The 243978-nt window shown below is 39.0% G+C and overlaps 9 protein-coding genes across 14 annotated transcripts; 2 read left to right on the plus strand and 7 right to left on the minus strand.

Annotated features, from left to right (window-relative positions):
* Nucleotides 1-219: 219 nt before the first annotated feature.
* Nucleotides 220-8727, minus strand: LOC148367007 (uncharacterized). 2 transcript variants are annotated; one of them, XM_088333787.1, is made up of 4 exons: nt 8388-8727; nt 6005-6415; nt 2457-2729; nt 220-1774 (listed from the first exon to the last, which is right to left on the minus strand). In XM_088333787.1, the coding sequence occupies exons 1-4, from the start codon at nt 8557-8559 to the stop codon at nt 276-278; spliced, it is 2355 nt and encodes a 784-aa protein (XP_088189913.1). In that variant the 5' UTR covers nt 8560-8727; the 3' UTR covers nt 220-275. The 2 variants fall into 2 exon arrangements, with proteins under 2 accessions (XP_088189913.1, XP_088189914.1); XM_088333788.1 differs by lacking the exons at nt 6005-6415; nt 8388-8727 and adding an exon at nt 4057-4295.
* A 1789-nt stretch (nt 8728-10516) lies between these two features.
* On the plus strand, nt 10517-24255 carry LOC148367008 (uncharacterized). 2 transcript variants are annotated; one of them, XM_088333789.1, is made up of 7 exons: nt 10517-10882; nt 15052-15177; nt 16561-16787; nt 16862-17028; nt 17190-17261; nt 19079-19330; nt 21749-24255. In XM_088333789.1, the coding sequence occupies exons 1-7, from the start codon at nt 10711-10713 to the stop codon at nt 22278-22280; spliced, it is 1548 nt and encodes a 515-aa protein (XP_088189915.1). In that variant the 5' UTR covers nt 10517-10710; the 3' UTR covers nt 22281-24255. The 2 variants fall into 2 exon arrangements, with proteins under 2 accessions (XP_088189915.1, XP_088189916.1); XM_088333790.1 differs by having other exon boundaries at nt 10517-10870.
* Nucleotides 24256-25409: 1154 nt separating this feature from the next.
* Nucleotides 25410-29478, minus strand: LOC148367009 (uncharacterized). Its single transcript, XM_088333801.1, has 2 exons — nt 28981-29478; nt 25410-26415 (listed from the first exon to the last, which is right to left on the minus strand). Exons 1-2 carry the CDS (start codon nt 29171-29173, stop codon nt 25601-25603), a joined length of 1008 nt encoding a protein of 335 aa, XP_088189927.1. The 5' UTR covers nt 29174-29478; the 3' UTR covers nt 25410-25600.
* Nucleotides 29479-30840: 1362 nt separating this feature from the next.
* LOC148367010 (uncharacterized) lies at nt 30841-35587 on the minus strand. Its single transcript, XM_088333802.1, has 2 exons — nt 35131-35587; nt 30841-32562 (listed from the first exon to the last, which is right to left on the minus strand). The coding sequence occupies exons 1-2, from the start codon at nt 35321-35323 to the stop codon at nt 31766-31768; spliced, it is 990 nt and encodes a 329-aa protein (XP_088189928.1). The 5' UTR covers nt 35324-35587; the 3' UTR covers nt 30841-31765.
* Nucleotides 35588-40464: 4877 nt separating this feature from the next.
* Nucleotides 40465-50451, plus strand: LOC148367011 (uncharacterized). 3 transcript variants are annotated; one of them, XM_088333797.1, is made up of 4 exons: nt 40465-41199; nt 43095-43178; nt 44697-45029; nt 45360-46202. In XM_088333797.1, exons 1-4 carry the CDS (start codon nt 41073-41075, stop codon nt 45800-45802), a joined length of 987 nt encoding a protein of 328 aa, XP_088189923.1. In that variant the 5' UTR covers nt 40465-41072; the 3' UTR covers nt 45803-46202. The 3 variants fall into 3 exon arrangements, with proteins under 3 accessions (XP_088189923.1, XP_088189922.1, XP_088189921.1); XM_088333796.1 differs by lacking the exons at nt 44697-45029; nt 45360-46202 and adding an exon at nt 49357-50451 and having other exon boundaries at nt 40535-41199; XM_088333795.1 differs by lacking the exons at nt 44697-45029; nt 45360-46202 and adding an exon at nt 49354-50450 and having other exon boundaries at nt 40549-41199.
* Nucleotides 50452-59087: 8636 nt separating this feature from the next.
* On the minus strand, nt 59088-62782 carry LOC148367012 (uncharacterized). The gene is made up of 2 exons (XM_088333806.1): nt 62403-62782; nt 59088-60494 (listed from the first exon to the last, which is right to left on the minus strand). Exons 1-2 carry the CDS (start codon nt 62524-62526, stop codon nt 59200-59202), a joined length of 1419 nt encoding a protein of 472 aa, XP_088189932.1. The 5' UTR covers nt 62527-62782; the 3' UTR covers nt 59088-59199.
* A 25757-nt stretch (nt 62783-88539) lies between these two features.
* LOC148367013 (high-affinity choline transporter 1-like) lies at nt 88540-103724 on the minus strand. The gene is made up of 10 exons (XM_088333805.1): nt 103605-103724; nt 103126-103355; nt 102839-102952; nt 101601-101756; nt 101381-101529; nt 98224-98367; nt 97997-98150; nt 93039-93256; nt 91421-91592; nt 88540-89361 (listed from the first exon to the last, which is right to left on the minus strand). The coding sequence occupies exons 2-10, from the start codon at nt 103307-103309 to the stop codon at nt 88859-88861; spliced, it is 1794 nt and encodes a 597-aa protein (XP_088189931.1). The 5' UTR covers nt 103310-103355; nt 103605-103724; the 3' UTR covers nt 88540-88858.
* A 2071-nt stretch (nt 103725-105795) lies between these two features.
* On the minus strand, nt 105796-113364 carry arl6 (ARF like GTPase 6). The gene is made up of 9 exons (XM_088333808.1): nt 113209-113364; nt 111476-111622; nt 110155-110216; nt 110015-110083; nt 109848-109942; nt 109650-109779; nt 109408-109463; nt 109250-109304; nt 105796-107910 (listed from the first exon to the last, which is right to left on the minus strand). The coding sequence occupies exons 2-8, from the start codon at nt 111593-111595 to the stop codon at nt 109279-109281; spliced, it is 558 nt and encodes a 185-aa protein (XP_088189934.1). The 5' UTR covers nt 111596-111622; nt 113209-113364; the 3' UTR covers nt 105796-107910; nt 109250-109278.
* Nucleotides 113365-117919: 4555 nt separating this feature from the next.
* On the minus strand, nt 117920-215677 carry LOC148367015 (ephrin type-A receptor 6-like). Of its 2 annotated transcripts, XM_088333803.1 has the most exons (22): nt 215382-215677; nt 215156-215276; nt 200590-200654; nt 190560-190688; nt 188686-188835; nt 188458-188619; nt 187219-187447; nt 163376-163531; nt 159436-159783; nt 143236-143360; nt 140399-140561; nt 138001-138106; nt 134614-134684; nt 132867-132992; nt 129483-129668; nt 128207-128268; nt 127906-128121; nt 125745-125894; nt 125476-125669; nt 123287-123391; nt 120958-121107; nt 117920-119006 (listed from the first exon to the last, which is right to left on the minus strand). In XM_088333803.1, exons 2-22 carry the CDS (start codon nt 215235-215237, stop codon nt 118892-118894), a joined length of 3090 nt encoding a protein of 1029 aa, XP_088189929.1. In that variant the 5' UTR covers nt 215238-215276; nt 215382-215677; the 3' UTR covers nt 117920-118891. The 2 variants fall into 2 exon arrangements, with proteins under 2 accessions (XP_088189929.1, XP_088189930.1); XM_088333804.1 differs by lacking the exons at nt 200590-200654; nt 215156-215276; nt 215382-215677 and adding an exon at nt 190761-191697.
* Between the last annotated feature and the right edge of the window lie 28301 nt (nt 215678-243978).

Raw genomic sequence — 243978 nt, forward strand, 5'->3', positions numbered from 1 at the left:
TTGATTAATTCAACTCAAAAATGAACTTTCAAAATTACTCTAGAAAAGTCAAAAATTGAACATACTGAGGACATATAGTAAGAATTACTGTTATTCATCAGTTTTATATAATCAATCAAAAAAAGGATACAAGCTGCTACACTCATGCCTTTGGGAAAAAACATTCTCTCAACTAGAATATTAATAAAATTAGCTAAGTTAAGACATATCACTGACATCAAGAGTACACAAATCTGTTTATTCAGTGTTTTTTTCATGTAAACTATGAGCTCATATTAAGCAGGGTGATGACTGCTATTCTCACCAGCACACATGTGATTCCGGGCTTTGGCCTGACAAGAAAATCTTTGACCGCAAACCGAGCAAGAAAATAAAGACTCATCAGTGTGGGTTTTTGTGTGTCTTTTAAAGCTTCCATTATGGCTGAATCTTTTACCGCAAACTGCACAGGCAAAAGGTTTCTCACCAGTGTGAGTTCTTGAGTGGCTTTTCAAATTTCCCTTTTCGCTGAAATTTTTACCACAAACTGAGCAAGCGAAAGGTTTTTCACCAGTGTGGATTCTTACATGGGTTTTCAGGTATGATTTCTTGGTGAATTTATGACCGCAAACTGAACAAGAAAAGGGTTGTTCATCAGTGTGTGTTCTTGTGTGGCCTTTCAAAATTCCTTTTTCTCTGAATTCTTTACCACAAACTGAGCAAGAGAAAGGTTTTTCATCAGTGTGGGTTCGTGTGTGTTTTTTCAAACTTCCTCTTTCATTGAATTTCTGACCACAAACTGAGCAGGCAAAAGGTTTCTCACCAGTGTGGGTTCTTGTGTGGCTTTTCAAACTTCCTTTTTGGTTGAATCTTTGACCACAAACTGAGCAGGCAAAAGGTTTTTCACCAGTGTGGGTTCCTGTGTGGATTTTCAAATGTCCACTTTGGCTGAATTTTTTACCGCAAACTGAGCAAGTATAAAGTTCCTCATCAGTGTGGGTTCTTGTGTGTATCTTTAAGCATGATTTCCGGGTGAATTTTTGATGGCAAACCAAGCAGGCAAAAGGTTTCTCACCAGTATGAGTTATTGAGTGCCTTTTTAAACTGCCTATGCTGGTGACTTTTTTACCACAAATTGAACAGGCAAAAGGTTTCTCACCAGTATGAATTCCTGTGTGTCTTTTTAAGTTCCCCCTCTCAGCGAATTTCTGACCGCAAACTGAACAGGCAAAAGGTTTTTCACCAGAGTGGATTCTCGCATGGCTTTTTAAGTTTGATTTCAGGCTGAATTTTTTACCACAAATTGAGCAGGCAAAAGGTTTTTCACCAGTGTGGATGATCATATGGCGTTTCAAATTACGCTTGTTTTTAAAGGTTTTCCCACACTGCGAACATTTGTGATATGTGTTATCACCTTCCGAATGTTCGTCGCCATAATCGTTTACAAAGTCATACGTGTCGTCATCGTCTGTTGTCACGTGTTGACGGGAACTTCTGCTTGGAGAGACCTTCTCGTTGTTCTCTTCATGTGGATCTACGGGTGTTAAACGAGCCCCAGTCACAGGAAACTCTCTCAAATGTTGTACCTTTGTAATGTCAACTGGCTCCAAATCCTCCTTTCCCTCTTTAAAGTCAATTGTCTCTAAATACTCCTCCTCCTCCTTTATCACACGAACAGACTCCAATTCATCCTCCTCTTTTTTAGTGTCAACTCCCTCTAAAAACTCATCATCCGACCTTTTAACACCAGGCCACTTTGTCCCCTGTTGCCAAGGAAGACTTTCTTTACTGACATCTGCAAGACAGAAGGCACACATGAATGTGTAAAATCTCTGCTCACACACAGAAAATGTATTTTACATCAAATGCATCAGCCTTTAGCTATTTAGCTTCTACTTGATTTTAGTTTTGCTGGCACATTTCTGTTGAAGAATTGTTTTAAGAGAAAGACTGAAAAGCAATTCTTCGCAAGATCGACAGGCTGCTTTGCCATTTTCCATGCAAAAAAATACAAATGTTCAAAAATCCCGTTGCTAATGATTCCATAAAGGAATATAATTCTTTAAATATTCGATTTCAAATCAATTGGCTTGAAAAAGATCATTGACTATGGAACATAATTTCCTTCCATAATCTGTCATACAATTCTTCTTAGTTTGCAATTACAATGTTAAGAAAAATGTCACCTTTCCTTACAATTCTTGTGTTTTCTAACATCATTTTTCTCCAAACAAACGCTGTATATGGAATAATAAGGACGTACTATTTAAAAAAAAAAATGATTTCTTACATATATTATTATGGGTTCCCAGTTATTTTATAGGACCTTAAAAAGACTAAAGATAGACAACAGGTTCAAACTATTTGTGTTTGAAATATATGACTCCAAACATACCAAATCAGGCCCTAACAAAAATTTATAACAAATTTTATTACTATAATAGCTTAATTCCAACATTTGTGAAATGTGTTATTACCTTCCGACTGTTTGTCGCCATCATTGTGGGCAGAGCTGGACGAGTCACCATCATCTGTTGTCTCCTGTTGATGGGAGCTTCTGCTTGGAGAGACCTTCTTGTTGTTCTCTTCCTGTTGATCTTCGGAGGTTAAACGGGCTCCAGGCATGGGAAACTCTTTCAAATGTTCCTCCTTTTTAATGTCAATTATCTTTAAAAACTCATCTTCTTCCTTTTTAACACCAGTCAACTTTGTCTCCTGTTGCCATGGAAGAAGATTATTTTCACTGACGTCTGCAGGAGACAAGACAGACATGGCTATGGAACATCTCTACACACATAAAAAAAATATTTTTAAAGCAAATGCATTGTTACAAAAATCCTTTTTTTGCAAAGAAAAAAAAATAAACAAAGTTTTTCAATAATATGGTCATATTTTGCCCCTAAAAGCCGTCTTTACATGTTCACCCTTATCAATGACAATAAGGACCATTCAATGATAACCCTCCCAATGTTTAAACAGAGACTGCTCGCTAATTCACGCTTGCCTGGTCATCCTGGAAGCGGGGTTACCTCATGTGCAGTCCCTTCCAAAGGTTTCTTAATTTACCTCATGTTGAGGTTTTTAGTTTTTCCTTGCCCTCACGTCGGTTTTAGATCAGGGGACGGTGTAATAATAGTCTGTACTTAGCAATAATCTTTGGTCTGTGCAGCCCTTTGAGACTCCTTGTGATAAAGGGCTATACAAATAAAGATGACTCGACTTGACTTCTGTCATCGCTGGTTCATTCCTTTGCAGACTTTGAATTGAATTGATTTTGTCTTTATTGTATCTTGCCTTGTGTCCTGTGGGGTAGATTAGAGAGGATGCTCTGTGTTGGGTGGGTGTGACTGTGTGCCACTCTGATAGGCGTAAGATGTCAGTCAAAAAGCACGGCCTCTATAAACAATCTAGGAAGCATATCAAACACTTGCTTTTTGCGGCTTGTTACATTGAAAATATATTGATCAATTGAACTCAAAGGAAAGTCAGAAGCACGATCACCAGGAAAAACTAGCTTAGGAGGTAGAGCAGTTGAATGTCGAAGTGTCCTTAGGCGAGAAAGACACTGAACCCCCAATAACCCTTTAAGCAGGTAGTGGCATTCATTGGCTATGTGAGTGTGTGAAACACATTGTAAAGTGCTTTAGGAGGTCTTCAGTGACTTAGAAAAGTGCTATATAAAAATGCAGGCCAGACCAGCAGGTGCTATTTGAAATTATCATCGGGTTCCAGAAGCAACTTGGACGGCTTCAGGGAGAGAGCAAGTGGAGTGCTTCTGGATGAGTCTACTGCTAACGGCTAGGCTAATAACTCTTTAATGGCACTGCTGTGAGGTGGAGCGCGAACTAAGGAGCTAAAAAAACGATCAGCCGCTTCGGCCATGAAGGCATGGAACATGGTAAACTCGGACATAATACCCTCTGCATCCGACATGGTCTCGACGCCTACCAAATTGACTCCACATACTAGCAGCTGCATCAAGACGATCAAATAGAAAAGTCACTATATATATCCTAAACAGACCTCAGGAGTCGAAAATCAGATGCCAAAAATGTTACAATAAGTAAAGTAACCAACCTGCTTTGGTCAACACATATTGCAGCTGCTTGCTAATGCTAACTTGGTTTAGCCGTCGTTGTTGTCGCTCGTTCTCTCCTTGCACTTCCCGAAGCTCCTCTTTGAACTTTCCGATCCCTCTCTCGCACATTTTAGACACCATTAACGTACACCATTAACTTAAATTGATATACATTTTGCACAAAACTGGAGTAGAAGGCGACGTGGCCACAATCAATGTCAGTAGTGTGGTGTCATTCGCGAACGAAACGAATTAGAAGCCGGCTCTTTGAAAGTGGCAACGAGATCCGGCTCCCCATCATTAAAGGCGCTCCCTTCATGAACCTCAATATCTCTCTCTCCCTCTCTCTGCTCCTATGTACAGTTTAAAATAACTACATATTTGCTATATAGTGTTAGGAAAGTATACAGGCCTAAAATAAGGATTAAAAAACTGCAACAAAATGCAATGTGCCAATTTAACAAAAATAATAAAGAAAAAAAAGTGTTCAATACCGATTATCTAAATCGCTGTGATGTCAGGATGAGAGACAGTGTCATATCTTTTAGCACAAAAACATAACATGTTTGTGATACTTCATGATTTTTTTTATTTAAATGCGCTGATTGTAAAAATATTAAGTACTGGTAGCTTTTTTAAAACTGAGAGGAACAGACAAAGGGAATTTAGTATTTGTGGGTGGCAAGATAGAGGAAAGCTTTAGACCAGGGGTGTCAAACTCATTTTAACTCGGGGGCCACATGATAGAACAAACATTCTGTCGGGGCTTAAAGAGATTAAAGAGAAAGAAAAAGAGATATGAAGACATAAGAGAAAGAGTGAGGGAAAAGGAGAGAGGGCGGGACGAATAAAGAAAAAGAGAGCGAGGGAGAGAGCGTGAGAAACAAAAGATAAAAATTTGTGAAAGAGGGGGAAAAGAAAGGGAGAGTAAGAAAGAAATCCAAAGAGAAATAGAAAGACAGAAGAAGAGAAAAGAGAAAAGAAAGCGCGAAGGGTATGAAGAGAGAAAGAGAAAAGAGAGAAAAGGAAAAAAGTAAGTTAGAGCAAAAGAGTTTAAAAGACACAGAGAGAGAAAGAGACAAAGAGCAACAAAGGAAGAAAAAAAGAGAGATACAAAGAGTGAAAGAGACAGAGTGGGAGAAAAGGGGTGGAAAAGAAAGAGAGAGTGAAATAAATACAAGTACAGTGTCTCTGTGAGAGGCACCTGGCTTTGGCAACATCAAGTGGACATATTTTAACCTGCAGCTTGTTTTTCTCTTGCGCTTCTCTGAGTGTTGTCTCGCGGGCCGGATTCAATCCCTTAGCGGGCCTGATCTGTCCCGCGGGCCGCCTGTTTGACACCTGTGCTTTAGACAAAGCGAGCCAACCAAAATTTGAATTAAAAAAAACACTTCAACAGTTTCTGTTTTTGTTTGAAGAAATCAAAGAAAATCCAGGATTTTAAAATCTAAACATCGGGAACAGAATTTTTGCCATCGTGCATTCTTGAGTGTTTACTCAGTGCAGAACGATCACGGAATCTCCCATCGCACACGGTGCAAGAAAACGGTCTCTCATCCTTGTGTCTCCTGACATGATTGCTTAGCGCCGAGCGATCTCGAAAATGCATGTGGCAGATTGAGCAGGGAAACGGTTTCTCCCCGGTGTGTGTTCGCACATGCGCTACCAGATACTCGATTAATGAGAATCTTTTGTCGCAGAACGAGCAGGGGTGCGGTTTCTCCCCGCTGTGCGTCCTCGTGTGTCTCATCCAATTCGATCGGTGAGAAAATCTTTTACCGCACGCCGAGCAGGAAAATGGTTTCTCGCCGGTGTGCGTCCGGGTGTGACTTATCAAAGAAGCCTTTCGGGAGAATGTTTGAGAACAGGCTGAGCAGGTAAAGGGTTTCTCCCCTGTGTGTGTTTTTATGTGTCGAATCAAGTGTCCTTTGATAGAGAAGGCTTTACCACAATCCGCGCACTTGAATGGTTTGTCACTCTTGTGACATCTCATGTGTCGTTTCAAATTCCTCTTGTTTCCAAACGTCTTGTCACACTGAGAACATTTCAGATGATTCGTGCGCATGCTCTCAGCTTCGGGTTGTTCATCTGGGGAGTGTGAGGTTGTGTTGTCACTATCTGATAGTGGAGCAAATATGCTGTTGTCTTTAGCACTTTTGCAAATGTTGCCATCGCCTTCCACATCACCAGTATCATCACTTTTTACAGTGACACAATTTAATACTATTTCCTTCTCCGCATTCTGGTCACTGGCATGTTCATCCGCTTCATTTTTAACATGGGGGGTTTCTAGTTTCATCTGCTCTAACCTGGAGTCAAATTCGTGCTGCCCAGTGGAGAACTCATTTTCACTGACATCTGGAGGACACAAGAGAACAAGCACACAGGATTTGGAAAAGTCAAGATGTGCTAAGTGAAGCCTGTAGAATATTCAGAAGTATTCAACTTTTCATAAACTGAGAGCTACTTTTTGTTACTAATTAGCACAAATGGAACCCATTTGGAAATGTTTTTCTAAGATAACAACTTAAAATGTTATTACTTTGTTGTTACTATGTTATTAGCAGGTTAATTATTAGAAGTAGGGTTTAATACAAGGGTCGGGAACCTATGGCTCGCGAGCCATATATGGCTCTTTCTATGAGTACCTGTGGCTCGGAGACAAATTTGATTGCATGCAAATTTTCTCCATCTCGTCAAAAACATAAGCCACTAATCCTGTTCAGGAACCCACAATGCCAAACCAAAGCTGTCATTGAAGCAGTGCTTGGCAGAATATATAGGGCACGTTTTTTACTACAATTTACAGTCAAGGTGTCACACGAAAAGAATAAAAAAAAAAAAAAACTCGTTCTGGCTGTACATTGCTAAAGAATCCGTTATATAAAACCTCACTATATTATCTGTCTTCAGTGTTCAGATACCTTATGATGAATCCACAGAACACACTGTAAATACGCCAAAACACCGGAAGAGAACTTAAAGTTTTTTGATTGGGTGAGTGGGAGGGATGGGTGGAGCTATGCAAAAAGTGCAAGCACTCCCTCCCATCTCTCGCCCTTCTCCGTCTGCACCATAGATAAGCACATCAGACTCCCTGTTTGCAGAATGTTGTGACGTTTTTACAAAATAACTGCTTACATCTGGTTTTGAAACCAATATGTATGAAAAAAAAGGGTCAAAATGAGTTTAACCGATCTTGAGTAATTGCAAGAAAGACACAAGTTTAAAGTGGTATGTTTGTTGATTTTGGGACACGGGCTCTGGCATTATTCTCTTTTCATAATTTTTATCAAATCATCAAAAATAAATGTGCTGAAGACTAAGCTTTTGTCTGGGGCGCGGGTTTAGCAATTTAGTCAATTTGTCTCATATATGGTGTGGCTCTTTCCCAAAATAAAATTAATATATTTTGCTTTTATGGCTCTTTGAGTCAAAAAGGTTCCCGACCCCTGGTTTAATAGATTCAGTCAACCACTAAAACATGATTTTACTAGAAAATCACAACGATCCAAAACTGGTGAGCTATTTTCAGCACAGGTCTGCGGGCACATCTGCTGTCCTTAGGGGGCACCCTGGTTGCCCGAAGACCCCATTTTGGAGACCCCTGCTGTAGACTAAGTGAAATCATCGTAATGTGGTACAATTGGTGCACGGCAGCAGACACGAGAAGTTTACATGAAGTCATCCACAAAAGCCCCCAAAATTATTGGCTGCTCTCCACCCAGTTTTTCATTTTGGTTACTTATTGAAAAGTATACACTTCAAACTGAAACTTTTGGACTTGATAAATTAAAAACACATACAAATGCATCAATATAACTCGTGGGCGGCACGGCAGCTGCGTGGTCAGCGCGTCGGTGGCACAGTTCTGAGATCATAGCATCAAATCCTCCAACGCGGAGTTTGCATGTTCTCCCCGTGCTAGCATGGGTTTCCTCCGGGCACTCTGGTTTTCTCCCACATTCCAAAAACATGCATTTCAATTGGCCAATCCAAATTGTTCCTAGGTGTGAATGAGCGAATGGTTGTATGTCTTTGGGTGCCCTATGACTGACTGGCGACCAGTTCAGGGTGTCCCCTGCCCACTGCCCGAAGATAGCTGGGATGGGCTCCAGCATCCCCGCGCCCCTACTGAGAATATATCTCGTTTGGTTTTAGACATAATTAAGTCCAAAACAGAGGTCAAATATTGGGTTGTGTTTAGCCTATCAAACGTGCAAAAATCTGTGTTGTCTTTACCGTGTCTAAATTCAACCCTTAAAAAAGTTGTCTTCAACTTTTTATTTTTTTATATATAACTTTCAAATTATTCCTAAAGGTAACAAACCAGCTCTGTTGAAAGCATCCAGTAATTGACGTAGGCGCCGGTTCTCCTCTTTGGTATGACCAAGTTCCTCCTCGTACTCGGCGATCGTCCTTTCAAACACTCTAAAAATGTCTTCCACTGCCGAATTCATTCGCTCATTCAGCAAGGCTCTTAGCATTTGCACTTTGCACATCGCGGCAGACGAACAGGACCAGCGTTTGGGAACGTTTTGCAAAAATTAAAGAGTTGGGAAGCTTCAGCGTGCACGGTGAATAATTTATCGCGACTTTCTGTCCAAGACAGAAACGAACTGCAACTGTTTAATGAGCAGGGGATGTGTAGTGTTGATTGTATAGTCACGCCATTTTGTATGTTGTGGTTAAAAGTACGGCAAGCCCGTTAAGACAAAATTTAACCTGAACTCGGATTTCTTCTGTAGCCCCCAAGGGGTTTTCGCCGCCTCGAAAAAGCTCACATAATAGTGAAACTAATATATGTAGCAATAAGCAATAAAACAAATTACGTAGGAATATTATGATATTGTAGCGAGCAGAGACGGGAGTCGTAGTCGGAATGTCAAACAAAGGTGCCAACGAAAGCTGCTTTAATGACATTTAAACTTGCAATAACAAAACAAAACAAGAGAGCGGCTCGAGCCGGCCGAATTAAGAGTCCCCCTAGGAACTCGCTAACTAAACAATGGTTCCGTGGGTGAATTATGTAAAACCCACTACAATATTACTTATTGTGTGACACTTTTCATAAACTGTAGAATTGGCTTTCTTCTAACGTTTTATTCATTACAAAAAAAAAATTCCACTCGGTCTATTTCTAAATAGTCAAAAGAAGATAACCGTAAAAATTCAGCTAGAAAGTTTGATATATTTGCTTATGTTTGGTTTTAACAAATTTATTGACACTAATAACAGAAAACAATCTTGACAATCTCAACAGCAATCAAGCACATTCACAATATTATATTTAAATATGACGTTTAACAGCAAACACAATGTGAGGTTTGAACAACCCTTCTCGAAAATCTTAATAGCAATCAAGCGTATTCACAATTTTCTTTGTTAGTGTCAATATTTCCGTCCAGGCCAAAGTCATTTTTTTTGTTCTGAACAAATCCACCGACACCAACAGCAGCAAAACAAACACGACAATCTCAACAACCATCAAGCATAATCACAATTTTGTTATATCTGACAATATGACGTGACGATGTGACATTTTAACACTTTTTCCTGACATTTTCAACATCAATTAAACAATTTCAGAGTTATTATCTTTTAATAGTAGTTAACCAAAGTGTAAAGGGCAAAACTATTGTGCAAGGGCATAGCTCTGCCATCCCACCCTCCCAAGCAGCATCCTCCAGTCCTCTTTGTGGGTCCTCTCCCTTCTTACTTCTACTTTCCACAACCCAGGCCGTTGCTGCCGGGCCCCCCACAGTGTAGCCCCGGTTCCCCACTCCGGGTGGGTGCAGACGATTCTTCTTTATGGCTGCGTCCTAGGCCCGCCGCTCACAGATTGTATGGTATCTACAGCCATTTGGAGCACAGCCACTGGGGGGATCTGCCTGCACCTCCATACCAGCAGGTTTCTAGAGTAACTCTTAAAAAATGATGATGATTGTCTCGTTGTAAACAATGTTTACTACGTTGGTATTAATGACAAAAGACATTCCAATAATACAGTTCATGTCATGGGAACCTGTCGTGGGTTCAAATCCAGCTCCAGACTTTCTGTGCGGAGTTTGTATGTTCTCCCCGTGCTTGCGTGGGTTTCCTCCGGGCACTCCGGTTTCTTCCCACATTCCAAAGACATGCATTTCAGGTGAATTGGCCGGTCCAAATTGTCCCTAGGTGTGAATGAGCGAATGAGTTGTCTGTCCCTGTGTGCCCTGCGATTGGCTGGCAACCAGTTCAGGGTGTCCCCTGCCCACTGCCCGATGATTGCTGGGATGGGCTCCAGCCCCCCCGCGACCCTACTGAGGATAAGCGGTACGGCTAATGAGATGAGATGAGATTCCAATAATACTAAAATGTGTAATGACACCATTCCGTCTGAGGGTGGCGGTATTCTTATCTACCACCGAAACGTCTTTGTTGTTTTGTGTACCGGAAGTGAAAAAGAGATTAAGTAAATACGCTAGCAAAGCTTAATTGCATTTTCACCTTCCGATTTTTTTCCCCACCACATTTTACAAACCAAAGGTGTTTTCTTAACAAAATTCAACTATATTCGAATCCCGAAATCGTTTGTTTAAAAAACGCTAGACTTTACCGTTGAGGAATATTTCACTAAGCAGAGATCGAGTGTTGGGATTAGTGTGTGAAAAATGTGCAAAGTAGAAACTCTAAAGGCTTTGCTCAATCGGCGACTAAGTGAAGCAGTCGAAGAAATATTTGCCGTTTTGGAAAGAACAATAACAGAGTACGAGGAGGAACTTTTGCGTACAAAAGAAGAAAACGAGCGACAGCGTCGACTACTGGACGCCTGTAAGAGAGACGGTCGGTTATCTTCTTTCCTCACGCTGAATTTGACCAATCACGTTTTTTATTGATTGTTTGGAATAGGTTGATTGACAATCAGTAGATTACGGATCTCCAATCTTTTTGAAGCTGAGTGACATTTTTTAGTGATTCCTGTGAGTACTAGCACTACTTTTACATTCATTTCTAATATAATAACTTATCATGTTATTACCGAGTTATTATCATGTTATTACCGGGTTATTATTATTAGAAGTCGTGTTAAAATACGCTCAGTCAACCACTAAAATATCTGCCTTTTATAACTGCACTGAGTGATTCAGATAAATTATTATCTGATTTGAAGAATTTTGGAAGAATTATCATGTTTTAAGGACAGTCATCATGTCAATGATTTCTCATGCCAGTTGAAAATCAAAATTCCTAGAAAATTACTATGATCCATCGCTGGTGAGCTATTGTGGGCGCAGAAAGTGAGGCACGGTTGGATGACGTGAGTGGGGTGGCGAGTGCCACGAGAATGTGACTGGACGGGGGAATTGTAAGGGAAGTTCAAGTCAAGTCATGTTTATTTGTAAAGCCCTTAATCACAAAGAGTCTCAATGAGCTTCACAGACATATTAAATCGTCTGGGTTACTAAAGCAGAGCCGCCCTAAACGGTGTGGTAATTGAAGAACAGCATCATTATTGGCTGATGGTGACAATAATTTAAATTATGCATAATAGTCAAAATTTAAAAAAAAAATGGCATCCAATGGGGATTTTTGTAGCTGCTAAGCGTTATTGCAATTATTTTCAATGCACTATTGTTAAAACTTGGGTCAGTATCTCAGCACTATGTTGTAAATAGTTTTTGCATTTTCATCTATTTTCCCTTATGTGTTCATTACATGTTTACCAGGGAGTTCAGTGTTGTGTTTTTAAAATAAACGGATGCCGACTGTGTCGCTCTCAGAAGATGCTGTACGTGTTGGGAGGCACTTATTGAACTCATCCAAAACAAGTTAGAGACATTGGAACCAGAGTCTATTAACACATTCACTTCAACACACTCACTTAGGTTCCCTTGACCTAAGCAGTAGGCTCTGACTTACCCACCATACAGGTTCTCACCACTGGTAGTGATGGTGCTGCAAGTATATTGTCGTTGTGACCCAGTGACTACAATGCAGGTATCTGGGTCTTTATGCCAGCTACTGTGCGTTTCCTGCGTCCTGTCCGTTGGGCGAGGAGGAACGTGAGGAGGGACACAAAAATCTTACTTCACGCCTCGCCTGCCGGTCATCCATGTATAATTGACCCTTTAGGCTTTTGTTGTCCTGTCTGTGCGGTAGTGAACTTGTTGGCGTGTCCTCCCGTGCTGCTCGGGGGTGTTGGGACCTATTTCACTTGCAAACAGTCTTGGAATTTCCACGCTGGGGAGAGCTCCCAGTTGGTCTGCAGTTCATCCTGAAATCTCTGGAGGTGGAACTGCAGCCAAAACCACCATAGTTACAGCAGCAGGTCCATTGGCGTTTTCTGCGCTCTTGTGGACTCAGCTGATGATTAATCCTAGAAGAAAATCTGCAGCCCCCATTGTCTTCCTCTCGGGATCAAGACCGCAAGCTCCATCTGCAAGTCGTCCATTCTTGAAGCGAGACACTCTAAAGCAGGGCTGGCTAGCCGCACGTTCCGCATGTTTTGGAGGTTTCTCTGCTCCAATACAGGTGATTCCAGTCACCTGGATTGTTATCAAGCTCTCACAAAGCCTGCTAACAAGCTGAAAATTGTGTTGGAGCAGAGAAACCTCCAAAACATGCAGAACGTGCAGCTCTCCAGGACCGGCTTAGCTACCCCTGTTCTAAAGCATAAACTAGCTTATCCAGTGAACTAGAACTACAGTCCATGGCACAGTGAGCTGGTGATTTCAGGAAGGCTACCACTGGCGGTTGGAAAAGGAGGAAGTAGGAAGTTGAAAACGTCCCTACCCTAAAGGCCTGCATGATCCTTTCACCTTTGATGATCAATGCCTCTTCCACATCCATGGCTACTTGCTCGTGGAATTTAACCTGAAGAGCAATTTCAAGACTAGCAAGAAAGCTCCCGAAAGTCTCACTCTTCCTGGCCACCCTGTCGTATTCTGGCAATGCTTCGGCCACGAGTCGGGAAAGATCAGCGGCATATATGTTCAAACTCTCACCTGGCTGGCGTAGCCATGCATTAATGCATGTTTGGAAGTTTAAAACGGATTTTTTTTGACGAAAAGACGCCTTCACTCATTCCTTCAATTGCTCACAATCCCCCTGAACGTGCGACAGCAAACTGTCCCATAGCAAAAAGGCCACTGCATCCAGTCGCGTCAGGAGAAGGCTCACCAAGGCCCCGCAGTAACTCCTGCTTCTTGCCTGCGCAGGAAGGTCCGCCTCAAATTGCCTTACCCACGTGGCAAAAGGCTTCTCACCATCCCCACCAAATGGTGCCCACTCAAACACCAATTGTTCTTCATCCATTTCTGAGCTGGTAGAGTCCATACAGCTGTGTTAAACATGCTCAAACATGCCACTCCAGTACCAAACAGCTAGTTACTTGGCCTAACCGAAAAGCGTGATTGGTAAATTTCCTAAATGAGGGGGGGGGAACTTAAAACAAAAACCATTAGTGCCACCAATGTAACGGGTTGTTTTACTGAGGGTTTGGATTGTGCCTCGTTACAGAAAAATACTCACAAACACTTATTTGGAGAGCAACACCTTTGGGACCAGTTTGTTAAAAACTCAGCACTGAACTTACCTCACAATTCCCACTCACGTCATACAATCACGCCTCACTTTCTGCTCCTACACTATTTTCGTAACCGGTTCACGGTTCGCAGTTCACCGATCCCTTAACCGCATGGGTAATCGGGGCACCAATGAGGATGGAACTCTGGACTGTTTTCTCCACTGTTGACGGTTCCTGGCCTGTTTTATGGTCGAGGCAAAGATGGCACCAGTCCATTCCTTAATGTTGTCAGCCCAGTTTTTTTTCTGTCTTCTTCTCTCCTGCCCCCTTGGACTGTGCCCTGGAGAATTATCTTGGCCACTCCTGGTGATCTTGTGACGTGATCATGCCACTGAAGTTTCCTGTCTGTGCATAGCTGACAAAAGTTCTTTGTTAGTGTGCCCTCTGATGGTTTTGCGCACCATTTTGTTTGTTTCTTAACCGGTACGTGATATAAAGGCTGTTATAGAAGCTTCTGAAGCTCACACTTTTTAAGAGGCCACCATACCAGATTTGAAGCATGTGCATGTGGTTATGACCCAATTTTCATCAGAGTTCGTTGACGTGGTTGATAACATTTCTATTGGTGGGGTTTTTACCCACAATTTAGGTCAGATACAAGCTGTGGCATGTATACAAGTATAGTTTGAGACATACATTGTTTGGGCTTTGTTGGTATGTAAAGTAGTTGACTATCTGGGTATGCAGTTGCTGGTAAAACGCCAGAATCCAATGATAACTGGTCTTTTTTCATAAAATATGAACAGCCCCTAACCACAAAAAAGTCTCAAAGGGCTGCACTAACCACCATCGCAACATCCCAAAGAAAAAAGCTTGTGAAGAGGTCGGACATGAGGTAATCCCCCTTCCAGAATGACCAGGCTGCAACTGTTGTTGCAAGGGCTTCACCAGACACTACACAATGAACATTAAATATAAATATTATGTTAATAATTATCCCCAACTTTTCCTCATTTCTAGTCTTCAAAACCCTGTCTAAACCTTTAAGCACGCTGATCGATTTGTAGTCTTATCTTCTTTCATTTTGTATTGTAAGCGGATGTGGTGGTCAGTTAAAACGTTCTGTGACTGTCAGAAGCTTCTATATCTCCCAGCATACTACCATAACAAAGCCACATTAATTGATTAAAAAAATCATGGATTGTCATCCTCGAAGGGGGATTACCACAAGTGGGGTCCATTCTCAAGGTTTCTTCCTTTTCCTCTTGTTGAGGTTTTTGAGGTTTTCCTTGTCCTCATGTAGGTTTTAGATCAGGGGATGGTTTAATAATAGTTTGTGGTTTGCAACAATCTGTGGTCTTTGCAGCCCTTTTAGACTCAGCGTGATTAAGGGCTATACAAATAAACATGACTTGACTTGACTTTGTGAAGTGAGTACATTTGACTTTACCAAGTTTGCCTCGTTTGTACTTTTTGTGTGCTACAGATGTCTACGAAGAAGATTTTGTTCCGGTGCCGCAAGAGCAAAGTTCCTTTTGCTCCCAATTGCCGAAAGAGGAACCCCATCCGATTATCATAAAAGAAGAGGAAGACTGGAGCGTTCGGGAATCAGGTAAGTGAGGTAGAGAGAAAATGAAGAGGGATCTGTAAGGGCAAAGAACAGTGGGGAAGTCTCAAAGCTGCAGATTGAGTCATCATACGACAAATGTAGGCAGGGTATAGTGACCTTTGTGTGGTTTCCCATCAATATCTTACATGTGTTTTGCTTGAGTTCTTATGACGTGACTGTTCTTTGCAAACATAAAACTGATCTATAGCTTGAGATAACGGTGTCTTGAAAGTCAGTGGGTACGTTTACATGCATGGAATAATCTGTTTGGAATTATAATATTGCCAGTATTCTGATTATGTAATGCGATAGAAATGCGCGCAATAATCCGGTTAAAGTCTTAGTCCAACTGCGACTATTCCTATTGCAATGGTTCAAATAGTCCTTTCATTTTTCCAATAAGGAATGGATGCATACACATAATCCGATTACTTCTGAGCACAGGCAGTTTCCCTCATCTGGGATATTTTATGCCTCAAAGCACTGTGGGACTTGTAGTACAGAGACAAATGATTAATGCAATGTCCTACTGCAGTGGTGTCCAAACTACGGCCCGCGGGCCAACTGCGGCCCGCAGGTCAGTTTTTATTGGCCCGCAGCAAATTCTGAAAATATAGTTGTATATGGCCCGCACATGCCGCTTGAGCTCAACTCTGTTGCACTTCTCAGTTTTAACGCTAGATGGAGCCAGTAACGGAAAAGGTGCTTCTCCACCCATGCATTTGGGATCCCCTGAACTGGAAAACATTGGAATTGTGTTTTCTTTGCTTATTTAATGAACCTTCTTGTCATTCATTTGAACTGTCATTGAAATTCAAAGTGTATTACTGTGTAACTTATTTTGACACAAAATAGATTGATTGTTAATTCTAAACCCTATCAGTGCAGATAAATGTAAATTTTGCTACTAAAAATAGGTTAACAACGAAATTAGAGTAGATGACCGGCTATCAAACTGAAAAATAATTAAAACATCCATCCATCCATTATCTGCACCGCTTATCTTCAGTAAGGTTGCGGGGGTGCTGGAGCCCATCCCAGCTGTCTTCGGGCAGTGGGCAGGGGACACCCTCAACTGCTTGCCAGTAAGTAGGACCTACTTACTTGCTAAAAAAAAGCCTCATATTTATTGGGGGATTTTTCTGGGACATTTCCGTTTCGTTTTCTGACCCCATGCAAAACATCCCAAAGGTGTATCCATCTTTGCATAGTAAGACAATGTTTTTGGCTCGCCAGATATTAGCGCATTTTGTAAACACACGAGATGCAGCATTTAAAAAATCGTGTAAGAGCACCAACACGTGTCACAAACATCTACTCTCCATTTAATTTTTGTGTTTGTACAATATGTCCATTTTTTCATGTTTGCGTTAATACTGGTTACAGGAGATCACGTCCCTGTCGAGCATTTCCCGGCCCAGACCGACACAAGTGAACTGCTAAGGCCAAAGCAGGAAGCGGAACCGAGTTATTCAGACGTCGCCGTTTGCCTCCCAGCTGATATTTGGCATGAAAAACCTGGCGCGACTCACTGCCTGTCATCTGAGCCTGGAAATGTTGATCCTGGTCCTTCGGGTGCTGCAGAAGAACAGGGATTGATTGAAGACAATGAGGTCATTCTCACTTCTAACATTTCTAATATAACTATCAGTATGTAGCTTTTCTTTCCTCACTTGTCACTTGTCAGACCATCCAATGTGATCCAAGAAGCATTGCAGGCTGGGAAGCGGTTGATGAACTGGCAACCTACCTAGTTGGCCTAAACCGTACGATGACTGCTTTGTCAGCCAAGGAGGAGGCGAACATAGTTCACCTGTACTCAGCTTTTCATGCTGTGGACAAAGCACCTCCAAAGTATGTTTTAATATATATATATATATATATATATATATATATATATATATATATATATATATATAATATAAAATGTATGTATGTACATTTATTCTTATACATTTGTATAATGCTTTTGCTTTTGGGCACAATGCCTAAAAAGTAATACTTTCACTATTTAGGTACACCCGGAAGGCCAAGAAGAAAGGATGGAAGCGGAGTAGTTCGGCTCCTGGACAGCAGGTGGCAGCGAGGTGCTCAAAAACAACTTTGTTTTCACTTGAGTTCAGTAAAAATTAGGGTTACACGATTTTTGTGGGGCTGATAAATATTCAACTGATAACGGCCAAAAATGACGTCACAGTTGAAAGAAAAAGACCTAAAAATTAGTTGCTTGACGCTACACTATGATATATTCAATCAAACGACTCTTTGTAAGAAAGATTGTGAGCCTTTTTGTTCCTTCTTGTGTTACATTTTGATTTTCTATTGAAGTAGTAGCTCAACTTGGTCGTGTCTCCTCTTTACCTCTTTATAAAGTGGGTGAAGCACTGGGGAGCTTGGTCATAATAATTAGCATGGTTATTGTTATTGTCCGGGTTTCTGACCTTTAGAGCTTTCATTGAGGTTGATTTATTTTTTAAATGTTTTTTTTGGTCGCCCTCCTGAGTGTGATTGTGTGTAAACGCGGATTTAATCAACATTGACAGCTCATTAAATAGGACTGACAGCTGCCTGACCAAGTCTTCAAACAAGGGTCTTAATCGCGACACAATGTTTTACTAGACGTACACAAAGTTTAGTATACAGTACATACAAGAAGATTTTGTAAAACATTGCTGCCGTAAATTTGCAATAAGGTAAAGTTACATTTGCTTGATTGAGTTTCCCCTCTGCATAAGCATTTGTGTACTGTAATCCCCTCGTTTATCAGGGTAAATGACGACCAATACCCTACGCAATCTGCAAAGTAATGCCTCCATCCCGTTTTTAACGTGTGCTCTGCCGGCCCTTGCTCACAGCAATAGTCAACTGGGGATAATAGATGGTGGCCACATGATGTTATTCATTTTAGGCATATAGAACGGAAAAAAGAGCCTCCATGTATGACACATATTTATCCCCTTGGCCCTTGCTTTAAGCAGTAGTTGACTGGGAGTAATAGATCGCGGCTAAAACCGCAGTACATTTTATGCCAGCCTCAAACGGCACACTTCAGTGTCCTGAACCAAACGAAAGTGCGCTCTGCCTGCCCCCGCCCTTGACAACAGTTGGCCAGGGATAATGGATCGCAGTCACAACCGTGCATTTCATTTAAGACGGGCCAAAATGACACGCCTCCTGACAGAAGCTCCTTCTGCCGGGAAAAAAGATGAGATTAGGGATCTCAGGCATAATGGATCGCAGTCGTACTGGTGCTGTTCACTTTAGGCGGAACAAACAGAAAAAAGTCAAGTTAGCGGATTGGGTTCCTCTTTCGGCAGTTGGGAGCAAAAAGAACTTTGCTCCTGGGGCACCGGAACAAAATCTTCTTCGTAGACGCCTGTAGCACACAAAAGTACAAACGAGGCAAACTCAGTAAAGTCAAATGTACTCGCTTCACAAAGTCAAGTCATGTTTATTTGTATTGCCCTTAATCACAAAGAGTCTCAAAGGGCTACACTGACCACAGATTATTGCAAACCACAGACTATTATTACATCATCCCCTGATCTAAAACCTACACGAGGGCAAGGAAAAACTCAAAAATCTCAACAAAAAGCTACATGAAAGACACAGAAGCAGGTTTTTATCAGTTAACGATATCTTCCATCCATTCAATTTTTTTGCGCCGCTTATCCTAAGTATGGTTGGGGGGTGCTGGGGGCCATTCCTGCTGTCTTCGGGCAGTGTGCAGGGGACAACCTGAACTGTCTGCAAGACAGTTGCAGTTATTGGTATCAGTAGGGGAAAAAAACGAGCATCCTAAATAAAAATCATTGATCAAGAGACAGTACTTATTATCGCCCAGTCCCTAATTTCTTATATTTCTGGTTGACATTCCAAATCACGTCATTTTTCTCACCCACAGAGCATACCTGATCCCAGCAGCCCAGGACCCTGACGTACAGCGCCTCAGTCAATGCATTTGCCAAAAACTTGCTGAAGAATTTCAGCATGCGCACAAAAGGCCAAAAGACACACAGGGAAAGACTTTGCCCATCCCTGAGTCCATTGTCAACGTATACAGCTTCATCAAGCAGCTGCTGGAGGACAGCACGCTTGTCTTGGACCAGACCAATTTAGTCCTGGTGCCAGTTGACGAAAGCACTGTCTCTTCCTGGTATGTTATTTACTTTTTACTTTTACTTTTTCATCTGACAGTCGAGGTTGTGTGACGTAATAATCTACCAAATTTATTTGTGTATAATGCGCACTCGTGTATATTGCACACCCCTATTTTTTAAAAATTAAAAATTGGGATTAAATTGTCTCACTTTTTCTCAGTTGAAACTAAGCATTGTGACAAACGCTGTTGAATGCGTGCAGCAATTATTACAATCACTTATTGGCAGTATTAACTATAAACACAATACCATGATAAAACTGACAATGTATTTATTTAAAGTTCTTTAAAGTCAGATTTATTACCAGACACACAGAAGAATTGTTTCCCTCGTCAGGCTTTTGTTTATTTATATCTTTCTGGACGACGTTGTTTTCTCTAATCTCTAACATTCGTCTTTGGTAAATTGGTTGTTAATGAGATAAAATGTAATGCCTTTTTGTAGGTCATCTATAATACTGATGGAGTAATCGTTAGGATTCAGCACTCTCACTTGGGTTTGATTCTCGCTGCAACCAATATTTTTTGATTGTGGTCAGCAATATTTTTAGGCTAATCAATCATTGCAGAAATACGGTAATGTACCACTGTAAAATATCATGGATAACGCACACCAAAACTGCTTGATTTAGTTTGTTCAGTAAAAAAAAAAAATGTGCGTTATACATTTAAAATTATGGTAGTTTGAAATAATAAGAGGATATCTGAGAGGCCGACGATAATTTTCTCAGATTCCTTAAGGGGGCACCACGTCGGTTTAGTTTCATCTTTGAGTAACAGACGATAATCCACAGTAGGGTCGCCGGGGATGCTGTAACCCATCCCAGCTATATTCAGGCAGTGGACAGGGGACACCCTGAACTGGTTGCCAGCCAGTTGCAGGGCACGCAGAGACAACTCACTCGCTCGTTCACACCTAGGGACAGTTTGGACCGGCTAATTAACCTGACGTGAATGTCTTTGGAATGTGGGAGGAAACCAGAGTGCCCGGAAGAAACCCACATAGGCACGGGGAGAACATGCAAACTCCACACAGGAGGTTTGATCTCATGACCTCAAACCCGTGCCGCACACGCGCTTACCACTGCGCTACTGTGCTGCCCTGTAGTAAATCCAACCGTGTAAAATATTTACACACTCCAAAACACGCAATAATGCCGACAAATAAAAGAAAAAAATCAGCCGAGAAGCATCTCTGCATCGATGAACGTTGGTTGTTGCTAGCTGTCTGTTCACAAATACAGACGACTAAAAAATGTTTTCTCAAGGCCGTAGAGCAACCAAACAGTGATTCACATCTCTTTCGGCCAATTGAAGGCATTGTTTTGCCCCGCTTTAGCACTCCGGTTTCCTCCCACATTCCAAAAACATGCATGTTATGTTAATTGGCCAGTCCAAATTGTCCCTAGGTGTGAATGATCGAGCGAATTGTCTGTCCCTGTGTGCCCTGCGACTGGCTGGCAACCAGTTCATGGTGTCCCCTGCCCACTGCCCGAAGATAGCTGGGATGGGCTCCAGCACCCCCCGCGACCCTACTGAGGATAGCGGGGCAGATAATGGATGGATGGATGGATTTACTACACTCGCGGATGTAGGAGGACCATGGTTGCGTATTATTATTAAACGTGATGGCTGCAAGACGACTTTGGTGAGCGACCCCGGCTTTATATTTTCCCAGTATCTTGTTTCAGACTGATCTTGATGTTTCTGTGATGAGTCTATTTTTAAATTCGATTCAAAGTGTCATACGCACAGTAAAGAACCACGTTTCCCTGCACAATGACATTCTTACTTTGCTGTCCACACAGTTGCCAGCAAAAAATAAACTAAGAAATCTTTGGCATTTCTTGAATCCCAAGAGTTTAACGTTCCTAATGATATGCGGAATGACGCATTTGAGTGATTGGTGACATCGTACACACACTGTGTCCGTACGCGGCTGAGACACATATTTGCTTCTTTGCGAGCCATTGGAATGTAAAGGGGTTAATAAGTTTGACTGAACTATCTGACTGTTTTGTTGACGTTCTCAATGTAGTGCCTTTTAGTCCGGTGCGCCTTATGTATGGAAAATATAGGACATAAAACTATTTTGGGGGTGTGCCTTATAGTCGTGAAAATATGATACTTTCCTGTAATAGACATTTCCCCGCAGATATTTTTAAAATGTTAGAAATTGATATAACTGAGTTCATTTTTATAGCTGCTTAAGCTTGCAGTTTAGAAGTTTTTCCTGTCAATATGCGCATGTGACCTTTCTTTAGGTGAGCTCTGTATTCCACAATTTACGGTAACTTCTTCTTTTGCATGTAATGTCGCAGTCCTGTTTAAGAAAGAGGTCTGGGTGCCGCGCTTGGGTACTCTGATGTCAGTTTGTGTCTCTACCGCTGAATTAATTACTCTTTTATTTGGTAGGCTGCTTCGGAGAAAAAAGAAGGACAGAGAGATGCTGATGCAGCTAGACAAAGAAACTCTACCTCCAACAGATGCGCTACCGGGTCCCTCCGTGCAGCATACATTCAACACAATGACATTTGATGAACCAGACAACCACGAGGCCGACATTTCCCCCCACCAACAGCCTGTGGCGGTAAACCGTGATGCTAATTATCCACAATTCGCACCACTTCCCTTTTCTCCCCCCTTCCAGCGAGCTCCTCTCCAACAAGCCGCTCCTTACCAGCTCGCTCCTCCAATCCAGCAACCGGGTATTCGTCCCGTTTCTGCGCCACGGGCCTGGAGATTGCTTAGGGCAGTTCAAGAGGATATGCAGCGTATGGCTTGGGGACAACTGCCACGGAAAAGGCGGCACAGGGAGCAATATCGCTACGTTTGTAAGGAATGCAGCCTGGACAAAAATAGGAGAACGGGACACACTCAGGTGAAAGGCCGTTGGTACTGTCCTGCTTCGGGACTGAGTCTGGAGGAGTGGAGGAACAGTTTGTAACAATTGATTTTGTGGTTGTAGCACATTAGTTTGGAATGTGCAGTAGACCTCAGGGATACGGCATAGAGGTAAAATCCTAAGCCCCGAAGTTCGGGTCGGGGCAAAAATGTCAACCATTACTTTTGGGTCAGGCCATGATTCTCTCTCGCTGCCTTTTTTTTAATTATCCACCCAGCATTGTTATTCTTTGTCTTTCTAATTTTCTCGCTCTTAAGGACGTATCGCTGCTTTGTTTAATTGCCCGATTATCAACCTTTCAAAATGACTGAAGGCCTTAAAATGTTCCCATTAACTCTCAAAAAAAAAAATATATCAGTCAATGATGGAAAATTGTCAGTTATTGTAACCTATGCAGACACAGAAATATAAGAGATGTATATGTTGACAAGGTCTTGTTTAACCTAGATTTTGTTACAAAAGGCTTTTGATCTGTTATCATTAATAACCTCTCCTCCTCCCAAGCCCTCACAAATAAAATATTGAATTTCGGGCTTTGCTTCTGGCTCAGACCTGCAAATCAAGTTAATTGGTTTAGCTTGGGCTGGATCAGGCTCTAATACCTCCGGCCCTTGGTCGGGTGGGCCGAATTTTTTAGGCTCGATCTTACCTCTAATACAGCGTTCCCATCTTATGACGTTTTCAGTTTATGGTATAGAATAAGATGTTTAATCGTTAGATCATTTCCCAACCATATGACAGCAACAACAAAAGATTGTGTGTGTCCATGAACTTTGAAAAATCTAAATTTGCCATCTTTGTGTATACTGTATGTAATGTCTCTCAGATGCATGCCTGCTAAAAGTCACATAAAATTATGGTCTGTTATTGTTTTCCATCACACCAATAAGTTATTGGCTAAACTACCTCCCACGCTGCATTTCTCTTCATTCATTTCAAATTATTGTGTGCTTTGTAATACTTTTTTCTACTGTATTTATAACCTATGGTTCCCAAGAGTGGCAGTAATGCTAAAGGAAGAAGCAAAAACATGATAGCCATGGAAACAAAGCTTGCGATTATCAAAAAATATAAAGGCTAGCCTTACTAATTCTCATGACCGTAACCAATCAACAATCAGGAGTATTATTAAAAAATAAGGGCTATTAAAGCAAGAAAATCTAAGAGCATGACAATCCTTACTAATTTTGAAAAACTGTTTCATTTTTAATCCACCATTGCCTCTTCCCTTCTTTATCCACTGATACTCCGCCGTATCAGCTCGTGTCACGTCACACCAAAAAAAAAATATTTCTTGTGTATATCGGTTTAAAATGTTAATCATAATACATGCACAGTATATGGCACATATGTAGTAGTTTCTATGTACTATTTTGTGGGTTAGCAATAAATTAGCAGCGGTTTCTATCTCCCACTATACATGTCATATCCTGGGGGTCTACTGTATTTGGTCTGAGTCTTTTTATCTTGCTGTAATTTTTGGGGTGTTTTCTGTAATTGGTTTAAATTATTTCCTGTGAATAACACAATTCTCCTTTCTCTGTTTTCCTATTAAATGGCCAACAGAGTCTTAAAAGTCATTTGTAAATTAAAAAAAAAGAAAATAGTGATACTTTGTACAGTACAATGATTTGCTAAGCAATGAAAAGGTTTTGTTCTTTGATTTCAATGTATAGTAGAGTGTTTTGTCATATCTGTGGTACTGTTGTAATAGATTTTGAGGATAATACAATGATTAAATACAGTTTGTAATGTGCATATACAATATATATATTATTTATTTTTAAAATTGAACCATAACGAGACAACACAGCTCTTCTGGCACATCTTTTGTGATTTGTTTAAATCATGTAATTTTCAATGTGAAATGTTTTTTATTTTTAATTTATGTTTTGTCCGCACTCAATGCAGGAATGCATCCTAATGTAGTTTGATTTGATGTAGTTAGATGACGCAATAAGACAAATGCACATGTTTTGTTTGATCATCATTACCAGAATCTGATTCCACTCACTTTGATTCCACAATTAAATATTTAAAAATAATTTATCATGTTTTTTTGTCTGAGGGAAGTGCCTTACATCTTAAACAGCAAATCCACCGCCGTGTATATTTTGCTAAGATTCACTTTATATAGGCTACTTCATAATTCTTCTCGATATAGTTGAACATCCAATATAATCAAAGCAAATGCTGTTTTGCGTGTGCCGAGTAATTTAGATGAGTGAAAATAAACGAACTCGTAAGATGATTTCCAATATAGCTGTTAGCCTTTGACCTTTTGATTGACACCACTCCCGACCAGTTGTAAGCTTATTTTCACAGTAATTAGCCTGCCATAGCCTATTACGGTCTGTATTGAAAAAACAGACATGACCTATTCAAATGATGATTGACACATGGTTTGCCAATGAAATTCCCAACATCTGTATCCAAATCACAGCTGAAAATATATGTGCGGAATGCAACTCGGGATCCGTTTTTACACACGATTATCACGCGCAAGTAGGCACAGTCAGTGATTGACATCTGGAAAGAGAAGTCAAACATCTACAACTATTTCACAGTGTCTAAAAATTGGCGAAAGTCATAAACACAGTTGCAGAGGTTTTGGAGCTGTAAACTGGTTGTCGTTTGCAAAAGTCATGTTTGGAAACGCCCGAACATACCTTTAGAAAAATGTATAAAATACAATATTTAGTTCTACAGGTTAAGGTCAAATTTGACATAGGACCAGGTAAGGCTTCTTGCTCTTGTCCAAGCTGTATTTTTAGTTAAGATGCCCATGCTACTCTTCCGCAGGCATGCGATTGCAAAAAAAAAAAAAAAATTCAGGAGAGAATAAAAGAACATCTATTTATGTGTGTTGAAACTTACTCAGTGTAGGTAGCACTTGCCGTGATTATTTGTTTGGGGGGACAAAACCTCAGACTGTTACCTTTCAAAAGATAAAAAAAACATTCTTCAAACGGTTCACGAACATCATTCAATTTACTTTGGGTACGTCTTGGATTGGAATTTTAGGCCAATTTTACCGGACTGTTTAGGGGTTAATGGTTTGGGCTTTAATCCCCACGGACTTGAGCTGGATTTTTTTATGCTTGATATCATCTCTACCTTGTATCTTTCACAGACATTCGGTAAAAACAATGGTAAATTACACACAATGCATATGAATTAAATATATTTTTTTATTCAGATCAACTATTGAAATGAACAGTTTAAACAATCAAATCAAAGCACTTATTACTCACGCAATGCAACTGAATAGTTTCTCATCGAAGTGTTTTTGAAATAGCTCTGGGTTTGAACGACAATCTTTACCACAAACTGAGCAACATAACTGTTTCTCTCCTGTGTTCTCATGTGCTGAAACGATCCCGAGCAATAATTGGGTGTTTCCTCATGTGGGTCGTTAGATCCCCCCTTATAGAGAACGATTTGCCACACAGTAAGCAGGTGTACGGTTTCTCCCCAGTGTGTCTTTTCATGTGTTGAGTCAAATTTGAGCGATCGCTGAAGCTCAGATTACAGACCGAACACGCGTAAGGTCTCTCTCCAGTGTGTATCCTTTTGTGTTTAACCATTGAGGACTCGTCGACAAAACCTTTGCGGCAAATGGGGCAGGAATAAGGCCGATCTCCGGTGTGTCTTCTGATATGTGTTGTTAAATGCGTTTTTTGAGAGAATTTTTTGCTGCATAAGGAGCATGCAAATCGTCTGTCTCCGGCATGGATCCTCAAATGCACCCTCAAACTGTTTTTGGAGCTGAATGTTTTGCTGCATTGAGGGCATTTCCAGATTGGGGGGGCAGTGTGGCGTGCTTCGCTGCCATTGTTGTGTTGGTCATCAAAATCTAGAGGGTTATGAGATAGCGAAGCAAGGCTGTCTATTTGAAATCCCCTATTGTGTCCTGCCTCAATTTGTTGACTTGAAGTGCTGCTTGGAGGCACCACGCCTTTGTACTCACTAATCTGAATATCATTGTTATTATATTCGCTCTTCACAACGACTTGTGGGAATGGCAATGCCGACAGCTGATGACGTTCTATCTTCTCTTCCTGTTTAATCAGAAAATAATTTGCTTCCTCCTCTTCGCCTTTATATTGGGTGGGCTCTGGCTCCTGCTGATCCACCCTGGAGTTCAACTCCAGAGGAGGATTTACTTCAGTGACATCTAAGGGACACAAAGTAACAAAAATTGTTAGGAAAGCAGAGTATTTAATGGTGTGAAATAAAGCTTTTTTTGGCCCCTCTTCATTGCTTTTTTCACATTAGATAGATAGAGATACTTTATTCATCCCCACAGGGAAATTCACATTATACATTATTAAGTGTTTCCCATACATAAAAAGATTCTGACAGGGTGTAATTGGTCCCGCCAGAGTACAAGTCAAGTCATATTTATTGTATAGCCCTCAATCAGAAGAAATCTCAAAGAGCTGTACAGACTACAGAATATTAATACACCATCCCCTGATCTAAAACCTACACGAGGGCAAGGAAAAACTGAAATCCTCACCATGATTAAATTTAGAAACCTTGAAAAGGAGCCATGTAATCCAGGGAGTTTTTGACTACCACTAAAGTTTCATTTTTGTCATAACCCGCCCTCCTGGTATAAAAGTGATTCTTTGCCATTTGAACTATGCCTTTGTGAATCAAACAACTTTGTTCTGTTCCTCAATTGTGCGCAATATATTTTTGATTAAAACAAACAGAAATGCTTAATTTCAGCGCGTGTTTTACACGTTTCAAAACCCAGGTGGGAAAAGGAAAAATAATTCCCCTTCAATGTATATAAAACATTTTATAATGCAAAAACACATTAGCATACACAGCTAACATTAGTATTACTTTTGCAATAATGAGATGCCTCCACGCGTCAGAGAGCAATGCGTACCGGTAAGCCAACCAGCTACGAAATGGTAAGCATCAAGCCTTTTTTTAAGCTTTTAGATCAACCCTGGGTTATAGGGATACTCCAATCACAATATAGAGGTACAGATCATGTAGACTGAAGTCAGGCAGACTGGACTATTTGGTTAGATCTGAATTTTACAGAAGAAGAATGTTTAGGTTGGTAGCTAGCGCTATCATCATTTTCTCTAAATCCCGCTCTTTGTGCTTTCTGACAAGGTGAGCCAACTCATCTGACGGCTGCACAATATTCGTTTGACTAGTCATTAGCAATAGTGTCGACGAATACAGCTTTTGTTGTTGTTGTCTACCGTTTACTGGCCTCACCCACTGTTCACTATGGTTTAGTGCCGTCCATCATGGTGTCGTCACGTGGTTAGGACACGTGTGCGTGTAGGGTCAATATCCCTTTCAATGCGGACATAATTTAGTCACAAAAATATTCTCTGTAGTATATATTACATCTGAGAATAATAATTATTTAAATTTAAAGGGGCTTTTTATGCCAATTACCTAACAACGGATAAAATAAAACACAAACTAAAAACTAGCAATAGTAAAAAAATAAAACAAGAATAAAGGTGCTGTCCGGAGTTTAGAGTTAAGAGTTTTTTTTCTACTTCCTGACCTCATCTTCTGACTGTCATCATTGCCGCCTCTGCCAAGTTACTTGTGTAGTACGTGCAAGTATGTGCATTTTTTTAGATGCGCCCCAATAAACTTTATATCTTTTGGAGGGGTGGAGTTGATTTTTGGATGGTATTTGAAGCAGTCCTTTGGACTGTCACCATTTTCATGCTAGAGTAACAGAAAATCGCCAGGACGAGCATGAAATCACCCTCTACCAACACCCTGTCCTTCTTACTATCGTGTTGCGAGTCCTGAACACCTCTGATAAAAGTAAGGTAAAAGCAGATGGGCACAGTGAGTAAAAAAGTACAACTCAAAGTCTCTATGAATTCAATTGGGAATTGGTAAAACATACTTAATGGAGAAACTATAAAACTACCTTCATGAACTTTACCGTCACTACTATCAATGAATGCTGCGCCCCCTTTTTGGAAGGTTATGAACAGTGGGAAGAGATTTGGCCGTGCCCTTCATTGTGGAGTGGCTTGGGTGAGGACCGTGACGATGGGGTGGCCATTATAATAAACAACCCTCGACTCATCATAAAGGGGAGCACTGTGATGAAAGAAGGACGCGACAAACAAGAACTAAAAGCTTTGGCGGAAATAAAGAGCAAAGGCAGAATGTCACACTTTCACTTTACCTCCAGAAACCTTGTTAGAATATGATATGGTGAAATTGTGAATATGTTTAATTGCTGTTAAAAGTGTTTAAAAAATTGTTCAAACCTCATATTGTTAGAATATGATATAATGAATTTGTGAATGTGTTTAATTGCTGTTAAAAGTGTTGATAAAAATTGTTCAAACCAAGTATTTAAAGACACATCAAACACACCACCTTTAAAATTCAAATGATATAGTTTTTTTTTTTGGTTTGAACAAATTTATTGACACTAATAACAGAAAAAACAATCATGACAATCTCAACAGCAATTAAGCACATTCACAATATTATATTTCAATATGACTTTTTTTTAACAGCAAGCACAATGTCACAATGTGAGGTAACTATTAAAGTAAATCAGCCCTCAAAAACGTTTAAAAAGACATTTATATAAGATAAAGGCGTAAAAAGACGGATGCTTGACGTCGTTTGTCTTTACGACGTTTTTACGAGCTTTCAGTTGAAGGGGGGGTTCGGTGTAGTTTTTCCTTTGATAAAGATATTAAATACAATCACAAAGACAAACCTGGTCCGCTTGGTTCATCTTGAGGCCGAAAAAAAGCTTCCAAAAGTTGTCGTTGTCGCTCGTTTTCCTCTTTTGTGCGACAAAGTTCCTCCTCGTACTCCGCGAGGGTCCTCGCAACAGCCCCAAATAGTTCTTCAACGGCCGCATTCAGACGTGCGTTCAGCATCGCTTTCAACATTTCCACTTTGCACATTTTGACAAGATAATAAGGAGACAAAAATGCCAATCCTGCAGAGTTTTGGTCGATCGCGTCTCTCTTTGATAGACGCTAACGAGCTAAGCTAAGCTAGTTTAACGATGCAAAACGAAAAGCTTGAGCGATCAGATCTAAATAATTAACCAAGCATGTTTTACCAAAGTCGAGGAATTCAATGGCGAAGTTATGGTATATTAGTCCAAATTGAGGAGAATCTTTCGTAGTTAAGTGCGTTTGGAGCACACAAATTGAAAGCATAATATAGAGTTGCAAGAAATTCTACGGCATCCGCACTTGGTCAAACGACATAGTGCGTATGATTTGCGAAAAGTACAAAGAAAGAATTTATCAATTATTACATCCCTGTCAACGTATACTTTTTCAATCAATAGTTTTTCTAAAATTTACTGCTGCGTATGATAAGCAAAACAAAATTTACTGTAAGTAGGGAAAGAAGATGCTGAATTAAGTGTGTTGTTTATTTGGCAAATAAAATAAACTTGCTTTAAACAATTATCTTTGTTTCATTTGCAAGGTTTATAATTGCAACCAATAATGAGAGCACTTTGGTCTACTAGTGATCAGATCCCAAGAGCCAAGAAGAGATCCGCAGGTTCGAGGGCGTAGGTGCACCTACAATTTAGGCCTGTCTAACCACTAACTCACGAATATTATGTATGCTTATATAGATAATAATAATGAAAGTGTTGATTTTAAATTGTTATTAAAAGTTTTTTTTTTTTTTTCATGTTTGTCCTGCTAGTCATTGTTTAATCCATCCATCCATCATCTGCACCGCTTATCCTCAGTAGGGTCGCAGGGGTGCTGGAGCCCATCCCAGCCATCTTCGGGCAGTGGGCAGGGGACACCTTGAACTGGTTGCCAGCCAGTCGCAGGGCACACGGGGACAGACAATTCGCTTGCTAATTCACACCTAGGGACAATTTGGACCGGCCAATTAACCTGACATGCATGTTTTTGGAATGTGGGAGGAAACCGGAGTGCCCGGAGGAAACCCACAAAAGCACAGGGAGAACATGCAAACTCCGCACAGGAAGGTTGGTAGCTGGATTTGAACCCGTGACCTCAGAACGGTGCCGCACACGCGCTAACCACCGCGCCGCCATTGTTTAATCAATGACTAAAAATACCATTCTGATCTATTACTATATACTACGTGGACCGAAACTTATCTTGTTGAGATATTTATGGTGTAAACTTTTGGATGCAGGTAATCTATTTTATTCTATTCAATGATGTGTTGATGTCATGCAGCTAGCTTTATTTGAAGATGTGTCAAGTTTTGTTGCAATATTATTTCGCGTAGCAGTTATTTTGCAGCAGGTAAATTGGTAAAAGATAAATGTTAGTGGTAAAAGTCCTTGCAGAATTGTTTAATGAACAATTCAATTGGACGTCTAAATGAAAGCTGCTGAATATATATTTTTCCTTTATATACTGTATTTTCTTTTAAGTCGTTTTAATTTTTGTCTCTTTTCACTGTTATATGTTAACTTCCCGTTTTATTGAATTTTTGTGTTGCTTGTTCAAACGCATACAATACATAAATAATTTGTTTTTCCCAGTAGCACTCCGACGACTATTCCCAAAGCACTCAAAACATAGCTACAATAGCAATAAGAACTAAACAAAAGCACCCAGAATAGGCCAACTGAACAAAATTTATTCAAGTGGAATGGTAATAAATTTGTTGAATCACATTTGTTTTAATAGAGAAAAACAGTCTGTTATACAAACAGATCAAAAACAGATCAGATTGAGACGTTTTAACAAACCATATTGTTGTCTGACATGTACTGTTCACATAAAGCGGTATGAATAGTGAACATTCGTAGCACAAGTTAGAAATTACATGTTTCTGCAAACTGGACTGTCTCAGAAAGTTAGAATACTGATGATGAAGTTGTTTATTTTCTGTGATGCGATAAAAAAAATGCAATTCTGGATTGCTTACATATCAACTAAATATTGCAAGTATTTTATTATTGCCGATTATGGCAAAAACTAAAATATTGCATTAAAAAAAAAAAATTAAATATCAAGAAATAGTATACCAATAAGTTATTTTAGTTAATTTTGGATGAATCAGGAATGTATGACTTAAATAAAAATATAGATTACAGAAAATAAATAACTATCAAAATACTGTAATCCCTTGTATATCGGACAAGAACGATTTTTGAGCGTACATTTGAAAATTACAAAAAAAATAATCAAAACAAGAAACGCCAGGGTCAGAGAAAAGTGAGCACTGCCGGCCATCCCTTGCAGCAATATGGTATCGGGGGTAATGGATTGGAGCCGCACAAGTGTACTTCACTATCGGCAGAAATGGCCGAAAAAAGCTGTGAATCTTGACTAAAGTTCACTCTGCCAAACCCTACTTGCGCGATAAGCGTTTGCGGAATACTGTATTTAAATGGGCCCAGAAGAAGGAATTACAGCACACATTTTTTTGAGACAGCCCAGTAGATCATTTTCAGGTCCGCCTTTATTTCTAGATTCAGAAAATTTCTATACATTTAAAATGTAACCCTGTTTTATGATTTAAAGCATGTATTGACCAAACTAAGCAGACGGTTTCTGCCCATTATGCGATCTTAAACTGGAATGAACAATAAAACCTGGACTATACGCCACACATGCTAAACGTTTGCCCCTACTGTGAGCCTTCTTATGTTGAATCAACGCCGAGCGATCCCCAAAACGTTTGCTGCAAAGGGAGCAGGCAAACGGTTTCTCGCCTGTGTGTGTTCTGATGTGCGTGATCAAGTTAGCCTTCTGCGAGAAGGATTTCCCGCAAATGGAGCACAAGAACGGTTTCTCCCCTGTGTGGATCATCATGTGCCTCCTTAGATTCCTCCGGTCACCGAGGATTCGATCGCATAGAGTGCATTTTAAGTGTCCTTTGCTGTCCACGTGACATTTCATGTGTCTTGACAAAGTATACTTTGAAGAAAACGTTTTGTCACATTGTAAGCATTTGATGTCAGTGCTTTTGATGTATGCATACCACGATGGGTCGCTTTTGTCATAAGAAGCTTCATTGTCCGGATCAGATAATGGAGCTAAGTGACTATCTTCTTGTGACTCTTCGTAAAGTTTTCTGTCCTTATCTGTAGTCACGGGTTGACTTGAGCTACTGCTTGGAGGCTGCATCCATCGGTTCTGTTCACTTTGACGGCTAGGACGCTGTGACGGTTTCCCTCTGTTCTCAATTTTTAGAGGAGCAACGCTCTGCGGTATCTCTGTGATATAAGCCTCGTCTGGCTCCTCTTCTTTGATATACAAAACCTCTGGATCCTGTTCATCGACCTTGGCGCTCTTTTCCAACTGCTCAGGAGGACAGTTTTCCTCGCTGACATCTATAGACATGAGAAGAAAAACCAAGATTAGAATTTAGAATTTGATTAGTCTTTATCATTATTGATAAAACTGTAGTGAACATTGTTTGCGAAGAAATCAAATGTGGCACTCCAGGACCAACATGCAATAAAATAAAGAAACAAAATAAAATAATTTTAGCATCCACAGGAAAATATTTCCAAGATAACACTTAATACTGAACGTTTAACCGAAATCGAATCGATATTAAAATTTGACGTAGTGTGATTGTGTAATCGCAAAACACTGAACTTTTTTTCAAGGATTTATAGTTCCATGTTTGTTATTTGAGTGTTTGGCCAACCAGAATTGTCACAGTTCACGTTTAAGAACGCCGGCCAATCCGAGGAAAGTTTTAACGGCACCGGCCAATACAGGTGAGGCAAAGTTTTCAAACAGTATGCGCGCGACTGTGATAGGCTGGTGTATGCTGTCAGTCAAACATCCGGGGCAGGCAGGCTCCCAAGTCAATGGGCCCCAAGAGAGAAAACAATATCGGGGCTACAGGTCCAGCCTACTGCGGCCAAGCTACCAAACAACTCTCACAAGCTACCCCTGACAAACCTGTATCTCACAAACGTTAGATCCATTACAAATGTAACGGACTACTTGGAACTACAAGTCATGGGAAAATGCTACATTCGTGACTATTGTATATATATTCATCACGGAGACCTAGCTGAAGTTGCAGTTACCCGATGCTCGCGTCCAGCTAGGCAGTTGCTCTCTAAATTGCTTTCATATTCAAAAAATGCCCACCGATTTAATTTTACTTTTGTGTAATGACAATAAAAAACGTTTTTTTTTACTTCAATTCTGTATTTTGTTTTTATTTGTAGTCATTGTATTACAGTTGTAATGCTGCCAATCACATGGTAAGTTTTTTTCATTATGATAAAATTCTCACAAAACAAACTAGCACAGAAAAAAGCACTTTTGAAATAAGAAATCGCATCAAAATTTCAAAACAAGTCTGAAAATTTCAATAGTTTTTCTTTTCCAAAATTATGCAGTCCTTGTAGATTGGTCCAAGTCAGGGGTCAGCTATAAAAATGTTGAAAGTGCTGAAAACAAAAAAACTAAAATGTCAGACAGTTTCCTTTAAATATTTTGGTAAAGAAAAACGCTTGGGATTAGATCAATCGTATGACTTTTTCCTGTGCCACTTTTAAACATAATCGTGTTTTTTATTCAAGGACAATAGAATGAAATTGTTATAGCTTGATTTTGATTGATATTTTTGTATGTGTATGTAACATATTGCCCACCGCTCTTAACATGTTTTTCTTTGAAGTATTTTTTTATTGTACATGTTTATCCTGGAGAGCCACGGCTAATCTTGGTGTAAACAATTTACCGTAAATTCTGGACCACAGAGCGCACCCGATTAAAAGCTTTACGAATAAAACTCAATCGCTTCTTTGTACAAGCCATAATGTATACTAATTCATGTTCTTTTTTTTTTCTTTTTAAGCCTGTCACACACATGGCGCGTGGGAAATTTAGCGTTGACACCTTTGGTAGCAGAATGCTATTGGCGCTGTGCCCCTGCTGAGTCATTTTCAATTCTGCTCAGTTGTTCATGTTTTTCAGATCATGTGACCATTTAAGAAGTAAAGACAAGTACATATTTACTACTGTGCCGGGGAAAGAAAAGCAAATGAGGGCTGCGTGAAATGTGAACCCTATATCTATAAACGACAGAGCGAGTGTGAAGAATAGTGTATGATTGCAACACAGTCGTGTCTTTTAGTGTTGTTGTCATTGCTGGTTGCTGTGGTAATGGACCAAATTGCATTCGTTTGTTACATTTCCTTGAAGATTAAAGGAAACTATAGCGATGAGACATTGACGCCAAGAATACGGAAAGAGAAGTGAAGCATCTTTGATAGAGAACTTTTACTGCTTCTCGATTCGGATGCACAGGTTGATTTTGGGGTGAAAAAGTTGATATAGCGAGTACTTTGTAAACATTGAACAAAATATCAAACCTCGTGTTTGGTCCCATTATGTGTGATATGAATAACGTTGGCAAAAACGTGGACTAATCTTAAGTGACCCATTTTCAAGGTTTATTTTTTTATCATGCCTTTTTTTTTTCAGATTGTCCTTGCCCGCATGTCAGTGTCAGATCAGGAGATGCTGTAATAGTAGCTTGTGCTGTCCTTTATTTTATGTTGACAATATCAGGGGATTGTGTCATAAAAGTCTATAATCATAGTTTGGAATAGTCTTTGATCTGTGCAGCCCTTAGACACTCTTTGTGAGCTATACAGATAAATGTGACTTGACTTGAGCTATAATTCTTTAGAAAAAAATTACATTGGTACGATAATTGATGTCTTTTTGCCTAGTACTAGAATCAATGTTTTTTTTTTACTGAATCAAAGTTTTTGGTAACACTGGGAGGCACCAAATGTTACACACTGTCAACATGAGTACCTAGCGTTGTACTGATCTAAGTAAATTGTACCAATCTAAGTAGATTATTGAGGATAGATATACTATAATTGATTTCAATTACTAGAATATACAATATATGAACATACCTGCAAGAATATTATCACTTTGAGTCCTGAAAAAAGCGTCAAGAAGTCGACGTTGTCTCTCGTTCTCCTGTTTGGTCCTGCAAAGTTCCTCCTCGTACTCTGTTATCGTTCTAACCAAAAGTCCAAAAAACTCGTCGACGGCAGCATTAAGTCGCTGGTTTAGCAACATTTTTAACATATTAACTTTACACATCTTGAGATACTTGACGCTTTTCGCTCAATTCCGCCTCTTTGTTCGTAGCTAGCAAGCTAAGCTAAAACGAGCTAACTGCAGAAGCTTCTCAAGTACACCGAAACTGCATTTAATATCACTAATTGATATTAATCAGTTTGCTTAGCAGGAATATCAGTCTTTAACCAGCCTGGATTTGCCGTACAGACTTTTTGATCCACCAAATACAATCTAAAGTGTTTATAAGCGTTGAAGCAGGTTTATGTAGTCTAAATGTGGATGACGTCACGCATGACGCACACACCCTCCACTCCTTTGATCTTCAAAGAGATCAGAGGCGTTGACGTTTCTTTGATTTTTTTTTTCGTCAACTGACATCTAAAATTGGCGATAGAATAGTTTCTATTGTCATTGATAACAACATAGTGAGCATTATTTACAACAAGATAGGACTTTGAACCTGAGGAGAAACATTTAATAAAAGAGTTAAACACGAAAAATAAGATTTAACAAAACATGTTGGAATATCATGGGCAGATATCTACAAGGTAGTGCTTATAGACTGGCCCAAGTTGTAAGTACATGTCAGGTCAAGTCGAGACATGTTTATTTGTGACGCCCTTAATCACTAAGAGTCTCGAGGGGCTGCACAGACCACTGATTATTGAAACCACAGACTATTATTACACCATCCCCTGATCTAAAACCTACATGAGGGCAAGGAAAAACTCAAAAACTTTAACATGAGGAAAATGAAGAAACCTTGAGAAGGGACCGCACAGGATGACCAGGCTGCAATGGATGTTGTAATAACAATTAATACACATATATAATCAACAGGGAACATAGGTCATTCATAATCTATAGAATAGAAGTGTGTTTTAAGCCTAGATTTAAACAGTTCCACTGAGGTTTCAGATCGAATCTCAGGGGGAAAAGCGTTCCACAGCACTGGGGCCGGAATAGAGAACGCTCTCGAACCTGCGGATCTCTTCTTGGCTCTTGGGATCACTAGTAGACCAGCGTTTTCAGAGCGAAGGCTCCGGACCGGAACATAGGGGGAAATTAAATCTGAAAGATATAAGGGAGCAAGTCCATGCATGATTTTGTATACTTCCAACAGAACCTTAAAATCACATCTTAAGCTAACAGGGAGCCAATGCAGGTTAGCTAAAATCAGGGTAATGTACATAAGAACAATAGTGTAATGAAAAATAACCAGAGCACCCCCAAATATTATAGCATTTTTAAAACTTTCGTTTCCTTAATGAAGGACAACATATGCTTAAATATAATAATAATAATAATAATAATAATAATTTCCTTGTATTGTCATTCTGTGTAACAATGTACACAGAACGAAATGTCGATTGCACCTGACCCGTTGTAGCGAGCCGATGCAGCCGCAGCCAACAGAGGGCGCCGCCGACCACTTTTTAAGTCTTAGGAATGACTCGGCCGGGGCGCGAACCCGAACCTCCCAGTCTCAAAGCGGAATGAAAAGGCTAGCTAAAATATAGAAAATTAGGTCAAGTCACCTTTTTTGTATAGCCCTTAATCACAAAATGTCTTGAAGGACTGCACAGGTTACAATAAGACCATCCCCTGATCTTAAACCAATGTGCGGGTAAGGAAAAACTGAAAACCTCAACATGAAGAAAATAAGAAACGTTGAGAGGGGGCTTTACAAGTAGTAATCCCCCTTCTATGATGACCAGTGTGCAATAGATTTTGCGTTGGGTAACATACATACAAAAAACAGATGAATATCAATAAAAAAAAACAAAGGTAATATGTAAAAATGTTTCCAGAAAGTGCATGACAGCAAGGTCATTTGCCAGTGTCACTTGCTGCATAACGGCGTGAACCTGTAAAATTTTCCAAAAAGTCCATGACAGCAGTGATGCAGCTTCCCATCTCTGCGGACTGGTCGATGCAGACTTTGACATGCTTCAGGCATAGGCACTGGTCCCCTGACTCATCTCGATACATACTTCTCCCCCCTTTCACCACCAGCAAGGCAGCCGGAAAAGATAGGAAAAGAAAAATATGAGGTGGGCATCAGTCATAAGCCATAGAATAGAAGTGGGTCTTAAGTCTAGATTTAAAAACTTCCATTGAGGTTGCAGGTCTTATCTCTGGAGACAGGGCGTTCCACAGCACAGGGGCCTGGATGGAGAATGCTCTCGAGTCTGCAAATTTCTTCTTGGCTCTTGGAGTCACAAGTAGACCAGCATTTACTGAGCGGAGGTTCCATCCCGGAACACAAGTGCAAATCAGATCAGAATCAGAGATAAAAGAGGGCAAGTCCTTGCAAGCATTTGTATGTTAGTAAAACAAAACAAAAATGGGAAAATACTCCACTGCCTTGAACTGGTTCAGTCCATTTGATTCTTAGCACTGCTCTCGCCCAACTTCCCACTCCCCATTCGCTAGCCTAGTGTCACTTGCGACATAACGGCAGAGTCTCTGCAGGCTTCGGTGTCTTACAGTAGGAGTATGTTACTATGGAAGCCCAGAAGTGCCATTATTTAATTCAAAAAAGGAACATTCAATTTATCAAAACGGCCTTAGAACAAAATTTCAATTGCTAAAACAAAATAACAAGTCTTTAGCAACATATTTTTAATAGAATGTTATCATATTGCATTTTACATGTTACATCACTTTAAGAAAATTAAAAATTGGCTCAGGAGGTAGAGCGCTCCTCTTGGGATCAAGAGATCGCAAGATTACTTCCTGACTCCTCTGTGTTATGTCAAGTGTCTTTGGGCAAAACATTGAATCCCTTATGACTCTGATAGCAGGTAGTTGCCTTGCATGGCTGACGCTGATATTGGTCAGTTACTGTGTAAAAGGGAAAAGTGTGAAGCACATTGTAAAGTGCTTTGGAAGGTCTTCATTGGCTTGAAAAGCTGTATAAATGCAGAACATAACATTATTTTAACCAGCCAGACACTCTGCGTGCCCAGCACCCTTAAAGCTCTGAATCAAAAATCACCCATGCCCCTCAGTATAACACAAACATCAAAATTAATGTAAGTCAAGTCATGTTTATTTGTATAGCCCTTAATCACAAAGAGTCTCAAAGGGCTGCACGGATCAAAAACTATTGCAAACTATTATCACAGACTTTTATGACACCATCCCCTGATATTGTCGATATAAAATATAGGTTATTCATATGCCATAGAATAGAAGTGTGTTTTAAGCCAAGATTTAAACATTTCCACTGAGGTTGCAGATCGAATCTCAAGGGGAAGAGCATTCCACAGCACCGGGGCCCGGATTGAGAACGCTCTTGAACCTGCGGATCTCTTCTTGGCTCTTTGGATCACTAGTAGACCAGCGTTTTCAGAGCGAAGGTTCTGGACCGGAACATAGGGGGATATTAAATAGTGGGAAAGAACCAAGTTATATGCTTAAATAATTGTCTGTGTTGAACATTAGTAAATAAAATAAACTTATTTTACACAAACTATATCTGTTTTTCATCATCTGTCTTACTGTGAGTAAATAGGTTCTGCGTTGTATTTGTAAGATCTATTTTCAGGGAATTGCATTTATTATTAAAAGGAACAATTGACATGCATTTCAGGTGGATTGGCCGGTCCAAATTGTCCCTAGGTGTGAATGAGCGAGCGAGTTGTCTGTCCCTGTGTGCCCTGCGATTGGCTGGCAACCAGTTCAGTCCCCTGCCCACTGCCCGATGATTTCTGGGATGAGCTCCAGCACCCCCGCGACCCTACTGAGGATAAGCGGTGCAGCTAATGAGATAAGATATGAGATGAGGAACAATTGACCGAGGTTGACAGGTATGGATTAAATCCATTAGAAGTTTTATTATATTTTATCTTTATTTTAAGAATATATATTTTTAAAATAGGCAAAAGTGTCTTATCCAACAGATGTTTTTTGAGTGCTTCTTTTACATTTATTTTCTAAATTATATTTGTCATAGAAAATATTTAATCGAGTGAATTTGTCTTCTAGATATCTACCAGATAAATTAGTTTATCTTAAGAATGTTTGTTTAATCAGTGTGGATAAGCCTCTCACAGGTCAATTTCCTCACGTGGTTAGTGTGTGCCGTAGTGTTTTAATGTATTATTTATTTTATGTTTTTATTTCCCAATGTTGTGTGTGTCAGTGTATTTGTTGTTCCAGGAGATTGGGTCGGGAGAAATTGGAGGTTGTTTCTTATTTTACATTCATGGTTTTATACAACACTTAAAGCTGCTTTTAAGTGTATGAAAAATGTTAAATAAATATATTTTGTTTTAATTTAATTGTTATTATTATTTACATACCTGTCAACCTCCACGGCTCCATGCCCTTACAAAATGTTGTATTTTCCCTTACAAAATACAAAATAATCTTACACCATTTTTTTTTCAAACGTATTTATTTATGTAGTTTAACATGTTATATTGTACATGCGTTTCGTTATATCATATATATATTGTTAATTAACATTTTGTTGTAAGATACTGAGTTGCTCGACATGAATGAGGTTTATTATAAAAAAAGTTAAAAAATTAAGTAGCTTGGACGTTCACTGTAGAAGGGAAAAGTACATGCAAATATAGTTAAGTAGAATAATACATTTTTCTTATTCAAATTCATTTTCTGCATTAAATTATTGTTGGTAATATACTGGTTAAAGGGATAACCACAAGCCTGTCTTTTTTCATTTTCTCCTTTTATACTTCTTTTTTTCTTAACTTCTTTATACAACAATAATGATTTGTAATATAATGCATCAAAGCGAGTGAGCCAGTCTTTAATGAGTTGAGCCGAAAAAGCTGGTTCTCTAAAAAGAGACGGGCTTCCTTTCACTACATAACTACCACATGGAATCTGAGGCGGCAGATGCAAGGGCACAGTAGCATCAAACCGCTCGACACGATATCGAGATAGAGGCTACCGCGGCAAACTCGTTTGAATTGATTGATTTGCCGTTTTGTGATAGTCGGTGTATTGGTACCCATAATTGACAAATTTGCGTTTTTCCGGACTGATTTTCTTGTACGTCGTACACGTCTCAAATGCATAATAAACGTACTTTGTACGGCAAAAACGTACAGGTTGACGGGTATGAAACAGGTTTGATAAAAGTAATATAAAGTCAGATAGAAGAAATGGAAAATAAAGCATAAGGGCTTGTTGAACACTGATGTGGATTATTAACTCATACTCACTATGTGTTTGCTGGTAATAACATCATATTGGAACATAATATTATGAATGTGCTTGATTGCTGTTGTGATTGTCATGATTGTTTTTTTTTATTATTAGTGTCAATAAATTTGTTCAAACCAAAAAAAATTAACTCATACTTAACTGAGAAAATAACCTTTTCAGGACACCTCAAACGACGCACCCAACTTTTAATCCTTGACGAACGTTTTCATCTCCGATGTAATGGTTACAAGCGACGTTATCACCGCTAGATGGCAGCACTGTCCAGGCTCTATGACAGGATATGACGTTTCAAAAACCCGGAAGTATAGTTTCTTTCGCCAACGTAGCATTATTACAGTTTTTAACGCTTTGAAATCTCGACTCCAGACTTTCTATCCCATGAATATATTTCGGGATATTAAAAATGGATTGAAATATTTCTATGATTTGTTTTACCTTCCTGTCCAGATTAATAGGCTTCAGTGTTCGTCGAAACGTTTTATCAGCTTATGTTAGCTTAGCCTTGTAGCCGGCTAACAACGTGTTGGAAAATTTAATTTTAGACTTTGGTAATTACTCTGCAAAAATGTGTGCAAAACGTGTGAAAGAAGAAGAATACGAGCAGGATATTTGTGGAACAACAACAACCGAGAAATATTGTCAACAACTGGACGTGTGTTGCAAGAAGTCTCGACTTGATTCTGAGGAAAAAGGTGACTTCCCTTTGCAATATCTCATCTCATTAGCTACACTGCTTATCCTCAGTAGGGTCGCGGGGGTGCTGGAGCCCATCCCAGCAATCATCGGGCAGTGAGCAGGGGACACCCTGAACTGGTTGCCAGCCAATCGCAGGGCAGACGGGGACAGACAACTCACTCGCTCATTCACACCTATGGACAATTTGGACCGGCCAATTCACCTGAAATGCATGTTTTTGGAATGTGGGAGGACACCGGAGTGCCCGGGGGAAACACACGCAAGCACGAGGAGAACATACAAACTCCGCACAGGAAGCCTGGAGCTGGATTTGAACCCCAAGACATGAACTGTGCCGCACATGCGCTAACCACTGTGCCGCCGTGCTGCCTCCTTTGCAATATGTTACTCATTTATTTTTATGCATTTCTCGAAACTAATAGCGGGGGATCAAATCTACTACAATTAAACCGTGCCTTTCGAACTTCTGATACCACAATAACAATAAGATAACAAAATAGTAATATAGATATTACTGTTTATGTGTAATATACGTGCATATGACCAAATACAATTATAAATAAATACACTTGTGCTGTATAGGAAAATGAAATTTAGTTTACCTTTTGTGTAACGTGATCTGAGCTGGTCGATTGGGTGCATGGGTCTTGAAATAGTTTATTTAACATTTAAACTTTTTGTTATACCCATAGAAGAGCTGCTTGCTTTTGTCGCTTCCTTATTTCAAATAATAGTCCCAGAGCTACCAAATACTAATTTTTTTCTGAAGTTAACGACTATGTGTAAGTATGCATATAGGATTGTATGAGTGTATGTTGGTGTATACAGTATATGCACATGTGCAAATGTGTATATGTTTGTGTATATACATATTTATTTTTGTTTTGTAAGGGGTGAGAACTAATGAGCAACGCTTCTCCTCACTCCTTTCTGAATATGTACTTTGTTTTCTCTTCCTTGGTTTTCTCGTTTATGTGGCCTCCTCATTTGTTTTTCTATTTTACACGTTTCTGTTTTGAGACAGCGTTTGACCATAATCAGGAAGCCTTGTAGTACTTGTCATGCATATTTAGAATAAATGATAACTCGAGTTACAATGAAATTATTAAATATCAATTTTGTATGAAAACTACGAAAATTGAAAACAAATCTAGCAATGTTCTTTTTTACTCATAGATGGTGGTCTTGATTTATATACAAAGGCTAGTTAAATTTATTTCCAGTGCATCTTCAAACAAAGGGTGCTATCTAGAAATCAATAAGTGATTACAATGTCTAAGAACCACTTTCAACTTAAAATCACACTCTTAGATGCTACTGGGGAAAGAATTTCCAGACCTCAAAATTCTCTTTATCCATACTGAAATATGATTTTCTATATTTGGTAGCTCTGTAGTCCCTATAGTCCATTGTTGTAATTTTTTCACAATCGCCATATTCGTTTTCATTTTTTATCATGTTTTTGCTTCTTCCTGTAGCATCACCACAAGCCTTGCACCCATAACAAATACAGTACAAAAATACAGTATTGTAACGCCGACTCGCAAAGTTCTTATGAAACACATGACACTCTGAACTGAGTGAAGACAGAGAAAGGTATTTTGAGAGGGAGTTCAGCCAATAGACTTATCAGGCGGACATTCTGTATCCCAGTGGTCTACTGTATTCATCAGTTGTCATGTTACAATATTTGTCATTTTTGCGTGTTTAATTATCACCACTACTACTCTCAAGGATTAGTTTAACTGCGCAGTAATTTCAAACAACTTCCTTGATTTTGGTGGTAATTAAAGTAATACACCATTCAAATTACCTGTATTACAATGGAAATAAATGCAGGATTGCCAAGATTGACCTGATTAAAGTTTGTGTGCTTGTCTGTGTCCTGCAGAAATGATGGAAGATGGTCCTCAACTTGAGGAGCCGGATGACGTCTCCGCATCTCCATTGGATGCTTTCATCGTCAAGATTGAAGGTGAGGGTCAACATTGTGGAAGGGTCGTTCAGATATGCTTTTATTTGCAAGTTCCCTTAATGACTGCACTATGTCAATTTAGGGAGCAGGAGAATTATTTAAATAAAACATACATAGACTTTCTTTGATTTTTTTGGGAGTTAATTAGTTCCATAAGAACCTGTATAAAACAAATAATTGCAAAGTAGTAGCCATATGTACTGTAGCGTAGCAGAAGGAATTTAACGTGCGCATTACTATGCATACGCAATTTCTCTTATCTGCGATATTTTCATCCCGCTAAGCACTGTGGGACTTGTTATGCAGGCAAATGATACACGCAAACTCAGATTTACTCACTAAAAAAGCCCAATGTGTATTTGTTGATATTTCTGGAACATTTTCATTTTATTCTCTGCCCCCACGGCAAAACAGTCCATACATTGTGGATGATACAGTTGTAGCCATCCACATGTAGTGTAAGTCTATGTTTTGGCAAGCCATATACTGCCCACCTTTTAAACAGATGGGACGCAACAATTGAGCCCACTTTCAGAGTGATAGCAAACATTCACAGTACTTTATTGATTTTGGTTGAGTTACATGAATTTAATACTGTAATTAATGTCAAAAGTTAAATGCAGAAACATGTTAATTTTCTAATGACGTCGCTTGCCTCTCCTGATCGGATTGCTCGCAAACAGCACATATAAGCTTCTATTCATTTGTGATGCAGAAATTCCATTATGTACTAATTGATAGACAAAAATCTGCCATGCACCAACGATATAAAAGCTGAACCTCGATATGGCAAGGGAACATGACAATTCCGGTGTGATTTCATTTTTCCCCCCATAAAGGCAAACCTGGGGAGACTATGCCGACATTTGTATGTATTATATAATTGCCATTTGTTGAAACGGTTCAACAGGATAGTTTTGTTTTGGTGATTAGACTTGGCACAATTGCTTCTATAAAGTAGCTTTGGAGATTGTGTCACACACAGATGGTGAGGAACTTCTATTGCCCTAAAGAGTTTCCTTTTTGAAAATTAGCTCCTGTTGTGGCATCTGTGAAATTTGCCACACAGTGGGTTACCCATTATATTGTTGGTCGGCCTCAATAACAACTATCATTATTTATTGCAGAAACACAAACTGATTCTGTTGACAGTAGCCTACGCCAAAAGACAATATCAGCATTTTAGAAAAGCATTGTCACAAGCAACAAGTGTATTACTTTTTGCCACTCGGAAATCAATTTGCAAATATGGAATGCACTTACAATCACACTTCTGGTTTGTGGTATGTTAAAATTTTTGAAGGACCATGTGGTGTCACAAAATCCCAAATATGTATAAAATCAGCCTGAAACAAAATACTACTACAATGTTGCCTCAGCTTTCGATATCAGTCTCTTACCAGGTGGAGGTCAAGGTCTGAATTTATTTTTCCCATAAGAAAAAATGGTAAACTCATGAAACCGTTTTGCCCCATATGAATGAATAGTCCACTCTTGTAAAAAAAACGTGTATTCAAGAGCCAGGTCGCAAGAATCAGAAGGGCAAGAGGAAGGCCAATGGTGGTCCCAAGCAAGCTTGGAGTCTCCCCGACGAGGTAGAGCAGGATCTGGTTGAGTGGCTTCAGGGCAACTCTTACCTTTGGCTCCGGAGCACCAAGGATTACCCTAAGAAAAAGTCAGCGTGGGAGATGAAAGCACAAGAGATTGGGGTCCAATACAATCATCTGCAGAACTGGTGGAAGAACGTTAAAGATTGGTACGTAAAGCTATCCAAGAAGACGAGTGGCCAGGCAAAAAAGCAGTTGACGGGCAGGGACAAGTGGGTGCTGAAGAACATTGCCTTCTACAAAAGTAAGTACTTGTCATTACATTTATTTGAAAAGTTTTGAAATTTCACAAAAATAGTTAAATATAGTAATTTTATTGTATACATTTCTGACAAATTCCGCTCAATTTGTTTATTTTTGTAAAGACATTTAATATATTTGTTTGCTTCAGTAAACTTTATAATAATAAAGTTTATTAAAGTTCATTTAACTTTATTCCAAAATTTCAAAACTATATTCGAAAAGTATATTCAAAGAAATTGTTGAGGTGATTAAATGTATGCAATGTTTTAACATGTTTTAATGCAAAATGTCAAAATGCCATTATATTAAACAAATGTTTAACTTGTTCCAGGTTCGATCCCCCTTGATGCTCCAGACACCCTCGTCAGTCTGCCACGTTCCCCCTCTGGAACTCCTACTGCCTCGTCTGCTGTATCTGCTGCTTCCACCTCCCATGCGCTGCCATCACTGGAAACTCATGACTCCGTGGAAAGCCAGTCCGACATCCTGGAAGAGATGGAATTGGCAGCAACGGAGCAGGGCTCGACCACGTCTAGTCGCCGGCGCAAGAGCAGAAGGAGGGATGAGGAGAGCCTGGAGGAGGAGAGCTGGATACAGAAACTCTGTTCTGTTTTGAAGGCCAACCAAGCACTGCTGGAGAAGCTGCTGGAGGAGAGGTCTCAGGCTCAGTCAGACCGAGAGATCTTCATCCGCTTTGTGTCTGATACGCTCCGCACTGCTCCCCAGGAGCAGTACTCTGTCATGAAGGAGCTTATCATGGATATTATGCGTTAGGGAGGACAGAGTCAACGAGACAGCAGCCGTGACACTCGAGGGCCTTCTTCATTGTGGGCCAGACCGGGCCCCTCAGCGTCTGCACCACCAGCCTGCACAGCCTCCTCACAGCCCTACTTCAGTCAGACCTACAGCCAGCAGCAGCAGTACTACAAGCCCCAGCCCAACTATGACCAGTGCAGCAACTGGCAGTATGGTGGTGGTTATCAGCAGCATCAGGCTCCCCAGCAGCAGCACCAGGAGGATGCTACGCAGTAGTGTGTGCTTTGTGATTTGTGATATTTTTATGTTACTGTGTTTTTCGGCAGTGGACGATTGGCTATCTATGCCTTGCTGTTAATTTCATTACTTTTCACAACTTTGATATAATAATAAAGTTGTACTGTTGTTAAATTGTTAACATTTGTTTGTGTTTCCTTGGTAAATAAAGTGAAGTGTGTGAATTGTAAAATGAAGTGTGTGAATTGTGTGCAATAAAAATGGAAAAACTATTAGAATAATAAAATAGTAATAAACTTCAAAAGACAAGAAATAAAAATTAGATTAAGACATTTATGTCTAAATTAAATTTTTAAGTTAGATTAAGACATTTATGTCTAAATTAAATTTTTAGTTATTGTCATTTGAAATTTGCCAATATGTTAATATTGTAATAGTTTTTCCATTTTTAATTTATTATCTTGTTATGAAATGAAAAGAAATGTCAAGAAATAAAAATTGGATTAAGACATTTATCTTCTACCAAGTACAGAAGATAATGGCTTTAATCCAATATTTATTTCTTGTTTTCTTATATTTCCACCATGCCCCAACACAAATTAACACACAATCAAATAAAATTTGACATATTATACATTCATGTTATAACAATTGTAGAATAATCCTTAGTTTAACCATCATCAGTCCATAGATTAAATGTCACAGCAATCACAATAACAGTGTCACTTTCACAATAACTAGAAACCGGGTAGGAGCATGTCATCCTGCCATGGAACCCTTCCAGCCGGTGAGTTGCACCACTCCATGATGAGGTTCCTCTGAGCCTTGGCTTTCCTGAAATCTCTGTTGTTTCCTGATACTCGGTCAGGTCTCGTGTCGTCAAGGTTCCTACCTGCGCGCCAGGCACCAGGGCTCCATTTGGACGCTCGAAATCCACAAGTCTGTTCTGCATCACCGGGTAACGTGTTCTCATCAGGTTGTGGAGGAGTACACACGCCTTGACCAGGAGCCTTACAATGTCCGCTTCATGCATCATGGTAGTCAGGAGAACTTGAAATCGGTTGGCAAGGATGCCAAATGAATTCTCAACTACCCTTCTGGCTCGCGAGAGTCTATAGTTGAATATCCTCTGCTTCCTTGTCATGTCCCTGTTACCATACGGCTTTATCATGTAGGTCCGGAGTGCGAAAGCATCATCTCCCACCAGAAAGTAAGGTATATCCTCAGTGTCACCTGGGAGAGGATCAGGCTGTGGGAAACCAATAATCTCATTGTTCTGGAGACCCTCTCTGAAATCACTTGCATTGTAGATGTGGGCATCAGACGAAGACCCCTTGCCGCTGAGGTCTATCCAGGGGAACTTGTAGTCAGATGTGACGACTGCCAGGAGAATGACACTGAAGAAGCCCTTGTAGTTGAAGTAGTCGGACCCAGTGTTGGCAGGAGCTTTACAAGCAATGTGTTTGCCGTCTATTGCACCGATGACGTGTGGAAAGTTCCAACTGTTCATCCAATTGTCACTAATCGGACGCCACTCTGCAGCAGTCTGTGGTGACGCGAGAAGCTCATCACGGTACTCCTCGACGATGGCCTCACACACTTTGCGCACCACCACACTGATGGTGTTGTGAAGGACCCTCCACCCTTACTGCATCTCACAGTACTTGGCGCCAGAAGCAAGGTGCCTCAGGGTGAGTGCGACCTTCAGGCCTGGATCAAGGGGTGCTCGCCAGTTGGTGGTCTCTTTGGTAAGGGCTGGTGTTAGTCTCTGCACAATTTCATCGAACATGGCAGGTGGCATTCTCATGAAGTTCTGGAAGACCCTTGGATCTTCATTACGGAGCTTCACCATGAGACGATCGTACAGCCCCAGCTCAGGTCTCCTGCCAATCCAGTCGCACGTTCCGGACCACCCTCCTCCTCCTCTTTCGTCTTCTTCTCTCAATGAGGAACTAATGGACCTGTACCAGTTGGTTCTGATGCTGATGGAGCAGCAAGACGAGGTCACTACGGTGACGGGGATCCATGTTCACCCCTTGACGTCTCGAGCACAACCGACGTGTGCTCGGCAAATCGCGCTGTATACCGTCACACGCGTTACACACGCTAAAGCAAGTGATAACACCGCGATACGGGCGCAGAACAAACGTGCTATGACCGTGCTCCACCCGCGATTACCCGCTTAAATTTCGCGTCTTACCGCGTGTAACCAAGTATTGGCCGCGGCCGTAGCACGTCCTAGCACGTTCGTTCTGCGTCTGTACCGCGTCTTTACCTCGTGTGTACCATGTGTGCCGCCCGCGGTTACCTGTGGTCTAAATTTCTGAGCAGCGCAAAACTTTTTCGCGCGGCCAACTGCGTGTGAATTTCTTACCGCGTGTAACGACTGGTAAAGCACAGCTGTATCGCGTCTGTATCGCGATGTCAAAGCGTCCAACAGCGTCTGCTTCACGGGCAGAAATTTCTGGCCATGATTCAGCAGCGATACGCCCGTGAAAGGCTGTTTGACAGGGCCTTAACCATCAATTTTGTCCTAAATATGGGGATGTATATACATAAAGTGATTAAAAACAGTATTTTTGTACAATTTACCGTATTGTAGTGTTGTATGATGGCACATTTTTAGCCTCCTTTTTTATTTAAGGATTGGCTGGCATTTTTTTCCATTTAAACCAGTCTGATCGCAATCAAACACTCACTTAAGAACAAATCATTCGATCACGTATTTGTTTTACTCTGCTCTGTCTTTCTCAAGAACAATTAAAACATATTGTACTTCCCCCTCAGTTTAGGCACTTTTTTAACAGCTGTCAGTTCTGTCATCCTTTCTCACTCTAGCATAGTTTGTGTATTTTCCTAACTTCTGTATACCATCAACCTATAAGTGGAACAATGCTTGTATTATTACGTATACATGTTCTGTACTTCAACTTTTCAAACCACCTACGACTGGCTTGAAAAGTAAAGCTTATTTTATCGTGTTCAACATCCTCTGCCTTGTGTTTGCTTTTTCTTAACATCCACATCATGTACATGGAACAAGGCTTCTGTTACTACGGCTACATTCACCTCGCTGCTCATATTCGTAGTTTTCTTTTTTCAAATCAATGTAAGTCACGAGAGTAGTCCTGAAGAGTCAAGACCGGCGAGATTTGACGCGGAAAAAATTCAAAGCTGAATTTTTGTCTAAATTTTTCTCGAGGTCAGAAGCATTTGAAAGCTGAGGCACCACTTTTTTGTGTTTTTATTTCATGCACATTATGCTCATTGATCATATTAGCATTTCTACTCTGTCCTAATTTCGTTCTTTTTCTTACCTGACGCATCTGAAGAAGAAGATGATGGTGAGGATAAAGCGGCCCCCGATGATCAAGAGGAACTGGAGCAAGAGAACCAAGACTTTATGCACATGAAAGAGGAGCAGGGAGAGGCAGATTTTTCAGAGTGGTCGTTCACATCTCTCCCTTTGAAATGTGAAAATGATGGGCAAAACTGGAGGAGAGACCGGCTGGAGCCTCAGAGCAGCTCAAATCAACCTATAAAAACTGAAGGTAACCTGTGCGCGCCTTTGTCGGACTGTGAAGACGCTTTGTCACACTGCGACAGTGAAAGCGACGATGAGGAAGCAGACCAGACGTTCCATGCTGACATCAAACGCTCAAAATGTTTCCAGTGCGGAAAGACCTTTGCCGATAAATGGGTGATGAAACGGCACATGAGAATACACACGGGGGAGAAACCTTTTATTTGCTCAATTTGCGGTCAAAGATTCTCTTACCAAAGTCATTTGGTGAAACACACAATAACGCACGCCGGAGAAAAACCTTTTGTATGCTCAATTTGCGGCGATAGATTTTCCGTCAAGAGAGAGCTCGCTAAGCACATGCGAATACACAGCGGGGAGAAGCCTTTTATTTGCTTAGTCTGTGGTCAAAGATTCTCTTTGAAGGGAAACTTAACCATACACTCACGGACACACACCGGAGAGAAACCTTTCGTCTGCTCTACCTGTGGCCAAGGATTCTCTCACAAAAATCAACAGATAGCCCATGAGAGGTCTCACACAGGCGAGAAACCGTTCACGTGCACAATATGCAATCAAGATTTCGCAGAAAAAAAAATTCTGACAGTACACTTAAAAACACACAGTGGTGAGAAACCTTACACATGCACAGTTTGCGGGAACAGTTTCACCTATAAGGGACATTTAACGATACATCAAAAAATTCACACTGGAGAGAAAGCCATCTCTTGTTCAATTTGTGGTGAGAATTTCACTCAAAGAGAGGATTTGACTATACACATGAGAACACACATGCGTTAGAGATTGCAGCAATGCGTCTATGTTTTTATTTTACACCATTGTTTCAGCTATGAGAATCTTTTGATATTTGTGGTATTTTTAATAAAGATGCTAAAGAAAATTAATTTGGCAAGAGTTTCTTTAAGTAGTAGAATTTATAGGTGTTCGTGGTATAATTTTAGGCCTGAAATTTCTTCTTGGGAGGGTTTTAGGGTCAATGTTGCATTCCAGAAAATTGGGAAGTGTTTTTCAACTTCTTACTTGGAAATAATGATTGGAATGACACTAATCGCAAAGTCAGAGCAAAGATATGTACCCCGACTTCATCGGGTTGCTTCAATCAGACGCCACTCGACAAAATGGCGATGCCAGTGGACACACAGATGGTGAATGGTAAAACGTAATTTAAACAATTTTAAAAACATCTATATTTATTAACTATTAAATCAATGTAGCTATTCAACACAACCTACTTAACACAATATGACTTTCAGGACTGTGTGAGGATATGCTATCATCTCTTAGCATGAAGCGATCCGATAATTTGTATGGCATATTAAATATGATGTCCATTTATTTATAGAAATGAAGCAATATAATAATAATGATATAATGTGGAAACACGTTTATCTTCTAATGACGTTGCTTGCCTCTCCTGATCCGATTACCCGCAAATGGCACTTATAAGGTTTTGTTCATTTGTGACACAGAAACTCCGCTATGTACTAATATATATATATATATATGTTTATATATATATATTTATATATATTACATACACTGAAAACTGGTATTGTACTGTTAAAACTATTCGTATATATCCAGTCTATATATCGTAAATACAACTAAATTTAATAACTGTTTCTAATCTGATGCAATTTCACTGAAATTACACTGATGTCAATTAACAATATGTAATCTTTTAGTGTTTTTAGACGATTATATGAATGCGTTTCTTGGTGAGAGCAGAATTGTTTGGTTGACAGCACCTCTCTAAAAGCTAGTAGAGGACCCCAGCTCCTACTTTCTGGATCAAGCCCTGACAAGGTACAAGTTATCCTTCCAGGTTGGTTCTTATCAGTGGATCAGTCTTGCTTCGTTTCAGTGTACATATCAGGAACACAAGATAGAGTTGTATATGTAGGTAACAGAAATTCATGGTATTCCCAATTCAAGACAGAGAGAGGGACAGGTGACAACAGGAAGAATAAGGGGGAAGCAGCTTCTAGCAATTTGTCTTGTGCGTCATCATAGACACAAGCCAATGTTTGCTTTACCCGGGATCAGACTCTGCTTTCAATTGATTTAATGAGGCGCCAACTTAAAGCAGATGGGAGAGGAGTCCCTCAAAATCTAGCAGAACTGAATACCAGAATCTAGAAAGGCAAAGGGTCCAAAAAGAAAATGTGGAAGGATATGGCTCATTTTCTTTCTAACCACTTAGTTAGGTATTTGTCCCTGACAAAGTAAACAGAAAATGGAACACCCTAGTAGATACTTACAAAAAAAAAGATAATAACAGTACCAAAGGCAGGGGAACAATGTGCTTCAAATTCTTCTGTGAAATGGAAGGTCTGTTGAGACAACATCATGATGTTGAGTTCCCAGTTGTATGGCCATTAAAGGGAATTTAGATTTATAGGCCCGACGTGGTGAATAAAGGGGTACAGTTAGCTATAGCCAGCCCATCTCCACGACCTCAGGGAGTCTCAGTGAGCACACCTAGACAAAGACAACAGAAACACTCACTTATGGAAATACTCCAACAGTCAGAGGTTGCTAGTCAGTCGTGACATGAGGAATTGCTTGGAGAAATAAGAGCATTTTGGGTATCTAATGAGAGAATAGCTTAGCGACAGGGTCGGGTAGGGTTACTTTAACTTGATTACTTTCAATTACTTTTGGATTACTCCAATACCAAATAAGCTAATAAAAGACAAAAGAAACTAAATATGAATAAAATTATGACTCACAACACGTGGTAAGCTTTCTCTCCTGGCTTTGATCTCCGGCATAACTAACATAAAATGCGACAGAAACAAAATGAAAATAAATCCAAACAGCTTTCCAACATCATTTTTGCCGTTCCATGTATTCTGTTATTCCCTAAGTCTGCACAAAATGTAGTAATTTGTTTCATATTTACCGTTTCTTTGGTCTTTTATTAGCATATTTGGTATTGGAGTAATCCAAAAGTAATTGAAAGAAATCAAGTTAAAGTAACCCTACCCAACCCTGCTTAGCAAGCATTCAAATTTAATGAGGTCCGTGTTGTTGTTTTTGGAGTCCACACTGTATATGCTTTTATGTTCATTTTTACATAATTTTGTAATAGATACTTGTTTCACTACTAATAAAACTTAAATTTTGAAGAAATGCACATTCACACATTACCGTGAAACTTAGGTCTACTTTTTTGTTTTGATTTAATACAGTATACCTTTTATTCAAGAAAAGGTGTTCACATACTCTTTAGTGTATTGTTTCTTACATTGTATAACTGTAATTTACAAATTATTTTCATCCCCAAAACGTCATAATGGGAAATAAATGTGTATTCCATCTCAAAGGTGGTGTACCAAGTTGTGAAGTTATGGTACCAAGATGGTAAAGGCTGTGAGTGAGCACTTCCACAATGCATCTGGGGACGGACGGTTGTGAAAGGTTGAACTCGTCTGATAGCTCACGAAATGTATTCTGATTTGCGAAAGATATAGGGCAAGTTTCTGCCTCAGTGGAATTTCTGTCAGATCTTTATTTATATCTTGCTTCTTCAACATAGGCTGATTTCCAAATTCTTTGACATACAACAACTTATTTATAAAGTAATGGAAATAGTTACTCTCCCTGGTAACTAGTTACTTTTACTATGCAATAATTCAGTTACTAACTCAGTTACCTTTTGGAAGAGGTAGTGAGTAACTACAACTTACCTTACTACCCTTTTTTTAAAGTAACATGCCCAACACTGCCCATCACTGAGCTTAATCAAGTATTTTCTTGTTATCTACACCTATGCCGAATTTACACCTATCTAATCAAATACTGAAATCAGGGGTCTGTTTATATGCACTAATGTGGTTGTGTGTGACTAGTTACGAGTGGTAGACAGCGGGTGGGGAGGGGAGGTGTGGCATATACAGGAACAACTAACCAACTTTAAATTAGGGCAAACTTAAACACAGAATTTACAGTAATAGTATGCTTAATTTGGGCCTTCTTTATTTGTAGAATCAATTTTGCAACAGACCATGTCTGAAGTAAAAAAGAAAACATTTTGGACAATATCCAATGATGGAGAAGGAGTGATTAAAATGCCAAAGACAAAATGGATATGGAGTATCTTGGCTAAGCTCTCATCTTTGTTTGCCAAAAAGGCTTGGATGCTTCCACGGTTTGGTGTACATGGTGTACTTGTATAACAGTTCAGTTAAATAAAGAGTCGGACAACATATTGATTACATAGTAATCAATGTTCCCTCTAATTTTCCACGGGTCTGAGCGTTCACACAAAGTCGGTGAGATCCGCTTGAAACAACAGTGAGCAACAGCAATCCCAAGTGTGGGAACTAAGTCATTATCAAACATGTCCAAAACTTGACATCACGTTACATTTTGCTGAGTTTCCGGCAATGCATTAAAAGAAAATTCACTTTTGAATGAATTGACTAACGTATTATTGCAAAAGTTGTACGACCTACAAACGTCATTTGTTTTTACAACAATTCTTTCACAAGATTTCCATTTCTTTTTTTTCCTGCTATCTTTGGTGACATCTTAGCGGGATAAATCTGTCTTCCCAAATTTCTGGAATGCAGCATTAGATTTCCATGTTTTGGTATTTTAATATGACCCAGGTGGACGGGGTAGCTCCAGCTGGTGTTACACATTTGTTTCATATATTTTTGTTTTTCTTGTTGTTTTACCTCATCTGCAAAATAGATAGAATAGAATATAATATACCTTTATTTTCATTGTTACAAAATGGGTTGAAGATAGTGTGACAACAAAATTGGACGTGGCACTCCAGTTTCACATTTAAAAGTGAGGATAAAAGAAAACAATGAAGATAAAGGAACAAAGAAAATAAAGGTTATTATTTACACAATATTTACACAAGAAATATGGGCATGTAAGGATGTCACATACAGTTTTGGGATCGTATTAGTGCAATACGCGGTAGTGCAAAAATAGGCAACATTGTGCAAAGTGAGCACAGGCATGAATACAATTTTACATCTGTATGAGGTAGTGTGTTTGCAAGAGTTTCATTTTTTTGTGCCGTGTGTGTTAAGGGTGGTATGACTCTGGGGAAGAAACTGTCTCTGAGTCTGTTTGTTTTTGTTTTGTGTGACCTGTAGCGTCTACCGAAAGGCAGCAGGTCAAAGAGGTGGTAAAAAGATTAAATGGAGAGCCTGAAGCCGCTGCACTCGCGCACGCCGCCATCTTGAATATATTCTATTCTATTCTAGATGATAAATGTCGCTCTCACACGACACAATTTAATTGTTGGCATTAAGGTTCATTTATTGAGCAAGTCTCACTAAATCAATTGAGATCCCTTTAACATCTAAATACAAAAAAACATTGCCATCAATTGGTACTTTTCAAGAATCAATTAACAAATCACCGTAACTGTACCTTCCAAAACAACTCACCTTGTGTTATTTGATATCAAAATATACAAATTAACATCACAGTACACTCTTAACCCAGTCCAGCATAACATAGCATACCTCACCCAAGGCCCTATTTGTTGCTTATGCTAACGGGTGACTCACTCTTACTATTTCACTTTTTTGTAAAGTATACAGACATCAGAAACAATCTTTACACACATATTTTTACATATTATCATCCCCTCAGTAAGTATGTTCCCAGTATATACGTCTCATCTGCAAAATAGATGGTACTATGTTTGTTCACTGCTCAAACAGACACCGCACAAAAAAACTGAAAACTCGTGCCAACACTACCTCATACGAATATAATGTTACTCATGTCTTGTTCTTGCACATGTCGACTGCACTACGTTTAATGCTCAAATTGCACAATGTCTGACCATTTCCTTTTTCTGCACTATGATGTCTATGTTTGCACCAATGCATATGCTGACTATTTTTGCACTATGATGACTTGCACCAAATGCAATATTGCACAACCGTTACGATACCAACGGTATCAAGACAACCCTGTATGTAACATCCCACATGCCGACATTTCTTGTGTAAATACCATGTAAATTATAACTATAGCCGTATCCCCCTTGTTTTATAACATTATCTTCTCTGTTCCTTTATCTTCTTGCTCATACCTCACTATGAATGTGTAAAACTGGAGTGTCATGCCCAATTTCGTTGTGACAATATGTTAGCCCATTTGTAACAATGACAATAAAGGTATATTCTATTCTATTCTACATGTAAGTCTCACACGACACAATTTAATTGTTGGCATTAAAGTTCATTTATTGAGCAGGTCTCACTCAATCACGTGAGGTCCCGTGAGACTTGGCCCAAGCACCCTTCTCTGACCTTGCCATTTAGCGGTGATATACTGGTACTTCTCTTACCCTTTCTGCTATACAAAACTCAATACCCTGAAAAATAATAATAAACTCCTCCAAACACACAAATACGGATTACACAACATGAAACCCAAAATATAACATTTTAACTAGTCAGCAACCCTTGTTGCGCCACATTAGCAAGATGAATTGTAATAGGGGTAGGCACTCAAAAGCTTTAGCGTACTGTTACTCCCTTTTTGCTCATTTTTATCCATCCATTCATTTTCCAAGCTGCTTATTCAATGCCAATTGGACCAGCCAATTAACCTGACAAGCATAGGTATGTATTACATAATTGTACAGTTGATTGTTTTGCAAATGTTGTTTTTCTTTTATCAGTTGATGTTCTTCCATGATGTGCCCAAATAAAAAAGCCGCAAAGTATTGTTTATTTAATTTTTGAGGGACCGTTTTGTGTGAAATCTAATATCGCATAATCATACCAAATCATTAAATTCTCCTGTAACAAATCGTAGGATTGTGTACTGTTTTTATTGTTTGACATACACCATGAAAAAATAATACTTGCCTTGGCAATGTTGTTTTTCATGACCTAATGATAAAAATGGGTACACAGTAAAATATACTGTACAATGAAATACTTTTGTCAATGCAGAATGTTTCTTCGTCATTTTGGATTTGAGAGAAACCTGAAAATGCGTAAGAATTTGCACGGACATAAAAAGACAAAACCTCAGTTCACCTGGGTAAAGAGTTGTCCTTGTTTGAGTTTGCGTAGAACTACAGCATAGTTTCGTCCCTGTAATATTAATGAGTGAATCGTAAATATTGTAGTCTGAAAAATTAAAAAATAAGCATAAAAATAAGTAAAACTTGTCCTGGTCATCTTTTGATCTAAGAACGAATAAAGATTTAGATTGAAAAATAAAATAAAGATAAAACCAAAATAAATATATTGAAACCAATAATGTTAGCAATTTGTCCATGTGAAGTTGCCCTAGAAAAGCGAACAATTCTGTTCCTGTTTGACTTGACAAGAACCATAAACCATTTGGTCACTTGCACGGCTTTACTAAAAAAAAAAACATATCCAAAACAGCGTGTTGTAACCTTTTGATTTTTAAAGAATACCCTTTTCAACACCCGCCTGAAAAATAAGACTAAAAGAAATGAATTGAGAAAAAAATGACAAGATTTGCCCATGCCAACAGTTATGTCCTCGTACAGTTGCCGTAGAACTATAACGCCGTTTCCTGCATGGACACGGTGGAGAATAAGGGGACAAGCACAACGGAGTGTGAACTCTTCATTTACTGTTGTGCTTGGCCCCCATGCTGATGGACACAAACTGCTGCCTATGCTTATGCTCATTTTCAAGAGAAAGGCTTTGCCTAAAGAGCTTTCCTGCAGGGGTGATCATTAAGGGCTGGATAGATGAGAAAATTATGAAATGGTTGCTGAGGGATGTGTATGTAAGAAGACTGTGTTTTTTGTTTCACGCATAATTGTGACTCTTGATCTGTGACTCTCACATTGCAGCCGATGTGAAAAAGAAGGGAAGCAAATGAACTGTGCTGACTATCATCCCGGGAGGCCTGACAACGGGACTTTAACCGTTGAGAACCGGCCTGTCAAAGTGAGGCATGTCTGTGTGGCAAGAATCTGCACCACAGTTCCACCAGAAGTGGAAGACAGCGCAGGGCGGGTTATATCAAAATTTGTGATTGGATTGTCAATGCTTGGGCTAACATTTCTGCTGGGACTGTTGTTCGAGCTTTTACAAAAGCCAGCATGATTTTCAAAGAGCTGCTCGGCACGGAAACTAACTCTGAAAGTGAAGAATGTAAACTTTTATATGAAAATTCAGCGGGTTTGTTCTGTTCTGAGATGGATGACAAGGATCTTTTTGGTTTTTATTTTTTATTTTTATACGGCATACCGGTAAAAAATGTAACTCGCAAACTCCGTTTTATCCGCGTTTTACTTTGTAATCAAATCTACCCCCTAAGGCCACCGAGCTGGTCTTTTAACAAATAAAAAAACGAAAAAGTGGGTGTTTACTTTCAGTGCAGCAAACTCTGTCCAGAGGTTCAGTGAGGATCTCTGAATGATTCAATGTTAATCTAAATGACTAACGGTGATAAATGCAATCCACCTGTGTGTAATCAAGTCTCTGTATAAATGCACCTGCAATGTGATAGTCTCAGAGGTCTGTTTAAAGTGCAGAGGAACACACCAGGCAGGTCCGGGATACTGTTGTGGAGAAGTTTAAAGCTGGATTTGGATACAAAAAAAAATCCCAAGCTTTAAACATCCCAAAGAGTACTGTGCAAGCAATAATATACCAAGATCGGGCCGTCCCCCTAAACTTTCAGCTCATACAGGGAGAAAACTGATCAGAGATGCAGCAAAGAGGCCCATGATCACTCTGGATGAACTGCAGAGATCTACAGCTGAGGTGGTAGAATATGTCCTTAGGACAACAGTCAGTCGTATACTGCACAAATCTGGCCTTTATTGAAGAGTGGCAAGAAGGAAGCTATTTCTTGAAGATATCCATAAAAAGTGTATTTTCAATTTTGCCACAAGCCACATGGGAGACACACCAAACATGTGGAAGAAGGTGCTCTGGTCAGATGAGACCAAAATCAAACTTTTTGGCAACAATGCGAGATGTTATGTTGGCGTAAAAGCAGCACAGTTCATCACCCTCAATACACCATTCCCACAATCAAACATGGTGGTGGCATCATCATGGATTGGGCCTGCTTCTCTTCAGCAGGGACAGGGAAGATGGTTAAAATTAATGGGAAGATGGATAAGGTCAAATACACGACCATTCTGGAAGAAAACCTGATGGAGTCCGCAAACGACCTGAGACTGGGACAGAGATTTGTCTTCCAACAAGACAATGATCCATGAAACATAAAGTGAAAGCTACAATGGAATGGTCCACCAAAAAAACATATCAAGGTGTTAGAATGGCCAAGTCAAAGTCCAGACCTCAATCCAATTGAGAACCTGTGGAAAGAACTGAAAACTGCTGTTCACAAACACTTTCCATCCAACCTCACTGAGCTCGAGCTGTTATGCAAGGAGGAATGGGCAAAAATATCAGTTTCTCTTTGTGCAAAACCGATAGAGACATACCCCAAGCGACTTGCAGCTGTAATCGCAGCAAAAGGTGGCGCTACAAAGTATGAACTCAATCGGCCTGAATCATTTTGCAGACCCACTTTTTCATTTTTTATTTGTTAAAAAGGTTTAAAATATCCAAATGTGTGTTCCACTTCATGATTGTGTCCCACTTATTGTTGATGCTTCACAAGAAATTACAGTTTTATATCATGATGTTTGGAGTCTATTTTTCTCAGCCGCTACAGCAGTACACTTATGAGTTTTCAGCTGATCCTTACGAGAGAAGCACTTCTCACATACGCCGCAACTGAACGCTTTGGCTTCAGTGTGTGTTTTAATATGCCTTGTTAAATTGGAGTTTTGAGAGAATCTCTTATCACAAAGTGAGCAGGCAAATGGTTTCTCCCCGGTGTGTATACGTGTGTGTGTTATTAGGTCCTTTTGGTAAATGAAACCTTTACCGCAAACTGGGCAAGCTAAAGGTTTTTCTCCCGCGTGTGTTCTTATGTGCGTCGTTAAATGTGACTTTGAAGGGAATCGTTTATCGCAAAGCAAACACACAAAAGGTTTTTCTCCAGTGTGTTTTCTCATGTGGATTCTTAGATCGATATTACGATAGAAATGTTTACCGCAAACCAAGCAAGCGAAAGGCTTTTCTCCGTTGTGTCTACTCGTATGCCGAGTTAAAGTGACCTTGTGGCTGAATCTTTGACCACAAACTGAGCAGAGAAAAGGTTTTTCTCCAGTGTGTGTTATCATATGTTTAGATAAATCTCCCTTCTCTGAAAATCTTTTCTCACAAACTGCACAGGCATAAGGTCTCTCTTTATCATGCGTATTCAGGTGCCTTTCATAATTTTCCTTTTTATAGAATAGTTTCCCACAAATTGAGCAAGTCAAAGATCTCTTTCCATTATGTGTGCTCGCGTGCCTAGTCAGATTGACCTTCTGAGAGAATCGTTTCCCGCAAACAGGGCATGCATACGGTTTCTCCCCAGTGTGTATTCTCTTGTGTATGACTAAATCGCCTTTTCGGAAAAAGCGTTTACCGCAAACCGAACAGCTAAACGGTTTCTCTCCATTGTGTCTTCTTGAGTGCCTTGTTAAATTAACCTTATAACGGAATCTTTGACTGCACACAGAGCAGGGAAATGGTTTCTCTCCGGTATGCGTCCTCAGGTGAACTTTCAACACGGACTTGCTGTAAAAGGTTTTTCCACATTGTGAACATTCAACTCGTTGGTGGTCTGTCGGTTTTTTTGCGATATTCGGTGAGCGTCCGGCATCGTCGTCGTTATCCGAAGAGTGCGATGTGTTTTCCAGGTCTGACAGTGGTGCCAACATTGATAGTTTTGATCCTCCGCATTGATCTGAATCTGCTCCGTCAGTCTTTACAATGACAGTCAAGGGGAACTCTGTGATTTCATCCGACTTTTCTTCTTTTATTTTGATGCGGACCGGCGCTGACTCCCGCCACTCAGGAGGAAGACCTTTGCCGATATCTGCAGGGAATTTTGAATTATATTTCATACAAACATGTATGTTTTTTTACACACACACAAAATCCCACAGCAGGGGTCTCAAACTTGCAACCTGCAGGCCATTTGCTGACCCATAATATGAAATTTAAAGTAAGCGCAGCCCATTTTTATTGATTGATTTATTTATTTTCATTAATCCTAAAAAAATTTTTATTTTTAAATCTCATTTTGTGTAAAAGATATACTTATTTACTTATTTGTTTGGTAATATTATTATGAAAATTATTTATTACTGATTTATCTATTTTCTTTAATAAATTCTAATAGTGTTTATCTTTATATGTTTATTTTGCGTTGGGAAAAATAATTCTGAACAGAAGAATGATTATTTTAGAGATTTTCCTTTTGAAAAATACATTTGGCCCCATCTCACCCAGACCCTAGCTCCGGCAGCCCCCTAGAAAATTGAATTTGAGACCCTTGTTTAACAGCATTTAAATTTTGTGAAAAGTTGCTGCAAAAAACTGCTTACAAAGCTGTAGGATTTGTTATATTGGGAAAGTGCAACTGGGGATTTGGGGAAGCAGCAACATTTTAAAGTTTCATTTTCAGTTTTGGCTAATGAAAAATACTAAACCCAAATTGGGCTCCTGAAATAACAACATTTTAATTATGTCACCTAGAGGTGAGGAAAGCCATGTGAAGCTGGCTTTCCTTTAGGGGCAAGTCAGAATGACTTAGCTGCAACTGTTTTATATTGCTCACGAAAAAGAAGAAAATTTGAGATGCTGTCCGAATGAAACCCAACAAGATGATTTTCATCACATTTTGTGTGTCCCTCTGCTTCCAAATTTTTGTTAGCCACTAGCTAGATTTTAACAAAAGTTTACATGCTAGCACTACAGATCTAAATATCTAAAGTTCAGCGGTTTTAATTGAGGAACATGTATTTGGTGCGCAACACTCAGTTCGCCTGTCGCTGAAGTCGATTAACCTGTGCTAAGCTATGTGCGGGGATTTTAATACATACCATTGAACAAATATGCGAGTGTGGCTTGTTTGTTGCATTATGCTGCAACAACTACTCCATCGCCACCATCAGTTTTAGCAAGTCATTGCAGAACGTTTGAAGAGGGGCAATTGTGGGTAGATTTTCATCTTCGGCCCAGAACTTTCATTATAGTGCATCACTACTCAAATTGTTAAATACATTTTTGGGATGCGCAAAAGTATAACGTTATGGTAAATTGTGGGAGAAGATATGTGAACTTTGATGATCAATTAATACTGACAGATTCTGTGTGTTTTATTTTGAACTCCAATGCTTCTAATTTGACATGTCATGCTAGAACGTAGAACAATATGGAGTTTATCAGCTGGAAAAGGGTATATTTAAATGTTAAATATTGACAAACAAAATAATTACATTTTGAAATAACCCCTAACCGCACGGGTCGTAGGGGCACCATTTTCTGTGGTGTATCTTTGGAAAGTACAGCCTGGCGGCGCCCATCCCTCTCCAGGCCAATGTGCTAACCATTGCTACAATACTGAATATCAAACTTAGTGCTAAAACATATATTATTTTGCTTTAATGTGAACGATTAAACATTCATTTAATGAGACTTAACACATGTTAAAATAAATAATACGTGGATGTCTGCTGTATTGGTTTGGTTGGATCCCTTAACCACTAGAGTCGTAGGGGCACCATTTCCTATATTGAGTCTTGGGCAAGTACAGCCTGGTGGCGCCCATTATTCATAAATGAAAAATGTGAATAGTCAAGTCATGTTTATGTATGTATACATTCCTTAAACGCAAGTTCTCCTGGATCAGTCCATTGTCCAAATTTTGGCCAAAAAGTTTTCCCACCCCTGCAGTACATCATCATAAAAACAATCAGAACAGAAAGAAGAATGCAATAACCTGTCCGCGACACAATTCCAGTTTTCTCCATTTTGCAAATCGGTTCCCATTGTTGATCCTGGTCCTCCATTTTCGTGACACAAAGTTCCTCCTCGTACTCTTCTTTGATGCATTTTGCACACATTTCCGCAAGATATGTTCACTCATGCACTATATGCGTGGCTAACGTTCATGCCCTGTTGATGGCTAACTAAACTAAGCTAGCGTCTTCAACGTGCATTGGATCGAAAACTGACAACACACGACATTTGAAAAAGATGCTGTTTGTAGTGTAATTGGATTAGAATGGGGGGTGCAAACGAATGCGTCGACCCTAAAAAAAACAAAATAGAAAATAAGATTTTGTGACATTCGTTTAGTTGCCGATTCGGGCGTTGACACAGAAAATCTACGGCAAGCGAACATAGACAAAACTTGTTTGTCAAACAATTACCTTGTCATGATTAGTGGGTTAATTAAATATCCACTCAGCGGTTTTGTGACGATTTTAATACTTAATCACTGAATTGTGAAAATAATGTATTCAATCATAATGTTGTGCACGTTGTGGTTCGAACACTTTTGCAACCGTGCCCATTTTTTAGACAACAATATTACAAAATTGTCTAAATATAAGACTTTTAAAACTATTGCATACCTGTCAACCTCCAGGGCTCAATGCCCTTACAAAACGTTGTATTTTCCCTTACAAAATACAAAATAATATTACACCGATTTTTTTTCCAAAGGTGTTTATTTATATAGTTTAACTTGTTATATTGTACATGTGTTTCGTTTTATCACATATATATATATATATATATATATATATATATTGTTAATTAACATTTTGTTGTGAGATACTGAGTTGCTCGACACTAATTAAGTTTATTATTTAAAAAAGTTAGAAAATTAAGTAGCTTGGACGTTCACTGTAGAAAAAAATACATGCAAATAAGATTAAGCAGAATAATACATTTTCTTATTCAAATTATTAATTCATTTTCTGCATTAAATTATTGATGGTAATATACTGAATAAAGGGATAACCACAAACCTGTCTTTTTTATTTTCTCCTTTTATACTACCTTTTTTACTTAATTTCTTTATACAACAATAATGATTCATAATATAATGCATCAAAGCAAGTGAGCCGTTTGAGAGCCGGCTCTCTCTAATGAGTTGAGCCGAAAAAGCCGGTTCTCTAAAACGAGACAGACTTCCTTTCACTACTTAACTGCCACATGAAATCCGAGGCGGCGGATGCATGCGCACAGTTGCATCAAACTGCTCGCTTCGTTTGCAACAAAAAAAAAACGATACCGAGATAGAGGCTACCACGGCCAACTCGTTTGACTTGATTGATTTGCCGTTTCGTGATAGTCGGTGTATACCGGATGGTGCCCATAATTGACAAATTTGCGTTTTTCCGTACAGATTTTTTTGTAAGTCGTACCCGTCTTAAAATGCATAATAAACGTACAATGTACGGCAAAAACGTACAGGTTGTCAGGTATGCTATTGCCAAAATATAACCAATACTATCGTATTTTGTAGTATTAGGAAGGAAACAGTCTGAGACCAACATAACACTGATAAGGAAATTAAAAATAAACAAAATACAAAAATTCGTTTGAGACAACGAAAAATGAAATGTATAATAAATGCAATATAAATATAATATAATATAAATGCAGCAGTATGAAGTATACTGAACATTCATTACTCAAATAAAAATAATTACTATTGAATTGCACACTCATGACTTCTTTGTGTCATACAATTTAAAATGGATAACATTTAAAAATGTTTTTGTCATGAACCAGAAAAGGATCAGGACCCAAACGCGTGACGTTCTCACACAAGCCTTTTGTTTCACAGGAAATGAGGAGTCATGCACGTTAGGCAGCGGTCTGGCGTAGAAAGACAGGAAGCCAGAGACCCACAAGATCGATTCCAATTGCCCGAGTTGATATCGGACGGATGGGGTCGATACCGGACAGGACGGGACAGACAGGATAAATAATGAATCAGGATATCGAAAATAATCAGGACCAACTAGACGTGAACAAAAACTGGAGAACATAATAAATAGGACAAAGATAGACGGAAACAAAACTGGAAACCGAAATTAAACAGGACAAAATAAACGGGAACAATACCGGACAGGAAATACCAACAGGAACAGGACCGAAACTCACGTCTTGCGGGGCAGAGGTTCGTTCACGGGCTGACAAAGGAAGCGTAAAAGCACTGAGCTTAAAATAGATAGAAAGCCAATCTCTCAATGAGCAGCAGCTGGCGCCACACGAGGGGGGCCAATTAGGCGCCATGACAGTTTTAGTTATTTTTTTTATTTAATCAATTTAGGTTTTTATTAGAAGTTTTTATATGGTACATTGTGGAAATTATGAGGAAAGTGCTTTAAAAATGTTGTCCAAGTTATACTCGCAATTAAAGTCTCATTTGAACAAGTACGGTATTTTCCGCACTATAAGGCGCACCTAAAAGCCTTTATTTTTTTTTCAAAAGCTGACCATGCGCCTTATAATACAGTGCGCCTTATTTATGGATCAATATTAAATCGCAACGTCTTCCAACTAACTTGCAGCCGCTGACTAGATTTTCCCCCGAACGCCAAGTCCGCGGTGTATGCTGGGATTTATTTACCGGCGTTTCATTGGCTAACCAATGTGTCAATCATCATTTGAATCGATCACTATTGGCTAAAGTTATTCGGAGGTCAATGGGCGGATCCTTTTTATCATTTACAGGCTGGCATAGGCTTAAGCTGCAAAAAAAAAAGCCTGCAATTGGCCGAAACAGATGTGTCAATTATCAGTTGAATCGATCACTATTGGCTAAAGTTATTCGGAGGTCAAGGGGCGGATCCTTTTTATCATTTACAGGCTGGCATAGGCTTAAGCTGCAAAACAAAGCCTGCAATTGGCCGAAAAAGATGTGTCAATCATCAGTTGAATCCATCACTATTGGCTAAAGTTATTCGGAGGTCAAGGGGCGGATCCTTTTTATCCTTTACAGGCTGGCATAGGCTGAAGCGGCAAAACAAAGCCTGCAATTGGCCGAAAAAGATGAATGTGTATAGCACGTGGTTGATGGCATACAGAAAGCATTTTTTACTTTTCTGTATTTGTAAATATTTTATTCTCCTGGATTTACTAAACTCACGAATATAAGAGGACCATGCCTGCACATTATTATTGAACACAACGACTTCGGTGAGCTACTCTGGCTATATATTTTCCCTGTATCTTGTTTCAGACTGAACTCGATGTTTCTGTGATAAGCGGTGCAGATAATGGATGGAATTGAGTGTCTATTTTTAAATTATTATTAATTCCAAGTGTTTTTTTGTCATGTGCACAGTAAAGTTGCGAGCGAAAAAGAAAATAGAAACTAAGGAATGGTTGGCATTTCTTGAATCCCAAGACTTTAACCTCCCGAATGATGGAACGATGCCTTTCAGTGACATCGTACGGACACCGCACATGTTCTCGACACATATTGGCGTCTTTGCAAGCTTTGGGAATGTTAAGGGGGTAATAAGTTTGACTGAACTATCTGACTGTTTTGTCGACGTTCCCATTGTAGCGCCTTATAATCCGGTGCGTCTTATGTATGTCAAATATAGGACCAAAAACTATTTTTTCGGGGTGCGCCCTATAACCCGGTGCGCCTTATAGTACGGAAAAGACAGTAGCCTGTAGTCAAGTGTCTACCCTGTCTCTCAGAGTTCAAGCTTTGATTTCTTGCCTGCTTTTCTTTTTTTACGGTTGAAATGATACCAAGAGTTCTGTAATAGAGACGTTTTTAGGACAGCTTTTGGCTTGTTGGTCAAGTTTCCACCCTATCACTCAAGGGCTCATGAGGTAAGCTTCCTGCCAGGATGATCAGGCTGCAACGGATGTTGCAATAACAAATAAAAGACAAATATGGTCAACGTGAAATATAGGTAATTCATAAACTTTATAATAGAAATGTGTTTTCAGGCTCGATTTAAACAGTTCCACTGAGCTTGCAGATCAAATCTCAAAGGGCAGAGCATTCCACAGCACCGAGGCCCGAAAGGAGAACGCTCTCGAACCTGCGGATCCCTTCTTGGCTCCTGAGATCACTAGTAGACCAGCGTTTTCAGAGCGAAGGCTCCGGACTGGAACATAGGGGGAAATTAAATCTGTAAGATATGATGGAGCAAGTCCATGCATTATTTGGTACATGACCAAAAAAAACTTAAAATCACATCTTAATCTAACAGTGAGTCAATGCAGGTTAGCTAAAATTGGGGTAATGTGATCAAACTTTCTTGTCTTCGTTAAAAGCCTGGCTGCAGCATTTTGTACCAACTGCAGGCTCTTGATTTTGGACTTTGGGAGACCGGAGAGTAGTACATTACAGTTATCAAGATGGGAGGTAACAAACGCTTGAATTATAATCAGGCTGGGACAGCATAGGGTGAATTTAAGCAACGTGCAAAGATGGAAAAAAGCTGTTCTAGTAATATTCTTAACGTGTGTTTGGAAGGACAGATTGGGGTCAAATGTGACACCTAAAATTTTGACTGAGTCATTCTGGGTGATATTACATTTTTCAATATTCAGAGCAGTTTTTGAGAACAAGACACGATATTTAAATGGACCAATAATTAACAATTCGGTCTTTTCAGGGTTGAGGCGCAAGAAGTTGAGTGACATCCATTTTTTTAATCTCAGTAAGGCAGGCCTTTAAATGTCAACAGTTTAGTGTGGCAGATTCCTCCATCGGAAGATATAGTTGAGTGTCATCTGCGTAGCAATTGAAACTGATATTATACTTGCGAGTAATCTCACCTAATGGAAGCATGTAAATGATGAAAAGAAGGGGGCCAAGTACTGAACCCTGCGGAAAACCACATGTAACACTAAAGGGCTGAGATGTAATTTCATCGAATTTAACAGAATGTGTCCTGAGAGCTAAGATCTGAACGATAAGAGGACGGTTCCTGAGAGACCAATCCAGTTTTCCAACCATTCTAATAAGATATTATGGTCCACAGTGTTAAATGCAGCACTAAAGTCCAGCAGCAGCAAGAGTGATGAAGCTCCAGAGTCCATTGCCAGTAGAAGATCATTGATAACCTTAATCACGGCTGTCTCAGTAGAGTGGTTAGACCTGAATCCTGTTTGTATAGATTCGAAAAGATTGTTCTCAGATATAAAGTCATTCAGCTGCTCTGCCTCACCTTTTTATGTACTTTAGAAAGAAACGGTAGTTTGACACAAGTCTATAATTACATAAGCTTTCTGGATCAAGGTTGGGTCTTTTCAGTGTAGGTTTGATAACAGCGGACTTAGAAGCCGCTGGAACTACACCTGAGGAGAGTGATATGTTTATAACAATTTTCATTCAGCGGTCCAAGGACCCCCAAAAACCTTTAATTAGCAAATACAGTGCTTGAACTCAGCTGTCTGGCCTGGTAGTTGAGTGTCCTTCCTGTCACTCAAAGTTCAAGGGTTTGATTCCTTGTCTGCCCTTTTTCTTCACCTGTTGATAAGATAGATTCCAATTTATAGAAATTGACTGATTTTGAAACAGATGAAGTTGCAGAAAGTATCTGAAAATTCACAACTTGAGTAAATACTAGTTTGAGAGCGTTGAGTGTGGTCGACTGTACGCCCTGTCACCATACTTCAAGGGTTCGTATCATGATGACTCATTACATTCACCTGTGCCCGCTCGTTTGACGCCAGCTGCTGCTGGCTACCTTATTGGTTCCCCGTCCTACATAAGCTCAGTCCTTTCCCCCACCTGTTGTCAGTCTGTCAGCAAACCTCTGTTTTCACAAGGCAATCATTTTTGACTCTGACTCCCGTTGGTCCCGTTTTGTCACCCGTTTTCCACTCGTCCGTTCCTGATTTCCCTGTTTGTTTGATACGACCCGTTTTTTGATCCCAACCACGTTTTGATCTCCCATCCCGGCTAACGACCCGTTTGTTTGACCCCGACCACGGCTTGATCTCCTGTCCCGGCTAACGAACCGTTTTTTGAACCCGACCACGTTCTGATCTCCCGTCCCGGCTAACGACCCGTTTTCCCGTCTAAATACGCTGTGATCTCCCGCTCCGGAAGATCCACCTCCACATTCAAAACATGTTCCGGTCCCATGAGCAGCTTGCTTCCTGCGTCCAGCGAGCACCGGATCGCTGGCGCTGCCTTTCCTCTATATTTCAATAAACTTGCGAGTAACGTTATGCATCTGGGTTCTACTTCTGTTCTGGTCGAGACAGTTCGATTCCCTGTCCATTTTCTTTTTTCTTTGAGACGCTAAAACTAAAGAAATTTTCGAAAATATACTGACAATTTAACTTTGAAAAAAGGTACGATCCAAAACAAATTAAACCTTGTGCCAGTTGTTCCTGACAATCAATGGAACCAATATTTTCTGGAGTGTGAATTATTGCTAAATTATTTATCAATTCCCCAATAGGAAGCAGTAGCCACATACCAGCCATTGTGCGAATGTCAATTCCGTTAAAGGTCATTTTTGTGTCGTGTGCCAGTAGATAATTGGATGAAGGAGGTAGGGTGCCAATTACAATATTAAGGTTACAAGATCTGGAATAGCAGAAATAGCGCCAGCCTTTATCTGAAGCTCCCATTTTATCCTACTGATTTATGTCATTGTTTCATTTTCAATGCTATCTTCTGCTCTAGTAAACTTTAATATAATTATATGTTGCCATACAAACGAATGCCAATTTACACGATTTAAATTCATTAAATGAATGCATACAGGGATGCACATGGAAAGAACATTTGTTTCTAACATACTAGTGTGCAATGTTTTCTGCATTCCAGGGTCCCCTTTCTTCTCTTCTCTGGTGTGACCTCAAGTCAAACATTGTCAGTCTGCGGCTTACTGGAGTGTGACAATAATATCTCTGCTCTTCAAATCCCCATTTCATCTTTGTGAGCGTATTTCTTTTCTTTACAATATCACAACTTAAATGCCACACGCAGCACTGGTCGTCTTGAAATACCAGTATAAAAATGAAAACTGTTTTGAATTCATATTTGTGCTTGTTGATTAGATTTGTAGTTATCTGTTGTAAATCATAATTTAATGAATTCGAGTAATGATTACTAAAAAGGTGGGAACGTGTGCATTATGACGAAACCACTCATCCATTTAACCGCTAGGGGACAGTGAAATACCGTAAAGAAATTCGCAACTCAAGGCGATTCGGCAGAAGTGTGGAAACCATGAGAGCGTCACTAGCCCGTTTTTTGGGGGCGCTTAAGCACCCTCAAATTCAACCCCAGCACCCCTAAAAAGTGTAGCGTTTCAAAACTTCTCTTTTACCTAATAAAGGCTTAGAAAAAAATGGTAATCTACACATATATAGCACTTTTCAAGACCTCCCAAAGCGCTTTACAATGTGCTTCACACTTTCCCATTCACACGCACACTCACACACCATTAGCCATTTGCTTAAACATAATGAAAAATGCTAGCCAAAATATATATATATAAAAAAGTAAAACAAAACAAAAATATGAACAACGCATTAATACTCCACTGCCTTGAAATGGTTCAATCCATTTGATTCCGAGCCCTGCTCCTTTTTCGCTTGGCTAGTGTCACTTGCAGCAAAGTGGCAAAGTCTGTGGTGGCACCAGGCGTAATACAATGACCGTATGTGTTTATGGAAGCGCCATAATTCATTTAAAAAAAAATAATTCAATTTAAAAACGGCCTTTAAACAAATATTCAATTGATAAAAACAGCCTTTAAAAAAAGCTTTTAGCAAAATATTTCAAATAAAATATTATCCCAATTCAAGTTTACATATTCTATCTCTTTAAGTGAAGTTAAAAAAATGTATTTAGCCAGCCAGACACTCTGGGTGCTTAGCGCTCCTAAAGCTTTGAACCTAAAATCACCCCTGGTGGGAACAGATTTGAGTGATTTTAATGGAACATTCGATGAAATGTTTTTAATTATGTCCGTCATTTTGTATATAAAACTTAATGAAGGTAAATCAAGGAGAATTTTTCTGCTGGGCCTCAGTCTGTCTTAATTCCTAGCGGGGCTGTGACTATGGGGCAATACTTTTCAATCACAATAATAAATAAATTCTAATGCATCAAAAACATTGGAACATTTTGTTGATTTTAGGGAATATTCATTTTTATGCCTTTTGGCTAATGTAATTCCAAGATAACTGTCGTAAAATGCATATACACCAAACCCTACCCCCCTTCTCCCCATAAAAGCACAAACCAATTAAAAAGAAAATCTAGTGCTTTTTCAAATTTAAACAACAAAATAATCCCCACTTGAGACTAGTGTTTTAGTCTACGGCTGCTTTATTTTGAAGCAAGACTAAGTCTTTCTAAATGAATAAATCACTCCAACGATTGTTTTTTAATTCAAGTTTGCCACTTCCAGTTTTAAAGAAGCATGTTTTTTAATGTATAATTATCTGGAGACGGATTGTGTTTCACAGTTGAAGTAGAGAGCGCAAAGATATCTACCGATTTTTAAAGTCAAAAGGTTGTCATGAATGAAAATGTGGCAGTAGAGTAAAAGGAAAATAAGTTTTGAGCGGGACTACGAAGCAACAACTTTTCCTCGAAATAAAGAGATCTCAGTGCACGTAACGCGCACGAATATAAGGCTGATTTATGTTTTAATGTATTGAGCTGTTCGATTTAATTAGCGACCATCACAATATTTATATCAGTTAGTGTTAGAATTGGTTTATACAAAAGCTAGTTGTGCAGTGGTAGTACTTACCTAAATTTAGTTTTTGTTTAGGCTCATGGACCACGCTGTTAGTACTATGAGGATGATTGTCAGCTATTTTTTTTCTTTGCACTCTTGAAACGTCTACAGACATTATCTATGACTCATCAGTGCCCAGAATATTCTGTAAAAAAAAAAAACCTTCAAAAGATTTGTTCATTTCTCCATCCTTTATTTTGATAACCTACTTTCTTCTGGCCGGATTCAAACAAACCTGCGGAAGGAGACGATTTAAAATATGAAATGAAATGAAATTACAATACTTTCTATTTAATTATTTCTCCTTCACTCTCGATTGCATGGAAAACAAGTAAATAAATATATCTCATCTCCTTTAACGTAAACAAGCGAATGTATAAATGAGCAACCAACACACGTCACAAATGGCTTGTGTTGGTAATTATTTGATGAGGGAGTGATACCGCTCACTTCCTGTTGTAGTTGATTTGGTTTTTGACCTGCTCCTGAATTTGTATGCGTATGCGCAGTCATGTGACTGGTTGTGTGTGCGTGCTTGTGTGGTCATCGTCACCTTCTTGCAGGGTAATGTCTGTACCCTTGTGCTCCTCAATCAGCTCTAATGGATCCTCTGGCTCAGATTCAGATAGGGGCACTCATTATGATACTCAAGACGCACACACACAGAAGAGGGTGTGGTGACTGGTGACCACTGCACGTCGTGATGAGTTAAGAGGCGTGATGAGCATCCCATCTTCCAATGTTGGGCCTGATCTTTTGCAGTCTCAACAGTTTTGTTAAATCATAAAAAACACATTTCAATCAATTTAAAATATGGAATGCCTATGAGACTGAACCCAATGGTTGAAAGGAGCCACAGAACAGAATTTTAATCAGCGCATTCTACGTATGAAGTTTCAACAACACCAGAGAATCCTCTATCTGATAGTCTATCACGTCTTTGTGGATTTCAAGAAGGCATTTGATGGAGTATGGCAAGCTGCCTTGTGGGCCACCATGCGGAACTACGACACAAGCCAGAAACTAGTTCATACCACTGAAAATCTGTAGGCCAATGCCAACAGTGCAGTACTGATCAAAGGTACCATTGGAGCGTGGTTTCAAACCACAGTCGGTGGAAAACAAAGCTGCATTCTCTTATAACTTTATTCAATATCTTCCTAAAGAGGAGCCCTGACCAACATAAATGCAGTCAGCATTGGGGGACAGAATGTCACCAACCTCTGTTTTGCTGATGATATTGCCAGACTGTCAAGAGAAGACAAGTGCAGAGATCTGGTCAATCACCTGGACAAAGCATCAAACCAGTACGGGATGGCAATCAGCACGGAAAAAAACAAATTATTGACCCAAAACCGCAAGGTATCACCACAAACATCACCATCAACCACCAAGAGCTTGAACCAGTCACCAAATTTAAATATCTTGGAGCTGTCATACATGAAGAGGGGTCAGAATCAGAGATCATGGCCAGGATAGCTCAAACCACAGCCGCACTTGCCAGACTTGTGCAGCTTACTTCAATCTTCCTATACTCTTGCGAGTCATGGACTTTCACAGCAAAGCTGGAAAGCAAAATCCAGGCCATGAAGATGCCATACTACAGGAAATTTCTAGGCATCAGTTACATAGTCCACGTGACAAACAAAACAGTGTACAACACCATCAGAGGGCACATTAGACATTATGAAGAACTGTTGTTAACTGTGCGCGGATGAAAACTTAAGTGGTATGGTCACTTCACAAGATATCTAGGACTGGGCTAGATCATTCTCCGGAGCACAGTCTGAGGGGGCAGATGGAGAGGAAGACCCCCGCCCCCAAAACTGGGCCGACAACGTCAAGAAATGGACTGGTTTCAACATTGCCACAATCCAAACTCCAGGCCAGGAACCGTCATCAGTGGTGCCCTGATGACCTCGGTGGTTCAGGGATTAGTTAACCGTGATGCCTTTCAAAATAAATTGTGTCTATCCAACCACCGGGGGACAGCAAACTACCAACGAACAAACAAAGAAGAGATTAGCGGTTCCAAGCAATTCCATCTGTCAAAGCAATACATCAGAACACATTTAAATACATTTGGCGGACTATTCACAACCATTTTGACTTATGTTTGGCATTTTCTTTCATCGATAACTTAACAAAGCTACGTTTAGGGAGGATATTTCTTTTGTAACGCCCAATTCGTTTGTCCTGCTGCAGACCGTCGGGAATTCAAGATAACTGCCGTAATGTGTGATGTTGACATTTAAAAAAAGATATATAATGAGGGCCATGGTCTGACAAACAAGTTCACATACGTTTTGAATTATGTTTGACATCTTATCGATACCTTAATGAAGCAACAATTTAGGGAGGAAATGTATTCTTATTACCTCCATTTGTTTGCCTGTCCTGCTTTCAGAATGACGTAATTCCAGATACTGTAACTGTCTAAAGGTGTTGATGTAAAAAAAAGATTTACAGTTCAAGCTGGGCCATTGGGCAACAACTTTTCCTTATTATTAAAAAAAAACAACACTCTGATAAGCCGGTCGATTGAATATATCATGCCGATAAGTTCACGTTTTAAACATTTCAAAATATGTCTGACAAAATAATTTCTTGTTATAAGACTTAACTACCGTCAGGCAAACACAGACTCGCGACTCAGAGAAATCAGATTTATTACAAACATTGGCACCCATTTAAATAATTTAGTGTATAATTAAACATAAGTTCAGAGTTTTATTTATTTGTTAACTTGCTGAGGCTAAATTTAGAAATATTATTTCTTTTCTACAAAGACTTCCGCTAAATTTAATTTTCCTCTATGTTCCGGTCCGGAGCATTCGCTCTGAAAAAGCTGGTCTACTAGTGACCCGAAGAGCCAAGAATAGATCCGCAGGTTCGAGAGCGTTATCCGTTTGGGCCCCGGTACTGTGAAATGCTCTTTCCCCTAAGATTCGATCTGCAACCTTAGTGGAACTGTTTAAATCTAGGCTTAAAATACACTTCTATTCAATAGATTATGAATGACGTATATTCCCTGTTGATTATATATGTGTATTAATTGTTATTACAACATCCATTGCAGCCTGGTCATTGTTGGAAGGGGGATTAACTCATGTGTTTCTTTTTTTTCCTCATGTTGAGGTTTTTGAGTTTTTCCTTTCCCTCATGTAGGTTTTAGATCAGGGGATGGTGTAATAATAATCTGTGGTCTGTGCAGCCCTTTGAGACTCTTTGTGATTAAGGGCTATACAAATAAACATGACTTGACTTGTAAGGCTCCATTTGTTTTTCCTGCCTTCAGCCGTCATTATTAAAATTAACTGCCGTAAGGTGTGGCGTTGACGTAAAAATAATATAAAAGTAGGGGCAGGGAGCAATAACCTTTCCTTATAAAAAAATAAACCTCAAATTAGTTAGTAGATTTTAACTTTAAACAATATTATATCTGTTCCATTCATGTCTTTAGTTTTTGGAGGTAGATGAAGGAACCACATGGGGAAGGCAAGAAAAGGAGGCAAGGGTGCTCAAGAAGAGGGATTGTATCTACTAACAAATGAAGGTACCAAGTAGAGAAAAAACATGGGTTCACCAAACAAAGAAATTTCAAACCAGTAACAAACACCAAAACCAGAACTCGAAAATACATGGAGTCAGAAACCAGAAACAATACACAGACAAACCTGGCGTTGTGGTTGAGGTAATTAAGTGACAAAAAAACACGTTTTATGTGCAAAATGTCAATTTAAAGGGTTCAGGATAATTGGGTACAGGTGTGTGATAATTGGACACACCTGTGCTCAGTTCAAACCCCGATTGGGGCCCTCTGGTGGTAGGAGGTATGTCAGACCAAAGCATAACCTCCCCCTAAACGGCCGGATACCAGCCCCCTTCCCCAAAAAACACTTTTTTAATCGAGGCTGCAGCAATGGGAACGGGATGGCTGAAGGTTCTTGTTCCTCGCCATCGAGACAGAAAACTAGGGCGTGGCTGAAGAGGCTCCCTCCTCGCTGTCAGGACAGGAACCAGGCGCGGCCAAGGGTGCTTTCTCCTTGCCACCAGGAAAGAAACCAGGCGCAGACGATGGTGCTTTATACTCGTCGCCAGGAGAGGGAACCAAGTGCAGCCGATGGGGATTTTTTTCCTAGCTTTCGGGACAGGAATCAGGCATGGCCGAGGGGGCTTTCTCCTTACCGCTTGGTCAGGAACCAGGTGCGGTCAAGGGGGGTTTCTCCGTGCTGCTGGGACAGGAACCAGGTGTGGCCAAGGAGGCTCATTGCCGTCAAGACAGGAACTAAAAGCTGCCCTTGGGACAGGAACTTAGGAGCTTCCCCCTCTATCCTTTAATTTTTGGGTCAGTCTGTTAAGTTTTTGGAGGTAATTAATGGACCCATGTGGGGGAGGCAGGAACTGGAAGCACGGGTGTTCAAGGAGAGGGATTGTATATAATAACAAAATAGGGTACCATGCATTCACTAAACAAGGAAATGTCCAAACCAGAAACAAAGACTAAAACTGGAACTGGAAAATACACGGAGCAAAGTAACAATGAAACCAGAAACAAAACACAAACACATCTGGCATTGTGAGTTGGAAATGAAGTGAAGACATGCATTAAAAAAATGAAAACATTTTATAGTGTAGCTTTATTTTTAGCTTCGTGTTTCTTTCTGTGCACATGGGCCCCATTTATCGTGCATGCGCTCAGCCTCCCTTTGAGAGGGAATCGGTCCCCAGGGGCGATTGTGAACTATTGTACGTTTGCTCGCCTTTTCTATTATTCTCTTCAGTGCATTTCTATGGAAAGTCTGTCCTTTCTGTCTTTATAAAAGCTTTGCGCTGAGGACATTGACAAGACCTTCCCTCTGGTGAAAAAAAAAACAGTTAAGGCACAGCTAAAATGAATAAGTCTGGAATAGTTATATAGGAATACACACTGTGAGCCAAATATGAAATGGTTAAATGCGATTTGGTCCACAAGTGGCACCAGGAATTATTGTTTATTTTTTAAGTATGTTCTCCTTGAAGAAAGTGTTGCTTTTTGTTTGCACTTTATTTTATGTATTTTAATCCTATTATATATTTATATATTTGAAATTTCAATTGAGTTAATGTTTACTTGAGTAGGTGTATTCTTGTTCCCATATTTTTAATGCTATTTTAATCAGTTGTTTTCAACTATTTTTGATGACATAATCTTTCTAAAATATATATATATATATATATATATATATTTATTTAGCTAGGTAACCAGAAACACAATACCTTTTAAGCCGAGGATCTTTATGGTCTAATTTTTAAACCTCAAATTTATTTGCACTTACAACTTAGGCCACAACAATAAAGACTAATGTATGCAGTCTTTGGTCTGGAAATACAAAAAGTTATTAAAAACCAAACGTTTTTTTCCGCTGCGAAATGTCCAGTTAATAAATTTAAGGGGAAATGTAGTCAAACAAGTTTATACAATTATCTTTCCAAGTGAAATGTTCTTGAAGGGGTATTAGGAGTGTTTTTTTTCTAATTTTAAAACATATTTTCTTATTTCAGGTGAACTTCTAAGACATTATTTTTGTGAAACAAGTAATAACTATTTTCCTGAAATCAAATCCTACAACCATAATTGGTTGGATCTCTTAAGCACTAGGTTCGTTGAAGCACCATTTCCTGTGATGTGTCTTGGGTAAGTACAGCCTGGTGTATCTAATACTTCTCCAGACCAATATTTGTTTCCACTCGGTTTCGAACCCACAACCATAATACCAACCATAATCTGTTCGTTTTTAACAAAACAGAAAAAGACAGTTATTGCAGAGTACAGAAAATAAAAACTATACAACATAATTACTTTCCGTATTTTATGATTTTTGTTTAAAGATTTATTCTAAGGGCAGCACGGCAGCGCAGTGGTTAGCGCGTGTCATGAGATCGAACCTTGCTGTGTGGAGTTTGCATGTTCTCCCCGTGCTTGTGTGGGTTTCCTCCCACATTCCAAAAACAAGCATGTCAGGTTAATTGGCCGGTCCAAATTGTCCCTGGGAGTGAATGAGCGAATGAGTTGTTTGTCCCTGTGTGCCCTGCGATTGGCTGGCAACCAGTTCAGGGTGTCCCCTGCCCACTGCCTGAAGATAGCTGGGATGTGCTCCAGCACCCCCGCGACCCTACTGAGGATAAGCGGTGCAGATAATGGATGGATGGATGGATAAATTAAAGGGAGCAATACATGTCTTTTATCTTGACATTGTTATTCTACAAAAACACACATTTTATTAGGTGCAGAATTGAGTGTAGTACTCACCTTTCTACTCAAAGTCAAAGTAAAACAGGACGTTTCGAATCATTAATTACCTCTAATATGCAAACAAGCACATCTGCAAATGACCACATCACTTCTGAAGCATCTTTGCCTATAAGTTAAACCGAATCTGACTTTGGTTGTTGAGCTCGAGTCCGTCTACCTACAGGCCCGTTTGAGTGGTTCAGGGACCAGTCAGGTAATTAGGTTCTCCTGGATGATTTAATTTTTTTTTCTGAAGCCGCTGCATTCATTTAGCTGACAATTCTCCTCAGCTTCTTGGACGGGCTAATGGGGCAGATGGGGAGATAGATGGGAAGTAATAAGGCATGGCCCCATCTTTTCTGTTTCATACATGCTTTAAAAAATTCAATGCTGTTGTCTCTTTTTGTTTTTCTCAAATTTACCTTTTGAATTCTTTGCAACAATCTTCTACCCGACTCACACAGGTTATTTTTTTCTTCCCTCTTCGTCTGAATCTTACAAGGATCAGAGTAGTAAGTAAATTACCGGAGTCATTACTTAAAAGGGACGTTGGTATGGCTATGTCATCATGATAGTGCAGCACACGATAAAGGAATGGAACCTTTCCCGAACAGAAAATCAATAAATCGTGTTCCAGCAACTGATATGTTCTCTGGAATTTACTGAGATGCTGCAAAAGAGAGACAAAGGAATGTTTTTGAGAAAACATACATTGATTTTATACTCTTAATGTGATTTAAGTTAGCAGAATAAGAGATGAAAATCTACACTGCGAAATAAAACAAAAACCATACTCCAAAAAATGTTATAATTATATATAAGCAAAATAAACCGGACAGACAGTATGGGCATAACTAGCCCGTTTCTGGGGTGGCTCAAGCACCCCCAAATTCAGCCTAAGCTCCCCCTTAAATGATAGCATTTTTAAAACCCTCTTTTCCCTTATAAAGGCTTAAACTTGATGAAAAACGCTAGATAAAGAACTTATAGTGAAACAAATCAAAAATGGGAACAAGGCAGCATCGGATGTACTCCACTGCCTTGAAATGGTTCAGTCCTTTTGACAGCACCTCTTTCACTAGTGTCACTAGCGGCATAGCGGCGGAGTCTGTGGAGGCTCAGGTGTATTGCGGTGTAAGTATGTTAAACAGTGGTGATATTGAACAACTATTTTACCACCCACTTGGTTATCATCAACAGATACTAGTCCGTAGCTGCATTGAATCAAATGTAGCGATGATTTGCGTAAGCTATTTGCGTAGTAATCCTCCCAGCACCAGCATAGACTTTTGCCATTTTTTCTGTAAAAAAGCACCATGTTCAGGTAAGAGTCTATTGCCCACAGAAACTATGAATACACAAAACGTCCTCCTATTTGATTTGTTTATGGTTGAACCGTCAAAGGTGGAGAAAGCTGTCTAGAGTTGCATCCTCATTGGTGCCCTGACAACCTATGCGGTTATAGTGATCCGTGAACCGCGATGGTTCAATCATATACTGTAAATATAAATTAGGGGGACTTGAAAAATACGTGCTTGACCAAGTGCCTCACCAAAAACTGATTGACAGGTTTACAACCCTCAAGGTCAGGCAACACAGCTTAATCCTTAAAGTGTGGGGTGGAATTATAAAGGGTTGAATTGAATGCATCATTTTCTAATAAGTTCCATGCTTCTTCTTCTGTGTGTGTGTGTAATCTGTTAAACGTAAATTAGTAAAAACTGGGCTTGGCATGATGTGACGTTCACATATGGAGAGTGACACTCCTGAACAGTGTTGGACTATATAAAATCGGTTGAAGTGAAATGAAAAAAAAAAGTTACCAGCCAGACACTCTGGGTGCTCAGCACCCTCAAAAACTTTGAACCTAAAATCACCCCTGACAGACAAGATTATTCTGTTTGTGATGTAAGTGACTTGCTGAGAGGTCTTTGGAATGTGGAAAACTGTTTATAGCATCCCGTTTCAACTGTAAATACTTAAACAGTGTGTGTTATATTATTGGTTGGTAAAGCTTACATTGTTTGAAGATGCTTCATCACAATTTGCATCTATATTTTATAAAGAAACAATGGTGATATAATATGTAAGGGATGATGGTGAAAACTAAACAAAAAAACAAATAACTGGAGATACGATCACATAGATATTACATCTTAATAAGAACACAAAACAGACATGGGCTGCACATCTCATAGTTAGGGCAGACAAGCGGGAGCTTGATGTTGGAGGCATCTGGCTCAAGTTTCTGTACCATGTCTTTTTAATGCAAAGATCATGACACTCAAGATTGGTTGCCCTGCTGCCTGGGGATGGACACCCTAAGGCAGCAGGTCCAAAGATACTTATATGACAGAAAAGACACACCACATAGAAGTCAGTTGTCACTATGAGCATCAATTAGTATTATTGGTATTATAATAGATACTCTTATTATATAGTATGCAGAGAATGGATGGAGACAGCAATGATGATAATGATGACGGTGAAAATAGTGATGGTGATGATAATAGTGATGATGATGAAGTGACTGTGCATCCACAGAAGCTTTGTAAATACGTATAATTCATGAGGCGTTTTTACATGTTAACACACAAGAGATTTAGCTGTAAGACACAATTATTAAGAAAGTCTGGGGGTAGGATTAAATAAGCATACACTTTTTCCCATTTATTTTCGAACATACAGTATACGTTAACATTGTTTTTGTTTTTTGACTTGTTAATTTGTTTTTATCATGTTCAAAAAAAGTTTCATTCATTAATTCATTCATTCATGCTGACGTTACTCATGGTTATGTTTATTGTTAAAACGGACTTAGAGTGTTCCACTGTTAAAATGTTATTTCCTAGTTTGGGTAGTTGTATAAAATAGTTAAAGAATTGTTGAAAGGGTTGAGTCCTCTTTGCAGTCTTTGTTTATTTCTACCTTGCTGTGATTTTGATCACTTTAATCCAGCATACACAATAGTTAAAATTAGTACGGTATTTAAGTATTAAGTATATTGATGCATTTCATATTAATTTTAAAAATGGTCCTAAAAGTATCAGTCTATTTTTACATATGTATTTAATGTTAACCACTTCATGTTTACAATGTTTTTACAATGTGCAGTATTTAATGTTTGGTGGTTTTGTTTGGTTGGTTTTTAGGTTTTTCACCTAATCAATGAATATAAACGGAAAAAATTGAATATCGTTTTGATCATCATTAAGGGGAACTCAGTTTAAAGTCCGACTTTTGATAAAACCCTTCAAGTGTGTGGAAAAGCATAGGAGAATAAGCAAAACACTCAACAATGCTGTTTCTTGATTATTTCAAGTAATAAATATAATACAAGTAACGTTCGACTTACGACCTGCTCGACTTATGTTCACCCGTATGTCCGGCACATACGACAACATCCAGCAGATGCTCGTTTTTTTCTCCAGCAAATGTTGATTACTATTAATTAAATGTCTGGCAATGCAGCACGTAGCAGCCCGGTAACACGTATGACTATTTTGGCAGCCAGCCAAAAGCCGCAATCAAAACTCAACCGACGACTTCAACAAAGGTGATGTAGGACAGGGGTGAGCAAAATATGGCCCGTGGGCCACATGCGGCCTTTTAATCTGGCCAGCTGAATGAAAATTGTCAGAAAATAATGACAATACATGTAATAAAGGAAGTATTACCCATAAAAAAAGGTTGTATTTCTTTGGGTGCCAGCTTTGCCCCAATGTCCCTTTGAATGTCTACCATAAACTACTACTAAAATTCTATTGCAAAAATACTACAAATTACTACAAAACCTAAGATGAACTATGGTGCTAAACATTGGGTACCTAATTTCTTATTTTACTTTCATTCTGAAAAGAAAAGAAATATTACAAAATACTACTACATGAAAACTATAATAAAGCAATACATCTAAAATAATATTACTGCACAAATGCTGCTACAGACATACTACAAGAATCATATTACAAAAATACGATAAAAATCATACAACATAAATACTCTAAAACTACTGCAAAACTAAATAGAGAATTTATTGTTTATAAAAGGCCACCCTATAGATTTTTTTTACTTTCATTCTGAAAAAAATACTATAGAAATACAATAATAATACTTCTACAACAATACTATGATACAGAAATGCTTCTACAGAAATACTACTACAGATATACTGCAAAATACATCTACAGTAATTTTACAAAAATACTACAGAAATACTACAAAAATACTGCTACAGAAAAATTAAAAGTACACCATTACAGTAATACTTTGACACAAAAATATGTCTACAGAAATACTATGACAGAAATACTACAAATGTACAACTACGGTAATTTTAGAGAAATACTACAAAAACAGTGCTACGGAAATACGTCAAATGTCCTACTACAAAAATACAATAAAAATGCCACTACAGAAATACAACAAAAACACAAGTATGAAATAAAAAAATCTTAGTACATAAATACCGCTAAAATAAAACTACAGTAATACTAAAAATGACAAAAGGACCTAATATATGAGTTTGTTTTAATTGCTAACATTTCAAACCCAATTTCATGAGAGTATTCTTATTAAGAATAATATTAGAAGAAATATAACATATACAATTGCTGTCTGCATGTATATTTCATTAAAAAATGAAACAATTGGATATGTTTCCAGGATTGGCCATTAGGCCAAATTTTTAACAAAATTCTGCCTGCAACCCAAAAAGTTTGACCACCTCTGATGTAGGACGTTCTAAATATAACTCGTCATTTTCAACCAATGACTCTTTTGGTTTCTCTCCAAACATTTTCTCCGTCAGTCCTACGTAGAAAGCCGTCCCCCTGCCTCCAAAGCACAAAATAAATGGATTCTCTTCGTAATTGTTAATTACGGAGAGTGCTCGGCTATGAATGGGATCTTCGACGTCCCCCCCACTTTCACCTCGTCCATTTTATGGGATTGGTATTCCTTCTCAAGGACATAAAAAGGACACTTATGATGAAGGAGGAGCTGCAGGAGGATGGGCGGGGCCGACTCGTCATCATTGCGCAAGAGCAGATGACTCCGCCCCTCGACCCCGCCCAAAGACGAGCGGCTCGGAGTCCTGCCTGGTCCAGAGTGCAGCACTTAACGTAATGTAAATAAAAGGCGGGCCCGAGCTATTTTAAGATGTCGCTTTTCTCTAGTGGGGACAAAGACGTAGCTCGAGCGGTCATAATTTCGCTCACGTTTTCAGCCATGTTTTCTGTCTCGTGCAGGGGTGTCAAACTCAATCATACAGAGGGCCAGAACTCAAACCACACCTTTGGTCGCGGGCCGAACAGGATAAATATTTATTGAATACACTTTCCTTTTTTTAAAAAAAATAAAAAAATATGAATTTAAAACAGGAATATGATTCCAGAATAAACAAACTTAAACATTAAGTGAATTAAAAATCGTTGCTCTCCATAAAAATATCTCCTGTCAAAACTATAAAAATGAAAATATGAAAAAACTGAAAATATAAATAAAATTTGTGCTTTTCACTTGAGGAATTTGCTTCATATTCTTCTTTAACTCTTCAACTTTCTGTATCTTCTCTCTGGATTCAAGGTTTTTCAGCTTACTCTGAAATTTTGTCTTGTAGTGCCGTTTTACATCAGATTCCTTAATTACGGCCACAAAATCTCCACAAATAAGACACACGGGTTTACTGGCAATGTCAATATCCGATTATAATTTGAAAGTTAACAGGGTTTCACAGACCCGGGCCATTATAGTAGATGTATAAAAAGGATTTCACGGCCGGATATAATTGTACGCCGTGCCGGATGTGGCCCGCGGGCTGTGAGTTTGACACCTGTGGTCTAGGAAATCACATTTGCGAGAAACACTGGAAAAGAAATGAAAGTATAGTCATACGGCACTATAAGATCATTTTCACGGTCCCGGTGCTTCGTGGATTTTTATCAAACCTTGTGTTCTGCACATTGGCTAACAGTTCCTATAAGAGTAGGTATTGGTAAAAATGATGTAAAAACAATAGACCTGGGATACGTGACCCCACCATACGACATTTTTCATACCCTCATTATGCCATTTTTTCTTATTTCAAATGCTTAAAACGTAATCATTGAGACAATATTATTCATACACTTTAGCCAAATAAATATCAATTACTGGTGACCCCCAGGATACCATATCCCCTTCTTAGGTCGCCTTTACATTACAAAGTGGACAATTTGGATCGACATTTATAAACAAACAATGAGGTGATATAATATGTAAGGGATGATGTTGAAAACCAAACCAAAAAAACTAAATAACTAGGGATACCCATATACAGGTATATACATCTTAAAAGGAAAAAAAATAGACATGTCCTGCACATCTCATAGTTAGGGCAGACAAGCGGGAGCTTGATGTTGGAGGCATCTGGCTCAAGTTTTCGTACCCTTGTCTTCTTAATGCAAAGTGCAGCACTTAACGTGATGTAAATAAGAGGCGGGCCCGAGATATTTTAAGATGTCGCTTTTCGCTCGCGGGGACAAATACCTAGCTCGAGCGGTCATAATTTCCCTCACGTTTTCAGCCATGTTTTCTGTCTAGTGGATCACATTTGCGAGAAACACTGGAAAATAAATGAAAGTATAGTTATACGGCGTGATAAGATGGTTCATTTTCACGGTCCCGGTGCTTCCTGGATTTTTATCAAACCTTGTGTTCTGCATTTGGATTGGCTAACAGTTCCTAAGAGAGGAGGTATTGGTAAATATTAGGTAAAACCAATAGACCCAGGATACGTGACCCCACCTTACGACATTTTTCATACCTTCACTATGCCAATTTTACTTATTTCAAATGCTTAAACGTAATCATTGAGACAATATTATTCATACACTTAAGCCAAATAAATATCAATTACTGGTGACCCCGGGGATACCATATCACCTTCTTATGATGTCTTTACATTACGAAGTGGAATATGATTTTTTTTCGTCCAATCTATATGGCTTTTTCTCAACTATATGACCCCAACAAATTAATTTTGGTGCCAAAAACTTTGAACCTTGCAGTGTCTGTGCCTGTGTTGGGTTGGGTCTTTAATATGCCTGTCTGCTATTGGTTGGCGTGATATAAAATGCTGGTCTGCTATTGGTTTGCATCACGACATCATGGTATCGAATGGACTGCCATTTTTTTTCCTTTATTCGGAGTCTCGTTTGTTCATTTACTTTTTGTTTTTTGTTGTTTCTCTGGTTGTTTATTATTTTCGTTTTTGTGGGTGTTGTTTTTTTTAGTTCATTTTTTGTTTTTAATGTTTTGTCATATTGTGTTGTTTTTGGACGTTTTTCGGTTAACGTTTTGTCATCTTTCATTTTTTGGGTGGTTTTTGGTCATTTTTTGTTTTTGGGTTATTTTGGGGTGGTTTTGCCTAGTTTTTTTTCTGCTCAATTTTCCGTCTAAGTTTAGGTCAATTTGGGGTTGTTTTTTTGGGTCATTGTTCTTTTGTGGGTCGTTTTCCTTTTTTGGGGGGTAATTTTTCCAGTTGTTTTTCCCACTGTTTTTCAGACAATTTTTCAGTCGTTTTTCAGGTAATTTTTTTTTAAACATTTTTTTGTATTTTCTGGGTCAATTTTTCGGTGAGTTGTTTTTCTATTTTTGGGTTGTTTTTGTCTGTCATTTTTCAGATTATTTTTTTCGTCATTTTTCAGCGGTTTTTTTTGGTCATTTTTGTGAAGTTTTCGCTTTTTTGTGTCTTTTCTGGGACTTTTTGGGGGTTGTTTTTAAGGGTACATTTTTGGTTGTTTTTCAGTTTTATTTTTTTGAGGTCATTTTAGGTTTGTTTTTTTGTGTTGTTTGTGGGTCATTTATCTTTTGAGGGCCATTTTATATGATTGTTTTCCAGTTGTTTTGGGTCATTTTCTGCCATTACCGGTTGTTTTTCAGTGGCTTTTCAGTCATTTTAAGGGATTTTTTTTTTAGGTCATTTTTTTAGGTCATTTTTGTGTTGTTTTCTGTTTATGCTCTAGCTTCCTAAACTGTTTCGACGTCATGGACTTCGCCTACGACTGTTTTTTTGGAACGTATCCCTTGCGACTTAAGAGGGTTCAGTGTACAACAAAAATAAATGAAAGGAAGCCTACTCTTATTTTAAATGGGTGACCAATCATGCCTATCAATTCACTCAAACATACTAACACAAACCATTTGTTATACCAAAGTAGATTTTATATATATACGTTTTTTTTTTTACATTATAACGTTACAATATCTTCCTCGTTACTAGCTATGACATCAAAAAAATAAATAAACATTTAGATAACATCCTTTCTTCTTACAACAACACGCACATTACAGACTTGGACGTCAAAAATTGACTGACACCATTCCAAAATAAAAGCACAAACAATAAATTACACTTTTGATATAATCTGAAATGACATTCATATTCAAGTTTTTTTTTCATCTGTGAAGAGAAATGATTGACATTAAGGCAGCAGAATAAAAGTGTTGCTTATACTGACTGAATCTGGAAGAAAACTACTGATACGTTGAACTATTTTCACTCTATTGCTTGAATCAAGGAATTCTATTGAGCTTGGTAAATGAGTCACAGTCATTGAGGTGTTTCTTTTCTACGTGAAATCTGGAGCATTTCCTCAGGACTTCATACAGAGAGTAATACATTACAACCCCTATTCTTAATTTGGGCAACTGTACAAAAATCATGATTTCAAATTACAGGCTTGAATCTTCCAGAGAGATCCACACTAATTTTAAAGACTCAGCTGTGGAAAATAATTTGTATTTCTGTTACTGGTCAATAATTTAAATATCTCATGAATTGTTTGGGCCCTGAATACATTAAATAATTGCTGAATAAACAAAAGGTAGCAAGACGCTAGCTGCTAATGCTAACGGGTAATGTCACTGGCACAGTCATGAGCATTAGCGCTATAGTTGCTATTACAACTTATACTCCCTACAAGAGAAAACATGTTTTTTGTCTGGAAAAAAAAAAAAAAAAAAATACCCAAAACGAAACGCTGGTATTTATCCTCAAGATGTTCCAGCTGCTAACGCTAGCGGGTAACGTCCATAGCATGGCCATTAGTATTAGTGCTCTAGGGTTTATTGCTCGTAAATAGAAAATATGTATAGAAAGAACAGGGTATTTTTGTCTGAAAAAAAAGAAAATACAAAATGAAAGGCAAGCATTTATCCTTAAGGTGCTCTAGCTGCTAGCAGGAAATTCTGCAACCCTGGATACTAGCATTAGCTTTCGAGCTGCTAATGCAAATAATGTGCTTGACAAAATAAAATACAATTTTCTTGTTCTGTATGAAAAAAAGAAAACCCCAAAAACGAAAAACTAGCATAATTGAGGTCTTTTTAGCTGCTAAAACTAGCGCATAATGCTGCTTACATTGCCACTAGCACTGGAGCTCTAGTTGTTGCCAATGCTTTTTACAACAACAAAAAATGTTTTAATAATATTTTCTCTGCCTGAAAAGCGAAAACCCCAAAACGCTGCCCTTTATGCTCAAGCACTAGCATTAGTGCTTTAGCTGAAAACAATAGCGGGCAATCTCACTAGGCTTGCCACTAGCTTTAGCAATCTAGTTGCTGATGCTACTAGGGCTTTTTACAAAAAAGAAAAAAACTCCTAGAAAGAAAAAAATCTCTTTAGCTTGAAAAAAGAGAAAGGCAAAACCAAATTCTTACACGTATGCCCTAGCACAGGGGTCGGGAACCTGTTTGACCAAAAGATATTTAAAAGCAAATTTATTTTTATTATTTTTGAGATAGTCACACAATTTATTTTCAAGACCAAATAAGAATAAAAAATAAAAAAAAACGCTCTCCAGACAAAAGCTAATTTTGCAGCACATTTTTTTTCCCTGTGTGACGTTTGATGATTTGATCGAGAAAATAGTAATAATGCCGCATCCTGTGTCCCATATCAATATAAATATGGTTGATGGGTTAGATCCATAAACTGCTAGGGTCGTGGGAACACCATTTCCTGTGGTGTGTCTTGGGCAATTACAGGATGGTGAGGCCCATTTCTTTAAGCACAATATATGTTTCCACCCAGTTCTCGAACCTTTCGCATATTAGGCGACTGTGCTAACCACTGTACTACATAAAAATGTACCAGTTGAAAATTGTCTACCTTCCACAGTTACTTAAGAGTGCTGAGGCTCATTTTTGTCCTAAATCAGTGTTTTTCAACCACTATGTTGCAGCATACCAAATTATCCAGTATGTGTGCCTGTACGAACTAGCAAAAGCTATCTCTCCTTTTGATTTACTTTTACCGGAGGTCTGACGGCACCGATTGGTGTGTGCGGTGGGATTTTTTCTATTTAAGAAATGTGCCTTGAAAAACGCTGTCCTAATTAATTTGGGTGTTTACAGTTTGTCCTGTGAGTTTTCATCATAAAGTGTCTCAACAATGAACATAGATTGCTCAATGATCTCCCACATAAAGGACTTTTTAACGATTTACAGCCAAAATGTGGACTGTTGGTGTGACACCTCGACTGTAAACTGCAGTTGAGACTGTGCGCTATATATACACTGAACCAATTAATAATCAGTAACGTCTCGCCTTCGTAAGTGCTTCAATTGGCTACTCATGTCACAATACAGACAATTATTGTGCAAGTTCGATTAGATCTTCAAGCCAGATGTACTCATGAAAAGAGCCATAGGTTCCTGACCCCTGCCTTAGTACTTGCGTCGGTACTGGAGCTGCTAGTGCTAGCTGGCAATGTCATAGCATGGCCTCTAGCATTAGTGCCCAAGTTGCTAATACTACTAATGTTCTTTACAAGAAAAACGTCAAACAAAGCACATTTAATCTCAAACTGCTAGTGCTAGCAGTAAATCTCACTAACGTGGCTACAAGCATTAGCACTGTAGGTGCTAAAGGTAAAAAAACGCTCTTAACAACACAAACAGTTTTTTTTGTCTGGGATGAAAAGAAAACCTTAAACGAAACTCATTTAATCTCATAGTCTAGCTTCAAATGTTGCGGACTTGGCTACTAGCATTAGCGCACTAGTTTGTAATGCTATAGATCTTTAGAGTAAACGTTTGTTTTTGTCTTAAAAAAAAAAAAAAAAAAGAAAAACCCAAAATGAAACACATTTTATCTCGAACTCTAACTGCTAATGTTGCTGACTTGTCCACTAGCGTTAGTGCTCTAGATGCTAAAGCTACAGGCTAAAAGAAATTCAAATAAAAGTACCTAAACTATAAAACAAGGATATTTAAGGTTTTGTAATATTTTACCTCCTCATCTGCAAGAAGCTATTGCTTCGGAAATGACCCCAGAAAAACAAAAACAAAACAGTGTCGTTGTACCTCATTGTAGACGTTAGCTCGTTAGCTCGCCGTCATTCGCAGTCTTTGAAAAACTACGTGGCCATCTTATCATTCTTCTTGGTGTGAAGAGTCAGGACTTGACTCCTCCTCCTCTTCTTCTTCTACAGTGTCTTTTGGTAGCGTGTCGCGGCGGGTAAAGGCGGCCGCTAAAGTGACGCTCAGCCGCGGCTTAACGGGCGCCATCTCCGACAATCCGATGTTATTACCGCGGGTCACCAGCGTAGTTTTATCCATTATCTCCCCGCTGTGCTTGGACACAACCGCGTCAAGGAAGTCGTATTTGTGGGATAGCTTGCCGCTCTCGAAGAGATACTTGGCCAGGTAGGAGAAGAGGACGTTACCCAGGAAGGACGCGAGCATGGACGTCGTTTTGAAGGGAAATTTTTGGACTACAACGTCCTCCATTTCCCCGGTGATGTGGTGCTTTCGCTGCTCCATGCTCCAGCCGGGATAATAAATAAAAGGCGGCAGTTGCAGGTAGGGCTCGCCGCCGCCGATGCGTAGAACCATACCGAAGAAGTAGGCCGCCACCGAGCCGTACGTGTTGGTACCTGTTAGATTAAGCCTGTTAGATGAGGTTTGTCAAACATACAGCTCCTGGGCTGGATTCCATCCGTAGGAAATTTCTGAGTATGTCAAAAAAGTCTCTAGCTCATTTCTACCCAAAGTTCAAATTTTTTTTTTAAATGAATACAAATCAAACCGGGAAAAGTCTGATCCCCGATGCCATTACCTTTCCAGACAACAGGGCCTGCTGACCTTTTCAAACAGTCTGCTTACATTGTCCACCATTCATGGATGTTTGTAATTCTGCAGTTTTTTTGTGGTTGTGTAATTTAACGTAATGTCTGTTGTTTCCCCTGGTACAGTTGGCCTAAGTGAATTTCCCTATGAGGACCAATAAATCTAATCTAATATAATCTAAACCACAGGTGTCAAACAGGCAGCTTGCGGGCCAAATCAGGCCCGCTAAGGGATTTAATCCGGCCGGCGAAACAACACTCAGAGAAGCGCAAGAGAAAAACAAGCTGCAGGTTGAAACATGTCAACTTGATGTTGCCAAATAAAGTTGTCTCGAACAAAGTCACTACTTGTATTTCTTTTTCTCTCTCTCTTTCTCTCTTTTCCAACCCTTTTCTCCCACTCTCTGTCTCTTTCACTCTCTGTGTCTCTTTTTCTCTTCCTTTGTTGCTCTTTGTCTCTTTCTCTCTGTGTCTTTTTAACTTCTTTTGCTCGAACTTCCTTTTTTCCTTTTCTCTCTTTTCTCTTTCTCTCTTCCTACCCTTCGCGCTTTCTTTTCTCTTTTCTCTCCTTCTGTCTTACTATTTCTCCTTTGATTTCTTTCTTCCGGTCCCTTTCTTTCCCCCTCTCTCACGACTTCTTTTTCTCTCTTGTGTTTCCCATGCTCTCTCTCTCTTTCTTTGTCCCGCCCTCTCTCCTTTTCCCTCCCTCTCTCTTATTTCTTTATCCCTCTTTTTCTTTCTCTTTAATCTACTAGTCCGGCCCCCGACAGAATGTTTGTTCTATCATGTGGCCCCCGGGTTAAAATGAGTTTGACACCCCTGATCTAAATGCTCCTTCCCACTGCTAGATGGGAGTTAAAAGCTGATGTCCAGTTTGGTTTTATGTTAACGACAATATTTTGCAGTATTTTCCTGGCTTCAGCAATAGATGGACTTGAGCTTATCCGTGCTTGGTGCTTCCTATATAAAAGGACTCTTGCACACATTATGCAGTTTTTCAAGACCATTGGGTCTCACATTGGCAATACCCCTTCCCCCTCGTTTAGGTGGTCAGAAAAGACTATAAATTGGTACCTCTTTGCACGAGCATCTCTAAACCAGAGAATTTTAGTATAGAAGTTTCTTTTTAACAAAAATCTACCTCACTATACAAAGGGAAATCCAGTTCACGAGCAGTCCCAGAGGCTACCACTAGAGGCCGCTCATAGTTTGGGCCCGCTTACTGCCAGCGTCAGCTTGTCCAGTTGGGGCATGCAAACTACTACAGTACAGTCAAAGAAAAAAGAAAAAGAAAAAATGAACATTGTGCTTTAAATGAATTGTATGTTGATTCATTAAAGGTTACAGTATCATAATTTTAAATATACAGTATGTGCCTTATGTATAGATCATCAACAGTCTTTCAATCCAATACCTGTCATACTCTGCCAATCGCTTGCCTTATTAAGATTGCAAATTATCCTTATTAAGTGATAATAAACGCAACACAAAGCAAAGCCACAAGAGAGCAGTGTCGGCATCAATCTTAAGTGGACTTCTTAAGAAACATGGCAACAATTTCAAGCATTTACAAGCATTTCACCCGAAATTCAAGAACTTTTGAATTCTTAAAAACACAACGTTAAAATTTAAGCATTTTTAAGGATTTCACCTATGCAAATCTTGTATTTCATTTTGGGGAAATTTGCTCATTACGCAAGCAATTCGGATCTGGAACGAATTTAGCTCATTGACAAAGCTCCCACAGTGTAAGAAGAGGCACTTTCTTAGAAAAAAGCTCCACAGCTGTGTATTCCATACGCAGTCCCCTGGTTCTTCCTTTTAACATAAAAGAACCGAGACGAGTTTCAGGCCAAAGATTTCATACCTTTGACGAAGAGGACGCTCAGGAGTTGAGGGAAAATGATGACGTAGACCAGGTCGGAGCTCAAATACCAAAGACCGTAAACGGTACCCGTCACCAGCGCCATCACTGTGGCAAGGCCGCCAAACACAAAGATGGTGATGCGCATCACCCACACGATCTCGCGGTCCGAAGCCTGCAGGGCACAAGACGGGACTTCAGATTACCATGTATGTTTTTCAAAAAAATCAAAAATTGAAGTGGATTAACGACTTTTTCTCATATAATTTCCATTCGTAAGGCACATTTCGGACTACAAAGCACATCAAATTGAGAACACAGTAAGAGCTTTATGTTTTGTGTGTAATCGTGGGGCTCTTAATCCTGTACTGTACACTTATGGTATATATCAGGACAATGATTGATAAGTGGGAGTCGAAATCACAATTGATATCGAAATGGGATATGAACCCAGGTCACAGTGGTGAGGTCGCCAACACCTTACTACCATACCACGAGTGGTACAGTTGACATACAAAATGGCATTAGAGTTGACCTCGTTATCCCACTATTTTTACTCGCGGTGCCAGAAACAGTGATTTGCATAGTGCATTCTGATAGGTTAAACAGTCTCTCCACTTCTTCACCTGTGCGTCAATAACGTTGCATCTTAATATGAAAGTAAAAGAGCTTGTATAGTATATGGTTGACTTTCTGTTTTCTGTCTTTCGCAACGTTATTGATGCACAGGTGACTAAGTGGAGAGCCTTTGAATTGTGAGCAGCATTAGCAGCTAATGTCATTGAATAATGGCCATGTAACTGCATCGATCCATCCATCCATTATCTGCCTCAGTAGGGTCGGGGGTCCTCAGTAGGGTCTGGGGGTTCTGGAGCCCATCCCAGCTATCTTCAGGCAGTGGGCAGGAGACACCCTGAACTGGTTGCCAGACAGTCGCAGGGCACACAGAGACAGATAACTCACTTTCTCATTTACACCTCGGGACAATTTAGACCGGCCAATTAAACTGACATGCATGATTTTGGAACATGGGAGGACACCGGAGTGCCCGGAGGAAACCCACGCAAACACATGGAGAACATGCAAACTCCGCACAGGAAGGATGGTAGCTGAATTTGTTCCGATGACCTCAGAACTGTAACGTGAACGTCCTAACCCGCCGTGCCGCCCTCATGTAACTTCAACATATATGAAATAATTTTTAAATATTGATTTTCGTTTCATTTATTTTAAACAATTTTCACGATGGTATAAGCTCCTATTTGCACTGACATTGGCATTGGCAGTGAGGATCCCTTAATTACACGCCAGTGTCAGCAGGGAGCGCCACTTGGGATTGAAAGGTGACCAAGTAACTGCACTATTTCTTATATGAAATTATTTATTAGTATATAAGAGGGAAAAAGGGCTATTCCTGTCAAAAGAATTGCAAAATAAAGACATATGTTTTTTAATTATTTCTGTGACATTTGAACTTTATGATATCCTCCCAAAAGTTCAGCAGGGTATTTTTAAATATACATATTTTCTGATTGAATTAACTGGTTTTGGGGTAAAAATTCCCGACTACAGTATTGTATTAATAAAACAAGTGTTAAACAAAGAGTGCAGGATGACTGACCGACTGTCTGAAGGCGAGTTGGTAAATGTTCCTGGCAAACATGGAGCTTGCAGACAAGATGGACGAATCGGCGGAGGACATGACAGCGGCGGACACAGCCCCAAGCCCGAAAAATGACACGAACGGTGGGCAAAGATGCTGCAGGACGATGGGAAGAATCATGTCGGCCTGGTCCCTGTCTTTCGGGGGCACGGCGCCGTACGTTGTCTGGTTCCAGTCTGGATCACGGCGATGGAAAAGGAGATATGGAATAATTTGATTATTTGATTAGAATAAAGCATCATAACATACAATACATTTTGAAAGTGCCTCTAAAAATGTTCTGAAATATACCTTGAGTGTGAGATGCGTCAAAATACAACATGAACTGTTTACCTACTTATTAGCTTGGTGATTGGAAAGATAACTTGTAAAAATAGTTTTCAGTTTTACTGTAAATTTTATTTTCAAAAATCATTCAAGGGATTTTTTTACTCTGACCTTTAATATTTATCATACACCCCTCCCCATTTTAAAAAAATAAAACAGACTTTACCAATCACATTATTTTAAAAAAGGTTACAACAATCAGAGTCTAGGGGAGTAATCAACACAGCCCAGACGATCATCGGCTGCCCTCTACCCAATCTAGAGGACATTGTCGATGCTGAAACATAAAGGATCCATCTGACCCCGGCCACCATCTGTTGCTCGCTGGTAGGTGCTAAAGGTCCCTTAAAACAAGGACAAACAGACACACAGACAGCTTCTTCCCCAGGGGGCCATCACCACACTAAACAAGCACGCAAAATTGTCAATATATATATATATATATATATATATATGTCCCCTGCCCACTGCCCGGAGATGGCTGGGATGGGCTCCAGCCCCAGCACTATGTTGTATATATTTTTTATGCCTTTTAAAAGCACAAAGAAGAATCAAAGTGACCAAAATTTTACATCTTGTTTTTTTCCCTTTTTCGAGGTTTTTATGTGACCCGCACTATGAATGAAGTTGAATGAAGTTTTTTGACACTAATAGGCACTCAATAGTATATACAATGGAACCTCGGTTTTCGAACGCCTCTCAGTTCGAACAAATCGGTTCTTGACCAGAAATGTTGAGAAATTCTCGCTTCGCTTTTCGTTCAAAAAATCGGAGTTCGAACGCCAGTACGCTAGGGGGCGACGCTGAGCGGCGTACGAGTGTAGATTGCCTCCACCCCTCGTGAAGAACTGTTGTCACGGCAACGCGCACTCCTTTTCTGTTTTCGTTTTTTAAAAGCGGTGAAGGGAGTGTTTTAACCCCTAATTATGCCTTGGAAGAAGGTTGGTGCAAGCAGCAAAGTTGCTACAGGTAAAAGAGGAGTAGTGCGTACAACTATTGCATTTAAGAGAAATAATAGCAAAATATGAAGAAGGTGTGCGAGTTTCCCTTCTTTCAGGAATACAGCATGGCTTCTGCCGACCGGTAAGAAATCCTATTCATAATTCTTTTCTTTATCCTTTAACCGCTCACCACTTGTTGTGGAGACCTGGGTGCTAAATGACGTGTAAACGACCTGATTTTTTTACTTTTACACGTTCATGTTAGCGTAATCTTTTGTACGGAAGATTACGCTAACGCGAACGTACGATTAGCCTGGGATAGCTTTATGTTAAATATTCAAGATAAACATTCAGGGTGTTGGAACGGATTAAAACAATTTTACATCACTTTTAATGGGAAAAAACGGCTTCGGTGATCGTACAAATCGGTTTTCGTACAAAGAAATGGAACGGATTATGGTCGAAAACCGAGGTTCCACTGTACTTAAAAATTTTCCCAACACTTTATCAGTAAAACCCTCGGGTTATTGCTTGGCGGGAAACTGGACTGTTAATAAACAAATATGTGTCTGTACTATGTCCTCAGTCACTGAAATATGTAATGAAACATATCATTGGAAAGCTTACCCTCTTGGGATTCAAGATACAGTATGATGACCATTTCAAAAAACTATAAAGCCGGCGTAACTCACCAACTACCCTGGCTGTCATCGAATGAGTCGAATGTTTGAAAAAATGTATTCGTTACATCCAGGACAATCCAGTGAATTCAACTGTGTAAAATATTTACTCCATAACACACAATAATGCCAAAGAAAAAATAATGCCTAGAAGCATTTCCGCTTTGTTAGACGATCCTTGTAGTAACCCAATCGTTTCACTCCAAAACAACCCTTTAAAAGTAAATAGGCTCGTAAAATTATTCCCAATATGGTTGTTAGCATCCGACCCTTTTATCGACACCACTCTCAGCCTATCACAGGCTTTTTTCATGGTCCAGAGTCGGCATTAGTCTACGTGGGTCTTTCGATAAAACAGGGATCGCCTCCTGTGGCTCCAAATTTCTTCAACCAGTTGTAACCGATTCAAACGATGATAGACACATAGGGTAGGTCAATTAAATGAAATATTTCTATGCTATTTTCCAGTGGTGTATTCAAATCAGAGCCAAAAATACCGTGCGCATCGCAATTTGTGATTCGTAATTCATTATTATGCATCATTACTACGCCGAGTGCGCAAAATCATTGATTGGCTTCTTGAAAGAGAAGTCAGACGTTTATAACTCTTTTACAATGTCTAAAAATTTGGCCAAAGTAAATTGCTCATTTGCTAAGTTTTAATGGTTGTGAACTGGTCATCTGCAAAGTGCCACTTTTGGAAACGCCTTAACCCACCTTTAAAAAAACGTTTTAAAGACAAAGTTTTGATTTTTAGATCGTGACCAAATTTGATAAGGTACCACGAAAGGCTTCAAGCTATTGTCTCACCTGCTTTCCAGCTAAAATGCCCATGCTACACTTGTCTTAGGGTTAGGGTTAGGGTTAGGCATTTAATTGCAAAGACAAGAATCAGGCGAGACCAAAAACCTTCTATTTCTGTGTGTTCCAACTCAGATTACTCAATGTTAGTATTACTTGCAGTGACTATTGTAGTTTGGGACAAAACTACAGGGTCTTTCCTTCCAAAAGAGAACAAAACCATCCACATTTTTCAAATCGTTCAAGAACAGCATTCAATTTACTTTGGATATTTCTTGGATTGGTATTTTAGGCAAATCTTAGAGGAAGGGGATAATTTTCTAGTGTGACGAAATAAAACTAAGTAAATCCAATCCATGGTTACAAAAATAATTATTTGAGATGTCGTGATGGAAGGAACCAAAATCTGGAGATCAATCAGCTAATTTGGCCCCTTGTGAGCTCACATTTAAAACGGATGGCAGCTACATTAATAATGAGAACAACCAGCTGCTATTTACTCAACTCTCTCAGATCTAAAGGCGACATGGGCCCTCCCCTCCAGGCACACATGAGACTCAAACACACATGTGTCAAACTCATGGCCCGTGGGCTAAATGTAGCCCGTCACATCATTGTATGTGGCTCGCGAGACAAAGCTACAAGAAGCACAAATGAAAAATGAGCGAACAATGACCTGCAGTTTTAAATATGTCCATTGGATGTCACCCAAGTCAGGCACCACTCATAAAGCACCCTCTTTAGCTATATTTGCTGATTACCATTAATCAACCAGAGAACATTGAGAAAACCTATCACAATGTTATTTTAATTGAAAATAACAGTCACAAATGCGCTGTTAAGGCAAAATGAAATATACAAAAAAAGGCAAATAGAAATGGGCATCTTAACAAAAATTTAAAGAGGCTCTTAAATTCTTAAATTAATCAGTTAAATTAATATTATACTATTATTTTTGTCACTTTCCAGTCTGCAAGAGTTTCCCCTGGTTAAATAAACTGTACTGGAAATGAATTTAATGGTATCTTTGCTATTTTTTAAATGCTCGGTTGATTAACACGACAAGAGATTAAATCTTAGTCAAGGAAAATAAATATTGAGGGGGAAAATCCTTTATCATTTTTTAATCAAATTGTATATTCCTGTATCCTAAATTAATGATGAGCCTCCGACAAGACCTACTAGACCTCCGGCCAAACCATACGTTTTATGCCATTCATTTACTAGTCTAGCCCCTGTGAGCAGGTTTTGTCTACCACGTGGCCTCTGAGCTAATATAAGTTTGACAACGCTGCTCAAACGTAGAGGTAAGATCTTAAGTCCGAGCCCCAGTCTGACCCGCTTTTTGGCCTGGTCGAGCCTAAAATGTAATCATTACGTCCAGCTCCTCTTTTGCTGACTTTTTCTTTATCTACCAGTCTTTGTTCTTTTTTGTCTTTCTGTCTCTCTCTCTTAAAGTGCCGCGCTAGATTTTAAAGGACGTATTGTTGTTGTGGTTTATGGCCCAATTTTCAATCTGTCAAATGACGGACAGATTTAAGATTTTTCCTTTAACTCTTTAAAAATACGTCAATGATGGAAAATTGACGGTTAACGTAACCTCTGTAGAAACAGGAATATAAAAAATGTAAACGTTTTATACAGGCTTGTTTAACTTCGATTTTGTTACAAAAGACAGGTTTTAATTTGTTGTCACAAATCACCTTTCCTCCAACTAAGTCCTCACAAATGAAATATTAAATTCAGGTTTGCTCCAGGTTCCGTCCTGCAAAAAAAGGACTGTATTTTCGGACCATAAGTCACAGTTTTTTTCATAGTGTGGTCAGGGGTGCAATACTCCAGGTGCGACTTATTTGTGAAATTAAAACATTGATGTATTAGATTTTTTTTCTGTTCTAGTTCTGACACTTTTAAGATGATATGTATTATTTTGGTATAGGATTTTATCCAATAAGTTTCCCCCAAAAATGTGACTTATACTCCAGGTGCGGCTTATATGTTTTTTTTCCTTAACTATGCATTTTTCGGCTGGTGTGACATTTTATCGGAGCAGCATATAGACCGGTAATTGGTCGGGCACAGGCTGGGTTGGGCTTTAATACCTGCGGCCTGGGTCGGTTGGGCTGGGTTTGCCTATAACATACATAACACATGTACATAAACTCACCTGTTGAAGCCCCGATAGCACCAATCAGAACAGAAGGGACGGCCATGACCAGGCAACCCAAAGCGGCAATGAAGGAGAGGACTTGTGCGTAGGTGGCCGAGGAAGCAGACAGTACTCGTTGGAAATAAACCTGCCAAGGGATGCCGCCAAGCATCTGGCCAAACAAAACCATCCGTGAATCAGCTTTAGGTAAAACTAGAAAAAGAATTGGGCTGGAGTAACAGTACCAGGAGGCAAAAGTTGTCGATCCAGACCCAAGTGTCGCTTTTGTTGATGCTACCTCTCCATGGCGACTGGTAAACGTGCTTTACGGCCGTCACCGTGATATCCGACACAGCACTGTTGGTCAGGGCGAATGGGACGCTGATCCACTAAGGTCGGGGAAAAAGAAGCATTCAAGATTTAATTCAGTCTAGATTTAACCTCCTGGATCCAAGCTTCTTCTTTTATATGCCTATATGTAAATGGTAAATGGTCTGCATTTATATAGCGCTTTTCAAGTCAATGAAGACCTCCCAAAGTGCTTTACAATGTGCTTCAGACCCATTCACACGCACACTCACACCAATAGCGGTCATGCAGCCATGCAAGGCTGCCGACCTGCTTATTGGGGGCATTAGGGATTCAGTGTCTTGCCCAAGGACACTTTGACATATAACACCTGAGCCAATGCCGCCCTACTGTGTGTCAGCATACAGCCAACCTAACAAGGCTTTCCAAAAGAGAGCGCTGATTTTTTTGTAAGTTAGCCGGGAATCGAACCTGCGATCTCTTGATCCCAAGACGAGCACTCTACCTCCTGAGCTAATGCTGTCCCAAACATGTGGCCGCCAGGTGTTAAGAGGTTAAAGCATTGTAGCTGCAATAAATTTTGAGATAAAGCTTCAAAGCTGATTAATCCGTAGTTTGAAGCTTGGAACGTATAAAGCTGCTTTAACTCGTGAGTTTATTCTTTAAAATATTGAGTCAAAGCTTTAAAGCTAGTTTAGCCTAAGGCAGGTTTGAAGACACTTTATTTTTTTCCCCTTTAAAGTTTTAAATCTGCTTCATGACTGAAAAGCTAGCCAGTTTAAAAAAGGTTTATCAATTAAGTTAAAGCTTTAAGCTGCTTGACTTTTCAGTTACAGCTTTAAAGCTGTTCTTATTCTAATTAAAGCAGGTTCAATGCTGCTTTAGCTTTTGTGTTCATGCTTTTAAACTTTGAGTTAATCGTTGCTGGGTTCAAACCACTCCTACTGTCAAATTAAAGTATAAAAGCTTAGTTTGATTTTGATTCAAGTTTAAAGCGCTTATATTTTAAGGTCAAAGCTCTAAATCTGTTTTTCTCTGACTTCAGTTTAGCAGGTTTGAAGTCTTTTTGACTTTAAAGTTTAAGGCAGGTTAAAACGGCTTTTAACTCTTGAGCTAGATCTTTAAAACTGCTTCAAATCCGGGATTAAAGCAGGTTTAAAGCTGCTTCAATGCTTTTGTAAACCCTTTAAAGCTGGTTTAACTTTGGAATTAAGTTTTACAATTGTTTCAACTCTGAGTTAAGATTTCAAGCTTTAACACTGCTTCTTACTATTGAGTAAAAGCTTTAAAGTGGTTTTAACCCGAGGATAAAGGAGGTTTAAGGCTGCCTTAATTCTTGCTTTAAATCTTTAAAGCCAGTTTAACTTTAAAGTTGGTGTTTTAAAACCGCTTCAACTCTTAAGTTAATATTGGTAGGTTTATTACTGTGTTTAACTACGTAGTTAAACCTTTAAAGCAGCTTTAAACCCAGAGTTAAGGTAGCTTTTACTCTTGCATCAAATCTTTAGAGCCAGTTTAACTTTGGAGTTAAAGCTTAAGAATTCCCTTAAGTCCTCAGTTAAGGCATGTTTTAAGCTGTTTTAACTCTTGAGTTTACGCTTTAAAACTGCTTTAGCGCTTACATTAAATCTTTAGAGATGGTTTAACTTTCAAGTTAAATCAATAAACCTTCTTTAACTCCCAAGTCAAGGTAGGTTTAAAGTTGTTTTACCTCTTGAGTTAAAGTTTTATAACTATATCCTCTCTGAGGTAAGACAGGAAAGTTATCACTGCTTTTAACTCTTGAGTTAAAGCTTTAAAAGGTGCTTCGAATTCAGAGTTAAGGCAGCTTTAACTCTTTCATTAAATCCTTAAAGGCGGTTTATTATTTCAAGTTAAGCTTTAAAGTTCCTTTAACTACTCACACTCAAACTCTTAAATAAAAGCTTTAAAGATTGGTTGCAATTGTGAAGCAGGTTTAAATCTGCTTTAACTCTTGAGTTTAAGCTATAAAGCTGCATTAATTCCTAAATTAAGGAAGCTTTAATTCTTGTGTAAATGTTTAAAGCTGGTTTAACTTTCAAGTTGAAGCCTAAAAACTCATTCATTTCTCATCCTCTCTTAAATTTGATTAAAAAACTCAATTGTGAAGCAGGTTTAAATCTACTCTAACTCTGGAATTAAAGCTTTAAAACTGCTTTAGCCATTGTGTTAAATCTTTAAAGCTGGTTTAACTTTCAAGTGAGAGCTTTAAATCTCCTTTAACTACTGACACTCTACTTTTATATTAAATTAAAGCTTTAAAACGTGTTTACAATTGTGGGGCAGGTTTAAATATGCTTAAACTACTGATGTAAAAGCTTTTAAACTGCTTCAACACTCAGTTAAGCATGTTTATTGCTGCTTTTAACTCTGGAGTTGAAGCTTTAAAGCTGGATTAACTCTTGCGTTAAATCTTTCAACCTGGTTCGACTTTAGTGGTAAAATTTTAAAGCTGCATTCACACTTGAGTATGAAATTTAATACACTATCAATTACGTACTGAAATATTGATGGAAATATGATTCATTTTTAATTAATGCTCCCTTCGTTGACATGTTTTTTGTTTGCACGCAACCTAATATTTTTCATTCAGTCTCTTAGTATTGATTATCATTCAGTTGGATACTGATAAGTTTGTTCTCTTTTTACTATTGGATAAGTGCAAAGGAGATTCATGGGATGCCAGTTACTTATTGTTTTGACTATTGCGTCATTGTGAATTTCCCTAAGTATCTATCTATCTATATATGGAATCTATCTACGGTATCTATCTATGGTATTGATCTAATTATCTATGGTATCTATGGTATCTATCTATCTATCTGTCTATTCATCAATCTATCTATCATTGTCGCGATCGGCCAATTATGTTGACGTTCTTTGATTTCCATACCTTTAGTGGATGATCAGTTTTTGTAACCTTGAAGATTTACCAAAAAGAGTGCTTGGAGAAAGGATGAAATTCTCTTATCTGAAAGCTTCTCCCCTGGTCCTCCTTGCAAGTTCAAAATCCATTGATGTCTTCTCACCTTTTTTAGTGTCTACTAAAGTTCAAACTTAACAGATACCTACCAGGCCGACAAAGATGCAGAAGAGCTGCACGACGTCTGTGTAGGCCACCGAATAAAGTCCGCCTACCAGCGTATAAAAGATGGCAATGAGGGCGGAGATCACCACGGACATTTTGATGTTGATGTCCACGATGACGCTGAGTGTGGCCCCTGAAGTCGTAAAGGCAAAGAATTACGGGACTGCGATGATGTAACGCGGACGATGTCGACAACGGCGCTACCGAGAGCAGACAAGATGGCGGCCGACCAGAAGATCTCGCCCATTAACGCTGGGATAAAGAGGAGGCCTCCCATTCGTTTGCCGTACAGTTGCTGGAACGGGTCCAGCATTGTGACGTAACCTCTTGAACGCATCGGCTTGGCGAAAAAAAGGCCTCCTATTGGAATATAAATCCAATATGAAGATTATTTTTAATGAATAAAAACAGGATACAGGTATAATCTTACTTTAATTTGTCGTGTCTGACAAGTAGTATGCAATGCTATATCATTATTTCATATTATCTACATAGTGATTTTATTAGATTTTTACAATGTAAACATTCCATGAATGCAAAAAGTTGAAAAAAAAAAGACATCAAATTTCGATATCTAGTTTGATGACTTTTATAGTATTTCTGTAGTAGTATCTTAGTAGTAGGCACACAAAAAAAACAATGGGGACAAAGCTGTCATCAAAAAAAAAAAAAAACTAAATTCTTAGTCATAGTACTTCATTAACTATTATATAAATTGTCATATATATGGGCCATTTTCATTCAGTGGCCCACATTAAAATGCTTTCCAGTCTACATGTGGCCTGCAGGCCCTAGTTTGCATACCCCTGCTCTAGAGGGATTGAATTAAATTGACATAATACAGAAAATACAAAATAAGACGATTATTTAAATTAATTTAATAAAAAAATAAAAAAAATAAAATATATATATATATATATATATATATATATATATATATATATATATATATATATATTAAAAGGGAAAACTATAAATATAATGTTTTGTTGATTAAACTAATTAATTAATTACAATTAATAAATGAGAGCGTAATAAACATGTCTATGATCAATTTTAAACTAAACTTGTTTTAAAAATTATAAAACGTATTTTATTCAATAAAATACAATTTGAATTTATTACGTTGATTTAAATTAATTCAAAATATAACATATTTAGAATCAATTGAAACAAATAATTAAGATTTTAAATATAATAATATTAAAATGATTTTCAGAAGTTAAAGAATGACAAATGAATTAAACTAAATTAGGAGCCAACATATAGACAAAGCATTTCAGCAGCATTCCTGAATTAATAAAACAAAAAAACAAAATACAAAAAAATAAAAATAATGAATAAATAAAACCAAACCCCTAAAAATATAGGATCAGGTGGCTTCGTTTCTAGAAATGAGATTAAACCACCACACAAAAACAAACAAAAGCATGCTCACTTACCGACCACAAGACTGAGGGCGTATCCGAACGGTGCTTGCGCCCAAGCCAGACCATAATCGGGCAAATAGACATACTCGGCTGTGCCGTTGATGTACCCTCCTCCAACCCAAGTCGCTAAAATAGTCCAAGACAAGAAAATCAATTAAATAAAAGCAAAGGTATTAATTATTTTGATTATAGATGCATTATACAGTGTTTTAAACATTATATTCTTTCCTACAAAAAACTTTCATGTTAAACTATAATGTGTGTGTATAATATATATTTCTTGGAGGCGCGCGTCTTACCAGTCATGGTGAAGCCTCCGACAAATAATCCAATATCCCTTCCTCCAACCATAATGGTTTCGCTACGGTCCGTTCCTTCGGCCTCGCCGGAGTGTTTGTTCTTCCAGGCGGCCCAAATGCCCACAAAGAGAATTAGGAGGTAGAAGAGCGCAATGGCCACAAGACCCTCGACGTGGATGGTCATGATGGCGCCGCTGGTCTTTGCGCTAAGAGCGAGGACGCATGGGGACCTGAATGCGCGTAAAAACGCACGAAGGTCAAGCTTAATTACATTTTCTAAAAATTGGATAAATAATTCAACACAAATAACTTTAGAATTGATTGCAACAGGAAGTTAATTGTCACTCCAAGCCTTTTTACTATATGCGTCATGCGTAATTACGCACAAAACGTATATTTTAAAACACAGAAAACACAAAGTAAACCAACAAAAAAATTAGCAAAGTTTCCAAACTCGTAAAAGAATCTTTGAAACGTACCTGAAAAGTTTCTAGAAGCATTTGTCGGGTTGCAGGTCCAAAGCTCATGCGTGGAGCGCTCCAACGAGACAATGGCGGAGGTTTCTTTGGCGACTCCGTGGGCTTTTAAGAAGGGGGAGGGAGATGGGGCAGGTTCCGTCACAATACTGGGAAAGCGCGTCAGAGGGAACTGAAAGGGGTCCACTTTGTTCAATTAGCATTTCGCGCATGCGGGGCACGTTATGTTGCAGCGGGGCTCGAATCTCGAATTTTAAGGTGTGTCAAAAGCGTTAATTGGACACGAATAAAGACAACCAGTCCAAATGCAGGATTGGGGCGAGTTTGGTTGCTTGAGTTTCACATTTTGGGTCACATTTTTGCTCACATGAGTCATTTTCTAGGGTGACCAGAAAGAAGACTAAAAAATACACATGCTTTGACGCAAAGGAGATTGCAAATAATTTTTGGTCTTCTAAATTTACGTATTATTGAGTTAAATACAAGGTAACGGTCTCTTTCAGTTTTTGGTTGTTATTAAGTGAGATTACAGCGTGTAAATATTTTAAAATCAAAATAAATTGCCCCGTCGGGTGTTATTTACGATAATTCATCTTTTTAAAGAAAATGTAATCAGATGATTTGTTTGACTCTGAAAAGACCTTCAGCATGACTCGATTGGTATTTTGGCAGCATTCTAGAAATCTAACCTCTGCATGCACACACATAGAATAACAAAAACAAAATTGCAAAAAATAATATCTTAACCCATTGACAGAAAATAATGCTTTATGTGCATTTATTTCTAATCTTAAACTATTGTAACTTGTTTTTCCAGTGTGGAGTAAGACCACTTAACCAAGCAAAAATATATGTTTTCAGATAATTGTAGATTGTTTTGCTAGTTTTAAGACATTTTCAAAATAAATATGGCAGGAAATATTTGTTAAAATGATAAAAATAATCTAACCTCTGCTACAAGACAATTTTGATTTTGAAAACATTTTGCTCATTTCAAGTGTACATCATTTTTCTTATAATACGTAAAAAAATAAAAGTAAACAAATCACATATTTGAAAGTATATCAGTAAGAGCAAAATCGAGATGGAATAAAATTTAGTTTATATCAACTACCTTATTTGTCTTTGGTTGTGACTTCCTGTAAGAAACAAATCGTTAGTAAATTAATGATTAATACAAAATAAATATTATTATTATTATTATTTGATGACCAAGTAAGCCAAGAAAAAAATATTAAAATGAGCAAAGTTGAGATTGAATTTAACTGTTCTCATTTAAAGTAAATTATTTTTTAAATTTGCAACTCCTTAAAATAAATGAAAGTTCATCATGAAAACCAACAAAAATTACATTGAAAATTATTTCTTATGTAAATTACTATATATTTTAGATAGATACTTTATTCATCCCCGAAGGGAAATTCACATTAGATGAGCAGGATTGAAATGGAATACAATTTCTTTAATTTAAATTACAATATGTCTTTATTTGTGACTTATTAGAAGAAGTTAATCTTTAAAAACAACTAAACTATATTCTATTTTTTTAAGATTATGTTGTGATGTGCATAGAGATAATCAGATGAACTATCATTTGGTTAATTTCAAGTACGTACGAATAATCGGGAAATCATTTCCTTTGCAGCATCAAAACATTCAGGTTTCCAGATATTTTTAAGCATCCAATGCCAAATGAGATTGGCAGAGTATTTCATCTACTGCTAGATTTTACCCTCCAAATTAATCAGCTTGAGAAATTCTGCCTTTGCAAAATCCATCGTTTGGGTGGAGCAGTTAATGGCGTATTCGGCCAAGTCGTGTCCAAGCTGACAGCCAATTAAAGTTGACTCCTGGATAGTAAAATAAAGATACCTAAGGGCACATCTGAATTCATCCAAGCTCACAAACAAGAGGGAACATTTCAACTGCATAATTGAACGGAAGGGATGACTTGGACACTTCAAGGGGGGCAGTGCTCCCTGCTGGCGAAGCACTGAAATCGTTTCAGCACGACGGACAGCGACACTTGTTGCGATGACGGTTATTTTGATTATGAGTACTTGTTATACCTGTTTTTAATAAAAAAAATAACAACAACAACAAAATGTTTGGAAAAAGACAATATATTGATATCATACCGAAAATAAACAATTTTGTAACCTGCAAAAAAAGACACATCGGGAGGAGACAACCATTGAAATTCTTCATCCTTTATTCTTTAAAAAACATTTACACAAACCAAAAAAAACAGATCAATAAAACGACATATTAAAAACTCTTATCAGATGACAGCCTAATATAACATCCTACATCTGATATGTATGACTGTTTTATGCTTATTTGCATACATAAAAAATGCTTAACACTAAAAACACGTGGGTCAAAAACATTTCGCATTGCGAAACAAAACTCCCTCAAAAACATGAGGCCAACACGGTACCTGGATCAATTCGACCCAATTGTTTGGTTTGCTCTAGACCAAAAAAAAAACCAGAGAATTTAGAACATAATCTTTTTTTTAGGCAGACATTGTACAAAAAATAAATTTAACATTGGTTTTCAATAACCATTCCATATTTTGGGGGGGATTGTTTCAAAAAAAATTAGAAACTTACCCATTTTTGAGAAATGGCATTTGGTTGTGAAAAAAACTGAGGGAGCAAACACTAATTTTAAAGATTTTTTGTTTTTAAAATCTTAAATTTTGACAGTTTAAATAAATTTTTGGGTTAACTAAAAAACATGACATTTTTTGTACAATATTGGGTTGTTTTTGACCCAAGTGCTTGTAAAAGGTTTTTGTGTGACTTCCCTGCAAAAAAAAAAAAATAAAAAAATCATGCCCCGATGGTAGAAAATGTTGCTTATTTCATGTTTAATATTTCCAGTTTTAAAATATTTAAACTTGCGTTCTTGGGAATTTTTTTTAACTTAATATACATAAAATGGACTCATCTCGTTCTAAAAGTTTTTCTAAAATTGGTGGAAAATAATTCTTAAAATGATTCACCAACTGGTAGGTAAGGCAATTTTAAATAAAATTTTAAAACAAGAAAATTTATACTTAAAATGAGCTTTCTGCCAAAGGGGTATTTATATATACATATATATATTGGTAGTTTGAATGGACCTTTGCACTTCCCTAAGCTATTTATAATTTAATAAAAATGACAAAGTGACAACCAGCATGTTTGACATTTTAAGTACATTACAATAGTCCCTCAGTATACAACATTAAAACTGATTTTAAAAACTTCCATTTGTGAGGACTGAGAAGAATTGCCTCCTTATCCTTAATAATTGTCCTAATCGTTGATTGGTTACGGTAATATTACCCAGCGAGGTCAAAGATATTATAGTATGTTATTATCATCCCAAGCATCGTTTTCCATTGTTATCATCTTCTTGCTTCTACCTTTTAGCATCACTGTGATTCTTGAGACCCATAGCTTAACAAATGAGAGTTTGTTACACGAGATTCGAAACTGAACAGAGAGTAACACGGAGTATTGTGGAAAAGTGTTCTCCCAACAGCATATCTGCATTTTTATGAAGCTGTGACGCACACCAGTAGCAGACCAGCATCTTTTGAGACCTCGACTAATAGCAGTCAGGCATCTTAGATCGGCAAACTCGCATTCATACGTGAAAACTGGGCAAAGTTTGAACTTTATAGGTTCTACGGGGCATGCAAAACAGTATGTTGTTGATACAATTGGGAAGATGCCACAAGGGGCTGAAAAACATTATAAGCTAGATAAGCCATAACCCGGAGGTCTACTGTACTGTTCATTTAACCCAATGTTACTAACTGTGGAAGATTTCTATTGTGAAAAACTCTACTGTACACTTGGATAATCAAGCTCATCTGATTGAGATTTGAACCCTCAACCTAAAATACCAAACGTTAAGACGTGCTGAATCTATTTTGTTCCCTCTTTTCTCACCTCCAAATTCGATCAGATAACTATCTTGGCTTTGAACGATTACTTTGACTGCGCCATTAAAATAAGGCAAAATGAAGTTTACCGACTACCTTTGAAGATCAAAACTATTGTACGTTGAATTAATTCCTGATTGACAACTAAAAAAAGGAACAACCACAAAATGTAAATCTTCACCTGAAGCTGCACAACTTTGAGCTGCAATATTTGATGAAATGATGACTGCTTTGTCCCATAAGTCCAAAAAAATCTTCTTTCTTTTCTTGACCAGCATTTCAAAAGCGACTCACAATGGAGCAATGGCAAGTTGTGTAAATTCTAGAAGTGACTTGAAGAAAAATGCTGAACGTATGTAGCTTTGGATGCTGAAAGTGAATACCACCATACAAAAAAACCATTAAAAAGTTGCTAGCTATATCAATTAGGGCTGCACAATTTCAAGAAAAACACTAATTGCGATTTTTCTGACCAATATTGCTATTTCGATGCGATTTTCTATTTTAAAGGTAAATTTAGTGGGGGGGTGTTACTTAATTATCTTGACATGCTTTACCCTACTAAAAATCAGCGCTCTCTTTTGGAAAGCTTTGTTAGGTTGGCTGTATGCTACACAGTAGGGCGGCATTGGCTCGGGTGTTATATGTCGAAGTGTCCTTGGGCAGGACACTGAATCCCTAATGCCCCCGATGGCAGGTAGTTGCCTTGCATGGCTGATGCTGCTATCGGTTAGTTAGAGTGTAAAAAGGGTAAAATGGGAAGCACAATGTAAAGCACTTTGGGAGATCTTCATTGAATAGAAAAGCGCTATATAAATGCAGACCATTTATTTATTATTTGTATGGCATCGCGTGCTGCTTGGAAAGTCTGCCTCGCCTTTATTGGCTAGTCCTGTTAAAACTTGCCTCTGATTGGCCGGCACTGTTAAAACCTGAACAGAGACAATTCTGTTTGGCCAAAAATTCCATCACTCAAATAACAAAGATCAACATGGAACGTTAAATCTTCGAAAAAAACGCAATGTCTTGCAATTACACAAAAACACTACGTCACATCACAATATTGACTAGATTTCAGTTAATGATGCAGCCTTAATATCAAGCAGGTACTGTACATTGTATAATAAATTAGATAGTCCATTCAATTTATTCTTGGAAATTATATATCCATCCAACCATTATCTGCACCGCTTATCCTCAGTAGGGTTGCGGGGTGCTGGAGCTCATCACAGCTATCTTTGGGCAGTGGGCAGGGGACACCCTGAACTGGTTGCCAGACAGTTGCAGGGCACACAGAGACAGACAACTCACTCCCTCATTCACACCTATGGACAATTTGGACCAGCCAATTAACCTGAAACGCATGTTTTTGGAAAGTGGGAGGAAACCGGAGTGCCCGGAGGAAACCCACGCAAGCACGGGGAGAACATACAAACTCCACACAGGAGGTTCGATTTCACGACCTCATAACTGTGCCGCATACGTTCTAACCACTGCGCTGCCGTGCTGCCCCTATATAAATATTATAGACATATATATGTAAATTGATAAGGATATCATTTCATTTCTTAAGTATCCGTAAAGCTCAGAATAAATGCTTTTGACTATAATGATCACAATATTATTATGACATTTTAAAAACATATTTTAAAAAAAGCACTCTATGGCTTGATGTGCACTACAAAGGTCAAAAGAAACATTTTGGCACCTTCTTCCCATGAAAGCCGCTGCACAAACTCATGTTCTCATCGATTTGATCTGATCTGTAAACACCATCGGACATCAAACAAAACAGACGGATTAAGGCTTTGACTTTAAGGATTATAAATAATACAATTATAAATGTGTGTTTTTTTTTCACTTTACCTTGTAACCATTCTACGCCCTCTTGTAAACCATCTCCTTTTAATGCATCAGTAGCACTGAAACATACACCAACATCCACTTTAAACAACACAACATCCTAAATATTTTCCTCATTTGCGTTTAAATAAGCAAAATATCAACAAATACAAGTATTCAGTAAAGTTTTTGTTTTGTTTTTTTATTCCAAATGAGCTAGGGCGATGATTTTAATGTTTACAATAGCCAGCAGGTTTTGGTCTTACCATATGTGCCAAGGTTTGTCTTTGATATTGTCCAAGCACAGCAGCTGTGAGACTTTAACCGAGGACAGGGCATCTCTCATGTCCATTTTGTTGGCCAAGAACAGGATGGGAATTCGCTTGTGTTTGATATCTGTTTCAACATGAGAAAACATCACCACACTTTTGAGAAGATACATTTTTAATTGCACACAAACTCACCAGGATGATTCAATAATGTGTCCAATTCTTCTTTAGCCACAACCATCCTTAGCTTGTCAGCGCTATCGATGACAAAAATAACCGCCTGGCCTTCCCTGAGGAACACATTTTAAGCTACATTGCCAAGATTTAAACAATATAAACAAATATCTGGGTGGACGACTGACTTGTAATAGTGCTCCCACAGGTTTCTGTATCTGCCTTGACCTGACATGTCAAACACTGTGAAGGAAAGGCTACACAAAGGCGACATTTTTAAACAAAATACTGTTGAATGAATGACAAGTTAATGTAGATTTAAACCTACCTAGAAGTCTTGAACTTCTCAATGCTGAAACCAATAGTTGGGACAATATCTTGGGCCTGAGCCTGTGAGGTAAATATATGAAATCATGGAAATTGAATCTATAGTAGTCAAGTCGGAAAAGAAGGACATAAATCCAGACATCCATTATCTGCATGGCTTATCCTCAGTAGGGTCACGGGGGTGCTGGAGCCCATCCCAGCTATCTTCGGGCAGTGGGCAGGGGGACTCCTTAAACCGGTTGCCAACCAATCACAAGGCACACAGAGACAGACAACTCACTTGCTCATTCACACCTAGGGACAATTTGGACCGGTCATTTAACCTGAAACGCATGTTTTGGGAAACGGGAACGTCCGGGGGAACCCCACAAGAGCACTGGGAGAACATGCAAACTCTGCAGAGAAATGCCAATAGCTGGATATGAACCCCTGACCCCAGAGCTGTGCTGCAGCCGTCCCGAGAATGACGTAAATCTTAATTCTTATTTTATACTAATCAAATACAGTAGACCCCACAGGATACGCCGTTTTGGCCTTACGTTTGAACTTTACAGTGTGGAATGAGATGTTTTTTCAGCCACTATACGACATCAACAAGAAACGATTTTGCATGCACCAAAACTAGTAAAATTCAAACTTTGCGTTGTTTATGCATATGACATAAGATGTATGTCTGCTATTGGTCGATGTCACATAGAATGCTGGTTTGTTATTGGTTTGCATTACGATATCATGTAAATACTGATATGCTATTGGCTGAACTACTTCCCACAGTGCCTTTCTCTTTTTTCATTCAGTTCAGAATCTTGTGCGTTTTGTAAATACTTAACAAGTCTGTGCTACAATAGTGTATTTATTTGTAATGTATTCATTTGCTATAGGTCCCAAAACTTGCAGTAATGCTAAAGAGAAAAGCAAAAACATGACAACCATGGAAACAAAGCTTGTGGATTTCAAGAAATACTGTACATAGAAGGTGCGTAAATTGCTACCCTTGCTGAGTTGCATAGCTGTAAACAAACAACCATCGGGACTTATATTAAAAATAAGGAGGTGATTAAAGCTGGGATTTCTTCTAAGAGCATGAAAATCCTTGCAATGGAAGTTTTAAAATCAACTTTAATCTGCTTTCTCCCGCCTCTTTATCCACCAACTAACTCCACTGTACCAGCTCAAGTCACTTCACCCCAGAGCTAAATCAACAGTAATTTTTCCTTAACTTGTATATTTATTTATAATGTTGTTTAATTGTATATATGTATATACCGAGATGGCACAGTGGATGGGTGATTAAATACCCCAAAACAGAAAGGTCCACGTACGTTGGAAGGTTTGAGTTTGTTGATGATGGTGGTTTTGCCGCTGTTGTCGAGGCCCAAGCAGAGCACGTTGACTTCTTTCTTGAAGCCAAGCCATCCTGCCAACTTGTCGAACAGCCCCATCAGCAGCAACTGTTCACCGTCCCCCCTCTAAAACAGACAAACATTTCCAAAGAACACCCCCCAAAAAGTTGAATTTTTGATCCCATATAATAATTTGTCGCATTTTATTTTGACAGTCTGCTTTTTTTCTATACGTTACAGTACTTTTATTTTGCTAGTGAGGAAAATGTCATATTAACAGGGAACATTTTTAAATTTACCTTATTTTCTCTAAAAACATGTAACACAAATACTTGTAATTATATATTTTTTATTGAGAACTGTGACTGAGTATGTTAGAAAGGAAATAGAAAAACCTTTTTCGAACTTATTCTTTAACCAAATAAAGAGGTCTTTGGCAAAACCCATGTCCCCCCCCCCTTTTTAACATTTTTTTCCACCAGTTTTTGCTGCGTACAAAATCATTTTAAAGGTCGAATTATTGCCTAAATCTGGTCTGGTCCATTATATACACAGTTAAGTCGGAAAAAAATTGACGTCTAGATTTAGATTTTGTTCAACCTCTGCAACATAGACTTACTTTTTTTTTACAAAAAAAATAGACATTATTGTGTTTACTACATCCAATTAGGTCCATATTTAGTCCCGGAAAAGTCATTATTTTCTTGAGAAAAACATTTATTAAATAAAGATACTTACCAACCGAATAAAGAGGTCTTAGGGCAAAACCTTGGTGTCTTTTCAATCTTTTTTTCCTGCTTGGCAAATTCTTGAAAACATTGAATTATTGGCTAAATATGGTTTAGTCCGATTTTAAACCTGATTAGGTACATACATTTTAAAGGGGCGGTTTTTAATATTTAGTGTCTCCTACTTTCATTAGGTAAAAAAAATAAACATTAATTTACTCAGTGGAATCCCCATTCAGATCTCCGCCATTTTTGTCCGGACCCGAGCTGCCACGCTCTGCACTCTGGCACTGTCCTTACCTTGCACCTGACAAAACAGTGCCACCTAGTGGTCAAATATTACACGCAGTGCCTTTAATGTAAATTACGTTGTATTTAGTGTTCAAAGTTAAGCCCCCCAAAATCATTTTTTTTATACCCATTGAACGTTTTTTTTAACTAAGCAGGTCTTTGTACCTACATGAACAAAAAAAGTCAACTAAATCACATACAAAAATCTGATTGCGATTGTAGGCGTAGAATGTGAGGTACGACACACTACTACACTTTGAAGGTTCTGTCCATTTTAGTAGGTATTCATCTTTTATCAGAAATGTTTATTTAAATAAAAAGAGCAACAAGTGTAATAGTCCAATGTGATCGCCACGAAGTAGAGTTTAATTAGCTCGTTAGCTATCAACTTCAACTAAAGCGATTGACAAGTCAATCACGGTTAATCTTCTGTGTGACTATACAGGTTAGCCTAAGCTAACCCAATGTTACTTTTGTTCTTTAAAGCGAATGGTGTGTAGAAAACAATGTACACTATACCCCTATTATAGAATAAAAATCAAATTTTTGAGACGACAAGCTTCAAACGTGGCAAAACACAGATGCAATCGAGAAACAAACGATGCCACACCAACAGCTAACAGCGTAGCTGTATTGCTAACCTTAGTTAGCACGGAATTCATAACTGTCACGGACGTTTATCTTAAAAGTTACCTGAAATTAAAGTTCGTTTTTCGAAGCAAACGTGGGTAGTACCGTCGCAGGCCGTCGTTTATTCCATCATGCGTGTTACTTGACCATTGTTTACATTCATTTCCGTGCGTGTTTTCATGGTGACCAGGGACGCTCTCTAGCTGCGCTGCGTTTTATAGAATCGGGATTTTACAGCTTCACAGCGAGTGTGACACGCCTCCGCCCTTAGTGACGAAAGTTTGTTTGTGCTTTGTGTTCATTAACACATGCATTATATATTTTATCACTTCAATATACACGTACATGTTTATTTGTATTCATTTCTGAAACCCACCATTTTTTGGGTGACAACAAAACTACAGAAAAAGAAAAAAAGAGAGAAAAATTAATAAAAGAGAGGGAGACAAAAGTAGAGAGGGTGGAACAAAGAAAGAGAGAAAGGGAGAAAGACAAAGACAGGGAGAGATAACCGAGGGACGTGCGAAACAACAGAGACAAAAAGAGGAATAATGAGAGAGGGGAAAAGAAAGAGAAAGAAAGAAATCCAAAGAGAAATAGAAAGAGAGGAGAGAGTAGAGAGGGGGATAGAGGAGGGGAACGCAGGAGAGAGAGACAGAGAAAGAGAGAAAAGGAAAAAAGGAGGAGAGATCAAAAGGAGGTAAAAAGACACAGAGAGAACGAGAAAAAGAGGAACAGAGAAAGATACAGATAGTGAGAGACAAAGGGAGGAAAATACAGAGAGAGAGAAAGAGAGAGAGAGAAAGAGAGAGAGAGAGAGAGAGAGAGAGAGAGAGAGAGAGAGAGAGAGAGAGAGAGAGAGAGAGAGAAATACAAGTACAGCGTCTTTGTGTGAGGCACCTGGCTTTGGCAACATCAAGTGGACATATTTCAACCAGCAGCTCATTTTTCTCTTGCGCCTCTCTGAGCATTGTCTCGCGGGCCGGATTCAATCTCTTAGCTGGCCTGATCCGGCCTGCGGGCCGCCTGTTTTACACCACTGCTGTAAACAGGACTTTTCAGGGGCTAGATTTGGACCACAGTAAACCAAATATCTAAAAAGATTATTTTGAGACTAAATCTGGTCTATGTTAAGAGTACATAATGAAAAAAAAATTTTTAAAAAAAGACACCAAGGTTTTTGTCAAAATGCATTGTTATCTGGCTTGAAAGTAAGCAGCACCACTATTTGTCCAAAATAACTTCCTAAACAGCAACAACTGGTTGAAAAAACGTCAAGAAAGTTGCCATGGTTTTGACAAAACACGTCTTTATTAGGTTAAAAAGTGAAAGCGAAAACAAAAACGCCCCCCAAAAATTGAGAATAAATTTGAACTTCATTGGAACAGAATAGAAAGTAAACACAACAATGATAATTTAGGGAAAAAATCAGTTTCTTGTACAGGGTTCCTACACCTTTATCGCGGCCAAATTCAAGCACTTTTAAAGCCAATTTTCCAATTTCTCCAGTACCGATCAAAGAAGAAATCCGTTCTGAATCATGTATTTTGCAGAGCCACATATATCTGTGATTTACATATGCGATATTCGTTTTGCGTGTGCAATTATCAAGTAATAAGAGCAAATTGCGAATATATTTGTGGATCTGAATACATGTGTAAATACTTCTTAGAAAAATATCTCCCCAAAAAGGTGTAGATTAAACATGACAGTAATATGTACTTATATGTACTTTACATTTTCAGTTGCAGGAAGTTTCTCTCATTATAATTTACCACCGTGAAACACTGGCTTTAATTTATGCCCATAAAAAATTTCCATAATTGATACGTGATCCTTGCACGAAAACATATTTCATCGTGCCCGTTTAGGTGTAACATGCACCTGTCCTCTTGGGCGTGACCTGTAACTCGTAATAGCACAATTCCATAACAACTAATGCCATCTGCCGTTAATCACGAGGGAAGAAGAAATTAAATTGCAAAGCCAAGCCACCAGAGAGCAGTTTTTGCATCATCCTTAATAAGACACATTTCATTGTTCTTAATTTAATGTGTTGTCCATAATCATACTGGCGAGAAAAATGGCAACAACTTCAAGCATTTACAAGCACATCGCCCAAAATTCAAGATTTTTTTAAACCTTCAAAACACATTATAATTCAAGCATTCTCCAAGATTTCAAGCACCCGTACGAACCCTGCATGTAGAGTGGGCTAAACACAACCCAATTTTAGGCATTTATTTTTGGACTCAATCATCTCTATAACAGACAGGTTTAACAAAAAAATCAACATCCAAAATAAATTTTATAACTTCACTCATGGAATTTTGTATTCCTATCCTGAAATTTCACTCAAATCCTTAATCTTTTTTTGGTGAGTAATACAGTACTTTGATCACAATGTGAGATTGTTTACACCAAAGGTCACGAACGTGGTGCTTGCTGGTACCAGGTAGCAAGACCACTTCTGAAAATAGCCGACTAGTGATGAATCTTTGTGATTTTCTAGGAAATTTGATTTCTAACTGGTATGATGCTTTCGTGATTGACTGAGCCTATTTTGACCCTTCTAACAATTACAACTTGGTAATAACATAATAATAACGCAGTAACAACTAAGTAGTACCTTATTTTACAAGCGCGTACAAAACTGCTAGCTTATCCAGTAAAAAAAAAGGATCTCTCCGCTTTTAAAAGGTAGCTAATCACAGCTTTACACCAAACGTTTACATTGTGAAAACATAAGCACCTCTTGACAAACTCACCTGACAATTCTTCATGTCCAGAAAACGTGACTGTCACACTTAAGAGAGAACGATCGTGTTTGTGCTCATATGTGCATCCATGGATACTATTGTGTCTGTGTTTTTGTAGCCAGAGACAAAAACACTTAAAATAGAATCGTTTATTAAGGAAGGAAACAAACACCTTTTTCACGAGACGTTCAATACAGCAAACACTTCAATACCAGAAGGATAGAACATATTTCTAAAAAACCTTTTTGGACATTCAATAGTCTTCAATATGTCATAACACATTTGTTATTAAAATATCCTAATGTGGCGTACATTACCAAACGTTCTCTTTGTTGGTCTTTAGCTGTCCAAAGAGCGGAGGTGTTGATTGGCACTTGATCAAAACTACACTGCAAAATAAATAATTTTACCCCATTGGCAGAAGAATGTACTTATTTGAAGTAGATTTTTCTGAATTTAAGATATTTTTTCTTGTTTGCGGAATAAAATAAGAAAATGTACATCTAAAACAAGCAAATGTCTCTTATCTAGCATGTGTAAAACTGTTTTTTGTCATTTTAAGAATATTTTTCTGATCCATAAAAGCTCGGTGGCCTTGGGGGTAGGGCGCCCGCCCCGAGACTGGGAGGTTGCTGGTTCAAGCCTCGGCCATACCTAAGACTTACAACATTTGTACTCATTACCTCCCTGCTTGGCGCTCAGCATTAAGGGTTCGAATTGGGGGGTTTGGTCACCTAATGACTCCCAACACATCAGTTGGGTTGAGCGAGGGGTGTGGGAATCCCCTCCTCTGTATCAATCTCCCAGAAAGAGTCAGAAATGACTATAGCCACCTCCCACTAGGGGGATATGGCTCCGGTATGTATAGAAAAGCAAAACAATGCTATGGTATAGTATATTTTAATCTTTATACGCTGATTTTTTTTTTCCTTAATCTAAGATATTATTATCTTCAATTTATTAACCCAGGTTAAAAATATTTATTATTCTTGAAAACAGCGAAAAAGCACTTATTTAAAGTATATATTTCTCGTTTCTATTAATTAATATCGTTAGGGTCTGACACACCTTCGACTCCCAGAAGGCCACAACCAGGGTTTAAACTAGGTACACGTGTGTCCAATTATCACACATCCTTTAAAGGCCATTTTGATCTGTACTGGCGGCCAAGAAAAAGCCCCTTTGGCCATGCCTGGTTCCTGTCCTGTCCTGGCTGCGTGAAGGCCCATTGACCGCGACTGTTTCCTGCCTCGGCGGTGAGATGCACTTTCGGCTGTGCCTGGTTCCTATCTCGGCAGCGGGCAGAAGCCACCCTGGCTGCACCCAGTGCCTTTCCTGGCAGCAAGGAGAGAAAGCCCCCTTGCCGGTGCCTGGTTACTGTCCTGATGGAGAGAAGAAAGACCCCTTGGCCGTGCCTGGTTCCTGTCCTGGTGGCAAGGAGAAAGCCTCCTCTGCCATGCCTGTTTCCTGTCCTGGCAGCGAAGGTAAGCACCCACCGCGGCACCCTGGTTTCCTGTCTCTGCAGTGTGGGACAAGAACCTTCAGATCCCATTGCGGCAGCCTACGTTAAAAAATGTTTTGTCCGTTTTCCTGGTATCTGGCCCTTGAGAGGGAGGTTGTTTCACGGTCTGACACACCACCACAGGGTTCCAACCAGGGTTTGAACTGGGCACAGGGGTGCATTTCAAGGCAGAAAATAAGCAGAACTATTTGGTATTTTGAGAATATATTTTTCTTAATAATCAGTATATCTTGTTCCTTTTTTAAATATATTTTATCATGTTTTTGGAGTAAAATCAGAAATTGTATACTTAAAGAAAGTCTAATTATGGAAGCAATATCCTTAAAAAACAGAAGAATATGCTCTATTAAAGTATATTTATTTTGATTATAAAGATTATTAATCTATGATAAAAAATATTAATCTAATCTGGGAAAAATGATTTCTAAACCTTAAAACCTAAACAAGTGCTTATGTGAATATATATATATATATATATATATATATATATATATATATATATATATATATATATCCTGTATATCCTGTTACTTAGAAAATGATGGACAGTTTTGCCTATGAACTTTTTTTTCGAGTGAAGGTAGAAAATAAGCAGGAAAAAAATGCTCATTTTATGTATAAATATTTTCTTTTTATTGGATAGTAATTCATTTCTAAAAATATATTTTATCTTGCTTCTGGACTTAAATAAAAACATTAATATTAAAGTTGGGGCGCATTATTTGATAACTTATGCCTGCCATCATGACTTTAAGACAGAAGAAGCCAGCAGAGTACCACATGCTTTGTCTTTATATTTAGACACACTTGAATAAACATTTCTTTTTGGGGGTTTGTTTTTGCCCCAAACAGGTCCGACAAAAGTAAAATAAAAGGAGATAGGCGCAGTGGAAAATTAAGCATTATGTCTCTTTAGACTCAGCCGGGCATTGTCAACACATCCTCAACAGATAAAATATTGAATTTTCAACTTTTTGTGGACCCCTCAAACTACGCACCCCACCTTAGAAATAAGATATATTATGTACATTTTTCTCAACATAAGTAAGTGCTAGATAAGATAATTTTGCTTATTGTATTCCAGAAACAAAACATGTTTAATAAAACATTTAAAACTAAGTTTAATTAAAAAAAAATATATTATTGTAATAAATATAAAATAAAACCATACATATAATTAAAACATAAGAATAAAGTTAAAATGAGCAAAATTTTCTGCCAATTGAGTAAGAAATCATTATTTGCAATGTAGCGTAAAAATACTACAAGTCTTAATTAAAGTCTATTCTAATTAAGATCACATTTGGCCAGAACTGTCTGAGGTTCGTTGACGATGATCTGTGACGGGATGGACGCGTGTTTTCGTAGTCCAGACTCAGCACGTTTGAACCCGGGTTGGTTTGCATCCTCTTTGTGTGACGTATTTGGCTCAGCAGTTTGGCTATGTGCCAAAACCCCTCACACCTCACACCTGAAAGCCGCTATGCTGGATGTGATGGAACTGCAGCCGAAGCGACTGGACACTGCTTATGATTCTCCTCTGGTGGCCGATTAAACATATCCCAATTCGCCTGATGTCACTAAAGAAGAGAAAACGGGACATAAAAATGACGGATAAAGACGTCAGTGGCATCTAGGTTAAAATCCCATCCATCCATTATCTGCACCGCTTATCCTCAGTAGGGTCGCGGGGGTGCTGGAGCCCATCCAAGCTATCTTCGGGCAGTGGGCAGGGGACACCCTGAACTGGTTGCCAGCCAGTCGCAAGGCACACAGGGACAGACAATTCGCTCGCTCATTCACACCTAGGGACGATATGGACCGGCCAATTAACATGACATACATGTTTTTGGAATGTGGGAGGAAACCGGAGTGTCCGGAGGAAACCCACGCAAGCATGGGAAGAACATGCAAACTCCACATAGGAGGTTTGATCTCACGACCTCACTGTGCCCCACACGCGCTAACCACTGCACAAATCCCAATTTGCTAAAAAGTTTTAGGAGCATCCTGGTAAAAATCCCAAATCGCTTGATGTCACAGAAGAGAGTAAGGGATGTAAAAACAATTGTTAAAGATATCTGTGGCAACCCAATTAAAATCCTGATTCACCGAATGTCACTGAAGAGAAAAAAGTACTAAAGACATCAGTGGCATCCAAGTTTATATTTGTTTTTGACGTCTATTGGCAGTGACGTCTCCGATGGCAGTGAATGAGTAGAATTTTTCCTATGAATAATTAAAAAAAATGGATGTCCCTGAAGAAAAAAAGGCATTTAACTATAGACGTCGGTGATATCACAGGTCACATAAAATCCCGAATCCCCGTATTCACCGACGAGAACAAGGGACATAAAAATGACAAATTGTCATGGTCGCCGTGGCGACCGGTCTGCCCCGCCCCCTGGTCACCAGCTGAAGCAGATCAGCTAATTGCATGGCTGCTACTTAAGGTTGGGTTGTGGGTATTGCGGGTGTTGGCTCATTACACATTGTCCGTTCTGTTATGCCTTGTCCTGTTTAGTTGAGTTGGAAGAAACCTGTGTTTGCACGTTTTTGTTAAAGCCTGTTTGTTCTGTCTTGTCCCTGAGTTTTGGACAACTTTTATTTTGGTAAATAAAGGTTTTGATCGTCACGCAATTGAGTTCTACCTTCCTGCCTCCTGCCTCCGTTCTGGTCCGGTCCCACCTCGTGACACAAATAAAGACTTGAGTGGCATCCCAGGTAAAATCATGATTCAGTAATGTCATGGAAGAGAAAAAAGACGTAAAAATGACGACTAAAGACAACAGTGGCCTCCCAGTTAAAATTCAGATTCTTTGTATGTCACGGAAGAGAAAACAAGAGACATAAAATTGACAGCTAAAGACCACGGTGGCGTCCCAGTTAAAATCCTGATTCGCTGGATGTCACTACGAAAACTGAGGACGTAAAAATGACAGCAAGAGACTTTAGTAGAATCCCATTAAAATTAATCTTTGACGTCTTATTTCTACGATAGCAGTCACTGAGTTGAATTTCTTATATGAAAGAAAAAAAAACCCACAGAAATTCATGATTTGCCGATGTCACTAAACAGAACGAGGAACGTAAGCCATCATTAGCATCCCATTGAAAATCCTGTTTTGCTGGCTGGATGTGACTGGAGAAAACCAGGGGTGTAAGTATGACAGCTAAATACGTCAGTGGCATCCCAGTTAAAATCCCGATTTGCTTCATGTCACAGAAGGAAACCAGGAACGTAATAACAGCGGCTTCAGATGTCAGTGGCATCCGAGGTTAAACTCTGATTTGATTAATATCACTGAATCTAACAAGGACGTAAAAATGACGGCTTAAGACGTCAGTGGCATTACAGTTAAAATCCTGGTTCGCCGGATGTCACTAAAGGAAACAAGGGACTTAAAAAATCACGGCTAAAGACATTGTGGCATCACCGTCAAAATTAATCTTTGACGTCAATTATCTTTAATGGCAATGAATGGCTTGCATTTCTACTACAGATAAATAAAAGATGCGAAATTTACTCACTCGGCACTCATCGTGGAAACGGAATCCAGCGTTGTGTATCCGGCCGCGATGAAGTTGTTTTTGTATTGACTCATTTTAATGGAATCCAACCAGTCTCCGATGGAGATGAAGAGAGGGTAGTCAGGGATTTCATCAGGAGAATTGGGGAAACTAAGACCAGAATTAGAAAAGGATTAGATCCAGATCAATGTAATTGTGACTGAAAAATTGTCCCAATAGTTGGGCAAATACTGTACCCAACAGTAGTTGCCAGGGTTACGGTTTCCCAACTTATGATATTTTCACGGGAATGTAGAATACAATGTTTTTTCAGCCCTTCGTCTGGGATTTTTCCCAACCATACCCCATCAACGGGCAGCACGGCGGCGCAGTGGTTAGCGCATGTGCGGCACAGTTCATGTCTTGGGAACCTCCTGCGTGGGTTCAAATCCAGCTCCAGACTTCCTGTGCGGAGTTTGTATGTTCTCCCCGTGCTTGCGTGGGTTTCCTCCCACATTCCAAAAACATGCATTTCAGGTGAATTGGCCGGTCGAAATTGTCCCTAGGTGTGAATGAGCGAGTGAGTTGCCTGTCCCCCTGTGCCATGCGATTGGCTGGCAACCAGTTCAGGGTGTCCCCTGCCCACTGCCCGATGATTGCTGGGATGGGCTCCAGCACCCCCGCGACCCTACTGAGGATAAGCGGTGTAGCTAATGAGATGAGATAAGATACCCCATCAACAATAAATTATTTTTCGTGCCCAAAACTTACAAAATTAACACCAGGCGTGTCTGGTCTTCAATCTGTTTGACTCGCAGTTTCAGGAAGATGATATTCTATTATTGGCTGCACTCATTCTCCCAATCTGCCTTTAAAAAAGTTTTCTAGCTATGGCTTGCAAGAGTTGCAGTGATGCTGAAGCTGAAACAAAATTGATTGATTATAAAGAATTACGAAAAAGGCTCATGCGATGTTAACCTCACTAAGGAAAATGGCCATAATCAATCGATGACTGGGACAATTATTAAGACTATGGAGTCGATTAAAGCAATCAAGTCTTTTGAGGGCTTGAAAATTCTGACAAGTCTAAGTATTAAAATTATTTAATTTTAATCCGCCGTCTTCTGCTCCATCTGCATTCACACGCTAACTCCACTGGACCAGCTCAAGTTACATCACACTTAAGGTAAATAAAATTTCATTTTAACTTTATATCTATTCATAATTTTGGTTAATCATGTAAAGTAAACTTATATTACATACACGTGGTGTTTACACGTGAAAGGTCCCTGATCATTGTATACCTTCAACTATTTTCATCTCTTCCTGTTATCAGTGTTGGTATAAGAGGTCAACCAATTATTGGGCGAGCCGATTATCAGGCAAGCCGATTATCGGGCGGGCCGACTATCAGGAGGGCTGATTCTTGACACCGATATTTGGAAATTTGACAGACACTGGTATTGACATTTTTAGTTATTCGACGGGCTGATTATTTAGGCCAGTGCTTCTTAGTTATTTTCTGTCTGGCCCGCCCTACTATTTTTCGAACCACTGATTTAGGCTCAGATATATCAGAGCCTTTCTCTCCCTCTCTCCTGCCTTCTGTCTCACACGCTATCCACCCTGTGCCTTCTGACCTAATATACGACCCAGGGCGGAGCCACCGAAGCAGGAAGATTAACGTTAGAGCAGAGTAAATAAAGGCAGCCCAGTCAACTCCTGAGCCCCAACATGCTCGTGAGTCAAGACCGCTGAAAATATTGAGATTCTAAAAAGTTTGTGGTAGAAAAGCAAGTGTGTGATTAAGAGATAGCGTAAAAAGTGTAGTTAAATTGTTTTAGGGCAGCACGTGCAGGTGACTTTTATCATAACATTTGTTCATCAATCATGCGTGTGTGTTTGAGACTAAAGAGAGACTATAAAAATCATGCTAAAGTGGAAGGCTGAGTGATTAGCTGTTACCATAACATTAGCTCATCAAACTGGCTCTAAAACAGAAGTGCCAACACTTTTCAATTTGCGGACTCTATTGAAATTTGAATGCACTTTTTGTTTGAAGTTTATTTCCTGCATTGTTAGTTTTTGGTTTAAGTTAAAGATTGGTCATGTTAGCTGTGTTATTTACTGAAAAAAAAGTTTCAAGCAATTTGTTTCATTTGAAAATATAACAAAAACGTATTTATTTATTTTCTGTATGTATCGGCCTCCTTTTAATAGTAATGCTCGGCATCGGTATCAGCCCTGAAAAGTTGGTATGCCATGTTTCGGTATTCTATGTGAACTTACAATCTTTATAGAGAGGGGATAAAACTATTAAGTTTATTTTTTCCTTTTATACTGCACTTACTCTGATAACAACGCCTTCCTCTTATCTCCATGACAGTCTGAGTGCAATGCAGTCATTTGGTGCAGTGACCAAGCAGATCCAGCAGATGGGGCTGCACCTAAAGGACTGAAGGGGAAAATACAGAGATGACATGAACGTTTACTTCAGGTTTTATTACCTTGGTTGATGACTGATTCCGTTGCAAACTCATCAAGACAGCAAACATTTCCGCTCTTTGGCTCTTATGGGTTTGGGTGTTTACAAAATGATTGTGCAGGACAGGGATGTCAAACTCAGTTTGGCTCTGGGCCGGGGATCCAGACTTTGGGTTCTCAGCCAGCCCGGATAAGTAAAAGAAAGTAAACTCCAAATTTTTCTAAACACAACACTACCGCTCCACGCATCAACTAATGATTTTTGCTCTTTAAAAATCCATAATAGTATAAAAACAATAAAAATACATTTGACTACAAATTACGATTTTAGTCCATGGCTGCTTTATTTTGAAGCGAGACTAAGTCTTTGTGCGTCCAACGATCACATTTGATTTCCGTTTTGGTAATAGTATGCCACTTTCGGTTTTAAACAAGCAATTATTGCTGTTTTTGTTTTTAATATTCCGTAGACAAATTGTATTTTACACCTAAAAATAGAGCGCAATAAAATCTCTCGTCTTAAATGTCAAAAGCTTGGCATGTATGAATTTATTCACAAAAAAATGCATGGGGAAAATATTTTTATGTTTGGCATTGAGTGTGTACACTGCTTTATTTTAACAGTTGAGTGAATGCAGTTTTAAATGGTAAATGGTCTGCATTTATATAGCACTTTTCAAGTCACTTAAGAGCTCCCAAAGCGTTTTACAATGTGCTTTACACACACTCACACACTGATAGTAGCGTCAGCCATGCAAGGCAACTACCTGCTTATCAGGGGCATAAGGGATTCAGTGTCTTGCCCAAGGACACTTCGACATTTAATACGGAGGAGCCGGGACTCGAACCTGTGACCAGGAAGAACCCCGCCCCTTTCAACGGCCGACGAAAAAAACAAACAAACAAAAAAAACATTTTTGGGCCTGCAGCAACGGGAACGGGACACTAAAGGTCCTTGCCCCTCGCCTTCAAGACAGGAAACCAGAGGGGCTTTCCTTAAAATGTCATGCAAACTCAACACTGCCCAAGGTTCCTACAGCTTAAGGCAAGTTAAATTCAATACTTTTAGAGTCTTAATGCAATTCAAATTTAAGACCAAGCCAACAAAAAAAAATGAAACAAACAAAATAAAAAAACACAAATATTTCTTCAAATAATACATCTTTCCTCGTATACACACTACCATGCACAGCTATTAGCCATGGCGAAAAATGTTCACTTTCCCATGGTCCAAAGTTGCCATGTGTATTTTGGGTAGACCTTGGTCATGCGTCTGCTCTGAAAGGCACGACTGAAACCACATCACCGTTTTGCTAGTTCCGTTATTATGGTCACGCCATGTTGCCACCGAAGTAAATCGGTAAATTATTAAAAAAAACAATTAATAAAAGTTACTAAATATTTTTAGTTCAAACAGAATAATGCTATTAATGTGTTCACAATTTTTAAGTCTTTCGAAAACTGGATTTAAGACATGTTAATGCCAACTAAGGCTTTATTTTATAATAATGAATTTAATGCCTTTTGAGACTCTTCAAGGATCCGCAGGAACCCTGACTGCCCTCTAGCAGTCGGAGATAGTATTTGGTTTGCCTCTAATAAAAATCATTACTTTTGATATAAATGACCTACAGACTTGCTTCTTTTTTGACATTCGCAGAAATTTATGGCGGGCCTGATTGAACCAACCGATGGGCTGGATCCGATCTGCAGGCTGTATGTTTGACATGCCTGGGATAGACGATTGTATTTTTTTTTTCCATCATTTCAACCCCGTGACATAAAAAAAGACCCAATAATTGGTCACTTGACGCCCAGCTATAATATTCAATCAGCCAAAACTACCTTTTAGAAATATTCTATGCATTTATGATTCCCATTATATTAACATTTTTAGCCATTATGTGTGTGTGTCTGTGTATTTAATGTTCTGTTATGTTGGGTGGGGAGGGTTGATTTTCTTATTGTATTTTTAAACAGCACTTTAAATTGCATTTCGGTGTCAAAAAGTGCTATACAAATGCATTTTGATTTGATCAGTGAGCTTATACATACCTGTGCGCCTCATTTACAAGGGTGAGGAGCCCACTGGGGTTGATGATGAGTTTATCCAGGAAACAAAGCACATTGTTGAATCGAGGCCGCTGATTCGGCTCCTTCTGCCAACAATGCAGCATCAGCTGGTGCAGCGTGACGGGGCAGCCCATGGGAGCTGGTAATCGATAGCCCTCTTCCATTGATAAAATCACCTGAGAGTATTAGAAAGATGAATCATTCTCTGAACGCACCGCCATTGCCTACCACTAGTGGCATGGATATCTCACATCTTGATTGGACATCTCCCAGTAAGGCCTCTCTCCATATGACATCACCTCCCACATGACAATACCAAAACTCCAAACGTCACTGACAGAGGAGAACTTTCCATAAGCGATCGCCTCTGGTGCGGTCCAGCGAATAGGAATCTTCCCTCCCTGTGGATGAAAAGTACCATAAAAGAACCAGATCAATGTTATAACCTCAACCAAAACCTCACACGAACATTATTGGGTGTCTCCTTGTCCTGTGCCAATTTTTGGGGAAGAAAACCATGCAAGTTGCTTATAGAATTCACTTTTATTGTCATTCTTTGTAACAATGCACACAGAACGAAATGTCGATACAACTGACCCGTACAGCTAGACTGTAGCGAACCGATGCAGCCGCAACCAAACAGGGCACAGCCATTTTAGTCATTAGGTGACCAAACCCCCCAATTCCAACCCTTAATGCTGAGGGAGGCAATGAGTACCAATGTTGTAAGTCTTAGGTATGACTCGGCCGAGGCTTGAACCAGCGACCTCCCAGTCTCAGAGCGGGCGCCCTACCATCTAGGCTACAGAGCTGGTTTCCAACCCAGAAGAAGAAGAAGACACTATTTTATTTCAGTGAGAAAAAATAACCTAATTTCCATCCAACAAGACTTAGCTAGTTTTAGCATAGCAGTAAACCAAGCTAATTTTTTATAAAGATCATGCTAGTTTACAGTTCAGAAGATGATGCTATAGAGAACATAAATTTAGACTAGAAGTAAAAACATATATTAGGTCCCTGTCACTGAGCACTGATTCTGCTAAATAGTTTGGTCGTAATTTAAGTAAGTGTTTTTCTTAGTATTTCTGGAGTAGTATATTTATTTTGCATACATACAAGGGCAAGGGGGACAAAGCTGCTTTTTTTGGTGAGTATTACTTTATTTATTATATAAATTGTCATTGTTTTTTTTTAACATTTTTGTTGGGCGGGCTGGATTAAAAAGCCTGCCGGGCTGCATGTGGCCCACGGACCATATTTTGCACACCCTCGGCTTAGAGGAAAGCTATAGCAATACAATGTAAAACTGACAATGCTAATTTTCAACCAAGAAGAAGATTATGTTAATTTTCAGCATAGAAGATGTTAATTTTCAGTAAACACAACCACACTATTTTTTTACAAGACGACAATGCTAGTTTCCTGGGTAGAAATCACTAGTTTGCAGGTCAGAAGAAGAAAATATTTTTTTCTGTGAAGAAAAAGAACCTAGTTTCCAGCCTAGAAGATAAGGCAGGTGTTCAGCATTGAGGAAGAAACTACATTTATTGGTAAAGATGACAACACTACTTTCCAACGTGGAAGATGTCCTTGTTAACTGCATTGAGGAAGACAATGCCAATTTTATATAAAAACGACAACATAATTTTTTAACCTGGAAGATTAAAATGCTAGTTTTCAGCACAGAGGACAAAACTGCAAATTTTGAGGAATGTTGACAATGCTAGTAAAGGCGATAACAGTAATTTCCAGCCTAGAAGATACGTTTTTGGCATAGAGGAAATACCTGCAAATATTCACTAAAGATAACAACAAGGTTTCCAAGGCTAGTTTCAGCAAAGAGGAAGACAATGCTCATTTTTCTGTAAAGGCAACTGCACTTATTCTATAGCCTAGAAGAAGACAATGCAAGTTTTCAAAAATGGAGAAAACAACGCTAATCTTTGGCTGAGCCGACAATGATACTGTCCGGCTTAGACTAAGTCAACGATAACTTTCAGCATCAAGGTAGACAGTGCTTATTTTCGCTAAAAATGACAGTCCAAAAGTAGATGACAGTATTTATCAGCATAGAGGAAGAAAATTATAATTTTCCATGAAGACAACAACATTAGTTTCTAGGGTAGTAGATGCCAATGCTAGTTTTTGGTAAAAATAATAATAATAATAATAATAATAATAATAATTCTGTCGTAATAAATATCAGTCTAAAAAACACTCTAATTTATGTTAGTCTTGATTTAAAAAAAAAAGGCCTTTGAGGTGCGGGCAGCTTAAGTTTGCAGTATGTGGTAAATTGAAGACTCTCTGTACACAAAACAAAGCCATCGTCCAAATTTTTGGTGAAGAGTCTGAGGACAAAAAGAGCCATAAAGGAACACTTCGATTTGATAACCTCAACCCAAAACTCACGTTGACTGTGGCGTTATACACCGCCCCTTCATCTTCCTCCATGACCCTGGACATGCCGAAATCGGACACCTTGCACACCAGGTTGTCGTCCACGAGGATGTTACGAGCTGCCAGATCTCGGTGGACGTAACCCATGTCGGAGAGGTAGGCCATGCCCACCGCGATCCCACGCATCATTCCCACCAGTTGGAGCACTGTGAATTGACCGTCACGTGTCTGGAGTGGAATAGGGAAAGGTTATGATTAATAAGTAGATAGGGTGAATGCGTGAAATATCCACAAAGTTATAATATATTCAAACCCGGAGGAAAGAGTCAAGAGCTCCGTTTGCCATGTACTCCACCACGATCATCATGGGCCTGCCTGGGGAGAATTGAATATGATTAGAACAATATTTATTCAAATATATATGTGTGTACAGGAGTGAATACAAGTAGAGGGACTCCTCCGTGTGCTCGTACTGAATTTCAGCATAGAGGACACAATTCTATTTTTCTCTACAAACAACCATGCTAATTATCAGAGTAGAAGAAGAAAAAGCTATTTTTTGTCCAGAAGATGACAATGTTTTAGCATGGAAGAAGGCGATGCTAATTTTGGGGAAAAACGATTATGCAAATTTTCAGAATAAAAGAAGACAAACCTATTTTGGCAAAGAAGAACCCGACAATCAATTTAAGAGTAAAAAGAAACAACACTAATTGTTTGACAAGAAGATAGCAGCGTTTTCAGTACACAAGGTGGAAAATTTACAACGTTGGTAAAGACAAAGATATTTTTAGAAAAAGGCGAGCCTAGTTTTCGGTGAAAAAATAACTTACCGTAGCTTCCAGCCTGAAAGAAGATGATGAGAGTTTTAGACATAATAGTGGCAAATAAGACTAGTTATGAGAGAATGCTAGATTCAGACAACACTCATTTTTTTTTCAAAAGGCAACAATATTTTCCGGTGTAGAAGAGGCTGACACTATTTTACAGCAAGGAAAAAGACAATGCTTAATATTAGTTAAGCAGAAAATACTAGGGTCTGGTGTAGAAGAATACAACAGTAATCTTTAGCATTAAGGAAGACAGTGCTATGTTTTAGCATAGAAGAAGACCATGCTACTTATATGTGATGAGGAAGAAAATGCATATTTTCCATAAAGACAACGCTTCTTTCTGCCGTAGCGGAAGACAGTGCTAATTAGTGATAAAAAATACCCTTTTTTACCCTTGGATGAATAAGTGGAGTCAGAAATGACCCCATGGGTTGTTATCCTTCAAAATCTTTTAAAAATAAAGAGTTCTAATATTTTCATATTCTAGGTACTTTATTCCTCATAAAACGTGTTTATGACATGAGGCCATTAGTATTTTTATTTTTGCCCCCCCTAGAATTTTGAGACCCGACTCATGAAACAGTGTTTTTATTGGTAGGTCATGCATCCAAGGGTTAAACAGTATTGTAATCAATTGTAGTCTAAAACACACTACATATTATGTTCATCATTATTTTAAAAATTACGTTTTAGGCGTAGGCGGCACAAGTTCATAGCCTCTGCTTAATCAAAGAAAAAACAAAGCCATTGTCTCACTTTTAGTGACAACTCCCTCGAGCTTGACGATGTTAGGGCAGTCGAACTGTCCCATGATGGACGCCGCACGTAAAAAGTCCCGCCTTTGATGCTCCATATAACCGCCTTTGAGGGTTTTTATTGCCACGGAAATGTCCAACCTTCCAGGGATACGCAAACGTCCGCTGCAGACCTCTCCGAATTCCCCTGTCAAAGCAGTTATAACAAATTAATAAGCGCTGTTGTGTGACAGGGGTTGGCAACTCAAAATGTTGAAAGAAACATATTGGACCCAACAAATAAGTTAAGTTAAGTCATGTTTATATGTATAGCCCTTAATCACAAGGAGTCTCTAATATTTGTATCAGCTACCTTCGGGCAATGCGCAGGGGACACCCGGTACTGGTTGCCAGCCAGCCGCAGGGCACACAGAGTGAGACAAGTTCTCGCTCATTCACACCTAGGGACAATTTGGACCGGCCAATTAACCTGACATGTATGTTTTTTTTTTAATGTGGGGGAAAATGGAGTGCCCGGAGGAAACCCACGCAATTAGCTTTAAAATCAGTTTAATAATAAAAATTAAAAAACATGCAATAAACAAATATAAAATAAATAAATTTATATATATATATATATATATATATATATATATATATATATATATATATATATATATATATATATATACACATACATATACACACACACCCACACATTATATACATTATATACATATGTATATACATACATACATATACACACACATGTTGGCAAACAGTCTTGGCAAACACAAGAACTCCAGAAAATGGGTATGGCGCCAACCAGATGGAATCCACCACAGTCAAGTTGACTACATCATGATTACACAACGTTTCAAAAGTGGAATTAAGACAGAAAGCACACGTACATATCCAGAAGCTCATGTGGGAAGCGATCACGACCTGGTAATAATGAACTCCTGCGTTCGCCTCCAGAAGGTCAAGAAGTCCCGGAACCCACGGATCAAGTTTGACCTTGAGCAACTGAGAGACCCACAGGTGGTTGAGAGCTTCCAGGCTTTTATCGACAGAAAGTTTCCTCTTTTGCTCGCTTTGAACAAAGATGTCAAAACCCTGACCAACAAGTTATCTTAGACGATGACTGAAGCAGCAAAATAAATTGTAGTAAACAGGGTTGGGTAGGGTTACTTTAACTTGATTACTTTTAATTACTTTTGGATTACTCCAATACCAAATATGCTAATAAAAGACAAAAGAAACTAAATATGAATACAATTATGACTCACAACAGGTGGTAAGCTTTCTCTCCTGGCTTTGATCTCTTTGATCTCCGGCAAAACTAACATAAAATGCGACAAAAAACAAAATGAAAATAAATCCAAACAGCTTGCCAACATCATTTTTGCCGTTCCATGTATTCCGTTACTCCCCGAGCCTGCACAAAATTTAGTAATTTTATTCATATTTAGTTTCTTTTGTCTTTTATTAGCATATTTGGTATTGGAGTAATCCAAAAGTAATTGAAAGTAATCAAGTTAAAGTAACCTTACCCAACCCTGGGAGTAAAACACCAGATGAAAATAAAGCTAGAGGTTACAAACGAAATTCTTCAACAGTGCCAAATGAGGCAAGAACTAAAGAAGAAACGAAGCAGCCCTGGAGGAACAGCCATGTACAGGTATAGAGTAGCCAAGAAGAAAATTAGAAAAAGGCTGAGAGAAGCAAAGGAGAATTGAATCGGAGTTAGCAGTGTGCCTCAACAAGAACAATTCAAAGAAAGCCTTCCAGATTGTAAAATACCTCACACAAACAAAACAGGCAAAGTCAGCAGCAATCAGGATAAGGCAGGGAATAAACTTATTGAAAAAGAGATCATGAATAGATGGATATAATACAGTTTTAAACTCTAAAATTACCTGACACAGGGAGACCATGAGGTCCTTAAGAATTCTGGTCCAAGGGAAAGTGACGATTTCCCTATCCTCAGAGAAGAAGTAGAGGCAGCAATTAACTTGCTGAAGAACGGAAAGTCTCCAGCAATCGACAACATCCCATCAGAACTCATACGAAAAGGTGGTGAGCAAACTATAGACATCTTGCAGCAAGACCTCGCAAACAGGACACTGGCCATCTGATTGGACAAAATCTCTAGTAATTATTACCCTGAAGAAAGGAAACCTTCAACTATGCTCCAAATACAGAACTATTAGTCTCATAAGTCATGCAAGTAAAGTTATGCCAAAGGTCCTACTGAACAGACTGAAACCACAAGCTGAAAACATCCTAGCCGAACATCAGGCAGAATTCAGGGAGGGAAGGAGCACCACAGAACAGATTTTTAAACTGTGCATCCTATGTGAGAAGTTTCAAGAGCACCAAAGAAAAGTCAAGTTTGACAGAGTATGGCAAGCCATGTGTGTGTGTGTGTGTGTGTGTGTCAAGAATGTTTGTGTCATGTTTGTCCCTCTGCAGAAAACATACCATTTTCCAATATCAAACCTATTTTAAAAAGAGTTAGGGAGCCACCAGGGAGAGCCAAAGTCCTGCATGCAGTTCCAGAGCCACTTGTTGCTAACCCCCAAACTAAGAGCTTGTATCTTTAATGTGTTAATTATGTTATAGTCCAGAGGTCACTTACCTTTTTGAAGAGCTACTTTTTTTGTTACTGATTAGCACAGAGGGCCTCCAGTATGATATGCATTACTAAAATAACTTATGTTATTACCATGTTACTACTATGTTGTTGTTGGGTTATTATGTTTTATCAGGTTTTAAATATCAGAAGTTGGGTTGAAAATGGTTCAGTCAACCACCAACATATTTGCCTTGCATAAGAGCATGGATAAATTTCCAATTAAGTATTATAGGCTACATTTAAAAATAATTTTAGAAGAATTGGTAATGTCAATGATTTCTAATTCCAGTTACAAATCCTATCTCCAAGAAAATCTCAATGACCCATTAGAGGTGAGCTATTTTCAGAACTTGTCTGGTGTGGACTACTCAAGTGAGCCCTTTTATTGTCACAAATGAATCCTAAATTACGGTCAGGTGATATTGAATTCTTTATATCTGCGGTTGGCAAACTTTGTCCAGCAGAAGGCACTGTGCACACACAACAGAGTAAGCTGACAACAAGCACAATGTATATTTTCTTTTTAAAATATATCTAAATAAAGCAAATGGCAGAGTGCCATGTGATTTGTTAAATTACCAAGTTAATAGCTAAGAAAAGAAGACATTTCTATATTTTCTGTCATTTTGGTGCAATACACCTCAGGTAGGTGAAGGTCAGTTTTTATATGCACCCCTATATACATGATTATACCGAACATTTTCAATTATTTATAAGGTTAACGCCAGTAAGGATGGACACCAGCCAGCCTAAAATATTGACATTCACCTGTGCCGATCACTCTGTCGATGCATATGGATGAGGGATCTATCTCTTTTGCAAATTCCTCCACGGCCTGGGTCGGGTCCTCGTATGTGTCTGGATCCACGTACGTCTTTATGCCCGAGAAAGGAACTGGAAGAGCAAGACAGCCGACCGTGTCAGTGCTGAAACCTGCCCTTATTTTTAAGACAGCAGTACATGTGCTGCCTCGCATCAAAACTTTGTCGACTTTTCCAGCATCAATTCAAACTGAGAGGATTGGAGTGTTTGTAACCTAGATTCCAGTTTGGAGTTAACTCCCTGTCTCCAGGGTGACTCCACTCACTTCTATAACAAGTTTTCTTTTCTTTTTTATTTTACGCTCGAATAACTCGAAGTCACTGAACGGAGCAAGAAAATATGGAATGGTAATTTAAAGGTTAGGATTAAAAATTAAGACACATTTTTTCTTCAGAAATACGACTTTAAAACCATCCCTATTTACTTTTTATCAGCACATCAGGCATGAAAATCATTTTATTCTGAGACAATCTAATAAATGATTAAAATTGAACAAAAGGGAAATGTCTGGAAATGAGATGACAGGTAGGAGGGGGAGAACTAGAAGAAGGCAGAAAAGAAGACAACAGGAGAGGACAGGAGCATAAAGGAGATGACATGCAAGACCAGAAAATGAGATTAAATAAGGAGACAAAAAAGCAAACCAAAGGAAATGAAACGAGGGGATAGGAATGGGCAGGAGATGAAAAGAAAAGACAGGAAAGATGAATAAAGGATAGAAAAACAGGAAAGGACAGGAAATAAGAGGACATGAGAGGAAACAAAAAGAGAAATTAGTAAAAGACAGGGAAAGACAGGTAAGAACACCAAAAGGACGGGACTAAAAGGTGCATGAAATGAAAGCACAGGAAAGGAGAAGATAGAACTGGAGAAGGAATTGCGAAAAAGAAAAACAGAGCGGACAGTAGAAGACCAAAAACAAAGAAAAAGGTAGTTAAGAACGAAGAAAAGACAGGACAAAACTGCAGGAAAAAGGTGACATGTGAACAAAGGACAAGACAATAAAAGACTGGAAAGAAGAGGACATGAGAAGAAACAAGAAGAGAGGACAGAAAAATGAATAAAAAAACAAGAAAGGACAGAGAGGGAAAGAAAAGGGAATGACAAGTCAGGACAAGAAAGGGCAGAAAACACAATGAGTAGAAAACAAGAAAGGAGAGGTAAGAAGGTTAAAGAAAAGAACAGAACAGGAAAATAGAGGCTAAGAGAAGAAAGGTGGGGACAGGGAATGACTCCTTTCCAAAAGGAAAGTACAGAAAATGACCAGACAAGGACAGGAAAATACAGGAACATACAAGCAAAGAAAATTAAATGAGGATAGGAAAAGAGAGGATAGGAAAGGAAGGACAGGAGACAACATCAAAAGATGGGAGAGGACAGGAAGTGAAAGGAAAGCACATAAGAAGAAAGAAAAGGACAGGAGAGGATATAATTGGACAGAAAATGAAATAACGAGACAAAAACAAGGAAGAACAAGAAAATTCAGGAAAGGATGACGAAAGGACAGGACAAGAAAGGACAGAAAAGGAATGGACAAGGTATGAGGAAAGGCCAGGAGAAGAAAAGGGAAGAAAAGTAAAGGACAAGAAAGACCCAAACAACAGAAGCTGTATAAGCAAATTAAGCATTATGTTCTCATTTTGTACAGGACTTTTGTACTTATACTTGAGATAAAAACAAAAGTGAACCTTACCATGTCCACTACGGAAGCGTGTCCCCCTCTTTTCCTGCGACTTCATCCTGGCTTTGATATATCCCTGACACCTGAAACGATTCTTTTATGTTGCTGTTGTTTCAACACATGCTTCAAGAAAACTCATGAAATTATTTTACCATATATTTTTAACAAAAAACAAAGCTTTTTATAGTGCCAAGAGAAAGTATTTTTTTTATACTTACAATATCTAAACAATGCTTTCCATAAATTCAATGGCACTTTAATTGCAGAAAAACATTTTATTGCAAGAACACTGAAAAAATGCATGAACCATGCATGAACTTTGCAAAAACATTCAAGTTGCCGATGTTTCAAGTGAAATGATCACATGATTCCGGTCATCATGACGACCGCGAACGTGCACGAAACGTATTCCTTCTATGTCCCATAGTTCATCCCTCGTCTTTTTTTTTTAGAAATAATTAAGTTTCGAAGCGTTAGCAGTCTGTACCTGTATCCATTGTTCCCTCTAATTTTCAACGGGTCTGAGCGTTCACACAAAGTCGGTGAGCAACGCTTGAAACAACAGTGAGCAACAGCAATCCCAAGTGTGGAAACTAAGTCATTATCAAACATGTCCAAAACTTGACATCACGTTACATTTTGCTGAGTTTCCGGCAATGCAAAAAAAAAATCACTTTTGAATGAATTTACCAATGTATTATTGCAAAGTTTTTACGGCCTACAGACGTCATTTGATTTTACAACAATTCTTTCACAAGATTTCCATTTCTTTTTTTTCCTGGTATCTTTTGTCGCATAATACTAACATTTTGGGGGGCTTATTTAGTCGGTTGCACGATACACAACTGTATTTAGTCACATTTTTTAGTGGAAGTACAATGTTGGCAACAAGATTGACTTGGTATAATTGGAAATTATTTGAATGCAAAACAAACTTTTTCTTCTTTTTCCCTGTTTTTTTCTATTCTTTTTTAATTCCTTTAAAAAAATCTTATTGTGTTTATTTTTTCCGAGCTGTTACTTTTTTCTTTTTGTTCTCTATTTCCTTTTTTTTCCTTTGTTTCTTTCTTTTCTGGATTTTTCTGAATTTTCCCTTCTTTTTTCTCTTCCTTTTGTTTCTTTTTTTTCTCAGCTATTAACTACTTTTTTATTTTGGTATTTTTTTCTTTTTTGTTCTATTCCCCCTTCCTTTAAGTCATTTTGTGCATAATTTTACACAATGTTTGGTCATCTACGGATGAAAGAAGCAAAAACAACCTGAAGAGCCGTTTAGGACCCGAAAGAGCCGGTTCCTTTTAGTGAGCCGAGCTGAAGAAGCCGGTTCTCGAAAAACTCTACTGACTTTTACTCAACTTCATTCTACCTCGACCTTGACATTAAAATACCGCATTTAGAACACAACGTCAGGGGAACCCTTGTATTTTTACCTTCATGGACTGTAACTTTGACTTAATTTGCTTCTTAGTTAGCAATTTCGAGCCCTGGTTTTTGTGAGCTGGCTAGATTTTCTTGTGCGCGGAAAAGCTCTGGGTAGTGCGCGATTGCGCACACACACAGCTTAGAGGGAACATTGCGTTGAATAGATTTTCATGTGCGCTGAGAATGTGCGGGCAGTGCGCGATTGTGCGGGCAGTGCGTGATTGCGCACGCGCGCAGCTAGGAGGGAACATTGCTTGTATCTTCGCTTTTAACACTGTGACCTGTACCGTGGATACAGGAACACAACTAGGAACTAAGTGCTGACAAAAACCTGATCAAAGCCACTTCTGCTTTCTAGTGGTGATTTATCATACTGTTATAATTCCCAAAGGGTTAAACCTTGATACTAACATAAGAGATGCGCCAAAGCTTTAAAACTAGTTTAATTTGCACAAATAAACTTTTCTTCTTCTCATCTTTTTGTTAGTTTGGACTGTCATTTGGACAGTATTTGAAAGTCCTTTTTTCACTTTTATCATTTTCAACATCAAATAAATAAAAACATCCAGCACATGTGTAAAATCACTCAAGACGACTTCAAGAAGACTTCTGGATGATCCAAAATCAACCTAAATGACAAACAATGACAGAGTGCAATTGTGTGTTATTAAGTCTCAGTTTAAATGCACCTGCTCTGTAAAGAGGACAAAAGGTCCGCGAAAGGAGACACTGGAGAACAGACAACCAAATAACACACGTGGAGGAACGGGATAAAGTTGTGGAAAAGTTCAAATCAGGAATGGGATACAATAATATTTCACAACATTTACACATCTACTGGAGCACTCTGCGAGCAAGAATGTCTAAATGGAGAAAGCAAACCTACCAAGACCTGGCAGTCCCTCTATTAAAATACTGTGTCAAGCTTTTCTGTTCACTTAAATGAGCGAACTAATTCCACTGTCAAGTAAGTTCTAAACTCCAACATTTATTTCCAAGATTACACTTCAGCCAGCTGAAGTTGAACCAAATTTCTCCCTCATTTTTCATTGTTTACCATCCAAGTCCGGCTAATAACAAATTCCCGTGAGCCAGAGTGTTGCTAATAACGCCGATCTGAGCTTACCAGTGGGTGCTAATGGAATGGATCAAATGGCCACTTGCCGCATAACATGCTGAGTAATTAAGCAGAAAATTTGGTTGGTCGTTCGGAAAATAAGAGTTGCTGCTTGAAGAAAAAAGGAGAGTCTATCAGGAGACCACTCTTGTGTGTGTGTGTGTGTTTTGATAGTTCGTGACCATTTTTCATGGCCAAATTCAAGCACGTTTTGAGGACTTTCAAAGCCAATTTTTCAATTTTTCCATGTATTTTGCAGATCCAAAAATAGATCTGTGATTTATACATGCGTTTTTTATTTTTTGCGCGCATTTATCGAGACACATGATTTTTAGATTTTGAGTAAATTGTGAATATATTTGTTTTTGAGACAAATCTCTCCCCATGTAGGTGTTGGGTAAAATGACAGTAATATGTAGCTTATATTTTCATCAAGAAGTTTTTCCCGTTACATTTTACCACTAGGAAATGCTACCGTTATTTTTTGCAAGGCCCATAATAAATGTTCATAATGTTTTCGTAGTCCTTGCACTAATACACATTTCATACGGCCCTATTTAGGTGTAGCATGCACCTGTCCTCTTGGGTGTGACCTGTAGGGGGCGATGACGCTTAATAGGACAATGCCGTACTAACTAATACCAGAAGAAATACAAGGGCAACACAAAGCCACCATTGAGCTAAGTCAGCATCATTTTAAAGCAGACTTGTTGAGAAATATGTCAACAATTACAAGCATTTTCAAACACTTCACCCCAGTTTTAAGCACTCTTTAACCTTGAAAACACAAAAATAAAATTCAAGCATTTTTAGTGTTTTCAAGCACCCGTACGAACACTGAAAATGTTCATGTAGTGTCTTACCGGCCAGTTATAAGCAGGAAAAGAGTAAGGATGACCAACAGTGAGAAGCCGCCAACTGATGCCGTGACAACAACCAGCACTTGACCCTGATCGGCAACATCAGGATCTAAGAAAAAAATTATATAACATAATAAAAGAAAAATATTATTGTGAATGATTCTGGAAATCACAGCTGGCATTCGTAGCATGACATTTTTTTACAGGAAAGTGTTCGCAAACTTAATAGCCAGGATAAAAAAAATCCATCCAAAAAAACTTGAAGCACAACTTCAGTCGTAAATGCTTATGTTTATTTTTGCCAATTCGATTTTTTATGTTGCCTAAATTGACACTATAACGGATTTCTTATCATGTGTGGTCACTGAGGTTTAGGAGGTAATACAGGTTAGTCATTCTGGTAACCATATTTTTGGGACTATTAGCATGATAAAAAAAGGAAAAAAACATATACTGTATTTTCCGCACTATAGGGCGCACCGCGTTATAGGGCGCACCCCCAAAAAATAGTTTTTGGTCCTATACCTTCCATACATAAGGCGCACCGGATTGTAAGGCGCTACAATGGGAACGTCGACAAAACAGTCAGATAGTTCAGTCAAACTTATTACCCCCTTAACTTTCCGAAAGCTTGCAAAGAAGCAAATACGTGTCGTAGACACGTGCGGATGCGGTGTCCGTACGATGTCACTCAAATGCATCGTTCCAAATATCATTCGGAAGGTTAAAGTCTTGGGATTCAAGAAATGCCAACCATTCCTTAGTTTCTATTTTCTATTTCGCTCGCAACTTTACTGTGCATATGACAATAAACACTTGGAATTGAGGTTAATTTAAAAAAAGACCCATCACAGAAACATCGATATCACTCTGAAACAAGATACTGGGAAATTATATAGCCGGAGTAGCTTACCGAAGTCGTTATGTTCAATAATAATGTGCAACCATGATCCTCTTATATCCATGAGTGTAGTAAATCCAGGAGAGTAAAATATTTACAAATGCAGTACAGAATAGTAAAATACTGTTTTCTCTATGCCGTCAACCCAACATGCTATTCACATTCATCTTTTTCGGCCAATCGCAGGCTTTGTTTTGCCCCTTTAGCCTATGCTAGCCTATAAATTATAAAAAGGATCCGCCCTCTTTACCACCGAACAACTTTAGCCAAGTGATCGATTCAACTGATGATTGACACATCCTTTCGGCCAATTGCAGGCTTTGTTTTGCCCCTTTAGCCTATGGGAGCCTGTAAATGATAAAAAGGATCCGCGCCCTTTACCTCCGAATAACTTTAGCCAATAGTGATCAATTCAAATGATGATTGACACATTGGTTAGCCAATGAAACGTCAATATATAAATCCCAGCATACACCGCGTACTACTTCGCGTTCGGGGGAAAATCTAGTCGGCGGCTGCTTTGCATTAGTTGCAAGACTTTGCGACTTAATATTGATCCATATATAAGGCGCACTGTATTATAAGGCGCATGGTCAGCTTTTGAAAATAATTAAGACTTTTAGGTGCGCCTTAGAGTGCGGAAAATACGGTAAGTAAGTAAATGAAGAAATTATAAATAGGTAATCATGCTTTGAAAAATGAATACAAAAGAATTATTGAACAAAAAATGCGTAAATATGTAAAATAAATGAACAAATGAATAAATAAACAAATGAAAAAATAATGGACAATACATAAAATAAATAAATGAATCAATCAAGAAACAAATAAATAAATGCAAAAAGAAACAAAGAAATATTTAATTATGTAAGATAGACAAATGAATACCAGTAAATTAATGACTGAATCAACAAATAAATTAAAGAAACAAATTTAACCAAATAATTGAATGGACAAATACCTAAAATACATTAATGAATGAATAAGTTAAATTGAAACCTAATGAATCAATGAACAAATAGATGAACAAATGAATAGGTTAATATGTAAAATAATAAAAAAATGAATACATAAATAAATGAACAAACAAACAAATAAGCGAATAATTGAATGGATAAATACTTAAAATAAAATAAAAAGGAAAAAATAAATGAATGAATAAATAAATGAATACAACAAAACATTAATGATGTTGACCGTTCTATTTTGTACACCTCCTGCCAAAAATCTCCTATTCCAGATTTACATAACTCCGTAGGAGTGTTTCCCTATACAAGAAACATTACATAAGACTCTGAAGGAAGTCTTGCATCATTGAATAGTGTGCTCTAGAATTAGGAGAGCATTTTGTAGGTATTAAAAACGATATCAAGTATATCTGCCTGGCCAGAACATAATTCTTATGTAATGGATCACGCCTGAGAAAGCGCTGACAACTTTCGCTGATCCATTCTAAAAAATTGCGCTTAGAGAGTTAAAGTATTTGTTGATGGTATAAACCTTCAGCTGTGGTGGAAAACTCAAAGTTGGAGCTGTAAGCCGTGTAGCCGGCATTCGTCCGAGCGCGCACGTGGAAAACGTAGACAGTGGAAGGTCGGAGTCCCGTCACAACCACGCTCGGGTCCTTCGTCCGTGTCGATGAGTAGCTCAGTTGCTCTTGTTCCTAAAATAATAGAAGTAAAAAAAACATAGAAAAGAGATGTCAGGATAAAACACACTAATTTCCCCTCTTGAGGGTGGCAGCCTGGGGGGAGTGACTGTAGACGGCACACATTCACCTAATTTATCTTCACACCTGTACTTCTTTATTATTCTAGCCCTTTATATTGAGTGTGATAGACAGCACAGGTGGTTGAGTCATTGACAGTAATGTTCCAGGATTGGTTTTTGTTTCTTGTTTCTGGTATGGACACTTTCTTACATTATTTAAGACCACTTGTTTGTTATTTTGTTCCTGAGTTTTGTCATTAACTCATTCAATGCCAGACGTTTCTCTCAAATGGGATTATCTATAATATTTATTAACTCTGACCACACTGCTTCACTATGCATATACACGCCATATGGGGACACCTACACACTTCAATTGCGGGATACAGAAGGCAACACTAAGAAGTGGGGGCTCCCTTGATGTATAAACTAAGATCTGAACAAACCATTCCTGCAATGTAGTGGTGATTTATCATACTTTCTTAAGGCTCACTACTTACTGATGATCGGCGCCAAACCCTTTATATTAGTTTAAAAAACAACAAACAAAAACAACCTATTTTTCTGTTTTGGTCATGGACAATGCTTCTGAAAACATATTTATACGTTATGGCACTGAACGAGTTTAATATCATCCGTTTTTGAGCACACCTGCTTTGGTTGTCCTAAGAGAGTAGCATGTGAAGAGGAATTACTATTCTTTCTACTATTCTACCTGGGTTTTGAGACGGGTAAAACAAACACTCGAGCTGAGCAGTTATGTTGAAGTTTTTACTACAGAATAATCAGGACACAAATTAACAGTTTAATTTACAAATGTACAGTCAGAATGGTTGGCAATTACTTTTATAAGAGGAGGGCGGGCTATGACAACAATTTTAGACGCAGTGGAAAATGACCTAATTCACACCAGTTCTTTGTCAAGACTGGGTTTGGCGAGTACTGATAAAACTAAAGGCCTTATCCTAACTGCAAAATAAAAAACACTACTTGACAAAATGTAGAGACCGAATAAGAATGGATATGTATATCAAGAAGTAAATAATTACACTAAAATAAATGAATAAGTGCATTAATTAGGAGAGGAAGGATATGTAAATTACCAAAAAAATCTAAATGGTTTAAATGAAAAAAAAAAATCATAAAACCATGATTAAAAATGCAATGACAGATTTCAATACTACAACTTTACAATCAGTGAAGATTTTTTTGGATGTTACATTTGATGTACACATTTTTGTCTAGAGATGCACGATAACTGTGCCAAAAACCGATACAAATCCTTCTTCAAGTAACTAACACCAATAATCAAAAACTGGATTTGTTCATAATATAAAAATAAACCACAAATTAAGGGCCCCAATCATAAATGGCACATATGCCTTGGCTTAGAAAGTTCATGATGTGAAAATATCGTACATCCCTTATGAACATTATACAAGTGCTCTGATAATTAATGATAATGATAATTAATGGTCTTAGCTAAAATAAATATCTTAATCGTTCTTATCCTGTTCCTGGAGATCAATACCGATTACCGATAAAAAAAATTTTCCTTCTATTTATTAACTTATAATAATTTGAGTACGTAATTTCTATTAGGAGCACCTGCAAATTACAGGCAAATTTTAGGTTTTTAAGTTTTTAGTTCTTAGTTAAAATTTCTACAAAAGTAAGTTTTGGAGAGGCTAAAGCTTGACTTTTTCAATAAATCGATCAAGACTTACCGTATTTATTCGTATATAATGCGGTTTTTTTACTTGAAGATGACACAGTTCGGGTATCCTCTTATACACAAGGTTTTATTTTACCCGCAAAAATTACGTGCAAAAATTAATAAGTTGAAAATATTGTCAACTGCCGGAGCCTAACCAATAGACCACCAGTGACAAAAATTACATACGAAAAGGCATTCAATTTGATCTCATTATTCAACTATTTTTACACGTTGTCAGAAATGAATGTTAGAGAAAACAGAAAGTCATCCTGAAAGATATAAATTAACGGAAAAAAGCAGGACGAGGGAAAAACCTCTTTGGTGTATCTGATGATGAATTGGATTTTACATTTATTTAGATATTTCAGGACAACTTTCTGTTTGCTCCATTCTCTAACATTTGTTTCTGGCACCGTGGATAAAATATAGTGTAACAATGAGATACAGTATTATATAAAATATATGTAGATGTAATGAGAAAGTTCATTTGTGTAATTAGTAGTCTACTAGTTGAATTATGGCGTTTTTACTGCCGCGACCTGGGTTCGCTTATCATTGCATACAGAGTTTTGCAATTTTGGTCAGCATAGTTTTTCGATTGATCGATCTTTGCACGGATCTGGTAGGATACCGTAAATCCTTGTGTAGTAACAAGGTATGCATTTGTAACCTTATCCACAGTATTTTACGGTATATAAGGTGCACCGAGTTGTAAGGTGTAATTCACACCAATTTTTTTTTTTTTTTTTGGTGCACCTTACATCCGGAGGTACAGTAATTATCGGGCCTTTTTTTCTATCGGACAAACAACCTTAATCTCAACCTTAATCGGTTCGATAACCATCAGCCTAAATAATGATCACTTATCCCTAATTTTAACACTATAAAATGAGACAATAAATTGAATCACCTTTTCATAATATTTGACTTCATAGTCAATAATATCTAAGGGCGGATGCTCCTCTTCAGTCCAGGAGAGCGCAATGCTATTATCAGAGGACCAGTCCTTTTTGATCACGCCCACCAGAGCAGGACCTGAGAACACAAAAGGACAGTGGAAATGACACGAGTTACTCTTACCTACTAAATAATGAATCCTTAAGTCTGAGTTGTGTTAGTTGGTGATGTACACTCTTTTTCACACTCAGCGAAAAATCAATGAAGTCAGCATACTGCACAGCACACTGCAAAAAGACCAGTAAGCATTTTTAGGGAATATCTATTAAAAGAGGAAACACAATGTTTTTTCATTTTACTTGAAAACATGTTAAAATATATAATGTAATATCTATCTATCTATCTATCTATCTATCGATCTATCTATCGATCTATCTATCGATCTACCATGGTCATATCCCTCAAGAGGGGTGACCGACAGCAAGACAAACACATACAATAACAAAGAAAATAAAAGGGAGAAAAATAGCAAAAAAACACACACAACATTTTTGGGACCATGGCCAACCCAATTGCCCAAACACCCAAACAAGTTATGCACCTTGGCACCTAAGTTGATCATGCTTTCGTCCCTCCAGATGAAACGGGACACCAGAAAGCGGCCATGTCACTCGGGTCAGGGTGACACAACACACTCTTTTGTTCAACAGCAGGGCCCGACAGCTTTCACTGGTTTACCCCTGACGCATAATACGAGTGCCCAGTCCATCCTTAAAAACGCGTCCACAATCCCACTAACCTTTCACAACACCTCTCCACTCCTTTCTATCACCAACAAGAACTCTAGCTTCCATTATATTTAGACCTCTTTCCTGCAGTGCACTCATAACACCATCCATCCACGTCAATTGCAGCCTTCCTCTTGGTCTCCTTCCATTGACTTCTGCTCTGTAGATCCTCTTCAACATCCGCTCCTCATCCATCCTCTCCATGTGTCCAAACCAACCGAGTACTCTCTTATCAACACGCTTGCCCAGTTCCACGACTACTCCAGTTCTATCTCTCACAATTTCATTTCTCAATTTATCCAATCTTGTCACTCCTAACATAGTCCCCAAACACTTCATCTCAAAAACATTCAATTTCCTTCTTAAATCTGCGTTCAGGCTCCCAGTCACTGCACCATACAACACAGTCGGCACAATCACGCTCTCATACACTCCCCTCTTAACATCCATACTCATACTCTTGTTGTTCATCACTCTCCTCAGAGCACCCAAAACCTTGCTTCCTTGATTCACTCTGTGCAATACCTCGCACTCCATTCCACCAACTGCAGCCACATCACAACCCAGGTACCTAAAGCTTTAAACTTCTTCCAGCACCCGTCCACACAACCTGATTTCTAACATCATGCCCAATCCATCACGTAAACACTTCATCACCTTACTCTTCTCAACATTGACACATAACTTACGTCTCTCACATACTCTTCCAAACTCCGTTACCAACCTTCTCAATGTTTCCTCAGAATCAGGAAATCAGAGTCATCTGCAAACAACAACTGACTTACTTGCCACACTGTTGCACTGTTGTCCATCTCTACCTGGCTTATGACTTGTTTACGACCTCTCTCACCACACCATCCATGTACACATTTAACAGCCATGGTGACATTACACACCCCTGTCTCACACCAGTCAACACAGGGAACCACTCACTTGTCTCACTCCCTACTCTTACACATGCTCTGCTGTTCATATAAAAACTCTTCAATGCTTCCAACAACTTTCTACCCACTCCATACATCACCATCACTTGCCACAACGCCTCTCTATCAACTCTGTCATACGCCTTTTCCAAGTCCATGAAAGTCAAATAAACATCCTTACCTTTTGCAAAATATTTCTCACACACCTGTCGTACTGCAAACACCTGATCCACACATCCTCTTCCTTTCCTGAAACCACTCTGCTCCTCCATCACCACCTCATTCGTTCTTTCTCTCACTCTCTTAATCAAGACTCTTCCATACACATGCACTACACCAATAAACAGGAACCACACCACTTAAAAAGCATACATTCAACAAGCGTACTAACCAGTCAATCATAGCTAAGCGTTTTTTCAGGCATTCAGCAGTACAACCATCCAACCCAGGTGCATTCCCCCCTTTCATAATATAATGTACCATCATAAAATCTAATAAAATATATTATAATTATATTAATTATAAAATAACATATTATATTATGTACTAGTTACTTATTGAACTACATCTTAAATTACATTGCCATGAAAAACGTATTTGCCTTTTTCCTGACATCTTTGTTTTATGCAATTTTATTACTGACACCGGTTTCAGATCATCAAACCAATTTGAATGCTACATGGACAACCCAAAGAAATGCAAGATGCGGTTCTGAAATTGTGATACTATTATTAAGGCACACAAAAAATATCAGGCCCTATGTGAAACATAATTGGGCCTTAACCGTATAGTCAGTTGGGCAGCAATAACAGAAATATGCTAAAATACAAAGTATACAACATTGAGAAATATAAAAAGTATTATAACAAATTATACAATACAATGTAAATGAAATAAACATGACAAACATTGTCATGATTACTCATTCCACTCACCTGTGCCCGCTCGTTTGGTGCCAGCTGCTACTGGTTACCTGATTGGTTCCCCCTCCTTTTTAAGCTCAGTGCTCTCACTCGCCCTTTGTCAGTCCATCAGCGAACCTCTGCTTACGCAAGGTAAGCACCTTGATCCTTGCTCCCATTGGTCCCGTTTTTTCATCCGTATACCACTCGTCCGTTCCTGATTTCCCATTTGTCTCCGGCTACGACCCTTTGGGACCACTGACCGCGTTCTGATCTCCCGTCCCGGCTAACGACCTGTTTTTGACCACCGACCACGTTCTGATCTACCGTCCCGGCTAACGACCCGTTCTTGACCACCGAACACGCTCTGATCCCCAGCTCGGGGTATCAACACGTTTTTCCCGTTTGACCACGCTACGATCTCCCGCTCCAGGGGATCCACTTCCGCATTCCGAGCACGCTCCGATCCCGTGAACGGCATGTTTCCCTTGTCCAGCGCGCACGGGATTGCTGGCGTTTGTTTATCCTCTATATCTCAATAAACTTTTGAGTAAACGTTACGCATCTGGGTCCTCTTCCTGTTCTGGTCTTGACAAACATAAAATATAAAATACAACAAAATATCCTGAAATATATTATGCTAAAATATAAAACAATGCAATATATTCTAATGTAATCAAATGAAATTAAATAAAGTGTAGTATAAACTTATAATAAAAAAAATGATAAAATACATTAAAATATAATACTGGTAAATAAAGTACAATAAAATCTAATTAAATATAATACAGCACATAATATTTTATCATGGCATACTTAAAATGAGCGTTATTGTATATGTTATTTTGCACGGTAATGTTTTTAAACTAAAATTATTATCTATATTAAATGCCATTGAAAAATGGGTTTGAAGGTAATTTGTTCCAGAAAAAATAAGTGACTATTTTGATCCATGGCCTTTAGAAAAAAATGTAGTGTTTTAATATGGTGTATTACTTGAATGTGTTGAAGAAATGATTTAAATGTGTCAACAGAAGCTGAGAAACGAACGAATAATAATGATATGAAGTCCTTATATGCAAATTCGTTCAGTTATAAATTATGAATTTTTCATTTGTGCAAAACTGTCGCACGTTAAAAATTGCTCCCAAGGTAAACCGGATGAGCTGAATGATTTAAAATTCAAATGACAATGACGTTGATCTATGTTGTCCAATAAAGATTTTTTTTTTTTTTTTTGGTGGGGGGCTTTATATAAGGGAACATGTTTAATTTTGGGCAAATTGGATATTTTTCACTTCTATGAACAATATGTTTTCCAGTGACCATTTGACCCAAGTAAATATTTGATATTAAAACTATGCAAGAAAGTGCATACAGAGGTCAATACAGATGGGGAAAAACAATAAAGAAGACATCTAAAGCAAGAACATTGACTGTAGTCTGCAAAAAGGTCCAAAGAAGAGAACATCAGATATTCGTCGATTGAAGTGGACTCAAAAGGTGCTTTCAGAGCATCTGAAGCATCTTCAAAAAGTTTTCATGAATCCAAAAAATAAACACACACACACACACACACACACACACACACACACACACACACACGCACACACACACGAAAGAGCCATTGGTACATACCTAACAGCTTCTATCGGAAACAAAATAAATAAATAAGCAAACAAACAAAATATTACCATGTATAAATATACTTTTAAAGAAAAATTTAATTTCAGTTACCCTTGGTGCGATGTGACTTGAGCTGGTGGACTGAAGTTATTATGTAAATGCAGACTGATTTTAAAACTTCCGCTTGCGAGGATTGTAATGCCCTAAGTAAACTTTGTTGCTTTAATCGTGTCCTTATTCCTAACAATCTTATAGACCAGTGTTTTTCAACCTTTTTTGAGCCAGGGCATGTTTTTACATTGGAAAAATGTTGCGACACACCACTAACCAAAAATGCTATAAAATGACACCGAACAGTATGTTTAATTACAATATAATTTATAATACCACCAGTTTTTACAGCACAGACACTTGACAATGACGTAATATTTGCAGAAAATTATTCATAAATGTTTTATAAAAATTGTTATTTTAAAAAGTGACATTGGATAATTTCTCACGGCACACCTGACGATCTCTCAGGGCACACTAGTCTGTTGCGACACAGTGGTTGAAAATGACTGGTATAGATTACCGATTGGTAGCTGGGGTAACGGTCTATGTGGCTTCTTGATGATCAAAAGCTTCTTTTCCATTGTCATCATGTTTTTGCTTCTCCCTAGATGTCCTGGGACCCATTGCTAATAAATACAGTTTAGGAAACACACAAGATTCTGGACTTCACAAAGAGTCAATGCAAAATGTGCTAAACAGAGTTGCCAGAATTCATGTATAAAATTTCATAGATTGAAGCACATATTTTCCATCAATTACTCATTAAACCCCCACTAAAACTTATAATCCAATTGCCACCTTGCTAAACAAGTTGAGGTTATCACTGGAATACAAATTGATGACACCTTTAAACAGTCATCATCTCCTGCAGACGGAAACGACGCAGAAGGGCAAAAGCCAAAAATCACACTCGAGTTGCAGGCGGTGGGGTGTGGACGCTGCTTCACATCTTGTCACCAAAAACGTTTTTTTTTTCTGCAAGCAGCATCTCACCCCGACGCAACGCTTCACAGTTCAGCGGATACACGGCTGCAGCTATTTTTAAGCAAAAATCGAGCAGGGGAGGACGACGGGCGAGGAATGCTGAAGAAGTTTGATGCTGACTGCTGCAAAACTTGAGTCGGAGCTAAAATAAATATGCCCGGCGTGTTGTTTCAATAGTGCAAGATTGTATGGATAATAAGAGAATTATAAAATAATTATAATTCTATTGAATTGTAATGATATGTTTATAGAATTAGTAGAGCGTAAACATGTGTTTTCTGTTATGCATTGCTAAGTAAAAGCGTTTGAGTTGGATAAAACTATGTTTTAGTGGCCAAATATTTTATTTAGAGAAAAAAAACACACAGAAATGGGATTATTTGATGAAAACAAACAAAAAATTTAAAAAAGAAATGGATCAAAAGTCAGTCTGATAGAATACTTAAAAATGGCTAATTTTGAACAAAAACACTCATAAAATATATTTATTTTGTTTGAATTATGTATAAAAACTGGCTCAAGAGTGGCCTCACCTTATTTTGTACAAAAAACAACAACACAGAAGTGGGATTCTTAAAAAAAAGTGTAAATACATTAAATAAACATAATTGATTAAAAACTGTCAAATTTTCCCAAAACCCTTCTGGAAACATATTCATGTGAAAAAAATCATGCTCAAAATTTGCTCAAGAGGGGATTCTTATCCTGTTTTGTATTTAAAAAAATCAGAAATGGGATTTTTTTTTTAAAAACTGTTAATTGAATTGAAAGAAAAATGGAAAAAAAAACTGGTTCATTTGCACAAAACAATTATGAAAGCATACTATAAATTTTAGGGGGGGAATTAGGTAAAAATATCATGCTAAACAGGCCTGGGGGCCTCCCTCGGGAAGCCAATTTTACAAGAAATAACTACTTTTAAATGCGCTGTAATCACAGCAGTATGCAAATAGACACTATCGTTTATTTTTTACCACTATTCAGCATGGCTCCTTTAAAGAACCAGTGTTTATTGTATAGTGACCCATAGCGGTGCAAAAAAACTTCATTAATATAAATAAAACACAATCTAAATAATAAGCAAAATGATTGCTAACTCCCGTTATTAAGGCATGTTAAACTTTTTTTTTTTCCATGTTTCCTTCGACAACCACTCATGTTAGCCACTTGTCTACTGTTGGCTGCTCCGCGTAAATAAAGCTCGTTTTGTTCTCCAGTGTCACACGCTTTTAACGGCTTCTCCTACAAGCTGCTTAAGTTGGTCGTCTAGACCAGCTCTGACCAACTCCAGATTTCTGCTCCTTTTAGCAGCTCGGGGTGAATCCAGCTCAGGCCTGGACATTCCAGTCTTCGAGGGTTGCATATCCTGCCTGATTTTAGAGGTTTCTCTGCTCTGCTCTCTTATTTTTTTGTTGTCATTCGCAGAGATTAACACCAGCTTTTATGTCATCTTGCTGGCTGAAATTTACATGTTAAGTATCTGTAATGATTGTTCGTAAGTTGAATTTGTTCGTAAGTTACTTCAGTGCTATATTTTGTATGGAATGTATGTTTAAGGTTTATATAAGTATGTTCAAGGCTTGTATAAGTAACCTGTATTGTTTTGAAACTGAAAAATACACTTTTAATAAAATAATATGCTCTAAAACGTTTAAAAGCAGGCTGAATGATAAAGCATAGTACTGAAAAACAAAGCTACGCATTAGGCGTTGACATTCTGTGGTCTGTGGAGCCCTTTGAGACGCCTTGTGATTAAGGGCATCACAGATATACATGACTTAACTATAAAGATAAAGTTAAGTTTAACTTTCTTTTGGAAGAGTTAGGCGGCTTCCACCTCCGTAGTAAAAAGTGGACAAAAACAGCTATCCAACCGTTTTTTCAAACACATCAAGCTTTCTTATTCCAATTCATTTCAAAAGAAATGGCTCGGTTTTTCTTTACACTTCACAACAACCATATCGAATGGATGCATGAGATATTAAACAATAAAAAAATAAAAGTTCAGTGTGTTTACACATGAACTATGAAGTAGAAGCTGGATTTCTCCTTCGGGGCGGATGGTGGGTGACCTCTCACAGCGCCACGCGGCGGAGAGAAGCACTATAGTACTGTCCTCTACTCAGAAAAAAACTGCACACAATCCCAAATCTTACAGCAATGTCCAGATATTTTTCGACATCCCGAAAAAAATGTTCGGATCTACCGTTTTGCGGAAGTCGAATGGTCGTATGTAGGGGAGCGTCTGGACTGTCACTTTAAAAAAAGAAAAATGCGGATACACAGTATGGTAACCTTCACATAGCATATAGAGGTAATAATAGTTACAGTATGAGCAAAGGACAAGAGCTAGAAAAGGAAGAAGTCGCAAAGCACGGAGCTCGGAGAGCTGTGAAGATGTCCCATGGGTTTGGATCTCTACAGCATGCAGGCATATTTATAGATGTCGGCCTTATTCCCAAAAGGAACCTTGATGAAAACACAAGCAAGCCCACTAGAGGAAAGCAAAAAGCCATGAGAAAATCCTCAGAATAAGGACAACAAATTACACTGGGAGGGGAAAAAAAGTAAAACATGCATGACCTCGTTAGTTGAAATCTTGGCCACGTTTAAAATGACATTACATTGATTATGTATGGGACACTGTGGATGTAATGAACCAAGCCTTTCATCTATTTTGATATTCTTATTTACAGTGAAGAAAAAAATTGTTCACCACAAGTAATTGTCATCCAAGGTATACCTCAACAATGAGGCTGAATGAAAAAAAAAGATGTATTTGTAAAATTGAAAATATATAAAGTAGACGTCTGGGATACGGCATCCCTGCCCTACGGCGTGAATTAAAATTATTTTCAGCCCACTTTTAAGGCATTATGACAGGATAAAAAATATTTTTTGCACACTCGTGCGTATGTTGAATTACGTCTCAAAGACACCTTTTTGCAATTGGTCGTCATTTCAAATGCTGGTCTCCTATTGGGTTGCGTCTCGGCATCATGAAAATGACAACATGCTGTTAGCGAAACCACCTCCCACAATGCCTTTCTTGTCCTTGTCCTGTTATTCGTAAAGACTTTGCGAGTCAGCAATACAAGGTTGAGTTTTTAGAACTGTATTTTTTGCTATGGGTCCCAACACTTGCAGTAATGCTAAAGGGAGGCGCAAAAACATGATATATGGAAACAAAATTTGCGATAACAAAGAAATAGAGAGAGGGAACACACATTGGGACTGTTATGAAGAATTCTAGTCTGCTATTGGTTTACGTCACGGCATGATTAAAATGCCAATATGCTATTGGCTAAACTATCTCCCACAATGCCAATGCATGTCTCTCATTGTCATGAAGATATTTACATGCCTCTCTCATCATTCTAACTTGAACCATTACTGGTTGACAACTATTGTCACCACTGTATGTCTGTTGTTTTCATTTTGTAGTCCCATTCATCCTGCTGCTTTAAAGATTCATCCAGTGTAATTTTTAATCTAAAAACCACTTGAGAGAAACACTGATTCATGTTTTTAATTGAGGATATGATTTGTTTGAATCTATAATTTAGGACTTGAAGCCACCGCTTCTGCCGTTGTGAGCCACTCGGCATTGCGGTGATATTTAAGGGCGTGATATAGCTTGAAAAACGCTTTGCTGAGCAATAACAGAGGTATATTTAGAGCAGAGTGCAGTTCACAGTTGAATGCGTCCAAACCATTGTTCATGCACTTTCTTTATACAAGTCTTCCGCTATCATCTGAAACCATCCATCCATCCATCCATTGTCTTCCGCTTATCCAAGGTCTGATCGCGGGGGCAGCAGCGTTAAAAGGGAAGCCAGGATGTCCCTATCCCCAGCCACCTCCTCCAGCTCATCCGACGGGACCCCAAGGCGTTCCCAAGCCAGCCGAGAGACATCGTCTCTCCAACGTGTCCTGGGTCGCCCCCGGGGCCTCCTGCCGGTGGGACATGCCCGGAACACCTCCCGAGGGAGGCGTCCAGGAGGCATCCTTATTAGATGCCCGAGCCACCTCAACTGGCTCCTCTCAACGCGGAGGAACAGTGGCTCTACACCGAGTCCCTCCCGGATGACTGAGCTTCTCACCTTATCTCTAAGGGAGAACCCAGCCACCCTGCGGAGGAAACTCATTTCGGCCACTTGTATCCGGGATCGTGTTCTTTCGGTCATGACCCAAAGTTCATGACCATAGGTGAGGGTAGGAACGTAGATCGACAGGTAGATCGAGAGCTTTGCCTTTCGGCTCAGCTCCCTCTTCACCACGATGGACCGGTACAGGGTCCGAATGACGGCAGACGCTGCACATCATCTGAAACCATTACCCTAATAATGCGAAAAAAGTCAAAAGAAATGTTTGAATTTTTCAACCAGGTTGGAATCGTAACAATATACAAAAGGGGCACGATTGTTTTAGTTGTTCTCGCTATTTAGCCATCTCCTTTAAAGCACCAGTTTGTCTTATACAGTATATATCAACCCCTAGTAGTGTGAAAATACTTCATTAATTTAAAGAAAACTATTCATTCATATAACAAGCAAAGACAAATGTTCAATTTCATAAAGGTTATTTTTTTTAAACACAATTGAGTTAGCCGCTCACACTAGTTTTGACTAAATCTATTTTTTTGCTCTTTTCAACCGCTCACTCACTAGTAATCATCACGGCTACTTTAGAGCCCCGGTCTGCATTATGTAGCAAACCCCAAGCGTTGTAGAAAAACTTTAATTTAATTCAATTTAAAATGAACAGCATTTATTCAGATAATAAACAAAAACATGTGAACTTTGAGTACCACGATTTAAGCATTTTTGACTTTTTCCCCACAGTTTACTTCTCTAGACCCTCATCTTAGCCACGTAGCTGCAGAATATGGCTCGGCATTATAAGCTATTGTTAGTTGCTTCTTGTAACTAAAGCTTGCTCTGTCCTTCAATATCACTTGATTTCCACTGCTTTTTAAGAAAGCGAATGTTGCTGCGCCCCCTGATCCTGACATTTGCTGCTTGTCATACTTGTAGTTTTTTTTCTCCTGATTCCTTCTCTATACACTCATATCGCTGAGTTCCGTGATTTAGGGTCCCAGCGTTTCACAAATGTAATCATTTACTGGCCTTTTTAATGACTTGTACCGCTAGCCGCAAATGTTGACCAATTACACCAGCTCTGATAAACTCCAGCCGTCAGCTCTTTTCAATTGCTACGGGTGTAATCCGCCTGCCAGGTGTGTAGTTGTAGCTTTCATGTTCTGTTGCTGATTGAAATTTTTCCTTGCTCATGCAAGAAAATCTGGAAGTAAGCTTCGGAATTTTAGCTAGTGGTATCAGGAGTTTGTCTTCTGAAATGCAGAAACCATTTCAAGCTACAACAATCTCTGCTGGTGAAATGTTACAAACTGTCAATTTAAGTCAAGTGAGGTTAAGTGATAAACTTCTTGATAACCTTTATATATTAATATCTGAAACATGCTTAGCGCTAAATAAAACAATGGAGTGGGCAAATTACTTTTTCAAATTATAAATATTCACAAGAAATACTCACAGGTTATAAAATAATATTTTAATATTTGTATCTTTTTTGTACCAAACTAAATGCATAAAACTGTGTACTTTATAAACACATTGTAAGTCGGCGATACAATAGTAAAATTTTGTTATTGTATTAATTTGCTTTGAGTCCCAAGGCTAAGACTGATGCTATAGGAGAACCAAAAACATGATAACCATCAAAAAGAAACATGGATTATCAAAAAATCACGAAGCGGTATCCTCGCTATGCTGGAAGGCCGTAATCACTCAACTATCATTAAAAATTAAGGATAGTGATTAACAGAACAAAGTCTACTTAGACTAAGAAAACAGACATTTAAAATCAGTTTCAATTTGAATTCGCATTTGGCTGAATGAACTCTTACAATGCCTATCTCGTCATGCTATTCAGAATCTTGTGTTCTGTGTGAAGTCTTTGCGAGTCGGTGATACAATACTGTATTTTTTGTACTGTATCCACTTTCAAGTCCCAAAGCTTACAAAGATGCTAAACGGAAAAGCAAAGACACGATAACAATGGAAATAAAGCTTGTGATTATCAAAAGTTTTGAAATTAATTTTCATTTGGATCCGCTGTCTCCTCCCCCCATCTTCCACCACTCACTACTCCACTAAGCCAGCTCAGGCCAAGTTACACTAAAGGTAAATAAAATTTCATTTTTACTTTAGATATAAATTTAATTATATTAAGTATAATGGCACTCGGGCAGCACGGCGGCGCAGTGGTGAGCGCGTGTGCGGCACAGTTCTAAGGTCTTGGGAACCTCCTGTTTGGGTTCAAATCCAGCTACCGGACTTCCTGTGCGGAGTTTGTATGTTCTCCCCGTGCTTGCGTGGGTTTCCTCCAGGCTCTTCGGTTTCCTCCCACATTCCAAAGAGTCCAAATTGTCCCTAGGTTTGAATAAGCGAGTGAGTTGTCTGTCCCTGTGTGTCCTGCGACTGGCTGGCAACCAGTTCAGGGTGTCACCTGCCCACTGCCCGATGATTGCTGGGATGGGCTCCAGCACCCCCGCGACCCTACTGAGGATAAGCGGTGCAGATAATGAGATGAGATAATGGCACTCAATTCTTATGTGGTTTCCTATATCATAATTGGAGCTGGTTGACTGAATAAAATAAAGTGTTACAATCCAGGTAGCCTATATAAATATACAGGGTATACAGCATATCATTAAATCAAGCAGGTCGGTTGCTGTCTTACTACACATGCTCGAGCGTAGGTGCTGAGCGCTAAAGGTGTCAATGCCCGAAAGTGTGTGTGCGTGTGTGCATGTGTGCAATATGTCAATTGCGCAGAGGCAGTTTGACAAGTTAATCCCTCCTCGGCACCCTAATGGGAACATCCCCCCGGGCCGTTTTCTCCTCTCCCGAGATGATTTCGCATCCCAACTTTCTGCTGTCAGTCTGGTGGCCTCCGGATGGTTTGAGACATACATACCTGACATCTGCTTTCCATACCATGACAACAAGAATAAAAAAAAACTGTCAAAAAGATCGCCCTTTGTCGTAGAAAGAGTAAATTCAGGACAATGGTGTCACGGTGTCATGCTTGAAAAATGGGTATTAATTTAGGGTCAATATATAGCTGGATTGGGTTATTTTTGGCAAAACAGTTTTGTATATCACAATGTATATTGTTGACATTTCTGTCCACCGATACACTTATTCATCCCATCTATCCATTCATTAGTATATATATCAGAATTTCTTGATCAATCCATGCCTCTATCAATATATCATCTCGCCATCCATCCATCCAACATTTATTAATCTATTTATACATCCATCCAGCATCCTCCCTAATCTATCATTATATCCATCAATCAATCCATCCGTCCACATCCTGATAAGATACAACTCATCTCCATGCACAGGGGAGGTGTATCAAATCTGAGCCCCTGCAGTGAGGTAGCTCACTTTACCCAGATGTTTTTTCCTTTCATCCCAACATATCATCCTCTAACTCTATCCAAACTAGATATATTCCACTGATAATATTTTATGCCGCAATTACTTCAAACAAGAAGTTTGAAAAATACAGTGTATCCCCGTTCTGATGTGCGCGAAGTAAAATTGCTGTATAGTGGACTTATGATAAACTTATGATAATTAGCTTCAAACCCCTGGAACCCCAGATATAAAAAAACAAAATATCAAAATAACATTTTTGTGTACAGTAGGTACTACTTCTATGTAATACATAGGTATATGATGAAATAAAATTATAAATACATGTAAAGGAATAATGCCATTTTTGGTGTGAAAGGACTTGAGCTGGTCAATTAGAGTATCGGGCGAATGCAGAAAGTGAGAAGACGCCAACGGAGGATTAAAAATGCAACCGAAACTTCCACTTGCGAGGATTGTCTTTCCTTTAAAAGGTTGCCTTGCTTTAACAATCTCCTTGTTTGTGATAGTAGTCCAGATCATTGATTGGTTATGGCCATGCAACATAGCATGGGTAGCCATTCTGTGCCTTGATAATTGCGAGCTTTGTTTCCTTGCTCATGTTTTTGTGTCTCTCTTTAGCATCACTGCAAGTCTTGGGGATAAATAAAGTATAAAAAACCCAGTATAGTATCGCCAACTCGCAAAGTCGTTACGAACCACACAAGATTCTGAATTGAATGAAGACGAAAGCATTGTGGGTGGGAGTTCTGCTAATAGCATATTTTCATGATGCCGTGACGCAAACCAATAGCAGACCAGCATTACATTTGATGTCGTCCAAAAAAAAGACAGGCATCTTAAAGACGTAACTCGTCAAACGCAAAGTACCAAAAACTTTGAACTTTGGACATGCAAAATAGTTTTTTTGTTTATTCCACTCCATGAATTAAGAACCCCATAAAGGCAGGCCGTATACTGTGCAGTACACATTTTCATTTAACTGAAACTCAGCTTTGACTTTCTGGCACAAAAGGAAATCGCCAGTACACATACTGTATACTTAATAATTTATTCATCGACTCTCCAGCTTTTCCGCATTTTCCGCTGATCCATCAATTATTCAATCTATATTTGCCTCCCCAGAATGGAGTTCAAATTTCCTAATTCCAAGCCAAGAGCGAAGATCGCACACGGCGTACAGTCTCGGATCAGTGGGAAGCCGCAAATGAAGACAAAGTCCGACGCCGCGGCGGGAAAACGTGCTTCACCTTTTGACATTATCAGCACAAAAAAACTTTGCCAACGAAAACAGAAAGCTCAAGAGGCCAAACATGGACACACAACAAATAAATAAACGTCCGCCGACGCTAATGACGATTGTACATCACGGAAACGATGTAAGCACGGATATTTATTATAGGGATTTGGCTGTTAGCTAAAATGATGACCCGGTATTTGCAGACACGTTAGTGAAATATTTTCAATGTACAGTAGTTGAGCTAGAGTGTACATTTAATACATCGTAGTAAATGGATTAGGGATTATTTTCCTTTTTGATTTATATTCTCCCTTTTTCATTTATTTTTTACTTCTGTCCTTCCTTCATTCTCATTTCTTTCTGTCTCTCTCCCCGTTTATCTTTTTTCTTAATTTTTTCTCTCTCTCACTCTCATTATTTTACTTTTTTCTCTCTCTCTCTGTTCTTTCTTCCTCCCTTTCTTTCTTCCTTCCTTCTCTGTCTTTCTTTTTATTTGTTTCCCCTTCTCCCATTTCCTTCCTTCCGTTTCCTTACCCTTCCTTCCATTTCCTTTCTTAAATTTCCTTACTTCCATTTCTGTCCATTTCCTTCTCAATTCTTCAAGGGCTCTCTCTCTTTCTTTGTCTTTCTCTTCCTTTGTGTTCTTCTTTTATCTTTTTACTTCTTACATTCTTAATTCCTTCCTGCAATTTTTATGATCTGTTCTTCCATTCCCTTTCTTACTTCACTTTGTTCTATATCCCTCTTTTATCTTTTCATTCCTTTGTTTTTCTTTAATTTTTCTTCCTTAATCTATTTCTTTTTCTCAGCCTTTCTTTCATTTTCTTAAATTATTTCTACATCTTTCTCTTTCTTTCTTTATTATTATTTTCTTTCTTCATTTCATTCTACAACACAGCATAATTAGATTGGTAACCTTTAAAACATGTTCTGCTTTCAGCTGCAATGAAGTATATGCATTTTTTTCAATCTTAAATTTTAATAATGCAAAATGGTGGTATCAGAAATTAAATTTAAATACCAAATTAATTACTGTTGAATAAATTATAAGCTGCTACTTTTTCATTATGATAATAATTTGGCCACACTGATTGTCCTGTATCAACTCGTTGATAATTTTTCGCAGAAAGAGGAACATATAAAATTAATTGTATGCATTGAAAAAAATCTCATTAGTCTCCCTTGCACAAAATATATATGTTGTTGCTGTCGTGTGAAAAGGACATATTTCCAACTTTGTTATTCTTTGTTTAGATTTGGGAGACATTTTTTTTTATATGAAAGCAACAATACATTCAATACTGACAGAGTTAAATAATATTTACTCTTTAAAAAACTCATCAATAAATCATTGAGGGACGATTGAGATCAGTGGTTTCTAACCTTTTCTGTACAACGGACCGGTTAATGTCTGATTATATTCTCACGGCCCAGTCCAGTAATAACCAGTGATAACAACAACAACAATATAATAATAATAAGCCTAAATCCACTGTGTAATCACTAGACCACTAGGGATGTAGATGCCATTGAAAAAGGCATTTGGTTTTATGTCATTATGAGACTATTTTTAGTTACGATACAGTCCCGAAAGGTATAAACAAATGGAAAAAAGACTTTAAAGGACATTAAATCTATATGTTTTGTGTTTCTACTTTATGTTGACAATAAATTATTTCAATCATGGCCCCACGTATTTAACACTGTGGTACAGTGAGTAAAGATAGTGTGATGATGAGCTCAATTCCATAGCTTTTTCTCTCAAGTTATCTACATCCCTGGTTGTCCAGTGGTTAAAATTTGGCACTCTCAGCGCTGCAATCTCGGTTTCATTCCCGTTGTATCCAATGTTGTGCAAATACGGTAAGTGATATTTTTCGACGGATCAATCATTGCTCAAATATGGTATTACCGTCAAGTCTCATGAGTAATGTGCACCCAAACTTTGAGTTATTTTTTGGATAGGAAAAATTGTGCATTATAAATGGAAAAATATGGTATAAGCGAAAAATAAGTAACATTTTTTTCTTTCTGTGCGACTTAGTACCAAATTACCCATGGTCCAATACCGGTCTGCGTCCTGGTGGTTGCGGACCACTGATTTAAATAATGTACAAATAAAGGATTTATAATAATTATTTTGTAGAAACCTGTAAAATAACAGACGACTTGAATAATCAAATAAAGAGATATCTGAATTAACTTTTTCAAAATCCATACTCACCAGCTTGGTGTGTGTTGACAGTGACGTTTATCAAGGCGCGAGCAGACACGCCCAACCCGGACACGCCGTTGACCGCCTCCACTAGAAAGGTGTAGTTGGCAGGTGTTGCAAAATCCAGTATGGCCACGGAAATCCCGGTCAAACCTAGCGGCCGTGGGATGAATCTAAGGCCAGGTTCACAAGGCTCGCACTGCAAGGTGCCACCACCGGCATCGCCATTGCATCGTTGGCACAAAACATTGTAGGTGATGTCGCTTCGACCTCCTGTGTCGCTGGGGGGCATCCACTGCAGGAAAAGGGCAGTGTCGTTGATTAAGGACACCAAGTTCCTGGGTGCTGATGGAGGTCCTGGAAGAAATAAAAGACATCCATCCATTATCTGCACTGCTTATCTTCAGTAGGGTCAAAGGGTTGCTGGAGCCCATCCCAGCGATCTCCGGGCAGTGAGTAAGGGACACACTGAACAGGATTCCACTCAGTTGCAGGGCACACAGAGACAGACAATTCACTCGCTCATTCACACTTATTGACAATTTGAACTGGCCAATTAACCTGACATGCATATTTTTGGAATGGTGGAGGAAACCGGAGTGCCCGGAAGAAACCCATGCTAGCACAGGGAGACCATGCAAACTCTACACAGGAAGGACGGTAGCTGGATTTGAATCCATGACCTCAGAAATGGTACGTGGACGCGCTAACCACCCAGCTGCGGACGATGAAGTTTAAATGGGGGTGAATTTTTAATTCTGAAGCTTTCATAACCTTTAGCAAAAATATCTCACTATTACAATATTACAGTGAAACCTCGGTTCGACCATAATCCGTTCCAGAACCCTGTTCGAAAACCGATTTGTTCAATCACCGAAAATCAATTTTCCCATTAAAAATAATGTAAAATCGTTTTAATCTGTTCCAACACCCTGAATGTTTAGCATGAATGATCAACGTAGTCATAAAGCTAACACATGCTAATCGTACGTTCGCGTTATCGTAATCTTCCGTATGAAAGATTACGGTAACATGAACGTGTAAAAATAAAACATCAGGTCGTTTACAAGTCATTTAGCACCACAAGTGGCTTGCGCTTCATTGGAAAGGGGGCTCCGTACCAACACCCTGAATTTTGGGCTCAGTTCCAAAACCCTGAATGTTTACCTTGAATCATAAAGCTAACCCAGGCTAATCGTACGTTCGCGTTATCGTTATCTTCCAGATGAAGCATTACGCTAACATGAACGTGTAAAAATAAAAAAAAAGGATAAAGAAAAGATTTATGAATAGGATTTCTTACCTTTGTGGTGCTCAGCAGAAGCCATGCTGTATGTATAGCAAGATCGGAAACTCGCACACCTTTCATATTTAGCTATTGTGTCTTTCTTAAAGGCAATAGTTGTATGAACGACTTTTCTTTTTTCACCTGTCCTGCTTGCACCGACCTTCTTCGGAGGCATAGTTAGGGGCTAAAACACTCCATTCCTCGATATCAAATGCGAAAGCAAAAAAAAAGGCACGTGTGCATGTGATAAAAGTTGGTCACGAGGGGTGGGGGCCATCTACACCCGTGCGCCGCTCAGCATCGCACCGTAGCCTACGGACTCACGCATTACCGGTGTTCGAACTCCGATTTTTTGACCGAACAGCAAAACAAGAATTTCTCGAAATTTTGGGTCGAGCACCGATTTGTGCGAACTGAGAGGCGTTTCAAAACCGAGGTTCCACTGTATAATAAAACAACCCATTTTATGCAATGTTTCAGTAAAAATAAAGGCAAAAATATTCCCTCATTGAACAGAAATAATATAATCCATAATACAGAGACCCCTTACTTTGCATTCCTGTTATTGCTGGTTCACTGCTTTGCAGATTTATTAATCAATTTATGTATTCATTTATTTCTACCTTTCTGTCCACAGTTAATAGTCAAACTGGTTACCAGAGCATGGCTCGGGCAGGATTTTACAGTTTTTTTACGTATTAGATATATATGTATATTATTAGATTTCAAGCAGTGACCAAAATGATCAAACCAGTTCCAATACACACTTTTAGCTCTCAGAGCAGCTGAAAGCTCTCCTCCCCAGCTCTGGATCTCACTACTACCTTACACCTGTAATTCTGCAACTTTGTCTATCTTCCAGTCTAGCCTCAAAACCCACCTTCTTAGACTTGCTTCACATGTTTACCACTTTTTTCTATAGTACTTTGCTTTTATTTTTATTGATATAACTGTTTTATATTCTGTGTACAGCAACCTTGGGTGTCGTGATAGGGGCTTCTATATGAAATCTATTTTTATCATTATTTCTTATTATGATTAATATTATTGCTTTTTCTTCATAAAAAATGAAAACTGCATAACATTTTTTAAGTGGGAAGGTGTTTACATAAATGCTTTAATAGTCATCCGCAGAGGAGGTTCTTGCACCACCGTTTTAAAATAAAACAAAGGTCTCGGTGCAACAACCAGTCTAAAATTAAACCCAGAAATTTATTTTTTCTCTCCGTGATGAAGTATCTCACTTGGCAACAGTGAATACAGCTAAAGCAACAGGAGCTGATTTAAGTGTCATGCGTGGGCGAGTTGGTGGGTGGTGGTCAGAAGCTATCGTATTTTATTCTACCACTAAAGATCTTTCTAAAACTACTTCAACATAAGGCCTATGATGAAGAACTTTATTTGCATATTTTTCTATCTAAGTAATGTCAAATACATGCATAAGGCAACAACATAAAGAAAATGTGGTGAGGGATTATAATAATACGAGGAGACAAAGTTACTATGTTTACATGCAGGCAATAATTCGATTGGAAACTGAATATTGGATTTTGGAGTAATCCAAATTAATGGCTTGCGCGTATAACTTTTGACTTCTAATGAAAGATGACATCATTGATCTCACTGGCGAATTCAACTAAGTACCATGTGTCTTTCCTATGCCCTCCAAAAGTGAGCTCCAATCAATGTGTCACATGTGTTTATAAGGTGTGATTGTACATGGTTAGGCATAAGCATAGACTTACACTATATATGGATGGATACAGCTGTCCCATCCACAAAAAAATGTATCCATAGATACATATTTGTCTTTTCTTTTTGCTGTGTGTGATTATGCTGGAAAATATTGTGTGACAAAAAAATTACAATCTATAAACTTAAATCTAATTTTATAATAAGCTACATGTTGATTTTCTTTGAGCTTTTCTCATAGAAATCTTTTGTGACTGAGTGAAGGTAAACCCTATATGAGTATATTTTTATAACGATGTGAATATTATGTGATTATTTTATGTAATTAATATTATGTTATCATCATCCAGTTTCTTAAAAATATTATTGTAAAAAGTGTCTAGACAGTCGAGGGGCAAGACCAATGTAAGCTTTGGCTTTTTCCCGTCAATTCTTTTTTCCCCTCCGTTTTCTCTGTATCAAAACGTGGATTTTGAATTCATTGTAGTCTTGTATCCTGGATGAACAAAATAAAAAAATAAAATGTCACTCAATCAAAAACACCTCCAGCATTTTTTGCTGTGAGGGCTCAAGATAAAATGTAAATGTACCAGAGAAATCAATTAATACATATAAGGCTTTTTGGCGAGAAAATCTGAGTTCGCGTGGATAATTCATTCCAGAACTACAATTCCTACACTGATTTGGGGCACAAAAGCCTACTGGATGAGGTAAACCGTGCTTGCGCAAAACATGCATATTTCTCAAATGTGTATACATGCACAAGTAAACGGAAAATGAAATGACTAAACCAACCATTTTGATTGCAATATTTACAATCAGACTGAGACCTTAATCAGATAGTCTTGCTTGTTTACATGACTTTACTTAATAGGCATATTGACAATCTTTAATTTCCAATCATATTATTGCCTACTTGTAAAGTTAGCCAGTGAGTCTTAACTTTGCAGCTACTTAAAGTGTACCTACTTGTACAAGCCGTGGTGGAAGGGTCTTTATTGGCTCTGTAGAAGCCTTTTTCACAATGACACATAGTGGCAGCCTGGTCATGGCTGGCGCTGTGGAGGGGACATTGGGAGCATTTCATGTTCCCAGCGTACGGCTTGAAAAATCCAGGTTTACAGGCTGTAAGAGGTAAAGCAGATTAAAATTGCTAGAATTAGAATTGTCAGTTATGTCATAATAGCAACGTGGTGAACATTGTCTGTAACGAGATAAAACATGGTTCTCCAGGAATAACACATAATAAAGACTAAAAAGAGAAGAATAAGATAAATGAATGTTTGATAAATAGGCAGAAATATATACAAGTGGGTGCTTGAAGACTGGCGTAAATTCTTATAACAGTAAAATGATGAGAAATAAGGCCAGAAAAATGTTTTAATTGCTTGGCTCTACACAGATATTGCCATGTGTAGTTCAACCTTTGGTTGCATGGTGTAAGATTGAATTATCAACAAAGCCCTGAAATCAATGAATGCACTCTGCCCAGCCTAGAAAACATTGACAGCTTGAGCTACGGCAGAAGCCAACAACGTTATTAAGCTGACTACTTTCTGGCCTGTGTTGATGAATCTTTCTAAAATGAATGCTGCACAGTAAATTACTCAAACATAGCGATTGAAGACCATTTTTTCAAACCAGAAACCAATTGGTTTGCTTTTAACATAAAATAATAAACCAACAACCTTCTAGAAGACTGGCATCTCATAAAGAAAAATATAATCTCAAAAATAAAAAAAACTTCACTGTAGAAAATTCCTGACGTTTTAGGAAGCACTGAGTCAGTTTGGATAGGCTATTCATATGAGACTTCTGCCGACAAATACCATCCACTTGAAAAGGTAACACAGCTCTTAACTTTTTCCCAAATTCCCACGAGAACCTTCTTCTTTTACGACTCGGCGAAGTGAGTGGGAGACTGACAATGTTTTGCAGCAGAAAGTCCAAAGTTTTTGTTGACAATGTCTTTCAGAACGTGTTATTACAGAGTCTATAAAAGTGCAGCAGGCAAGCTAGACCTCGTATGTCTGATGTAAAATTAATAGCGGACCATCTGAATATTGTAGGAATATTTTACTTTGAGCCACAAATATCCATCCCGTGCGGCTGTTTTCGACACATACAAAAAACTGGAATGGCTTCGGATATCCTCTGCAAAAAAAGTGATTGACAGCCAAATGTTTTCAAGACTGTTACCTGTTTATTACTCAATGGTTATTTATATTTTTTTATATATGTATAAAAAAATAGTGTAAACACCTATATTTCAAAAGATTTGGTATCATAATGACCATTTTCATGCATATTAAAAAATCATTAGCGTAGTAATGACATGACATTAAGACCAGTTTGATGCAAAAAAAAAATGTGCGATTCATTTATTCTGGGTCATTCTGTTGAGACGTATAACACCTCCATTCTCTCTCCTTTCCCATCACGTAATTTATTTTCCAGTGCCGCATTTATCACCTTTGGTGATATTTCCCTATCATATTCATTTTTTTCGCTGTTTCCATATAAGACGTGAAAGTAAAACCATTGTGAATTGATTTCTTTTGCCCAGACTTATCTTGGCAGACAAATAGACCGTTAATATGGCAGGCACAGGTCATTTAATCAGAATGTGTGCGAGGATGAAAATAATATAAACGTCTATCAACTGTGAGTCGTATAATTATTGTGTGCATTTAAAAACACACATTAAAATACACATATAATATATACATGAATAGGAAAGAACGTGGGCTGGTAAACCGGGAGAAGACCTGTGCCTTTTAAATAAAAATAAGGGTTGCTACAGCTTAGGGCAAGTTAATTTAAGACTTTTAAAACTTTTTTTAATGACTTTTGAAATGAAATTTAAGACCAAGTCCTTAAAAAATAAAAACATAAAGTAAACTTACAAAACACGAATTAGGGGAAATTCTGGTCTAATTGAAAATTTTCCATCCAAAAAATATAGCACTCTCCTAAGTTTTAGACATGGAAAACTATAAATAAAAAGGATGTTTATGGTGCATCATGGATACTTAGTCAAAACTGGCAGATAACTACCAATTCCCAAAAACATTTCTGCGACATCCATGAAGCATTTTTTCATGATGCATGAACAATAACTTTTTTACTAAATTGTTTTAATTCTAACAAATATAAATCTTATTGATGTATTCACCCCCGCGACCCTACTGAAAATAAGAGGTGCAGATAATGGATGGATGGATGATGTGTTCACATTTTTAAGACTTTTAAAATTGTATTCAAGACATGTGAATGCAAATTAAGATCTTATTTTTAGAATAATAATCTTAATAATGCCTTTGAAGACATTTCAAGGATCCACGGGGACACTGTTTTTTCTCAGAACACTGAGTTGATGGAGATGGTGTTTTGTAAGTATCAGACTAATACATCTCACTTTTACCTCTTCTGATTTCATGGCTACTTGAGTCTGCTAGTCGGAAATACAATTGAAAGGCCAAAGTTCTGTATAGCTATACAAAGATCCCTCGGTTTTTGTGGTTAATGGGGACCAGAGTCACCCGCGAAAAGCGAAAATCAGCGAAGTAGCGTCGTCCTTATAAAAGCCCACTAAGGGTTAAACTTACCTCAAGATGACGTCGTTACTGACTCAAAGTATACGACCGTCAAAAAAAAAAAATATATATAGATCTACAAATAATAACACACAAGACATAATTGCATGTGGATGTATGGTTTTATTGTCATTATACAAAAGTAAAACCGAATTGGAGGGCTTTTCTCAGTGTAAGAAAGCAATTGAGATAGCGGACGGCTATCTGTGGGCTAGCATCGGGTGTCCTTGGATGGAGCCAGATCTCCGCAATGATTAAAATGAGACGTCCCAAATGTAGCAGTTCCCTACAAATTGTAGCACTAGATCATCCATTTCATGGCTAAAGGACCTGGCGTTGGCAAGATACAGGGTCCGCAGCAGTGGCTTAGCAGAGTTGTTAGCCTAGTCTTAGGTCGGACCTGCAGCCTCGCTATTGGTTTCTCTCCTGACACCACCTTGATTTCCGGGCCCGATTACAGTCCATGAAGCAACAGGGGGTGATCAGCATTTCTTGGCGTTCTTGTGACTTTCCTCAGAGTCCAGTTTAATTTATGAATTTCTTTTCAATGTAACGAGACGCTAAAACCAAGCTGTAACTGTAGCCGTGATCCGAGTTTGTTTTCAGCCGGAGACGTAGACTGTGCATGCCCGCCCCGGCTGTCGTATTGACAGCATTCATGACCTTGTCACAGTTGCGCACAAAAACAATCACATCAGCCTATCACGGCCGTGCACAGACAGCCACACCCACCAACACAGAGCTGCCTCAGAGTGCTCTGTAACAGAACACAATGCACACTACATTGATATTAATGACAACTAAGACTAAATCAATGTATTACAAAATATGCAAAGGAGTTAACCAGCAATAACCAAAGGGCGAAGTGGCGAGGGGTCTCTGTATACTGAAGAGCACCGACAAACGGAAGAACTGGAGGACCCCACACCTGTTCCTCAACAACCGAGTCTGACTCTAACAGGACGCTATTGTTTAAGGAATGTGCCGCAAGTAAAAGCTACCAGATCGTAGTTGGCTGTTGATATTCCCGATCTCCTTTCTGAGTATACCTGTCGGCAATCTATTCCCAGATTTCCTGAACTTTGCCAGCAGTGAGATTTTTTAATACTGTGTTTTTTGTTACTCGTTCAATCCCCCCACTCATGTGCGGAGTGCCTTTTGGTATTTCCCTTTGCCCTGAATAAACTCTTGATATTCAACTAACACGTATTAACTCATTCATTACCGTTGATGTATACAGCTGTTAATGGCAGTGAATAAGTAATTGCCAAAAACGGCTAGTTATCATTGGCAGTGAATGAGGTGATTATCTCAGTAGAAGTGGCTTACAACATACGGAGATGGGAGTCGTATGAAAGATTGGTTGATTTCACAAGGCATTAAACGAAAAATTACACCAAAATTGAGCAATGGAACATTGCGCTTCCATGTCAATTTCTAACCATTTTTTAAGGATAAATGTAAGTAATAAACAATTGGAATATGGCTCACACGTTATACTTTGCATGTGTTGAGGTTGTGTCACTGCAATAAAAAAAAACAAGTTTTATTGTAGTTTGTGGCTGTTTGTTGCACTCTGCTAGAAGCTACAAAGATCACCTTCAGAAAGCAATTTCAATCCAATTTGTTCACTATCACTACAAGGCATTTTATAAGCCCGGGTCATTGTTATTCATGAAAGGCGTGATTTCGAAGCAAAATATGTATTCACGACGCAAACCCAAATTGGCCGTATAAAACAGATAAATAATGTAAATTTGTTTCGGAGGCTTGAACATTTCTCAATTTATTTGAAATAGTAATGAGCCTCCTTATAGTGTCCGTGCGTAATACAGTGGGACCTCGCTACTCCGCGGTTCGACGTTCGCGGCTTCAGAGCTTCGCGGTTTGTAATGGTAAACAACAAAAAACAAAAAAACAATTATTTATTTTTTTGAGGGGGCGTCGCTACTTCGCAGATTTTCACTTTTTGCGGGTGGTTTTGCTCCCCATTAACCAGGTCTAAAAAAATGATAATTAAAAAAAACAAAAAAACAAAAACAAAACTAGAAGTCACTGTAGCTTAGAGTGGAGCTGAATCGTGTCCATCAGAAGACAAACTATGGAATCCCCCGAAGGATACCACTTGGAAAAATTTGGTTCTATACTTCGAGAGCAAGTAGAAATATCAGCCAGCAACAGGAAATGAAAGCTGGTATAAATATCCACGGGTGAAATGGAGACACCCGGAGTGGCAGAAAAGAGAGAATACCTGGAGTTGGACAGACCTGGTGTAAGTGTCTTACTTTAGAAGCCAGCACAAGAAGCTACAAAAACGTCCAGTATAATGAACAAAGACTGGGACCCTCAATGATGGAATTCATTAACATAAGTGGCTAGAGAAGCAAACAGTCGAAAACAAAAGTCAAAGTTGACTAGCGCCAGATGCCCGAATCATAGAGTTAAGCGACATTTGCTTGCATGACCAGCTTTGGAAGGCTAGTGACACTAGGACGGAACGTTCTTAGTCACTCGGCGCAAAAAAGAAAAAAACAGCTATTGACGAAGCATTAACTGCAGAAAAGTGGGTAACATGAGTGGCCAAAAAAAAATAAAACAATGGTGAAAAAGGTCCGAATCACGGAACTCAACGACGTTTGCTTGCATGACCAGAGGTGAAAGGAGGGTGAGACTGAAAGACTGAAGGACAAAGCAAGCTTTATTTACATGGAGTAGTTAACAAAATTAATCGTGGTTAACATGAGTGGCTGGAGAAGGAAACAGTTGAAAAATTGTTGAAAATGCCGAAATTACTGAGCTCAGCAACTTTGCTTGCTGTACAAGTTGTGGAAGGGCGAGTGACACCGAAGGATGAATCAATAACAATGGTGGTGAGCCATAGCTTAGAAGAAAACCAAGGAAAAAAAGGGGAAGACTCGGCGACCACCAAATGAAAGGCTTTAGAAGGCTCGTAAGTGCAAAAAAAAACTAAGAGACAAACTAATGTTCTTCTCAATGTTGTCATTTGGGCTTCGTAGTAGTAAGATAACAGCCAGTCAGCTTCTTTAAAGAGTGTCTTAAGTTGTGTAATGGGGCGGCAGTAGCTCATCCTGCAATGAAGAGGTTACAGGTTTGATTCCCGGCTCCTCCGTGTGAGATGTCGAAGTGTCCTTGGGCAAGACACTGAATCCCTAATGTCCCGATAAGCAGATAGTTGCCTTGCATGGCTGACCCTGCTATCGGTGTGTGAGTGTGTGTGAATGGGTAAGCTTGAAGCACATCGTAAAGCGCTTTGCGAAGTCTTCAGTGACTTGAAAAGCGCTTTATAAATGCGAACCATTTACATTTATTTAGAAATAATGCAATTACAAATTTCAGAACCTATGATTCTTACAAAATATCTTGTTTATGAGTTTGTGTAGTTATGCTTATTATTAGAACCAAACATTGTATTTAAATGAATGAGGTATTTTTACACCACTAAGGGTTGCTATATAATACACACTGAGGCTTTCATGGAATGTGAGAAGATTACAAGAAAATATATCCTCTGGGTTGATTTAGCGATCTTAAAAGAGTCCACCACTTAAAATGAGCTAATTACAAAAAGACTAAATCTGAAATTGAAAAAAATCTGTACTGACAGCTGGGCAACTCATCAGCAAGATAACAATCCTAATCATTTGAATCAGTTGTCGCAGAGGAGGAGAAACATCTGTAATGCTGAATACTAACCCCCTGAAGGACCGGATTTGGACACACCTGCTATTGCGTTAAAACCGGAGGAGACCATTATAGAGAGTGACAAAAAATAAATTCAACAAGAGCACCCTGCGGGTCTCAACATGCTCATTTGCATGCACTCCATAAGAGAGGAGCGGACGTCAACTGGAAGTTCTGCGATGTCGCAAACAGATGGAGCGTGTTTATGCTGGTCTAGCGGCTTTGATATGCAGATGGAAAGTTCACACAGAATGAGTGATGCTCCAGTCTGGTAAGGACGGAATAAGTAAACAAAGTCCGTAATGGACAATGACTCGGATACAACAAAGAGAAATACCGATTTCTTACAAGTTGTACAATCCAAAGTTAAGAGGCATCGGAGGTAAGTCAAATACAGTAGACACCCACGATATGGCGACCGCAACGTGGGACATTTCACTTTATGGTGTGGAATAAGATGTTTTTTCAGCCCCTTTCAAGGTATTTTTCCCACTATATGACATCAACAAAAAGTATTTTGTGTTCCCAAAAAGTTCCGTATTTCTACATGTGTAACATACATTTTTTCAACTCAAAGTTTGGGTGTATGTTACAAACCAGATTTTATGGAAGTATATAACCGTGTTTGTGCAATGATTGATCAGTCGAATAAAACCGGCTCGCGGCGGTGCGAACGGGGAATACTAACCACTAGACCACTAGTTTTATATATATAAAGACGCTCCCCTACTTACGACCATTCGACTTACAATAAACGGTAGATACGAACATTTTTTAGGGATGTTGTAAAACATCCGGACATTGCTGTAAGTTATATTTTGTCTTGTGTGCAACGTTTTCTGAGTGCAGGACAGTACTGTAGTGCTTCCTTCAGCCACTACAGGCATGTGGCACTGTGAGAGGTCACCCTGCATCCACCCCGAAGAAGAAATCCGCTTCCTCTTCCTAGTTCGTGTGTAAACATTCTATACATTCCATACGAGCCGTTTCTTTTGAAACGAGGGTGGGATAAGAAAGCTTGATGCGGTTGAGAAAATGGTTGGATTGCTTTTTTTGGCCACTGTCTAACACAGAGGAGGACCTCTTGAAGCTTATCTTCCAAAAGTAAGTTACACTTAACTTTATTTATCTTTATAGCGCATATTATCTTATGAAATAATTATTTTTTAGTACAAAGCAATACAGGTCACGTGTACAAGCCTTACACATACTTGTTTACAAAATAAATTGTGAAAAAAGAATTGGCTCTTCCTCAAATCACAAAGTAACAGTGACTAATCACAGTTTTGGGAACGCTAAATTCAATTCCACAGGCCATACCCAAAATGAATTGCACCCACCTGTGTTAAATAAAGAAATCACTTGATTGGATTTTGTTGGACAATGTGAAATAGGCTTCAAAATCTCAAGAAATCAATTGGCATGCCACGATCTTAAGAAATTCCAGGAGGAAATCGGAAAAAAGTGATTGAAAGCCATCAGTCCAGAAAAGGTGACAAAGAAATTTTCAAGGCTGTAGTGCTCTGACGAAACCACTGTTAGTGCCATTAACCTACCAAGGAGTGGTTAAACAACTAAGACTACTCGAAGAGTTAGACAGCAGCTCATCCAGGAGGTTTAAAGAGAACCTTGAAAATCATCCTAGGAACTGTAAGCCTTCCTTGCCCCAGTTAAAGTTAAGGTAAGGAAGACACTGGCGGAAAATGGCATCCATGGCATCCAGAGTTTCCAGGTAAAAACCAATGCTGTCACAAAAGAACGCCAAGAGTCACCTCACATTTGGCAAAAAGAATCTCGATTATGCTCAAGACTTTTGGATAAAAATTCTGTGGAATGATGAGTAAAACATTTTGAAAGGTGTGCAGCCCGTTACATCTGGCGTAAAAATGGTACAGACTATGACAAAACGAACATGATGCCAACAGTGTCATGATTTGCCCATTGCCCTCTCCTGTGCCTGCTCGTTTGGCTCCAGCTGCTGCTTGTTTCCTGATTGCTTCCCCTCCTATTCAAACTCAACACTCTCATTCACTACTTGTCAGTCCGTCAGCGAACCTCCGCACATGCAAGGCAAGCATTTTTTGAGTCTGGCTCCCGTCTGTCCCGCCCCACCCTGTATCCAACTGGTCTGCCCCTAGCTTCTCGATCGTCCCCGGCTACTCGATTCCTTCCTCTGACCACACTTCGATCTCCTGTTCCGGCTACCTGACTTGATTCCTTCCTCTGACCACGCTTTGATCTCCCGTTCCGGCTACCAGACTTCCTTTGACCATGCTCCGATGTCCCGTACCAGCTGTTCAACTAGTTTCTAACTTACTAACTCCACTTCTAGTTTCCACCCTCCGACCAGGCTCCGATCTTGTGGGCTTCCTGCTTCTCCTGCCCAGCGATCACTGAATCACTGGCATCTGTTAACATGCGCCTGACTTCTACACTTCTGCAAAAAAACTTGGTGTGAAACGTTACGCGTTTGGGTTTACTGTCTGTTCTGGTTCTGACAACCAGTAAAGCATAATGGTGGCAGTGTGATGGTCTGGGGCTGCTTTGCTGCCTCAGGACCAGTACAACGTGCTGTGGTTGACAGAATAATGAATTTTGGTGTTTAGCAGACGACCCTGAAGGATAATGTCCTGCCATCAGTTTGTGCCCTCAAACTAAAGCAATCTTAGATCATGCAGCAGGACAGCGATCCGAAACACACCAGCGAGTCCACTTCTGAATGGATTAAAAACATTAAAAAAAAGGTTCTGGAGTGGCCAAGACGAAATCCTGATTTAAATCCAAACGAGATGCCGCAGTGAGACCTTAAACTGGCAGTTCATGCTAGAAAATGGTTCAGTATGATGGCTTTGAAACTGTTTTGCACAGAAGAGTGAAATTCCTCCACAGCTTTGTGAAAGACTACCAATCATTGCAAACGTTTGATTTCTGTTATTGCTGCCAACGGTGACCCAACTCATTATTAGGTTCAGGAGGCAATTACTTTTTCACATAGGGCTACATAGGTTTTGATTTTTTTTTTGTGCTTTAAGAAATTGAAACATTTAAAAACTGCATTTTTGTATTTCCTTGGCTTGTCTTTGTGAGTAATAAATATGCAGAAAACACAAAATCAGGAAGGGGGCAAATGCTTTTTCACAGCACTGTAGATGCCTTCCTACTATTTGTGGACCTCATGTAAATGCTTTTCTGCAATTGCTTTAAGCCACAGAATCATGAAAATGCCATTAAGCTTGAACTACCCCCTAAAAGTCCATGTAGAGAATGAATTGTACTTTGTAAAGAATAAGCAAGTTAGTGCAATACAATACTGTTTTTTTTGTACTGGCTTGCAGCGAAGCAAAAAGAAGAAGCAAAAACATTACAATTATGGAAACAAAGCTTGTAATTATTAAGAAATCCGAAGACTTCACACAAATCGCTACCCTCGCTGAGTTGCATGGCCTCAACCAATGGAAAATCGGGACTCTAATTGAAAATAAACAAGCGAATAAATCAATTAACTTTTATAGGGCAAGACAATCCTTACAAATGGAAGTTTTGCAATCATTTTCAATTTGAATGTACCATATCCTCTCCCCTCTGCATCCACCCACTAACTCCACTAAACCAGCTCAAGAAACGTCACACAAAGGAACATAAAGTTTTATTTTATCCATACATGTATATTAATTTAAGTTGTTTAGTCATATAGATATATTACACATAAGTAGTACTTAACTATTTTAATGTTTTTATCTGGGCTGCCAAGAGGGTTTGAGCTAATTGCCGTAGCTTTCAAACACTCACTGTACATTCATTTTACTTTAAGATCCCCATCCCAGAAAGGATTAATGTCGTATCCTGGGGTCTATTGTAAAGTGAAAATGGTGTGGTAACTGACATTTGGAAGGGAAGTCACGGTCAAACAAGACAAAGAAAGGGTATTTTGTTTTTTTCTCAAGGATTAAACTTCACTAGGACATCATCAACCAATTATGCGCTATACAATTTGACCTGACGCACTGTGGGTGATACGTTGCAAGGTGATTTTCAAAAAACGTAGAGGTTGCATCGCCCCCCTCTTGCCCTCGTCCTCCGCATAAATGATTCACGGCTATCTACACGTGTCTTTCACTTACACTGTAAGTCTTACAAGATATAACGTAATAAATGCAAACTGATGAAAAATATCTCAAATTTACACCCAGCAGTTCAGGTCAACATCGTGAAATAGGAACTGAAATATGTCAAATCAGGAAAATTATACATGCAAAATATAATAGATTAAAATAATTAATAATAGATTTAGAACAAGATATTTTGCCTTTTTTTGTAGCGGGTAGATTATTTTGGATTGATCATTTATCAAGTAGCTCACATGCAGAAAAAGTGGAATATTTTTTCATTAAAGGTTTTTTTCCTGGTGTAATTAAAAAATATACAAAGAATCTTAAACTTAGTTCTATTCTTTCCATTTCTTGTGGTGGGGAGATCATTGTGAAATGTTCATTTCGTAATTAGCTCACATGGTTAAAAAGTGGAGTCTACATTTCACTTTGGATAGATTTTGGTTAAATTAACATGTGGAAATAATACTTACATTTAAAAATAACTTTATTTACACATAGTGGGTATTATTATTTATACTAACTCTTTTTGTAAGTAACTCACATGCTGAGAAAGTTTGATTTTCATTTGTTTTAGTTAGTTTCTGGTTTAATAAATGTACATTTTGAAAAGAATTACAATTTTGGGCCTTTTTTGTGGTGGGTATATCATATTGACTTGGTCATTTTGCATGCTGAAAAAGTCGTTCATTTGTTTTGGTAAGTTTTTGGTGGTTTTAAACTACTGACAATCAAACCTTATCATGTTTAAAAAATGTTTGATGTTTGGTTAGACTTTTTTCGTTTAAGTCATTTTGTAAGAAGCTCAAATAATGAAAAAGTGGGCTCTTCGTTCAATTAAGCCTTTTTTTATATAATTAAATAATTTACATTTAATTAAATGTTTTACTTTTTTTGTGTTGGGTAGATCATCATGACTTGGTCATTTTATAAGTAGTTCACATCATGAAAAAGTGGAATCTTAATATGTTTTGGTTAGTTTTGGTGTAATTAAAGAATGTACAAAGATAATCATTACACTTGAAAATGACCATATGTTTTGCATTTTTTGTTGTTCATGAATCATTTTGATATCGTAAAATAATGGAGCAGGATAATAAGAGGCATGGCAAAGAGTGTGAAAATGAAAAGTGAGCTGTAATCTGTAAACCCTGACATTGAAAAAAACGAATATTTAGATGTAAAAACACAAGACCGCTCCGCACGCTTGTGTGTTTTTGTCTTATTTGCATCCCGTCAGGATTCCGGTCACGTTCCGAAAGACATCTCTATTAGCTCCCCCCCGTAGTTCGGGGTCTCCTCTGGAATATGATGAAAGGATACGGAACAAATAGCATTAGTGCTATGATGTTGCTTTATCTAGGTCACGATATAACCAGCCTATCTTTGAGTAATCCTCCGGAGCCTGACGCTGAATGAAAAGAATCGAATAATCAGGCGCTCGACAGAGATGTCAAAACAGTCTGGCGGCACGCTACGGGCTTGGAAAGCCAGGTTTGATAAGGGCTGATACCTTCTTTTGGGCTGATGGGAGTGAGAGAAGGACACGTTGGAGAGAAACTGCGCTCTTTTTCAGGAGCGTTGGGGTTTTCCCTATTCTCGCTCGCATGCTCACTCGCTCTCCGGCGCTCACTCGTTCCCCATGCTGCCTCTCAGACAGCTTTGATCACAGCTCCCTTTGAAGCAATGTTCCAAAATGAAAACGAGGAGAAAGCAGAAGTCATCGCAAGTTCACGCCTAAACTTCCTGCAACTACTGCACTGCTCTTTTTTTTCACTGAGCGCAATGGCGATTTTTTTTTTAAAATGAGGCTAAATCATTCATTAAAAAGGCATAAGGGAGGATTACCATAGATTACATTTTTTAATTGAAATTGTTCTCATTAAATTGATGATGTCACTGTTAGAATTGTTAAGTGTGTAAGCCTACAAAAATATTGAGCACACACACAGCAATGTTTGTAGCACCCGACTCAATTTAATTTGCAACAAGCAGAAGATTTGAAGAGAAAATAAAGCTTAAATTTTTTATCTTTCAATAACATTGATTTTACCTTTTGCAAATATTACAAAGCACACACACATATACCCATATAAATATACCAATATAAATATACACAGATTAATACAAATTTATGAACATATTTTTTTGTCATATAATAAACAATAAAATATATTTGATTATGCAGGGATCAGAATGGAGATTTTCATTTTCAGCTGAAATAGTCAGCGTCCAGGAATAAACCCTGATTATGGTAATCAATAGTAATTGTAGCAATTCATTTGAAATATAAGTGAAAATTATACATAATGATGCAATGAATGATAAAAATCCTTATATATATATATATATATATATATATATATATATATGCAGTTTACATATGCAAATTTTAACCTTGCGTGTTTATCAAGGCATATGATTGTTAGATCTTGAGTAATTTGTTCCAAACAATACTTGTGTAAATATTTGAGACAATTCTCTCTCTCATATAGGTGTTGGGTAAAATGTAACTTGTATTTTTCAGTTGCAGGCAGTTCTTCCCATTACAATTTACCACTGGGAAACTCTACCTTAATTATTTTACATGGCCTGAAATAAATTTCCATAATTGATGCGTAATCCTGGCACTGTACAGTACTGCTTTGGTGGCAGAGCTGAGTGATTTGGTAGTGGAGTTTGAAAGAGAAGGTAAGAGAAGGAAGCCTAAGGTGAATGCAGACAAGAGTAGGGTAATAAGGTGTTCGAGGGGTGGTGTGGTAGCTGGATTAGAGAGTTTGTTCAATGGTGTCAAGTTGCAGGAGGTAGATGTTTTTTGGCTTCCTATGTGTCAGCAGGTGGTGGTAGGAGGAGGATGTGAAGAAGAGGGTGGGTGAAGGGTGCTTGGCAATGGGTGTGCTGAATGGATTGTTCAAATTTAGAGATCTGCGAATGGTGTGTTTGTACCAACAGTGATGTATGGCTCAGAGGCATGAGCTTGATAGGTTAATTATCTTTGAAATGAGATGTTTGACACGACTGGATAGGTTAGGAATGAAGAAGTAAGAAGAGCTGGTGTGGTGAGAAATGCTTGCTGAGAGGGTTGATCAAAATGTTCTGAGATGGTTTGGAAAAATGGAAAGAATTGATGAAGGCCATTTGACTAAAAGGGTATGTAATGCAGAGGTGGTGAGAGATGGAATGCGAGGACGGATGGGGTGATACATGCTCCTCATGTGACGTCGGTTAATTTATTGGATGTAAGAGTGTTTTAATGGCGAAGGATAGTTAAAAATGACTGATATCTAACCATATGATGCAGTAGTGGTAGACCAGTATATGCTGTCGGGCTTAACTACTGATGAAGCGTTGAATACCAAAGCAACTCACCCCTTGTTGTGCTGTGGGCTTAATGTTTGGTGTCAGGTTGGGCAGAGCGAAGGGGGTTGAATGTTTGATGAATGCGAGTGTGTTCTTGACTCCAGAGACATCCCACTGGTGGGGATAGGGCTTCGGTATATAGATAGATAGATAATTGATGTGTAATCCTGGTACTAATACACATTGAATATTGCACTGCTTAGGTGTAGCATGCAACTATCCTCTTGGGCGCGACCCGTAGGGAGCGATGAGACTTCATTGGACAATGACATACAAATGAATGCCAGCTGCTGTAAATCATGAGGGAATAAATTTAAAAGGAAAGCAAAACCACCAGAGAGCAGTGTCAGCATGATCTTTAAGTAGACTTGTTGAGCAACATGGCAATAATTTCAAGTATTTACAATCACTTAACCCAAAATTCAAGCACTTTTCAATCTTTGAAAACACAACATTTAAATGTAAGCATTTTCAAGGATTTTAAGCACCTATACAAACCCTGATTTAAAAAAAAAAAAAAAAATCAGCGAGGAAATGTGTCGTATATAAAAGTAACACATTGTGCCGCGAGTGGGACACTGGTTTGCGGACTGTGTCCACAGATGTCAAGCTTAATCAACTAGCAAAGCAGTCAATATTAATTAAATTGTCCTTAACATACACGCAGGAGTGCGACAAAAGCATTGTCAAAACAAGACACGCAGAGCCATGCGACTGATCTTGAACTCTCCAATCCCTTGCACACATGACAAAGTGATAGAGAGAAGACAAAGTATTGCTACTATTACATGAAATACATCATTATAAACAACTGAATGGGATCTTTCAATTAAGTAATATCGGCTGATTGAATACTGAATATTTGAGCGTGGCAGCAGGAGACCAATTATCGGGTACATTATTCTTATCCTGCCGAAAAGTTATGTTATATTGAACTGGTATCAGTTCGATAACTGTCAGCCCAATAATTATCATCTACCCCTCTTTGGTAACTACTGTATCTAAATATAGATTTTCTCATTTTCGGGATTTTAACAAAAACAGAAAAGTTATAGATTATAGTAAATCCATGAAAACATAACAGATTTTTATACTTCAGGAATTAAAAATTTGTCAGGGCTTTAAATGGTGAGAAGAGTGTGTTGATAATAACGTATTTATTCGTGTATAACATGCAACCCAGGCGTCACAACAGTTAGCGCGCGGCCCCACGGTGCGGAGGCTCAGGATTCAATTCCAGCTACCGCAGCCTCCCTGTTTACAGTTTGCATGTTCTCCCTGTGCCTGCGTGGGTTTCCTCCCACATTCCAAAAACATGCATGTCAGGTTAATTGGCCTTTCCAAATTGTCCCTAGGTCAAGGGTTTAATTCCAACTACCGAGGCCTTCCCGTGTGAAGTTTGCATGTTCTACCCGTGCCTGCTTGGGTTTCCTCTAGCCACTCCAGTTTCCTCCCACGTTCCAAAAACATGCTTGTCACGGTAATTGGCCAGTCCAAATCGTTTCTAGGTGTGAATGAGCGAGTGAGGTGTCTGTCTTTGTGTGCCAAGCAACTGGCTGGCAACCAGTTCAGGGTGTCCCTGCCCACTGCCTGAAGATGGCTGGGATGGGCTCCAGAACCCCCTTGACCCTGCTGAGGATAAGCGGAGCAGATAATGGATGAACATCCAACCCTTATTTTTGATTATAAATCAGCATAAAGTTTTGTTTAGCTTTTTCTCTTTTCAAACTAAGGAATGAAAGTGACGAACATTGAATATGGGCGGCAAAGATTAAAATAATTTATTGGCAACTCTGAACACAAAACTAACATGACATTTTCACTGTATTTATTTTATATCCTTCACAGTCCGATTCATCATCAGATATCCCAAAGAGTTGCTTTCCTCCCTGTGCTTACTGTTTTTTTCCATTCCTTAAGTTTTGTCTAAATGTGAATCTATATTGTGTAATAATGACATCAAATCCAGTGTATGTTACACACGAATAAATACAATACTCCTGGCCACGCAAACTATCCCAATTTTTATTTTAAACACACAACCCCAAAAGCCCAATTCACTCTGAAATCTCACAATACCACCCTCCCCATCATCAAAAAATGCTCTCCTCACACCTATACAATTCACGTAGGTCATACTTTTTAACTTCAAAACTGTATTTCTCCTTAAGGTGAGATTTTCATGCCTGATAAATACAAATGAATCATGTAAATAAAAATGAGAAAAAATTACTTTTTAGGAAATGTATTTGTCACAGTTGCCATGGCGCCCAATTGGCCCCACCCGTGTAGCGCCAGCTGCGGCTTGTTGACAGATTGGCTTCCCTTCTATTTGAACTCAGTGCTTTCACTCACCCTTGGTCAGTCCGTCAACGAACCTCTGCCCCGCAAGACGTGGGTTTTGACTCTGTCCGGTTTACTGCCTGCGTTTCCTGTCCGGTATAGTTCCCGTCTATTTTTGTCCTGTTTATTATTATCTCCAGTTTTCTTTTCAGTCTAGTTTGTCCTGTTTAATTTCGATATCCTGTTTCGATATCAATCCTGTCTGACCCGTCCTGTCCGGTATCGACCCCATCTGTCCGATATCTGCTCGGTCAACTGGTATCGATCTCGTAGGTCTTGGCTTCCTGTCATTCCACGCCAGACTGCTGCATAACTCCCCATTTCCCATAAAATAAAAGGCTTGTGTGAGAAACGTCACACATTTAGGTTCTCTTCCTGTTCCGGTTCATTTAGTTTTTTTAAATAAAACTGTATGGAAAATTGAAGCAAAATTAACTGGCAATGGGGAAAAATATTTTTATCATTCAATTATTAATAATAAGTACCGTATACATGTATCTGAAAAGCTTCAGCATAATTAAATATTTATTTTTTACTTTTATGCCAACGTAATTTACCGTAACTTTACAAGGGCTTTGATGACTTGATCCTACTTGAATGATTGTCCAGTTGAGTGAAATGTCTGTGGAGATTTCCTCGGCTGTGGTGCAACTCCGATACCAAAGGGAATGTCAAACTACTGTCAGCGGGGGGCGGGCACGCAAAGAGGAGGATAAATGTAGGGCACCATCTCTCGTCTCACCGGTGATAGCTTGTGACAGGCGAGCGCAATGTTTAACCACACTTTTAAGTGTCATGAATACACAGAAGTTACAAAGAAGAAAAGGAGTTGATAACAAGTAAGATATTAACGCTTGTCCTACATATGGGCTTGTGTTAATGACCAATAGTTCTTCTTAAATGTGGTTGCTGTATGGTATTTCCTCGAGTTACGCGGTCAATCGGGTCCATAACCACACAAATCAATTGAATCTATGTGATGAATGAACCACATACTGTACTGTAATCCCTGCATACTTCAGGCTTTTTACGTCTTGGCCTAAGTGAATCACGGGTTGAAAAAGGTTCCGTGATTTGTTACCCCCGATTGCATATTGCTGCGAGCAGGACCAGCAGATCGCACTGTTGTCAGGCCTGGCAGCTCTTTTTTTGTCATAATTTTTTACTTAAAATGAAGGCCACTCATGCAATTGCAGTCCATTATCCCCCAATTCCAAATTGCTTTTGTTGGGCAGCGTGCCGTTCTGGCTGCCTAAAATAAATGTACGATTGTGGCTGCAATCCATTATCCCTGGGTCGACTATTGCTGAGACCAGGGTCCAGCAGAGAGCTTTGTTGTTTTAGTTTGGGCCGTTAAGGGGAGCTATTGTGTCTCAGCTGAAATTAACTGCACTGTTTTGGCTGCAATCCATTATCCCCAGTCGACTATTACTTAGAGACGGGCCCAAGAGAGCAAATTTGAGTCATGTGTGGAAGGTAAAATGAACAGCACACTTGCCGCTGCAATGTATTATCCCCGGTGAATTCTAGAGCTGCATGGAGCTTTTTAGCAACGCTCTAGTGGCTCCCAGGAGCTTTTTCAGAAGTGTTGGAAAATGGTTGAGGGAAACATTTTTTTTGTGGACAAAGATAACTCAACGTTTCCAAATATTTTCCAATGCTTTAAAAATATTAAAAAAGAATATTTAATATTAAAGAATCATTTGATATTTTTTTCTTTGTTTTTGGATCCATTATGGCTCTGTTATCATTTTGAGTAGTTGATCCCTGGGTTAGAGGTTATGGTTAGGGCTTGGGTTTTAGAGGGGGTAGGGGGTATGTTTAGGTTATGTTAAGGGGTTAAGGCTTAGCGTTTCGGGATAACAGGTTAGAGTGGGTCTCGGTTTAGGTTTAAGGAAAGTGGAGAGGTAAGGGTTAGAGGTTCCAAAACAATGTATACACGGATCAGAATGGAGATTTTCATTTGCAGCTGAAATAGCCAGGGTCCAGGAATAAAGCAGGGCGGAGCCCCCCCAGCTCCAGTCCCCAAAAAATACACATTTTTTTGTGGAAATTATTAATACAAAAAATCCCCGAAAGTCGAACAGTGAGATGGCGAGGAAATACAGTATTACCAAAAAGTCTGTGTCTGAATTTCAACTAAGCCTCCAGAGACTCTTCTTTCAGCGTGAAATAAATGACACCATGCACACCTCAACTGTAAGCATACTGGGCGTCTTAATTTACCGCATGCCTTCATTACTACAGTATGTATGAGCCTTATAAATGAAAAAGAGGGTTAGGGGACTTCTGGAAAGGACAAGCTAAATTAGCAGCCGAACTAACAAATGAAGGCAATTAGCCAGCGAGCCCCTCACTCTGTTTGCACTAATTGCGAAACCAGGCCAGCGACGATCCAGAGCGAGCCAACAGCTGTGGTAAACTTTTCGCCTGACTCTCGGGGCACATTAAGTAATGCTGATACAACTAATTAGGGTTCTGCATCCCAAAAAGCCTTTTGCAGAAACCTGGTGGTATTTATCAGCGTTTTCTGGTCTCATAATTATTGTTCGTGGGTGTTAGTTCTTGGCATTAATTAAAAAAAAAAATTTCAAACACCTTGACTGTGACTAGTATTGATCCAGATGGAATAATAAAAGATTTGAACAAGATTGTGTTGTAAAAAACTATAAAGTTCTGGCAGTCAGTTTCCTGGACTGAGCGCATGTTTTCACGAATAAAACTACTAGCAACATTAGCGAATTGCATCACTTTGAATTCTAGCTTAGCTTTAACCGCTTGCATCACTTTGGTAGTTCATCTCATCTCATCACATTAGCTGCACTGCTTATCCTCAGTAGGGTCGCGGGGGTGCTGGAGCCCATCCCAGCAATCATCGGGCAGTGGGGAGGAGACACCCTGAACTGGTTGCCAGCCAATCGCAGGGCACACAGGGACAGACAACTTGCTCGCTCATTCACACCTAGGGACCATTAGACCGGCCAATCCACCTGAAATGCATGTCTTTGGAATGTGGGAGGAAACCGGAGTGCCTGGAGGAAACCCACGCAAGCACAGGGAGAACATACAAACTCCGCACAGGAAGTCACCGGACTTCCTGTGGAGTTCGTGGATTTTTCGAACCCACACAGGAGGTTCCCAAGACCTTAGAACTGTGCCGCACACGCGCTAACCACTGCGCCGCCGTGCTGCCTTGGTAGTTCATACTAATGAATTTAGCTGTGTCACAAAGGCTAACTACTACAGTAATGCTAGAGTTGTGAATGGAGTTGCAAGCCAATAATCCTAGTGTAGTTGCATTAATGTTTAATTTAGCAAAATTTGATAATAAAAAAAAGCATGCTAACCACCAAATTGAGTCAACAAAAATCCTCATTAGCAAGTCATGATATAAAAAGTTCAAAAGAATGCTATTCTTGACATAGTACTACATAGAGGAGAGCTACTAGACAATATTAAATCGTAGGGAAAGAAATTAAAAGTTGTAGCAAAATAACCTCTAGACGCTTTAACAAATAGCATTGCTTTTGCGGATAGCTTCACTTTAGCCACTAGCACCACTTTAACAGCTAATGCCAATTAATTTAGCGGTGCCACAAACTACAAAAGCTGGAAGTGTGGAAGGTAAAGCTTGCTGCTAAAGCTTGTGTCTTTGCATTATTGATTAATATGTGTTAATGGAAACTCTGATAATAATTTGGCCTTGGGCTCCAATTAACAATTATTTTAATAATTGATCAATCTGACATTTTTTTTTTTTAATAGTCGATAAATTGTCTCTTAATTGTCTCTTCTTTATTCAAATATTGAAATGTTGTGGACAAATAAGAAAATAATGCACAAAACAGACAAAATTAAACAATTAAAGAGTCAGTGTTCATCAAATAACAAACAAAATACTTACAAATGTTCGTATACACCTGCAAATATATCCTTTTTTTATTTAGTGCAAAAAAAAAAGCATTTTTGCTGTTTAAGAGATATGAACTTTTGGAACAAGAAATCATTGCAAATCTGAAAACCCAGTGACACGTATCAACATTTAAATTCCAAGTGTTGTTCAAATACCTTAACAATAATAAAATTATTTACAAACCAACGCTATACACCTGCAAATGTATAAGTTAGCCTTCGAAAAAGTGCAAAACATTATATTTTTGTTGTATAAAGGGACATGAGCTTTTGGAGCAAGAAATAAACACAGATGTGAAAACCCAGTAACATTAATTTCAACATTAACAAGCAAAAATTAACAACTATCACCTTTGCTCACTAACTCACTCACTTTTCTTTTTTTGAGAACTTTTCATTGTAATGCAAACATGTGAGCATGTGAATGACAAATGCTTGCTGTGATGTGCATGATGTCTTTCTCATCATGAAGACTCACTGTTTGCTGTTTTATATTGAGATAATAACGTATAGTATTATTATTATTATGGCACAATTCACAAGGACACAATAATCATTCTGACTCTGCCAGAAAAGTAAAAATTGATGCTTAATCTTAAACTTATAAACACCATTGTGAGCAAGTTGAGCTTTTTTATAAAGCGCAATTAAACACTGCTTACCCCTAAGCCCTCTGGTCTCATGTTTATGATAATATTGTATTGTTCAGCTGATTTTTTTCTGTGTGTTTGGTGCAAATAACTTGTTGTCCCCTTTTGTTAATTAATGGTTTGTGCTTTTTTGTGCTGTGCCCAAATAAACTTAATTATTTCATTGAACTGATATAAAAAGTGTCCCACTCACACAGACACGCTAGCACATAAAGCAAGCGACCAGAAACTAACGTTACGTTTCTCACTTCATCACTCGGACTTTGCCCGAAATTTAAAACTTGATGCTTAATCTAACCACCATTGTGTGAAAGTTGAGTGTTTTTATATAAAGCACAATTAAACACTACTTGAGATAATTTAACTGAGGTTAAAAGAATCTCACACACACGCGCAGCCTTTAATCAGCTAAAAAACGGTAACATCAGCTAGCTACCAGATGAAAGTTATCTTTGCACTCTCTAAAACGCAGACAACAAACGGATATAAACAAATAACTGACTTACCCTTCTACTGAGCTCCCTTCATCCTTGTCGGTGACTCCATGTTTTGGTTATGATTGCTGCCTTACTATTGTGGTGCTCTCGTGGCATATGACTTTTTTAAAGAGTGCAAGTGACGCACTTATTCGTTTTGTGAAGTGTGGAATGCTCCCACGCTTTTACAGACCTTGGTCGAACTGTTTTCTTCGTGTCCGTCATGTTTCATGAGTTGAATTGAACGTAGCATTTGAAAATGGTGCCTTAGTTCGCACTCCACCTCGGTGTTATGCTCGCTGACTCGCGCTGTGTGTGATATCAATGGCGCCGCGACGTACCGAGTTGCGCATGATTTGCGCAATACAACAAATCGATAAAGTAAGTCATTGCCAACACTTGTAACAATTTATTTTAATCAATTTTATTGATTCGTTGTTGCAGCCCTAATTTGGACAAATGCGAATATTGACATACTGATTTACAGATATGACATAAAACACAAAGAAGATTGTGATCTCAAAAATATTTAAGTCACTGGTTTTAGCATATAATTTTGCTGACACAACTGCATGGTGCATTGGCAAATTGCATCATTTTGCTTTAGCCGCTAGAGCAAACGCTAACTACAAATGCTGGAAGGACTAAGTCTAATGCTAGTGTCTTTGCATTAATGCATACTGTTTAATTATGAAAAAAAAAAATAAACAATTTAAATAAAACTTATTTTACAAAGTAGAAATATTTCCTAGAATGTCACATATTCTTCAATATATTGACTAGACTTCAGAGGAATTTGTTTCGAAATGTGCCAATTATCCATCCATCCATTATCTGCACTGCTTATTCTCAGTAGGGTTGGAGGATGCTGCAGCCCATCCCAGCTATCTTCAGGCAGAACTGGTTGCCAGCCAGTCGAAAGGCTACAGAGACTGACAACTCAGTCGCTCATTCAAAGGGACAATTTGGACTTGCCAATTAAGCTGATATGCATGTCTTCGGAACGAAGAAGAAAACCCACGCAAGCACGGGGAGAACATGCAAACTCCGCACAGGAAGTCTGATGGCTGGATTTGATCCCATCACCTTAGAACTGTGCCGCGGATGCACTAACCACTCAGCCGCCATGCCGCCCTATGTGCTAATTAGTTCTAAAATATTTTTGAGGGGAAGAATATTGATAAAATCGAGATTGTGATTTTATATTGAAAAATGTAAGTTGATATTTTTTTTCAAGATCAGCTACTCCTAGTGCTAAATGTTGGTATTTTAAGATAACAATGTAAATGTAGATAAAATAGGGCAAGAAACAAGAATCATGTAAAAGGAAAAGCAAGAGATTGAAAGGAAAGTAAACGAAGAAGGAATAAAAGATAATATGATGTGAGGTGAAATTGCCAGGGAAGAGCCTTTGGGACAGGTCGTTTATTTAAGTCGCTCTCGAGGAAGAGCAAGAAGACCAGTGAGGTCTCTTAATGTGATAGAAGGTTATTGCTTTAATGTTTCTTTGTGTTCAATTTTCTCTTTCAAAAAAAGCGTGTAATGCAGTCATCTGCACTGCAATGTGTTTGTTGGAAGCAACACTGACCAAAGTTGGTTTTGATGACAACAACTTTTGACTAACTAAATTCTGATCAATTGATTGTGTATTATGTTTAACACAGGAAAAAATATGATTTATTATTCTACTATGGAATAATTAAGAAGTGATCATTAATAGCATCTCTTCCCAATAAGGAGATTAGGCCATACAAATATGAAATCATTTTTTTAAATTAAATAAAACTATATACAATTGTTGTACTTAAGTAGTTAACCAGAAGATAAAAAACAACATGAACATGTTTTATTGGAAGAGGTCAGTATCTTATTTTTTCATGTAGGGCTGAGAAAAGATGGGGCTTTTATTCGTCATGTTGGAGCTAACATTAAAAATAGACTTGTAGAGAAAATAATTAAAATAAACCTGGTTTAAAGCCCCAGTATGTAATATTTGACCACTAGATGGTACTGTATTGTGCAAAAGCACAGCAAAGAAGATGCCAGACAAACATGACAGCAAACTTAGATAGGGATTATAAGGTTTCGTGATTACCTAAGTGGAGCCACCTGGGGTAATCATCTGGCGCGCTGGAATGCGCTTCCCGATTGGATGGTGTTCCCCACTTAAGCTGTCAGCGTCCAGAGATGGACGTTCGAGTGTACTCCTCGTATGTCTGAGTGTGACTCCAACATACAAGGTACCCACGATTTCTCTTGCCTGATTCATGCCTGCCTCTCGTTGCCTGACCTATTTCTGTTACAAGTTTTACGATCTACTCTCCCGCCCCGGCCACCGACTTACCCGCTACGTTGCACCTTACGCTTTTCATCACGGAGCTGCCGTTCCGCCTGAAGAAGCTTTTGACCAGCAAGAGCCGACGTCCCAAGCCTGTACCAACGATCCTTGTCAATAAAAACTCTGAAACTGACGCAATTGGATCCGAGTGTCCGTCCTGGTCCATGACAATACTGGGTAAAAGATAGTTTCCCTACCTTCTTTTAAATTAACATGGGTATGATACTTCATGTATTGGCTAGTAAGAAAAATAGGCAAAAACAACAACTCTTATTTTAAGAGTAGGACAAACAATCCAAGGACAATAGAAAAAAACAAGCTCTTACCTTGGCAGTATCCATCCATCTCCTCGTGGCCGATGCTACACATGCAGTGACCGAGTGGCACCAACCAATCTCCATCAGCTCCGCAGTACAATTTTGGCGTGTCTTTCTCTTCTGCGTTTTCTACACAGGCGCCCTTAACCTCCACCAGCGAGGAAGAATCTCTATGCGGCACAGTGTCTGGAAAAACTGCCAGATTGCGCCGAGTTGATGGGCAGCGTTTGAAAAACACCTAAAAAGTTGAATTTGGTAGGTCACGAAAAGAAAATAGTCACATCAGTTGTCGGACTTATTTTACCAACCTTGAGAAAAACAACAAAACATTAAGAGTTTTGATATTTGCAATTTTGCTTATTGTTTTTTTTCCTTTTTTTCAAGAAACAAAATAACTTCAAATGAAAATCCAAATTGACAAAGACTTTATTTTTTGCAGTGTAGCTTGATGGTCAACCATGCACCGATGACTAGTCTTCTCTATCTTAATTTGTCTTTTTTTGACAGCTTTAAGTTGGATCTTCAAAATACAATTTTAAAAATAATATAATAATATAATATAATCAGGGATCAGAATGGAGATTTTCATTTTCAGCTGAAATAGCCAGGGTCCAGGAATAAAGCAGGGCGGAACAATGTTTTATCTTTATCTAGCACAATGGTTCCCAAACTTTGGCGACTACGCGAAAATAAATTCTGAAGCGGGTGTTTTCTTCTGATCCACGTCCGCTTTGTCAAAACCAAAAAAGGTCCAAACAAGTGATGTACCGCCCTTCTTCGGGGCAAGCTTCATTTCCTTCTCGTTTGTTGACTGTGGGACTATATTTACTGAGTCTGGCATGACACTCAATGAGCTCACACGGTGGGTGTGGTGCTTGCAAACTTTGAATCGCGTTTATTGGCTTGTGCTGTTCTTAAAGCTTGCCTCTGATTGGTCGGTGCTTTTAAAACTCGAACAGTAACAATTGTGGTTGTCCAAAACTCCATCAATCACTACAAAACCTTAAAAAAAAGCGCAGTGCTTTGCGATTTCACAACCGCACTACGTTTAAACTTCTGACTTCGACTTAGGACTGCCGCCGCCCTACCGCCCACCTACCGCCCACCTACCGCCCCTTCCTTCCTCAACCCAAAACGAGCATAACAATCTACCAGCTGCTTAGTGAATAAATTTAGATTATCTTTAAAAAGGTAAATAAGTAGGGGGAGAAATATACACATGTTAGTGGTAAGAAATATTTTCCTGACCTTGACGGAGACAAGAGCAATACAAGCTCCAACATCTTGGAAGGCCAAGTAGAAACCTCTCTGGGCTAATGGCCCCACCTCCCGGATTTCAGTGTTAAGACGCAGAACCCGATCACCGAGATCCGTCTGGGTGAAACTCTCATCTGCCGCAATGGTGTCCACCTTATATCACAAATACTTTATGAGATCATTCAGGGTTTTTCACACTGGAATATTGAGGATTCTGACCTTGGCATAGTCAGCAGCCCGAAAACGTGTCGATGAGAGCAATGGCTCATTCGCCTGCAGGTAGAAGAGGTTGAAGGTTTCCTTGCAGGTCCCCGACACCCATGGAATGGAGTTGCAGTCCCTCAAAGTGAACCGAAGCTCTACATATACCTAACAGAAAATGCAAAGATCCTATTGAAGGATATTACTAACTGCTTCGTCGTTTTGGAGCATTTTAAAATGATGAAAAAAATGCATACACGCAATTGAGTATCGACTGATTGACCGATATGAGACTTTTCAGGAGTCTTGGATTTTTCACTAAAACACCTTTAATGTCATTTTTAGCTCCAATGACAAATCAAGACTCAAAAGATGAAAAAAAACAATGGAGGCAATGATGGTATAACAAATGATCTTATGTGAGAAACACTGAGCTCTTTTAGAAAAAAAAATCAAGCACAATTTTGACCTCCAAGATTGGGTGCATACTTTACTGCAATACAAAAAACAAAGTCTTACTCTGTTGGCAGAAAGTTATTCTAATTTTTAGTACTTTTTCTTATTTTAAGATATTTTCTCTTTTCACGTGTTGTTTTTTTGTCCAACAGATGGTAATTTATTTTCAGTTTTGCAGTATTTCATTGTGAAAGAGTATAAAATCACAGGATCTTTCTCCTTTAACACATTCCCTGGCAGCTCTGCTAAAATGGATTGTTGACTTTGACTGAAGTCTAAGGCAGAATGCACCTTTGATATTTCTCCCCATCTATAGTAGCCTAGCTGAAATAGATCTTTGATGTCTAAAGCAGTCTATGGTAATGAATAAGTTAAGATTATCTATTACTTTACACTTGAATTTACGGATACAAAAATACTGTACATATAAAAAAATAATCAATTTGTCATATCTTGAAATGCTTAGGCTAGTAAAACTGTTGTTACTGATTACTTCCTTTGCCATTTATGATTTACAATGATGTTTTTGATTAACCAATATCTCTGAGCATAGGCTTGCATAATCTGACATATTTTTTGCTTGGAGTTTGTATTTTCAACATTTTCCTCCTCCTACAGCATTTTTTACTTTTTCCGAGCGACACAATTACTGTTCGCGTATGAATGTATGTATGAGTGTATGAAATGGTAATGTGACACTCTGTGACGCACCCAGCCGATGTTGCTCCTCTGATTAGTTTTTCGGACTGCCAACTCGATCCCAACTTTCTAATAGGGATGCACCGAATGTGTGGCACAGATTTTTTGACTGAAAATGAACTAAAATGCATCAATAAAATGAAACTGAAATAAGGCATCAAAAGACCAACATTGTGATTGTCATACCTAAGGTGAGGCGAGCCATATGAAGCTGGCTTTCACTCGGGGGAGAGGCTGCACGACCCAGCTGCTTATTTTTTAGGATAATGGATCTCAGATGAACGAGTGCAGTTTATTTTATGCAGAAATGATGTAAAAAAAAAAAAGACCCACTGCAGAGCCCGATACATGTGTGCTCTGCCGGTCCCGCTCGCAGCAATACGCAATGGGAGATAAGGGATGAGCGCAGTTACTTTTTGCTGGAACGAACGGCAAAAAAAAAAAAAAAGCCGAGCTTACAAAAATTTGCTGTGCCGGCCCTCTCGTGCAGCAGTACAGGATATCAGGTATAATGGATTTAGGAATATTATTCAAATCACAATACATTGAGGCCGCAAAGTACAAAGCGCAAAGTAGTGAGGGACTGCAGCATTTAATTATTTTTTTCCCCTTTATTTATCCATTTCAGGCTTTCGGCCAAGTGTTTCACATTTTAGTTTTTCCGTTTCAGACCCAAATTTTTATTTCGGTACATCACTTTCTCCAAATGACGCAAGTGAGAGTGTAAAGCGACCGACCCTCTGCGCCGCTTGCCGCAGGATCCATCCAGAACGAAGCCAGTTGTTTTGGTTTTGCTCCATGACATGGCAAACTTGGAAGGTGTGGATGGGTCTGTTCTGTTCATCCATTTCTGTTATTGCGTCCCACTGGAAAATAAATAAGAAATAGAAGAAATATGTGGACAGGAAGAGTGTCTATATCATAGTCCTGTGCGCTACCTTCCCCCAGAGGACCTCAATCTGGTTTGGAACTATGGAACAGGCGTGTCGGATCTCCATGCACCTGTCCCTAATCATCCTCGTCCATCTAAAGTACTGTTTGGACTCCAGTTTTGGTCGGGTCATTCTGTCAAGATGTCGTAGGTGGACCAAAAGCCGGAGGCAGGTTTGCTCAACCAAGGATGGTATTTATTAAAAGAAAAAGAAAAAAAAGTCTTAAAAAAACTAGAAAAGTACCCGAACTATGATCAAAAACAAAACCTGAGATGGTAACAGCAGCTAGGAAAGTGCCTTGGAAAAAGCAATGACCCAACCAAGAATGAAGTCCAAACAGTCATATATGAAGGGCTGCGGTTGAATTAAAATCAAATTACTTTGTAAAACACTTTTCAGGAAATAAATTGCCACTCAAAGTGCTGTATAAAAACATTTAGTGTAGAACAAGACAATAAAATTCCCTCTCCCTTCCCCACCTAACAACCTGAAACACCTCGTACAAAGACACACAGAATGGTTAATGTACAATTAAAACGAAATAAATAGTAATATAAATAAAATGATTATGGCAAGGTACGGACTAACTATGTGAGGAATGGGACCTGAGGGAGGATTTTCCACACAAATAGGGATGGCAGCAGATGGCCTCGGGATTTTCAGCTATTGAACCACACCTTACCAGTATAAGCCCCCCCAAATGACACTGAAATGTAAAAATAGAAATAAAACAACTGCAGAACAAAAGACAAAAATGTGAAATAAAAAGTAAAGTATGTCACAGTAAAATATTTTTGGTAAAACAAAAAAAACAGCAGTTAAAAGCCGTATTAAAAAGGGTTTTGTGCCTCCTCTTAAAAATGTCGAGGGTCCCCACGGACCTGAAGTCTTTCGGCAGACTTTTCAATAAGTGAGGACCAAAGTGGCTGAATGCGGCTTCACCATAGGCTTTGATCTTCACCCTAGGATCAGTCAACAAACCACGGCCAGAGAACCTCAACGAGGGCTGTTATAATAAAAGTAAATCAGACATATAGGATGACCCAAGACCATTAAGATATTTAAAAAAATGGTAAAGTCACCTTAAAATTGATCCTGAAACAAACAGGGAGCCAATTTCAAAACCAGTGTAATTTCATCCCTCCCCGGCCCCAAAAGCATAAATGCACATTTTGAAAATTGACCCCGTGTTTCCTGATTCAATCCCCAAGGGTGAAGCATATGCAGATCAAAAATACTGGGGCTAGAATTAAACCTTGGGGAACGCCATATGTACCTTCTTAACAATTTGAACTGGCCAATTAACCTGACATGCATGTTTTTGGAATGTGGGAGGAACCGGAGTGCCCCCCAAGTAATTTTTAAAAATGCTCAAGTCTAAATTGCTCTTTTTCAAAAAGTGCTTCATCACCGCCATTTTAAAGGCTGGAGGGAAAACACTTGCCCAGAGAGCAATTGACTACATTTAAAATCGGTTCCTCAAAGAATCCATAAAATGTCCATAAAAGGGAAATGGGAATTTGATCTAAAAGGCAGGTTGTTGGGTTGACCCGGGAAACAGGTGCGTGGAGATCCGTGGAGTGCCCAGTTCCAAACATGATTGGGGCCCTCTGGGGGAAGATAGCGCACCGGATTGTGACATTATACGAAGAATACAATTGAACAAATACATCAAATGAAGCCTTTAATGTAATTCCAACTGGTATCCTGCTTGTTTATCCTGTCCGGTATCGAGCCTGTCTAGCTCGTTCTGTTTGATATCTGACTCCAGTCCCCAGTATCGGGTATCGATCCCGCCTGTCTCATGCTGTCCGATATCTTGCCCCACTCACCAGTATCCGGTATCGATCCCGTCTGTCTCGTCCTGTCTGATATCTGACTCCAGTCTCCAGTATCTGGTATCGAACCTATCCGTCCCGTCCTGTACGGTATCGACCCCGTCTGTCCGGTGTTTGCTCGTGTATCTGGTATCGATCTCGTCGGCCTCTGGCTTCCTGTTTTTCTTACTTCTTCCGCCCAGCGATCGCCGAATCACTGGCGTATATGTTAGAGCGCATGACTGCCCCATTCCCATAAAATAAAGTTTGTGTGAAAACGTTACTCATCCGGGTCCTCCTTCTGTTCGGGTTCTGACAGGTCAGTGTATTTCTCTAGGCCATCCTTTACCCAAATGTTTTTTCTCTAAATAAAACCTTTTGTAAAATATTGCATTAGAAAAAAAAATTCTTGGCCCATTTGCAGAGAATTTTGCTCAATTTAAGAATGTACTTTCTTATTTAAAGACATTTTTGTTGGTTTCTCGGATAAAATATGATATCTTAAAGGTACATCGTGTATTATTTGAGCACTAGATGGCACGATATTGCCAAATGAGCACAGCTTAGATCAAGATGCCAAACAAACATGATGGCGACTGCTAGGTACGAATTCCACTTTGTAAAAGATATACAACTTTCTCGACTTATGAGTATTTATAAAAATTAATTTTGGTAAGATAGTTCATCGATCTACCAGCTGCTTGATAATGTTTTTATGTTAAGTCTACAAGTTTGCATTTTACTAGATAAAATGATTAATATATCTACTAGAAAAATTACACTTTAAATTTGCAAAATTGTGTTTGGACACTAATTACAGAAACCTGATTATGCAAAAGATGTCAGACATAAAACACAAAATGCTAAAGATGTCAAATAATTTAGTGAGTCTGCCATAGACGGCTATAGAGGTCAAAGATCCATTCAAACTAGGCTGCCATAGACGACAATGAACTTCAAAGATTCATTTGATTTAGGCTGCCATAAACAGATATAGGTGTAAGACATTCATTCTAGCTAGGCTGCCACAGACAACATCAAAGACCCACTTTAACTTGGCTGCCATAGACAGCTGTAAACGTCAAAGATAGATTCAAGCTAAGCTCCCTTAGGCGACAATAGACGTCAAAGATTCACTTTAGCTAGGGTGCCATAAACAGCTTTAGCTATAAGAGAACCATTCTAACTAGGCTACCATGGACAGCTATGGACAACAAATATCTATGCTAGCAAGGCAGGCAGTGAATGAGTTAATTGAGAGTTTGCATATAAATTAATATGCCTATTTAGTTGAGACACAAGCGCACCCACATGCACAGCGCACCAGTTGTATCAATAACAACCGGAGAAAAATTCAACTTGGCAAATAGCAAAGAGATTTAAATTACAACAGCGCAATTTGTCATCGTCTCCCTAAAGGCTTGAAAGAGAGGAATGTTATGAAAATAACATTAAATCTCTGCAGTTGTAATGAATTATTGATTTGATTTGAATTTTTCGCGCTATTGTTCAACCATTTAACGCCAACTTTATCTGACAAGCCTCTAATGAGGTTGCTAACGCTTTTTTAGGGACAACGTGGAGGAGGTGGACAGTTAGAGCTGCAACTAACGATTAATTCCTAAAGCGATTAATCAGTCGATTATTTTTTCTATTAATCGATAAAGGGGATTTCTAATTTCCCTCCTATTTATTCAAAGGTTGAAGTCCTAGACAGATCGAAGATAGTGAACGAAACAAAATATTCTATGATATAGATCAATAAAAAAGTTATAAGTGTTTGTCAATTAACTTGATTTAGAGAAATGCATAGAAATGTATGCTATACACCTGCAAATATATGAGATACTCTTTTCCTACCAACTTATCATCATATTAAATTTGGACTTATCATACAAAACAAAAACCAAAAAGAAATACATTTTAATATTGAGTAGATTTTGGAGATCGACAAAAAAAAAATCAAAAATCAAAACTGTTGTCAACAAATTTGTTTTGGGGGGTTAAATTTTGGAATATGATAAACATTGCCAATATAAAAAATATAAATGCTCAAGAATTTGCTCCTTAGAAAGAGTTAAACATGTCATTATTACTATTTTTCTTTTTACTTTAATTATTTTATACTTACTTTCTGATTGTTTTTCTCCATATTTCTGTCTGTTCCCTTAAAAATTCTTGGTGGCTCATAAATCACATGATACAACAAATCGATGATCTTATTAGTTGCCAACGCTTTTAATCATCTATTTCAATCGATTTTTCGATTTTTTTCAATCGAGTTTGTTCGTTGTTGCAACACGAGTGGACACAACATAACTTCGATGTGTTTTTTCTTTATACTGGCCTTGCTGCAAAGAATTTAAGTTTTTCTTTAATGGGAGCAAAAAAAGAATCCCCGAGTGTTGAGCTGTCCTTTTACATCCTAAAATAGATGTGACATTTTAGAAAGATACCTGTTTCATGCCAACACTTGCAATTTTTCATTTATAAAGTTTATCAAAAAGAAAAACGAATGCAATTTATGATTTTGCTTAACTTTTTCAAGCAAGCTGAATAAATTATTATTCTTCAAGATGCGCTTATTTCATTTTATGATTTGATTTCTGTATTTTCTGAGTATCATGTTTATGCTTTGGCACTTGCAGTCCTTCTCATTTTCCAAGAAATGACAGCATCACCTCATTTTTCAGTGCCTCTCACACTTCATCTGCCCAGGTTCTCCCCAGTAGCAGAATTAGCCAGCTCTATCATGAATACTCCAGGCTCCCACCTCATGATGTCACGGTCGCCTTGGTGACCAGTCTGCCCCGCCCTCTGGGCAACAGCTGAAAGCAGTTCCACTAATTGTGGGTCTGTTTTTAAGGCTGCATTGTGGGCTCTGCCGTTGCGGGTTCATTACTACTCTTTACTCATTATTCACAATCCCGGTCCGTTATGCCTTGTCCTGTTTTAGTCTGTTATGCCATGTCCTGTTGAGTTCGTGCCGGAGGAACTCTGTATTGTTCTGTTTTGCCCCGGAGTATTGGGCGACTTTTATTTTATTAAATAAAACCTATGGATCGTCAACGCATTTGAGTTCTCCCCTCATGCCTCCTGCCTCCGTTCTGGTCCAGTCACCTTCCACGCCACCACGTCGCGTGACAGAATGAACCAGCCAACAAATAGAACTCAGCGAACGATCCCAGCGCGACTTGGGGAGAGCTGGAGAGCGCAGTTCGGCAGGCGCCTACTGAGTTGGCCTTCCCTGCCCGTTCGAACCACGGCCCCGCCCGTCGTGGCCCTTGCTGTGCCTCGAATGGGGTCCCAGGAAGAATTGACGCCTGCCTGCCCGACTCCCGTGCCGATTGCCTGCTATTCCCTCTCCCCTGCGTGCAAGTCCGACTCCGACTCCGCTGCCCGTCGGGCCGACTCCGACTCCGCTGCCCGTCGGGCCGACTCCGACTCTGATGCCTGCCTGCCCGACTCCCGTGCCGACTGCCTGCTATTCAGTCTCCCCTGCGTGCCGGTCCGACTCCACTGCCTGCGTGTCAGTCCGACTCCGCTGCCTGCGTGCCAGTCCGACTCCGCTGCCTGCGTGCCAGTCCGACTCCGCTGCCTGCGTGCCAGTCCGACTCCGCTGCCTGCGTGCCAGTCCGACTCCGCTGCCTGCGTGCCAGTCCGACTCCGCTGCTCCTGTTTTGCCGGTTCTGATTTTGACTCTCTCATGTCTTGTCTGTTCTGATTTTGCCTGTCTGTTATCCCCTGGCCAGTTTGCCCACCAGACCCCCTCCCTGCCGAGCGCCGATTCCGATCCGCCCGACGCAGATGGCGCCTGCCTCTCCCCGTTCCTGCATGTTCGGAGGAGGGAGCGGGGTTGCCCCAATCGCGAGCGTCAACATTCCGGGGCGTGAGGTTGTAATTTTTTCTTTTTTGGGACCTCGGGTGCTGTCCCTTAAGAGGGGGGCTCTGTCACGGTCGCCTTGGTGACCAGTCTGCCCCGCCCTCTGGGCAACAGCTGAAAGCAGTTCCACTAATTGTGGGTCTGTTTTTAAGGCTGCATTGTGGGCTCTGCCGTTGCGGGTTCATTACTACTCTTTACTCATTATTCACAATCCCGGTCCGTTATGCCTTGTCCTGTTTTAGTCTGTTATGCCATGTCCTGTTGAGTTCGTGCCGGAGGAACTCTGTATTGTTCTGTTTTGCCCCGGAGTATTGGGCGACTTTTATTTTATTAAATGAAACTTATGGATCGTCAACGCATTTGAGTTCTCCCTTCATGCCTCCTGCCTCCGTTCTGGTCCGGTCACCTTCCACGCCACCACGCCAATCCGTGACACATGACGCTTATTCGTTTTGATTCTTGCTCAAGACATTCATTAGCCAAGACGACAAGCTTCTCCTCTCAACACTTCATCCTTCAGTTTTCTTCTCATTCCAAGTTCATCCACTCAGGGACCTGCCAATCCAATGATCATCTTATAAGTTTCCTCTTCAAGATTCTTGTCACCTAAAGATCCCTTCTCTGGTTTCCCTCTTGAGTCTTCCTCCCAAGTTTTTCGTCCTCGTCTAAAGACCTACCACTCCAACCATCTCGTTAGTCTCATTTTCAAGATTTTCCCCAACCTAGATCCCCTCTCGAGTCTTCTCTCCTCAGCAGTTCCGGTTCCACTCTCCCTTACCATTAGTGAAGGGGTTTTATTGTTTGTTTCTTGAATAAACACCCTGTATTGGTGTTTAATCAAATCCCCATTTTACGTCTACTTGTGTCCTACATATGGGTCTGTCTGACATCTCGGGACTACGTGGCTCACCCTAAAATATTGTTGGATGGACTATCATTAAATCGAAACAGCTCCCTTCATTTCTATTAAAATACTCAAGCTGAAAAAGAGTCGCTAAAGCAACAAAATTGAAAACAGTCTGCAATTCAAGCCTGCTTTGTACCAACGTTGATCCCTGTATGTCCCCTTAATAAATATTTTCCAGATTTTGTATCCATTTATTAACTGTTTCATTTACTTGTCATAATTGCCCTATTTGGAACACCAGTGGCTGCTTGATTGGCACCAACAGCCCGGACAAGCTGATTGGTGGCCACACCCTTCTTAATCCCCCGACTTCAGTTCAAACTTTGTCAGATCGTTGCGAGCTGTTGTGTTTCACTCAGTGAGCGTCCGACTCCGTCCCTGTTAAAACCTGTTTCCTGCCTGATTCCCGTTTTTCGACCCGTTTCTGAACCTGACTACGCCTGTTTTGCCTGCCGCCTGCCTACGACCACTATTAAGAACTCAACATCGCCTATGATCTCCAGCCCTGGTCAAACGACTTGCCATTCCCGCCTGTCTTCTTCCGACACGGAAGTGTCACTCCCGCCTTGCTCGCTCCCGCTCTCCGCCAGTCCTCGGATTAAGCAATCAAGCAAGCCTTACTCTCACTCTCTTTCAATAAAATCTGAGAAACACATGCAATTGAGTCCTGTGTCCGTTCTGGTCAGTGACATTACTAACTTTTTAAGAATCTACCACACGCTTTAGAATTTACCCTCCTTTGATTCAATCAAATAGACCAAAATCACCACTTGCACCACAAAATAGACCTGGTTTTATCAGGTCTAAAATATTGCCTATTCTGTATAAAATGATGGTGCAACAGCTCTTTTTGCAAAGATTTCTTATATCCTTATCCTTTCAAAACATAACTAATTACTCCTCAAACCTAAAGAATAAGTTATAGATTGATTGTAACAAAAGTGTAAATATGTCCACACCCAAAAGTAGTGCTGAAACTCAATTCACCAGTTTGCAAATCATGTTTCTGATTAGAATGTGTTCAATGTATTATAGTATAACATTTGTTTTGTCATGTTGTACTTTTATGACTTTTTCCATGTCAAATTGCATTATTTTGTTCAAAATTGTAATAACGCAAGTAAAATAGTCATGTTTTTAAGTGAAATTATATTGGTAGAAGAGAATTTTGCTATTTAAAAAATATTTTATTATTGAAATAATTACTTAAAATAAATGAAAATAGTAAAAAATCAGCAAGATTACTTACATCTGCTGTATCAGATGAATTTGTTCATTTCAAGTATAAATATTACTGGGAAACTAGTGAAAATTGAGTTAAAATAAGAATTCAAATCAGCAGACGAAACTTTTGCCATCCATTTTATGCGCCGCTTATCCTCAGTATGGTCGTGGGGGTGCGGGAGCCCATCCCAATTATCTTCAGGCAGTGGGCAGGGGGCACCCTGAACTGGTTTCCAGCCAGTCGCAGGGCACACAGAGACAGATAACTCACTTGCTCATCCACACCTAGAAACAATTTGGACTGGCCAATTACCCTGACAAGCATGTTTTTGGAACGTGGGAGGAAACTGGAGTGGCCAGAGGAAACCCAAGCAGGCACGGGTAGAACATGCAAACTTCACACGGGAAGGCCTCGGTAGTTGGAATTAAACCCTTGACCTAATGAGTACACACTTTATTAGACATTTATATACAGATGTTGAGAAGAAAATGCCAAAAGATAAATATCATCAACTCTGCAATATCTCTGGAATCAGCTGAATCTAACCTGGCTTGCTGAATGCTGCATTGCATCAATACCTAATAGATTTTTATTCATAAGATCTGCGGTTCAGAGATAGATGATATGACATGTGATAACGGTCAAATTTTTCATCTCAAGTATTGCTTGAGAAGTGAAGGAAGGTCACCTTCATATCTGGATATTTGGTCGGCTCTTGATGTAAGTTTACTCATCCCCTTAGAGGGCGCCACACTGCGCTAATTTGTCTCCATATTTTCACCTCATTATAATCGCCTGGGGGTCTGCAACGAGTGGCTCTGGAGCCGCATACATCTCTCTGGAGCTCCCTATTGGCTGATGGAGAGAAACTGATGCTATTTTCTGATTCAGAAGTGCAAAAATAACCTATATTAGTTACAGAAATGTACACAAAATTCAAAAAGTAAAATATTGCGTATGACTTGATCTGGAAATTTAAGGCAGATTTCTATTTATTTATCATTAATCTGTGGTCTGTGCAGCCCTTTGATTTTTTGTGATTAAGGGCTATACAAATAAACATGACTTGACTTGACTCGACTGTTTATCTGTCGACATTATCGTGTGTTTTGAAATAAATGTTTTACACAGTTGGATTCTATGAATTGTCCTTGTAATGAAGCCATTTTCGTGGATATTCAAAGAAGTTGAAGTTAGCCAGGGGATGAAATTGGTGAGTTACATATAGGCATTACAAAGTTTTTTTCAATAGTTTTTTAATACGCCGGTGCTTTATAGTTTTCGGGTGTCTTGTTTTTAGACTGATAGGGATAGTTCTCTGATGAGAATATTTTGAAAGCTTTGAGCATTCCAACAATATGTGGCATGACATATTTAGGGTGACTGGTGATATCGTACAGCCATATATTCGTTTATCAAAAGTCCGGCGGCCTGCGGGTAGCCCGTGTTTAAGAGTTAAGGTTACGTATATTATTAAAACTCTTTCTGTGTGCCATCTTTCTTTGTAAATATCTCATGTTTCGATGTGGGGACATGCGGCTTATAGTCAAGGGGCGGCATTAGCTCAGTAGGTAGAGCGCTTGTCCTCCATGTTATATGTCGAAGTGTACTTGGGCAAGACACTGAATCCCTAATGGCCCCGATAGCAGGTAGTTGCCTTGCATAGCTGACGCTGCTTTCGGCTAGTTAGTGTGTAAATGAGAAAAGTGTGAAGCAAACCGTAAAGCGCTTTGGGAGGTCTTCATTGACTTGAAAAGCGCTATATAAATGCAGACCATTAACATCATTTACAAGTGTGGATTATGTAAGTACAAAATGATTTTTCTTTCAAAAATGTCCTGGGTGCGGCTTACAATTAGGTGCGTTATGGAGTCCGGATATTACGGTACAAGTTTTTCTTCTAATATTGTTGTAAACCACATACACTAATTCATGATCAATAACATAAAGACAATTCTATTCTATTCTAAATAAAAAGTTCTGTTCACACTCATGTCACTCACCCCATTGATAGGATAGGTTTTCCAGTCCAGTTCCCCCAGCACCGCTGTGGTGTCCAAGAGAATCACTGGAAAGAGCAGAACAGCGAGAAAGTCACGCAAGATGGGAAGGCGGGAACGACAAACCGAAAAAGCTCGCGTGATGAAGTAAAAGAGAAGCAAAATGGAAACGGCAAAATGGGCAAGAGAATAGACAATACTTATCAAGCTGTCAATGAGCGGGAGAACGAATCGGAACGGTCTTAACAAATTCAACCAAGGGTGAAATAACGCCTATTTTGAAGGTCTAGGACAACACAACTCAAAACGACACCTCAAAGAAAGTCAGGGAGGTGAGAACTTCCCTACAAATAGGTTGAGGGGGTTGTTCTAGATTGGAAAGGGGGAGAAATCTGAAAAAAAAAAAAAAAAAGGGGGTTAAAAATATATCGTTAACATCCATAAAAAAGAAACATTTAATCTAGGAGAAGGCAGATCATTTTGGTGGTTTTGAGAAATATATTCTAGACAGATAAGAAAAAAAACACTAAAACAACAATCCACCCAATACTAAAAAAGAAAGAATGTCCACATTTTAAGTATAAATGTTCCTATTTACCAGAAAAATAAGATTAAATATCTTAAAATTAGATCGAATAAACTTAAAATGAGCAGAGGATTGTTTATTTTGTGAAGTGCGGAATGTACTTATTTTTTTCAAATTTGTGTTGAAAAACACCTTCGTTTTTATATGGAGAAGACGAGTCAGCAGCACATGACTCACTAAGCGCTCTTTAGAGCAAAACTAATGGACATACTGTAAATTCCAGGAAAAAAATACATACATAAAAGACATTCTAGATAAGACATACTCACTCATTTTTAGAATTTGAGTTACTTACAAAATTGCAAAAAAATATAATTATTTTCATTCTTTGATTACGCAAAAAACTAAAACTCATAAAGTTTCAAGGGTAGTCTAGTATTAAAAAAGAACTTTGGAATCTGTATATGGATTTTCTAGAATATGAAGTGCATTGGATAACAAGGCGCACTTTAAAAAATAGCCTTTTTCTGAATATTTGAAAAATTACAAAAATTCCTCACAATCATTTTTTCATACGCCATAAACTTGCAATATGAAACGTGGTTTCCCCTTTAAAATTTATGAAACAATCTCTTTAATGAATGTAGTAGTGTATGATTGTAATTATGAGTTTTCAATTTTCAAATTATGTTTTTAAAATGTTAAATCACAACCTACCGTAATTTCTGCCCAATAAAACGCATCAGATTTAAGGTCACACTTTTGAATTTTTGGTAAAGGTAAAGATTTTAGGAATATAGTGAGGAATATACGGTAAATGCTGACAGTTTTGCTTAACGAAAGCCTATATATATATCAGATACTTTTAGTCAAATCAATAGCACGTAATACAATGGTCAAATTTCGATAATTATTAGCATCGCAACTCAATTCAAGTTAGTCTTCTTTTCAATGCCAAAGTTATGTCCAGTGATGCTATTGTGGGAAATAATAAGTAATATTGTACTACAGTTGGATACATTGAAAAAGTAATCCAAGTAATGCAAATACAAACATAATTAATAATAAAAATGTAACAAATACTTAGGGAGTAAATTCCTTTCCGAATGTTTCCTGCAAAATTCATACCAAGTTTTTTCTTGTCAAAAAAAATATAATTGAATTAAAAAAAAATCATCAACCAAAGTATTTTGCTAGCGTCCCTGTACTATCGCCCAAGTTTCCACAAATGCTTCAAGCCGATCCGCATCACGAATCCGGTCCATACTAAAGGGTGCTGTCCGGAATTCGAAAATCTGTTACTCTCTGCCGCCATCTCCTAGCCTGAAGTCATAATCGCAGCCTCAGTCGGATCAGTCATGAGTATTTGCATATTTCAGCCGCAACTTTTGACTGTATTTGAAACTGGCCTTTTCTTACATTTAATATTTTCTTGCTACCCTTAATAAAAACAGCAATGACAAGCCTAGAGTCACTCTCCAACCTACTCCCCATCTACCTGATGTGTTGCGAGTCCCGGCAAAGCATTGGTAAAGTTAAGATAAAAGCAGATAGGGGCAGTGGGGAAAAATGGCTCTTCAAAATGAGTTGGGTATCATTAACACATACTTAAAAGATAAAATATAATACTTTTAACTTTTTAAGGACACCTCAAACGACACACCTCACCTTAAAGTTCAAAGTCTATGTAAACACATGTACTACCCACTAATGCTGAAAGGTTCAACGTTAAAAGGTGCAAGCAGGCAGTGAGTTGAGTAACCACTCACGGTCTACAACTATAAAAAACTGAATTTCAAGAAAAGAACTGCTTAAAGAATGTCCTCTAACTGTCATTCAACAAGAGATTCTCTTGAAATCAATTTAAAGACATTCATTTCAATTCTGCTTGACTCTTTCAATCAGATTTAATCCGAGTAGACAAATGCAACTGAAAAAAAGACATTCCACAGCCATCTGCGGTGGAGGACTGCAGAAAGCCGCCGCTTGCGTCTGAGAGAGACGCAGCGGAATCCGTCCTGCTAAAAATAAATCTATTCATGTCAGTGCAAAATGTACGAAGCCACTCTGGACTGCATATGAGATCGGTACTTGGACAAAAGTCGGAAATTGCAAAGCAGCATAAGAGTCTACAAGTGTTCGCTTTTAAGCATTTACAGTGACAATCACGCCAAATTACAAACATTCTATTTCTTTCAGGTCATTGCCGCAAATAGCCTTTGCAAATTAGGCTATTGCAATCACCTGAAAGTCCATTTTGTAGATATTGAATACTCACACTGATGAGATTTGTTTTTGGTAATTGATTCATTATGACTGCACTGTAACTGGTAATATAGTGTAGCACCTCAACACAACACTGCGTACAAGAGTTAAAATCAATTTAATTATGGCGATATATAAAATACAGGCAATAAAGTACAGTGCATTATAATCAATCACCATAAGAGCATTTAATTGGAGCAATTTCAGTTTGGATAACTTTATGAGGAAAGTGTGTTCATTTGTGTACATAACCATTAGTGTTCGTTTAACATTAGGTTAATTCAACATTATCAAAGAATCACTTTTTTGAATTGAATTGAACAGTATAGAATTGTGATTCACTAAGAAGTGTTGGAGGGTTTTTGAAGCAACACCACAAAACTTATATGTGAGGACACATAAAAACTAGTGATACAGAATGATCGGGCAAAAAGTAGTGATGTAGTGCTTGGTTCGAATCCATGAACCTTTTTTAAAAGAAAGGTTCCTGGACCGCGAGTCGAAGTGTGTGTTAAGCAGTGATGTTTGCCGCTCCGTAAAGCCGGTGTATCATGTGACTGATTCAGGCAGTGATTTGCTAGGTTTGAGTGCAGTTTAACTTAAATAAAAAAGAATAAGTACTTTATTTTACATCCGTATTTTACATTTTTATTGTGCACAAGCACAACTATAGACAAAGTAACACAGAAAAAAAATCATGTTAAAACACTATACATATATACATACATACATACATACATACATACATACATATATATATATATATATATATATATATATATATATATATATATATATATATATATATATATATATATATATATATATATATATATATATATATATATATATATATATATATATATATATATATATATATATATATATATATATATATTGTATTCTTAAAATGTTATATATCTCTCTGTCCATATGGTAGCATAATCGACGAAATAAATAATCTTGAAGCACCTAGGTGTGTGTGAAGCATTTCCCTGCACGGCTTGACTGCTTTATGGGGCTTCATTTTTCCATCACTAGCCAATAGTTATCCTATCGTTAATGGCCAAATATGACGTCACAGTCATTAAAGTCATCTGCATCAGCATTTATTTTGATTTATTCTAGCTACTAGTATGAACAGCTGAGCTATTGCCAATTGACAAAAATGAGTGATAACTTTTTTTTCTTAGCCAAGTTTTGTTTTGCTTTATGAATGAACGAGATGTACTTTCACATAATGAACATTTTCAGCAATATCTGTTAGTGTGATGGTGCTCCTACTTTGTAATAATAGTTATTACTGGGAAACAAAAAAATTATTGATCAATTCATTGATAAAGTCAAGTTCTAGTGTCTCCAACAATAGACCTGTTTACCATAGCATTTAATGTCAACGAAATTGTTAACAAACAAAAAAAGATACACAGAAAAATAATTGGTTTTTGCTTGTGTTTTTTTCCTCTAAATATAGCATCCTGTTATTTATTAATCAATATTCCTCTGCATAAGCACAATTTTATTGGTTATGATAATCAATGGGAAACCATTGTTATCATGCATCCTAATATAAACATTTTCTAGTGCGAATCTAACACTCGCAATCTCGCTATATTTCATTTCAAGTGCTTTTCTTGGCATTATAGAACAAAGCGTGTATACAACATATTTTCTAATTACATTTTTGCACAATGAAATCCTTTGAAATAATTTCCACTCACATTGCTTTGCTTTTAGTTAAGTGCAAATAGTAATAACGTTTTTCCTTAACTGACTATGCCCTACAATAAATCAACAATGCTGATGTTTTGTATTTTTATTCACTGTAAATAGTATTGTATTTGTTATTCTTCCTGGTGGAAGTGTCTTGGACCGAAACCAAAAGCAATCAGCTGTATAATCAAATAAAGGGAAGAGCAAATAGACATTGTAATTACTTCGTGATTTGGCATAAAAAATCAAGTTTGCTTAATGACACATGACACATTTTTACACCTGCATCGTCAAAAGGAATGAAAATATTATGTTCATCACGTAGGGTCATACAATTTGTATTCACATATAGTTTACTCATGTCTGTGTTATTACTAAGTAGCTGTGTAAACATAACTCTATTTTCACGGTTAATCCGTTCTATAACCACTTGTGTTAAGTGAATTTATGCAAAGTATGAACAAGATTAAATAGCATAAATCTAAGAATTTGTTTATTTGTGTGGAGTTTCCCTCATCTGCAATATTTTTATGCTGCAAAGCAAAGTGAACAGATGTCAAGAATACTCCACTTGTAGTAGAGACAGATGATACGTGCAAACTTTGGCTAGCTCATCAAAAAAGCCTCATGTGTATTGGTTGATTTCTCTGGGGCATTTCCGTTTTATTTTCTGCCCTCACTGCGAAAATGTTTCAGTTCATATATAGTGGATACAACAGTTTTATACATCCATATATAGTGTAAGTCTACAGGGTTATATGTCTATATCAGTGATGTTGAACCAGTTTTCCATGGAACCTTGTCTATTGTGCTGCAGAATATTGCCCAATTTTATCATTGCAAAAACATTCGTTCATTTCAGTATGGTAGCGGATTACAATTTTATTCTCTTTTTCTATAATGATTAGCTGCTCATGAGGTAATACAGGAAATACAGTACATTGATGACCTTTTTCTTTGTCAAGAAGCTGTTTAAAGTTTCCCTGCAAAAATAAAATACCTCAAATAAGGTGAAAATCTTGCATCGCATTTTCCTGATTTTATTTTTTTTTTAATTCATCATAGAACAAAAACTGAACAAAAAAGAGATTGTGGTAAAATAAGATGTTGGTTCCACTGGAATTGATCATTTTAGCTCATTTGAAGCATTATGGTTTTTTTTTTTCTACATACAGAAACACCATAAACTACAGCAAAACAGGTTTACTTTGAGTAAAAATATAAAATTAGATAAAAATTGACTAAAAGGAATAAGCTGTGTTATCTCATTAGCCACGGTGACCACACATGATAAAAACAAACTTTAAACTGTCAACTTAGGCAACATGATAATTCAAGCTTGAAAAGTGAAGTGAAATAATATTTATTTTTATCGCCCTCAGGAATTAATCTTTAAACATTTTAGACAGACACTGTTCCTAATGATTTTTCAATGTAAAAAGGGGGTTCGGCTCAGAAAAAGTTGAGAAACAAACGTCGTTATATGGTCAAAGCTGCATTCATTCATATGTAATGCAAGTCTTGGCTTTAGCAAGCCATTTAAATGCAAAAATTGAAAACAGTGAGCGCAAACAAGCATGGAACTTCGTTCATTTTGCTAAGTGACAAATGTTTTTGTCCAAATTTAAATGCGATAGCAACATCTATTAGTGTAATGACATGCCTCGCTGATCGGATTGCTTGGTAACATCATGTATACAGGGTTATTCGTTTGTCACTCGTCATGTAAAACGATTCATGCGGCTTGCTCCAATCAGCGCCCAGGAAATGGATAGCAGTTCTCTGATTGGTTCCAGGGTAGTGGCACTCTTAAAGTGACGCAGAAATTCGGCGATGTGCGCCAAAATCCACAGAACAGATGAATAGAAAAAATCTGCAATGCACCGAGGACACTAGGTTGATAACGAATGAGTATGATTATCTGCAGTTGAGGTCTCTGGTCACGACTCAGGATTGAGAATTCATTATGTGGCTTCTCTCCACTTTGATATGATGAATGTTCAATTTCCTTTGTTCTACACAGACAGTTAATACCAATAAAGATTGTCCCACTTGAGTGGCTGTTGTGACAGCTTTTTAGCATATGATCATACAAAATGACCTGGTCAAAATGATCTATTAACAACAAAAAATGAGTATCATCTAATTATTTTCAAATTTATTGAGGATTCTTCTCAAATTCTTTTTGCACAATGAACGTTAGAATGTTCAGACACATTAATTGTGATTTTTTGAATCGCCCATGAATACCATTTTTTTTCACGCCCATAAGGCGCACCGTGTTAGAAGGTGCACTCTCTGTAGCTAGTTTTATCTCTGTATTCATCAACTCATACAGCGCACTGGTTCATCCAGTGCCGCACGACCGCCTCCCAACCAAACAGAAAAGCATACGAGGGTGCGGATAAAATAAGAAAGCAGTGGGAGCCAAACTGTGTTTGGTTGTGGTTTATTTAAGTATTGAAACACACAGATGAAAACTTTCAGAATTCGTTTTTTAGCTTCCTAAAACTTGCAAACCTTTGATTCATTAAACTTCGATTCTCTCACGGTTGCTCGGTTTCCATGTTTTTCCGCGTAGTGTAAAAATCAGCAGACCATGGCGGACAAAAACACAGAAAGTGAGGGTTTGGATTTAAATTATATTTGGGGGCACGACTTTCTTCCGCCTCTGGTAAAACAACAACTTTGAAATTGCTAGAAACGTTTTGGCGTTAGCATCTATGAGCACTTCCACAAACAATCCATTGCGTGTGATGTCATGCTTCTGTTACCACGCAAGCGGTATATGATAGCAATCCAACAATTGACAACTAAGTCACAGGGGTTACATTTAGTTAAAAATGTGAATGATCTCACAAAAACATTGGATTTCACCCAAAAATGTGTAACATTTTGTAAGTCTTGACTCAGCCAAGCCTCAAACCTGTGACCTCCCATTCTCAGAAGCGGGCACCTATCTCTAAGGCCACCTAGCTGGTCTTCATCTGCTGCTCTGCTTGAGAGACAGGGATCACTTCTCAATTGGGCGCGCCCTACAGTTTGAAAGAAATCTGAGACTTATATGTGTGTCTTAAGAAGATGAAAATACTGTATTAGTCTTTAGGCTGGAGTACTCGCACTTTTTTCAGCATGCGAACTATTTACAAAATGACCAAGTCAACAGAACCCCTTAACAACAAGTCCTCACAAAATACCAAAATTTGGTTTTTCATGCCCCAGGGCACATTTATAGCACAGCATAACTCACTCTAGACAAAAGCAGAGTACTCAGCCAAGGCCCAAGACCCATTGAAAAAAGGTCCATGACACACTTTTGGATCCCCACCCAACAGTTGGGAAACACTGATTCAAACAATTCTGAGTGTGAAAAACCCTATTTAAAAATTCTCCAAAGCACGCATTCACATGACATTTCTGCTTATGTTTGGAATCTGGCCTGCTTTCACTTTCACTTTTGTGTACTTTTTTCCTGGCTTTAGATCATGCAACCGACTTTGCAAGAGTGATGCAAAGCCCTTTGCAATGTGAACAGATGTCAAGAATACTCCACAGAAGCTAAGCAGGCCGAAACGGTTGTCAAAATTGGCACTCCAGTGATGGCTTCATTAATATATTTTTCAACACGGGGAGAACCCCTGCTAACATCAACTCACGCCAAGGGGCGACCAAAAGCATCTTGATATTTTTACAACTAGGTTAAGTGTATATTTCACTATACAGTACCTTACCTATGACAGACAGACAGACAGACAGACAGAAAGTCAGACAGACAGACAGACATCCTTTGTTATGTTAGCCAACCTTATGTTATGTTATCTTAGGCTACATTAACCTGTTATGTTTTTCTAGTCTGTGTTAAATTATGTTATGTTAGGCAATCTCCTCCGCGATCTGCTAAGAGCTATCTTGTCAGGGGACTTCAAGCCACTGGTAGGGTCACCCATGACAAATTGGTCCTAGGTGAGGGGCCAGACGAAGCGCAGGTGAAAAAGAAAATTGGTACATGATTTCCCTCGCCGGACACGGGTTACTGGGACCCTCTCTGGAGCCAGGCCTTGAGGTGGAGTCTGGTGGCCGGGCCTACACCCACAGGGTCCGGCCAGGCACAGCGTAATGGAACAACGAGGGTCCCCCTTCCCATCGGCTCACCACCTGCCAGGTCGGGTGTGTAGAGAGCCGAGCAGCAGCAAAAGGAGGGGACTTTGGTGCACCAATCCCCGGTTTCAAAAGGTGGCTTTTGGGACATTAAATTTCACTTTTCTAATGTAAGGGTGGGAGGTTGAGAGGTTCTGAGTAGATATTAGAGCTGCAGCAATTATGACATATTAGTCTAACTGCACCTCATTTTCGCAATTTGTTCAATTTTACACTTTATTACTGAAAAGGTGAGTGAAAGACCTTAAGATATGTTATCTCACCTGTGCATTGTTCTTCAAAAGGTTTTAACCTAACAGGCTAAAAACCTGCACCCAGGATTAGGTTAAAGTTCTTCTTTAATATGTTGTATATGTAATATTAAGCTCATGTTATTGTAGTAGCATATAATGCAGCGGGGAAAAAATTAATTCATCAATCGTGATTTTTTTTGTGTGACAATGAATCGTCTCCAGAAATTCCTAACCATGACAGCCCTACTAGATATGGTCAGACGCACCTTCACACACGGCTTGGGCTTAGGTAACAGTCCTCACGAGAGTGGATGGACTCTCTTCCACTCAGAAGTTACCCGTGGCAGGAAGCGAAGGACATACTAGTTCCTCCACGGCTCTGCACCTGTACGTTGGGATTCACCCCGCTAGACGAGAGGGTAGCCTCCCTCCGACTTTGTGTAAGGGAACAGGACCTGACTGTTGTCTGTGCTTACGCAGCAAACAGCAGTACAGAATTTAGTGTTCCCAATCTTTTTGGAGTCCTTGGAGGGTGTGCTTAAGAGCGCACCTTTTGGGCACTAGCTCATACTGCTGGGGGACTTCAACGCTCACGTGAAAAGGCAAAGCTCTCGATTTCACAGTTGATCTACGTTCCTCTTCTCACCTATGGTCAAGAACTGTGGGTCATGACCGAAAGATCAGGATCCTGGAGTTTCCTGAGCAAGTTGGCTGGGCTCTCCCTTAGAGATAGGGTGGGAAGCTTGGTTAGCCGAGAGGAACCCAATGTAAAGCTGCTGCTCCTGCGCATTGAGAAGAGCTATCAGTGGTGGCTCGGGTGTCTGATAAGAATGCTTCATGGACGCCTGCCTACTAAGGTTTTCGAGGCCTTGGGGATGACCCAGGACACGCCGGAGAGACTACATCTCTAAGCTGGCGTTGGAATGCCTCGGGATCCTATCGGAGCTGGATGAGGTGGCTGGGGATAGGGAAATCTAGGCTTCCCTGCTGAGGATGCTGCGACCGCGACCTGACCCTGGATAAGCAGAAGATAATGGATGGATAGATGGATGGATGTAAGGCTATGCTAAAATATGTTAGGCTCGGCTTTGTTATGTTAGGCTGTTATGTTAAGTTATGTTAGGCTAATGTTAAACTATGTTAGCTACAGTGTGTTATGTTAAGCTAGGCTACAGTATGATGTTAAGATAGGCTACAGTATGTTATTTTATGTTAGATTACGTTATGTTAAGCTACGTTATGTTATGTTAGGTGAAGCTATGTTATGTTAGGTTATGTTGGACTAATGTACGTTGTTATGCTATGTTATGTTATGCTAGACTACGTTATGTCATGCAAGACTATGCTATGTTATGTAATGCAAGTCTAGGCTATGTAATGTTATGCAAGGATAGGTTTTGTTAAATTTGCTAGGTTATTCTAAATAACGCGATGTTATGCTACGCCGCAGCATAATTTTAGGTTAGGCTACAGTATGTCAGTTTAGGCTAGCTACAGTATGTTATGTTAGGCTAGGCTACAGTATATTATGTTAAGCCAAGCTACAGTTTGTTATGTAAAGCTAGGCTACAGTATGTTATGTTAGAATATGTAATGTTAGGCTACGTTATGTTATTTTAGCCTAGGCTGCACAAATAAATGTGTTACTTTCTATTCTCTAATGATAGCAGCAATGCACTTATCAGTTACTCTAGTTATGGACTGATCTGTAATAAACATTTCCCCTCCTTAATATTCCTTCCTCATTCCTCCTCACGTTGTAGTTTTTTCAAGTCTCCCCTTCCATATGTCTCCCCTCCCCTTCAACGGCTTCTCGAGCACCGCCAGTCAGACATGCATCCTGTAGGGAAAACTCCACGCACGCACTCAAGTGCTGAAGCAAAGGAGACTCTGACATTTGGAAAGTAAAAGGAGCTGTCCTCTTTCAAAACATGTATCAGGAACATCAACATTTTCGACCGTGGATATTAAACTGACCACTGCCCCAGTGTGAAGTGGTAATTTTTTATCAACCTATAAGTCGTTATTATGATAGCTGCTAATTCTATAATTCCCTTTAGCAAATCATTGCCAAAAAATTAGTAAACCCCAGAGATATGCCATTAATCTATTTTGAGGTGCGTTCTTAAGGTGAATTTGACGTATGGCAGGGGATAGAAACCTATGGTAATTGGCTAATAAGTTCCAAACCCCTGGTAGCCTAGATAAAAACCCTGAAACAACAGAATAGTACATTGTAAGTACTGTACGACTTAAGTGCAATATATGTTTGTATGAGTAATTAACATAACTTTACAATATTTTCGCACTTATAGGTGCACCGGATTGTAAGGCGCACCCTCCCAAAAAATTGTCTTTTCTGATATATGGATTTTTCAATATGTGTAAGGCACACTGGGCTATAAGGCACATGGAATTTAAACTACAGTACGAGGTAGGGTTGCATAAACAATAAATAAATACATTTTAATCAACATAATGTATATAATAGAACATAAATGAACATTATGACATCTGGTTTCGCCACTAAAACGATTTAATTTATTCATAAATGGTTACCGTACGGTCTTAACTCCAAAGTAGGCCTTTTTTATCCAGCTTGACAGCTAGTGAACAACATGCAACAACAAAATAGAATTTACAATGAGCATTCATGTTCTGTGTTTTTCTTTTTTCCCCGTTTAGCAACAATGAACTTGATAACCAAAAGAGGGCGCTGCAGGAAAACTCTATATGTTTCTCAAAGGCAGAACTGTGACCTCACATTGGCACAACTGATTGTGAACCAAACATTTTTACATTTATTTATGTAACATAAGGATGCACTATCAAAAAATATAAACTATTGGATTAAAAAAATCTCAAAAGAAATTGACAAGAGCCCTGAAAATTAGATAAAGGCAAAAAAATATTGTTGTTGCATTTTAGTTATTAAGAATCCTTTTGATGATAGGTTAAAATGCCAAATTCATGAGTCTACATTTAACATGCAAACCAAAGAAGACCACTTTATGTTTCTCAAGGCAGAACATTTACCGTATGCAGTATTATTCAATTATATTGCTTTTACAATTTTATCCACCATATTTTTCTGTGTGCAAAGCTTAAGGCGCACTTTCAAATGTGTTAGCAATTTGGGTTTTTCTAGTGCACCTTATACTCCAGATACAGAACATGTAAAGAAAAAGAATGACATTTTATTTATGTTTGGTGTGACATTTTGGGCTGGTATATTAGAGTTAGTGGGTGGATGCAAAGGGAAGAGAAGTGATGGATGAAAATTAAAACTATTTTTTAAACTTCAACTTCTACTTGCAATATTCAAATATATCTGTAATTTTTAATCTTGTGTCCGCATTTACGAAGACATGATTTTTAGATCTTGAGTAAATCGTCAATCTCTATGTGGATCTGAAAAATACGTGTGTAAATATTTTTAATAGCCTAAAAGTGGTACAATTACGGTAATATGAAATTTACATTTTCAGTCGTAGGAAGTTCTTCTCATTACAATTTACTACTGGAAAACGCTACCTTAATTTATTTGCATGGCCCAATATATATGTTGATAATTGATCCGTAATCCTTGCAGTAATACACTTTTCATCGTGCCCTGTTTAGGTGTAGCATGCACCTGTCCTTTTGGGCGCGACCCATAGGGAGCACTGACGCTTCAAAAGACAATGCCATACAAAATAAATCCAGCTGCCGTTAATCACAAGGGAGCAAGAAGTGCTATAGCAAAATGAAGCCACCAGATAGCAGTGTCGGCCTCATTCTTAAGCAGACTTGTTGAGAAACATGGCAACAGTTTCAAGCATTTACAGATACTTTCCAGTCTTGGAAAACACAATATTAAAATGTAAGCATTCTCAGGGCTTTTAAGCACCAGTATGAACCTTGTATCTGAAATATTGTCAATCCATCTAGCAAGTTATTTCCAAAAACGGCACAAATTATATTATCGGTACATTTTTAGAGGTGAAATCAAGCCAGTGAGGGATTCATCCAAGACTTTGTAAGCCGATCAGTCTGATATTAACCAAATTGGCACAAAGGTGGTAAAAAGTCATTGCGTTTTTCAACATTTAACCCAGAGGAACAACAGAATATTTTATGTAGCATTGAAAAAAAATAATAATAAAAGGAAGTAGATGAGTAGATTAAGCCAATCAATTGTTTTGGAGGCTTTTTCTACATTAAGGTAAGCAGTGAATTGTTAAAATGTGAACTGCAAAATCTAACTACCATGGCAAAATATTTTGCGCATTTGAAGTCTGTTTTGGCTCATTTTAAGATATTGTATCTTGGTTCTTTCATTTAAAAAACATCCTTAAAATGTATCTTATAAAGCCAATGGTAGTGTTTTTTGCGCCTTTTTAAAGAAATATTCTCTACCAAGATGCGAAGAAATACATACGATAATCAACCAGGTGTTTACTAATTTTAAGAGTAAACTTCAATGTCTTGGAACTGGAAAATAAGCAGAATGTTCTGCCTATATGGTAAGAGTTAAATATCTTACAAAGGGAAAACTGAAAGATAGTGGAAAATAATAAAAGGGGATGGGGAAGTAAAAGGATAAGCTCTGACTTTGCCGTTTACAGGGTTTTTTTGTTCTGATTTTGTTGTGAAAGTCAATATTTTGGGTCTCGATTTGATTGTAATCTTGTGAAAGTAGAAAAATAATAAAATGTTGACAACAATGAACAGAATAAGGTACAGTACATTGTTTTTATTGAATTTTATTAATATTTACATGGGATATATTTTTAGATTGTTGTATACGGGATTGTATTAGCTCTGGATTTTGTTTGGATCTATATTTGATTAATTATGAATAACTTTGCGGTCGCCGTTTCTCTTTTTTGTTCTTTTTGTGTGTTCCTCTAAGGGACTATATATTAAAATTAGCATGTAGCTAAACATGGTTTGCATAAATATATGATTTTTTGGAAACATGATCCTATTCAGAAATGAACACATTTTTCATTAAACACTGATTTTTTTCTTGTATTATATTGTTCTGATTACATGAGGATGAGAATAAAGGGCGCTACAAATCAAGAAAATGATGTCGAAACAAAACAGTTTAAGTTGTAGTTTTTTATTAATCAGTTTATGTAGTACATTTAACTCTAATAACACTAACATTTATTCTTTAACCATTCTTTAATAAACTCACCAAAGAAATAAGTTTTAAAAATACTTTACATGTCCACATTTTAATCACTCAGGTTTGACAGGTTGCACTTATCAAATAAGGATTTTTGAAGGATTTTTGTTCACTTGACATGTATATGTTTGTCCACTGTCCCTGTTGAATAAATACATCTTAACATCAACTTGTAAGATTATTTTTCCAAATGAATTATATTCATACTTTTTGCAGAATTCTTCTACAGTTAAAATGTATTTTAACTACTTCATCTATATATTGAGCTACACCTAAATACAAGATGCATACATTTTTAGATTAGGAGTGTAAAGGGAAACATAAATCATGATTAATTGTAACCAATAGCCTCATTGTAATTGTATAACAACAAATAGTATTTTTTGGAATATTATATCGAAACATCTTAACTGAACTCAATTCGTCTCAGTTTGTTGGGGTAAAACGAAATCCATTGAATTTTGTATTCAATATTTAACGTAATTCAGAGACGCTCACCTTCATTCGAGACTCCTGGTTCGGCCAGGTTACTTTTAGCGAGCAGAACCAGAACCAAGCAATATTTCCAACAGTCGAACATCTTGGACCGGTCCAGGCGCTCGGAGCCGTCACGGAGACCCTCCAAAAACAAAAGCCAGAGTTTTTTTCTAACATGAAAAAAAACGAGAATTCTTTTGACATCCAAAGGTTTGACGCAAAGTCGTCGCCAAGTAGTTTTTCTTACGTTATTTGGACGTCTTTAGCTCCTCGTCGAGGTTAGCTAACAACTGGTTGATGAGCGGTGCCATTGCGCGCGAATAAAATAAATTAATCAATATAACAGTAGTTAGACGGAGCAACTTCCGAAATATAAGGCTGGTTAAGAGTCGTGTTCACTGGAAAACTTTTTGGGGAAGAGAAGCGTGTGTTGTCCGAACGAGATGCTCCAGAAGACGAACGAAAAAGAAAGAAAAAGAGGGAACAATGAAGAAGGTCCCGATGTACGCGCGCGTCTCTCTTGCTCTCTGTCTGAAGTTCTGTCCTCCCGCGTGTCTACCTGTCTGTCTCTCTCTCTCTCTCTCTCTCTCTCTCTCTCTCTCTCTCTCTCTCTCTCCTGCTTCGTTTGTCGCTCTCTCTTCAGAATTAAAAGCAAAAGGTAGATTAAATGTAATTTAAAAAAAAAAAAATCTTACTTTAATCTCACGTCATGTCTGCCTGTCGTTCTCATCTCATTAGCTGCACCGCTTATCCTCAGTAGGGTCGCGGGGTGCTGGAGCCCATTCCAGCAATCATCGGGCAGTGGGCAGGGGACACACTGAACTGGTTGCCAGCCAATCGCAGGGCACACAGGGACAGACAACTCGCTCGCTCATTCACACCTAGGGACAATTTGGACCGGCCAATCCACCTGAAATGCACGTCTTTGGAAGGTGGGAGGAAACCGGAGTGCCCGGAGGAAACCCACGCAAGCACGGGGAGAACATACAAACTCCACACAGGAAGTCTGGTAGCTGGATTTGAACCCACACAGGAGGTTCCCAAGACCTTAGTACTGTGCCGTACATGCGCTAACCACTGCGCCGCCGTGCTGCCTGCCTGTCGTTCTGTCCGTACCTATTGAAGGATTTTATACATTTGACTATAAGGGATTTTGTACGATCAAATACAAATTACATTTAAATGCAAAAGATATTCACGGGCTGAGCTGTGGGGCGAGGTCAATGCAACCTTGTGAAGAATGATGTTTACAGAAACAACGAGAACTGGGACAAGGGCTGATAAGATAATCAGCATATCCGATGACGCCGAGGGGCCCTGATGACGGGGGACGGCAGGCGATGTTTCGAGAACAAAGCCCTGATGACGTGGAAACGCTCAGGGATGTTTTGACCATTTCAGACATCGAGGCGAGGGGGCGTTCCTGTCCCGGCCATGGGAGGAGCCGGCACACCAGCTGGCAGAGAGACGTGGGTCGAGAGAAGAACTTCAGAAGATCGAGAAGGACAATGGAGAGAGAAGACTCGACAAAAAGTCGAGCGACACTAATTCTGCTAATTCGATGAAGTTCACTTCGTTAATTTGTTTAAGAAATTAAATCTTCCCCCGTGTGGAAATGCCGGTCTCTTGTTTGTCTTTTTACAAAAAGAAACGAGCATGCATTGTTAGGTGAATGAAGGTTATGTTTGGTTAATGGAGTCAAGATAACTAATTCGAACAATTTGGTAAACGGTACATTTTTAATATTTTTATCCTAACACTGTAACTATCTCGCGTCTTATCTCGCTCTTTTCCTCGAAATCACAACAGTAGCTAAGCTGTTTTTTTTAATCTCATTAAAAACTTGGGTAATTGGCTTACATCATATTGGCTTTTACTGTATTGGCAAGGGGCGGCACGACAGCTGAATGCGGCACAGTTCTGAGGTAATGGGTTCAAAACCAGCTACCAACCTTACTGTACAGATTTTGCATGTTCTCTCCGTGCTTACGTGGGTTTCCTCCGGGTGCTCCGGTTTCCTCCCACACCCCTAAATCATGCCTGTCAGGTTAATCGGCCGGTCCAAATTCTCCCTATAGATGTGAATGAGTGAGTTGTCTGTCTCTGTGTGCCCTGCGACTGGCTGGCAACCAGTTCAGGGTGTCCCCTGCCCACCGCCCGAAGATAGCTGGGATAGGCTCCAGCACCCTAGTGAGGATAAGCTGTGCAGATAATGGATGGATGATAAATAAATCATGTCTAAAATTCATATAGACTACTATATTCGTAATCGCTCTAACTATAGTCACGTTGCTATTTTGAATGGTGACGTGATCCGAAAAGACAACTCGAAGGAGAGCAGAAAAACGTGGCACTGAATACAGCGTCGGAGGTTCAGGGACACTCCACGGTTGGCATTCTGTAGCCAAATTAACGCACCACTTTTTAATGTCTGTAATGGTAATGGCACTGTAACGGTTGCAAAAATAATGAGTTAGCTTACGCTATTACAATTACGGCTTTATTTCAAAACAGCATTTATGTTTTTTATCATTCATTTTCAGTCTTAATAATGTAATTTAAGAAGTATTTACATATTACCCTTGACGTGTTTTTAAGACATCATCGACAGTGCACGGAGAGGCAGGTGAAGAAGGGCCTCATCTGTCATAATGGTCATCCATCCATCCATTATCTGTTCCGCTTATCCACAGTAGGCTCGCGGGGGGTGCTGGAGCCCATCCCAGCTATCTTCGGCCAGTCGCAGGGCACACATTTAGGAACACTCGCTTGTTCACACCTAGGGGAAATTTGGTCCGGCCAATTAACCTGCCATGCATGTTTTTGGAATATAGGAGGAAACTGGATGCCCGGAAGAAACCCACACAAGCACAGGGAGAACATGCAAACTCTGCACCTGAGGGCTGGTAGCTCGATTTGATTTGATCCCATAATAGTTACATGAAATAAAATAAAAATATAAAGTTGGAATATGTATTTAGTGTTGAAGTTCTATCTCATTTATCTTCACAATTGTTGGAATTTATTTTTGAAAATTGCTGAATTTTCACATTATGTGTATTATCAATACAGTTAGTATGTCACAAATGACTGTGTTCAGAGTATGCCAATGCAAAGTTAAGCATGCAATTCTCTTTCCTCGTAGCAGAGGACGTTGGTGAGACTAAGGATTCTGATTTAGCACACACCTCAGCCCCAATATACAGTGCATCCGGAAAGTATTCACAGCGCTTCACTTTTTCTACATTTTGTTATGTTACAGCCTCATTCCAAATTGTATTAATTTAATCTCTTATCTCAAAATTCTACACAAAATACTCCATTATGACAATGTGAAAAAGTTTTTTTTTTATACTTTTTTTTAATTTATTAAAAATAGAAAACTAAGAAATCACATTTACATAAGTATTCACAGCCTTTGTCATGAAGCTCAAAATTGAGCTCAGGTGCATCTTTTTTCCACTGATCATCCTTGAGATCTTTCTACAGCTTAATTGGAGTCCACCTGCAGTAAATTCAGTTGATTGGACATAATTTGGAAAGGCACACACCTGTCTATATAAGGTCCCACAGTTGAGTGTGCATGTCAGAGCACAAACACCAAGCATGAAGTCAAAAGAACTGTCTGTAGACCTGAGAGACAGGATTGTCTTGAGGCACAAATCTGGGGAAGGATACAGAAAAAATTCTGCTGCTTTGAAGGTCCCAATGAGCACAGTGGCCTCCATTATTCATAAATGGAAGACATTTGGAACCACCAGGAGCTGGCCGGCCTTCTAAACTGAGCGATCGGGGAAGAAGGGCCCTAGTCAGGGAGGTGATCAAGAACCCGATGGTCACTCTGTCAGAGCTCCAGCGTTCCTCTGTGGAGAGAGGAGAGCCTTCCAGAAGGACAACCATCTCTGCAGCAATCCACCAATCAGGCCTGTATGGTAGACTGGCCAGACGAAAGCCACTCCTTAGTAAAAGGAACATGGAAGCCCGCCTGGAATTTGCCAAAAAGCACCTGAATGACTCTCAGACCATGAGAAACAAAATTCTCTGGTCTGATGAGACAAAGACTGAACTCTTTGGTGTAAATGCCAGGCGCCATGTTTGGAGGAAACCAGGCACCGCTCATCACCAGGCCATCCCTACAGTGAAGCATGGTGGTGGCAGCATCATGCTGTGGGGATGTTTTTCAGCAGCAGGAACTGGCAGACTAGTCAGGATAGAAGGAAAAATGAATGCAGCAATATAAAGAGATATCCTGGATGGAAAAACTTGCTCCAGAGCGCTCTTGACCTCAAGTTGGGGCGAGGGTTCATTTTTCAGCAGGACAACGACCCAAAGCACACAGCCAAGATCTCAAAAGATTGGCTTCAGAACCACTCAGTTAATGTCCTGCAGTGGCCCAGCCAGAGTCCAGACTTGAATCTGATCGAACATCTCTGGAGAGATCTGAAAATGGCTGTGCACAAAACGTCTCCCATCCAACCTGATTGAGCTTGAGACTTAATGCAAAGAAGAATGGGCAAAACTGCCTAAAGATAGGTGTGCTAAATTGTGGGATCATATTCAAAAAGACTTGAGGCTGTATTTGCTGCCAAAGGTGGATCAACAAAGTATTAAGCAAAGGCTGTGAATACTTCTGTAAATGTGATTTCTTAGTTTTCTATTTTTAATAAATTCAAAAAAAGTAAAAAAAAAAAAAAAAACTTTTTCACATTGTCATAATGGAGTATTTTGTGTAGAATTTTGAGATAAGAGATTAAATTAATACAATTTGGAATGAGGCTGTAACATAACAAAATGTGGAATAAGTGAAGCGCTGTGAATACTTTCCGGATGCACTGTAATTAGTGATAGTATTATCAAGCTACCAGTAGGTCAAGCCATCTAGCAAGTTTTTTCTTGTTGCATGGACTCTTTTTTATAGCGGAGGATTACCTATTTTTATTTTATTTTTTCAAAAGGAGCAGTGCATAGACTTATTTTTCAAGTTGGCATAAGACAATACTTTGTTTTCTATACTACAGGTTATTTATTATTCATTTTCTCTGCCAATCAAATGATGAACAAGATGTATGTTCATTTGTAGTAAATCTGACTGTGACTCACCAGACAAGAACCTCACCACATGCCACTGGAATTTGGATAGGTTTTACCCAGAAGTTTGGTTGAGTAAAACATCTCAATCCTCACTCTAGCCTTCCTGCTGTTTGAGAGGCTATTAACATGTGGTTCGGTGCTTAAGTGGTCAATTTTGACCCATTTAGTCCCCGCTGTGTCGCATAACTCCATGCCGTTGCCATTTGATTCAATGTTTTTTTCTCTAAAAAGGTTGAGCCGATGTCTGAGTGGATTGGTTCATTTCCTCACAGCAAGGCAACTTACCTGAGATATGATATGTGCAGTGAATTGTGGTGATCATCTGTGAAGTCTCTGGTTTTGTGGGTTAATGTAGATTTATTTCAAACTGCGATTAAAACCAACATATAGTTGGGATACACAGCCATTTTTTATCCCAAACAGGACCAAAAGTGCATTTTCGGTTTTGGACGAAAGATAAAATTCTATCTATCTACCCTGGTCATATCCCTCGAGAGGGACAATCACATACAAAAACAAAGAAAATTAAAAAAGGGGAAAAGTAGCAAAAAACACACACATCATTTTTTGGGACCCTGGCCAACCCAAATGCCCAAACACCCAAACAAGTTAAGCATTTCGGCACCCAAGTTGGTCATGCTTTCGTCCCTCCAGATGAAAAGGGACACAAGAAAGCAGCCATGTCACTCAGGTCAGGGTGACACAACACACTCTTCTGTTTAACAGCAGGGCCCAACAGCTTTCACTGGTTTACCCCTGCTGCATCATACAGGTGCCCTGCCCATCCCTTAGAGCATGTCTAAACATCCCACTAACACCTCTCCACTCACCAACAAGAGCTCTATCTTCCACTATATTTAGACCTCTTTTCTGCAGTGCACTCATCACACCATACATCAACGTCAATCACGGCCTTTCTTCTTGATCTCCTTCCATTTACTTCTGCTCTGTAGATCCTCTTCAACATTCGCTCCTCATCCATCCTCTCCATGTGACCAAACCAACCGAGTACTCTCTTTATCCACACGCTTGCTCAGTTCCACTACTACTCCAGTTCTCTCTCACAATTTAATTTCTCAATCCATCCAATCTTGTCACTCCCAACATACTCCTCAAACACTTCATCTCAAAAACATTTAATTTCCTTCTCAAATCTGCATTCAGGCTCCATGTCTCTGCACCATACAACACAGTCGGCACAGTCACACTTTCATACAGTCCCCTCTTAACGTACTCCATACTCTTGTTGCTTATCACTCTCCTCAGAGCACCCAAAACCTTGCTTCCTTGATTCACTCTGTGCAATACCTCGCACTCCATTCCACCAACAGCGGCCACATCACAACCCAAGTACCTTAAAGCTTTCAACTTCTTCCAGCACCTGTCCATGCAACCTTACTTCTAACGCCATGCCCACTCCATCACGTAAACACTTCATCACCTTACTCTTCCCAACATTCACACTTAACTAATGCCTAACACACATTCTTACAAACTTCATGACCAACCTTCTCAATGTTTCCTCAGAATCAGCCACAGGCGCTGTCATCTGCAAACAACAACTGAGTTACCTGACACACTGTTCCACTGTTATCCAACATCTCTACACCTCTGCCAAATACTCTTGCATTCACCTCTCTCGCCACACCATCCATTTACACATTAAACAGCCATGGTGACATCACACACCCCTGTATCACACCAGTCAACACAGGTAACCACTCACCTGTCCCACTCCCTACTCTTACACATGCTCTGCTGTTCACATTAAAACTTTTCAATGCTTCCAACAACTTTCCACCCACTCCAGACATTACCATCACCTGTGACAACGCCTCTCTATCAACTCTGTCATACGCCTTCCATGAAAGCCAAATAAACATCTAAGGTGAGCAAAGGGGCAAACTTCCCCAAATGAAGGCCTAGAAGCTCTCGACCACCTGTGGGTCTTTCAGTCGCAAAAGGTCAAACTTGATTCGTGGGTTCTGTGACCTTTTGACCTTCTGTAGGTGAACACAGAACTTCTCTACTTCATTAAAAAATCACAGCTGTTCCCAATCTTTCTTTACATAAGCTCCCTAAAACTATGTCATACCTTTTGGTTTGCAATCAACTCCGCCGATGCTACATGAGCTGCTGCACCTGCAATTGCGGAACATGTTTTTCATCATTTCTGTTGTTGACAGACAGCTTAGCCGTAATTGAGCAATTCATAAGCCGTGCGAGACATCTCCAAGACACAAAAAGTTGAGCGCCAGCGTTTGCGTTTTCAAACTGCGCTCGCAAATAGAATCACAAATTAGACAAATGTCAACCCACAGTGCTTGTTGTGTTAACTGGTGTGTAAACTCATCACTACTGAGTGACTTCAGAAAAAATATTTTTCTTCCTCTTGTTCAATTGTGCCGATGTTATCCGATCAATGAAAAGCTTTCAAGATTGTTTTTATTGCCTTTAACATAAAATGACATTGACATTTTGCAGCCTCGGTGTACAGTGTTTTTGATGGAAGTTGAAATATGCATAATCGACCTTACAGATCTCGGAAAAAAAACTGTCTCCCAGTCTGTGAGATAAGGCGCGGAAGTTCCAATACCGCTTTCTTGATGGAAACGGTACAGGGTCTGGCTCGGGTAGCTGGTGGCGATGGCTTTTGCTCTCCTCTTGACTCGGCCTGCATATATGGATTCCAAGTTAGGAAGGGGGTGGCCTGCGATACCCCGAACAGTCCTAACAACCGATGCCAGTTATTTCCTCTTCTATGCTGTGCAGCTGCCATACCACATGATCGCGTTGTGGGAGAGTATGCTCTCCATTGTTGCTCAGTAAAAGTTGAGGAGCAGCCGAGGGAAAAGACAAGCCCGTTTACGTTTCCTGAGAAAAAATATTATTTGTAGAGCCTACCTCCACCAGGCAGCAGGTGTTGGTAGACCAGGAGAGATCTGATGTGATGTGGAGACCCAGGAATTTGATGTTTTCCACCCGCTCCACCACCTATCCACCCAGGAGGAGGGGGGCGTGGTCAGTTTCTCTGAACCTCCTGAACTCCATGATGACCTCCTTGCTCTTCTTATTGTTCAGCATCAGGTTGTTTACTGAACACCACTGTGAGATCTGTTATATCTCCTACCTGTATTGGGTCTCATTGTTGCCTGAAATGATAACCACCACTGTAGTGTCGTCCGAGAATTAAAAAACTGTATCTGTGGGATGGATGGCAGAACAGTCGTGAGTATATAGGGTAAAAAGGGCTGGGCTGACTACACACCCCTGTGCTGAGTACCGGGGGGTATAATAACTTGTAAAATAACTTTGAAGGTATGAATACGTTATTATCGAGGAAAAGAGCGAGATTTTTTATTCAGCAGATAAGAAATTTATTTTTTTTCCACCAATGCTATAATTATACATTATGACAATAATACTAAGACTTTGACTTCAAAATCAATTTTTTACACTTGCGATTCTTCAATCTTCAATTCTCTTGCAGCTGCCCGGTTTCCAAATTAACACGTCATGGCGGACGAAAACACAAAAAACATTCAATGGAGGAAAGGTGATGTTTTAGATTTTATTAATATTTGGGGGGACAAGTCTATTCAGCCTCTGGTATTCGTCAAAAGTTACAGGTGATCGCATACAAGTCGCATTTAGCTGTAAGTGTGAAAAATCTCTAAAAATATCAGATTTGAGCATTAAGCTCTGCAGTATGAACAGAAGCTTAATTGTGTCCTCAGCACACAGGGCACACTGCACGATAGGGTGTGCCTTAAAATTTGAATAAAATCGGATACTTTCATTTGCGCCTTATGGTTGTGAAAATACGGTAAATAAATTTAAAAAAATTAATAAAATGAAGAAATAAATACACAACTTAACAATATTTTAATTTGTTTTTGTCAAAGTTGCTGATACTCATATGAACTGCCCTCCAGTGGCTGATTTTATACTTAAGAACCTGAAGTTGGAAAATAAATCAACAAATTCCATTTATCAAGGAAAAAAATATGTTGTTATTTACAAACAGTACTATTTTGGGTCTGTCGGTATCCAAATAGATGACTTCCAGAGGACTGTCGGTCGATATCTCTATTAAAAGAGCCACGCTCCTTTTTCCTGGTTGCCCTCACTGTGTCTTCTTCTCTCACTTTCCTGCCTCCCTCAGCACCTTCCTTACGTCTTCTCCTTTCTTCCCTTTCCGCAAACAACTCACTCCTTTCCCTCAGATCCTCTGCCGCGGTGCCGTAGCACCTCCCCGCACACTTTTTACCCTCAGTCCATCTTATTTCGTCGGAGATGAACTCTTTCTCCCTCTTGCTTGCTCTTTTTGGCCCTCTCTCACTCGGGTTCTGAATATTTCATGATTTGGTGGCAAAGTGCTGAGGTGAGGAGCCTGTCTCCATCTTGCACAGCGCAAATATTTACGCTCTGAACTGGGCTTAGTTGAGTGTCGGGACAAACTGTGTGTGAGAGAGATTGTGTGTGAGAGCGTGTGTGTGTGTGTGTGTGTGTGGAAGTGTGTCTTCTATGTCACACTGATTACATGTGACACGCATCCCTGGTGGTAATAAAGGACTTTGGTCTCATCGTACATTGTTGATGATACAGCTCTATGTCACTCTTTTGGCTGTGGGTTATTCAGAAGGATGGATAGATGGAGGGAGGAATGGATGGATGGATGGAGAGAGGAATGTATGTATGTATGTATGTACAGACGGGCGAATGTTGGATGGGTGAATGGATGGAGGAAACGACTGATGCATGGACCGAGGGAGGAATAACTGGACATATGCATGCATGTATGAATGGATCATTGAAAGGATGGATGGAGGGATGGATGGATGCATGCAATGTTAAAGGGATAGATGCACGGATGGAGTGAGAGAGAAGGTGTTGGATGGATAGAGGAGACAATGGATTGATGCATGAAAGGAGAGAGGAATGGTATAGATATATGTATGCATGCATGGATGAGTGATAGATGGATGGGTGCATGATGGAGTGAGGAAGGAGGTGTTGAATGAATGGATGGATGGAAAAAAGGAGGAAGGAGTGAAGCATAGATGAAGGAAGGAATGGAAGGACAGATGGATAGATAGATGATGTATAAATAAAGTGAGAGAGGGGGATGAATAGATGGATGATTCATGGTTAGAGAGAGAGAGAGAGAGAGAGAGAGAGAGAGAGAGAGAGAGAGAGAGAGAGCAAGAAAGAGAGGAGTGGTTGGAGGGATAGATGGATAGATGCATGGATGGAGTGAGAAAGGGGGCGAAAGGTGGATAGAGGGTGGAATGGATTAAAGCATGGATGGGGGAGGTAAGAATAAATATATGCATGGATGGGGAAGGGAGATGAAATAGGTACTGTAGGTATGTAGCTAGGTAGATAGATGTACAAGAATAGAAATATTTAAAAGAGTAGTTCAAAGGAAGTGAAGGCGGAGGGCAAAGTAGGCCTCACCCGGGCAAACGTCTTTTCTATTTTGGCTGTCTAAAGTGAAGCTCAATTGGAGGAACATCAAAACACAATTAAGGGCTGACATGGAAGCGGCCATGCAGAAGAGCGAAGACACGCAAGGAGGCGGAGTCAGACTGGCCAAGGGAAGAAGAAGGACGAGGAAAGGATGGGTGCAACTCCACGGAAGATGAGTGAAATCATTGTCTTTTATTAATGGAGAGTGATAGAAAAGGAAAATGTCTCACTTTATGTGCGAGTGAAACGAAGAGAAGAGCTAGGGTTAAGTTCATTATGGATTCATTACCTGATAAAGTGGATTTACTTCCATCAGAGTGGATAGCTTTGGTGGCCATTGAATGAATGCTAATGATGTTTCAAGGTTTTGAACTAGAATTTCCGATTGACACTAAGTGTTTTTAAAGTTTTAACTAGGATTTTTAACTAGGGTTTCTAGTGTTTCAAAGCAAATTTAATGTTTTGAACCACGGTTTCCAACTAACGTTTTAAATCGTTTTTTAGGGTTTCCAAATAGGATATCAATTTATAGTTTTAGGAGCAACCAAGGCTTTTAAAGCGTGTCTAGGTTTTCAAATAGGGTTTCAAATTAGAGTGTCTGCCTCAAATTAGTGTTTAACACGTTTATAGGGTTTCAAACCAGTTTTAAAACATGATTTAGGTTTCCAACTAGTGTTTCAGCTCAAGAGTAGGGTTTTAGAGTGTTTGATGAGTTTTCAGCTGGGGTTTCAAACAAGGGTTTTTGACTTTATATTATTGTTTTAACGCATTCATAGCGGTTCTAATTTGAGTTCGGAAATTGATTTTCAGCTCAACAATAGAGTTTTAAAGCATTTTTAGGGTTAGAACAAGCGTTTTAAAATAGGGTTGCCGCTTTAAATTAGGATTTTAAGGTGGTGGTTGGGTTTCCAACAAGGGTTTAAAACTTGAGTTTTAAAATGCAGGTGTTTTGATACTTTACCCCACATGCGCTACAATTTGAACCAGCTTTATGATTGACCGAAAAAGTTGGGAGGCTTATTCAGGCAATAATGATCTTTGTTATAACTCACATAAAAAGGTATAATTTTACGATACTTAAAACCACCTGCACCACAACTTAGACCTGATTATGACACAATACTTTACGCCACTTTCCCCAAAACTTAGATCTGTTCAAGCTCTTCGGTAAGTGCAAAAAAAGGCACACGTGCCACAACAAAGACTAACTTTGAGCTTGTCCAATAAGATAGGAAGGTTTATTCATGCAATTATGATCTTTGTTTTGACTCACAGCAAGAGGTCAAATCTTATGATAATTTACACCACCTGCACCACAACTTAGACCTTTATATAGTAGGATGTTTTAAGCAACCCGCGCCACCACTTAGACCAGCTTTTAGCTTGTCACAAAAGGTAGGGACCTTTTAATAATTTTTGTTTCAAAACACAGCAAGAGGTAAAATGTTACGGTACTTGACACCACCTGCGCCACAGCTTAAACCTGTTTAAACTCGTCAGTTAGTGCAAAAACAAGGCACATTTATTCAAGCAGTAATGATCTTTGTTTTGACTCACAGCAAGAGGTAAAATTTGGCATCTTCACTGTTCTCATTAAAATGTAAAAGACAAAAAAAATCTTTTACTCTACCTTTCACTCGGGTGGTGTTTCTGTTTCCTCAAAAAATGTAAAGGTCACAATTAACATTTACAGGGTTTTATTTTGGGATTTTCTTTTATATGATATATTCATACTTACAGGCTTGTTGAGTCATCAGTGGAAAATCTCCATTCACACCTAGATTTCAATGTAGTAATATGTGCCACATTATTCTCTTTATCTTCTTTAATAGGAAAAGGCATTTCCTTAAAACTGTCAAGAACCGGAACAGGAGGAGGACCCAGACGTTTCTCACACAAGCTTTATTTTACGAGAAATGGGGAAGTCATGCACGTTAACCCAAACCCCAGTAATTCGGCCAGTGCTGGGCAGAAGACGTAAGGCAGCAGGCTGGCGTGGAACGACAGGAAGCCAGAGGCAGATGAGATCGATACCAATTGCACGAGCGGATATCGGACGGATGGGGTCGATACCAGACAGGACTGGACAGACAGGATTGATATCAGGCACTGGAGACTGGAGTCCGATAACAAGCAGTACGAGATAGACGGAAACGACACTGGAGATCGATATCAAAACGAACAAAATAGCTGGGAACGAAACTGGAGTTCGATGTTAAACAGGACCATATAGATGGGAACGATACTGGACAGGAAACACAAGCAGAAAACTGGACAGAGTCAAAACACATGTTTTGCGGGGGCAGAGTTTCCTCGACAAAGGGTGAGTGAGAGCACTGAGCTTAAATAGGTGGGAAGCCAATCAGTAAACGAGCCGCAGCTGGCGCGAAACGAGCGGGGCCAATTTGGCGCCATGGGCAACCGTGACATAAAACAGTTTGACATTTATAAAAGCGATGGAACAAAAATGATCTGTATTTATCCATTGTATTCTATTATAGCTTCTAACGTGTACAACTAAGATAATGCCAGTTGTTAAGAAAGAGCGATACATTTTTCAGAGCTAATACACGTGTGCCATTCAATATTGCGGCATTTGTATAATATTTAGAAGTGAACTATTTTCATATCTATCGGTATCGTCTACAGAAGTAGAATTTACTCGGTTATCAATAGAAAAAAACAGTTGTCATACATTACTAAGACTGCTGAATAAAAATAAAAATGTCTGCTTATCTCAGGCGTCGGCAACAGGAGAGCTTTTTTCCAATAGCGTAAACATTTGTTGAATAAATCTTACATTTCAACCACTTTGGCGATCTCTCCTATGCTTGTTTTCCATTCCCTCCCGTGTTTCCTGTGTTAGAGCTGAGGGGAGCGCCCAGCTCCGCCTCTTTTAAAGTGGAGCATCACAATTTCAATGCCATAATGCTCATTAATTGCAACACAGTCACATCAAACGGGTTGGAATACATATCTCTCAGAGGCACTTTTTTATTAACAAAGTAGCTGTTCGTATTAAGTAAATGCAGTTTTCATTTTTTGTCGGTATATGTTTGGAATGACACTTAGGAATATCATTTGTATTTTGTTGCTCAGGCCCAAAGATGGATGTGTTGGTTTGGTATCAAAAGAAAGAGAGAAGAGTATGCTGCTGCATTTTACCCATGCACTGACTTGTTTAACCTCTGCAATGAAATCAAACTAAAACTGTGTTAGTTTGATTTTTATTTACTTTACCTTTTCAAATGGTTGCTGGTTTATTTTATTTTTCATAAATGCATGCCGTGTTTCATTGCACTCTTCAAATATGGGGCAAACTATAGACCGTCCATTTTGTTGTTGGTTTTTGAATCATCAAAATAAAAATGACAACACAAATTTGATTCCTTTATTGCATTGCAATGAAACATACTGGAATTCATCGTTATTGTAATGAGCTTACTTCTCAACAGGATCCGTTGCATTCAACTTAGTCACTTTGATAGTAGGCTAATACGGCTATTATAGATACATACGGTAGGTGTTGCATTCATTATAAGGCTTATAAAAGGCCTTTAATTCGTTGTGGCTCCATACGAATTTGTTGTTTGGTCCAATCCTTCAACATTTTGGGTTGCCGACCCCTAAGCTAAGCCCTAGCCCATCAGGATGTGTAAGCGTTTCCCCAAAAATATCCTTATACTCCAAATTTATCAGACTCAGTTCTGAACAAAAGGACGGAAGCGGCAAGGTGACACGCGGGCTTTCCGAAGGACCCCACATAAAGAGTCCCACTGAGCTGATTGCTTTTGTTTTAAAGCCCGGTCAGGCTTTTCCAGCAGATACGAAGACCTGTTGTTTGTACATCGATCCTGGTGGCAGGAAGTCGGCCCAGATTTGCCGTTAAAGATTTGGCTCGACGCTGTGTCCAAATTGCCCAGTAGGATGTTAAAGACTTTGTGTGATTATAGGATATGAAAGGATGAATGACCTTCAAAACTTGAGAAGTGTGTTCGTGGATGGAACACTTTTGCATTTAAATACTTTAAATTCATGGTTTATTCAACATTATAATATATGCTGTACAATCCGTGGTTACAATGTACAAAATCAGTAATAACAGATATTTTAGTTTACTTTATGGATTCTCAATGTGATTGTAATAGGAAAATGAATAAAATTACGATTTGGTTAAAAATATTTCAAATTTAGGTATTTTTATATCTGAATATTTCAAAAAATGTAGCTAAAACAATGTTGAATATATAAAATACAATTTTAAGCACTTTCCCTTATAAAAATTATTACTGTAAAAAAAGACAAAGATTACGGTTATGAGCAAAATAATCCTGTTGGTTTGCTATTTTTTGCTGTAAACTTACGAGAAGAATCATAAGTTAGAAAAATTCTGATGGTATTTACTACAATAAGTTTTTATTTAGAAATTCCTGTGAACGAAAAAAAATTAACAAGACAGAATTTTTTTTCCATAAATATAGTAGAGAAAAACATTAAATAAATTGCTCCTCGGCTGTTTCAAAATGAAAGTAAAATAAAAAAACATTTTGACTACAAATGTTATTTTTCTTATTTTACTAGAGAAGCAATTTTAAAATATATTCAACCGAGGGAAAACACTTAAAATTTGATTTTAAAATAAGTGAACATATTTTATTCATTTTCTCGTAAAGTAAGAAAAAAAATCATGCATAAAATGAACAAAATGATCTGTTATGTCAGATTTGATTTGCAATGTAATCACAGATTATAAAAAAGAAAATATTTTGAATACAATGAGATATTTAAAACATTTAAAACATTGTCTCTCATTTACACGCATGTTTTTCGTGTTTTCCCCCTTACCTTTCCTGAAAAAAGTTGACAAAACGCACATATTTATATTCACTTTATCATTATTATCTTGTGTATATATTGGGAAAAAAATGGATGATCTTCAGGTACATGGACAAAAAATAGCAAGAAACTGAACGTGCTCCCTCCTCTTAACTTCAGTAGACAGACACAATCAATCAATTCAGAGGATACTGTCCTCTTAACTTACAATTAGATCAAGTTAGGACAAAATTTCCATCACGTTGGGTCACCAAAATGAGGAGGAATGACTTCGCTTTCTTTGCCTGATCATTGTTCATTTGTGACTGGTAAAACAAGCCCTGGAGCTATGCAATTTTTAGATTTTTATTCCAGAATATTCCAGGCACATGGCACCAAACAAGGCTATATGGTTTCAAGAATGTGCTGCGTAAGTGAATGACAATCACTTTAATACTAGGAAGGTGGGCTACGACAAAAACAAACCTTTCCACGTCACACCAGCGCTTTGTCTAAGCCAGTTTTCTGCCGAAACGTCCTACCCTTAGAAAAGGTGATAGCATAGGTTGATTTAACAGCTATTTTTCTTTCTTTGTAATCATGTAAAATCAGCTGACAACACTGACAGGCAGACTTAATGCAAACAGAACATTTACTACTGATATAAGATGAGCGTTGGCATGCACATATTCACTGCATGATTGCCGTAGTTAACAAACATGCTAAAAACATACCACAGAAAAATTTGTAGGGCTTAAAAGCTATGTCAGAAAACAGTATTTTAAAGCAGTGAAAGAGTCAAATTACACTCAATAAAAACTGAAAGTATCATTATTAAAAGCACATACGATCGGTAGAACGAAAACTTCATCAATCAGGACATCTCGATGGGTTGAAAGTAAATTCAGAACACTGGTTCTGAAGAGTACTGCTAAAACTCGAAGCTTTCTCTTAATTGCAAACTAAAAACACCATTTAAAATAATTTAGAGACCAAAGAACAATTCAACAATTCAAACCAAAGCCACATCTGGCATTTGGAGCATGTCTCAAGGCCCCCTTGGCAGTGCCCAGGACATAAAATGGCAAGCTCTCAAGCCTTTGCCTTTACCAAATAGAATCTCACGGGCTCTCTGAATGATGGAAGGATTCGGAAAATACTAAGCCTGACAATACTTACCCGTCGAAAGAGCTCAGATAGGGAACAGCTTGAGTCCTTTAGTGCAGGTGGAAGCTTGCCGAGAAACACCGCCCGTGTGGTCAACGAGAGGGCAGGATCCCGCTGCCGCCATTTAAAGCCCCCTACCAACCAGAGAACACAAGAGACTCTTCTTTATCAAACCCGAGCTGCAGCTTAATCCTCATCGCTCCGAGAAGGATGGAGCGCAAACAAAGAGGAGAGAAGCTGCCTGGGGAGCTTTTTACAACGGGCACATCTACCTGCTGCAACTTACATTAAACAGATGGTGCAACTACTTTGGCGATGCAAAGATTGCATTAAATTTCAGACTAAATATTTGAATGCACTGCTAAAGGCCTTGAAACAAAATGTATTACAACAACCCTCTTTTCATGTTTTTTTCAACAAAAAATTTAAAATATTTTTTGTATGTCACTTAAAATAATTCTTGAAGTAGATCAAATAAAAAATATTCAATTAAGTGGGTTTTTATACATTTATACATTTTACTATTAAGGATTTTATACAAGTTACATCTGTTGAATGCAATGAAGATTTTCGACAGAGAAGGCTTGAGTTCAATGACAGGTCACGCCGTTCCGAATGTGAATCTTTTGTTTAGTTCTGTTGATAACAGGACTCTGACAGAGAAGGCCAAGACGCAGAAGGCCAGGCACTGATTTGATAATCGCTCGGGGTTCAGACATCGAGGAGTCGTGGAGCCCACATGGGGGGCTTGTTTCTGGCCCGCCCAAGGGAGGAGTCGGCATGCTCATGGGGGGAGTCAGCAAGCCCATGGGGGGAGTCAGCAAGCCCATGGGAGGAGCCGGCATGCCAGCTTGTGAAAAGACGAGGGCAGAAGAACTTCAGAGATCGTGAGAGTGGACAATCGAGAGAGAGGCTCGACGAAGAAAGACACTAATTCGGCTAATTCGATGGAATTCACTTAGTTAAATACTTAAAGAAAATAAATCTGCCCCCGTGTGGAAATGCCAGTCTTTTGTTCATTTTTCCATAAAGAAACGAGTATGCATTGTTAGGAGAATTAAGGTTGTGTTTGGTTAATGGAGTCAGATGACTAATTCGAACAATTTGGTAAACGATACATTTTAATGTGTTTAATTCCTAACAAATTAAGAAAAGAGCTATTTTTACTCAGCCTTTCCAGAAGGTTATATTCATTCCTGTACATGAATGCAAGTCGGATATTTTGAGCAGTGTTGAGAGTTCAAATATTTAACTTCCACTCTATCACTGATTTTTGCACAATGTTTATAAGTTCAGCGATAGCTCGCTTTTTGCGGTTAATGGTAACCAGAACCACCCACCAAAAGTGAAAATCCACGACGTAGGGTTAAACTTACTTTGAGATGACATTATTACCAACTGAGAGTATACGTCTGTAACAAAAGTCATTTTTATTAGCACCTAATCACAAAGAGTCTCAAAGGGCTGCACAAACCACAGATTATTGCAAACAAAAAAACTTCAACTACATATAATAACAAACAACACATTATAGCAGTTCAATGAATGTTTTTCTGTGATTATACAAAATTAAACGAAATTGGAGGACATTTGTCAAAAGCACACGCAGCTTTTGGTATGAGCGAAGAGCACCCACATACTTCAATACATCGTGGCCATCATAGACTTTCTGGACTAGCTTACAGGCTGGGGGCGTCGTTGCTGTCATGCACTTTCCGGACAAATTTTCAACATGTTACCTAGTGTTTACTATGTTTGTGTACTGCAATGTTAAATCTATTTCACCCTGGTCATCCTGGAAGGGGGATTACCACTTGTGAGGCCCCTTCTCAAGGTTTCTCTTTTTCCTCACACTGACGGATTTATTTTCCTAACAGAAGAATTAAGTGTACTCAGGAGACGGCCGAAGAAGTGACGTTGGAGTGCGTGTGAAGCCTTCTTCTGAAGTCCTTTAGCTTTCTCTTATTGGCCCACGTCTCCCCCAAGATGGCGTCTCGGCTCCTCCCATGGGCGTGTCAAGGAGTTGTTTGCACCCAACGTTCTCACAACACAGCGCCTTGATGTCTTGCTTCCCAAAACAACGCCTGTCGTCCTGCGTCAGCAAATCCACGAGTCCTGTTATCAAAATTTCCTAGACAAAATATTATGCATTTCGAACAGCCTGCCCTGTCAATGAACTAAAGCCCAGTCAGTGAATATCTTCATTGCATTAAACTGAGTCAATCGTATAAAATCCTTTAAGCCCCACGCAGAAAACATTTTATTGTAATGATACAACGGTAAAAAAAGTGTAGGAGTTCAGAAAAGAAGTTCAAAAAACTAAATTGGCGTTGTCAAAGGACAACGCAACTTCGTTTGAAGCATCAAGTCATCCATTCACAGTTAAAAGAAAATACAAAAATCCATAAATACATCCATCCATTATCTGCACCGCTTATCCTCAGTAGGGTCGCAAGGGTGCGGGAGCTCATCCCAGCTATCTTCGGGCAGTGGGCAGGAGACACCATGAACTGGTTGCCAGCCAGTCCCAGGGCACACAGAGACAGACAATTCACTTGCTCATTCACACCTAGGGATCCATAAATATTCAGAATAAATATAGATAAAAACCCAATACCCATAGACTAGCCCAATATACACATTAAAATTAAAAGTAAAAGTGCAGACACGGTACTATAACAATCTCAATAGCAGCAAAATTAAATCAGTGAAGAGCACCCGGCTAGCTGTGCGCTAGCATACTGTATAGTGTCCTTGAATGTAGACATGATTAAAATAAGACCGCCCTGAATGTAGCGTATTCCCACGAGTTGTTGATCCAGGTTGCCTGCTTCATGGCTAATGCATCTGGCGTTGGTGAGATACAGGTTCTGCAGCGTTGGCTGCGGAGAGTTCTTAGGCTAGCCGGAACAGCACCATCTCTCAGACAGCACCCGAGTCGCTTCTGGATGCCGATAATAATCCTACAAAGCACCTGCTGGTTATTAGCATTTCTTTGCGCTCTTCTGACTTTCTTTAGAGTCCGATTTAATTGATGAATTTATTTTCAAAGCAACAAGCCGGTAGAGGCTAGCGGGTCTTCCTGGTTTTGTTTTGATTGGGAGATGAAAAATTGATTGACTGACAGCATACTCATTACTCAAGCCTATCAGAGTCGCATACGCAAACATTCACGCCCACCCAATACCCGCACACTCAATATGCCCTAAAGGATACGTTGATACAAACAACAAAGACAATTCGATTAAAAATCCGGGAATTAGTAAACCAGCGATAATCAAACCGCGGAGTAGCGAGGGCTCTCTGTGTATGCAAAGTGACGTGCAGTCAGTGGAGGAAGGTGAGGCTGTGTCTCACCTATCATCAAGGAAATATAAAATGAAAAATATATAAAATGGTTACGTTTATTCAGTGAGAAAGATTTTTGTAATGTAATTACACAATTTGGGGATTTTCTCTTACAAAATTGATAAAATTTAACACTACACTATATTAAGAATATTATGAATACAATTTGAATGTAACGGATTACTTGGCTTGATGTCTGCAGATGCAGAGTGAGGCACGAAATTCTCTTGCCTCATGGGAGAGGGCAATAGTGAGACTAAGGATTCTGATTCATGCGCACACCTCAATCCCAAACAACATAATTAGTCATGGTTTTAACAAGCAGTCATTTTACCCGGATTACCCGTCAAAATATGCTTTAATTCAACAGGAGCAGCACATAGACTTAATTTATGAATTAAGATAACATTTTATTTTTTCTATGCATCAGATTATATTTTGCTTTGTTTCCAATTAAATGACGAATCAGATGTTTATTCATTTGTAAATCTGACTGTGCCTCACCAGACACCAACCTCGCCGCATGTCACTAGTATCTGTTGATACTGACTTGAATCTATGCAACTTTCAAATTGAACAAGTTTACCAGTGCCTGCACTGTGAGTAGCATGTTTTCTCCTTGAATACAGTGTTCTTCTTCTGCCATGCATATTGCCCCTTGTCATGTCCAAATGATTATTTTAGTTTCATAAGTCCACAGCACCTTATCCCGAAATGGAGCTAGCTTGTCCAAATGTGCTTTAGCATGCCTTGAGCGGCTGTCTGAGGAATGTGCGGAGAAAAGGCTTCTAACTAATTACTATACCATTGATAGTTTCCTTGAGCAAAGTGTGCTGAATAGTTAAACAATGCACAGTGACACGGAGATCATGCAAGATCATGTTGTAGTTCTTCAAAGCTGGGTTTGAGTATTCTCACAAGCCTTTGCCTCCGCTTATTTGAGATTTTCTTTTTGGCTTGCCACTCCTGGCTTTGACTAGAACTGTCCCTGTGACCTTCCATTTCCTAACTATGTTTCTCACAGTGGAAACTGACAGCTAAAATCTCTGAGCAACCATTCGTATCCTACCCTGGGGCCTAAACCGTGATGTTGAAAAATCTTTGTTTTCAGATTATTTAATAGTTGTTATGAGACTCCCATGTTGCCACTCTTCAGAGAATATACAAAGAGGAGAAACACTTGCAACTGGCCAACAAGAATACCATTTCTCACGAATGGCTTCACTTGTGGATCTAGGACAACGGTCAAGTTTACCAAACACATTTTGTGTTCCCATAATTAGAGCTAACAGTATTCAAATCCAAAAAACAAAAAGGGTGCCCACATGTATTAACATGAATACTTTTGGTTGACTGTTTTTGCACACTTTTTATTGTAGAGCACAGTTTTCAATACATACCATATTCGGTTAAGATTACTGATTTAAATCGCTGGTTAATTGCAATCCCTCCGTTTGGTTTGAAGATAAACAATGACTTGGTCGTCTTCATCAAAAGGGATACAATTCTAAATCGGGCGTAGAACCTTGCCCACCACACAGTAATAAATCCCCAATAGAAAAATTTGTGGTTATATTCTGTCATCGGCGTGATTGGTATTTGTTTCCACTCAAATACTCATTCAAGTGTGCTTCTTGCCGTCTGTCATAGCTCTCATTCTGCCAGGGAAGGCAAAACTTCAATAAACTTAATTTCACTTGTCAAAAATCACTGCGTCTGTCCGCTGTATGACGATTTCTGATCCCAACAACCAATAATTTATAAAGGTTAATCTTGAATATGATCAGAGGTGCTCAAACATTTTCATGTGACTGTATATTATCTAGGGCAGCACGGCGGCGCAGTGGTTAGCGCGTGTGCAGCACAGTTCTGAGGTCATGAGATCAAACATCCTGTGTGAAGTTTATATGTTGTCCCCGTGCTTGCATGGGTTTCCTCCGGGCACTCTGGTTTCCTCCCACATTTCAAAAACATGCATATCAGGTTAATTGGCCGGTCCAAATTGTCCCTAGGTGTGGACGAGCGAGCGTATTGTCTGTCCCTGTGTGCCCCGCGACTGGTTGACAACCAGTTCAGGGTGTCCCCTGCCCACTGCCTGAAGATAGCTGAGATGGGCTCCAGCACCTCTGCTCCCGCAGTGTGTGGAGTTTGCATGTTCTCCCCGTGTCTATCCTCAGGGCACTGCGGTTTACTACCACATTCCAAAAACATGCATGTCAGGTTAATTGTCCCCTGCCCACTGCCCGAAGATGGCTGGGATGGGCTCCAGCACCCCCGCGACCCTACTGAGGATAAGCGGTGCAGATAATGGATGGATGTATATTATATCAGAAAGGAAATTGAATTAATTCATGCATGCATTTGAAATCTTGTTAGTTATTGTTTGCCCTTGCAACAAGCGCAAACTTTTCCCTACACAGATAAAGCCGCCTGAGAGGAATTCCACTTTGCCCAAGTGTGTCACCAAAATCTCTAAGCACCTTTTGATTATACATTTATTATTCATGATGATAACGGGACTACTTGTGTCAGAGCATTTATTCTCATGCATTATTCATGAGAAGGAGCCACACATAATGAACATGGCAAATCAGCAACAACTCCAGAAGAAGGTTCATGTTTATGTTTTGCCTCCTCCTTCTTTTGATTACGCTCGTGACACCCTCGAGGTGTAGCTCCTACAGTTTCGCCGCTATAGTTTGTCTCCGTTCAGATGCACTTTGTGAAACTTCGAAATTTCATCAAGAAATTGCAAAAACAGACACAATTATGTAACTATAATAAAAGCACACACCTTGAACTAGATATAACCACTGACAGGATTGCTGAAAACGTGACAAATGGTCTGACAAGACCAAGATAACCATGTCTAGAAAATAATGGAGGTTACACAAAATATTAACCCTTCAGGCATTTTCACCTATAGATGTAGAAGCACAGACCCCATTAAACCGTTCTCAAGTGGGGTGTCAGGACCAGAACGGAGACAGAATGTCGCTCTGAACGCGGAAGTGGATCTTCTTTGGCGAGCGATGGCGGTGTCGGGAACGGAAAAACGGGTTATTAGCCGGGACAGAAAAGCAAACCGTGGTCGGGGTCGGAAGCGAGTCGTAAGACAGAAAAGGAGAGTAGACGTGGTCGGGGACAAAAAGAGGTCGAAAGCCGGGACAGGCGAGTAGACGTGGTCAGGATAAAAAACGGGTCGAGGCCGAGGGACAGACGGGAGCAAAAAACAGTTGGGAGTCAGGGTCGAAAAAGGCTTGCCTAGTGTTAACTGAGATTCGCAGACAGACTGACAAAAGGGGACAGATAGGAGTGGGTTTAAATAGGAACAGGGAGCCAATCAGAGTCCGACCCAGTTGGGGCCAAAGGAGCGGGCACAAGTGACTCAAAGTGAAATAACTGTATTGTGGGGGTAAAACCCGATGTTACTTAGTCCCAAACCCTGGCACCCCAAATAAAAACATTGAAATGTCAAAAAAATACGTTGTAAGAACTACTTGTGTGTAACATACATGCACATGATTACATTTTTAAGATTATGAATAGATATACAAAAGACAATTTTATTTACCTTTGGGGACATGATTTGAGCTGGTCGAGTGAAGTTCCAGATGGATGCAGAGGGGGAGGAGGATGGCAGACTAAAAACCAAAACGATTTTTAACATCTACTTGCGATGATTGTCCTCCCCTGTTCACCTTAAAAGTTCAAAATCCTTTGATGTCTTCTTTTTTTAACTGTAGTATTTAATAAACCAGAAGTAAGATCCGGCTTCAAGATTCAGCCCGACCCGACCAGAGTCGTGGGTATATGAACCCCAACCCGCCCCAAACCGACGGATTACCGGTAACTTGATTTGAAGAATGAGCCCGAAATAAGCCTAAAGCTTTAATTTGCCGCCAATGTAAACATGAGGCTTTACTACGGCCGAGCATACTTCAGTTTCGGCTGAACGACGCAGCTTGGGGTTTCCTCGGGACCGAGTCCCTCAAATCAAGTGTGCACTGCGAGTGCAGCGCCTAAACGAATGGTTTGGCGCCAAAGTGCGCATCTCGTGACGTGGAGCGAACGTAAGTGAAACTGATCAGAATGGCACCGAAAAAAAATCAAATCCTGCAGATTACAGAATGCAAATAGTGAATGATTTGCCCAAAAAGCAGGACAAAGGTTTGTTAAGCATGTAAGCTATTGGAAAGAAGCAGAAATGACGTCTGACGTGAGGGAGGTCTAAGGAGGAATCTGCGCATCTTTTACAACAACACAGAGGAGGAAAATGTCATTATTACTCATTGCACTCACCTGCATCCGCTCGCTTGGCGCCAGCTGTTGCTTGTTGCCTGATTAATTCCCCTCCTATTTATACCCAGTGCGCCAGTCACTCCCTGTCAGTCGGTCAGCAAACCTCTGCATATGCAAGGCAAGCACTTTGACTCTGGCTCCGGCTGTCGGGATTGCTGATTTGGAGCACCTGCGGCGGCTGGTTTGGCGCCAACAGCCCGGACAGCTGATCGGTGGACACTCCCTTTTTAAACCCCCGGCTTCCTTTCAGTGACTGTCAGATCGTTGCGAACTGTTGCATTTCGCTCAGTGAGCACTCCCGTCCGACACCTTTTTCCTGCCTGATCTTTGTTATTGACCTGTTTCTGGACCTGAATACACCCGTTCTGCCTGCCTCCTGGTACCTGACCCGTTTTGCCTTGTTACCTGCCTGCCTCCTGCCTACAACCCCGCTTACGAACACGACATCGCCTTTGATCTCCAGCCCCGGCCAACGACTCACTATTCCCACCTGTCTTCGTCCGACAGGGAAGTGGCACTCCCGTTTCGCTCGCTCCTGTTGTCCGTCAGTCCTCGGATCAAACAAGCAAGCATTACTCTCCCTCTCTTTTAAATAAAAACTGAGAAACGTGCGCTATTGAGTCCTGTGTCTGTTTCTGCTCTGTGACACCGTCGGTCCTGTTTTTCATCCGTATGCCACTCGTCTGTTCCTGATTCCCCATTTGTATCCGGCTATCGACCCGTTTTGTCCTTTCGACCACGCTCTGATCTCCCGTCCCGGCTACGACCCCATTTTGACCACGCTCTGATCCGCTGCTCCGGTTATCGACACGTTTTGCCCGTTTGACCACGCTACAATCTCCCACTCCGGGAGATCCACTTCCGCATTCCAATCACGCTCCGATCCCGTGAGCGGCTTGCTTCCCTCGTCCAGCGAGCACCGGATCGCTGGCGTTTATTTTCCTCTATTTCGCAATAAACTTGTGAGTAAACGTTACGCATCTGGATCCTCCTCCTGTTCTGGTTCTGACAGAAAAGGTCTTTGGATTTAGTGATTTGGAGTTGAACTGATGGTTCTGTAAGCATTTTTCTTTATCGAAATAATAACTTGAGTAAAAGTAATTTCGGGACCAGGATCTTGCCTCGATACTGAACTATCAACTTAGCAGTTTTATAATCAGTACGAGCTGACTTTCACTACTGAGACTCATTCATTTTCAACAATCACATTTGCACCACCAAGTATCAGCCTTCATTCAAAAACAAAGGGGGGAAATATATGTTTCCCAGAGAACACATATTTCCCAGATGAATATTAAGCTGTAATATCAGCAAAGTAACTTGACTGATGTATTTTTAAATGGCACTTTTGGTTTCAACAATCATCAATTATACACGGCGCTTTTTATTCATGCTTTTTCAAAGGACGCATTATTCTACCTTTTTTTTGTCCTAATACCGTCAAGTCCTTTTCCCACAATCCCCTCTTAGCCTAAGTGTTGCCTCCCGGCTGCGAGCCTAGGGGACGGCTGCAACTTGATTGTGTTTTGATGTTCTCGTGAAACTCACAAGTGCACTCAGCACTCAAGACCCATAACATACATTTGCGGGTCCTGCACCCAAAGGAGATGAAACGGAGGACGACGCTTTACTACGACCAGCGTGCACACGCCAGCTACTGTAAATACGTGTATACACGTCAAAACACCGCTGTCATGATATTCAGTAAGCTGCTGTATATGATCCCTGTCACTTTGGTGAAGTAGGTTACTATAAAATGCTGTAAATTCCGAACTACAGAGCGCACCTTATTAAAATCCACATATTCAAATTTAAGCAGCACGGCGGCGCAGTGGTTAGCGCTTGTGCGGCACAGTTCATGTCATGGGAACCTGTCGTGGGTTCAAATCCAGCTCCAGACTTCCTGTGCGGAGTTTGTATGTTCTCCCCGTGCTTGCGTGGGTTTCCTCCGGGCACTCCGGTTTCCTCCAACGTTCCAAAAACATGCATTTCAGGTGAATTGGCCGGTCCAAATTGTCCCTAGGTGTGAATGAGCGAATGAGTTGTCTGTCCCTGTGTGCCCTGCGATTGGCTGGCAACCAGTTCAGGGTGTCCCCTGCCCACTGCCCGGAGATGGCTGGGATGGGCTCCAGCCCCCCCACGACCTTAATGAGGATAAGCGGTACGGCTAATGAGATGAGATATTCAAATTTATGAACGAAATTTACTTTACTTGTACAAATAGGTACTTTGCACGCAAAAACAATTTAAATTTAAAGAAAAAAACATCACAGCCATGTACGCAGACACACACTCAGAAATTTAAAGAAAATAATGTATATATAAGATTTACCGTATAAACAGGGGTGGGGATAATGGAATACATGTAAAGACATTACGTAAATTAAGTAAGTCGTAAAATATTCATCCTCTCAAATATAATATTTTTGTTCTGTTGGCCTCAAAACTGCAAAAAAATCCCATCAGTCAGTGAAAATAATTGTTGAGAAAAGATGAAAATAAAATGAAAAAAGTGCAGTTAGAAAAATAATCATCCATCCAAGTAAAACATCTTTTTCCTTTTGGCCTGAAAAATCTAAAAAAGGAGCATGACAATTTTCTCAAATTTTAAAATCAATTTATTTTCCAAGACCCTGTCTCCTCCCCCCTTTTGCATCCACCCGCTACGCCACTCAACCAGCTCAAGTCTGTCACACGAAAGGTAAACACAATTTCATTTTTCCTTCACTTGTATATTTATTCATTATGCTATTTAATCATATATTAAACTTAAGTAAAACTTCCTATAAATTACTTTGTTTTTTAATTTCATTTTAATATTTGTATCTGGCCTACCGGTGGTTGAAAGCTATTCCTCCTAAGTTTCTTTACCTTGCTATACCTCACAACGGATTAATGCTGTATCCTGAGGGTCTAGAGTAATTATGAAAAACCCAGTCATTATCGCTTATCCCTCATTTAATCTGAAGTACAAGCAGAGTAAACCTTGAGGAAGATCCATTTCGTAAACAAAAGTGACTTTAAACTATGAGTATTCCTAATGATGCATACATATCCACAAACATACTATTTCCCGAGCTTTGAGTCGCCTGCTCTTGTCATGATTCGAAGAGGTGATGTCTTAGTAAAACCGGGGGAGAGACTGGAGAAATTTAACGGTGAGGAGGAAAAAAAGCCTGGAGACGTCAATGTCAACCCTGGAAGATCAGAGAGTTCGTGTGAGCCAGACGGGGGAAGGGCTGACAGACAGAAAAAGGAAGAAAAAAAAAGGTAGCTGGTGACAAGGAGGCAGAAGCGAAGGAGGAAGGTAAAGAAAACATTGACAGGGAGGGAGGATAAATAGAAGACATGTTCCTTCTGCCACTTGCCTTTGCTGACTAGGGATTATTCGCTTCATTGGCCCCGTGTCACCTTGGCCAAGACCAAGATGCCCGTCGAATACGTACGAAGGGCCCGCTTGATGACTCAGTCAACAAAACTTTCTATAAGAGACATGATTGAGTTAGGAAGCAAGACAAAAAAAACTGGAAAAAAACATTTTACGTATACATACACAGTATCCAGTTGCAAACTTGATGGTTGTTGTGTTTGCATAATGAGGTTTGCATATTATACTAAAAGTATAATACGAAGGCACTGCATGGAATCCATTTTATTTTGGGGGCTTCTAAAGAAGATTACTATTGTCAAGAAAGTTGCTTTGAATTACAGTGGAACTTCGGTTCTCGACCATAATCCGTTACAGAACCCTGTTCGAAAACCGATTTGTTCAATCACCGAAATCGTTTTTCCCATTAAAAGTAATGTAAAACCGTTTTAATCCGTTCCAACACCCTGAATGTTTACCATTAACGTAAACATGAAGCTAACCCAGGCTAATCGTACGTTCGCTAACATGAACGTGTAAAAATAAAAAAATCAGGTCGTTTACACGTCATTAGGCACCCGGGTCTCCACAAAAAGTGGTGAGCGGTTAAAGGATAAAGAAAAGAATTATGAATAAGATTTCTTACCTTTGTGGTGGTCTGCAGAAGCCATGCTCTATTCCCTCAAAAGAAGGGAAACTCGCACACCTTCATATTTTGCTATTATTTCTTTCTTAAATGGAATAGTTGTACGCACTACTCTTCTTTTTTCACCTGTAGCAACTTTGCTGCTTGCACAGACCTTCTTCTGAGGCTTAATAAGGGGCTAAAACAATCCGTTCACCGATATTAAAAGCGAAAGCGAAAAGAAGCAAGTGCTCACGTGATAGCAGTTGGTCACGAGGGGTGGGGGCAAACTACACGATCAACACCCGCACGCCGCTCAGCATTACACCCTAGCGTACCGGCGTTCGAACTCCGATTTTTTGAACGAAAAGCGAAGCAAGAATTTCTCAAAATTTTTGGTCGAGAACCGATTTGTTCAAACTAAGAGGCGTTAGAAAACAGAGGTTCCACTGTATATGTATTTGCTTTAGCATCTCATTCGATGGTTACCTATTCAGCCAGGAGGTAGTGCTCACGGTTTCTCAGCGAAATTAATTTGACGTTGGCCAACATTGTTTATAGGTTTTATCAATACTCTAGACATATTTAATTTGAGCTTTAAACGATTGATTTTTCAGTTCATTGAGATGGACAATGATTCATCAGTCTAAAAGGGAA

This window comes from Urocampus carinirostris, chromosome 4, assembly GCF_059441175.1.
Source record: "Urocampus carinirostris isolate Australia breed hairy pipefish chromosome 4, RoL_Ucar_1.0, whole genome shotgun sequence".
Taxonomy (NCBI): Eukaryota; Metazoa; Chordata; class Actinopteri; order Syngnathiformes; family Syngnathidae; genus Urocampus; species Urocampus carinirostris.

What these genes read in the sequence shown, in the direction of transcription:
- LOC148367007 (XM_088333787.1), bottom strand. Translation starts at nt 8,559, where the DNA reads ATGTGCAAAGTGCAAATGCTAAGAGCCTTGCTGAATGAGCGAATGAAT. An exon ending in ATTCAAGTGCGCGGATTGTG is followed by an intron (nt 2,730 to 6,004) that starts GTAAAGCCTTCT and finishes TGTCTCCTGCAG; the next exon opens with ACGTCAGTGAAAATAATCTT. An exon ending in TGGCGACAAACAGTCGGAAG is followed by an intron (nt 1,775 to 2,456) that starts GTAATAACACAT and finishes TCTGTCTTGCAG; the next exon opens with ATGTCAGTAAAGAAAGTCTT.
- LOC148367008 (XM_088333789.1), top strand. Translation starts at nt 10,711, where the DNA reads ATGTGCAAAGTAGAAACTCTAAAGGCTTTGCTCAATCGGCGACTAAGT. An exon ending in GGACGCCTGTAAGAGAGACG is followed by an intron (nt 10,883 to 15,051) that starts GTCGGTTATCTT and finishes TGTGTGCTACAG; the next exon opens with ATGTCTACGAAGAAGATTTT. An exon ending in GTGGACAAAGCACCTCCAAA is followed by an intron (nt 17,029 to 17,189) that starts GTATGTTTTAAT and finishes TTCACTATTTAG; the next exon opens with GTACACCCGGAAGGCCAAGA.
- LOC148367009 (XM_088333801.1), bottom strand. Translation starts at nt 29,173, where the DNA reads ATGTGCAAAGTGGAAATGTTGAAAGCGATGCTGAACGCACGTCTGAAT. An exon ending in AGATGAACCAAGCGGACCAG is followed by an intron (nt 26,416 to 28,980) that starts GTTTGTCTTTGT and finishes TGTGTCCCTTAG; the next exon opens with ATGTCACTGAAGTAAATCCT.
- LOC148367010 (XM_088333802.1), bottom strand. Translation starts at nt 35,323, where the DNA reads ATGTGTAAAGTTAATATGTTAAAAATGTTGCTAAACCAGCGACTTAAT. An exon ending in AAGTGATAATATTCTTGCAG is followed by an intron (nt 32,563 to 35,130) that starts GTATGTTCATAT and finishes TCATGTCTATAG; the next exon opens with ATGTCAGCGAGGAAAACTGT.
- LOC148367011 (XM_088333795.1), top strand. Translation starts at nt 41,073, where the DNA reads ATGTGTGCAAAACGTGTGAAAGAAGAAGAATACGAGCAGGATATTTGT. An exon ending in ACTTGATTCTGAGGAAAAAG is followed by an intron (nt 41,200 to 43,094) that starts GTGACTTCCCTT and finishes TGTGTCCTGCAG; the next exon opens with AAATGATGGAAGATGGTCCT. An exon ending in TTTCATCGTCAAGATTGAAG is followed by an intron (nt 43,179 to 49,353) that starts GTGAGGGTCAAC and finishes ACGCATCTGAAG; the next exon opens with AAGAAGATGATGGTGAGGAT.
- LOC148367012 (XM_088333806.1), bottom strand. Translation starts at nt 62,526, where the DNA reads ATGTGTGCAAAATGCATCAAAGAAGAGTACGAGGAGGAACTTTGTGTC. An exon ending in TGGAATTGTGTCGCGGACAG is followed by an intron (nt 60,495 to 62,402) that starts GTTATTGCATTC and finishes AATTCCCTGCAG; the next exon opens with ATATCGGCAAAGGTCTTCCT.
- LOC148367013 (XM_088333805.1), bottom strand. Translation starts at nt 103,309, where the DNA reads ATGACCATCCACGTCGAGGGTCTTGTGGCCATTGCGCTCTTCTACCTC. An exon ending in TCGACAACTTTTGCCTCCTG is followed by an intron (nt 98,151 to 98,223) that starts GTACTGTTACTC and finishes TTGTTTGGCCAG; the next exon opens with ATGCTTGGCGGCATCCCTTG. An exon ending in AACTCGCCTTCAGACAGTCG is followed by an intron (nt 91,593 to 93,038) that starts GTCAGTCATCCT and finishes TGTGCCCTGCAG; the next exon opens with GCTTCGGACCGCGAGATCGT.
- arl6 (XM_088333808.1), bottom strand. Translation starts at nt 111,595, where the DNA reads ATGGGGCTGTTCGACAAGTTGGCAGGATGGCTTGGCTTCAAGAAAGAA. An exon ending in ACAAACTCAAACCTTCCAAC is followed by an intron (nt 110,217 to 111,475) that starts GTACGTGGACCT and finishes TTTACCTCACAG; the next exon opens with GCTCAGGCCCAAGATATTGT. An exon ending in CACATTATTGAATCATCCTG is followed by an intron (nt 109,780 to 109,847) that starts GTGAGTTTGTGT and finishes ATGTTGAAACAG; the next exon opens with ATATCAAACACAAGCGAATT.
- LOC148367015 (XM_088333803.1), bottom strand. Translation starts at nt 215,237, where the DNA reads ATGTTCGACTGTTGGAAATATTGCTTGGTTCTGGTTCTGCTCGCTAAA. An exon ending in AAGTCAAATATTATGAAAAG is followed by an intron (nt 140,562 to 143,235) that starts GTGATTCAATTT and finishes CTATTATTTTAG; the next exon opens with GAACAAGAGCAACTGAGCTA. An exon ending in TTCCTGCTTATAACTGGCCG is followed by an intron (nt 134,685 to 138,000) that starts GTAAGACACTAC and finishes GAATCGTTTCAG; the next exon opens with GTGTCAGGGATATATCAAAG.